Source organism: Chlamydotis macqueenii, chromosome 14 (assembly GCF_036417535.1).
Source record: "Chlamydotis macqueenii isolate bChlMac1 chromosome 14, bChlMac1.mat, whole genome shotgun sequence".
Lineage (NCBI taxonomy): Eukaryota > Metazoa > Chordata > Aves > Otidiformes > Otididae > Chlamydotis > Chlamydotis macqueenii.
In genome coordinates this window covers 931,121-1,219,478 of record NC_141569.1, presented here as the reverse complement: position 1 = coordinate 1,219,478, position 288,358 = coordinate 931,121, and the positions used below count along the sequence as shown (strand labels likewise).

The 288,358-nt window shown below is 43.3% G+C and overlaps 4 protein-coding genes across 6 annotated transcripts in view; all 4 read right to left on the bottom strand.

The window, feature by feature from the left end:
• Nucleotides 1-61,605, bottom strand: part of FGF18 (fibroblast growth factor 18) — a 65,637-nt gene extending 4,032 nt beyond the window's left edge. The window contains exons 1-5 of one of the 2 annotated variants that reach the window (XM_086758854.1): nt 61,427-61,593; nt 61,117-61,153; nt 59,962-60,073; nt 35,604-35,784; nt 11,211-11,317 (exon numbers count right to left, since the gene is read on the bottom strand). In XM_086758854.1, the coding sequence (XP_086614980.1) occupies nt 11,211-11,317; nt 35,604-35,784 (288 nt within the window). In that variant the 5' untranslated portion in view covers nt 59,962-60,073; nt 61,117-61,153; nt 61,427-61,593. Of the gene's footprint in view, nt 1-11,210; nt 11,318-35,603; nt 35,785-59,961; nt 60,074-61,116; nt 61,154-61,426 lie in introns of both variants that reach the window. The other variant, XM_086758853.1, reaches the window with a different exon arrangement.
• A 12,825-nt stretch (nt 61,606-74,430) lies between these two features.
• NPM1 (nucleophosmin 1) lies at nt 74,431-87,441 on the bottom strand. The gene is made up of 11 exons (XM_086758944.1): nt 87,308-87,441; nt 86,492-86,571; nt 83,447-83,566; nt 82,570-82,663; nt 81,728-81,831; nt 81,154-81,215; nt 80,381-80,435; nt 79,186-79,275; nt 78,190-78,291; nt 75,757-75,831; nt 74,431-74,785 (listed from the first exon to the last, which is right to left on the bottom strand). Exons 1-11 carry the CDS (start codon nt 87,369-87,371, stop codon nt 74,747-74,749), a joined length of 885 nt encoding a protein of 294 aa, XP_086615070.1. The 5' UTR covers nt 87,372-87,441; the 3' UTR covers nt 74,431-74,746.
• Nucleotides 87,442-121,237: 33,796 nt separating this feature from the next.
• On the bottom strand, nt 121,238-123,422 carry TLX3 (T cell leukemia homeobox 3). The gene is made up of 3 exons (XM_086759107.1): nt 123,017-123,422; nt 122,486-122,729; nt 121,238-121,448 (listed from the first exon to the last, which is right to left on the bottom strand). Exons 1-3 carry the CDS (start codon nt 123,420-123,422, stop codon nt 121,238-121,240), a joined length of 861 nt encoding a protein of 286 aa, XP_086615233.1.
• An 8,482-nt stretch (nt 123,423-131,904) lies between these two features.
• On the bottom strand, nt 131,905-288,064 carry RANBP17 (RAN binding protein 17). 2 transcript variants are annotated; one of them, XM_086758784.1, is made up of 28 exons: nt 288,022-288,064; nt 282,697-282,843; nt 281,653-281,743; nt 280,464-280,630; nt 277,004-277,069; nt 276,370-276,474; nt 273,871-274,036; nt 272,050-272,123; nt 271,471-271,590; nt 271,068-271,214; nt 269,768-269,940; nt 266,926-267,119; nt 262,832-262,937; nt 261,146-261,281; nt 205,327-205,400; nt 197,501-197,581; nt 191,992-192,055; nt 191,798-191,906; nt 187,184-187,287; nt 180,859-180,947; nt 174,514-174,621; nt 171,960-172,042; nt 162,792-163,006; nt 161,484-161,622; nt 154,778-154,944; nt 139,586-139,684; nt 134,997-135,124; nt 131,905-132,472 (listed from the first exon to the last, which is right to left on the bottom strand). In XM_086758784.1, exons 1-28 carry the CDS (start codon nt 288,037-288,039, stop codon nt 132,376-132,378), a joined length of 3,267 nt encoding a protein of 1,088 aa, XP_086614910.1. In that variant the 5' UTR covers nt 288,040-288,064; the 3' UTR covers nt 131,905-132,375. The 2 variants fall into 2 exon arrangements, with proteins under 2 accessions (XP_086614910.1, XP_086614911.1); XM_086758785.1 differs by lacking the exons at nt 161,484-161,622; nt 162,792-163,006.
• Nucleotides 288,065-288,358: the final 294 nt, after the last annotated feature.

Here is a 288,358-nt window from a genome sequence, read left to right as displayed (position 1 = left end):
TCAGGATGCACCTTGCAGGGCGCTGGCCCTTCAGAACACGGAGGTTTGTGTTTTGAACCGATTCTTTAAAACGAGGGGTGGACAAGGCGGTGGACCCCAGCGGTCCCAGTCCCTTTACCAAGCAGGGTGAGGGAAACCTGGAGCCTGGGGACTGGTCGTACGGCACGGGCCGATGCCTCCCGGCGCACAGCTGAAGAGAGAGGAGCTGCGCGGGAGCCAGGGGCTCTCCGGGCGCCCCGTGCTCACCGAGGAGCAGCACCGGATTGTTTGTGCACAGCATTTGGCGACGAGCTCGCCAGTATTAAACGTGAAACACGCTGAACAGACACTAAAGCCGAATTAAGTGCCAAAGCATTTGCTGCTTCTACAATTACACTCTGGAGCACTTTGGTGCTCCTGCTCTCCTTTTTATGACCCAACTTGGTCTTATTGTAGCTTGGCTCTTTCATTTTAAGTTCTCCAAATGGAAAGGATCAAAGGACTCTTTGTTGTCGTAGCAGGAGCGCTCCTCGGAGCAAGGCATTCCTGCCACTAACAGCTTGCTGCTCCGGGGGAATTTGCAGCAGCCTCTGTGCCACCAGCCCGAGCCAAAGCATTAGCAGGTGCAGCAGCCGCCTCCGCCTCCTCCCCATTAGCCTGCCACGCTAAGCCACCTGAGCAGCTTTTTTTTTTAATGGGAAAAGGAGGCCAGGGCAGGTTTTCTCATTTATGTTTCACAAATCTGGCTCAGTGGGCACCAGCAAATCCAAACTTCAGTCGGCTTTTACGGCAACAATAAGCTCGCGCAAGCGGCTCGGGTAATAGCACGGCGCGGGGAGAGATGCCTCCAAGACTGAAAGGTTCCTCTGTTTGCAAAGAGTGGGGCACAAATTAAGCCCTACGAGTGGGGCTGTGCTAAGCTGTTGTTAGCTAAGCTGATGTGAAAATGCTTCCCCCCTCCTCAAACGATGCTGCGATTAGATGCTCTCGGGTGAGGCGACCGCATGCGCTGGTGATGTGCTGCAAATAACTAACACCGAGCCATAGGAAACACCTCTGCGATGACCCAGGAACACCAGCTTGGCACAGGGCGCAGCGAGACTCAGCCTTCCCAGTGAGACAGGGGTGACTCTCCTGCCCAATTATCACTCCTCTGCGAGTTCAGCCCCCAGGCTCAAAGTCAAACTGTGGAGACACAAGCAGGATTGTATCCCTCTGCAAGAAAAGCAAGCTCTGTTTTCCTCAAAATCCTGGAGCAGGGAAAGCTACCGCTCAAGAAAAGGTTTCCAAGAGGATTTTTGCAAGGAAAAACCCTGAAAACGGACCCTTTCTGCATCTCTCCCTCCTCCTCCACAGACAGAGGGGGTTCCCGAGCCGTGGTACCCCACTGCACTGGACCTCACGCCACTCCCACGTGCGAGGTACACCCACTGAGCTCAGCAGTTATGTCAAAGCCTTGCTGAAAATGTCCCTCAAATGGTGGCACTGTCAGATTCACACACTGTGCTATACAGCAGAAATCCTGCCCTGTATTTCCCGAATTTCGTAAGAGTACCAGCGTGGAAGGCTTGGATTTTCAGGAACTGCATGGCTCAGCAGTCTCAGTAAGCCACTCCTGAAGCATCCCCAGCTGAGGACTGAAGGCTGGCACACCCAGCATCACTGAAGGCCCCTATCAGACGGAAATCTGAGTGCTCTGGCTGCTGGAAAGCTGGACCCAGCCATCCTCACGCACTTTAGAGGCATTACTGGGACAGATCCATCATAAGCATCCTGATGTCCAGCATCCTGGATTTATGGCAAAGCATCCTCACCACAGAGACACCTCTTGACCCAAATGCACATTCTTGCCCCTAGAAAATCAGAGAGGCTGCATCGATAACCGCCAGGAGTTACTCAGCTTCATGCGCGTTTCCTCCAGCGCTCTGGCCTCTGAACCTGCCCAATCCTCCGAGGAAAATACTTTGGAGTCATGATGGGCAGTTCAATAAAAGCGTCTGCCAGCACAGCCGAGAGGTTAATTGTGGATACAGGACAGCTAAGTGCATTCATGAAGCAGAGGAGGTAATACAAAACCCAAGCAGAGGAGGTTCTCCGAGGAGAGGGTACATCCCCGTTCAGAGGCTCAGTTTCAAAGCCGTTCCTTCCATCACAGCCACATTTATTGCCGGCAGGATGGCAGGACAGGACACATCCACAATTAGAGCAAGCCAGGTTGGCCTCCTCTGGGAAGATATACCTTTCATTAATAGAAATTCCTGACTGCATCTCAGAATTGTGTGTACTTACTATTAACGATGAGAAACGTCAATCACTTTTAAAATGAAATTTATGAAACCAACAGAAAATTTAGGAAAATTTAATTTAGGTCAAAACTGCATGTTTCCTGCAATAGGAAGCTACCGCTTCAGGAGATCTGAAACCGCAGGCAGGTTTTAGAGGTGACATCTGAGCATATCTAAGACATCTACCATTACCAGCACCTGCCTGATCCAGTTGCACATATGCATCTAGGTGCTGACTACAGTCAGAGCTGGGAAGGCATTTTCACCCATCCATACAAAGCACAACTCCTTGGTTGAACGCACTGCCGAGGTTTGCTGGGTTTCCTTCTGGCGAAGTGATTTTCAGCCTCCACCGAGACTCATAGTTTAAATCAGTGGAATTTAGGACCAAGAAAGGTCACTGCTGGTCTGCAGGATGACATTTTTCTTCATGCCAAATTATATTACTAAGAGAAAAGAGAAATCCATGATCAAATCAAGTGCCATCCATAGAAAATGATCATCAAGAATTGTTCCAGCCTGTGAGTGACAAGCTTCCTTCTGTATAACACAAGTGCAAGGCTTTTGAGATTTGTCCTCCTTTAAGAAAACCTAATATCCTGACATACCCAAAAGAGATCAAGAATAAAAACATATTTAAGCAAGATAATATTTTCTTTGACCTTAAATGTGTCATCATGGCCAGATCAAATGGACTATCTTTTGCTGCTGTTGGCTCATTGGTTTTACTCTCCACTTCAAAATTAGCCTCCATTCCCACTTCATCTCCAAAACTGAATTGAGAGCCAAGTAGGAACAGTCCTTGAAGAGCAGGATCCACATGGAAGTGCATCTCAACTGCACCCAGTTGAGGAAGACAGGGCTGCATTGCTTTGATGCTTGCTGTGAGTTAAATAAATCAGTGTATTTGCAAAGTGACGTTGAGAAGAGACATCACCCTTATCTTAAAGATGCTCAAGACCAACAGCAATTGCACTTGGGAGATAAGATGCTCTGAGGAAGGCAATTAAACTCCACTTGGTACAAGTGTCAACACCAGATGCATACAGCACACCCTCTCTACCCAAACAGGGTGAGGCACAACCAGGGCTCTGAGATCCCCTCCCAATAATTTTAATTAACATTTAACCTCAGGGAACTGAAATATTCCAACACGACACACAGCTGCAGCCACCAAGAAGCACAGGGGACAGGATGTTAGCAGCTTTATGGTGACACTTGCTGCTTCAACACAGAAAGGATTAATTGTCATGTAGCTTTCAAGCAGGCAGCATTTTTTTTCCATGGAAGGGGTTAGATAGCTTCCAGCCAGGGGGTAAGAAAAAGCTTTAGAGGTCAAGCTTGGTCCGCAATGTGAACCCTTGACTCTGAAAAACTCCAGCTTGAGAGAGAATTGGTGCTTTTTAAGAGCTTCCAATTGAAGTTTGCTAGAAAGGAATCACAAGAAACCCATAAATCTGGAGACCAGATACGGCCCAGAGATAAAGTCCATGAAATGATGTGTTAAGCACCAGTCCCATCTCAGATGTTCCTGCTGCCACCCAAGGAAGGCCTGCTGACAGGATCCACAGCTCATGTCACACACAGATCCTCCACCCACTGTTTGGTTAAAGCCAAACCTCCTGGCCTCACTCAGCCTGAGCGGATCAGCATCCATCAGGGCGCTTAGAAGAGCTGACGGTAGCACAGAAAGACTTAGCATACACCCTAAACATTCACATTATTCTTACAAGATGTTAGGTGATACCCAACAAAGGCTGTGAATGTTCTGCCTGGCAAAGCAGCTGGATACAAATCCAACCCCACCAGCACAGTGTGGGCTTAAATGTGCTTGATTATGTGCTCCATTTGTGAAACCCACGACCTAAATCCACCAGACCATGCACGCGAAGCTTCAAAACGACCTCTCCCTGTAACACCGAGATCAGCTGCCTGCTATCCCACACCCCCACAAAACACCTAAACACCTTCCACAAAACTCATTACCCGCATTCACGTCACAAATACGGAACCAGGACAAGGCCCATTGCTCATAGCAAACATTAATGCTGTGAAGGACCAGTGAGTTCACACAAACTCCTACCACTTTGAAGGAACCTCTCCACTTTTGTGCCAAGCCTACCCACTTTTGTGCCAAGGCAGCCTCCGTGCAATAAACACTGGAAAGTAGTCAACCATAAATGACTTCTTGGGGATCATTACGCAGTTGTGCCATCTTGATCGAGGGCTCCTGGAGAAGCCAGGTAACGCTTCTAAGTTTTCAAAACAATAATTCAAATTTTTTTACAGTGGTTGCAGGAAAAACCCTGATTAAGCGAATGCAGAAGATTCTAATGGCTCAACCGAAAGAAACCTGGTTTTGTCATCTCATGCTTTTAAGATCTTTGCAATCCTGCACGCCCTCATTCAAGATTTTCAGACAATTGAGGCTGGTCCTGTTCAAAGTGTGACAGGGTCGAAGGCTGCTTGGCTCCAGGTCCCACTGAAGGCGTTTATTTAGATGGCTTAAATTAAAGCAAACAGGGGAGGAAAAGCCTGGGAACAGTTCACTTAAAGACCAAACCCACCTCATGTGAAGAACCAGACTGCAGCCCAAAACGAGATCTGAGTGAGATCCAGCAAAAGCCATGTCAAGATCTGCTTTGACGTGAGATGCCAAGTCAGAATAGTTTATGGCTGAACACGTCACAAAGAGATCCACAAGACGCAGGCTATTAAACCCGACACCCCACTAATTGTGGTCGTGTTTTTCTTGCAAATTCAGCATTCAGCCCCAGAAATTGTTCAGTTTTACAAGCCCCTTTCAAGCAACCCAAATACTGTGCAACTCCAGGAAAAATTCTGGATAAGCATCAAAACTCTGAAACTCAGTTCTGCCCCAAATCCAAGATGGTTTTAATATATGAGCTGAGGAGTGCAAACACCTCATCTATTGCATCAAAGTTTCAACGGCAAACCTCCGAGCTGGATGCAGTGCTGCAGGGAGGGGTGGGGGGGTCTCACCAGAGTGGAGCAGAGGGGCAGAATCCCCTCCCTCGACCTGCTGGCCATGCTGCTTTGGGTGCAGCCCAGGATGCGGTCGGCCTTCTGGGCTGCAAGGGCACATTGCCGGCTCATGTTGAGCTTCTCGTCCACCAAAAAGCTCAACCTCAGCCTTGACCAAAGTCAACTGATGACAAAGCTGGTCCAGATACACCAAGAAGGCTTTGGAGAACCCATCTGGTGTTTCCTGCTCAGGTAAGTCCTCTTGTCGTACAAAGGGTGGCTTCCACTGAACCACCTGAAGCTCCTGTAACACAACACGCTCCTCCTCCCCTGCGGCCAGAGGTATTATAAAGGGCCAAGACCACATGCATGGGCTGTGGCGAGCGCCTTCGCTCTTTGATGCCGTCAGAGCATTTTAGCCAACTTTCCTGACTAAACACACACGCTTCAAGAAAACCCCTATGTTAAAGCTGTAATGTAAACAGCCCCAAATTATTACTATCCCCTAAAGGCTACTGCTGGCAGGCATCAGCGACAGAGCTCTGCCAGAGCAGTCTGGCATCGAGCAACAATTTGTTTGTTGTCCTGCAAAAATACAGAGAGCCTTGCCATATGGTATTAGCAACTTTCTGGTAACATTAAGAAATATATTGGCTTGGAAAGCAGTTATCACACCAGAAAAAAAAAAATCTTGTGTCTCCGAGGCAGGTCCATGCTGTAAGTGGTACCAGCACAGCAGTGCTGGTCAGGGGTGGCAAGGTGATGGCTGGCAGAGCCATGTCACCTCCAGCCCCTGGCAAGCCCCTGGCACAGTCATGCTTCTGCTGGCAGAGCTTTTCCTCGGGAGCTGGACTGTGCACGAGGGCACAAGCTCAGCACTGCTCATCCGTGCTTTGCGAGTGCCGGGAGGGCTTCAGCGCCCCAGACGCGGTGTCAGCAAAACCCTCCTCTGAAATCACGTTAGCTCCCACCCACCAGCCGTTCCCACCTTTCCATCCACAGCCTTTTCCCCCACTGTTCACATTAAACAGAGAAAGGAGAAATAGAACCAAACTCATTAAAAGGCTTTTTCAAAAATAATGCATATATATCATAATGATTTCCTGAGAGTGTGCGTATACCAGCTCAGTGAGGACTTTTGACAGAAAACCCAAGGAGAGATGGTGCAAGTCAGCATGTGGATTTGGTGGGAAATAACCTATTTTATAGCATTGCACGCTCTCAGGCTTGAATTCTTAGAAGGAGCTGAACAGATGTAATGAGCAGGAACTTCTCAGGACACAGCTTTACTGCTCTCCCATTCTGTAGAGCTGCCAGCGTGACACCTGTGACAGACCCCATCCTGTCTATCGCTTTTCTAACTCTGCCCCTACACTTCTGGAGTTTTCTCCATAGCCACATCCCACCTCAGAAGGACTTACCCCCATCACAGTGGTGTGGGAGTTTCCTGCAGACTTGCAGCGTGAAGATTACAGCCACGTTACGTGGAGCAGCATCCCATCATCCCATGGGAGCACAGCACACAGCTGGCAGTCACCACGCTGCCCCAACTCCACCTGCACTCCGAGTCCCATCCTGCCCTGAGGATATGGCTTCAGCACCCAGTACCTGCTTCCCCTTCCTGGAAGGACTCAAGGAGTGACTTCATGCACTGAGCTGTTCTCCAAATGAACCAGAACAGAGAGAACCAACAGGGAACAATATTGCTGCTGGATCTGGAAAAGATGTAATCCATCTAATGCCATGAAAGAACGTTAGTGGGATTGCTTGGAGCACCTTCTGAAGAAATTTCTGGAGCAAATCGAAGACGTGCTTAGCTCTTTCCCCATTCTTCTCAAATCTTCTGGATTCCTTCCAGTCATTACTTACCTTCCCTGCTCCTGTACCTGGCTCTGAGAACCTATGTCTCCCTCGGTCCGCAATAAGCTGCCTCTCCTCCCAACTTGGCAGCTTTGCAGGAAGCCAAGGTCCATTCTCCTCCACCCTTGGTCAATCCAGAAAAAACAGACCTATTCTCTACTCTCCCTTTATAGCTGGGAGTGCAAAACACTCCCGTTACGGATCCATCCCTGCTACAACCTGATGCTCGTGCCAACCAGACTGTGTGATCCCACAGGTGGCCGGTAGAGGACCATGGGAAATTCCCTGGCAACAGTGCTGGGGGCTTAGGAGATGCTCTGCTCTCCACGTAGCAGCCACTGACCCCAGCAGCGCCCAAAGGAAGGGGCAGGGCTTTGGTCACCTTGTAATGGTGCAATAGATCTAATTTAAGCTTCACAGAGGTTGCTGACCTCTCCTGACAAAAGGGGACTGGGATAGGCAGGGAAAAGAAATCTCCGCAGCGCCCTGCAAATCTAGATAGCACGGATTTGCTGTAAGGACAGGCACAGCGAGAGCAGTTAGAGGTGGCCAAGATAATTAACAGTCACTTGCTCACACCCTGGGCTGCTATTCCTTGCTCCCCACACTTAAAAGACTTATCTGTGACAGCATTTGACAAACATGAAGTCCTCACCTTATTGACGTCTTTATCTCAATGCATGAGATAAGAGAGGCTGGGACAGAGAGAAAAACCACAGGAGGACTCACCAGGAGAACCACAGAAACTCAGAGCTCCTCCAAAGAGACCATTAGCTCCTCTTCTCCCCTAACACTGAATTATTGCAAATATTCTAGGTGAGGAGTCCCACTGTGCCTTGTCACAAGCAGGCAAGTCACACTGCACCTCTCCTCAGAGGGAGAGCTGAACTTTTCAGAGTCCCCCTCTCCCAGGTGTTTGCAAGAGGCCTGAGATAAATAAACAGTAGCAATAATTTTTTTTAAAAGACAAAAAGAATTTAGCAAAATTACCTAGTATTTATGTTCCAAGTTTTCACATTTTCATCTCTCTCCTTGTAATAAAACTCCACCATAAAGTTCAGTGGTCCATAGAAAACTTCTTCAAAAATCAGAAAACTCAGGACCTACAATTTCTATATGTGCATACAGAGAGGCACCAAAAGCCCACAGGCAAAAAAAAAAAATATGGTCAGAAGGAAAGAAAAAAAAAATCAACTCCTTCTTGGGCCTTCTTCAACATAACACAAAGAATCAACGAAGAAACACAGCCCAATTTGTTTTCCCCTAGTGCTGGTCACCTTTAACAGAAAGGTGACTCCCTGCACAACGCCTGCCCTGTCTCCAGTTTTCATAAGCAGCACGTAGAGCGTTGGTGACCTCAGCCATCGCATGCTGTGACAATAAATAAAGTTAGAAGCCTGCCCAAAACACCTCCAAGACCTTTGGCCAATGTTGGCCAGGAACACGCACATGGTAACAGCCAAGCAAGGGAGAAAACACAAAGTTTGGGGCTCCTGAAAGAGCTCCATCACATGGTCTCTGCTCAGAAAAGCTGGTGCAGGTGCAATTTTTGATAAATAAATAGAAAGATGCAATGGCTGCTCTTCTCAGCCCTGTGGGTTGGCCTGTTGGCCTGCAACACCACCAGTTCCAAGGCAGGGAGCAAGCCCCGGCTCTGGAGCTCCTGCACACGTTACCAGTTCCACCGGAGAACAACAACCTGCTCCAGTCTGTAGTACCCTTGGTAGGTGACTATGGGAAACAAGGAGGACTAAATTCAAAACAGGTTTTCAGCTGGGGGGGGGGGATCCAAAACTGCTGACTGAGGAGAACAAAGCCAGATGGCACACGCTGGCATCGTCAGGGATTATGCAGCGTAAGGCAATAGGAAACGAGCAGAGAAAAAGGTTTGGTCCCACGGCTCCTCCCTTGCCAAATGAGCATAGGGGCGACTGTGAAACTATCAGTTTATGGGTTTCATTCCCCTCCACCCCCAGACTGAACTTAAATATTTGTATAAGCCCAGGCGTAACTTTTATCTAGTGTTTTCCTTGGGGTTTACTAGCTGTTTAGAGCATTCGGGCTGAAAAGCATTCCCTCAAACTCCTGCCACAAAAAGAGCTGAAACTATGATACTAATTAAAACCACACTCTTTGGTATCAAGAAGACATGCTATTATTTTCTTTTTTTTGCCCATGAGAAGCTGTTAATATGGGCAACGCGTCTGGAACATTTTCCTTCCAAACGCCGTACCCCGTACCCCCTCCCGCTCAGGTCAGCCGGTTTATGAACTTGTCAGCAGTCTGGGGTGGGAAGGCTCCTATTTACAACAATAGATTTTTTTTTTTTAATAATAAACCATTTGCCAACTTAACGTTATGAAAAGTATATTTTAAAAAATCCCCAAAGCTTTAAGCTGCATGAAAGGTACCAAGCTAAAGTAGTGTCCTGCCCTGGTACCCAATGGGCCAAATCAAGTGATGAATCTTGCCAAAATACACCATATGTTTTGAAAAACAGGCGCTGGCTTCACCAGGATGCTCCTGGACACTCAGCGCAGAGCAGGAAAGAATGTGGGCTCCATCCACCCTGGGGTAAGGTCTATTGAAGAAAAAGGTAAGATTTCACACTAATCTGACTCCACCTAATTTGGAAGCTTCTAAGGTCTCTGTTACTGTGGTATCACCACCTCAGAAACATTAACAAAATTATCCTTGTAACATTTCAGGGAAAAATGCTATTATCACATCTGAAGAATGGAAAACTAAGGTAAAAAAAAAAAAGAAAAAGAAAAAAAAAAGAAAATCAAGGGCCAGGTTTGAGGTCCGAGCAATATTTAAGGTCACCCGCATGCATCCTGAAAGGTCTAAGTCTGGTTAAAAAACAAAATTCCTTGTCCAAGATCAAACCTCACTCAGAGCAGTAATTGCGCCATGAAAGTGCAGGAAGCAGACAGAACCGGCCGCTTCGGTCCAGCCCTCGCAGAGCACCCATTTCCAACCCCCCACCGATTTTGAGCAGCGGCCCAGGCGCTCCTGCATCGCCACAGCAGCCCCGCAGCGGGTCAGGCAGGCTGCCACGGGTGGTGAAAGGCTGCCTGCAGAAGATTCGGGCTTTGCCTCGCCCAAAGCATCCGCACCGCACGTGAGGAAAACAGAAGTGGCAGGAGGGATCCTCTGGGGAAGGCACTTGTCCCGCAAGTGTCACTCTCGGGACCACAAAAGTAAATAATGTTTCATCAGAGCAATTTGGTGTCTGGTTTCTGTTTGGGAGCACGGCTTTTGCTGTGTTGACTCAAAACAAAACTCAGCTTCCCTTTTTCACAGCCACAAAGATGCCAGATTTTAATTCCTGGTGGTGCAAAGCACGGGCAGTGGAGGAGAGGCCCTTTCAGGGCTGAGATATTTTATTTTATTTTTATTTTTTGGTGATACTTTAGCCTTGAGCAAGCTCCCGCCTAGTTAGCAAGCTTCTAGGCTCGCCAACAATACAGAAGAACTGCCTAAGTTACAAAAACAAGTTAATACACAGAAAATATGACTTCAGCAAAGCAGTTGAGCTAGCTGGGTGAACACGCTGTAATTTGTTACATGCTTCCCTTGTGCGGGGATCCAAAGTAATAAAATATTCCTGTAAGGCTAGAACCGTGAGGCCCAGCCCCAGTACGATGTTCGGGTTCCAGCACTGGCTCTGCCACACCATCCAGCCCCCACCTCGCCACGGAAAGGAGCCTTTCGTGTCCCACCTCCCCAGCACAGCGCTCCGCTCACCTTTTTAGTTTGAATTTCACTCCAAAGAAAGATCAGATAACCAAGTTATTGTGGAGATAGCATGACACTGGGATGCTGAGATGACACCTCATCTCAATTCAACGCGACTCAAACACAAACCCATCCGCATCCAAAGTGTCATGAGAGAATCCCGGGGCTGGATGCACAGCTCCGTTTTACAGATGCGGAGGAGGGCTCGGCAGGGCACAGGCTGCCTCGCAAACCTCGCATCCCGTCCGTCCTGCTTTTCATTTGAGGCTGACAGGCGAAGCTCGAACACATCGTTACAGCCTCGAGGAGGCTGCTGAAGGTAACACTCATGTTACAAATGAATTAATAGGAAACACTTACCTTCCCCACTAGCTTGCCTTTCCTGTTCATGCAAAGGTAGAAGTCTGTCTCCTTCCCTTTGATCCGGACTTGACTGCCAAAAGTGTCTGTTTCCACTAGAAGCTGGGCTTATAAAGAAAGAAAAAAAAAAAAAAAAAAAAGCATTTACCAACGTGGTCCCGTTAAGTCAGAGCATCATCAGCGTGTTGTCTCGTTACCTCTACCTGAACTACACCATGCTAGGATGTTCTGCAAGGGCACAAGCCGAGGAACTGCCCCAGGGCTGAGCTCCAGCTTGGTCAGAGGTGCAGAGCTGACCCCTCTGCACTGACTCCTACAGGGAGGCTCCAGATTTAGCACAAAATACGCATATACATGTGTGTGCTCCATTGATTCACACCAACCCCACCACCCCATCGGCAATGTAACGCTAGATGCTCTCCTTCACGTTGCAGGAGGGTTCTCAGAGGGTAAGAATATGGGTTTTATTCTCATGAAAATAAAAGATTAGCATGACAAGAATACAAATCCTTTCTCCACAGCAACAGCCCTCAAACACTTGACAGAAGTGGTCCAGCCACGCACTCGTGGTGCAAAACATGGCAGTGCTCTCCTGAAGATCACCGCAACAGCTAGCAGGGGAGAAATTGAGTGCTGCTGGCCCTCTCTGACGAACACCCACCCCGCAGACATCCTCTGTGTGTCCCGCTGTGTTCCCAGGAGGTCACTAATCACTTTCCAGCAGTCCAGGTCTGTGACTCCTTCTCCAGATGGGAGAAATACGGCCGATCTCATAGTGCCTCACACCTTTACTGAGGCCAGGGCTGGTTTGCAGCACTGCCAGGAGTCGCAGCGGAGGACAGATTTCTGCTGCATCCTCACAAACCACCGGCCCCAACACAACTGTATTTGCAGAAGTGGCCGAGCTGCCCCCCAGATGCATAGCATGCCATCACCATCTCAAAACCCTATACACATTCAAATTCAGCATTTTATTCCATCTCTGATCTAAACACAAATTCCAGTCATGCTCGAGGTTCAGATTCCAGGAATTTCCCCAGAGAGGCAGGAACAGGCAGGCTGGACATTTTGGTTCAGATCCATCTCCGATACGGAGGGAGAGAAAGGAGACACAGTCGGAACACAATGCAAGAATGTGTAAGTGTCAGCAAGTGCAAACCTACGGCCCTGCTCTGGAAATACTCACGCTTGTAAGACCCGAGCCTTAGCGTAGAAACACGGCTTTTGCCAAACTCTGGAGAATGTTTGATCTGTGCTGCAAAAAAGTCACATTCTTTTTGGCATTCATATTTCAAACTTTAAAACCTCTAAGAGCAAATACATTCGCTGTAAGGATTTACCATGGGGATAGAAATACGAGTTTGTGTCGTTTAAACACATTAATATTTTTCCCACTTTTAAAGGCAGCTTTTGGCTTCTGCAGCAGTGCAAATATCATAAACCTTTAACTCACAAGGGCCCTAAACGGAGTTTTCCCTTTGCAGCTCAGTCACATACTCAAGGTCAGAGTTTTCCAGTTACCAGCTGTTTACATTTATTTAGATATTTTTGTTAAACCTGTTATCACAGGGGATATTTAAAGAGTAACTTCTTTCTGACAACAAGTGGGATAATGCATGTATTACAGCAGAATATTACTTGCAATCATGCATCAATATGGATATTTATCCAAGTCCTTCCGAAACACACCATGGTTTTGGGTACCCGCAATGGAGAGCGGCTCACCAGCAACAGCCGGGAGCTGCAGGCTTTCCCTTCCCGCCTGCCAAGGTGGTAGGGAAGCAGTGACTACCCACACAGCGCAGCGAGGAAGGGCTACACCAACCAGAAATATCCCGTCTTGGTAAGGATATAAAGATGAGCAAAGCCAGGATAAGGGAGGATGGCACAGAGTCAAAGATGGGTCTTCAAGGGGAAGATGTCTATAACTTGGTGAGCGCCCACTGCTTCAAGAAGCTCGGGAGGCTGCTCAGATGCCACCCACCACTAAGGAACAAGGGACAAACCAGAGGTAGGACTATCTTTAAGGAGGTGACCATGAAAGGTCTTCCCCTCAAACGAACAAGGGCATTAAAGAGGACTAATGGTCAACCTCAGATGAGGAGAGCAGCAGCCCGCACACGAGGGAGGGGTACAGAGCCAGCACAAGAGGTCCCAAAGATTGGCCCAAAAGCCACGGCCAACACCCAGAGTGCCAAGGAGTCACACACAGATCTACAGGGTTGAACCCACCCAGGCATGCAAACAGACCCAGGGCCACCCACACCGAAGGGGTCAAGCGAGGGCTCCGCAGCCTGCGCACCAGCTGGCAAGTCCCCGTCTGAGCTGTGAGGCATTCCCCGTCCGTTCCAGTCTCAGTGCTGCGACTAAAGCTGCTAAGAATAACGCCGAATATCAGATATGGGTTTTGGCCAGCCAAAGTAGGAGCTAACGCTGACAAAACACTCCAACGCAAGAGCCTCGATCCACGTTCCCGCCGGACAGCTGGCAACCCACACCTCTCCGACGCAGGTCCCGCCGGCAGCCCACGCTCAGAGGGACGGACACGGGGCACACTGGCGCGCCTTCCCCACCCCCTTGCTCCGCAGCCCGTATGAGTAATATCCAAGCTGATTTTAATTTGAAAAATATCACCTTAAAAAGATGCCGGTTCCCTGCTGTGAAAATTAAAACCATCTGTATGGAGTGATTTCAAATAATTAATCTAGGTCTCCTTTGACACCACTACTAATTAAAATATGATACTTTCCTCCTCCTTTTTAAATAAAGAATTTAAATAAAGTTTAAAGATCTAATAAAATAATGTCATAATTTAGAACTAAATGGAAGTCACCTTTCCTGCAGGCTGCAAAGGTTACCCCAGTGCTGAGACCCCTCCCAGGCTAGTGCTGCAGCACGGACCGAGCAAGCACCCAGTGTGACACCCACACCAGTAAACGCACCAGCATACACATTCCAGTGCCCGAAAGAGGCTCGCCAGCCCCAGAGATCATCCTGCACCCAGTGTCTGGGAGCAGGGAGCAGAGGGACAGGGGTTCAGCAGACACTACCTGCTCCCCGCTGTGATCTGAGCTGCCGAAGCACAGGCTACAGCCACCCGTAGGTACCCGCTTCAAAAAAATCGGAATCTTAAGATGCTGGAAACATGTTCCTATTTCTAGGGATCCTTGACCTCTTTTCCTGCAAGAGAGATCAGTGTGGCTCTAGGGTTGGGTTCATAACCCAGCTGGCTGCCAGCCTAAGGCACCTCTTATAGCCAATTCCCCTTTTTACAACAGGGATCTCCCCGAATTCTCTCAGGAACCAAGATGGGGACCTTGGACAACACATCCAGTCAGCTAAAATCAGCTGGGATAAGTCCTAGTCCTGAATACTCAGCCACCACCAAGGGATTTAAATAAACCTAAGCGGCACTTGGCTCTACAATAAAGATGCTATAGCCACAATGAAAGCACCAGGGAAAATCCAAGGGAATTTCCATGAGGAGCTCAGGTAAAATAAGCCCCACCAAGCCATAGCAGCATCCATGTAGCAGCCCACCACTCAGGACACCTGACTTCCAGCTCCATTAGTCCCTGGAGACACCGTATGGAGATTACAATCTTTGTTTTCAAAACCCTGCACTCCAGCCTTCAGATCAGGTATTATTGTTTAAATTCTTTGGCAGCTAGATATTCTGGTATATTTTCCAGGGGGGAAAAAAAAGAAAAAGAGCTAAGGAGAAAAGATGTCTTTAGAGGTGAGATCTTCTGCTGCATGCTTTTGCTTTGTTGGCCCATTTAACCTAAACCTTCCTGAAAACTCCCACTGGAAGAGACTGGAATTCTTCATACGTCTAGGTGAAAAGGATTACATGGAGATGTTGAAAAGCTATTTTCCAGCTAAGAAAACATGAAGTCAGGGAGATACGTGAAGGTGGCAGAAAATATGCCAAATTATCTTTCAAATATTTCCTGGGAGTGGGAGGACAGGAGCCAGAAAAGCAGAGGGAAAGAAAAGAGAGACGGCACCTGAGAGTTGTAAGGTTTACACGTACCTATCACAAAATTCTCAGCACCAACCAGCTTCAGATAAAGAAATAAAGGGGAAAACACAAGGAAGGTGTTTGGATGCTTTGAGTCTTTGTTGCACTTTTTTTCTGATGCAATTACAAATTTGGGGAATGCGTTCTCAACCCTTGAAACCATTTCCAGGTAATGAAGAGGAAGGATGTACGGATACACCGAGGCTGGACCACAGCGTCTGCGATGGAGAGCTGCTTTCGAATTTAGATATTCTGGTGCTACGAGTCGAGATAAGGCGCATTTCCAGAGTTCACAGCGTCCACCGCATCTGATGGGAGAGCAAAATCTATTCTCTGGTAAGACAGAGAAGTCCAGCACGGCCAAGGGTGCTTAAAACAGTTGAAATCTGTTCAAACACGGCCCACCCCCTACCAAAACCTCGTGAATCCCTTACACAACCACAACACAGGAGAGAATGACCCCGTCTCCACTTCACATTCATGATGTAATTGTGAGGGAATAATGCCAAAATTAGGTAAAGTCTGGAGGGTCTAATAAAGCCCACAGGCTATGAGCAAGTGAGGGAATCTGGGCTGCATCCTCAAGTCCTGTTTGCACACTTGTACGTTCCTCCAAAGTGCATCATTTCAAATAGTTACAGCCCATACAGCCCAACTCCCTTCTAATTATTCAGGTGCAAACCAGGAGTAACCACCGAAATCAATACAGCGGTGCTCAGGAGGGCAGAGCTCTGACCCACATACCACTGCAATTAGCTCATCAAGCCTGTCTCCAGCCAGCGTAGGATATGTACGGCAAATTATTAAAAGGGATGGTCGTGGGGAGGAGGAGGAGGAGCAGCTCCAAGAGCCAGGCTCCAGGTATTTTCTTCTTTTTTTTAAGCCACCACTTTGCACAAGCGAGGGAAGTTGTTAGAGCAGGAGGGCTGCACGGGGAGCTGCGCACCCAGACTTAAGCAAAGCTTTTAACAATGCCTTCTCTCTAAATGAGGTTTTCTTTTTCCTTAAATTTCATTTGAACATCCTATCTTTTACTCAGTCAGCTGAGGTAGTTAGGGAAAAAGTCATGATTTGGAATGCCTGAGCCCCTCAGAGCAGCAACACATCCATACACGCCAAGCGCCGTTCTCCGTGGGGTGGGAAGGCGAGCAGGACCGAGGGCTCCGTGTGAACAAAGGAAAGACTGCAGAGACAACCTGCCACCACGTAACAGCCAGAGTTGCTCTCAGGAACCAGACAGGTTAAATATTTGCATGGGAGACATCAGAAGAAAAATCTATAATGCAGCAAAGACCTCAAAGGCACTTACAGTGCAGCAACCTGATCCTGCAAATCCTTTGACACAAAGGACTTGACAAACGTCGGAAGTCCCTCGAGTGTGGACAAAGACCCCTTCGTGGCTTCAGGGTCCCTCCTCTGCCACCATTGGACACACCAGGAGCAGGGTTTTGGTCGGGGAGATGCCAGCTGACCACTCCTCAGGGCTCCCTGCTTACAAACAACGACCTAACGCCGCGAAGGCATCCCGTCCCATTTCCAGCATGCTGAGCCATCCCCTCAGTGCTCACTGGGCACGTCTACACTACACGATGCCAAGACATGCAGAAACATCCTGTGCTGATGCCAACCACACCAGCCCGAGTACCCAGCCCAGGACAGATGTGCAAGCATGACACACCACCACAGGCACTTAACCCCGTGGGGCGCACAGACCGGGATATTCAGGTGCTAAAATATCATTTGCGCACCAGTGAAACCTCCGCTGTTTCAGCCTGTCACATCGTTACAGTGGTCTCATCTGTAGGGATGTCCACCTAAAAAATTCCACCACCAGTTCAGCGGTGGCTAACAAAACACACCCAGGGAACGACGCTGAGCTGCTGGTGTTCCCCAAGCATCTCGGGGACCATCCCGGAGAGGGTTTGCCTCCTCACTCTGTAAGAGATGTTGCTTACAAAACAATGGCAATAACAAGGGAAAAAGGAGATTCTGAAACAAAGAATCTCCTCTTCTCAGGACTGCCCAGGCTCCTAAAGGATGAAATAGCTTCCAGACACAGTCCCTGTAAACTCTTCACCACATCTTGGGGGAAGCTTAAGTGAAGATTCATTAATTTGAGACCTTTTATCAGTCCCTGCATATGAAAACTATCTGATAGTTTAGCTGACATAAGACCAGAATAAATACCAAGGTAGTTCTCAGATTTTGCCCAACATAAGTTAAAATTTAATAAATCCCTGAATCTGTGAAAAAAAACGAAACAAAGAATATCTGAGGACAACATAAAAATTTTAAGTACCATACTACTGGCCCAAGCCTGCACTACCCAGAGGCTGGTTATCGTTTACCCACGTGAAAAATGAATGTAAAATACTGTCATCCTGACACAAAGCCATGTGCACCCATTTGGAAATCTAAGAAAACAGGGTTAAGCAGTGGGGAATAAGACTTGGCCTCTTGCAGATGGTTTATACATAATTCACCATAAGAGACACTAAAAATATTTTGGTAGTTGCTTCAGCGATGGTGAATAAGCTTATTTAGACAAGATTCAGTAAAACTGGAGGCGATAGGTTGTCTGCTTTAAAAACGCCTGGGCGGGGAGCAGCAGTGAACAAATTCCGCACTGAATTTTGCCACCTGCAGACTTGCAATGACTAAGGAGCCTGGAAAGAGAAACGTTAAAAATGTTAGCACAGAAATTCCTCTATCTCACCGGGGTGTCCTGCTGCCTCCAAACACAGCTCGAGTGGACAGTATGGCTACAGAGGCAGGAAAACTGCTTGACGAGCTGCCAGGCTCCCAGTCTGGAATTAGTGAAGGATGAGCCTCAAAAAAGCTCAGAAGCTCTGTTATGCTTGAAAAAGCACCTAAAATGAAAAATAAAGGGCCAACCCTGAGGTCTTTGATCATTCTCATTTGAATAAACTCCTACCGACACAGGCAAGCCCAGCAGACAAGGACCTCAGAACCTGGCCGCGAGCACCGAGCTGAAATGCATCCAAAGCACTGGAGTTTCTCGGGTCTGGAAATAGCGTGAACCTTTCCCGTCCCACAGAGGGTTAGAATTACCGCAAGAACAAACCCTGCTGAAGTTATTTTGACTCTCTTGTTGCCAGTCTCAGCTGAACCCAATAAAAACACTGATGTACACAAAAATAACAATAAGCAGAGAACGACAACTATGGGAACCCCATGTACTCTTGCTTCTCCAAAGCTGCTTTATCTGCGGCCAGAAGCGCAGGGCAGACCACATTTACTCTGAAGCACCCACCCACATCTCTTGGGCAACCCGGTGGTTGGTCGCTCATCCTCAGCACCAGAGTAGGTGTGATGTTAGCACCACCACATCCTCTTACCGAGGAGTCCCAAATCCAGAAACATGTCCCCTATGCCAACACCCTGACGGCTGCACGTGCTCCAAAAGTCAGTCCATCCAGGTTCCGCTGCTGTATTTGTGAGTGCTCCAAAATGGGGCTAGTCAAAAGAAATCCCTAAAGTATTTGTAGCATCACTTAAATTAAGATTATCAGCTCTGCCTGATATAAAAAGATGCTATGTTTTACCGAGCAGGTTTTATTATTCTGTGCCCTCCAGTAAAAGTTGAAATTACAACAATTAATTTTATGGATAGAAGTATAACCACGCTCATGTATTTTCTCCAAGGGGCTCATTGTAACTTCCCCTTCTTCCAGAAAGTGAAAAATACACTGAAAATAAAGTTGCAGTATGCTCCAGTATTTTCAATGGGATTCTTGTGGCTCTGGAACCTGGAGGAGCTGAGGCAGCAGCGCAATCTATCAAAAAAAAAAAAAAACAAAAAACAAACCAACAAACACGTTCTGGCACATGTGGAAAACTCCTCTGTGTTTTAAAATTTTAAACAGGGTTTGCACTTACAAATGGATGCAAACTCCGTTTCAAAGATATCTGACTTCCTAATGCTTATACTGCTGATGTTCACTTTTGCCATATAAAAGATAACGTACTATTAAGTGAAGTATACAAAATCATCGCTTGGGCTAAGGCTGAAAGAGGTGGACAAGAACGGATCTTTCATAGCACCTGGGGACACACATCCTCTGGAACCAACTGCAGCTAAAGCGAGTCCCTTGGGTGAAGCACTTTGGAGGAGGCTCCTCACATCAGTCCCTCTGAAAAGGTCCCTCCCTACAGACACAGCACAATTTTTCAACTATTCTCAGAGCAGCAGAAACAGAAATGAAAAATAAAACACAAACAGATATCACATCAACTCTGTCTTCAGCACCTTTGGTTCCATATCTTTGTTTTTGCAAACACATTCATCACAAAGATTTTCTTAAACTATTACCATCAATCCACAGCACAGGTAAGAATATTTACTTGCTTTTTACTGCAATTTGATTGCATTAGAAGTTTTTAAAGGTTTTTTTTTTTTCCTGATTTCTAGAGTCATTTGGGGCAAAAGGCATCTGGCACTGGGTATTTAAACAAGACCTGTCAGAACTGTAAAATTAGTTTTATGTTTTAATAAGGGGACTTTAAAAATCTCAAATATAATTCTGCATTGAAACCATAAGTGTTTGGATTAAGAAAAGATCTCATGTTAAATCTTTATATTAAAAGTAAATCAAGTACAGAACTAAGCCAGCCCTCATCTGTGGTGTTATAAACATGACTAGTAAAGAAAAGGTAATGTCTCTCAGTGTATTTTGGGGTATTCTGGGTTTAAAGAATGAGCACTTAGCTTGGAGGGCTCTTCGGCCAGCTCTTTAATCAGCACATAATTCACTTCAAAAATCTTCAGACACACAGGGAAGGGACAAAACCCAAAGGACAAACTCTTCTTCCAGCACTCGCTATCCCACACCCGTGAACACATCCCTCCTCCTGGCCCGGACACCTTGTTACTCTCTTATTTTATCTCCCTCTACAATCTCTGGAGCAGACCGGAGAAGGAAATTCCCCACCACTATTTATACAAAGTAGACTTGAAATATTTACAGGCAGTCCTGACGGCCACATCTCCATGCCAAGCCCAAGGAGCAGAGCTGCCCTCTCCTTTGCCACAGGAGGATGAAGCCACCTTAGAAACCAGCCAAAGTTTCTAAGGTGGCTTCATCCTCCTTAGAAACTCACCAACTCACCCCATGCTTGAGAAAGACAAGCCCTTGTCCAGCAACGCTTTATCTCCAAGGGCTTATATAGCCCAGCGCAGTGTTGCAGTCACCCTGGGACTGACACATAGCAGGAGAGAGAATCATTTCTCCATCCAGGACCCCAAAAGAGCAAAGGAACTGACTAAGCTGAACAAAGAAGCATCTGCTTTCCCTAAATCCAGGCGCCCACCAGGCCCAGTCCTTCACCGCAGTGAGCAGGGACCCTTTGCAGACAAGGGGAGCAAGGAAGGGAAGAGCCGCAGGTGCAAGCGACCACCACACTGCCCTCCTCCCAGCCTCCAGCCGCCCCGACCTGGCATTTCACGGCAGGTCCACCTCCGGTGTGAAGAGTTAAAGCTCATCCCCCAACCAGCAGGGATGAAAAGGAGACAAAAAAGCAGGATGCTGGTGAATGCCAGCAGTGGGTGGCCGACAGCCCCTGGCCGGCGCGCTGTGCATACAACAGGCACAGCCAAGTGTGTCTGGCACCAGACAATTATTTTGCTGGAGGTGCGTGAGGCAGGAGCGCCGAGAGCCATTCTCACGGCGAAGCAACCAGCCATGTCGGCTAACAAAACCGCTCGCCGGGAAGCGTCCCTCTCCTTGCTCCCATCTCCTCACTGGGGTTTGCGTTTCTTTTTTTCCTTTTTTTTTTTTTTTCTTTCCTGTGTTGTCCTTCCTGCTGGGGCATTTGCAGCTCTGAAAAAAAAAAAAAAGCAGGTCAAACACCCTCAAATGGAGTATTTAGTGCTTCCCCTCGGGTTTCTGCGGCTTCCCTGCCATTTTCCTACCGGCCTCGGGAGCGCGGCAGTATTTATGGGGTAGCGAGCTGACCCCTTCGCTGTGGTGGGCAAAAGTGCCTGACTAAGTGCTGCTAATGCGTTTCGCATTTGTGCTCGGGGGCAGGAAATCTCAACTTCCAGTGCCAAGGGGTTAATTATAATTTATATAGCAAGATCTCAGGCTGTGTTATTTTTTTTTCTCCAGCTAATTAAGAGGTACAATTACCTTTGAGAATCAAAGGGATATTTTGGTACCCAGCTCTTAGAAACAGATTACAGGCACTTAAAAGACAAGGACATCCTTGCTTTTCTAAGCATGCTTAGTTTTTGACTGAGATCATTAACAAGAAACTTATATTCTTGATCCACTGTCACAATGTTCTGGAGACCACCTATGGAAGCCATTGCAACAGGGTAACTTATATATAGCATCGCTGCTTTCCCAGCAATTACCTAGATTTTACTGATACATCACTTGCCACTCAGGGCTCTGGCAAAACTTTCTGCTTATTAATTAACAAAGCTTCCTAATAACCCTGAGGTGGGTTACACCTAACCAGGCCAGTCTGTGCTCAGATTGCAAGCCCAGGAATACTTATTCCCCAGGCAAGTAGCAGGTTGGTGAATACTATTGCTGTATTATTACTAATTATTATTAAATCATCCCAGACAGCAGGGTAACCCCTCCGCATTGCCCTCTTCTGCCCAGTGGCCCAAGGCAAATGGGGGGGACCACTCACCATGCAGGCCTTGGGGAACTGGAGCCGAGGGATAATTAGCAGCACCAGTGCCAGGGGTAGATACGAGCACCCAGCATGGCGGGACAGCCAGGGAGGCTGGTGGGTAGCACCCGTGGGACCCACCTCCAGCAGCGCCAGCCGTGAGTACGCGCAGGGCGAATGGTGCTGGGCTCCGCTGGGGCTGGGATGCGGGGAGCGAGCCCATCACCTCCGCAATCTCCCTCTGTCGGCTCCTCGCCTTCATCTTTGCCAGAGGTTTAACAGTTACAGATCTCCTCACCACTCAGAGGTGTTTGCGGAGCCATTTGCAAAGGTTTAATGTAATTGAATATTCAGATGCAGGGAGAGGGAGCTGAAGACAGCTCACAGAACCCTTAAAGTCCTGCTCCACGGAGTCACTAGAGTCACACACACAAGGCAGGCTGCAGCCTCAGCTTGACTTGGCACAGGCTGCGCAAATACATCTTCCACCATTCGTTACTTTTTCGGGATGCAGTGGGCTATTGCTCTCTGGAAATTAAGCGCTGCAGTTAGAAACTGAAGCTGTGTCATTGTCGGCAGACCAGATACACCACAGGCTCTCACGCGTCTGTACCAGCATGCTGCCTCCACCCTGACCCCAAAACAGAGCCAGAAGCAGACGTGAGGCTGGCAGTGGCAAAGACAACCAATCCTTTCTCTAAAAGGAGGGGGTCAGCGTTAGGATCAAGAGGAACGTGCCTGTCCATGTGGGTTAGAAATGAAGCTCACACTGCCAAAGCCAACAAGGGAGCTCAGCAACAGGTATCCAACACCAGCGACCCTCTGCCCGCAGCTTGATTTCATCGCGGTGGGTTCATTGGGCAGCCCTTTGATGTGCCGACAGCCGCGAACTCGCCGTGTTGACTTTGCTACGAAGCGGGCAGAAGCATGCAAACCACAAACACGCCGTGTGAAGCACTGTTGTTAAATTAGGAGGAGATAATGCAGTCGACACCTCAGCACTGCGAGATGCCGGCTGGTACTGCTCATCTCAAAGGAGCTCCCAGAAGTTCATTCAGAAACTTGACAATCAACACATCCTGCAGGTATTTCCATCCCTTGATGCCGTTCTTTGATAGACGATTGCCAGAAGCCGTTTTACAAGAACATTGACAAAACTACACAAACCTGTATCAAGCAGAGCGTTTCCAGCACCACAGGAGTCACCAAACAGAATATTCTGCTTCACTGCAGGAGGCTAAGTGCAAATGAGGAAGGTGTTCCTATGTAAAGGCTGAGAACAACCAGCGTAGAAGAGGGGATGGTATTTTTTAGAGGGTTTATTACCGTCTACAGGAAGGCATCTCTCTCCTCGCGCCAGGTATGGCAATGGGTGCTGGTGTAGGCAAGAGGCTGGGAAAAGACCTGGCTCAGCACTGGAAAAAAGCAAGACAGGGATAACAAAACTGTCGCTTGTAGTCCTGGCTTAAGTCACTAACCTGCATGACATTCAAGTGAAAAGGACTTATAAATGCTTAATCAGCAACATGACTGAGATGTATAGGAAAGAAAAAGAAAGGGCAGATCCAGAGGGAGACACACGTACACCAGCAGTACCTTTCCCTACAGCTTGCTATTTATTGAAGAAGCAGCAAAAGCTCCAGCGCACTTCAGAATACAAACGCTGACATGGAAATTCAGAGCCCTGAACTGCTTCCAACAGGGAAAATATACTGACCGCAGTCTGTTTGGAGGTCAAACAAAATCAATAGCCTTTCTCTCCAGTCTGTCTCTAAACTAAGCTTCTTTCAAAGACATCCAGAGAAAATGGATCATCTTTTGTTGTTGTGTGCAGTTTTGGATTGGGCTTTTTTTGTTTTGCCTTTTTTAAGTGGTCAAACATTCATATGAGTATAAGAAACTCCTTCCTCCCTCAACATACTGAAAGGATTGTATAGAGGTCAAAACTGCCCATCAGTTTTACTACACAATAGATGAGTTATCCAGTTCTTGGGGAGAAAACCAAGCTGGAAGCCGCTTAACACTCGGTGAGAGAGGGAAAAATAAATCAATGTATTTGCTTGATTGGGGTCCATTTAAAGCTGGTTGTCAATTAGTTCAACACAGTTTGCTGTTACAGAGCACAACAATTTAGCCCCAGGAGCTGAAGTTTGCTGCGTTTCCTCAGATTCCTCCTGCTGAGAGACAGATATGGGCTGCAGCCAGGTCAGGTACCAAGGAGGAGCGAGGCTGGAAGTCACAGCCACGGAGCAAGAGCCGGTGAGAGCGACCCTGACATGGGATACAGCAGGACTCCTTCCTTCCACACAAAGTACACAGTAAACTGGATTCATGTCCAGAAGGGAGTAGAGATGATAACTGTTTGCTGCACTGGTACAAAGTGTGCCTCTCCACTCCGCAGCACGCAGCTTTTAAGATAAACTGTGGTTTCTATACCCTTGTGCACACAACATCATCTTTACAGATGTAAGTGGGTCACCCCAAGCTGAGGGAAAGGGCAGAAGGACTAAAGCGGTAGAACAGACAGCTTTGCCTACATCCCATTTTTTAAACAATAAAAACTCTTAAAAATCTCGATACAAAAATTACAAAGAGAAAAGGGAGGGACAAACCACGAAAAAAACACTTCCTAATGGTCCCACTGAATGCATCCAAAGGAGAACCACTGCCTTCAAAGCAACGGATCATTGATGACTTCATCTGTCAGTTCTGTTCTGACAATCAGTGTTGAAAGACACTCACCAAAACAAAATAATTTAGGCTGGGAAGGCTCTCCAGAGGTCCTCCAGCTCAACCCTCTGCTCAGAGCAGGCCCATCAGGGCTAGAGACCATCGCTTCTCAGCTGTGTGCCAGCTCCCCTGCAGTAGGTTGCACTTCCCAAGAAAGCAGAGGTCCCTGTCTGGATTTAAGCATACCCTAAGGGTGCGTGATCACTGTGCCAGAGATGTGGCTGCAGAGAGACAGACTTACAGACTTGGGGCCCAGCATCAGCAAAACTGAGAACAGACCTCAGCAGGAGCGAGCTGCCCATGGCCATGAGCCTCCACAGCCCACGGAGCCACACCGATCCACGTTTACCTAACAGGCATCCCACGGCGTTGAGCTTTGCTGCTGTCAGTACCTCCACTAGCTATATTAAAGCTACTTTATGTCTCTGACTCCCTTCCAAGCACAGCACGCCAGCGCCAGCAGCGCCACGCTTCCTGACTCATCCGCCACCCTGCACTCACAGATGCCACAGGAAGAAGGGTTTGTTCCACCAGCCGCCGGAAAGGGCACCTCATTTCTGAGTGAACATATTTAGCATCCTCTAATTAGGATCTCCGCTCCTCCCCATGCCCACACAGATCCAATAGTTCCAGCACTAGAAAATCCTGGCGAGGCTCAAAACAGCAATGGTGACGGTCAAATGTTCACCCAAACTCATAGCTGCAAGAACAACCAAGGCTGGCAGCTAGAAACAAAAGTGCAGTTTCTTTGCAATGCTTTTTGTCTCCCCTCCTCCAGCCCTCCCCAGGTGGAGCAATTCACCCAGTGACTACACAGCTCTTACACTTGCTTGTTAGCACCCCCAAATTAGTAGGTGTAAAGTCAATATCCTTTTGCCTATTTACTCCTAATGAGTCACCAGGCAGAAACTTAACTTGAAAAAAAAATCAGTTCCAAATGCAGATGCAGAAGCAAATGAAATAAAGGCAAGAAACACCGCTGAGCAAACCTCACACAAAGGCAAGGGGCTGGGCACACCACGCAGCACCCTGCCATTGTCACCGGCTAAAACCTAACAGCTTTGATTTGCCTCCCACCAGCAAAAATGGTTTGAAATGCAAGGTCTGAACAAAGGTGCAAGACGCAGGAGGAATGGGAGGCACTGCTGGGCACTTAATCTCCTTTCAGTCTCACACAGGAGCTCCAGGAACAGCTCTGAAGAAGCCGGTGGAGTTTCATGAGTGAAGGAAAGAGGATAATCGGGGCCCAGTTGTAACAGGGATCCAGCCCTGTGATCCCTCCGTGCAACAAGCAGAAATGTTATTTGGGATTTATACCAAAATTACCTTTAGGCAAGCTCCTTTGCTGCTGGAATCTGGGACAAGATCCCTGATCCCAACAGGACCAGACCAGCTTTCAGCAGCTGCAGAGTCCACCCTCTGCCTCGAGACAATGTGCGACTGGAAACTAGGAACCCCAAGCACCCTCATCTGCTTCAGCACTCGCTCCTGCAAAAATCTGCCAGAGCAGTAACGGGGGGTTTGTAGTGAGGATACCCCTCGCGCCCATACCACACGGAGGGCATGGACACACTGTAACCCTTGTGACTGTCCCTGGCCAAGTGTTGAGGCCACTTGGCCATTATTTTTAGATTTATCTGGTGTTTACATGCCATCCTAATTCTTAGCCCTTCTCTGCTGCTTCTCCACACCAAGGTCTTCACCATCTCCAGTGGCTGCGAGTGATGTCCCCTGCTGCTAGAGCTCCCATCTCACATCAGACTATCCATTTCCTCTCCTGCTTGTCCTTCCAAAAGCACTTGAGAACATCAGTTACAAACCAAACCATACCGGCAGTACCAACTTGAAGCCAGGATCCCAAGTGCATGTCGCCTACCATATGCTCCAATCCCAATGGCTTGCGTCACAATTGCACCACTCCGACACAACATCCGCTCCTCCATCCCAGCTCTTGGATGAGGAACAGAAGCAGCCGAGCAGTGTCAGAGGACAAGGACTCTTCTCCATGATTCTACCTGGGCCAGATCCTTCCAGCCAGTACAGCTGCCATCCAGTTGTGATCGCTGTGGAACTGCTTGTTGGAGAAGACCCAAGACTCGTTACAGCTAGAAGAAGGTAGAATAACAGCAGATAGCAGGATTCTTTTCTTATTGCTTTGGGAAGAAAAGCGCCCTTTTTGGCAGCTGTGAATGCAGAGGAGGAGTGCCTTTTAGGCACTCATTTCAGCTCTCACAGACAAGAGCAAAATAAATCTGAGCACTACTCAGTGATTCTTCAAGCTCAACCACTCCAGGTACCATCAGTAAAGGACAGGCACATCCCCAAAGCGACTACAGCAGAAGCCAGTGACACAAAGCTCAGGAGACATTTAGAAGGTCTCAGCTCCTATGTCACCATAAAAGTAGGAATTATCTGTTACAGGCATTCATCAGAAAATACGTAAAATTCACCGGGGACCGAAGTGTGTGCTATTTATGCTGGCACAGCTCATTAAAAGGGATGTTCACAGATGGCAGCCACGCGACCATCTCCCTCCAACCCCAATACCCCTTGTCTTCCTTACGCTAAGAAAAAAAATAAGGTTTTTTTACGGGGCCCTCTCACTCCCTTTACTTCTAGCTCGCCTTCCCTTCTTGCGAGCGCTGAGACCGCAGACGCTCTACACGTGTTCTCTGCATCCGACTGGCAGGCAGTCTGGAAAATGCCAGTATTGGAACGGCCTGAATTCAGCGGTTTCTGAATGCTGATCGGACACTATTTCGCTCAAGCCACAGATAGTCATTTTTGGGGGGTATTTTCAGCTCCCTTTTTGGATTCGTCCAGATTTCCAAGCGTCATGCATCAGCAATTTCTCCTCTTCAGAGCTTCATTATTTTTCACCTTTCTGCCGAGCCTGAGGCTCAGTGCAGTTTTGTAGGGGACCCAGTCTCTTCCCTCCTCTTCCAGACGGCCACGCAATGCTACTGGCGTTGTTAATGTTTGCTGTGCTCCACCTCGCAGCTGCGGAAATTCCTGACTATCTGGTTTTTAAGAGAGCTGAGGTGAAATCTGAGCAATTGAAGTACCTTATTTTTTTGGAAAGTCTAACACCTTTCTTGAGGAAACCCCAATCTGAAAACAGGAATGGTCTCACAGCATCTAAAACCACCAAATAATCACTTCTAACCAGACTACAGATGTGATCTCCATTACCACCATCTCTTTAGAATCTCTCCATTTGCAATGTTTTTTCCTGACATCACAGCTATGAGGGGAGGGACTGGTGCAACCCTTATTTTGGAGATGAGGGGGACACATGAGGTGATTGAGAGGATTAAATTCTTGCCACTTCATTATACATGAGGAGCAAATGTCCTGCTCTCTCCACTGTCTCGTGGGTCCTGTCTCAGCATCCCACCACCCAACCCAGGCAAAGCGGCATGATGGAAATGCTGCAGCTGAGTGACTTGGCTACCACCACCACATCTCCAGGAAAGCAAGCTACTGACTTTAAGTATCTCAAACGGCAACCTAGCAAGATCCCATGTGACCTTCAAGCAGAAGTGTGCTCTTTACACACCAAGCTTTGGATTTCCTATCCTGTCTTCAGTTAGGCATGTTCTTAATAGGGTTATTGACATTTTTTATTTCCTCCAAACGTTTCTTATGAAGAACAAATCTCACTGGCCACTTGACAAGATGCATGGGAATGTACACCAGAGCCAAAATGTACAAGACAACTTGTTCATGATGTTTTCCTTTTACTCTGGAGATGGGGAAAGAAATTTAAAAATGCTTTCAGAAATGTAGAGTAGCCTATTCGCAAGGCACTTTTAATTGCCTTCCAAGAACTGACTTGAATTCACGACCGGCTGAATGCTTAGATATGGGAAAACCTCAGATACCACAACCAAGGCTTGATAATAGACACTAGCATAAAACTGCAATAAACTCAAAGGAGTGCTCTCAGCATTTGTGCACAGAATCACTCACGGCAGAGAAATATATTTGAAATCATGCAAACTTCTTCCAGAACTCCACCATGGAATCATAGAATGGTTTGGGCTGCAAGGGACCTTAAAGATCATCTCCCAGTATCCACCCGACAGCTCCCAGGTACAAATTTCAGATAAAAGTAGTCTTGTAGCATATGCAGAACACATTTTCAGAGCCACAGAAGAGAAAGGGAAGCTCTAACTTTGTTTCTGTGTTATTTCACCACAGCCAGGGAAGAACATTTAGCAAAGCAGCTGCTTGAGCTTCATGGGAAAGAACCGTAACCACGGCAAGGCAGGGACAGATAATATCGTATTGACCTGTCTTCAGGGCCTGGCATCCACATTTTCATAAAGTGTCTCAGAAGATAAATCACTATACTAATAATATTTGTATTGATTATCTAAACTGAAGCAGCAATCGACTCCATTGTCTCACTTCCTCTCAAATTGCTCACAGATGGGATCCTATTTCCTATTCCGCATTTCTAATGGGAACACTTAAATCACAGCACAGAATTATATACACACACAAACTGTTAACAAAAACCCTTTTATGACTTGCATGAAAATAGAGATTTTTTTTTTTCCACTTTGTAGCTCACTTACCACTCCACACAGAAATTAAAAATGACAAATTATCAGCAGTCCTCTAAATTACTTCTCCTCGTTATTTCTGGGGCCCTAATATTTACTGACAGGCCTATGCTTTCCGAACCCTGATCAGTGATTACAGAGGCTTGAAAAGCTTGGGCACAGAGCTAAAAGGTTGGTTTTGTTTTTTTTTTTTTTCCTGTGAAAGTCAAGGCTCTTTAAGCCATCTCAAGGTCTAGAAACAGGGAAATTAAAAACCACCATAGAGGCAATCACTGACAGAGAAAAAACAAACAGCAGCTTCTGCTGTTACCGCAGGTACAAAACAGGGATCGTGGCAGAAAAAGCTGAATTTCAGGTGTAAAGCTGGCTGCAGTTGGAATTGGGGGTAGCAGCTATCAAAACCAAAAGTAAAGGAAATTGGCAACAAATACCTTGTTCGAAATAGGTTCTGTCATGAATCAAAAAGCAAAAGGCTTGGATTTTACTTCCTAAACTTCTCATCCCGACAAAGCATCCCCTGCCCTGGCACAGGCACGGAATACAGCAGAACAAAAACCAGAAATGTCCCACATGCACAGAGGGTTTGTGCAAGCTGCTTACAGCACATTTCAAACAGCTGCCCGACATGTCGGAGTCACAGGGAAGGCGAGGGCGGCCAAGGCCCCAGCTGCCCGGGAGCTCCAGCTCCGGCCACCCCGTGCGTGGTTCCACAGACCAACACCCGCTTTCCAGGGACAACCTCGCCACTGCCCCACTGCAGGGGGTAAAAGGAAAAAAAAAAAAATTAAATTAAAAAATAAATTAAGCAATCGGGGGATGCTGGGCAAAAAGGGAAAAAAACAGAGCCACAACAAAGCAGCTGGGCGGCGAAGGCCTCTCCGGCTCAGGCCAGGCCCCGTCCGACCACACAGCTGCCGTGGTGAATGATCGTCCCTTACGCTGGGGTCAGCTCTGCCCCTGGGCTAAGTAAGTGAAAATAAATGGTTTAGAAGATAAAAGGTCTTTAAAAAAATATATATATTTGTCTTGCTGTCATGTCAAAACTGTAATGGGAAGAGACTGGAGGCAGCAATACATCGGTTAAATAGGAAACAACCACCCTGATGGTTGAGAGGAATAAATTACAAAGCAAATGTCATGCAGGATGTCGGTCTGAGCCGCACCGGGATGGACAGCCCTTCGCACGTACCTGGTTCCTGGGAAGAAAAGCAGACTCCCGAGCATCCAGCCTGTGGAAATACAGCTACATTTAACCAAACCAAATTGCTACGTGGGCTACATCTGCCTTTCTTGCAGGTTAATTCTGTGCCTTCCAGCCACAATGAGTTAAGTTTGTTTTTTTTTTTCCTTCCCAATCTTCCCAGGAGAGGGATCAAAATTGATTTTAAGTATTCCAGGAAGGGAAAGGGTTAATCAGGTTTCCCAAGGCAGCTTGCTGTTAAGGTGCCAGAAATACCGAGAGGAAGGAATGACTTGCTAAAGATGGGACAATGGCACTGGTATTTTGCATTTGTTTCCAGGCTTTGAGATAGAACAAATGGGAGTCATTAGTGAAATGAGTTTAGGGAGTTCTAAATTAGCTGTCAGGCTGCCAAACCCGAAGAAGTGCTATGTCAGCTCATTAATTCTGGAGAGCACAGGCTCACCCAAACCTAGGAAGGAATCCTGCAAAATGTAGAGTCAATTAAAGGAGGCTATTTTGCTATAATAATATTTTCCACACGTATTACACCTCCTCATGGAACGGAGCCCACTCCGACCACAAATGAAATCTCCGGCGGGATGGAGTGTGGCTGATGTCTAGACAGCTGTAATGCGCTCGCCATGGGCTCGTCCACCGGCATCTCTGGGAAACTCCAGCTAGAGCAGAAGGCAGAGACTGCAAGCCGCGGAGCACATCACCCAGGAAGGGAGCACCCATCTCCCTGAGCTCTTCGCTTTCCCTGTACCACCCAAAAAAGCACATCTGTACGGGGAGTGATGTTCTCTACCAGGAACGCCCATGACACGCAGACGTAACACCTGGCATCGTGCAGGCACGCCGGGCTTGGCCAGCCTGACCCAAGTTTGACAACACCCTGCTAGCCAACCCAGGCTTGGTTAACTTCCCCAAACCTGCTGTCTGGAGAGCATCTCTTGAGTCCTGAGCTAAAACCCACTGAGCTCAGGGGGAGCCTCAGAAAGGACCTCACTGGCTCAGGTCCAACCTCCTGGGTGGCTGACAACACCGCCAGCAGTGGGATGCTGAGGAGAGATGTCGTACCTGTGCCCTGCCCCTTGCACAGGGGGTCCTCAAACAAAGCCTCCCATGCTGTAGACTAGAAGGTTTATAAAATAAATGGTTTGTAACTTTCTAGGGGACCTAAGAGGGTTTTTTTTTTTAAGACTGTGAAAGACTATGTCAATGGACAAAATACCACTGGATAACAACCTGGAACACACTGACAAATAATTTACCTACACACACCACATCCCAGCCTTCAGGACACCCGAGCACTCACAGCAAATAAAAGTTACCTCCACAGAGAGGGCAAGCCCAAAAACCCCTTGCATCCCCCTCGCCTCTCTCCTGATGGCTATCACCGCTCATTGCCCTGCAGGACAGCAGTAGCCAGGGACAAATTAAAACAAAAATCACATGGCTGTGAAATACAAATGAGGCAAAAAAATGCCTTCACCCAACCAAGAGAGCTCTGTCTCGCCAACTGCGCCGGATACAAAGATCATGAACAAACAGGATAGAATGTCTTCTGCCTTTTGTGAAATGAAAATAAATGAAAGGATCTAAGGTTTCAGGTCACTGATCCCTCTCTTCCCTATCTGTACCATTTATCGGAGGTAGAATATAAAGGTTCCAGGTCCTTTTCTTTTTTTTTTGTCAGCACTTTAATGGTTGTTTTTTCTCCTTCCCCCTTTCATTTTCTGAATGAAAGGACCACTTAGGAACCTGTAAAGTAATAATAAGCTTATAACAGGAATATTGTTTTTCTGGGCCAGTGCAAACTCCTCCTGAATAGGTTGAAGAGATTAAAGTAAAAATGCAATCTGTAAATAGATCAGTCTTTTAATTAGTTTATAGTCTGTTAAGAGATAATATTTTGCTCACATAGATCATCTGTTATCTAAAGATCTCAGAGCACTTTAGGAACATCAATTAAGCCTTAAAAAAAAAAAGAACAACCTTGGGAGATAGGTAAGTGTATTTAGATTAATTAGTGTTGCTGTGAGCAGCAGGCATTATTATTAGATTTAATTTAGTCCAATAATTGACTTATCTGTTAATGGATTCTAATTCATCTGAGAAGGGATCAAATCCATCTGATTAAAAGGATTACATTGACTCAATTAATTCTATTAACTGACTTAATTTGCCATTTAATAATTTGACACATGGGGCCAGATCTTGGCCCTGAAGAACCATAAACCAAAAATTACATAGTGGAGTTACTATGCCAGCAAAACTATGCATAGCAGAGCAGGCATTTTTCCTTGCACATGGCATTTGCAGACCCAGATAAAACATTCAAGGGGGGCTTCCTCCAGCCAGATCCCCCCAGCCCTGCGGTACCTTCTCCCCTGAACCAGGGCTGGCTGGTCATTTTGGTCATTGCGCTGTACTCACGGTGGCTGCCTGTGATCTGCCACCTCCCCTCTTTTCTCTTCAATCAAGAGGTGAGAAGTTTTACAGAAGTGAATAAAGCCTTGCAATAAAACAAATCTCCCTTCAAAGGCAGGACAACCTCCCACACCAGCCATTTGGAAGCTGTATATGTGGGGGGGGGGGGGAGAAAAAAAAAAACCATCTCTTCACTTGGACACCGTTCTTTAACCAGCTATGAAGGTATAAGAGGAGAGGGGAAAGGTGTTAAATGTTATTAGCTCCCCCATCCTTAAAATTGGCTAGTCCTGAGCCCCTCAGATCTCAGCCACACCTTGCTGCTCCACAGAGCTTCCCACACCAAGACGGAGTCTGCGTTGCCCTTGCCTAAAGTTACCTTCTCCTAACGGGGCTGAGCCTGAGGAGAGTTCAGGGCTGGAGCCAGGTCACCGGCACCTTTTCCCATGCCCCTTGCCTTTTCTCAGACATTGGCTCTTGCTCACCCTTCCAAAGCTGGGCTGTAATCCTTAGGCATCAACCCACACCACCTCCACCACCATCTCTCCCCTGGCAGTGGGGACAGGGTTAAGGCAGTGTGGGGAAGCCGCACGAGACCGCACCGTCTGCGAGGGTGACGAAGCCAAGAAACGAGCTGGGCGCTCCCCGGTGCTAAGCCTGGCTCTGAGTCACCGTGCCAGCACAGAGATGGCAAAAGAGGGAAGAGGAGAAAAAGGGCAGGAGGAAAAGCAGCCATCTGCAGCAGGGGAGGAAAGGTGTCCTCCTTTAGAGGCAGATCCATCAGTGAGATGGAAATGTGGATCAAAAGTTTGCAACTGTTGAGACCCCAGACCTGGTTTAAGCCTCTCTCTGGTCTTGATCAAAGGTTACTCCGTAATAATGCCTCAGGAGAAGGGGTTCCCAGCACATAATGAATCCTGTGTCATTGCCTTTGTATCCAGTTTTGGCTGTAACACAGATGGTTCTCACTTCAGTAACTCTGACATCTCCCCCCCTTCATTATCACAGCTAGGAGCTCTGCACAGTCACATCCTGGACCCCCGCGTCCCACCTCACTGTCTCCCCAATTATCATGCTCTACGTGTTCCCACGCCACGCGAGACGACAAGCAGATTTCCATAACCTTTCAGCAGGGCTAGGGACAAGAAGGCTTTGCAGCTTGACTCGCCAAAGAGTTTTATTAGGAGGCGCAGAGGAGGGAGCAAGCGGGGTGTTGGCAAACGGCCTCTGCGGCCAGAGCCCTCTGGCTTGTTGGAAGGACACCGGCAACCAGGAGCGGAGAGGATTCGGTGGCAAGCAGCAACACCAGCACCAGGGAGCTCCCCAGATGGGAAACCTCAGGCTCTGCAATCGTGGAGCATCGCCACCATCACCAGCACACTGCTGCGCGAGGATTTGTTGTTCAGGCACGATTGCATATGCATGAAGGGGACAAGATGGGCTTTGACACATAAATTAGCACTTGTCAGCTGCTCATGGGCACACTTCCCTGCTGCACCCCACCGTAAGTGCCGCCTTCTTTTATGGAGAGGAAAACCACATCACGGTACCTGACAGCCAAACATGGGCAAGAGCGTTTCCCGGGAAGCCAGCACGCAGCAACGGGTTTACATACCCAGCCTTAAGAGGATGAATGCAATAAAAGGACACAATAATTAGCAGCCAAGTGGCACTTTCCACTCCTGTTCCACCTGGGAATTTGGGAATGACAAAGAACAATGCTGAGGAGACCTCAGGCAGGCCTTTTCTGAGAGACTGGGTGACTCCAGACCGCAGCTGTGGGGTTCACTTCACACCAGCCAGGTGCCTCTCACTGTCCCCTCCCACAGCACAGCTCACCCTGCTCCTCCGGTCGCCTCAGCACCAGCAGTAGCTGCCCTTTGCACCAGCCACGGCGTGTTCCTCACCCTGCCAGAAGCTCCCCGAGGGAACCACTGTTCCCTGATTTTGACCCGCCACCATCAGAGCCCACCCACACCTCACCAGTGCTTCATGTGGAGTCAACCTCACGTGAACGTGCATGCTAGCCAACACATACACACAACCTCTGCAGCAACGCATAGGGCTGTACATCCACAAGAGAAAAAGGACCAGTTCTCTGGACAGCCTTAAAAATCCTTTCAGTAACCGACTTGAGCAAAAGTATCTCTGCTGCAACCATCTCAAAATGTACCAGAATTAGTGTTCTTTTCATAATTCAGCCTGCTAGCAGCATTTCTAACATGTTGCTTGTGCACAAATCACAACGAGAATAGCTGAACACATTGCTAGCCCGGGGGAAGTTCAATTATTTGCATTCCTGCAGGATTTGCACGCCCTGAGATTCAACTTAAGCTCTGGGGTACTTGCAAAGCTCCAAAGTCTGCTTCACTTCAGTTCAAACCAAATATCTCGCCCACCTAGAAAGAGGAGAGTACTCCATTGAAGCACTGGATTCACCCAAACTTGAGCCCAGAGTTCACAGGGAAAGAACATCCCCAGTCGCCAACCTGGTTATGGCTTATGAATTACAGCAGACACACTGTGAGTTCATCCATTGGGCAGAAAAAGATGATTCTCTTCAAGCACCACCATACGCAGATATACTGGGGGACGACACTACTGTGGGAACTGCCTGTGGCTGAGAGCCAGGCTGACAGCCTGCTCCAACACAAGAACAAGATTCATTAGCCTGGAAAAGTTTTTTCCCTCCTTTCATCCTGTTTTTTTATTGCTGTCCTTATTTTTCTCCCAAGAGGTCCTCAGCCCAACATACAGAATTAAAGCCTTTGACGTAGAGTCTGGGGGATCCCAGTAAATATTCTTACCATATTTATCTCCATCTTCTCCTTTGGCACTGATCCTCCTGCCAAGCACTTGGATGTGTTTCCCGCTTGTCCTGCTGTAGAGCTGATAGAGCCGAAGCTGCTTCCTGCTCACGTCGTCCCTCGCTCGCGTCTGGTTCTCCACGTGTATCCGAAAATCTACATTCTCCTCGGCAGCAAACATCTGAGAGCGGATGGGGAGGAGAGAGAAGAGGACAGACCATGAACAAAACAAGCCGCTTGGACAGAAAGACAGCATGCCAACGGGCACGCGGCGCAAGAGGACTCAGATTTGGCTGCCCTTCACTTGACAGCTGCAGCCGCGGTATCAGGCACTCAACGTGTAATTCTAGCCAGAGCTGGCTCTCAACAGTAAACCAAACCTGGGTTTTACAATCAGACTGTGGGGTTGGTTTTTTTTTGTTTTGTTTGGTTTTTTTTTTTTTGAGTAAAAACTTCTGCTCGGTCCTGCTTTGATTTAATCCTGGTCAGGCACACTGGCCATAAATTAGGCTGTCTTTTGCATACACATAGCCTCTACCAGGTTACACGGAAACATGTGGGAAAAAGGGGAGGGACAACTCCATTTCAGAGAATTTGTGCTTCACCTTCAGCACCTGCACTGAGTCCCAGATTAACTGCAGGGAAGAAGTGAAGGGAAAAAAATTATGCTGTCATTAGCAGACTGGACTCTAGCTTCGCACAGGCATAAAATCTACTATGATAAGTGTCATTTGTACGCTCTTAGGCACTCTTCAGCCTAACTTTTTCGCCAGTTCTGCTTTTCTGTGAAGCCAGCTCATTGGTGACCATCTACGGATGTATCTGTCCACCTCCACAGGGCCACAGCTGGGGCAAGGATCACGAGGACCAGCGAGAGCCAAACCAGCACACCCAGCAGCAAGGCCGGTATCAGCAGGGGTCTGATCACTTGAGCCACTTCATCTGTTTTCTCTGGCCAACAGATTAAATTAACCTTAGTTCACTACAGCCTTAAAATATTACCAGAAACTTTCTCTGACACATCTGCCCTTCTCTGGAGGTCTTGTTTCCTATCTTAACTGTTTCCAAGAAACACTGAAACAGGATTCCAGCTTTTGCTTCCAGAGAGTCATCCCGCCTTGCCCGAGGTCAGAGGGCCAGACAACCCTGACGTTCTCAAGATGCCCTCCCAAAGGAGAGGCTGGGCAGCACGCACCCCAAAGCGCCTCACACCCAAATAATACGAAAGCCCAGAAATCACTCCACAGTCTATCCCTGAGAGCATTTGCCCCACAATATCCACACTGCCCACTCCAGACTCACAGATGGACAATATTTTGATGGCACGCTCCCCTCACAGGGCAACAAAGCATTTGGAAACCAAAAGCAAAAGATTATCAAGTGGCGCACACGCAAAACCACCACACAACAGGCAATTTTTAATTTCACCAAGACAAAGACCGTTCAAAGTCTACTCATTCTTGGTGAGCTCTGATGCTCTGTACCACTTGCGTGTAAGGAAATTCCACCACATGGGAATGTAATGATGCCTAGGTTTGGGGCTCACAGAGGAACATGAGCTCCTAGCAGGGTCACTGCTACTCCTCCTAACACATTCCCGCTACAGCACACTTGTCCTAGCCTGCAAGCAACACTGCTCTGATACATCGGTGTGGGGATGGAGCTGGCAATGCAAATGAAAAAGTGTCAATAAATCCTCGTTCAGGCCCACTCCAGATTAAAACATATAAGAGCAAGCGGCCACAACATGCAAAATAGTCCTGCTGCAGCCTCCTGCATACGTTATCTCATACCAGCACATATTTCAAAGTCAAACACTCTCTGAAAGTCAAAATCTTAAAAGAACTTTCTAGCATCTCCAGTTATCAAGTAGACACAGATACCAGCAGCAGGAGGAAAACCTCAGGCAGCCAGTGCTGCTGAGCACCAGGCCTTCACTAAGCAACTCAAACAAAAACATTATATTCAGAGTGGCAATAGCAATGAGGTTCGCAGGGATGCTGCGGGATCGCCTTTGCTGCCTCTGTTCAGTGCTGGGATTACGCTATTTGAAGCCCAAATCTTGGGGAGAAAGCAATTTAACTCTCCTATTTTACTGCCGGAAGTCAGGAAGGGATTGCAGGAACTAAACCTACAGGCTGAGCAAAAGGAGATTCAACATGACGCTAGGTCTAAGCGGACATTCAAGGTAACAGACAAGAATCACACAGTTAATCGCAGCGATATTTCCCGCTCTCAGAAAACAGCACAGCAAGAAGCCATGACCCAAAGCTGAGGACACGAGAGGAGCAGCAGCCAGGGCACCTGCCAGGAGGGCACGCGGGATGCTGACAGAGCGCATGGCCATCACCGAGCCATGCACCTGAGGCTCCGCAGCTACATCTGAGCACAGCAAGCAGGACTTGGCTTTTGACATGAATAATATTCACTTTTTTTCTTCCTACATCTTTTCTTGCTTTCTTTTCAAATGATATTGTTGCAAAGGATGCTAAATGACTAAAAACAGAGATGTTCGAGTAACATTGACAGTCTGCCTTGTACCCACAAAGGCAAAGCTATTTGCAGTTAAGATTCTGGCTCCATCATTTTAAGATTTAAAACAGATTTTAAACCAAGATGATGTTGTTACATTGCTTTCACCACATGTTAAGGAATTTCACATTTTTTAGGAAAAAAACCAAAACAGGTGGGATCTGAAGAGGGGGGAAGAGTAGGTTGCTTCGCTTTCTTGGAAACTTCAAACAGAAAAGGCAATCTGTTTTCCAAAACATGTTTTGTCTCTCTTAATTGTCTCTCAAAGACTCACACCACAGATACCCCAGCCCACAGCCGGGTGGACTCCAGAGCACCCACAGAGCCATCCTGCACTGCGGTCAGCTCCAAACGTGCCACGAACCCGCCTGCACGTTTGTTACAGTTCTCCTGCCCAAGATCAGCTAATTAAATATCTCCTCCCTCGGCAAGAAAGGCTCATCACAGCTCAGAGGGATGGCATGTCCTCCTCCTGCAGCCGAGTGCCCAGCTGGCACCACCCACAGCCCCAGCACCTCATCCCTAAGCCCAGCAGGAGACTGACACAGGGGTCAACAGGGGACACTGACCCCTGAAATAAAGCCAACCCAAGCGTCTATCCCTCCAACACTTCTCCAGTAACAGGCCCAGCTCCAACACAGGGAAAGAAATCCTGGAGGAGGAAGGTGCTACAGGTTCTCCTTGCAGCTGCCCTGTCCCCTGGTCAAGAAGCCAGCAGTGAAACCACCAGGACTCAATCTGCCTGCTTAAAGATAAACACACGCTTAACTACTCCACTGAAACAGGATGCTCGGCTGGAGGGCGGCCAAGCTGAATCAGGCATGCCAGCCTGGGCTGCATCTGGCCCGCAGCAGAGAATATCAATACTCTAAAATAAAATTTCATGCAGTGTCGACTTCATCATGAGATAAAACCTATTTGATCATTGCTGAAATCCATTCTCACAGCATCCTTGCCCTAAAGAGTGTAGTCCCTCAAGCAGCTAACTTTACTGAGATAAGAAAGTCCATTTATATATACCATAAGAGAGACTTTCTTTCATAAGTCTCAAAAAAATTAGTAACATATGCCTCCTTTGGTAACTGATCGCCAACGCTCACTCAAGAAGGTCACCTAAAACCAAGACCATCCACCTCCAAATACATTTCTGTAACAATTACAGAAAAACAAATGTAGAAATGTCTTTAAGTCCCAGTCCCACTTGAAAACTTAAGGGCTTTCACCTCTCTTCAAAGTAAAAGGAAATCTTTCTCTCTCTTTTTATATGCAGTAAGAATATATTGATAGTTAAAAAAAAAATCACACACAAAATGACCGCCTTGTTTTGGCCTTTCGATCTGATCATCCACTCATCCATACTGCAGGCAGCAAAACCTACAGACTCTGGATCCAGAGTTCAGCACAACAGGTCCCTGAGATGGCCAGCTGCCTGCCCCTTCCAGCTCCCGACCAGCCACGTGCCCTGTGGGACACTCTAGGGACAGGAACAGGATTTCCTGCATTCCTTGATCTCCTCCTCCAGCATTTTGGTGGGATTTGGGGTTGTGGTCTATGGTGCACAGCTATCCAACTGCTCTGGGCCACTGTCTGTGCAGGACACCTGCAGCGGCTCAGGATAGCAGGTTTCACACAACTCCATCCCGTTCTTGGGCAATGACTTACAGTCTGCAAAATCCCCGTCATTAGAACATCAAATTCTGTTTCATTTTTATTCTTCCTCTCTTTCTTTTCAATCAGTTCCTCATCCATTTATTATTTATCACTACATCTTTCAGTGGTAACGTACAGCTACAAAGATGGCCTGAAAATACAGTTGGCAATGTAGAGCTTATGCAAGGGAATAAACAACACTTGTTAAAAACAGCCATCACCTCAAGCAACGGATGCATCAAAAACGCCTCACTCCTGAAAAGAAGCAGCTCTCCCTCCTCTGTCGTACTTGCCCGGTCGTTCAAGGTAGGCACGTTTAGTCCGCAGCAACCAGAAACTACATCTGTCTTCAGACAGCCCACACCAGGAGATTTTCAAGTGCTTTTTTTACCAAATGATTCTCAAACAATGAGTGGATTTCAGTTTAAATGGCTTTACAATGATCAGCTTAAAGAATAACGCTCCCACTTGTTAAATCCCAGACAGAGGGCGAGGGAAAGACCATTTTGCTGATGCAGCCTAAGGTGTCACCGCAATGCCCAAGAACAGCAGAAGCCTCTGACAGCAGCACAGCGATGTTAGTCCTACCCGAGCTCGTGCCACATCTCTGGAAACGCCAATGCCGTGTTGTGAACGGAAAGCAATCACAGCCCTGCCAAGGTCAATGAAACCCTCACGGTGCCAAGCCATGCTTACAAGATTTGGCTTTCCATCCAACCAGCCTCTACGCACTTTGAATTTTCTATTTTGAGCTTTCCAGTAAAAGGGGAGGTTAATCTGTTATTGTTCATGTCATAAAGCGTTACAGCATGAGATGTCCAAGACCCACAGCACGGCCAAGTTAGCTGGAAGCTGGACTTCAGAATTTCCTGATTTTTTGCTTTTTATCCTCCAAGCCTCATCAGAGAGCAAAGCATATGTCATTCCCCAAACTGAACTAGGAATACAAAATCCTCCTCGCTAAGGGCCGTACCGATTGCAAAAGATAAACAAATCAAGCTATTCAAAGTCCTTTCAAACCCCATCTGATAAGCAGGAAATACTTACTACCTTTCAGCCATCAAATCAACCCAATATTAATGATTTTCTCCATGACCTTCTAAACAGATGAAAGTTAACTTGATAAGGTCAACAAGAGGATATCCAAGACAGATCTCTCTCAAGTCTACAAAGGCAAGTAACAAACCACTTCTCTTCCACGACTTTGGCAAAATTCCTCGATGCCAATTACAGCAGGATTTGCTAGCTCACTACAAGAGCCATCTGCGACATACCGTGAAACACAACACACTCATCATTTGCTGCTTTTTTCCTCCTTTTAACTGCAAAGTCAATCCACCGCCAGGATATCGTTACCTTCAAGTTGCGCATTCAACGGGAGACAGGCTACAGCATGAGTGCCAGCACTGCACAAATATAACCAAGCCTTTCAAAATAACAGAACTTAGACCTTTGTCTTGGTGTTTGATTCTTCCTGCTATCCCCAGAAAAAAATATTTTCCCCTTGAAAAATAAATATCCAAAAAGCTAAGTTGCACTCTTAATCCTGGGCAATGTCACCTTGGATGACGACTGCGTACCCTCTGGGGTGCACTGTGAGAAGGGGCAACACAATGCACCTTGGAAGCGGGTGTTTTCAAAACAATGCAGACATGAGACTTCACAAAAGATGTCCCCAATGGGGTTTACAAAGTATTTCACTTGAAATGCCTTTTTTTTTTCTTTTGAGGGGGGAAAAAAATATTTCGTTAGACAAGCATGAATGTCCTATTTAGAATGCAGATGCCAAAAGATCTTGCTCCCCAAGAGCTGTACCACTCTGTAGTCCATTCATAAATTGAGTCATGAACGATGCATCTCTTGTCTTTCCTTCCTTAGAAGGCTGTTTCAGAAACACTTCCCTCATATTCTCTGCCTTAATTTTCTACCTTATGTATTTACATCCAGTTTACATCTGTTTAGTCTTGTACCAACAGTGTCCTTCAGCTTGAATAACACTTTTCCCACTTGTGCTTCTCCTTGCGAGTCTTCAAGGCTATTCCCTTTCTCCACTCTTCTCCCAACCTCTATTTCACCATGCTGGGAAAGGAAGAAAGCCAAGCACCAGACCACCTCCACCTCTCCTCATCGCAGAGGAGCTCCTGCCCATACCAAAGATGGGTGTTGAGCTTTCCCCCTCAACACAAGCCCGTGCAGGAGACATCAGCCCATCACCAGGAGAAACCCAGAGCTCTTCCCACTCCTGCACAGATATGCTCTGAAATCAAGCCCCTTGTTTCTTGGACTTGAGTGCTTTCAAGTTGCTGCAGTACGTGAAATTCAATGATGTTTGTTCTTTGTTTAATGCACTCTAAGTGAAATGCATGTAGGGATGAAGCTGGAAAGGAGAAGGAAACGGGGTGATGAGGGGGTCGAGCCTGCCCATCTCTTTGGATTTCAGAAACTTTAAACAAGACCCAAAGAGAAGACGTTTCCAGGGTTTGGAAGAGGGGACATACAGCTCAGCAAGGCGACAGATACTTGGATCCAAAAGCTGCTCTGCAAGCAGAGCTTTCTTTTCTCCGGAGAGCTGCCTGCTGCATTCAGAAAGGCCATACATTACATCTCCTCGGGCAGCGTCAGACCTTCATTCTCTCCGAAACACACAGTCCCCGAGAAACACAGCTATCACTCAGCCAAACCCCCCAGCAGGTCCCCAAGATCCCGTCAACTTTCCAAGCCATGTACCGCCACTATCATGTCCATCGACCCTCAGATGGCTGACAACAGCGTTACTGAGCCTGGTATGAAATCATGAGGAAGGAGGGAGGGAGTGCCAAAACACTGGAACCTGAGAGAGTTTGAGAAAACGAATGTTTTATGGTCCATCAGTCAGTATTTGGCCATTTTCTAGAGAAAGATGATGCTGCCTTCGAGAAAATCAAATTTCTGCTTTGATGATGGAGCGAGCCTTAGCCAGAACTGTGAAAACTCACCATTTGTGAGACGGTGACATTTTAAACTTGTTCCACCCTGGGAAACGGTTCAGTCTGGGGAAGAGCAGGGTTTCAGCCTTGATTAATGGCTTCTCAAACCCCAGCTGTTCTCACGTGCAACCAGAGGAAGGGAAGACGCCTCCAGCCAGCACTGCCTGCTGCTGCAAAGCCCAGCGCGAGAGCCTTGCAAGGGCTGCAGTATGGCTGTCTTCCATGGGCTCCAACACCCCCGTCCTCCACCTCTCCACCCACATCTGCCTGTTCTCGCCAATTTGGAACCCGGTCACTGGCTGCCGCCCCCAGGTCACATCATTCATATATACCATGAGCAACAGCAGCCTGTGTGAGGGAGCCCACCCCTCCAGCGTCCACCTTCCCCCTCTGCAAAAGCCTGCCTTGTGCCGTGGTGCAGCAGCAGCGAAGGGGCCAAGACTGAGCCACCTCCCAGCACCAAGAGACACCTCTTTCCCAGTGGGACCCGTTCCTGCTACCTGCGCTGACCAAAGCAAACCAACCACATACATCTCAGCGGCAGGGGTATCTGCAGGGCACCACCTCTCACCATGAGCTCTTGACAGTTTTGATTCTCCAGAAATACAATTCTGACCTTAATTTTTTTTCTTATTTTTCTCCAGTTGTAACATTTTCTTTTTTAAATTCATGGCTGGTATTATTTTACCACAGCTATCAATCAGGCAACGAGCAAGCAGGGCTTTTTCTTTCTTCCTTTCTGTCTTTGTCTTTCTTTCTTTTTAACGCTTGTTACATCTCCACTATATACTTCCTCTCCACACAGCAATATCCCTTCAAAGCTTGATATTATTGAGCAGCTTTCAACCATGCCCAGCAGAGCCATGTATTCTCCGCATTTGTCTGGCCTTTGTTTCTGGGAATGAAATGCCAATGGCTGAACAGTGTGACTTCGTTTCACTCCTTCATTCCAATACTTGTTCTATTTCTACCCCACTGGGTCAAACTCACCTATTGTGAGACCTCACCGATTTCAATTACATCAGGGATTAATTTGTTCCATTGCGTTGAAGCTGTTAATACAATCCTTGCTGGCTCTAGATTAGAAAAGGCACGGTGGAGACCTCCCTCGCAGGCAGTGTGTTTAACAGCGGTCTTGATCTTCATTTTTGTTCAGTGGTGGGTTTTTTTCTTCCCTTTGTGCCCCTTTGCCCCTCTTTTCACAATCTTCCCCTTCCTTTCTAAATTGCCCTTATCAGAACTGGGTGGTCCTTCTGACTTCCACTGCGACTGGCAAAACATTGCCTTTCCAAAGCCGCTGCCCAGGGCTTGTGAGGGAGGTCAGCGCTGGAAGGAAGGTCCGGCCCGACACTATGCAGATGTCACCACTCCAGCTCTGGCACCTCATCTCCCCCAGGATGATTTTGAAGGGTCACTGCAGGGCCCCGCGCACCCAAAGGGATCTGCAGGCACTCAGCGCTGCAGCCAACTGTCAGTCAACCAAGGTCTTCCGGGGAGAACTGAGATCCTCCACAGAACACACGGGCACGCTGAAACGCACATTTGTCACTTAAGTCTGGTTGTCCTTTCTGGGGTTCCCAAACTGGGACACAAGATCACGACAGAGCTTTAAAACGCCCAGCCCTCTGGTCCTGAAGCACATCTGTGATCCAGTTTAAGGCAATTTCAGTCATCCTGACTCAATGCTGTCATTTACTCATGATTTTGTCTCAGGAAGAGATACTGATGGTGCAAAACAGTTCAGATTTGTTCAAGTGCTACAAATCTGTCCCACAGGACCTACTGCTTTTCCATTTAAAAAAAAAATCCAACCACACCTTAGTGAAACTGTATTTTTTAGGAAACAGATGCCCCGTCCCTGGAAACATTCAAGGGCACGTTGGATGGGGCTCTGAGCAACCTGATCTGGTTGGAGATGTCCCTGCTGCTTGCAGCGGGGTTGGAGTGGGTAGCCTTTAAATATCCCTTCCAACCCTAATGATGCTATGATTCTATGATTCCAGAATAAGAACAGGAGTTTCAAAAAGATAAGTAGGGGAAAAAAATAGACAATATTAAAATAAAACCAAAGAGATTCCTTCCTCCCTTACTTACTGAAATACACCAAATTTCCACAGCGGTTTCATGAGGTCACCTCAGGCTTCCATGGGGCACCTCTGTGCAGCCTGGGTTGCAGGAAGTTGTGAGGGTTAATGCTGCAGCTGCCAAACTCACCAGACAGAGGTTGGATAGGCTGGGTTTCAGGGCTCCAAATTTGTTCCCATGTTCAGCATTCGGTTTTCCAAAATCTACAATGTTGCCATTTACTACTGCTTTTTTAAAAAAAAAAAAAAAAAAACTGGAAGAAACATAGGAATTAGCTGGATGAGTATCACCCAACTGTTTATTTAGCTCTGCCACTCACCTTAGACCTTGGCAGAGCACTCCAGGGATAGGGTGAAGCCCCCACATCCCCTCCAGGCACTGCCCCACCTGCCATCTCCCACTCCAGCCACCCACTCAGGTCTCATCCCCGTCGGTGCCAAACACCACCTGGGCAGCACTGCCTTGGAACAACACAGCCTGGACCTGGACGCTGTACGATCACGGCAACCCAGACCTTGGTGCCAGCAGAAACCCTTACACCTCCGCAGAAGCAAGACCTCACTGCAGGTACGTTGCTCTGGACACATTCTCCCACGCAGATCTAATGTACCCCGAGACACACAACCCATGGAGAGAAGACAGGATCAGCTCTGGAGAATATATTACACTGCAACAGCCTTCACAACAGGCCTGATCGCCAAAAATCACTGCTTCTACAAGCCTAAGCTTTCAACCATAAAGGGGAATATTTTGGATATCTCCTACCATGGTTTCTCCCCAGATGGCTTTGCTGGGGAAGAGCTAAGCTCCCATCTTCGCCACCTCACCACAGTTATTTCCAACACTGTCAAGTTCAATGAGGGCAAAATAAAACCCAAAACAATTCCCCCCCTTCACACCGTGTCTCCCAAGGAGAGCACTCTCCACTCAGGAGGAATTTTCAGTATTCATTAATTCCCCACACACTCTGCTGACTGGTGGCAACTTTCCTCATGCTTCGTACGGGCCATGCATGACCCAGGGTCCCTGCATGGCTCCGTGCCACTGCCATCACTCCTCGCTGCTAGCACCAGGACGTAAATATTTTTCAGAAGTAGTTTCATGCCTGTGTCCCTCCTCACAGCAAAGAAAACTGCAACAAGGCTTTGCAAAACAGCCCCAACCAATAGACAAAGAGTAGCAGGGACCCTCTCAACGGGATGCTCTTGGGACAAAAGCTGCAGGCACCCCACTAAAAATACTTAGCAGCAATTTGTTCGTCTCTTCAAATGAGATCTGAGCCCAATTACTGAAAAACCTGCCAGGTTCAAAGCACTCCTGACCTTTTCTCTCCTTCCCTCCATCAGCAGCAACCTCCTCCCGGGGCAGATGCTCCAGCTGCAAACCCGTTTGGCAACGGCAGCAGGGCAGAGAGGAAACCCCAATCCTGCTCCCCTGAAACTGGTCTGGGGCTTTCCAAGGCCCTGGCAAAAGGCAGAGTCATTCATCCCTAGGAGTCACAACGCCGGTTTAAAGCACGAGCCCACAGGTCCAAGGTGACACCTCTGGCTCTTCTGCTCCATACCAGCCCAGCTGGGACCTTCGTGGAAACAGGAGCAAAAGCACAAGACATGGGAAACCCAAGCGATACTCAGGAAAACACCACCATCAGAAGGAGACAGATCACCAGAGACCGATCTCCCCATAAAAGAAATAAACATTTGCAGTGGCAGCACTGCAGCAGTGATCCGGTGTTTACCCTGGTAGCTCCTTTCATCCCGGTCCCCTGACATCATCCAAGGAACACACAGATCCCTGCTCCCACTGCAGAAAAGCAACTCCCTCTAGGGTAAAACATGGCAACTGCCGAGCAGCACACACGAGTTCAGGGCAGGATTTCCAAAACACCTTTTTCCATTGCATTTGCAGAGAAAATAGAGATGCGGCTAACAACTGTCTCCTGGGACAGTGGCTCCCAGGCACTGACCTCACGTGGAAGGTGGTTTCTCCAAAAGCACACAGCTGATTCAGCAGAGATGCCTGGAGACCCTATCAAATTATTCCCCTGCCACTTTACCTCTATCGAGTTTCCTCTCTGGAAACCTTCCATTAAGTTCCAACCAGTCCCACTCCTGCATATTCTGGCAGATAACACCTGGTGACCCTACACGGAGACAGTGCCAACGGGAAAGAGACCTCCTTCTGCTCACTCATCCCGTGAACTGGCAGCCTCCGCACAGTGCTGGGATATAAGAAAATGGTTGTGACCAAGGACAGGGAGGTTAATCCATCTAACAATAACTGGAGGCCAATCAGGGCATTTAGTGAAATTGCAGAAGTCATTCCGCTGGGAATGTTTGTGCTGCTACCTCACATTCTGCCTTGTGTTCATTCCCACCAGCCTGCCTCCAGTTTTTTCATGCCTGCTTTTAGGCCTGGCTGACACTAGTTGTTTGAGACCCCAAATCCCTCCCATAGCTTGCACCCTCCCCTCCAAAGTTTGTCTTCTCTGTCATTCAACTGAGCATCATCTTTACTCCCACCGTCCCCAACAGCACCGCTCTGAAGGGAGACGTTGGCAGGTTCAGGGCATGTATCGAATCCACGTTATGGAAACTACCAAACCACCACTGGAAAGTGGTAAATACACAGCAGCCTCAATGGTTACACACCTCAATGCTTACACACTGCCTGCTAGTATTAGTTACTGAGGGGGGAAGTTGTCTCTCTCTGGGCTCATCTCTTTCAGAGCCTAATTCCAGCCCCCAACGGGGATGCCCAGCTCAGGGGACAGCCTCTCCAGGCTCTTCATCCTGACCCAGTGAAATAAAGCCCATGAGAGCAGGGCTGGCATTGCTGAACATGGCTGACACATGGCAGCATTACAAGGGGTCGCTGGGGACCTGCCCTTCCCCAACTGCCAGGCTAATTTGAAGCTTTTAGTGTCAAAACAGGAAAAGGAGTTGTACGTGAAAAAAATCTGCAAGTTTCAAGCTATGATTCACAGAGATAGTGACTTACCAGGTCTAAAAACCTCAGTAAAATACCAGCCACCACTGGGTATTTCCTTTTCTCCTTCCAGTTCCCACTTGTTGGTGATGCTGACAATATGTAATGACATTCTCTGTCCTTGGACTTCACCCACCACATCCAAGCAGTCTATCAGATGAGCCCTGACTCTGGATACAGTTGGAAGAACTAGGAGCATAACCCTTGCTTCTTAAAAAGCAAAGTAGATAGCTGTATCAAAACAGAAATTCACAGAAAGTGAATCCCAAATACACAGGAAACCCTGCTGACATAGGAGGTGGACAGAACTCATTTCCATTTGAAAATGTGCTACTTTAAATAAATCTCTTCAAATCAGCTTACCTGGGAAGACTCACTCTTATTTAGCAAAACTCAATTAAAGTCATAATTAACAACAACCTTCTCTATTTCCATTATTTCTCCAGGGTGGCCCTACCTGAAACCATAGTCTGATACACCGCACAGAAACACACTGCAGAGCTTCCAGGAGCGATCAGCAGAGCGTGATTTCATACCAAAAACATCCCCAGTTTAAGACCAAGATGTTAAAAAAATGGCTTAGAAGTTCACAACCAATGAACAAAACGTATGACTAACTCCAAAAGCTTCAAGGGAAAACAGAAGAGATAGGAACCACCTCAGTTCCAGTGCCCAAGATGCTCCTTATCAAACCCAGCACTCTTGCAAGCCCGCAAAGAAGCTGCCAACTCTTTCACCCCATGCCCTGCCAGAGGTGGTCAGCAAACAGGATGCAGAGGAAGCTAAGCGCCGAAGCTGGGAACGCCTCAGACCCAGCCTGAAGACACCTTTGAAGAGATGTATCCCAATTCAGTAACGCCCTCCCCAAAACGGTGCTCCTGTACCATCGCTGCTGCTTTCAGCCTGCTGCAGGCTGCCGTGCGCTGCGGCAGAGTCCCCTTGGCGACACGTAGGGATGTGCCGCAAGACCATCCCAGAGATGAGAAAACCAGCTTTGGAGCTGTAACTTAGGGCTGGCAGTCACGCCAGCTCGGTACCTGCTAATGAAGGGTCAAGCATCTGTTTGGCACTGCTGGTTTCGCTTTGTAAAACCCCTGCTGCCAGTGTCCTGTGCCCGAGGAAGCTGGAGGTTACTTTATCACTGCCCGCTCCTGCTTGCACACACAAGCGGCTGATCCATTCCACTTGCACAAGTTACCCTCAACACGAAGCCCAGTCTGCTGTCCTGGGCTAATATGCTCCACGAGCATTTCCACTCTGATCAACTCTGCTCCAGGTTGCTCCATTGCATGCCCACAAAATCCATCAGCCATTAAGAGGGAGCAATAAAAAAATATCCCAGCTGGGTTGGTCTGTAAAGGCTCTTCCTCCTCCACAGCCAGCCACCACCCCATACCTGCTAACAGCCACAAAACTTTTCCTTCCCCAAAAGTTCTTTGAAACACATTCTCAAGCCCTATTATCTCTCCTGTTTATACCACGCTCCCTCTATTATCGAGAAATCTCCAAGTAATTTATAAGCCCACAAGCTCCTGCGCTAACAGGGCAATAAATCACATTTATACACCCCGTCGCCTACTGTGTGGAGGGCTGCAGTGCCGAGCCCGTCGGCCGGGCTGCCGCGGGGCTGGGTGAAGCGAGGAGGCAGGGAGCAGCCACCACCTTCCCCCAACCCCTCCATCCTCCGCAGCACACGGTTTGTTCAGAGGAGAAGGCAGTTTTGTTCCGCATCAGCTGGATGTTTATTTTTTAAGTATCCAGAGAGAATTCCAGCCTGTGTCCTACCTCACTGTGTTTTCCCCATTTGACACCAATACAAGCACACAAGAGGGTTTTCTTTTTGCAAAATCAAACCAGAGGAAGAGGATGTTTTTGGCTATTTTCCTTGAGGAAAGAGGTTGCCCATCTAACAATCCCTAAATGGGCAGTGGGTTGTTGGGCTTTCATGTGTGCCTCTGAGCCTCCCCTCGCTGTGCCAGGTCGCTGGTTTTCTTTTCCACGGAGTTGCAAAACCCCTGAATAACAAGGTTTGTGCATGGAAGTGCTGACACAAACCTTAACTACAGCATCCTGAACACGATACCAGAATAAGGACGCTCCCTGTGTGGCCCAGTGTATGGATAAATAAAGCATTTCAGCAGCCAGCGCCGACAGATCATAAACCTCCACCAACAACAACCCAAAAAGATTAGAGGGCTTATGGGTGAGGCAGGCTGGGATGATTTAGAGTTGGGGTGGAAGGGTCATTATTGCTGAATAGGTGGGGGCGAGCGGGCCAAAGAAATCAATAAACCATTCTGCTCCCAAGCAAGGAAGGGGCCACGCTGATTGTGCAAATGCACGTTTCCGTGTGAGGCTGGACATCTCCAGCTCACCCAACATGGATGGGTAGAGGGAACGGGCAACGTCTTGCTGGGAAGCAAGGACTTCACCCCAAGACGTGTGCCCCGGGAGCTCCATCGCTCAGAGGAGAGCTCACCTAAGCACTGGGTGCAACGCGCTGCTGGAGGCAGCTCCAGATGAATGCAGACCCAGGCAACGTTCATCTCCAGGTCCATTCATTTCATTTTTTTTTATGCAGTTACCACATCACTGGGATATGGATCTCCATTGCTTTCAGCATCACCATCAAGTCAGAGCTTTTCCAGCGCTCGGTTCTAGCGCCACACAACTGACCGACAAGTCCTGCCAGCACCGGCTATGTTCAGGCACCAAGGATAAGCCTTGGGACCAACTTCACCCCTGATAAAGTAGCCATGTTTGCAAGTTGCCACACTTGCATCAGAGGTGGAGGTGGCCCCAAAATGAGCCACAACCAATCGCTGCATCCTACAGCAAGGACAGACACAAAGCTTTGCAGCCACATTTCCAGGCACACAACTGCTGAGCCACAGCACTCAAAGGCAACAAGCATTCCTCCTTTGCCTCTCCTTCAGCCCTCCTGTCCCCAGTTCTGGTACCTTCTTTCCCTCTCTTTCTAGGGAAGAGAGCAATGACAAAAGACACCAGCTTTGGAGAGTGAAGCCCATTTATAAACAGAATAAACATATATTACACAAATAACTACTTGTACCTACTGGGTCACTGTACCTAAGAGCCCATCTTTGGGACATACCAAAGGAGGTCGCCCAGGGGACGATGGCAATGCCTGTATAATCTCCACGAAGAAACCCGAGCTCACAGCACATACAGGTGCAAACAGTGACGGTCTTCATTCCCAGCTAACCAGAACTGTGAGTGATGCTGGCGGTAAAAGTGCAGGAACCTGCTCTGATCTCTCTGCATGAGCCCATCTCCTCCTCTGCTGCCTTTCCAAATATATTTAAAGAAAACACTTTTTATATCAGTTAATAAAATAGCTTGAAATCTGCCCAGGTCATGTCAAGCTTACTGCCTGCAGTTAATGGGTTTCAACTTTACTTGGGATCTTGAGTTTTTAAAATCAGTAATTTCATCTTCCCCCTAGAAATAAATTCTTCAATGGTTTCATGGTGAAAACATTTCTAAGAACGGACAATTCTGCTGATCATGTACTAAAAACTGCACACAAAAAAAACAGATTAATATTGAGCCTTATCAAAAGCATGGCATAAACCGTGTGTTGAATTTAATCCAAACCAAACTGTCAATCTGCCTTCAGGATCAGATATAACAAACATGTGAGCCTAGGGCCAGAAAGGAAAAGCACGGTGTGTTTTCTAATAGATTTGTACCAATTTCTATTAGCTGCGCTCCTGCACAGAAATCTTTATGCTGCAAATGCCAAATAAATAGGATTTCTTATCTTTCTGCTTTGTTAAGTTATGGAAAGTTTCATTTGGTTTTAATTAATTTAGATTGCAGGTTTTCCACTTTCAGGGAACGATTCTCAGCAGTTTTGGGAAATAAATCCTTTTTGAATCATTCTAAATAGGGAAAAAAAAAGAAAAAGAGGCATTACAATCACTAAGACACCTTCCGAGGTTTGGGTGCTGTGTCCCCGGGCAGCTTGTGGGTACCGGGATAGCCCAACACACGCTACTGCATCCGTCACCAGCAGCCAGAGCCAGCGCAGATTTTCCTTTAGGAGTGAAACCCCACGACTTAACCTGGCGTCGTTCAGCTTCTCAGCACGCACAGCAATGGTGCACGCTAGGGGAATCAGTTTCCCAGAAAAAAATGAAAACTGCGCAAATGAATTCCATTTTCTTGTTTGCTAAATGCAAGTGGCAATTAAATTTGTATTACCTGCTCTTTTAACATAAACAGCAAGCCCTCTGCCTCTCTGGCCGAATATTCCCATTTATTTGCTCCCTCTCCACACCAGTGAACGCAGCCCGGCCAACTCAGGAGCTGGAGGCACCGCCGTGATGCTCATGCCAGCGGGGTTGGGAGCAAGGACGATGCTCATGGGATGCCATGCGGGCAGCCCCGCCCCCTCTTCGCCAGCACTTTGGTGGCCCAGCTGCACCCCTAAAAATTCAGCCCTGCAATCTAGCTGGCAATTTGGCTACAAAGTGGTGGTCAGGCCGCCTTGTCGCGCAGTGGAGCGCTCAAAGCGGAGTTTCACCTCCAATTTTAGGTGAAGTTTGTAGGAGAACTGCTCGTTCCCCAGGATTAAAACGCCGCACGCACGCAGCATCAAACATCGCTCCTGTAAAAGGCCCCGACGACCAGACCCGCTTGGTTTTCCGATCGATTGCTGGGGGGCTGTTTGCTATTCTGATCTCAGCTGGTCGGAAGTCTCCCCAATCACCGCGAGGTCACAACCACGGGGTCAGAAACCTGCACGACATACATCATAATTTATTTTACAGATAATCAATACTGCACTGCTCCACGCACTCTTACAGTACAGCATCATGCTGAGGGACTGATGCTACTGATACAGGACTGCAACCTTAAGGCCCAGCAGCTTAAAGGGGTCAAAACCAGCTTTCATTTTTATAGTTAGAAATCATGGCTGGACATAGAGCATGCACCCTACTCACTGTTTGTACGTTCGTATAACTGAGCCAAAATTCTGCCTACAGTTTGAATCCAACTTGGGAAAGATCATCTCTCTCTTCCAACGGATGAATAGCAGAGACACAGCAAAATGCCCTTTTATCAATATTGTCCTTCATCCCATTTTCTAATTTATGTTCCCAGGGCTTCACATCCCACCAGCCATGCCCACGGTCGCCCAGCACGCACACTACAAGCCCAGTTATTTATCAGGCTGGCCGCTGCTCCCTGTGTTTTCCTGTTAACTCTGGATTTCTGCAGAAGAGTAGCTCGGGGTATTCTAAAAGATACAACAGCTTTTTAACAAGCTGTCCTTAAAAATGATGGCAAAGATAGTATTTGAGCAGGAAAGAAAGGGATTTGAAATATGCAGCAGGAGAAAAAGGAACTGGGAGGAATAAGGAGTGCTGGAAATACCTTCTAGGAAGAGCAATCCGTTATTAATTAATTGCTGCATTCTGGTATTTGTATCCACGCAACATGCAGTTCCCTGGGACCTTCTCTAAGGTTTCGCATTCATCAACCTCAACGTGATCTGGATTATAAAACATTAACAGAGGAATCACAGGGCACACCCGGCCCCTCGGTGCTGTCCCCCCATTATCAGTCAGATCTGGCCCCCTTGCCTGGCCACCACCTGGGGCTCTGCCTGTGCCTGGTGCAGCCCCAGCACCCCCAGTCTGCCCCAGTCAGCCCAGGGAGCACTGCTTCACCTTCCATCTCAGCGTGGGGTGAGCCCGAGGGCCAGGCTCTGCCTCATCTCCTGTCACTACTGGCCATGCAGCCATAAGTGGGACTTGCCAGACTGCTCCCTGCTTTTTAACCCCTTTCAACTGCCCTTTGCAGCAGGGGCCATGATTACCCAACACCGCAACCTCAGATCTTCCCCTTCTCCTCCCAGTTTGCCTCCAAAGCAAAGTTCACCTCACCCAGCATCACCAGCAGGATTGATGGGCACACGCTCCGCCACAGCCACGAAGCACGAGCAGCACCGTGCTGAGCCAGGAGCTACATGCGCGATGCTGTTACCGCACTCTATGTTGATCAGTGTGTTAAAGGCATTTCAGATTTCCCAGCAGCGCGACCCCTTTTCCGTGGGCTGCAGTGGAATAAAGCAGATAACCTCATGAAAAAGCAAAGGCATGCAGCAAGCAGGGCGTGAGTGGAGCTTGGCAAAGGGCACAGTGCTGTGCCGGGGGAGGATGTGCTGCTGCTATGTGGAGAATACTAGTTTAGCTTAAAATCCAGCTGTTTGCGCGGGCTAAACAGGCAGGGAGGTGTCGAAGTGCTGCCTGCAGAGCCCAGCCCTGCGTCAAAGCAAGCTGGCAAGCCCGGTGCTGGGGGCAGGATTCCCACAGCCTGTCCCCGGACAAGCGGGGAAGATTGGCACATCGACTCCCACCCATCGCAGCCCCCGGCGCAGCAAGGAGCTCGCACAAAGGGAAACACGCAGACCATGACAGGCTAAGCCTCCTCCTTCCTCTCTGTTCGCCTTTCTTTCTCTTCATGCTATGGCGAGGCTGCTGAATGCCAATAGGAAAATACTTTGGCAGAGCCAGACAGTCTTTTCTATTTTGGTTTTGTTTTGTTTTTCTTCTTACTTTCCCTCCAGCTGCTTCACTGGATGCCTAATCCTCCATGGACATCTGGAGAGGTACCAGGACACAAGCAACATACCAGGTAGCCAGCGTAATGCACAGCTCTGCATAATTTCTGGTTGTACCTCCCATTATGGCAGAGCAGGTGATCAAAACACAAAAACCAAGAAAAAAAATAATAAGGTTTAGACCTGTGGAGGCCACAGATTCCCACGTGGAAGCCGCCCTGGTCTCAGCAGCAGAGCACAGGAAGGTCATGCTTTGCAGCAGAGCATCTCTCTCCAAATCACCTTGGTGAGCGCTGGCTCACAGGCAGGAGGGTCTTTCGGTGCCTCCCTGTGCCCAAGGCTTCCACCCCCCCAGCACCCGTGCCATGACCGACCCCAGTCTTACAGAGACCCTAGGCAAAGGCCCTGGCAGCAGGTATCCGTCCTCACACATCCCTGCCCAGGCACCAACAGCAGCCACACTCTTTTTTCCTTTTTAAATCACGCTGTTCCCTGAACATCTCTCCACCTGCTTTTATCACAGCTGATATCCACAGCGACCATATCTGGGGAAAATCAAAGCGAAAGCAGCTATTGCACAGCGAGGGTGGAGGGAGGAGAGGAGAGATTGCAACAGGGGTTTTCCCAGCTCCTAAGGAAAGGAAGCGACTCATAAAAATACTCCCAAGGATCTGGGAAGCAGCTTTATAGATTAAAAAAAACCAAAAAAAAACAAAAAAAAACAAAAAAAAAAAACAAAAACAAAAAACCTATTTTCAGCCCCAGGAGTCTCTCTCTTGAGCTCAGACTCCCACAGCAGAGGGAGATACCCACTCACCCAGCTGACCAGCTTGGTGCTATCAGCTTACAGCAAAATCAAATATTCTGAGTGGCCACCTGAGTCCTGCCACTGCTGTCCATCCTACCTGCGCCCCCAGAAGCCCTCAGCAGTCACGCCCGCCTCCCCCTTGCCCAAGGACCAGCCACCAGCTCGTGGGGCTTGGAAAGCATCACCTTTCACCCGTTCCGCTCTTTTCCTTCCTGCCTCGGCACACTGCAGCCAAGCTGCTCTATAAGCAAGCAGGATTTGAGCGGGCATCCCTCCTGCGAAACCCAGCACCGCTCCTCACCCAGCACTGCTCACCTCCGTCCAGTCTCAGACGTGCCAGGCGCAATAAAATAGAAACTAAACACAACAACCACGATGCATCTCGCTATCTCAAACACAGGGAAATCTGAACGCCACACCTACTACAGCCTTCTACATGCTCTCCCAAGCAAAACTTGAGTCCTTCCCCGTTTCTCTGAAGCATCTGCGCATCTCTGGAGCTCTGAAAGGACAAACTCCAGTACATGCAGGTGCGTGGACTGAAGCCTCCAAGCAGCAGCTCTGCTTCGCTGCCCATTGCCACAACACACCCAGAAAACGCCAAGCCCCCAAACACTGAAGGAGCTCACATTTGCTTCTGCCTCGCTGGGATGGGAACCTGGAAACGAGCTCTGTTCTTCCAAGTCTTCCTCTAAACACGTGTTTGAGGGGTCTTCTGGCAGAGGACCATGGGAGAACCAGAGCGTGCGTCAGCACAAGTGCTGGGCTGCTGCTGCTTAGCAGGGCCAGGCTTCCTCACACCAGTGTCTCTTCCTCCACGAGCCTGAGCTCTGCAAAGGCCGAGAGGGGCAGCTTCAGGACACAACACTTAACAGAGCAGTGCAATGAGTCAGCAGGGAAAATAAAAATCCCTTGTGGCAAGCAGCACGGTCGCTTCCTGGAGAGCAAGAGGGTTTTAAACAGGAACAAACTATTTAATATGCAACCAAGCCCTGCCTCTGTGGGTTGCAGACTAGCAGAGCCACACAAGCAGGCACTGCATCTGCTGCCATGAGTCCAGCAGCAGCACAGACCCAGAGCTGTGGACCATCTCACCTGCTCCAGCCCGTGATGGGGTCACGCACTTCATCATTGCTGAGATCCTCCTCCTCCTCTAATTAAATCAGGCTTTGCTTACACAGTTTGTCTTGTCTTCTCACTGCCTAATACCTAAGAGTCAGCTACAATCAGAAAAATGATCAGAAAACTCCCAGCCTTTCCCAGACCACCTTTGCCATATTTTGTCCTTCACAGCATCGCTTCTACAACCTGTGCATTAGCAGCCCCGCACGAGCGCAGCGCAGGCCAGCTCAGGTGGGTATGGCAGCACAACAGGAACCGCAGCGAGACAAGGCTGGAAAGCGGAACTCGCATCAGACATTTTCATGGAGGAGCACTACCTTCATCAGAGGGGGTTCATGGAGCAGGAGGCAGGTGCCGGCATGGGGACATCATGTCGAGGACTCGCTGACTTGCTGGTCCCAGTCCAGGCTGAGTGCAGACAGCAAGCACAGGAGCTCCCAGGCTGGGAACCGCAGGGCACCAGACCCTCACCAAGTCCCAGCACACAGGGAGCAGAGCAGTACGCCACATCCAAAACCATGTGCTCTGTCCCAGTGTGGGCTTCAAGAGCAACGTCCAAGTCCCAGAGCCGCTGTCCCTGGCAGCACACACAGCCATAGCCACCATCTCAAGAAATGCTTGTGCCACCCAAGGAGGGTGAGGACAGGTGGGTGCCCATCTGCAGGGAAGGTAGACATGAGAATAATCCTGCTGGGGCCACACGGTCCAGCACCTCGCCTTCCATGCTGGCCACCAGCACTGCTGCTGGGAGGACGAGGGCAGGACAAGCAGGGACCCTTGGCTCCAGCACTGCTTCACGCCCGCAGCAGGGGCAGCCAGGAGTCGCGTGGCAAAGTAAGCTGGGTGGGCTGTGACAAGGACCACACTCTGGCTTGTCCACAACAGTGTCCCTACTGCCGTTCGGTGGCACTCGCGTCCCACCGTGCCCAGGGAGGACAGCTGTGGAGGCGTAGACAGGGAGAGGGGAGGGAGCCGCTCAGCAGGCTCACGCCTCCGGCATGTGCTGCGCGCAGCTTCGCCAGACCGCAGGATCTGGCTCGCTGAACGTGTGGAAGCAACACTTCTCTGTGTCTCACTTTACAAAGCCCCAAACAATAACTGTCTGTCGCTGCACAGGAGCTTAGGAGAAACATAAGTTGCTATTGGCATGGTGTGCAGCAGCCTCCTTCTTACACAACACCAGCAGATGTGAAAATAGCCCGGTGCTGCCTTGTGCGCTCGTCTGACCTCCTGTTTGCTTCTGGATCAGATTCCAAAGCTGGATCTTAACCTACAAGAGCCATAAAAGCAAAGGATTTGGCCCTATCAGGGACCTCTTCATAATCTAAGACAGATGCACTTCATGTAGAAGAACACGCCGAGGTTTATCAGGGCAGGGAAGAAGCTGAGGCGGCATCAGCCTCAGCTCTACGGCGCCAGCCATGGCAGCCCACGCCAGCATCGCCCCGTATGCCAGCTGACCATGCATTGGAGGTGGCCCACAGGCAGAAGAGCTGGAAGCTCTTGCGAGCCAGGGCAGCACCCAAAACCTCGCATCCTACTGCTCAGTCTACACCGCAGCTGCCTCCAGCCCGCACCTGCCCAGATGAAGCGGAAGCTCTGAGCTCCTGAGGTCCCATGTCCCTGACCCCGATGTCCTCAGGGCCACCAGTGCTGCCAGAGCCAGTACAGCACGGGAGGGAGATCCCCTCCATCCACACAAGATGTTCCTGTGGTTTCTCACCCACGTGAAGAGCGGGGACCAACTCCCAAGCCAAATCCAAAACCACTCCAGGACATGCAGAGGGAAAAAGCATGTGGAGGACAAATTACTCCTGAAGTGTGAAAAGGCAGTGGGAGAATTAAACTGAAGGATGCTAAAGACAAGTGACAGAGGGAGAGTTTAATAACCAGTGGTGAAAGGGCATCCGTAAGAACAACCTGCATCAATAAATTAATTTCTCCAGTGTCCCCAGAGATATCTAGGGTCCATGCTGCCTTTGCAACTGCAGCAACCTCAAGCAGCAGAGGAACTTCTCAAGGTGTAAAAGAAGAAAACAAGACTGGGACATTGCTGCCATGGGGAAAGGGACCAGAGAACGAGCTGTCCCCTGTGCAGCTCTGTGAGGTACAGGGCTGCTCTCATGGCCACACTGGCATGCAGCTGCCAGCACCCATCACCTGCGTGCTCCAGCAGTGCTCCGCGCTCTGACTCACCATACACTATTCCCCAGTGTGGAATTTTTGCCACCTTGGAATATCTCCTTGGTGGAAATGTCACCCAACAGCAAAGCCCTAGTGGAGTCCAACTCATCCAGGAGTCTAAATCCTGCTCCTGAAAACTCCTGTCCCTCTGACCTTCCCAGGGTCCGGGCCAGGGAACACCTCTCCAGTGCTGCCACAACCCACCCAACAGGTGGTGCTGCAGCCGACTGGGTCATCTGGGGGCTCAGGGTCTATGAAAAAACTTTCAGCCAGCAGCTGAGCTGCCATACCACCTAACCACAGGCAGCTTGCACATCAACACACCACAGTCTTTGCACACCGGTAAATAATAGAAGAGACAAAATACTTGAGCCATGGCATTTTGCCCAAGAATACCTCCAGCCCCAACACATGCTGGAGGGATTTTTACCTTTGCACACAGAGCCACAGGGTAACAGTCAGGAGCAGAGGAGTGTAATTCTAAGACTAACGCATGGGACATCCCGCTGATCATGGTTTGCACAGGAGAGCGAGAAACGGCTTTAGAATATAATCCATTTCAGGCGCTCTTAAATCTCCCCAATACAACACAGAGCCCTTTAAGCAAAACTAAACAACTTCCTTTAGCCTAAATAAATATTAAACCTCAGTGATGCATTAATTTACTCCAGTTCACCAAAGGCTAACTCCTACCCAAACTGATCATTATAAAAGAAATCCTATAATCCCTCGCTCCCATTCAGGCTCAAAACATGTAATCCCATGAATAAATCCAGAAAGAAAGTGTAACAAAATGGGCAATAAAAACTTACAGCGTTCACATCTTTTCATCTACCATTAATACTGTAAACACTCTCTTGAAGGCCCTTGAGTATGACTAATCTAATATTTTGGCTCCCAATGCTCATCACCGAAAGAGCTCGCCTCTCGGCATAACACCCAGCGTGATCTGCCGCCCCAGTCGCAGCTCAGGACACCTCCGCAGCACCCATCCGCGGAGAATCCCTGCCTGGGATCCCGCAAAACATTGCAAAATCAGCACAAAACGGAGCAAGTATGGTTCTAATAGCACCAGAGTGCAGAGCTTTTTTTCTTTTTTGCCTTTTTTTTTTTATTATTTTATTGCTTTGGAAGCCTGCGAGCTCCAACTGTATAAATGCCAATAACTTCCCAAGTTTTAAGGCTGCTGAAGTTAAGAGATCAGATTTTAGCAAGTGCTTTCCAGGCAGCCAGCCAAACTTTTTCTGATTCACTAAAAGCACCAAAGGGAGGGGAAGAGGGAGGGGGCTGGAGGGCTGATTAACTTCAGTTACCGCACAAGCACAAAAAAAAAAGTCTCCCCGCTGCAAAGGATGCCGTCGCTGCGAGCCCTGCACAGTCTGTTATTCCCCGGGCTTGAAAAAAAAAAAAAAAAATCCCAAAAAAACGCACCGGAGAAATACAGCAAACGCCTTCCAACCGCAGGGTAATTTACAGCTGTGGATCCTCTCCCGACGAGGAGGCTGCTCCGCCAAGGGGAGGCTCTGCTGGTGTTAGGTTCAAGCTGCAGCTTTCAGAGGGGATGAGAAAAAAAATGTGACCGGGGATTTTTTTTTTTTTTTTTTTTTTTTTAATGAGGGGTGGGAGAGCAGGGGATGGGGCTGGTTTGGGTTTTGGCTTGGCCAGAGGGACGGAGCTCCCTCCAAGGCTGGGGCTGGCTCCTCCGGAAACATCCCTCGCTGCCATCAGGTACCTGCGAGAGAGCGAGCAGGTGCAATCCCGCCCAAAGCATTGCGCAGGGCTGAGGGGGTGACACAAGCCACCAGTGGGACAGTGGCCTGGAGCCACCGGCACCTGCTCCGCTCAGCCCCGCAGGTGGGGCTGCGCCAGGATGCCCAGCCAAAATCTCCATCCCAGGGAGGTGCGTGACCCCAGGGCTGTCGGGGGCCAGCGGTCACCCCGGCACTCCCAACCGCCGTCCCCAGTCTGCAGAGCCTCGCTGCTCGGGGTGTTCATCCAACGGCTTCATTCCTGCTGAGGCAGGATCAAAGGCAGGATCCGACTTGGCCAGCTTTCTACTGAATAATGGGGAAGGAGCACACAGCCTCCTTCTCCTGGCTAGGGAAACTCGTGTTTTTCAAAGTATCAGTTTTTGGGAGTAAGTTCTCTAGGAGGTTGGGGGGGGAAAAATAGAAGGGAAAAAAAGGAGAGCAAGCAGGAGAGCGCCTGTTCTTCCAAGGCAAGTACATCAATCAGCATTGTGCGAGGAGGAGAGTCCGGCGCTCCCTCTCACATCGTTAGCCAGGCTAATGCACCCCAGAGGACCCCGCCACCGCTCACCCGGCTGCGCCCCAGCCCGCAGCGGCCGCGCCTCAGCACCAGCGGCCAGTGAAACAGAGTTTGGCGAGAGGTGCAGCCCTTCTCCAGGGCAAGGGACGCTCCAGCATCTGGCGCGGGGATCCGTTTAATACAGCTATAAAAACTCGAGGGGGGAAAAAAAAAAAAAGTGAAAGCCCTAGCCAAAACTGCCTGGCACTCCGAGGTCAGCACGCCGCCTTTGTTTCTATTTTACAACCAAAAGCGAAAGAGGACAGAAAGGACACGTACCTGTACCTGAAAGCACAGCAGCAGGAAATGTAAACATCTGGAGAGGAGAAAAAAAAAAAAAGCAACAAAAGATCAAATGATGTGGTAAAATGGTTAAAGTTGATTTTTTTTTTTTGCTTTGTTTTTGTTTGCAATTTTTTAAAGGCTGCAGAGCGATGCTCCGCTCGTAAAAAGGCTCGGGTCCCCATTACCACCTGATTGCAAGGAAAACGCGACCGGAGCCTCCAAAATGAAAGTTTAAAAAAAAAAAAAACATTTAAAATTAAAAAAAAAAAAACAAAAAAAATATAAAATATGCCATAATCCTTACAGGCAAGTGCAGGCTGAGAGCAGTGAACACATCGCTGGGCGAGGAGAGGGGGAGCCCCGCGGCTCGGGGCTAGCGGAGCGCAGTCCCCCGCCGCCGCCCTGACATGGGAGCGATCCGGCCGCCGAGCTCCGCGCCGCTCCGCGCCGCCGGGAAGTTGTGGTACCGCCCGCCTTGCCTCCGCCGAGTGACTGCCTTCGGCATCAGCTCTCCGCTCCCCCTGTCTCTCCTCCTCCTCCTCCTCTCTCTCCGCCTTTGGGGGGGATGAAGGTGCTTATTGTCAGTAACTTCCGATCAGCGGCAAGTGCCCCCCCCTCCCTCGTGTGTCCCCCCCCGCCCCGGGCCGGCCCCGCCAGGCGGATGGAGCCTCCCCGCCGTCCCGCTCCGCCGCTCCGCGCGGGCGGCATGGCGATGCGCGGGGTGCGGAGCGCGAGGCGGGACCCCCGCGGGGCCGGCACCGCCCGCGCAGCCCGGCCGGGAGGGCAGGGACGGCCAGGAAAGCTTTTTTTTTTTTTAAAAAAAAGAAAAAAGAAAAAAGAGAAAGGGAGGGGGGGAAGCGAGGTGGGGCGCGCCGCTGCTGCTCGCCCGAAACGCGAGGGGGAAAAAAAAAAAAAAAAAAAAAAAAAAAAGGAAGAGAAAAAAACCAACACCACACACACAGCGCCGCCAGACCGGCCGCTGCCCCGCGTGTCAGCCGCGGCAGCTCCGCACCGCGCGTAGCGACCTCCCCGCGGGCAGGAGCGCGCCCCGGCCGGGCCCCGCGGACCGGGGCACCCCCTCAGCCCAGCCCGGGCCGGGTTCCCGGGGCCGGCACGGCGGGGCCGCTCCGGCACGGCTCGCCTGCCCTCCAGCGGCCGCCCCGCCGCACGGCCCGGCCCCGCTCCGGCTGGGATTTTTGTAGGTAAAGAGAGAAGAAAAAAAAAAAATAATCCCCACGCTGAGAGCGTGCGGTAACTCTTTCCCCGTCTCAAAGCTGGTTTATAGCAGACAGAATGCCAGGAACCGTTAACCTCCACGCATAGCCCAACTCTCCGAAGAGAGCCTCCCGTCAGTTAACACCTTATTAAGTGAGAACATAACCATAGCTCATAACTCCGAGCCTCCCAAAGTCTCCGCTCGAATAACAGCGCACATCAGCGCGGGGCGTTGGGCCCTGCTGCTCCCACATCTGCAGGGACCAACGCACTCGCTCCCCCCGTGTTTTCGGCCACAAATCAAGCAGTATCTTTAATCCCTGGAGTCCATCAGCGGGGACCCTTCAGGCACTGAATTACAGGGGTTTCCAGCTCACAGCTTCAGGCCTAAGAGGCACAGAAAACCTTAAGTTTGAAAACAGCGACCAAAGCAAGTTCTTACAAAACCCCCAGCACCAATACAGGTATGTGATGTATCTAGTGGACTTCACGCTTCTGGTCTTACAGACCCGCAAGTGAAAAAAATCCAAACCACTGTCAATTACAGCAGTGACATCAGTGGCACCACACACCCACAGCACCGTGCCACAGCTGAAGGCTGTTTCCAAGGATGACCAAGCAGACACAGGCAGAAATGGTACGAGCAGAATTTGGAGGCTCACAGGATGAGAGCATTTAGCTTAGATGTGAAAATATTTAATATATTCCTAATCATCACCACCTTCTCTTCTACTTGAAGCGGTTTGGGAGGGGAGGAAGCCAGCCTACACCACCTTGTGCCGTTTGGCGCTGCTCGGTCACCCTGGGAAAGGTACCCCACAGCATGGGACAAGCACCAGCACATCACCCTACTGAAGTCCAGTACCTGCCACCAAAGAAAACCCTGCACAACGCGCACAGCAGTTCTGCAAGGCCAGAAGGCAATAATTCCTCCCTAGTGCTCACAGCCCCACAGTCACAGGTGAGCACAAGCAGATGGCGAGCGCCCCACAGACCTCACCTGACCAAGGGTGTCATCCTCAGCTGAAACCAGACCTCTCCTGCTCCACCAACAACCTCGTGTCACCATTCTCTCTTCCCAACCCCAGCATGAAGCAGGATCTGTGCAGAAAATGGGTACCTGACACTTGGTCCACATCCCTGCCGTGATGGTGCCAGGCTGCTGCGCTGTTACCGTTAGGTTCATCCTGCCAAACCTCAAAGCTCAACGGTTCACAGAGGTGACATTTTCTGCCAGCTAAAAACCTGGCGCTTTCCTCCTTCCACGAGAACAACAAAAACCCAGTCAGCAACCATAATATGGAGGTCAGTATTTCTTGGTGAGGTTTTCAAATCTGAAGCATCCCACACATGACTTGCTCTCCTCTCCCACACAAGCAGAGCCTTGACACACCAAGCGCATCAGCTGCGTTACATTACCAGCACATGGGCTGGCCCTGAGGACCTCAGGGTCTTTAAGTAGGATGATGTTTTACACCCATACATCCCAGTGATGCAAACAGTACCTAAAGGGAAGCTTGTGCTTTTCTACTGCGTGCCTTCCTAGGACCAGGCTAATGCAGAAATGCCGTTGGCAATGCTCTGGGGAAGGGATGGAAGTCACTACAGCAGCCATGAGCACCCATCCCACCACATGAGGGCTTTCCATCTCAGCAGCTCCATCACCTGCCTCTGAGAAAAGGCTCCTTACACAGCAACAGATGGTATTGCCCAGCACCCAAGCAGGCCCAGGGACATTGCACCCAGATGGAAGTGGCACAGCTAGAAAAATAATTTGTGAAGCTGCCGCTAATGGTTATAACTTCAGTTGCCTCAGCAGCAGAGAAAACTACAGGAGCTACAGCAGAGCTGTGAGGTGCACGTGGAAAAATTAACAGGTGATGCTGGCCCAGGCCACACCAGCATACTGGCAGCATGGCTACATCCCACTGCTGCAGCCTGAGCAGCACTTCAGCTGCCAAAAGGGACAGGATCTGCATAGAGCAAAAGGTACCCGGACACCTCAAACAGTGAGAACTGTCACAGCTACACCTGGGGGGTTATTTTGAAGAGGGCACATTGGATTTTTATTTTTTCAATTATGAGAACATATCATTTGCAATTACACATGAGTTCTCCATTTAAACTAGAGCCATGTTTTGTGCCTGGGCAGTCTGACAAAGTCCTTTAATCTTTAAAATCCCAATAGTTACCTGGAGAATAATACCAATATTAAGTGACTCTCAGGCTATCAGCCTTGAAGAACACAGTCAAGCACAGAGACTAGATGAGGCAGCTCACATGTATCTGAGGAAAAATAGAAATGACTTAGCTGCACATTATTATGAATACATGTGTATGTATACGTATCACATTAAGAGCTCTGCACCCATGCCTGTTGCCTCACTGCTGAAGGCTGCCTCTTGATCCGAGTCCCAACACACACCCAGCCAGCACAGCCAATGCCCACCAGAAGATGAACACCTCGATTTCAAGCTGTTTATTTTCTATACAGAATACTCAGGGTGCAAAGGCCAGTGCAGCGTGCTCCTGAGCATTTGATGTGCACTGAGACAGCGGCCAGGTACAGCCTCTGCACCACAGGCCACCACTCCCAGTGATCTCCCAGGGTTGCTGCCTTTCACTCACCCATGCAAATGCCTGCACTAAGACTATGTCCTACAGTGCCATGGCAGCTTATTGGATTAGTGACTGCTCTTCAGCAGCTCAAATCAAAGTCTGAGCAGCATGACCTTTTGCTTGTAGGGCTGTGACGGTGCCCCTGGTGAAACGAATTTCCCTCGCCCTGCTCCAGTGGTCCATATCACCCAACGAGCAGACATTTCACAGAGCGTGAAACCCACTCAATGGGGCCATGGACTTAGCAGCATGCTTGAGTGGGAAACCTTCCCACCCACTGGACACCCCTTTGGAATGTGAATGAGAAGCCAGCAGCTAAGGCTGGGGCAGGATCCAGCCCTGCTGCACCTGGCACACTGTGCCACCAAGGGCTTTCTCCTTTAGATCTGAGATTTCAAGGAAAAAAAAAAAATCCCATGCTGATGTTTTACAAAGACCAAGTTCAGCTCTACATCTCAGCCCCACCACTGGCGAGCAAACTGTGCGCCATTTGCTCCTGTCATCTTCTGCGTCTTGGATTATTTTGATGAGTAAACCTGAAGAGGATTTCTACATTTTAAACCCTCAGTAAAAAGAAAGACAACTTTTAGAAGGGCTGTCATGCATATTCTGTCTTTATCCAATTCGCACACAAAAGGCAATGTCTTTTTCATGCATGTTATATATATAACATGCATTAAAATTCTGCAGGTAATTCACAAGCCAGTGGTAGGTGGCTGCACGGCCAACAGCCCTGCTGATACTCACATACAGGAGAAGATAGGGAAAGACCACACAAAAGATCAACAAGCAAAGCTGTGACTCCTAACTGAAAATACATCCCCTGAGACAGAGCCCTGCAAGCAACCACACAGGAAGGTGCTAAGAGTGGAGCAGGTCAGAGCAGCCAGAAGCAGCAGAGATGGACAGCTTCATTTGATTTCTGTAGCCCTCTTCAGCCCCTGACACTGCTAAAGCACTCTGTGATGCTTCCCCTGTATTGTACAGGTAGCAGCAGAAACCAGCAGTTCCATACTCTACAGTTTGAACAGAAGAGCACGCAACAATTTGCTGTTTAGCAATTTCGCTGCTCTGCACCCATGGTTGGTTCCCAGCACCTTGTTTCACAGCAGGCCACCAAACAGCAGCTGCAAGGCTGGAAAGCCGCTGGGTGCTGGTGCTCAGCCTCTGAAGCTCCCACATTTCACCGCATACCAAGAGGCGTAGGGAAGGCTCACTTATCAGTTAACTCCAGAAGGAATTTAGCATGCTGAAGTTTCTCCCTGGACATAAACAAACCATGTGTGGATGAACAAAAGCAACCCAAACCATACATTGTTAGCTTTTACACTGGGATTTCACCCAGCCCCAAGACAGATGAAGAGCCAGAGAGATCAGCACAGACCCAGTGTGTGTCTGAAATTGCTCTGCTGGTTGCCTGGACTTTGAAAATGCATGGAGGCACAGGAAATGAACTGAAACACTGAACAAAGGCATAAATACAGTGAAAGCAGAAATGCTGAATACCCACACTAAGCATTTGAAGGACTAAATCAGAACATAAGTCACAGAGCTCTCCTCCACTACACTAAAAAACCCAAAACTAGTGGTTTTGCTGCTGAGTGCCTTATGCTCACCAGGTTTTTAGCTTCTGACTGCAGAGCTGTGCTTTGTAAGCCCCACAAATCAGATGCCAACCTGGAACACATGAACTGCACCATTCCATGCCAGCCAGGGGATATAGCACCAGGAATAAGAGACACCAATCCTGCAAACACAGAAGCAGCAATCCCATGAGGTGACCCAGGACACTGGTGAGTTAGGGCCTTAGTCAAGAGACCTGAAGACTGGCACTATTGAGACACAGGTGTGACACGAGCCCATCTTTTTAGCAAGAAATTATTTGGTATTTAACAGCTGCTGGGAAGACGTGAAACTATCTGGAACCTGCATAAAGACAACACATCCATCATTCAGCATTAAGGAGAGAATAGCTCTGACGAATGATATGAGGTCCCTCAGGGGTGAGCAAGAGCTCACACAGAAGTACCAGCCCAGCTCTGCTGGAGTTTTCCCTACCATGCAAAGATCTTTCGGCCACCACGAACTCCTGTATTGGAGAATGAAGACTGAAAAAAACACATAATGCATGCCAAATATGAATAAACATATAACAACAGAATAATGGAATAATATAAATAATACAAATAGGATATCAAGCATGGCAGCTTTCATTCTGCAGCATTAGTAAGAGGGACAACAAACTGGCACAGCCTCCTGTGGACTGGAAGGAGAGGGAGCTGGGACAGGGCAAAGCACCCAGTCCTGGGAGGAGGGAGGTGGCCAAGAAATACCATAAGCTGCCACCAGCCAGCCCAGTGCTGCAAACAGACTGTCCCAGCTCCAGAGGGAGCAGAGATGGATGCTCCCAAGAGCTTCTGCAGCCAACAGCCGCCCTTCTTGGGATAAGAGGCAGGAGCAGCATCTCTTCCAGCTCCAGACCATACATACATGTCTCACGGCCCCACGCAAAGGGAGAACCCAGCATGCTACAACTCTTACTCTGATGTGTATCATTACTTCGTAATAAAAAAACCTAACAAAGCCTCTTATTCAGCAGCCAGGGTTTCAGGATTTGCAAAGGTTTCTCCACTGAAACACTTCCTGGATTTCAATGGGATTTGGGAACTGAAACCTCAGATTCCTCTGAAAGCTCCAGCACACTCATTAAACAAATCTCAGTGCTTTATCAGCAGAGGAATGAAGAAAACGAAATCACTGAAAATGGACATCTCAATGTAAAGGAGAGACCAAGGGAGTAGTTCAATATGCCGTTCTCCTGGGCAGCCCACCTCTGGTGCTCCCACTTCACATGCCCCAGCCTGGTCCCCCCTGCTCTGGTGTCCTACCTGTCCCATACAGGGAGGACACCCATGGGCTTTCTTTGGTCCCATCACCCAGGAACACTGCAGCTTCCCTCTGAAAGCGTGTGGCTACTGCTTGAATACTTCTGAAGGGAGGCAAGAAGAGGCAAACCTCCACAGACAGCCTACACAAACCAGTGGGAAATTCCACTTTCCAGTCTTTGCACTGCATTAAATCCTAGGGCTCGGTTTCTTGGATTTATATTCCTCCACGGCTTCATTTTTCCCTAAAAAAAATCAGAAGCTGTTAAGCTTCAAAACTTAATATTTCCTTAACTTAGAGCTTTGCAGCTCAACAGCTCTTAAACCTCCGACTGAAGACTCCTGAATTAAGCTGTCTCCAGCAAGTCACCTCCATCAGTGGAGCCTCCTTCTCTAGGATGTCCAATCCCTTCCCTTCCCAATCCCACACCACCGCTGTGGGCTCCTGCCCACTGTCCCAGCACTGCTCTGGGTGTTCTCACAGACAGGACCTCACACAGAGGCTGCATGACCATGTATGTCCTGAAAGCTCACGTGCCACCCCTGGGGCAGTTCAGGGCTGATACACACACAGCTGCAGGCACTGAACAACTGGTGACATCCTGGACCTCTCAATGTCCCGTGTCACTGTCCTGTCATGGCACAACTGAATGAGCAACGTGGAGCAACCTAACAGGCGAGGACAGCTCTTTCTGAGAAGAACACCTTAAAAAGTACGTTTCTACTAATCCTTCTGAAGAGGAGCTGTAGGGCACACCTTGCTTCAGAGCAAGAACTCAAAAAGTGTAACAGATGGGCAGGTCATCTTTGCTGTTTCCACAAAAATATACCCAAACATGGCCTTTTTCTGGAAAAATCAATGTCACAGGTCAGCAGAGACATCTCTGGAAGTCCCATTCTCCTGAGGCATGCACAAGCATCTCACAGTCCTAAAAGCAGGTAAGGCTGAATGGTCCATCCACTTGGAGGTACAACAGCAGGGCATGGCTGGGCTTTAATAATCAGCGTTCTTTGTCATGACTGAAGCAAGGGCACCAGCCTCTCACGTGCTCTCAGAGACACTTTGCCAAGCAACACAGAAGGGGGACCAGATTCATGCAGGAGCACCACGTTTGCAATGTTTTTTTTCTAGAGACAGAGAGCAAGACTGACCAGTGAAACAGTGCTGCTCACAACAGCAATGGGTAGAAAAGACACTAGGAGGAACTGATACGGAAGATGAAAGGAGAACCCCAATGAGCAGTGAGGGACCAAGTTAGCAAGGAGAAGGCTGTGGCAAGATGTACAACTGGAAATGAGTTGGGACTATCCAGAACCTTAAAGCTAGAGGGAACAAGCAGAGTCATCTCTCCTAGTTTGAGACCCTAAAAAAAGAAGCAAACATCTCCCCCAGTCTCCCTGTCCTTCTGTGGTCTCTGGAGATCACAAGGCCTGAGCCTCCTTCATTATGGTGACTCCATAACATGTTATCACCCTTAGCTACGGGGCAGTAATTTAGTTGAAACCTATTTCCACGTGGAAAAATTGAAGGAAATGCTTAAAAGTGTGGGAAAAAGAGTCAAGGGGCAGGGAAGAATGTCCTAAAGGCCAGAGGCGGCCTTATTGGAAATGTAAAGCTTTACCTATTAGCTGTAGTTTTCCACTGTTCTCAAGTGTCCACACACACATTTACATACAGGGAACAGCTAAAGCAGCAGCTACTTTGGGAAGCAACACTAAAAGCAATGCTGGGATAACATATACTGCCTCAAATAGCACAATCTGTGTCGCTAGAAGCCTCTCATCAAGGACATTCTTGTGAAAATACCACAATTACTCCTTACATTTGTCCCCAAGCTTGTAATGAGAAGAGTTACACGAACCAGACATGGATAACAGTGGCTACAGCAGTGACATGCCAAGTATCTCAACAAGCTACAATATGCCTTCAACTCTCCCTGCAGTTATTTCTCCTAAAAAAAAATTAAAATCTCAGGCTTAATTTGAAAACAGCTTTGAAAATTTATGTCCTCATTCAAGAGGAACTTTTTTTTTCCTCTTAAATACCAGGTAAGTCAACAGAATTGGAAGGGGCTTGGCAAGCTTAGGGGCCCCAGCAATTAGCTAAAGGGATCTTGATTAAGACTGCAGGACCTAAGAAAATTGCCTTCAGTTTTTTAAGAGACTGTTTCTACTACCAGCATAAACCAAACACTAAGTCGAAGATGAACCAGGCACACCAATTCTGTTTTGAGTGGCCCAATTATGTTCCCTCCTTTTGCCATCTGCTGTTCACGTATTCCAATTTCCACTCCCTTGGCTGGGCAGCAGCGCAGCACTGCCCGCCTGGACACCTCTGGAAGTGGCAGGTACCGTTAGAGGTCCCCTGCTAAGCATCCCACTGAGGGTCTCCATTTTTCCCATTCTCACTTTTGACCCCCAACCACCTTTTTCTCTTTTTTTTTTTTCTTATTCATTGCCCTTCCTCATTCTTTGTTTCCTCCTGGGATCCTTTTTCCTAGAAAGGCTCTTCTGACTTGGTTAGGGAGAGTTGATAGAAGTGGTGGAAGGGGAGAAGAGTTTCTGAAGAAAGTATGGAGCAGAGCAAAAGTCATGCCCATACAACTGACTACAGGCCACGCATGCATACAATCAGAAGAATCCAGTTGTCTCCACAGCACACTTATATAATCTTAATTAACATTTAATATATTTGATTGATTTGGTCCAAATAAGGCATGGCTTAAAATCCACTCACATTAATAGTCAACCCAGACAGCCACTGAAGAACTGATCCAAAATAACACACAGAATTGCTCCCAAAACTGTAAACACAAATAAAAAACAACTAGTGAGCAGAGAGCCAGGGATTCCCTCTGCTGTCTGCAAAAGGAAGGACAAGTCAGGCCCTTTCAGACACACCTCAAAGCCCTGTACCGCTTCTTCTGTGCCCCTTATCACACACGCTCAGATCTCCTCATTCAGATTACGAGAGCCAGAACTCAGAGCAACCCTTAATAAATTCCCGATCACAAAACCTCTAAACCTCACTCAACATAACCAGTTGCGCTCGCTGCTGCTTGCCAGGACCTACTGCTTGCCAGGACCTACTGCCCATTAGACAAGGCCAGGGAACAAAGGCGCTCCATCTAACACTCCGCTCCAAACCACCCAATTCATTTGCAGGTTTTTTTCATGACGTTTCATACATAGGATCCAGTCCTTGATTCCCCTTTGGGAAAACAGCAAGAGAGGGAAGGAAAAACTGGGCGAGTTTGGCTGCTAGTCAGTAATGGCACACTGGAAGGAGACGGGACATAGCTTGGGGTATCTGAGCAAGATTACTAGAGGAGAGGACAGAGAGCATGTTCCAGCATGAACCTAGCCCCTGAGGGACTGTCTGGGTGGCAAGAAGCCCAGAACCACCACCCATCCTGGCCCCATTTTCCATTACCTCAGCCCACACACACTCCCTTCCACCCTCCTGCCAGCCATGCTCGAGTTGCTCCTCTCCAAAGGCTGCAACAATTGCTGAGCACATGCAAAGTAACAGATCCGTACTCATCATAGCTTTTGGGGTCTGAGACATTTTGGCAAGCTAGTTGATTTAGAGGAGCAAACAAAACCCCCAAGACAGACCTAAGGGGGCCAACAAGCACTTTTCTTGAACACCACAAGGAATAAGACACAGACCAAGATCTCCTGAAGCTGAAAAAGGTTGTTTTACTGCAGGACAGTATCCTTCTATTTTCAACTCCTCTGAAATCAACACCCAGAAACACCAGAGACTTGGAGACAAAATAGATGTGTTTGGAGCAGTGATATTCGCAGCCAACACTGTGCAGCAGAGGACAGTGGTGCTGCACACCCTGCATTGTCTCACACACTCACTCAGCTGTGTGGCCCTCCCCCGTCCTGTGCACGGGAATACCCCTGGCTACCTGTTCATTGTAAGGAACGGAACGCTTATGGGAGGCATTGAAGCACAGAAAAAGCAAGGAACAAAAGGGTCCTGCAACAGGAAAAGCAGCAAGGGGAGAAATTAGCAGAGAAAGGAGGTCAAGGGACAGCAACCTGGTGAGGCATTTTACCATCCTCTAAAGAGAAGTTGTTTTCCCACAGCAGTGTGAGAGAAGCCTGCATTTGTACCAATGCACATGACTATGTACCTCCAAGCTCTCAAATAAGTTATCCTCAAGGACCAAGCTCCCAACCCCCAATCTAGCTATAAAAACATTACAGCTTTGTGGCAATCATGCCATTATTACCATGGTAAAAACATGTTTCAACTCTGCAGAAAGTCAAGAATAGTATTTCAATAACCCACATCTGGTATTTGGTATCTTCAAGGGGTATTTTCAAATCTGAGCTTAAACTTTTTTTAAATTCAAACTTTGAGACTCAGTTCAAAGAAGTGGAAGAACTGGCAGCTGCATGTGAACATCCTAGAGGATACAGCTGCACAGCCCAGCAGCCCCACAGATTCATTATCAGATTGCCAGTCCTAACAGGAGCGAAATGTTTGGAGTCGTGACTGGCAGGAACGGGTGAGGTCTGCTCCTGGGAGGGACGAGGGAAACCACCACACAGCCAGGAGCAGGGCAGTGCACAGCCACACCAACCATTTTTCACAGCTAAAACTGCAAGAATGTAAGCTGGCAGAAAAGAGTGAGCTAACCAGGGCCAACTAAAGTTATCATTTTTATGCCATGATGCACATGTCTCAAAGATGCCTCACGCTGCTTAATGGCAGCCGGACAAAGATTTGACTTACATTATACCTTGGCTACAGCACACAAACATTTTCCTTTAGAACTGCCTATATGGGCTCCATCTTCCCCCTGCAATTCTTACGCCAAGTGTGGCTGTGCCCCACAGATCTGCTTTGGTCAGTGACCTACAGACAAACACCACCCTGGCTTTTCTTAAAAGTTTAATACTCAGAATATTTTATTGGTTGGATAGCCTTCTACTGAAATTACTGTACAATTTTCACTTGTTTCAGCCAAAATTGAGGGCAATTTTGCTTAAATAAGTCTGTCTGTGCCATTAGCTCTATTTCACCAGGGAAATTTGCTCACTTGTGCAGATGACATCATGTATTGACATAACCCCACCGTAACAGGCATTTCAAACCCCTATACTCTGCCATTTCACATGTTGCAATTATACTCAAGCTTAAACGAATCTTTGACACTAGACTTGCACTGCGTTTCGCTTCTCTACCATGCACTTCGCTTGGCTTTGTTTTTACAAAGAAATATTTGCTTCTGGAGCCTTGCATTGGTTTCCATCATGCCCAGAATCTCAACTACAGAAACGAATATTTTTGTAATAGCAAACCTTAAAAATATTTCCAGTGACAATGTCATGAACCAAATTATACATACTGCTTCTAGAATAGCTTGGAAAAAAGAACATTCAAAAAAAAAAAAAAGAGACCCCATGCCCAATTAGCACAATGCAACAAAAGTTTTTACCATGTCTTGTGAAGGCAGCTGCTGTAGGACTCCAACTGCACAAGTCCTTCAAGTGGAAAAAACTCACCCTGCTAAAACCTGTTCTAATGCCCTTCTGTTCTCAAGTAAGACTTTGCTGCTGTGAAAAAGAAGCAGTTGCATTAATTCACACACATAGCAAGGATTAAATAAAACTTTAATAATTGCCATACAAGTGCTTAAATGGTTGGTTTTTTTTTGGTTAAGCATTTCTGTCTTCATACCATTACTACAGTGACTACACATAGATAAGGCATTCAAGCATTTGAAGTGATACAGCATTTAGAGAAGAGCCTTGAGGAAAAGTTCAGTGCCAGGCATGACATACATGCTTTCCTCCCCCTTCATCTGAGAAGGCCCTTATACCTTGGCATTTTTTATGGCACTTTATATTATATGACAACCAAGAATGGTCCAAAAATGTTTTAACTCTGCCTCTTAGTATCATTCGTAGGCAATCCTCAGAAAAAAAACGCAAGGAACTGATACAGCACTACCTGCCCATTCGAGCTTTTGGGATTTGCTGGAGATTAGCTCCTCATCATTCCCAGGAATTTAACCACTGGCATTAATCTCCCTCAGTGAGCTCTCTAGGCACACCCTACAGCACTCAAGCTAATTTTCTCCTCCACAAAACCCTCACAGGAGTCATCACGTGACACAACCTCAGAGACTGCAGCCCCCTCAGAGAAGCAGCACAGCCAGCAAGTCCCAAATCAAAAGTATTACAATTTACAAGTGGAGTCACAAGCCCTACAAACCGACTTGGTTAGACAGAAACCATAAACCAAAGAGCAACGAAGTGGGTCAGAAATCAAGATGCAGGAAAGGCTGTTTTAGGCAATTATGTAATTAGTGGTCACTTCCAGACAAGAATAAAGCCCCACTTACCACTTAAGTCTTCTCACCAATCATCTGCTCAGTAGCTGTAAGGCTCATGGAATTGGTGTTGTTTCTGAAGTTGACAACATAAAGGAGACTATCTGATGTTTACTTGGTAAAGAGAAGTAGCTAAAATACTTTGCAGTAGTTCCTATGAGAACTTTTAAACCCTGTTATCTTCTGGGTTCAGTATGCAGAGTACCCCCAACTCATAAAAAAAGAAACGATAGTACTTTATTAAAATACTAAATTTTATTTTTTCCACGTACATTTAATCTCCCCACCATTTCCATTTGTCTGACGACCACCACCACCATGCCTTATCAAAACATTCCATACATACTTAAAATGAAGCTGAGGGTGGAGTCCCATCTTTAAAAACTAAACAGGCATTTTGGACAACACATTCTTGGCAAGGTAATCTGGATGACATTTATCAGACACGGTAAGGAAAGCTCTTTCAGCATTTGTAAAAAGGACAGCCAAATAATGGTTACAGAAATAAGACTGCAGATTTTAATGAACTGTTTAAACTGTTTTCTTTTCTTACAGAGTCTGTCTCCATTGCCAGAGAGCTTGAATGACCTGGAAGTGTACACAAAAAGTTAGAAATTGAAATCCATTTTTCTCATTATTTTTAGTTTACTATCTCTACTTACTCCACAAAACACTGACATTCAGTTACAACAAAAAAATGCATTTCTTTCAGAGAAAAATCAAGTTGAAAGCAACACTTTAGGTCCTTCTGCTAGAAGACTGTTATTCACTGTAATAGTAAGAATTCAGTGAAGGTAAGTGAGAGGATGGGTGTGGACCAGCTAGGCAAATATTGGCTGAACTCTGCCTACCCTGGCTAATGTCAGACCAACTCCAGTAGCTGAGGCGAACTGCTTTTAAACATTCTTTCAAGAACCTATCAATTTGTCTATCAGACAAGTTTACTCTGAACCACTGAAGGAAGCAGGAAAGCATAAGGAATTCTGTCACTGGAAGAAAGTTTTAACTTAGAGGAATTTTGATAGGGAAATCTAAGACATATTTTAGCCTAGTATATGTTGAGTAATTACTAATTCAGAAACTTGCTTCCTGATACCACCTTTTGGCTTGCCCCCTTACAAGAGTTCAGTTGACTTTGGGAGAAAGTGTACAAGAAAGCCATAATCTCAATCACAAAACAGTTCCCCCTCCCAGACACCCTCCCCAACAAAAGGCTGAACAGCAGACTGGCCTAGGTGGCCAAATTCAGCAGCAAGGAAAACCACAGCTCATTTCCTTAGCCAATATGGTGCCAAAAGGAAAATTCTGTGGGTTTAGTAAGCAAGAGATAATTTACCAACCATATAAAAGCTGGAAAAATGTAATAAAATATTAGCTTTCCCATCTTAAGCCAACTAAACCCTTAAAACCGTTCCCATTTATTTAATTTGAAGTATTGTTTGTGGTTTGTAACCCTTTGAAACAGTCCAATGCTTGTAAAGATTAAGAAGTGGAAAAGAATCCCTAAGTCAGGTTATAAAAGTTCTTGGACTTTATCAAGTTCCAATAAATTCAGTTACCTTCTGGTCCTCCGTCCTGAAGCAATTCTTAACATAGTTGGCAAATTTGGGTTCCAGCTTAGGAAGGGAAGAACCCTATTTTGAAAGAAGCAAGCTTTAGTGTACGCAGGTAATTTAATGATTTCAATAAATAACTCTTATGAAGCTTAAATCCTTTGCAATGGATGATCCTTTGCAATACACATGGAACTTTACTCAACCCACTTTGCAACCTCCCAATCTGCTTTAAAATCATTTTTAGAAGTTTGCTTCCCTATAGCACTCAGCTATTTCTCACGGGAATGAGTGCCTACACACTGAAGTGGCACTACAAGCATCTTTGCTTATGCTCAAAAACACAAAGGCAAGCATTCGCCACTTAAAATGATCTTGTTTGTAGACATTTGCTTGTATCTCTGAAATTGCCTTTGTACACATAAATGCACAAAGCATACTCAGTAACTCATGGATCTAGGTTTACCTTCACATCTCCTATCTCCAGGCAAAATATACTACACTATTAACAGACAGCAATTTACTTTCGTACTCCCCATGAGTAATATTTTTCTTATTTTTTAGGTACATCAGTTGAAATACACCTAGCCAATTACGATAGCACACTGAGCTGCTACTCTGCACACGGCAGAGGACAGCAGTTTCATGTTCAAAGGAAACAAAGCTACATTAGCAATATCTGAAACTGCAATACTGCAACCAAAAAGCTTGGATCTGGACAATGTCTTACCCCTGGGTTCTGTCCAGCACTGATGCTTTTCTATTAGCCTGTTGACATCTACTTACTACATAATACAGCAGTCCCTCTCTAGTAATTTAATAAAGTTATTTTTTTTTAAAGCTGCTAACTTGCTGGCTGTCAGCTAGAAGTGCTATTGTATACAGCAATGCACAAACATTTTGCCTTACTAAGGTACAGCTCTAGCATCATCTTGGAAAATATTAAATTAGGCTGCCTGATATTGCTTCTAGGTATTTGTGCTTACACAGCACTTCCCAGTAAAAACACTTCAGCAACAGAAAGTATATTCCAAAGCTCCTTGCCAGTTATCTGGTCTGCGTGCTTCCCTCCATAGGGACATCTGTCTACTGTGAGCAGCTCAGCCACTTGTGCTTACACTGCAGAAACACCACTAATCATGGCTCCTCTGAGTCATGCAGAAAACCACCCTAGCATTCACTAGATCCAAGGTTAGTTTGACCTAGCAGAATGATACCATCCATCACTGTCAGGTTCACAATTTAAGGATATGCATTTTGATCCCAATCACAATGTTATTGCTCACCCTGCATCCACTCTGTGTTGAGACACTGTCTTATTTTGCATTCCTGGAATAAAACTGCCCCAAAACATCAGGAATCTAAGCATAAGATGATAACCCTCATTCTTTAGATTACTTGATTGCTAGCGTAAGAGGTGAAAGACTGTCATCTCAGACCAAACTAAAAAACCCAGAATTCTTCATAGCACTGACATCAGTGCAGGCTTTAGCCAAAAATAAGTCTCCAATAAAGAATCTAGTTCTGTTACAAACGAGCAAGTGATCTATAAGCACACTCCTCAGCTAGTGAAGTAAACGCAGAACTCAGTCTAGATGTCAGGTCGTCACTACCAGCTATTCTGCGGTACAGGTGTGTACTGAACTGCATCCCTAGCTAGCACACAGGTTTCCAAACTTGGCTAAGGAGGAAAGAATTGCTATATTACCTGCTATACTTTTACTGAACCAGCCTACAACTAAAATGCAATTTTCTTTTTTGTACTTAAATAGCAGCTAAGAAGAATACTCTAGATGCATAAACATGAAGTGCTAGTCAAAGATGTAACAACCAAAAGCTGTGTGACTGCCCTGCGACCTTCAAAAAGATGAAACATCCACTGAGGAGAGACTCAATTAACCCCAGATCTCCAGTTCAGAAAGCAAATGTTTTCAGGTCATCATTGATTCATTAACACATACCACAAGCACCTGTCTCCCCCTTCTGGAAGTTATACAGCCTTACAAGCATCTGGATAGCTAACACAGATACTGCCTTAAGACCAAGCAATTCCAAGCATCTAAAGAACTCTGCTTTACTCTCATTGCCTAAAATGTGTACATTAGTTAAGACAACTTTAGAATGAATTATCACCGAATACTTTGTTATTTTGTCAGGGTTTTTAATTTTAACTGAGACAGATCACTAAGAAATACCAAATTACTAATCACCACTACTGGAGGAACACAAAAACAAAGACACTGTTTTTGTTTCTCACGAGTACAGAAGCTTCTTTTTGTCCCAAGTGAGTTTTCATTTCTCTAAGTCTCAACATCAACATACTCCAATACCAGCACAGCAATCAGTAGCACCTAACCATTTCTTAAAAACATCTAATTCTTCCAATCTGTGGAAACATAAAAAATAAGGCCAACAAACCTGAAGTTTCCAAAAACTCACCTTATCTACAGACGCTTGCATTTTTGCTTTAATCTCCTCTAACGACAGAGGGACTTTTGGTGTTTTTGGAGTTAGGGATTTATCCTTCTTGGAATCTGGAGTCTGAAAATTATTAATTTTATTAGAAACTTGCACATACATAAAGCTGCTTAGGATACAAGATCAAGTTTTCTGAAAAAAACCCAAGAACATTAAAATCTACTGTAGAATTTACACAGAATAGAAGAACTAGCTGTCAAACAGATACTTCAGATAGTTTTCAAAAAGTCACAGAAGTTAAATTTGTGCTTCTAACGCACTCCTCAGACAAGGAAAACATTTAAGTTTGAAGTTACTACAGTTAATACAGTTAGGCAGATGCCTACACAGCTTTCTCCCAACAGAAATGAAACTGAAAATAACCCAGACATTCAGTGATTTAGAGCTTACTCCACAACAGCAGCCAGACTAGGTCATGCTTTAAAAGGCACACATCTGCACTGCTTTTGAGATGCTCTCCTGCCATCATCCATCCCACACTAATTTCTGTATCAGCCTTCCTTACGTGCATGTTCAAGTACACACAGCAAGGAAAAGCTGCATAAGGAAGCTTGACAACTACAAAGCAACTGAACAAGAAAACTGCTGGCTCTCAAATGGATCAGTTAAGCGAGACTCCCTTCCTAGCACCCTCCTGTTTTACTGCAGTGACAACAGTTAGAACTCATCCTCTTGTACAGGCAGCTACATAAAAAATAGACTTGTATTTTAAACTGTGGGATCACTGATACTTATAAGGGACAGCATGTCTGATTTTGATTCCTGGCTGTTGTAGTTAAATATTTATCACTAAAGAGTTTCACAGGGGAACAGGAAGCAATGAACAGCAGCCCCAGCACACTTCATATTAAGATTTAAAAAAAACTTAATGGTTAGTACATTAAAGTTACTGTTCGTCAAGAAAACTAGCTTTCACACTAGAACAAACATTTGTTTTACTCATTTGTCTTCACTCACTTTTGACTTAGATGCCGGTGTGGACGGCTTGGAGTCTTTTCCATTTTGCTTTGCTTTCTGCATATTTTTTCCTGAAGCCTCACGGACAGGCTGAAAAGAAAGCACTTAAGTTCATCTGCCCCAAAAAACTGATAGTAAATGTTAAGCTCATTTAACATAATACTCAAGACTTAGTGACACACTATTTAATCTCAAACAAAAAAAAAATTCTCATTGCAATATGATCAGCATCCATTATTTAAGCAAAATGTATGTATGCTGCAGAAACTCAAAAACAAACCTGTTGCAGCACAACCTGTTTGGTATTTCATACAGAAATACTATCTGGGATAAGCATGGGCAATCCCACGTGCATATGTAAGAATGTGATTATGTTCCTAGAAAAATCAAGTGACCATTTTGTTCAGCCACACTGAATTTGATTAGATAGCAGGAAATCTGCAGTTCAGATTGTCTTCACCAGACCTTAAACTGTTGTGCTCTACCACCCAGAGAAATTCATTAAGACAGAGCAGTACATAGCGAAGTAAAACATTAAACATTTGCTTCTAAACAGCAGATATGTAAAGCACACAAGTTAAAAAAAATTACTACCTTCTACCTCCGCAGTTGCCAAGTTGCCTTACAGTTTATTTTACCACCAGATGGCACTCAAGGGCTGATTTCATATTCAAGCACTTGGCGGCCTGAAGTGAACCTTTTCAATGGGCTCAGAAATTTGCATCCATTTTTTAATTGAAAGTTAGGTTGCTGAAAAGACCTTTTTCACAGCATGCAGGACTAACTGAAATGGCAAAGCACAACCCACTTTGAGCAAGATTTTGCTTGTTGTCCAATAGCCATAGACAAAAATCATACCAGTCTGACAACTGCACGTGTGCAGATGCACACTGTGAAGAACCCAGCCACTCCTCCGCAGCCAAGTAAATAAAACACGGATTGGATGCACACTCAGACACTTCTGCTTCAGGGGTCTTCATAGTAACCCTCAATGAAGACTCAAAACATGGACAGTTAACTAACACTTATTAGTGAGTTAAGAGGTGTTAGCACTTGCTCCCTCTGTCTGAATAAACTCAGCTGCAGATACTGAGTCCATCTGGTCTGATCACTCCAAGTTCATTAAACAGACTATTTAATCCTTCACAGGTGAAGAGCATCATAACATGTACATATATATATACATGCCACTTACTTTCTTAATTGGTGTTTTCATTTCTTCCTCATCATCCTCCAAGTCATCCTCATCACTACAATTAGAAAGTTAGTCACTCACCATAACTCAAGATTCATCCTCACAGCTTTAACCACATTGGCCCCCATAAAAATGTTGTATTCATGAAGCAAGTAATCTTCCCAAGTCTACCTTATACCTTGTTTTAACACATGGCAAGGTGTTAGGCCAAATACTCTACTTACTACTGTTAAAGCCATTAAATACACTCCCCTCTGTTTTAATACTGAAGGCATGTATCTTCGGACTTTGGCTACTACTATAGACTGCATTGTAGAGATAAACTTAAGAGAATTCCACTTTTGAAAATAATCAAACAGTTTGGGCTGGAAAGGACCTTAAAGATCATCCAGTTCCAATACCCTGCCCTGGGCAGGGACCCCTTCCACCAGACCAGGTCGCTCAGAGCCCCGTCCAGCCTGGCCTGGAGCACTGCCAGGGATGGGGCATCCACAGCCTCTCTGGGCAGCCTGCGCCAGTGCCTCACCACCCTCAGAGTGAAGAATTTCTTAATGTCTCATCTACATCTGCCCTCTTCCAGTTTAAAGCCATAGCCCCTTGTCCTGTCACTACATGCCCTTGTCAGAAGTCCCTCACCAGTTTTCTGTAGGCTTTTAGGTACCATAGTCCAGACAAAGTAGCTTGCTCACTTAGCATTAAATCGTGTTACAATTTGTATTATGAAACAATTAACCCTAGATTTCAAAATACATTATCAAAACAAGAATACATACTCATCATCATCCTCCTCATCTTCATCATCCTCCTCATCTTCTTCTGATAATTTTGCTTTTTTCTTAAAAAAATACAAAGCATGTTAACTGTCAATACCATTGTTTAATAAGCAACAACCCTGATCCAAAACAATGTGGCATAATTACAAGTCTGACTTCCATCCATTTAACTGAAAATCAACAAGCTGCAGCTGCCAAGTGCTATTGATTTTACAGCACACAAACCTTTCCTTCTACACTACAGCTTCCATCAGCATTTACAACTCTCACCATACAGTGATGTTTATACTAGAATCTGCACACACTCAATTACTACATTGGACAAAACTTCCACAAACAAGGCTTCTATCAGACCCTCCAGCAAAGCTTTGGTAACCATCTGCACTGAACTGCACTTCTACAGTTTAGTACTTGTCAGGGCCCAAGCACAAAACAATCCTTCCCCACAGATGCCAATATATCATCATATATTAAGTAAATCACAGCAAGTCATCTAACTGTTTACTCCTAGAGGCAGCATTAATATCAAATCAAAAGAAAATTCTACAGACAAGCTGACTGAAAGTATATATACCTGTGGTGTTTTAGCTCCTCCTCCACTTGCTGGTCTCTTTGTTGAAGTGTTCACAATTTTTGCATCATCTTCCTCATCGTCTGATTCTGGTTCTTCCTCTAATGCTGAGAAAAAGATGGCAATGTGTAAAAAAAAAAACTCAACTCATTTAACAGTAGTTAAAGCAAGATTGCTAGTAAGAAACAAACAGAAGAGTATCACCCACAACTAAACAGGCAAGGTCTTACTGAGGTGCTGAACTGATAGAAGGAGGCTTCCTCCTACTAACAATCTAACCACTGATATTAGAAACTTTTCCAGTTGGCTGTATGCAGATACTACTACATTGAAACCCAAAATGAGTGAATAACCATCCATACACTGCCTGTAACATTCCTTACAGAAGCCACAGAAAAGTCAGAAATAAATGTTCTCAATTTCTAAGGAGGTATGTTTAAGAGACCTTCTAGTGAGAAAGATCAGTTTCAGGGACGATTCTGCAAAGGAGAAGGCTAGACTTGGCTTAGTTTTCAGTGCAAATTCAAAACTATTTTGTGGTCAGTCTTCTCACACTCTCAACTGATAAGCAGTGTCTCACAGCAAAAAGCTGTGAGCTCTCCAACACCAAGAACCTAACATTCATTTTTAAGGAGAGAAATTAGAACTCAAATTGCAAAGCAAGCGGCAAGAAAAGGCATGCAAGTGTTTCTGTGAACTCTTGTCCTCATGCTTCTGAGGATAGCCAATTAAAGATTCATAGGGCTGGTGTTTGAGAAAGTACTGCTTGAGATACCAGACATCACTTAGGTTCTGTTGGTGCTGACAGGTAGCAAGATCACAGATTGGGAATGAGTAATACACACCTACAAGATGTTGACCACTGACGTAAACAGGCCCCGAACCACATTTCAACCTCAAGACCACTGGTGGTGTGATCTCAAAGCCACCTAATGAAACCTAAGGAAAAAAACATTGTTATTTCTTCAAATATTAAAGGCAAGGTGTGCTTAACAGACAATCCATTCAAATAAAACCAAGAGCATCAACCTCTGTAGACTCCAAGGCTAACACAGTTACTCCAAGCTTCATGTGACACAATAGTCTAGAAGTGCTTAGAGTAAAATCAGGGTCAATAAGCCACAGGAATTTACTACACTCTCACTGCTTGTCCTAATTAAAGCACACTTTCCAAAGCCAGACCAATCCACATTTGCTTGGCAGCAATGCCAATTTGCACATTATCTATCACACCTGCCCCCAGCATGGTGCAGTTCCTCCTGTACATCAGCAACACTGACTCAAACGACATTCCAGATGGCAGGAACAAGTATGGTGCCCTTCAACCAAGAAAGGGCAGCAGTCATCTTTAGAATCTCTTAAGAGCTTGGGACCTGCAGGAAAGCTACACTTTTCTTATCCAAGGCTCAAAGCAAGCAACACAGGCTACAGATGCACCTGCCTGCAAGTGCATGCAAGATGACATGCATAATTACTATCACTTCTTAAGAAAAATGCCTAATTCAAACAAGTGTATTATCTCCAGATCACTAGATTAAGTTTACTAGGCACAAAAAAATTCATTTAGCTTGTGTTTAGTATACATGCCAAAAAGGACACTTATCTGAACACACTGACCACTGTGCAGTTTCACTAAAATTCAGACAACCAAAACCTTTTCTAACTTGCCTTTCTCACCCAAGACCCAATTTATAGTAGATTTTTACAAGTTCCTGTACTTACCGTAGGCTGCACTGACATTTTCAGGGATGCCAGTACTACTTTAATAGGGTTGCCTTCGTAGTCCAGTGCTTCTGCTTCTACAACATGTAATTCATCTTTGGCCGCAGCCCCTAAAGTAACCTGTGAAGAACAGTGCACATTCTGAGAATTTCCACATTCTGAAGCCTTTAACAACGTTCACTGTATCGTATCTCAAGACTGAAGTTTGTATTTCTGACTGGTTGTACAGCAGTACACGCACGTGCCTAGAGGAAAGGAAACAACTGCTGTCACTACTACAGAACCACAGAATCGTATTACAGAATGGTTTGGGTTGGAAAAGACCTTAAAGATCACCCAGTTCCAACCCTCCTACCCTGGGCAGGGATGGGGCATCCACAGCTTCTCTGGGCAACATGTGCCAGTCCCTCACCACCCTCACAGTAAATTTTTTTCCTTATATCTCATCTAAATCTGGCCTCTTCCAGTTTAAAGCCATTACCCCTTGGTCTTGTCACTACACGCTATCAAAAAAAGTCCCTTCTCAGTTTTTGTGTAGGCCTCTATCCTTCCCCTTCCTGCCACTTTTCATCTGCCAACTGCTTCACTTTATCACACCACACACTTTTTGCTTCCTTGACACTCAATAAGGAGTTGAGTCTTAACAACTGCTAAGTTCAGTACTGTCATTTATGCATTTGCCTTCTGCATTAATTCACTGAGGACTGGGAGCTGCCGTCCCAGAGCATTTCAAAACTCAAGTGCCTGGATGCTTTACAGCGGGTACAAGTCTGTCACTTTCTGAAGACAGAAAAATCATAGCTGCAGGGAGGCAGATGAGTGACAGACATGGGACAGGTCTGAAATTCCAGTTCTCTGAACCTCTAGCATCTCAGTCAGGATTACATGCAAGAGATGTGTCAACCAAGAACTCCCTGAAGTACTACAATTACACCCAAGACTAGTGAACAAGGCTCTCTGTTTCCTTTCCCAATGCCCATGAAAAGAAAGCTTTCCATCCTCCATGGAAGATGTGGGTGTAAAAACTTCAAGCAGAGGCACAGAACTCAAATTTCCATTCTCCAACAGCTGAGGTTTTAGGCAGGCTGTCATGATCCAGACTAGACGTATCAGACTGAAGGCTGAGAAACAGGATATAGGATTCACTACTCCTAGCAAGCTGTTTTACTGTAAATTTAAAGAGGTGAAATTGCTGCTCTGATCTCACCTCTCAAATGGGTTAGAAACAAAGCTGAATTGTTCAGCTGGTGGGACTACCCACTAGGACAAGAACTTAAGAGCATGCCCTCCACTCCCACATACTCCTGCCTTCTGCACCAGTTGAAGCAATATTGTGGCACTTACTATTAACTTATTTACTGTCTGGCAAGTATCCATTCACATGCTTTAATTTCTACACTGAAGGGAAGCACACTGGCAATAAGCAGGTAATGAAGCAGTAACCATTCCTCTTTTTATTCTCAGCTAGTAAAACATCTGGAGAAACCCTCACGCCACCTTCTACCTCTTCATGCATCAATCCTCCTCCCCTTTCACTTTTATCCTTTTTTTCTCCCCACTTCTTTCTGCACCTCACACCAACTCCATCGCCACATTTGTATCTTAAATGACGTGTGCCAGCCAATCTTTATACATCCAGTCTTATCAGGTGCACAGATCTGCCACTGGGTATTTGCTACCTTCCAGCAACTCCTTGCTCTGCCTGCAGCTATGTCTAAGATCTTCCAAGCCTCTTTGATATTTCCAGTGTGTCATTTGTTATTTCAACCCCCATTTCTCCTCTTTATCATATTTTTCCAAAAACATGATATTTGGATAAAGCCATACAACTCAAGTACCGCTCTAATTAATTTCATCCACATGACAAGCATTCAGGTATGAGAAATATTCATATGAACTTGTCCTATACATACTGTACTGTTATATTCTTCCCTCAAAAGAAACTGTAATTAAGAATAAATTAGTCATTGTCAAGTCCAGGCTGTAATTTTCAAAATGCAAGGACTGAAGACACATGATTCATGAAACTGTAATGCCTGTACTGAAGTGTTACAAGTACCATTGTGCAAGTTCGGAGAGCATTATTATGCACATCTCCTGCAGGAAGCAATTCTTCTGTGGAAAGTAACTCACAATTACAAGATTCTTGTCTCCAGGTATCATCAAGACACTTGTGTATACTTAAATAAACACAGCAATAAAGCATGAAGTAGAGAGGTGCTACAACTCTGCAGTTCCTTGCCTGTGAAGTTCAGGGGGCCTATTATCTTGCTGCTAACCCCAAGTAACATGCTCAGCCCAGAACAAAAGCCTTGAAATACTTGTCTTGGTCGCTGTTGCAGCAGAAAGATCTAAGGACACATCCAAGAACTTTCAGTGCATGGATCCTGCTTTCCAGGAGTGTCCTGCTCAGTGAGGAGTGTGCTAGATCAATCAAGTGAATGAAAAACAGCATTTCCCACTTACATCCTTAGAAAGGGCAACACTAAGGACAATAAAAATATAAACCTTCCCTTGCCTCATTTAGATTTTGTTATTAGTTGCTTTTGGAAAAAAACACTGGAATTACATTTAGAGAACATAAGGAAAAGCTTTCAAAATAAAGTTACTAATAAAGTCTACTAAAGCGTGCCTATGCATGATTCCTACAAATTATCCTCTTGTACTCCTGTAGCATCTGAACTATTGCAGGTCAGTGTACATTCTAGCCCTTAACTCTGTTTATTATGTATTTATTAATCTGCTCTGAATTCATTTTTAAACTTTTCCAGCCTTGCATTGCTTGCTGTAAGAGATGAAGCATCAGCAGACATTTTAAACTTTTTTTCAATACAGTAAATACTTAAAGTGACATGGCATGCTCCATTCCGAGTAAAAACAGCTTATTGTTCAGATTCACATAAGAACACTTACCACTAAAAGAAGCAGGTTTTAGGAAATAAATTTACATGTTAAAAAAATTCATTCCTCATGACATCACACATCACCGATTAAAAAAAAAAAACAACCTAAAACGGGCAACTTAAAAAGCAAAAAAATACTTGCCGTTCTCAAAGACAGCTGGTGCTCATTCTCCTCATCATCTACTTTGAACTGATACTCCTTATCTGCCTTAAGCTCGCAGCCTGGGAAAAGACCATTCAATTATGTGCACACCGCTTCGCTCAGACGCAGGTATTCGCTAACCGCTTGTTGTTTTAAAACTCGCTGCTGCCAGGCTCTGTGCTTGCGCGGAAAACCACCGGCGCTCCGGGCACACAAGCAGAGAACACGCGGGGGCGGGGAAAACCCCCGGCGAGCCCGCGGCCTACTGCCGGCCGCGCAGCTCCCCGCGTGCTCCTCGCCAGCCCACCCGCGCTCCGCGTTCTCCGCGCCGCCCGGGGCCCTCCCACCGCCCGGGACCCCCAGCCCCCCTCCCCCCGCCCCCCCCCCCCGGGCCTTCCCCCGGGGACAAGGGGCGCCGCGGCCCCGCCGCCCTCCACGTGCTCCCCGCGCCGCCGCGTGCCCCGCGGCCGCCGCCCGGCCGCTCCCGCGTCCCTAGGAACGGGCGGGAAGGCGGGCGGCGAACAAAAGGGCGCAGAGGGGCCGGGCCGCGCCGCCGCCGCCACGTGCGAGGCCGGGCGCCACGTGGGGCGCGCGCCGCCGGGGAGAGCGCGCCCAGCGGGAAGGGCCGCGGCCGCCGCGCGCCCCCTCCCCCGACAGGGCCCCGCCCGCCGGCCCCCTGCCCCGTCCCGCTCCGCTGAGGCGAGGCGCAAGGCCCGCACCAGGCCGCGGGCCGCCTCCCGCTCGGCCCCGAGGCCTAAGGGCGCGGAGGGGAGGGCCCGAGGGGAGCGCGGGGCCAGGGAGGCGACGGGCCGTTACCGAAAAGGAAGGTCTGGGGGCGCAGGGGGCCCATGCTCTCCATGTCCATGGCGCTGTCCTCCATCTTCTCGGCCTGCTCGCGCGGGAGGAGCGGTGCGGTATGCAGCGCTGCGGGCGGACACGCACTAAAGGAAGCGCCGTCCCCGCCCACTCCCAGATATAGCCCGCGCGCTCTCGCGAGACCCGCGTCCCGGCCACGCCCCCTCGGCCCGCCGCCCCGCCTCTGCGCACGCGCGCTGGGACCGCGCGCCTCCGCGAGCCTACGCCGTGAGGAGAGGAAGTGGGTCGCGAGCGCCCTTGGCGCCCTCCCGCGCGTGCCGCGGGTGAGGGGGCTCCGGCCGTCACAAAATGGAGGCGGCCGGTGCGGACCTCATGCCCGCCAGAGCGGCTGTTCCCGCCCGCGGGTGGCTGTTCCGTCACGCGTGGGGCCGGCGTGGCCTCGCCAGCACGCCTGGCGGGGAAAGGGCGGCGAGCGCCGCCCAGGCAGGTGCCCGCCTGCCGCTGTAACCTGAGGGGCCCGGCCGGGCGGCCGCGTGAAATGGCTGTGCGCGGGCGGGAAGGGCCCGGCGCCCCGCGGGAGGCGCGAGCTGGGCGCTGTGGCTGGCTGGAAGGGGCTAGCGCGGGCCGTGGGCAGCCCCCCTGGGTGGGCTCCGCACCCAGCACGGCTCACTGCCCCCGGACGGGGCTCGCTGGGGCGGCAAAGAACCGAAAGGCGTAATGCCATGGGCAAAGGAACCAAACCTGCTGGGAGGTGGGGTGTGTAAGCACGGCTGTGCGGCTTCCAGACCTGAGCCACAGAGGAGCGACATCTACCAGTGCTCCTCCATGTACAGAAGGCCCTGTTTCAGAAAAATGTACTCCATGTTCTACTATTGTGTGTGCCACGAGGCTGAGAGCCCCTGTCAGCTTTGATTTAAAAAAAAAAAACCAAACCAGCAGCCCCTTTTCCTGTCTCCATACCTATTAAGATGAGGCACAATTCAGAGTTACTGTTCCCAATGCTGCTGGGCTCTGAGGGCCAGGGAGCAACAACCCCTTTTCAGCTGATATGCGATGGGAGTGAACTACTTTTTTGTGTGAATTGTCACGTGAGGACATCTGTGTGTCACAACAGAGTTAAAAGTCTTGAGGTTTTTTTTGTACCAAGAGTCACAAAGCCTGAAAAGACTGGCATATGTATTAGCACAGGTAGTTCATCGCTGGCCCTGGTCACAGCACGCCTTCGAGTTTCTGTTCCAGGCTGTCCTTGTGTCCAGGGGCTGATCTGTAAGTCAGATGTGTCGGGTGCTGTAAACCAGCTAATCTCAAAATTTCTTCACCTGAACACCCACTCTTCAAAATTAAAGGTAGATAGCCTCTTAGTGCTCCTGTCTCTCCATTAATTTGAAATGTGGTGTTCGTATTCATAATACCTGCATTCATATTCATAAAGTAAGAAAATTAAATTCTGTTGCTGAAAATGAGACAAATTGAAACAAAAAAAGAACTGGTATAGTGGTAAAATTAATCTTACCTGTCAAAATGTCATGTTCACCTTCCTTCTCACTCTCCCTCTCCCACAAAACTCACTCCTTTGAAAAACTGTAAATACAGTTCCACAGTGCATATGCATTCAGATTCTTTTCAAATTTAAAGTCTCCTATTTGCATGATACAATTAGTTTTCCAAATACTACATTAGCTGAGCTATAGCTTCATCAGGATACATCCCCCTGCAATCCTGTTAACATTAAAGCAGATTGTCTACGGAGGTGGTGTCAAGTGGATTGCCACAGGCTAACTAAAGTACAATAATAATAAAATGGACTCGTGTGTGAAAACAAGGTATAGGATTATAGTAGTGCAGCTTACGAGTGAGTGAGGTCAGGGCATTTGGGCTTCTGTCACAGGATAATTCTGGCTGGAAGGCACCTCTGGAGGCCACCTGGTCCAGCACTCTGCCCAACGCAGGTCACTCTGCAAGGGCTCCATCTTTGCCATTTGTCTGGGCCAGTTTGCTGCAGTGGTGCAGTAACTAACCAGTATTAATTACCATAGATTTGTAAATGCTGATATGGGTTAAAATCAGTGGGTTTTTTTCAGTTTCTCTTCTCATCTCCCTACCAGCTCTTTTGTTTACTCAAATATAAGGTGACACACTTGTAGCATGTGACAAGAGTATTTAAGCGAAACCAGAGAAACTAACAATCTTTTTTTTTCTTCCTTTGCATTCTGTAGTAGAGACCTTGTTAATTTGCAACCTTGTATGTATAGAAATAACACACTGATGGATGTCAAAGTCAAAAAGAGGAGAGCAGAGTGATCACTTAAGTATCATGAACCATCCTTCCCATTTACTCCACTTGAAATTTTCCTAGGAAACAGGAATAGTGTTTATTTAATTTTCTAGCCTTTGCTTTGTTTATTTTCTGAATATCTTTAAGAAGCAATTACTTGTTAGGGTGGCCTTAAATGTGGGAAGACTGGCAGTTTGGCAATGCAGCATAGAGAAGATACGCACAGGGATTCATGACGCGGCAGAGGCAGGAAAACCCACAGAGTGTGGTGGCTGGTGTCACTGGCAGAAGAAAGACATCATTAATTGATCGGATATTGCAGCCAAGAAGAGCTGTACAGATGCAGATAAGACACTTGTTTGATTTGGCTTGAAAATGGGAACCAGTATCAAAATTTAAAATGACGTTTTGGCACGACCCGAACAACAAACAGGCTGGAGCAGGAGGGTGAATACTGCATGGTAATAGTGAAAGGGGCTGCCGCTTTTTGCCTGTACATTCACCTGGTGCAATGCCAACAGCAGTACACAGCTACTGGTCAAAATCACCCAAAAACCCGCTCCACAGAGCACTGAGCGGCTCACAAAGCAGACTGCAGTTACCAGAGTCCACCCAGGTCTGTCGAAGGGGAGCAGTGCAGCCACAGCATGTTCTCATGCGTACGGACTCGCTTTTAATTCAATTACAGTCTTCCATTACTGGGGAAATAAATGTGGGAGGAAACAAAGGACAGACACAGAGAAGCAAAACAGGGGTAGGAAGTAGGAGATATATGCTTACTGCTTCTCATTTGGCTCCACAGGGCTTTGGAAGGGCTGTCGTACATCATGACATTTATTATTTCTGTCATGTACTAGGATGAGAAGTCCATTACAATATCGATCATTTTACTTTGCTCAACTCTTCGCTGTATAATACTCGCCTAGCTGAAAAAGCTTACAAGTGATTTAGAAATAGCTGTACTGGGAGAACTGAGGAAGAAACCAGAGTCAACATGGTTTCCCTTAATGGAATTCTCTTTTTAGTAGGCTTTTACAAAACTTAGGAAATTGCATTTTAAACACAGTTAGAGCCAGAGCACAGTTGCAGTCAAGCAATCAGAAGCTACTGACACAATAAAGATTTCCTATGCAATCTTAATTTGCACGTTGACATAACAACATAATCTTCAACTGCGTTACCCCATGGCTGTCACACAGCTCTTCACAGGGCTGCTCCTCCTTTCACCGGTCAGTAATTTCTGCCACAATGAACTCAGGGCCAAAAATCTTAAAAGGCATCAAATCACTTACCCTTCCTTGACATCAGAAAGACCGCTTGCAAACCTGAAAATCCAGATCTTTCAGTTTAGCCTGAAATAACCACAGGTTGCAGTCTTCAGATGGGGCAGTACAAGGGAGGCCTAGCTATTATCGTTAATGTACCCTTAGCAATACCTGGCAGCAGGAGCAGGATGCCATTACAGCACTGGAACTGTTCTGTGGGGTCGCTGGCCAAGCTGTGTCCTAAAAACAGAGGGGCATGGCAGGTGAGAGCTGCCCTGCCCTGCAGGGTTGCTTTGGGAAGAGCTGTCCTCAGGGTTATAATTTCCCTCCACTTCCAGGTGGGTTGCTCAGGACAGGGAGATGTGATGGAAGACCATCTTTACCTGGTTGTCTTCTTTCTTACCTGCAGTCTGCTTTTTACTGCTGATCCTGCTGTGGGTGGACACTAGAAGTTTTTTTCATCAGCCTTCTTTAATGTACTGTCTGTTCCATCCGCAGCTTTGCCTGTAGCACGTTATTTATGCAGAGCAGCATGAAGGTCTGCAGCAGAAGATCCTTCAGCTCTGGAGAAAGCTGCGTACTGGAAGGGGGGCCAAGGAAGGCTGACAGCCTGGCCTGTGTGCTTGTGACAGCACATCCTGGTGCTGCTCCACCTCTTCTGTATTTTTCATACAGCTTTCAAGGGATCCTTCTCATGTTAGGGCCCAATTTCAGACAGTCATCCCTAAAAGACAGACAAGCCAACATGTCTGCGAGGAAGGCACTCAGGTATCACAGCGATGATAAGAAACAAAGCTACACAGAGAGATTACACCAGGTGTAAAACTTGAGATACCCTGAAATTTCTCTCTTTTTTTTTCTTCTCTTTTCTCAAATCCTTTAAAAACCATCCCAACAGACACAAGATCTAAACATTTGGTGTGAATGATGAAGCCTTAAGTATGGGATAGTTAGTTCCAATTTAGAAATAATACAACACGTACCTGAATACAGGTCCCTTAACAAAAAAGACATAAAAAGTATACACGTGGGGTTTTCTTGCGTGCAGCTGAGGTTCAGCTGTGGCTCTACTCACGCCCAAGTGGATGGTACTAGCCTGGATCTCAGCCAAGTGTTTGCAATAGTAAACAGTAAAAGCTGGATTTTTGCGGTGACTTGGACCACATCAACAGGTCATGGACCAGGTCAGGGCCCAGAGTGCCACAGGAGCTAGGTGTTGGAGTACCTGGGTTGGCCACATTTTGGGGAGGGAGGGAGGAAAGAAGACAGGATGTAAGGATGCTTATCCCATTGGGTTATATTACCTGATACAGGATGAGCTGTCTCTGCTTGCCTGCCCTCATGCTGGACATGCGTTAGAGCCTTACCTTTAAAGAGAAGAGGGGAAAACTGTGTGCCAGATACAATTCAAGGAAAAATAGTGTCCTGAACATTTTCACCAGGCCTTGCCAGTGTTCAGGACAGTCCTTACCAAATGAGGGTCTCTGGTTCTTAAACAGGATATAATCAGCAGACAAACTGAATGCTACAACTTCTGTATATTGTATACATACACTGCTTTGCAGCAGCATTTTAAAATAATCCTATCGGCACTCCCAGGTGCTGTTTCCTCCCCAGGAACCATGACTCCAGGGCATGTCTTGCACAAAGATTGCTTCTCCCTGTGCTTCTCCCTCTTCTCCTTCTTTCCTGGATTCTTTTTTTTTCCTGGAAAAAAAAATTGCCCCAAAAGTCAACGTACTTTGAAATTTTCTGTGTCCTGCTGATCCAAAAGTTGAGACTATGTCCCAGTAGGAGGAGTAGTAAAAGTTTGGAGCTGTTGGAGCTGAGATGCCTCAGGAAGGAGTATGTTCAGTGAAGAGCTCCACAAGCATGTGCATATAAAGCTGGCGAGGCAGCCTACACTTAACTGTTTCAGCTGCTCTGCTCCAATGATGCCAGATGCCCTTGCCCCATGAGCTTGTCTACAGTGCCTTGCCCTGGAATGTGATTTGCTGCTGTACACTGCTATTGTACCTGCTGCCTGCCCACAGCACTTCTCTGCTTGTTAAACCCAATGAACTTGATCCCCAGATGATGCTCTGCATCTCTCCCAATGTGCATGAGCTCTGTTAACCACCTGCAGGCAACCAAGGCCATGGAGACAGGAGAGAATACATGGTACTCCACATAAAAGTAGCCTATTGTGGTGGTCACCTTTCACATCTTCTTCTTCTGCAGTACAGGCTTTAAAATATTCTCCCCTGTGCCTCATGGTTCCCACAGGCACAGGGAAGGGCAGAATTAAGGCCACAGCCCCATCTTGTTCCCTTCCTGATTTTCCTGTGTTTCTTGGACTCCTCCATCTCTATAGGTTCACTGTCAGACCCTGAAGTGAAGGTCCATTTGGTGTTTGGGAAGCATGTAAGACGCTGTCAGTCAACCATAATTTTGGGCAGATGCTCTGGGGACAAGTTCAGGAGAGATTCCCTCTTCTGAGCTGTGTGTTCTCGTTTCAAGATCAACAGCACCATCTAGTGACCCCAAATCAGCTTCGTACATACCCGTCTGCGTTATCTCCCACATTCCAGACATTCCTCCAGGTCTCCCAGATTAGGTTTGTCTGTCTGTGCCTCTCTACACCTTTCCTGCTAGAGGGTTGCTTACTAGGAGGTGGAGGCTGAGGGCACTCAGCCACAGTCACAGCCTCTGAGCTGGGATGGGATGATCCAAATTAACTCACAGGCCAAGAAATATCACTGATATTTCACTGTGTGCCAGACTCCATTTGGCTCAGTCAGAATCTCTTCTGCCTTCCTGGGCACCTCTCACAGCTTCCACATTCAAAAGAAATCTGTTAAGAGAGAAAAAAAAAAAAATAGAATCCTCCCTTATCCTTCCCTTGGTTCTCTGCTGTGTTTGACCTTACTCACATGTCATGTAAGGACCTCAAGCACACCAGTCAAAGGTCATGTTTTGTCCCCAAGATCCCAGCGGCGTACGTAGCTGGTAATACAGAAGTCAAGAGAGTCAAAACCACAGCCAACATTATTTCTGGTCTTTCAGCTTAGAGCAACAGGCAGACGGGCAGCTCCACATCTCCAGTGTGCAACGAGCCCCTCTGTTCCTCTCCCCACCATCCCTCCCTGCAAAAAGCCCATGAAAATACAAATCTGCAGGATCCACATACAAACCTGGAGAGTCAATGTTGCCTTACCATCCCAGCTCCTGCACTGCTGCATTTCACACACTCCACAACAGTCTCCAGGGCCCCCATGCTGGGTATAGAGACAGAAGGACATCACATCATTGATGGCAGTATTATTTCCTGCCTCTTTTTTTTTACTCAGCCAGGACAACATATGAATTATAACCCTCTCTACCTCAGTACTGCAGTCTCTCAGTTCCTTGACTCTCCATCGGGGCACCTTGCAGGCTGAGAATGCTGCAGAGAAAGAAATGAAAGGACACCAAGTTTTTGACAGCTCATGGTAAGGAATTCTGATGCATCAAGCATCTCCTCAGTGTCAAGGTCTTGGCCAGGAAAACCATACTATATTAGATACATGTGGTGAGCTCTTATATTTCTATTTGCTCCTTAGGCTAAAACAGGTCCACGTTCCCAGCTTGTGCTGGAGAGCACTCTTGGAGGCCAGGAATCTGGAGCCACGTGGTTACACACAAGGATCTGGATCGCAGCTCTCAAGTTTGCAGAGACAAGCCTGAAAAAGGTCTCTCAAAAGAAATCACTTCAGAATCCTGAAAAAGAACAAGAGGGATATTTAAAGCCATCGCCATAAATCCATTTCTTTCCTGGACTTTACTGAGCTTATCTAACGTAAGCAATAGTATTAAACCACTCTGCATTCCGGGTTATATTTGCCCAGCTGGGGCAGCGGGATGGGGTTTTTAGTACTGCAGCAGCATTCCAGGGTGCTCTACTGGGTCTTGCAGACAAAACATCCTCAGTTCACCTTATATGCTTACATATAGGTGCTTATAGGCTTCTGGAGGCTTTTGGACAAAGATATTTACTGAACAAATGAACGTTTATCACATTTTCAAACTACAGTTTTGAAAATGTTACGGATGAAACGATGGGCTCTGATCACAAATGTGACTTCAGAGATGTAATACACAGCTCCATGATCTGTCTGAAGCACTGCAAAGGTCAAGATATCAAACTGAACGTTAGGAATCACTGGGAGAGACACAGAAAATATCATTAGGTACAAGTGCAGGGTACAACCACATCTTGACTACTGTAGGTAGCAATAGTTCTGTCGTGAAAGAAAGAGAAAATAAAGGGCTATTCAATAACAAGAAGCACAGAGAGTGAGAAACAACTGTCTGCCGTCTCTCCTAATACAAGAAATAGAAGGCATAAAATGAAACTTGTAGGTGGCAGATTAAATGGAAAAAAAAAAGGAGGCTGATCCTCACCCAAGACAGAGCAGAGCTGTGGAAGTCACTGCTACAGGATGCTGTGGACAGCAGAACTTTACGTGCACTGGACACACACAGAAAAGGAAGATCAGTCAAGGGAGGGTAGACAAAAGACAACATTCTCTGGCTCAAGAAGTCCTTAACGGCTTGGGAAGATGTTCTGGGGAAAATACCACTGTAATCTTAACCTGCTCACATACGTTTCTTCCAGTCGCTGCTGGCAGCCAGACTGGGCTGGCCAAGCATTTAATCTGACCCCAGCAGGGTAAGATCCCCTGGGATCCTCAGCCCAGGTTCAAGCAGACCTGCAACTCAAGAGCCCTTTGAAGACCCAGATCTAAAATCAAGTTCCGTTTCAAGGCTGATCACGCACTCCAATCTTAGTGGGGTTTCAGGTCTAGCAGCAGAGGTTTATTGTATTTTGGCTGTCCGTTTCCATCCAGGCAATGCTCCCACATGTGGAAGACTTCAGTTTTCTCTTTTCTTTATGGCAACGACTCTTACGTGCTTGTATGACCACCTGCATTGCAAACCTACTTCAAATGGAGTCTCTGGTTTTTACTGCTGATGGTAATTTGCAGCAGGTCAAGATGGAAAGGTGACAAGACATTCACAAGATCGCCTAGGTGCTCATCTCACCATTTCATCCTATAGTGGGGAAAACTAATCCCCAGAGCAGTTACATACACTGGGAAAGTTACCCAGCTCCCTTGACTCCTGGATGACACAAAGGAAAACCACACAGACTTCCTGTTCAATTCTCTGCATTTCCCATACCAGTTGGGAACTCTGGTCACGAACGGTGCATGTCTGTGTCATCCAGATTTTTAAAACACAGGTGATGGGTTTACTAGTTGCTGAAGTCCTATAGGATGTTAGTTCTCAAAGGAACGTAGAACTTTACAAGAAAGAGGATTTCCATCTTCCTTAGGAAGAGAGAGATGATTTTTCAATACTTCTTCAATTTCACCTAAAATTTGGGTGTCTGATTGCTGACAGCAACCTCAAAATAAGAGTTCATATCTGTCTTGTACTGCACTTTTCAGGCTTTGCTCTCTATTTGCAAATATCTAGCAAGCTTCTGCAGAGGTCTTTCCCTCTTTGCCAAGATCTTCACTTTGTTTTGTTAAGTAAAGACACAAGTCTGACACAACCAGATGCACTGCACACATCTCAGCAGCTTCCTGCTGCTGCCAGGTTGGGCCTGTTAATTTCATTTACCTCCATTGCCGTGCCGTTTAACATTTCTTTATAAAGCAGCGCTCGTCAGCCACTTTACTTATCATCTGCCATTTCTGTCACCTCAGCAAGAGCCCAGGATCCCTCTAGCTTCTTCACCAGCAGAGTTCTGAGGTGGGAAGGTCTGTCCTGGGAACACCTTTAATAGCTAGCTGTTGGCAGATTAATTAGCGCTTGGCACTCCTAAAGTTAGCGTCGCCCACATGCTGTCACCATGTTGCACTTCCCTGCGGGATGGTTCATCACTCTTGTACATTCCTGTCTAGCAAACAGGCCTGGCACGTGGCAGGGACATCTCCCTTGTGCCTGGCATCCCTCAGAGCAAGCGGCACACAGTTGTGCTGGACTGGAGGAGAAGACCAGGTGGTTGAGCTTCACAAGGTCCATGAGGTCAACAGTGGTCTTTCTCCATGCTCTGTCATGGTCATCATGGCGTCCACCAACAGATTGCATCAGACCCAATCTAAATGGAAGCAGCAACAGTTATCTGCAAATCCACGACATGTATGTTGACCCCAGGGGAGCAAAGGTCACCTGAGAGGGTCCCAGGCAGCCACTTGTTAGACTTGACTTACCTTATTGTCACCTGCTGACGGCATCCAAGGTCCCTGCAGAGCTGTGGTGCCTCCATTGGTCCTCCCAGCACCATCCCGTAACATTCCGGCTCCTCCCTGTAGTGCTGAAGGGTGCATAGCCCCTGGTCCACAGAGGCTCCCCTGGTTTTGTTTTACAAGATGTAGCACTGTCATAGACTTATGTTTCCAAAACTAATAGATATTTAAAAAAAAAAAAGTCAGTCCGTGTAATGAAAAAAGAAATCAGATAGAAATGTTGTTAGTCAGTGTAAGCACCTAATCTTCCAGGTGTGTTAAATCCACAGGAGATGATAGAGCAAGGGTTGTTTTGTCTCACTTGGGTTTTGTTAATACATTGGAAAACATGGATCAGTTCTGCAGCCACAGTTGTGCAGCGAGGCTCACCGCCTTGGGTGGCACCAGACCACCAGAAGCAGTGTCACCACCGAGACAAGCTCAACGCAGGACCCACAGTGCAGGCGTGTTTCTCATCCCTGGCAAGACGAGACCATTTCCATCACAGTTTTGGGTTCTAGTTCTGCCATCGGACAGGCAGAACACTTCGTTAGCTAACGCGACGTCTGGGAGCCACGCAGACTAAGGTCACCTCAGTGGGCTTACAGGATGGGGACTCGCGTGTGGATGTGATGCCCCCTCGGAGGACGTGTGAAGCAAGAGGGATCGATGAAGGCAAAGCCTCCCAGGCAGGTGGGTTTGTCGAGGGAAGCAGGAGCCGGAGCGATGCACCGGAGCGGTGTGTACACCAGAGGGCACTCTGAAATTACAGATGTCGCAGGGAAAAATCCCATTATCGGGGTTGGGGCAAAGATCTGGGATAGCAGGAGGAGTGGGGATTTCACCTGTAAACAGCGTTTTTAACCTTTATGCCACCACGTAAAGGTGACTTTAAAATACTAAAGCCTGTATGAGAGAAACAGAATATTTTGCTAACAATACATTTTTAAAGTCTTGAAACCAGCATCATTCCCGGCAGTGTTTAAGTGTGATTTACCTTCCGTTTACAAAGGCATAACTTAGCAGCAACTTTGCTGGAGTCAGACCCCTTGAATCCACATTAAATCTGGCCTTTTAGGTATCTTAAGCTGTTACGGACAACTTTCCTTTTCTGCAAAAAAAAACCAAACTTCACAGTGCCATTCCTGGAAAGCTATGGAAATACGGGCACCCGAATCAGGCAGGGAGCACCAGGAGATTCCTCTGGGTAAAACCCCTGGGCTCTCCCGTCAGCCCTGAATAAATAAATGCCATGACTGCAGGGACCGTGGCAGCCGGACCTTTGCTGGCGATCTTGCTGCTGGAAGGCGAAGGCAAAGAGGCAGAGGACCAAATTAGCCCTCTAAAGCCCCAGCTTCCAGCCCTGGAAACGCTCCCCTGGGACACATGGCATTGCCGCCCTCGGCTCTGCCAGCAGATTTCTCCTCTGTCCTTATGAGTACAGAGTGGCTCTCACCAGCATGAACATTTAAGATGATTTCCTGCTTGCACTCCAACAACAAAACCATCTAACAGCAAACCCAAAGAGGATGCGTTGGGGGTTAACGAACCCAAAAAGGATGGGTTTGGGTTAACGAACCCAAAAATGATGGGTTTGGGGTAACAAACCCAAAAGGAACGAAATCTGCAGGAAAGTGCAGGATTGCCCAGTGGGTTCAGGCGAGCCCCGGAGCAAGGTGAAACCTGCAGGTTTCCTGGGAAAGGGAATCCTGGAGGTGGAGGGATCTCTGTGAGTCAGTCCGAGGATCCCAGCTCAATAAGGCAGATAATAGCATTTGAACACTATCTTCTCCAATTCAATTGTATTGATTTATTGCCTGTCCAATGAAGCCATCAAGTGTACAAAATGGTTAAGCTTATATTTTTCTTCCTGCTGTCTTCTCAGAGGAGTGAAGTTGTAAACACAGACCCACGCAAGGGCAGTGGGGAGGGGGGAATATTTGACTTTTTTCAAGGCAGACATGTGTCTGTGCAAAGTTAATCCCATTTTAGCACAGGGCAAAGGAAGGACACAAGCCCTTCCCAGTTTGGGCTTCCACTGCCAAGCTGCACCACCTGGGTGGTTCGGACTTGCTGACAAACCTCACCGGCGTCACTGTGCCGGCCAAATTTCGGCAGGAGCACCAGCATCCCCATCCTGGGCAGAGCTGCCCCAGCGCTGCCCTGCCAGACCCCAGACCCAGCTGGAGGGGCTGCTGGGCCTCCGCCAGCCCATCCGTACGTGGGACCCTGCATGGCCCGGCTGATGTGCACGGCTTACCCAGCTCACAGCCTTACCCATGCAGGTGAGGGAAACAATATTCCAACCCTACAAGCAGACCTAAAACCATCAGGAGAGTGCTGCTGTTTGAAACCCACCACTTCAAAACGGAGGGCTGCAGGTCCGGCGGGGGGAAGCAGGTCCCCGGCTCCCACGCTGGACGGCTCGGCTGCGAGAGAAGGAAATTATTTTTTTTTTTGGAAAGAGTATTTTCTTTTAAAATGTACATTTGCAATTAAAGGCTAAGTATGCTGTATATTTTATTAATGATGTGGGATAGCGAGGCATTTTAAAGCTCTCTTGTTTTGATGATTTTTTTTTTGGAGGGGAAAGAATTGAAATGGAAAGCTTAACACTTATAGTTTCAAAAATTTGGCTTATATTTTAGGTTCTGGTAACATGCAATTACAGGCACTTAGAAAGAATTCCCTTTTTTATACTATGCCCTAGAGCATAAAATTAAGAGGCCAATTCAGGCTTTGTACTGCTTTCAGAAGCAGTTTGCTTCAGCATAGATCAACATGGAGACTGACTGTCGCCTTTCTATTGAATTAGGTCTATATTTTTGACAAGTATGGCAGCAGTATCATCACTTTAATCACCAACAATCCATTGTGTCTCTTTATGCTAATAAATAAAACATTCTGTGTTAAATATTTCCCAGTAAGCACTTGAAGACCTGCAATCACCCCTCCTCCTATATGTTCCCAAGTAAAATAATATAATGGTAATAAAATCAAATGATGTTTACGAGTTTTATAGAAAACTAATAGCAGTTGTTGCAAAGTGCACATCAGATACCAATTGAAGGTTGCATTTCTCTTTAATGTAAGATAGCATGCATATTTCACTAACTGTCTCTGTATATCAAATGAATTAAGCAATATGATGATATAGGTCAAAAACAGAGTTCTTTAGGAGAGGCTGTGTGTTAAGAGTGGGAGCATCTGGAGCGCTGGATGGAAAACATTGGAAAATCATCCCAAGTTACAGAGAAATTGCCAGAGAAACCTCCTGCCCTTCCCGGCCAGCCTGTACCCTCCTGGGCGAAGGGCCAGCCCTCTCCATGCTCTGGAGCTTTGCTTGAGGGGTTGATGGTGGTAAGGGTCTCACAAACCATTGCAAAAATGGCCATCAGGGACCCCCAGCCCATCACATCGGCCTCTGTTCTGGACGAACACACCAGTTTAAGACCAACTCCTGGGAATGTAATTGCAAAGCAGAGACTTAAGTCTTAGGAGAAACACAACCAGACCAACAGCGAGCAAATGAAGGCACTCAAGCATCCTGCCACACGTCGTCCAGGGGGACTCGAACGGGGCTCAGGGATGGGCTTCCACAGCATCCCACAGCTACCAGGGACACGGGACAGGGTGCATCCCGTGGGATCCACGGTCTGCACTACACCACTGACTTCCCCTGCTCCCACCATCCAGGTTGCCCTGGACTCCCTGGATCCTCCTCGCCCTTGGTGCTTGGCTGTCCCAGGGCTGTGCAAGCCCTGCAGCCCCCGTTGCCCCTGGAGCGGCTCCTGCACCAGCACCACTTCGAAAATGTGCCTTGTCCATGATCTCCCTGATTCCCTGGCTTCATTCCCACACATCACTCTGGAGTGCAGGAGCCTTGGAGTCACCCTAAAGAAACCCTCCCTGAACTTCAGATCAGCTTGTCGAGAGATTTTTCCCATCCCCGTTACTAATATACCGAATATATTCAGGGGGCCCCACCTCAGTCAACATGAGTTGTAAACCATTTCTCTAATCCCCTCAACAATACCCTTCCCCAAACCTTTTTTCTATCTTAATTAGATATTCTATCCCTTTGGTTTAAAATAGTATTTAATTTCACTTAATGATTTCAACAAAAAATATTAGGATTCCCCAAACAGACATGTTCTCTCTGAATTCTCTCATTCTTTTTTCAAGGGCTTCAGTTTCATCTTTTTGTTGCTTTGTCAAAACACAACTAATTGGCTGTCCTAAAAGTACAATTTCAGTAATTTCTCTCAATGAAGCATCGCCGCCTCCTCTATTAACACTGCCTAATTGGGCTTTGAATCCCCAGCCAGTGACTTCACCCATGCTACGGGCCCGGATCACTGCAACAGTAAATATCAGCATCCCAGTTAAATGTCGGTTGGCTCACATTCCCCCAAAATTGGCTTTCTGCTCCTCGGAGTCCAATCTGATGTAATATTACATTAACCATCCTTTTTTTTTTTCTAGGGGAATTGGAGGAACGGAGGAGAAGCTGAAACACAGATCTGCATTTCATCTCCTCGGTAAAAGCGCGTTTGCTCCCCGGCGCCGGTGAGGAGGGAGCGCTGCGGATCCGCGGAGCCTGGCGGGAGCCTTTTACAGCCTCCCAGCCGTCGTTTTCCAAGTTTGTTTCTAGCAGCTCCAACTCCAGAGAGCACGCCAGGTAAGGAGACGGCAGCGCTGATCCCCACGGGCCCCGCAGCTCCAGAGGGGTATCCACCACCCTGTCCCCATCCCATCACCCGGAGATGGCTCCCAGGACAACTCTGCTGTGGGCAGCGGAAACTGTTTCCTGTTCTTTCCCCTCCTTCTCCAAAATACAAGCTACATGGCACGTGGCTTCCAACCATCGAAGACCGTGGCACGTACTGGGGGCCGCGAAGGTTGACTGGCCACGCTACGCTGTGTGCGGCAGCAAATCACCCCCGCTATTATCAGCAGTAGCTCTAATTATCTTAGAGCATCTGCTATTAAAACGCAAGCATCAGGCCAAGCTACAAGTAAAAAACAGAAACAGAACTCCTCGTTGATGCCTGTAATAGGCACCAAAGGCATATAACTCGCATAATTGCTAATTGTTATTACTATGGCAGTTGATGCCAGAATTGCCCAGAGATGCCTCTTGCTGCTCACTTCCCTGCGGGATTTGGGAGGCCGCTGAATCCCGCCATGGCTGGCAGTGTTTCCCTCGGCAGAGACCCCCCACGGCGGGGGAGGTCGAAGCCGCCCCGCCAGCCTGCTGACCCCTTTCAGGAAACATCAGCGCCCGCCGCACCAGCAGCGAAAATCGCAAGGGACAAAGTGAACGGCAAGTTGAAGTGCGAGATCAAAGCGCCTGAGGATTTACAGGGGCCGGGCCTTTGAAGCCCTGAGCGCCGGACAAAGCGCTCACCGCCACGCCATGCTCCGGCTTTCAGCTCCGACAGCAAAATCCTCTGGGGCCTAATGAAGCCACTTGACCTCTTGCTACCCCCATTCTCTGATCTGCAAAAGAGGGCATTAACGCTTCCGACATCCCAGCAGCCAAGGGGACTCGGATGGGTTTGACAAGGGCCCCGGCTTCACTGGGGGCCACCGCGCTGCGGTCTAAAAACACTGTAAGGCACCCCAATCATTATGCAGGGTTTGGAGAGCTCTTTAAGATACACAGCACTATCAAATTTTATTTTTTTTCCCTTTTGCTGCTGCCCTCAGCAGGGATCAGCCACAATCTAAGTTTGCATTTCTGAAATGCACTGGATTTTCCATCGCTTGCACTCAGACGACGTCATCATTCATGCTGCCGCGGGTGTGAAACCGTTACAAATCCTACCAAGAAAACCCATTTCTACTCCATGCTTACACATCCTACTCACAAATTTACAGCCAGGCGAGCCCTCGCTCCCCCAAAGCGATTCACCGGGCTGCTTCTCCTTGTTGCCAAAAGCCTGGCGTGGATGCAGGCGGCTCGGGGGGATGATTTTTCACGCTGGTCCGGATTTGGTCCCCAGGAGACAGGGCTGTGCAGCACAGCAGAGGGCACTCGAGCCCGCTGCGCCCACCCAGCCGAGCTGGGAGGACCCCGCTTAAAAGATGTTGCTATCAGCTCTTTCCTTATTGCAGGCAAGTGCTCCAGCGATAAATGTTTTCTTGTAAACATGCCATAGATGGAGGTAGGAGCCAACAAAATGGAGATGCCAGAAGCTTTTTGTCTTTGTGATTTACTTTCTTATTAGAACATGCTACTGGGAAAGAAAAGATATCATTGATAAGACTGACATTAGAGTCAGCCAGTAAAATTAAAACCCCAAGGACTGGCCTGGCCCTTTTCTTGTCAGGCAGGAATACAGATTCTCTGCCAGACTAACACTTTAAGGTACTCATAAATGTTAGGGACAAAACTTTCAAAAAAAAGAAAGAGGAGGATTTTTCCTGCCTTCGGTTTTGGCAGAACAGTTTCAGAGGCTTTCAAGGGTCTGGCTTTGCAGCTGAGCACTCGCCCTCCTGCCCCACAAGAGGATCCAGTCCCACGGAGGTGCCAGCAGCCATGGGCTCTGGGCTGGAAGCGTTTTGTGTTTCTGCATCCTTCCAAAAAGCTTTGGTCTAAATGATGCATGGACAGACACACTCCCCATGAGCTCCTCCCTGGTGTCCAGTGGACTTTCTCGTGCCCTCTCACAGCAGGTGCCTCAGCCAGCCCCGGGTATGCTTGTACATTTTAGGGCCATGTTTATTGTATAAACAAGCCCTTACAATAGCCTTACAAACAAGCACTTCTGGATGCACTCAACCATAAGCACAAGGGAGGTGATGGGACTTAAACCCAGCTCTGATTTTCCAGCGCCAGCCCCGTGGCCGCACAGCAGCAGCCAGCTGGGCTCGCGAGACGCCTTTCCTGATAAATTCTGATTCACAGGGAACAAGTTCCTCCCCTCCCTGCCCCTTCTGCAGCCTCTCTAAAACCGGCCGCCCGAGGCCCCTTCGACACGCATGTACCACCTGAGTCTCACGCCAGCGTTACATGTCATTAACAAAACATAAACCAGCGGTCACATCTTAACGGGAAAAGTTAAATCTCTTTATGCAGTTAAATAAAGATACCTTGTGCAGTCATTAAGAAGTGATTAGCTTATCTAAGAAATAACAGCGCTAGTGCTGTCAGACTGGCACACAAACACTAAAAAGAGCAGAGATCAGATATCACATTAGGCTAATTATAAAGGGAAGAAAAGACAAGCAGAAGCATAAAATAGCCATGTGGACAGTATTTTGCTGGATTTTTTTCTTTGCACGGAAAAGGCTAAACACATTCTGCAAAAGAGAAATTTGAGTATTAAAAAAATTCCTCTTCTGGTTTTATTCATTTAGTGCCGTACGTGAAAAGGCAGCCCATAAACCTGCAGTCTTCTAGGTTGTGCGAAGCAGTGGTCAAATCCTGATGAGGACCAAGTTTCTTAAACCTAACAGAAATCCTGAAATCACACAGCCCTATATCTGCAACCAGCCTGTGGCACAACCCCGGCTCTTGCACTCTTGGCACCACAGAAGGAGCAAGGCGGCACAGCCTGTCCCCCGCACCTCCCGCTCGCCCCTCGCCTCGGCCAAGTTTCTCCTCCTGCGATGCCACAGAAGCTCCTGAGCATTTCTGGAGACGGGGTACACACCATTTCTTGCCAATTCTGGTGTGTTCACCAAGGTCACCTTGTCCAACCCCAAAATCCAAAGGTGCTTTAATTAAGAGATACCCATCCTCTCATGCGGTGGGTCAGGACATCACCCACAACGAAGTTTTCCAACAAAACTGAAGTACTGGCCAAATCCTTAGAGGTCAGGACCCATGCCTGAATGACTGGTACAGCCAGAAATATCTACTCACTGTTGGGGGAGAGGGGAGGTGGTTTTCCATTTTTAACGCTTGCATCCTTTTTAAAGCTTTTATTCGCCCAAATCCAATATTAATAACGATGGCAGATCCTACTTTCCTTGAGATAATGCCAATTTAATGCATTTTTTTTTAACATAACTATAGTATTATTGAGGAACAAGTAGTAAGTGATAGATACTTTAATGTAATATGAGTCAATATGTATTTATATGTGCTTTATGACTTAATCAATATTGCTACATTAGCAAGAATAAATATGGTGTTTCCTTTTCTGGCCTTGGAAAGAGCAAATAAGGAAAGTTACATTATGAAGTTTAGGAATGAATAAAATCCCTGCACTTCCCAGACAATTCAGTAAATCTCTGACATTCATTTGTTCTCCAGAACAGAGCGAGTACCTCCCGGGGCAGGGCACTGGGCCGGCAGCACCCAGAGACTCAGATTGTCACTCCAGTTGAAATATTTCACAGAGAGCTCCCTACGAGGAATTTTTAAAAAGGGAACAGCCCCCAGCACAGAGCATACATCCGCCTCCGCATCCCGAATCTCAAGACGAAGGAAGGGCCTCACACCCTGAGCAAGGAAGGGTTTTACCACTGAAGAACAAGAGCGCACATCACCCCCGTGCTTCTGCAACCGGCACCTTCCCGAGCTGCTCACAGCCCGGCACCCTAGAAAAAGCTCAACCCATTCACCACTGCAAAAGGTAGAGGTTGTGACAGGCACGGGACACCGTTCTTATTATGCACAGAAACTTTTCCACCAGTTATTTGCTCTGGGGCACTGGCCTCACCCAATGCAGCAAAGAAGCCCAGTCCCACTAGCAAGATGTTCATCCTACACATCCTGGCACGCCTTTGGCTGGAGCAAGCCCGCCAGAAAAGCTCATCCCCAGCTCCCCTCTACCCTTACTGCCCCCGAGTCAGTTACACTCCCGACTCCTCCTTGGGTGCATAACCCAAGCAGCTCTCTTTGCACGGTGCGATGCCAGGTCACCTTGCTCCTGATGGACCAACCCGGGGAGTGAGAGCCAGCGTGTGCAAACTGAGTTTGAGCACCTTGGTAGGATGCAGGACAAGGCTGGCTTCTGATCTTTGCTTTGAGTATCCCCAAACTGTGCCAGAAGAGAGAAGCCCAATCCAGCCAGCATCTGAGAAAAAAATAAAGATCACAGTGCTTGTTTCTGCCCCAAAATCCCCCAAATCCAAGCAAGCAATATGTACTTCTGCTCGGATTTCCAGGAACGATGGCAGCTCTAGGTGGAGCAGAGTATTTAGCATTTTTTCTTACTCATGGTCTACCCTCCAGGATCTAATGGGATGGATGCAGAGCCATACTGGTCTAAAGAAGCAGTGCTGGGAAGCTGCTTACAGTTCAGCATTCTCTAATGGCACTGAAAATAGCTCCAGCTCCAACTCCTGCAGCTAATGTTTCCAACACCACTTAAGGGCTTTGTCTTGAAGACCCCAGTGAGACTCCTAGCCAGGTGCATTCCAGGGAGTTTGAGGCAGCTGACTAAAGACACTCAGAGCAGGTCTCAGCAGCAACCAGCATCCCTCGATGTCGCCCAGCGCATGTCCTGCCCACATGGCTACAGAGGGTTGCTCAGTTAAGAACCTCCTTCCAACAGTAGACGACCTCTATTGAGATGGAAAATTCAGCGCTTTCCCTCAAAAACCCTCAGCCCAACTCCACGAGGACTTGTCCGTCTTCACAACTGGGCAACCACAGGCTCAGCCTTTGGCAGAGAGTGTCCCTGTGCCACACAAGGCCGAGCTGCAAGGTGAACCTGAGATACCATTTGATGTGCTCCTCGGGGGGCATTAACCTCTGGCAATTCGGCTACTGCTTATTGCTTCTACCTTTCACTGGAGCCAAGCTGGTTCTGTCTCCATCCTCCACCGCTGGCCTCCTGAGCGATTCAAAAGATGGACTTTTTGCCTAGAGCTGGGCTCAATGGTTGTGCCCTGCAATGCTGAAGCTCCTGCTAGACTCACCTTGGGTCAGCTGTGGTTTGGCACTGGGTCACACCCCCATGGCACCAACTGAATTCAACACAACCTCTTCCACTGCAATGGGCTTCTTCGTCCCCTTCCATCCTCTCCCCAAGGCTATCCTCCTGCCATTCTGGATTTATGCTGGTTTCCGAGGGCTCGGAGCCTGACCTTACAGATTGTTGAGCCAGGATTCACATAAGGACAGGAGCAGGAAAAAAAAAAAAATCTCCTCTGTCCTCAATTTGGAGAGTTTGGCAGTGTTTGTTTATTTTTAACGGATCACCGCCACCACCACATTTCAGACCTTTTCCTGTTGTGATCGTTAGAACTTTTAACCGGATCATAAATCTTTTATTAACATTTGGTATTATACTAATTAAAACTATTCCGTATATGTATTATTAATTTCTCCAGCAGTTCTTGTGAGGGTGACATTTTTAGCTGGCTTAGCAGAATGCACCGTAGTAAATAAGGAGAAACTCATTTCCAGGCAATTAGGCTTGCAGAAAAATAAGTTTCTTAATGGAGGGCACGATCATTACAAATTTTACCTAAATAAACAGGGTTTCTTAATGGTAACTCTTCAAGCTAAGTAAACAGATTGGTGTGGTAATGTCCTAAGCAATACTTAAATGTAACTGTTTAATAAATTGGTAAATTACTCATTTCATCTTAGAACAAAATGGTAATACTGTAGTAATAACCTAGTATATATTCTGTAAATATGAAGCATTATCACTTTAGCTCTGAAGAAATCACCGCGGCGATATGTCAGCATTGATCTAAAACTGCAGCATTTTATCTCAAGTTTATTACCCATTTTTGAGAATCGCTGAGATTTTCAGAGCATAATGGCAATAAAAGAAGAATTTAAAAAGCGCTTAAATGTGCATAAGTTAATCAGAGGTATCCTCGGGGGGAAAAGGAAATTTGGTAAAACATGAATTATAAGCATCATTTAAACTTACTTTGGACACTAGAGATAATAAATGGCACCATAATTTAGAAATAGCTTTTAACATCAATGACTGTAAGTAGCACTTTACTGTTCATAAGAATTGCAAAGCAACGGTGCTGAGGCCAATTTTATTAGCCATTTTTTTCTTTATAAAAGCAATCCAACCATTTCCAAACTGAGCAGGCAGGAACAAGAGTTACGTGTTAATATGCAAAATGCATTTGAGTTGGGTTGGGTTTTTTCTAAATAGCCAGCAATAAATCTACCAAAAGATACAGTCTGGAGACAACTGAATGATCGCTGAAGAAGAATAAAGCTTTCTCAGAGTTTACATATTTGGGAAAAGCAGATAAGAGGAGGAAAAGGAGGGAGAGAAAATCCATACATTCCTATTTACTGGGGAATGTCGCGGCACTTCCGAAGCGAAGGGGAGCGGCAGTAAATCAGAGGGAGGCAGCGCCAGAGGAACAAGGCTTCTCCTTGCTAACTTTTCAGGACTGACAAAGCCTGCGAGGATCAGAGCGGTCCCTACAATACCCCGTTAACGCGCCTCCTTGCCCAGCGACACAGCAGCCCACAATGCATCTTTCAGAGCTGTCCATTATCATCCCTCGCACCAATAAATTTTGGCCGGGCAGGACAAGAGCCCCTTTGACCGAGCGGCAGGACGTGCACGTTAGTTCGGGAGGAGCTCCCCGGCTGCTGTGCCGTGGGAGATGCCGCATCCGAGCTTGGCCCCTGGGGAGCAACGACCGGCCCCCCAGGTATCTCGCTCGCCGCAGCATCTTTTTCTGGGGCAGCGAGCAGAGGAGGCGCGAGCACAGGCTTCACCCTGGCAGTGCCGTGCATGTGCGCTCACGGAGTTGCAAACTGAGCTCAAGAATTAAAATTTATTTTAATTGTTTTCAGACTAATCTGGTGACTGGAGAATAAAAAAGATGAATATTCTTGGGACTCTCCCTGTCTGAAGCATCCCAGATCCTTGACACATGAAGTAGCCGTGCTCAGCAGAATGGGTTGTTAACTCTGAAACTCAGGAGAAAGCAAATATCTATATTTTCATTATTTCACTACTGGCCACTTTAGCGTAATCAAGATCTAACTACAGTCCTTATCCCACATTGCCAAACCAACTCCTCCTCGCTTTCAGCGCTGCTGGGGGCCTTAGCTCCCCAGTTTGTCCCCCAGTAGTTTCTGGGATATGATGTGGTTATGCACCATCCCTAAGACAGAGAGAGAATAAGGTCACTTGTATTATTTCCTGAGGAAACAAATTCAAGCTGTACTGGTAACAGACCATTGCTAATTTTGTGTGGATGCTGGGAAGATTAATTCAACAACTAAATAAAGAGCCTCAGCACAGAAACTGAAGCTGTACCACAGAATATGTGAGAACGGGGGGAAGCATCACACTGATTCACAAGGGCATCCTCTGCTCCCGGACTCTGCCCTGGCCTCCAGGGAAGCACATTTCCAGTGGGAAAGATCCCTCTGGACGTAAAGACAGGACAGGAGCAGAAAAAAAAAACAACTCTAAATTGAGCAAAGGGAAATCCGGGAGGTGAAGCAAACCTGAGTTTCCTATGTAGGGCTCTGAAATGGCACCATCGAGCAAACAAGTGTGCCGTTGCTTCCAATGGCTAGAAGCTAAAATTATATAAATTCAGGTAAAAAAAAAAAAAGGAGCAAGAGATCAATTTTTACTGACTACAATTAGGAACTTAAATTTCAAATCGATTCGCCATCATGAGGAATGTTTCATTCAAGACTGGATTACTTTTTAAATGACATCTCTTAGCTGAAATAAGGCTCTGTTCAGGAGAAACGTAATACCTGTGTTATTACCTGTGAATTAAGATGAACTTGCCATGGAACGACTGTATTTTAATTTACTCTTCATAATTAAAAGCAAATCTCTGAATACCTTAGGCTGATTTTTTTTTAAGCATCCATTTAAAGCTTCCTGTTGTTCTAAGTGGACATCTTAAAATGCCAGAAGTGGGTACCAGAAAAATTCTGATGCTGAGATGCCCTGAAATCTGGCAACACGTTTTTAATTAGGGAGCACGAGTGCTGTGCTCCGTGCGCTGGGGGAGCTCAGCCGAAGGGGCGAGCCTCGGCAGCCCTTTTTGAGGTCAGTTTAAGACCAATGACTCCAGGGACAGAAGGACGGACAGACAGGCTTCCCAGGGACGCCGCGCCCCCCAGGAAAGGAGCTGCACCACCAGCGGCTGCTGGGAGACCCGCTCTGCCGTACCGTATCTGGCACCAAACCGAGCAGCACGGAGCTTGGCTGTCACATGAAGACAGCAGCGTTTCCAGCCACTCTTGTTTTTCCCTCCACACTGGTAGATATTTTGGGTCGCCACACCAGAAGCGAGCCTGCTATTTTAACGCAGCTACAGAGCCGGTGTCTCTGTGTGCAGGCCCGTGGTCTCTCCCTGCATCTGTAAGCAGTACGGACCGAAGGGATCGTCTTCGGCTCTGCGCTCCAGCGGCACACAAAGCCCACGCAGTGTTGGGGGGAGGATGAGGTGGCAAGCCTAGCCAGCCTAAATCGTACAGCTGAGCCTGACCTCTTAGCTAGACCTGCAGTCCCACCGCCTTTCCCGGCTCCCCGCACACGGCTCAGTCTAGACAATCTTTTGTACACACAATCAGGAAAAATAAACGCGCGCCGTTACGAAGAGGAAAACTCAAACCAGAAATGTGCGCTGAAGCATTTGGCAGCCAACAGGATTGTTAAATGGCACCCGCGAGCCAGATTTTCAGTAAATCAGAACAGCTCTGTGATGCTCTGTCCCAGCGTACGAGCATTTATCGGAGAGCTCGGAGAGCAGCAAACATCAGGACCCAGCGAGTTCCGGTGCCAGCCCGAATCAGACAGACCCTGTTGTTCCTAGCTGGCACTCACAGAGAGAGAGAGGAGGAAAAAAAATCCCTACCGGCTCTCCTTGAGTTACGGCAGGGCCGGCCCGAAGCGAACGCCCAGTGTGACTCTGACCTGACTTTGGCCTCCCAACCAGAGCTGGTTGCTGCACGAGCGCCTACTCAGCACAGGCTCCTCGGCTGCTTTCCGTCGCTCGGCCCATTCACTCCCCAAGCAGAGCCATGCCAGTTCAGATCAAGCCCCATTGTACGATGATGACATTCAGATAGCAGAAGCCAAGAGCCGGGAGCAGCTGAGCTCTCCCACTGCCTGGCGGGTTCAGGAAGAGTTACAGGTGTAGGATTTGGCTTGGCTGCTTTGTTTTTTCCTCATCTGTTTTCATACATGTTTGAGCCTTCCATGACACGTTGCTGACTTCCAGACACAAAAACGAGCTTAAAAGAGATTTATTTTTTTGTAATGAAGAAAAAAAATCCAAACGTATCGCTCTCTAGCCAAGTGAAATCTATAAAAGGCAAAACACAACCCTTCTGCTAGAGCCTCCCTCCTCCATAAATTCCATCGGCGGGCGCCAGCCCCTTGCCCTACCTGGGGGAGCACACCGGCCACCCCTCCCCTGGGGCCGGGGCGCAGCGGAGCCGCGGCGGCAGCCCTGGGAGACGGGCACACAGGCGGCCGAGCAGGTGGCAGCCCGCGCTGCCTCTCCCACCTGCTGCCCCGTGCCGAGCTGCAATGAACTTGTCAGGCCCTGCTATTGTCACCGAACGCAGATGTCGGCTGGGCAGCCTTCGCCCGCGCCCCGCCTCGCCCAGGCGTGCTCCAGCCACTCGCTGCGGGTCGCCGGCGGAGCTGGTTTTAGGAGCATCCTGTTGTTCAGAGGGGCTTTTGCCTGGCTTTCCTCATGCCCCATTTCTCTTTTTTCCACCCACCTTCTTCAGCTGATCATCTAACCTCTGCTTTCTCCGCTCTGCAGGATTTTTGAGGCATTCTTGCCATGATTTAGCATGTTTGCTGGCTTCCGGCTTGCTCGGCTGCTTGCTCACACGTAGCCCTACTGCACTGTGGTTTTAAACTCAAAAAGATTGCTTTTCCACTCAAAAGTCCAGCAGAGGCCCATGGCAGAGTTTCCCACTGCTCTGGGCAGCCCCGTGCCCCTTCCCCACCGCTGCGGCCTTGCACAGCCCTTCCCCTGCTCCCTCCCGGCCCTTCCGATCACTCCCACCTCCAGCTTTGCTCTTTGTTTCCATTCCCGACTTCCTCCCTCCTTCCCAGGTTTCCACGCGCGGACGGAGGTCTGGGATGTCTCCTCTTGCTGATCGTCCCCTGCATCTCTCCCGCTTGCTGGACGTCCACCGCTCCGTCCTCTCCAGCCCCACCAGCTCTCGCTCCAGCCGTCAGAGCTCTCCTGCGTCACTCACCGCGCCGTGACCAACACGGCTGGAGTGTGAATCACACCTCGCGTCTGCATTTGTGCCTCTGTCCCAGAGATGGCCAGAGTTAATTTGAGCAAAAAGGAGGAAGAATGTTGGCCAGAGAAGAAAATAAAGAGCAAAGCAACAAACACCCTTGTGAAATGGAGCCAAGGCTACAGGGAGGTGTTTCGTTTGCGCTTGGAAAGCTGCAGACTGGCATCAAAAGCAGGCAAGGAGGCAGAAGCAATCCCAGATGGACAAGCCCGAGGCAGACTCTCTTTTATTCCATTTGAAATACTGAACAGTGATTTGGGTTGGGCACTTCGACCTGGTTTCCTCTGGTTTAGCTCCCGGTCATGGAACTCCCACCTGAGCGGTAGGACCACAGCCTGGACCTAGACAAAGGGCTGGAAGACTGCTGCGTGTAGCACATGCAAGAGACGACAACTGCCTGCACAGATCTATCGGAGCACCTGGCAGGGTGCTAAAATCAGTCGTCTGTGGGAATTTTGAACAGCGCAGGAAGATAAAAGCTTGAGCCGGGGAGCGGGAGGTTCCTCTGCCTAGGAGCAGTTTGAGAGTCAAGCATGCAGAGGAGGTTGGAAGCTCCACCTGAGAAGGGTTTTGGAAGCTGTCTGCAGTTTGGAAGTCTTGAGATGAGGAAGGGACACAGGCTGCTATATTTTCCCTGCCTTGCTCAGCACGGCAGTGAAAAGAGCGTAGTGATTTTCCCCCGACCCCCTGTACGGCAGAATGATAGCCTTTCCCCTCTGAGCACTTGGCAGAGATCGAAACAGAGAAGGGCAGCTTCATAAAGATCAATGTAGGAAAGCCACGAGCATGACAAGGCAGGGAAAAAACCTAAACCCTACAATTCCGACCCTTGATGAGCTCCGAGGAGGATCACATTCCAGATCCCCAGAAAGGTCCTGGGACTGTTTGTTTTCTTTTTTTTCCCTGAACAGTTCACTTACTGCAGGTACTCCAAAATATTTCAGCCTGGGAGGGATGGAAAAGGCTTTTTTCCTGCCAGGGCTCTCAGAGGCGATCTCCCCTTGCCGCACGGAGATGTAGCAGGAGGTGCGTATGCACTGGGCTTGATGACTCTCAAATGGTGTTTGAAAGTGAAACCGCTGACCCTGATGTGCCAAACCAGGCACAGAAACCTCCTCACCCACCAGCCCCATGCTTGCTGTTGGCCTCCTGCTGAATAAAGGGGGCAAATTCAAGTTCAAAGCATTCCTGACGAACAGTCTGAGGACACGGGAACCTCCACAGCTCATGACAAGCTGGAAGCGATGCCGAGTGTGACAGCTGCTGTGCCGGAGCGCCGGAACGGCAAAGCTCCCCAGTGCAAGGCGGCAGCGAGTCCCCAACTGTGCAAACTGCTTTCAGAATCAATCACCCATCTCAGCCTCTTCTGGGCGAGATGCAACATCCCACTTGTTTGGGGGCTTTTTCCGCAACGCCACAAAAATCAGACAGAGCAGCGTTAGGATGCCATTTTAGCTGTAAGATGCTAACAGGGCTCCTGGCTCCAGGCGGAGAGCAAACATGTGCAGAGAGGCAAACTGGGAGCAGGGTGCTCAGCAGCTACCCAAAGACTGACCAAAAATAAAGGCTGAGGAGCAGCAAAGACCAGAAAGACATAGGCCGTGGCCCGAGGGAGGGCAACGCATGATGCAGCCAGGAGCGGAGAGGCAACGTGGGGATAGGACGCCTGCAGAAGACATGGGCACTGAGGAGGAGAAAGAATATTTTAAGAAACTCCAGGAAAAGCATGGGCAAAAGCTCTGCTCAGGAGCACAGATTAGGAGAATCTACAAAGCAGGGTGCAGGACTGCAGCTCCCCAGGCCTGTTTTTAGACACCAGAACCCAAAGGAGATGAGTTACCAACAGCAATGCACTGCCTACGAGGGAACCAGCTCCTCACACCCGCCCCGCAGACGGCCACGTTCCGGCACACCCGCCCGCCTGCCCGTGTGCCAGCCTCAAGGGCGTAAAAGGCGTAAGACCGGAGACTAGACAAAAAGGCTTGAAGGAGCACTCGTCTCCTGCCAGACCTGCAGCTCTGTGACGGCTAAAGCATCGCTGTTCTCTCTGCCTCCCCTCCACTCCCAGAGCCGGTGCTGGGCACACATCTGGAGAAGATAGAGCTGGCGTGGAGGAGCAGCTCGGCCTGAGACCTCTGCCCATGGCCTGCAGCCAGGAGCCTTCGTCCCAGGCTGCTTCTGGGATGCCTTTTCTCTGCGCTCAGAAACATTCTCCGCTGTGGCCAATTTCCCCGTTTTCCAGATTTCCAAGGAAAACCCAGCTCCAGCTCGTGCCGTGGCTACCTGCAGCGATGGCGTGGTGGAAGGGAAGAGATGCTGCTCCCCAGCACACCCCATGCCCTCCTGGCAGGGTGCCGGTGCAGCGAGGGCTGCGGCACACGCCAAGCCCCGACGCAGGCGCCCTCGGAGCTCTCACTCCTTCCCCTCGGTCCAAGGGAATGATTTGAAGGCTGCTTTAATTATTAACCGGTTTGCTGTGTTTTCCCTCTCCACTTGAGAGCACCAGCTCTTTGGAGGCCGGAGAGGAGCTTTACGGAGCGCCAGCCCTGATGGGACCGGCTGCGGGGGCCGGCACCAGCCGTACCCACGCGTGGCCGCGTATTCCCTTACGGGCTGCTCCCATTACCATTAATGGGAACGACGCGTGCAGATGAACGAGGGAAGAGTCTAATGTCTTTATATTATACCACCAATTAAGTACCCAGGGTCACGTCCTCGGCTGATGTAAAGTAGATGAGATCCACTGAACTTAATGGATCTCTGCTGATTTACACCGAACAAAGAGTTGGCCCGCTCTCGCTTGTATTAAAACAGCCGAACCACTCCAGCAATCTTTCTGTTTAACAGCTTCGCACTCCAGCCCGGCTTCGCTGTCCCTCCAGTTCATCAACCACGAGCTTTATTAGCTAGTAATTAGCTTTCCCAGTTATGTTTCACGGTCGTGTTTTAAGACCTGCTGAAGATGCAGAGGGTCTTGTCACAAACCCATTAGCACCTACTGTCCCGTGAAAGCAAATGGGAGTGAAGCACCTCAACACTTTTTTTAATTCAGGTTGAGGCGTTTATCGCACAAACAGGAAAACCGGTGTGGTGCTGGGCCACGTCTTTCCCTTGTGTGCTGCTCTCTCTGGACACTCGGGTGTCTCAAACACCCTAGCCCAATAAAGGGCCTAAGCCTGAGAAGCATGTTGGATTAAATTATAAATAAAATATTATTTTTCCAATCATAAATAATCTCCTCTCACATTAAAACGCAGTTTCCCAACCCACACCGTCGGCTTCAGCAGGCACGCGGCTTGTTCCTTGTCTTCCTCCCGTAACTGGGTTGAATAAAGAACACTTCGTGCATCTCTGCCGCCAGAAGGAATCAAAGCAGCGTGCCGTACGGAACTGGGGGGGCATCACGACAGCCTGCTAACACCACTATTCCCAGCGAGGAACGCAATATGGACAGCTCTTACAGAGAGACTGCTAGTGCAGTAACTTAAACAGTACAGGTTACTACTTGGGGAAATAAAAGACAACATAACTTTGAAACTTGAAAAGCTCTTTCTTCGTTGTAATCAATTGCAATAATCCCTGTCAGTGATTTAGATGAAGATCAACTTTACCTTTCTTTGCTGACGACACAAAACTAAGAGCAATAAAAGACTTAAGTGCATTTGCGCACAACTAATGGATTGGATGTGGCATGTGCCAGTGCAAGCCGGGATATATAATGCAGCATACACTGGATGCCAAATTAATGGGATCATTCGGGCATTCTGGAACACTTGTGGCATTGAGCTTAAGTCGTTTAAGGAGCCTGGCGAGGGTTGATGACCTTCCATTTTCAAAAGACTGAAGAAGCCCAGTAATACTGTGGGAAAAACACGGCAACAAATTTTATCCCCTCCATCCAACTGCTGTTTAGTCCGAAGCCGAAAGACAACACAACCAGGACCATGAGTCCGTGCCTGGTGTCCCTAATAACAAATATATAAAAATACAGATTTTCTATGCTGTCTGTTTCCTGCCCAGATCGGTTCCTGAAGGAAGCCGGTTATAGCACGGAGGGAAACGCATCTCACCGCCAACGTATAACGTACAGAAATTCCTTCAAACAGCTCAGAAGAGTGACAGAGCCGCGGCAATTTTCTCCCACATCCCCATTCCCTCCCCGTGCGCTATGGCACACTGCTCCCAGCAGGCCCAAACTGGGACGAGGGACAGGTACAAGCACAGGTCCAGCTTCTCGGGGACAGAAGGAGCTGGGTCTGACCCCCGTGGTCCTGCCGCGGGGCACAGCAGCATTGAAGGACCCAGCAAACGCCACACGCTGACAGCACAAACGTCCCGCTCCCGGTGACTCTTAGGCGTGGAAGCGTGTGATGCTCGCTGGGCTCCCGGGAGGTAAATACCTGCCGGCTGAGGCTGGAAAGTTCACCGAGGATCAACGCGGTACCCCGGATGTCTCTATAGATGCTCCAGGTGTTACTGGCTCCAATTTTCCACAATGACCGGGAAACAATATTTTCTCTCTTACCCTTGAACTAAATTCACAGGAGTAAAACATCTAAATACCATGAACAGCAGATTTTTAAGGTATCTGGAACGCCTAGAAATGCAGAGAAACCCTCCAAAAAAAGGGGGGAAAGCACAAAGGTGCCAAACTGCTACTGACTGTGCTACAGCCCTGCCCACCAACGCTCACTGGGTGCCTGCAGGAGGCAAACTCGCATCCTCAAAAACAAACAGGCACCAAGCAGAAACATTTATTCCACTGGTGTGAGTCAGGGAAAAATTAGGAGCTTAACGGACCCAAGAGAACGGGCAAGGGAAACACAGAGCGTTAAAGGGAACTGCCCCAGAGAGCCTAAAGAAAATGGGACGTATACCCCCTCTCCCAAAAATGCCCACCTGCACAGAAGGCAAATACTGGCATGTGCCCCATCCAGCTGAGGAGGAGCAGCTGTACGAGCAAGCGCTCACCTGGGAGAGTCACAGCCCTTAAATGACCCCTCATCCGCAGCGGCGAGGATGGCAATGTGGAGATACCCAATTCAAGGAAAATTCCTAGGCAGGAGGTGTAGATCTCAGTATTATTTACATTAGCTATAAATGAGCTGAACTACGACCTAGCTCAGCAACACAGTTTTGTAAACTGAGGCTTTGAATATTGTGTAGTTTGCACGTTTAACAGGACCGGGCTTTCATCACAGAGCGGAGGAGGAGAGCTAAGAACCCATTGATTTTAAGGCCCATTTAGGAAAAGAATTGCCTATACAGATCTGATCACCACGCATTACTTTGTAACATCTAATACCCCAGGCACAAAATAATGCTGAGAGACGCAAATTATGGAGCCATTTTTATCCTGAGAGGGCTTGTGCCTGTGCGTGCGAGCGTGGTGGGGGGCTGCTTCGGGTCTGGGCTGAAAGCGAAGGCGGGAGGGACTGGGAGGAAATGGTCAACGTTCCTCGGCGCGGCTCTGGGTACCCTGAGCTCTGCCTTCTGTGGCCACCCACTCAGCGGCTCCGCCTGACGCAGGGATCGCTTACACACATGATTAAGCGGAGTTCAGAAAGTGATCTGCCCAAAGGTAAGCCCCGCTGCTTCAGAAAGATCACCCAAATGCTCAGAATTCTCAATTTCAAAGCCGCACCAACATACTAAAACCCAGCTTGATGGGATGTGCAGCACCTCCAGCGCTCTCAGGGCACATCTCTGTCACAAAGCTGCCACAGCCCAGGCTCAGACGGCTCCCCCGGACCGAGCCAAGCAGTAAGATGCTGGCCGTGCCGCAATACAGACGCAGGAGCTGCCGCTGCCCTCACGCTGCCTGCGCACCACTGGTCTTCATCCTCTGCTAAGTGGGGTGGTCTAAGGTCTCCCGTGGAGGTAAAGGAGTGGTTAGTAATGAGTGGGAGGTAAACCACGCTCCCTTGCAACGCGCCGGAGCCCACACCAGAGGAAGGCTGTATCAGAAACGGGGAGCTCAAACTGCCACCTGAGCTCGACAGCCCGACGCGAGTTGTCCACCACACAGTCCAAGCATGGCACAGGGACAGGACCATCAACAGGACAGGGACAGCAGCCAGCCCACTCCTAAAAGCTGCCCTCTCCCCCACGGGGCCCCCACATCCCCCGGGATTACCGTCCTTGGGACAGACAGGCTCGAGCTGGTCAGGTGTAAATTCTGTGCAAGCCCCCATGGGTGGCTTCGTCTGTTGGCAGCCCCGCAGAGATGCACAGCAGGGACCATCAGACCACCCTGTCACGTGTGAATCAGCCTGGCAGGGAACACCTGTGTCACCCACAGAGAGGGAAATATTGCATATTTGTTCCCACCAGGGTTTCCCTGAGGCTCCTACAGACCCAGGTGTGGGTTTACTGGAGAGAGCAGTCGGAGGTAGCCCCCAGTTTGTCCCCTTCAGCAGGGCCGCTCACATCGGTCCCCGCACGTCGCCTGTGCACTCTTGCCTTACACAACGCGGATGCGCAAGGCAGCTGGTCTCCCTCATACTCAGCGCATCTCAAAACCCAGAGACCAGCTCCTTCAAAACAAAGGTGCCAGCGATAGCCCCAGCAAGCCCCAGTGCACGGCTCCCAGTACCTAAGTCCCACGATTCAGTCGCTATTCAGACAGCTGCTGGTTTCTGCAGTCCTTCGGAAAGTTGGCGCGCCCGAGGTGTGACCCACGGGCCGTCACCGCCGAGTGCAGACCCACTCGCGCGGTGTTTAATAAGGGGGCTGGAAACGCTGGGTGGCTTTGCACTGGATCCTCGCCCGCCACGAGGCTGACGACGACTGCAAACGCAGCATCGTTTCGCTCTCTGCAAATGCACGGCTTCTGGCTCACAGCAGTTTGGGAAAAACTGCAGGGAAGTCAGAAATACACAAGTTTATGGTTGTGGGACGCTCGAACCGTTAAAGAAAGTGGCTGTCTTGAAAACAGCGTGGTTTACAGATGGCGGGGGCAGAGGTAAAACCCAAAACACACCTGTGAATGTGGGTACCCGACCAGTCCAGCCCCCCGCGTTACTCCAGCTGCTCACGCAGGGAGCGAGGCAGCCGCTGCGCCCAGGGAGTGGCAGGCGACAAACGGGGGGTGACAACCAGGGGGTAACAAACCCGGGGTGACAAACGCAGACAACCCGGGCAGGGCCCACGGCCGTGCCCCCCCCCACTCCCACGCAGGGAGCCCGCAGCGGGGCCGACGGCACCGGCATCTCCGCACAGCGAAACGCGGGGAGGGAAACGGGAAAGCCAACGGGGAGAGGTCCCGGCAGCCGTGGGGCAGCAGCAGGGCCTGCGTGGGGCCAGGCACCCCGGACCCTGTAGCCGGGTGTAGATTTCCCCGTTGTTTTTGGGGGTTTTGTTTGGTTTGTTGTTTTTTTTTTTTTTATCCCTGCCAGACGCCTCCCCTCCACCCGTGTTTTCTACGCGGAACGGCACCGCTGGAGCAGCTGCGTGGTCCCTGCACCACCATCACGCGGGGCCCTGCCGCCACCCCCCTACCCCCCGCGACAAAACCCGCATCGCGGCTGCGGGCCCATCCCGCACCCCGGTGCCGCTGGGGCGAGCGCTGCCCGCGGAAATGTTCCCGTAACCATTCGTCCCCCGTGGCCGATTGCCCCAAAGTGCCCCGGGCCGGGGGCACAGCGAGCCCGCGACCGCCTCTAAAGTTCCACGGACTCGCGGCGACCGGGGCTCGGCGGCGCGGCGAATCCCGCGTGGGTCGCCGCTGCTTTCTACAAACGTCGGGTTTGCAGCTTCCGCCGCCCCGCGCGTTGCTGGACCCGCACAATTACGGGAGCTTGTTCTTAAAAATAAATACACACACACCCACACACACCCCCACCACGCACCCGCGTTATTTCACGCACCCACGGCCGCGTCCCGCTGCCCACGCGCGGCAAAGGCCGGGAAAACGAAAACCGCTGAGTGCCCGTCGGGTGGGCTCCCGGTACGGCGGGGCTGGGGTGGAAAAATCACCGGAGGCCGGCGGGGCCCTGCGCCCCGGCCGCTCCATCGCTCCCACCTCGTCCCACTCCCACTCCCAGCCCCGCTCCCCTCGCCCCCCGCACCTCCCGCCCCGGCTCCTCACCTCCCTCTGCGTCCGGTGCCGCCGCCGCCGCCCGCCCCGCAGCGTCCGGGCCCCCGCAGGCAGGGAGCGGAGAGGCGGGTTTTTTTAAAGAAAAAAACGTTTATTTACACGTCTCGGCAAGTACAAAGTATTATACATGGTCTGTGTCAACCCCAAATCTTCTTTATTATGAAACATAAGGCGCTTTCTCCAGAGTCGGCGGCGGGAGGCGAGGGTGCGGGGGCCGTTTCGGTGCGCTAAAGCTCGGCGGCTGGAGAGGTGAGGGCAAAACCGGGCGTGCGTGGCCCTAAAGGAGCCCTTAATTACCGCGGCGAATTAATTACAGCTGAGGGGGACTTCACCTGGGACAGATGGGAGGCTGCCGCTTTTTGGCTCGGCAGGGTCGCGAGTCACCGCCGGCTCCACTCAGTCCCCTCCGCTAAGTGATAGGTAGGTTTTTTTTTTTCTTTAGACTATCCTCAGAACAGGAAAAAAAGAAAAAAAAAATAGCCTTTTGTTCCAAAGCCAACACAAAATACCTATGTTCAGATTTCGATATAAATAATCGAGGTTTTATATAATTCCATATTCATAGTGCCCAAAATCTCGATGCATAAATAAATTAAATTATTAACACTTCTTACAAAAAGTGACATTTCTCCCTTCCTAGCGGGACATGGACACGAATATACAGGCGGGGCGCGGGGCTCCGCGGCGGCAGCGCCCGGCGGCTCGGCTCCGCGCCGGCCTCGGGGAAACGCGGCTGCGGCCCGGGATCCGGCTGCGGCTCCGGCCGCGGCCTCGGCGGCTCCGGCCCGCTTGGCCGCCCCCGCGCCCGCCCCGTCCGCGGCCCCGGGGGCGGCGGGTGGCCGGGCTCAGACGAGGGAGGTGACGGGCGGGATCTTGGCGCTCTCCTCCTCCCAGGGCTGCAGGTTCTGCAGCGCGAACAGCGAGGAGTTGTGCAGGCACAGCGGGTCGGGCTGGATCGACTCGTTTAGCGACTTCTGGAAGGCGTCGTGCTGCAGCTGCAGCATCAGCCGGCTCGCCTGCTGCCGCTCGGCCTCCCGCTCCTCCGCCGTCTGCCGCCTGCCAGGGGACACGCACACGCTCGGCCCGCGCCCCGCCGCCGGGAGCGGCCGCTCCGCGGGACCCCCCGCTCCCCGTGCTCCCCGCTCCCCGCTGTGCGCCCGGGGTTTGGGCAATTCCCCCGGTTTTTTTTTTTCCCCAATCATTCCCCGGGGTTTTCCCAAACAATTCCCCGTTTTTTGTTTTTTTTTTTAATAATTCACCCGTTTTTTAATAATTCCTCGTTTTTTAAATAATTCCTCCGGGTTTTCAAACAATTTCCCTGTCTTTTCGAATAATTCACCAGTTTTTTAATAACTCTGCCTCTTCCCGAATAACTCTCCCCTTTTTTAAAATAAATTCCCCTGTTTTTTGAATAAATTTCCCCGTTTTTTTGAACAATTCTCCCGTTTTTTGAATGATCCCCCCGCTTTGTCAAATAATTCTCTTGGGTTTTTCCGAGTAAGTCCCCCATTTTTTTTCCCGAATAATTCCTCGTTTTTCCGAGTAATTTATCCGATTTTTTAATAATTCTCTCGGGCTTTCCCGAACAATTTCCCCGTTTTTCTCCGAATATTCTCGTTTTTATGAATAATTCCTCCTTTTTTGAATAATTACCCATTTTATGAACAATCCCTTGTTTTTCGAATAATCCCTCGTTTTTCAAGTAATTCCCCATTTTTTGAGTGATCCCTCGTTTTTCGAGTAATTCCCTGTTTTTCGAAGAATTCCTCGTCTTTCAAGTAATTCCCCGTCTTTCAAGTAATCCCTCGTTTTTACTATTTCCCTTTTTTTTAATAATTCCCCGTTTTTCGAATAATCCCCCGTTTCCACGCTTAATTCCCCGTTTTCTCGAGTAAGCCCCCGTTTTCACGGCCAATTCCCCGTTTTCTCGAGTAATCCCCCGTTTTCCGAACCGGGGACTATCGAAAAGAAAGAGGAAAATCATCCACAAGAAGAACGCCACTATTACGGCAGCAAACCCGCCGCCGGGGCCCGGCCAGTGCCGCCCCGCGGGGCTCCGCGGGACGGGGCGGCCCCGGGGGCGCGGGACTCACCGCCACTTGGTGCGCCGGTTCTGGAACCAGGTCTTCACCTGCGCGTCCGTCATCTTGAGGGACTTGGCGAGGGCGGCGCGCTCGGCCGAGGCCAGGTACTTCTGCCGGTGGAAGCGCTTCTCCAGCTCGCAGATCTGCACCCGGGAGAAGGAGGTGCGCGGCTTCTTGCGCTTCGGCGGGGTCCGGTTCTGGTAGGGGTGCCCGATCCGCCGCGTCACCGTGAAGGGCGTCAGAGCCGCCGCCGCTGCCCGGGTGGGAAGCAGAGTTGGGGGGGGGGGGGGGGGTGTCAGCCCCGCGCCCGCCGCCCCTCGAAGGGACCGCGCCTGCACGGGGGGGGTCCCGCGGCTGCGCTCGGCCGAGGGGGCGGGCAGGGCCCGGGAGAGCGGTTTTTTTCGGACGGCTGCGAGCGCGGGGGAGGGCAGCATCCAGCGGGCCGCCTCCGGCTGTCGGCGCCGTCGGTGTTTCGTTTTCTGGGGCTCGTCCGCCGCTCCGTTCGTTGCGGCGGGGCGGGGGGACGGGGGGCGGCCTTACCTGTGAACCTGTCCTTGACGAAGCGGCGGCTGCTCTCCATCCAGGGGAAGTTGAGGCCGCCCAGGCCGGGCACGGCCGGGATGGCGCCGGAGATGGGCGGCGGCACGGCCCCGGGGATGGGCCTGTGCGCCGGCACCCGGATGACGCCGGCCGGGGCCAGGCTGAGGTTGACACTGTACGATCCCGAGTCCTCGAAGGGGGCGGCGATGGCCGGGAAGGGGCCCGGCAGCGCCGGGTAGGGCGCGGCGCCGCGCCCGCCGGGGCCGCCCAGGAAGGCCGCGCCGTCGGGGCCCCGGGGGGGCGGCGGGGCAGCGCTCTCCTGCTCGGGGCCGTTGAGGATCTGGTCGATGCCGAAGCTGATGGGCTCGTGCTGGTGCTGGCCCTGCGCGCCCGCCGGCGGCTCCATCCTCCGCCGCCGCGCGCCCCTCCGCGCCCGCTATGAAGCCGCCGCCGGCCCGGCCGGCCCCGCCGTGCGCCGCGCGCAAACTTTGCCGCGCGCGCGCCGCCCCGGCAGCCGCCCCGTCATCTCCTCGGGGCCGCCGCGCGCCCCGCGCCCGCGTGCGCCCCCGCCCGCCGCCATTGGCCGCCGCCGCCCAGCCTCTGCGCTCCCATTGGCTCCCGCCGCTCGGCACCGGCCTCGCGCCCTGGGCGCGGGGGCTGCCGCCGCCGCCACCGCCGCCGCGGTGACATCACCGGGGCGCACGAACAATGGGGCCGCGCGGCGGCGGGCGGGGGCGGGGCGGCGGGAGGGGAGCGGGGGGGAGCCTCCCGGCACGTCGGGGCCGCTGTCCCGGCTCCCCAACCCGCGCCCCGCCCGACGCCTCCCGGGCCCTGCCCCTCCGCCGCGACCCCCGACGGCCGCCCTGCCCTGCGCGGCCCGGCCCGGCCCGGCCCGGCACCTCCCGCCCTCCAAGCGGGTCTCCGAGCCGGCCGGGCGCCCGCCCCGACGGCGGCGGGATTGGATTTGGGCTCCGTCGGCGCCCGGGCAGCGGGAGCCCGTCGAGTTCGCGGGCGCTCCCTCGCGCCCAGGCGGGACTAAAGGCGTTAAAAATTCAATAACGCTCGGGCGCATTTACTTATTTTCCCTCTTAGAAAGGGAAATGAGGCCGGGGAATTGCATTTCCCGCTAATGGGATGTAATGGCATTTGAGCGGCACCCGGCGGGGCGGTCCCGGGTGCCGGCGCGGTGGCGGCAGGGACCTCGTTTGCGTTTAAGCCGCGGGGTTTGATCACTGCCCCGCGAGCAAGGGCTGTGCGGGGGCCGCGGGTGCCCTTCCCTCCCGCCCCGATGGCCGCCGCGGAGCTGCCGCTTGATGCTTCCCCCCCGACGGGGGCTCGTCCCTGCCGGCACGGGGCGGGGAGGAGGGCGGGGAGGGGGGCTTCCCCGCTCCGCGGTCACGAGCACAGCCGTTCAACACCCCCCTCCCTGCCCCCGGGGGGACCGGCCGCTGCCACCCGCGGCCCCGGGGCAGCCTAAGCGGATTGTCCGCGCTCGGAGCCGCCGCGGAGCGAATCGGATTGACACCCCCCCGGCGAGGGGGTGCGGGGCCGGGCAGCCCCACCAGGAACGGCCCCGGCGGCGGGGCCCCGCTGCGGCCGGCCCGACGCGGGGGGGGGGGGGGGCGGGCAGAGAGAGAGAAAAAGAAAAGAGGGAAAGAAAAAAAAAAAAAAAAAGAGGGGGCGACCGGGGGAGGATAAATAAATAAATAAATAGAGTGACACCCGGTCCTGAATCAGGGCAGGCTTTGTTAGAGAAAATTGCAGCTCGATCTGCATAATGGGAACTCGCGCTGCCCAAGGCGATCTTTTTATTGCGTGTGTGTCTGCTGTTATCAATTTTGTGAACGATTTCACAGGGAGCCTGGCAGACTTGAGCTGGAATAATATGCAAAGATGAGCTTTGAATAATGAATGATGTGCTTTTAAACCAATTCCAAAGTGTCTGTGATAGTACAATATGAAAAGGGGTGGTAAGTAATAGTATATTTAAAAGGCGCTAGTATGTTTTTATTACTATATTTAAAAAGATATCTATATTATTTTTGTGAAATGGATAATATATCACAGAGTCTTTGATAATCAGCTAAACAATACATTTTTCTTTGGGAAAACTCTCCTGGTTTTACACAGTTAAATGTAGAGTATCAGCGCACGGCTCTGTAACGCTCGGCTACCTTATTAAATATTAACTCTATTTTAATATTAGCTTTTAAATTTAATATGTTGACGTTCTGCAGTTTTACTTTAATTATGTTTTATAATTAATAACCCGGGACGTACGGTAGCCTTAAATGCGGCGCTCCCCCCGACTCCTTTCGCCCCTCCGCGGGCCGGGGCCGCGGAGCCCCGCGCAGCCCCGCTCCGGACCCCACCCCCCCTCCGCTTTGCCCGGGCCACGCTGCCGGGCTCCACTCCTGCCCCCCCGGGACCCCCCGGTCCGCCCGGAGCCAGCGGAGCCGCGGCCCCGACGGCGCGGTCCGGCTCCCCCCCACCCCGCCCCGCTGCTGCGACCTCCAGCCGTGCCCGGGGGTCTGCCGGGGCGACCCTGGGGCGGGGATGAACTCGCCCACCCGAAGCCGGGCTGCTCCGCGCCGTCGGGGAGCCGGACCCCGCTGAGGGCTGGCCCCGCCGGGCGCGGGGAGGTGGCGGGGCTCCCGGGCAGGCACAGGGCACCCGCAGCGTGTCCCCACCGCCCCGCGCCAGGGCAGCGCCTCATCACCGGGGTGCGGCTGGGGACAAAGAGCCCCTCACCCGGCGCGGCGCGGCACGGCACGGCACAAGGCCAGCCTGCAGGGTCACCTCTAACCCAGGCACGGGGAGGGTCGAGTGGGTACTGGTGGGATGGTGCCTGGCTGGTGGAGGGGTGCATATCCAGCACCCCATGTCCAGGCAGCCCCACAGCACCAGTAGGGCGGCCACCAGTGCCACGCGGGCAGCGGAGAGCTCCAGGGAGTGTGTGGGGCGGCTACTGCGGAGTGAGAGGTGAAACGTCGTCATTCCGTGTAAAACTCAGACAGCAGCGCGTTGTACGAGTACCGAGACGCAGAGCTGAGCGTGCGGCGCTGGCAGAGAGAAGCTATGGCATGGCTCCTTCAGCCCTGGCACGGAGCGTGGCTGGGGTGGCATGGTGACGTGGGTCCCAGCCACCTGCAAAGACATGGAGGACACAGATAAGAGGGAGAAAAAGTAAGTAACGCTGTGTAAAAGGAGCGGCCACCTTGCTGGCACCACCAGCAGGAGGGACTCCCACCCAGTTTGTCACTGGGGGCAGAGATGCAGCACCTGTCTCACCCATCCCCAAAGCCCAGAGCTGCTCCCAGGCTTGGCTGCCGCGGGAGGACGCGGAGGGGCACATGCCACAGCCCCCCCATGGTCACTGGGCTCGGTTATGGTGCGCACATGCACTCCTCAGCCCTGGGAATGTCTTTGGGCTCAGAACATGGAGCGGCCCGCAGGACCCGCGTCCTCGCAGGACCCCCCATGCCCGGCACCGGTTAATGCCACCGTTCAGCCCTTCAAGTGCTTCCTGTAGGATGAGATAATAAAACCACGCCATGAAATACGCTCTGACTCACCCCCAGTGCCTCTGCCTCTCAAGAGCGAGGCAGCTCCAGTGCCCCGTTCCACAGCAGCACCAGACACTTCCCTCTCTGCAGCTGGAACGGGTTTGCTGGCTGTGGCACACGCTCCTGCGCATTGTAGCATCCAGAAAAAATAGGAAAGGAGAGGAGTGCTGGGGATGGTCCCCCTCCTCGGCACTTCTCATCACCGGGCAAAATGAAATCCCCATCGGGAGCAGGTCGGCAGTGCCAGGGCATTATTCAGTGCCCTGGGGTAGTGAGGACGGGGAGGTGGCATGGGCTGGCAGGTCACAGCATGCAGAGGGACTTCAGCTTCTTCCCACCAAGGGGTTCAAGGGCGAGCACGCTATGTGGGAGCAAAGACAAGCGGTGCCTATCAGGACCAGACCCAGCACTGGGGCATTAGTCCCAGCGCTGGCCCTCGCGCTGCCTCGAGGAGCTCCATGGAGCATTAGCCAGCCTGCTGCAGCGGCTCGGCCGCCTTGCTGCATGCATTTCCAGCTCCGCTCGCACTGCCTCTTCCCCAACCCTCTGGCTGCGCACATCCTGGGCTGCCCACCCTGGCACAACCATCCTGCGCGTCTCAGGGTCCAGAAGCTCCAACTTCTGCAGCACCTTCCTTTGGGGCCTGGGCCTGGCGATGGTCACAGTGACTCTGACCCATGGTACTGCCCGAGAGCTGGAAGCCAGGGCTTAGAGAAAGAGGAGTTTGGCCACCAGGTCTTCGGCAGCATCTTCGTGCTGCCTCACCGGACATCACACTGCCACAACTAAATCCTCTTTCTCTGAAGGGTGCTAAAGGCCGCGCCAGCTCTCACCTATCTTCTAACTCTCCTTTAACACACAGGAATTCACAGGTTAGGAACTGGTCTCTGTCCCTGGCAGCCAGGAAGCTCTGCTCCGCTCCCACGCCTATGAGCTGCCTCCACTGCCGGAGCCCTGCACAGGGCTGCAGGAGGCAGGGGCAGCTGCGGGGACGTGCCATCCCCAAACAGCATCGCCCGTTGCTGCAGGTTTTGTCTCTTCCCACAGGGTGACAGGGAACAGCCATACCTCGCTGTGTGAAAATGTAGCGGCAGATGCTGAGATGCTTCTGCTGTGGCTCCCGGCTTTGGCAGCAGATCTCGGAGCGGGCCTGGCCAGTCCTGCTCTCCACAGCCTTTTCTAGAGGGATATTGCTGCATAAACCCAACACATTTTTGAGCATTTAGCACATCACTGATCACATACAATTTGTGTGGAAGTCAGCACAACAGAGGACACAAACGTTGTTCCTCAGCCACAGCCCTGGAAGCAGCATCCTTGCGGGGTGGGTGAGGTGATGCCAGTGTTCACGGGGACTCTGTGCCCTGGAGTGGGAAGGGGAAGGAGGAGGGGATGGTTTAAACCAGCTTACCCTCAGCAAGCTGCCACCTGAGGTCCCTGCCAGCAGCAGCACCCAGCTGGGGGGACACACTGGGCAGGCAGGTGGGCACATAGGGACCCCTCCCATGGGTGCGGGCCACCGTGGCCAATGGGCCCCAGGACAAAGCAGTGGCCTGGCCACCACGTCCCAGGGATGGAAAGGGACCCCATCACGACCCGGTGGGGGTGTCCTGCCTGCAGCTGTGCTTTCATAGGCTGGCAGCTCGCGCCCCAGGGAGCGGTGCCGGGGCCAGGCACTCAGCTCTTGGTGCTCAGCAAAGCGGATGCACAGTTTTGTCAGCCCACAAGGGTTAAATCAGCTGCTTCTTTTCTGAGGCAAGAGCTGCAGAGTCCAAAGGTCATTCCCCTCTGCCCCTTCCTTTAAGCCAGGGAGGGCTGCACCCCTCCTGGCTCAGCTGGGGAGAGCTTCACCCCACGCAGGGGAGGGCTGGGGGCAGCTGAGGTCCACCCACATCAGCCCATTACCCACCACCGGGCGTAGATTCCCCGTCCCCCTCCACACAGATGCTAAGAAACGTCCCTGTCCTCCTCATTCCAGTGAAGCAGGTGGAAACAGCGAAAATACCACTCAGAGCCAACAGTCAAAGGTGGCTCGCAGCCTCTGACAGATGAACATGCCTTCGTGGTCTCAGTTCACATTCAAAGCATGTCTTAATCAGGTTGGTAACCTTAACTGTTGTATAAAAAAAGCTGAAACTTTGGTTTAGTTCAGAATTGATGCATAGGTCCATGATGAGATGGGGAGGGCAGGGTGGGGAGAGCACTGGGGCAGGAACCATCGCTGAAAGGGAGGAGAGCCCAGAGGATGATGGGCAGACAGGATTCAATTTCTTTCTGCCATCTCTGATAACATCAGGGTGTAGCAAAGCCACTGGGTAAGGTCCTGGGAACACAGACAAATCCTGGAAGACACAAAGACATCTGGTGTCCCCCTGCAGCAGCACCAGCCCCCAGTGGAAGAAGACTGGGAGGGACCTCGGCATAAACCTGGGAAAGCAGCCGGTGTTTCAACGTGGCTTCCTGCTCTCTTTTATTCTCATTTTACATACCAACACGCAGCTGCTGCCACGTTTTTCTCCTAAATATGACTTTTGTTGGGCAAATTACATTAGGATGGATGCCGCAGGTATCCATTAAGGTATATTTATCGTGATAGTGTTTGGATCTCACGCTTATAAATAACTTATGTTATGGCTTTTGTTTGTAGAAATGTAACTTACATATTTTATTATGCTTTCCGTAAACCTCAAAAAGAATGTTGTCAAAGAAGCGCCTCTTAACAGCAGCCTAAACTATGGTACATAAAATCTACACTAACATTATTTTTTAATACAGCAAGGAAGCGTGTTTCCCTCTACAGTTTGAAAGGTTTGCTGTCATCATAAACTCGTACTACAATAAAACATTAACAAGTCCAAGGAATGATTTGGTAAGGTGCGCATACACCAGTGGCTCAGTTTCTTCAAGGCCTCCTTACGCAAGCAGGACGAGGCATTAAAACTCCGTGTGCTCCCCAGGAAGCTGCCTTTGCCTGCCTGGCAAGCGGAGCCTGACCTGTGGAAGGCCGCTCCGGGGATGCTTTGCTCCCCCTGGCAGAGGGGCAGACGCTTACCTGGGGTTCAGCGGTCGGTGCTTTTCACTGTAATGACAGAAACGCCTTTGGGGGAGAATCAGACCTCTCTTACAGTCCTGGGTTGTTTGCATCATCAGATAGGCCCGCGTTGGTTCCTGGAGATGAAATCACTCAGGGGCCAAGCTGCGCCTCCTCTCCGATGTTCCCCCTTCCATTACGTCCACTTTTTGTTAAAGAAAAAAAAAAATCCACCCCCTTTAACGCAATTATGTCTTAAAAAAAAAAAAAGTATAAGGCATTACACCTGCTTTGTAAACATGAGGAAATTCTGAGCTGTGCCCCCTTTGACAGCACCCTTTTAAAAAGCTGACAGTAAAGACTCTCAACAAAGAATGCGGAGTCATAAAACCCACTCTCTATTTGCTGTGCTATCCATTTCCTAACCTAAAAGCAAGCCTATTTATACAACCAGCTCCTCTAAATAAGTTCCTGTTGTCAACCGTTAACCGCGGTTGAAATGCTGTTCAAATACGCGCCTCCAGTTTGTCCAGTTTGTAAGATGCTCTTCAGAATCTCACCCGTGAGGTGGTGTAAGAAGGGAAATTTTGGAAACGTACCTGAGCGCTCTGGGGAGCCAGCAGCTGTATATTAAAGCAAGCCCTGAAGTCAAAGTGCTGAGTTACGAGGGCACACGTCCTCTCCTTTTCAACGTGCCAAACTCCGACTCTCAGCAGAGCAGCTAATTTAACCAGTAACCAGACTGGGTGGTGAGCACACGCTGATGGTACGCAACCACTAGCTATTTCCAGTGTAAGACAAAGAAAACGGAGTCACAGAATCCATCAGCTTTCACCTGAGCCTTAAATGCCAACGTACGAAGCTGTAAGGCTACAGTGGGGTTTATCCAGCCAGAAAGGAAACGGTGCTGCTGGGTACTGAGCCCCGCGCCCGTCGGCAAGGCGACATGCAGAAACCTTTCCCCAAGCCCAGCTCTCACCGAGACCCGCACACGCAGTCGTGAGTTCAGTTTTGCAGCTTTTAAAATCTGACTTTGCAGCACAGACTCTGGTTTCCTTTAGGACTGAAGTGGAAAGCGAGTGACCGTACTAATTCGGAGGTATTTGATGTGTTGGTAATCATCCTATGCTTTCTGCAAACTTGTCAAACCTCGGCACACAGCATCGGGCCGCCTGTAGAAGCGTCCAAAACCTGCAGCTCTTTCATAACTTCAAATGGATTCTTTTCTCAGGTACTCAGCATTATTGGAAATCAGATCCTTTGGCTGCAGATTAAATAGTTTCTCCAGCTAAGCTTAAATGTAAATAGAAAACTGCTTAATAAAATTACTTCCTTTCAGTTTTAGTTTCTGCAAATTAAAAATGTGCAGAAAAATAACAGTTGCAAAAAGCAAAATAAACCCCAAAAACCCCAACCTCTGGAAAAATCTGTAAGAAATACTGGTATGAACCTTTCCTTCCTCTTGGCCGCAAAAAAAGTCCTCCTGTTCTTATCTAAACAGTAGTGAAATATTACTACATATGCAAATTAAGCAAGCACGCAGGAAATTAATTATTTACATAGAAAAAAAAAAAAGCAAAAAAACAACCAAAACACCCAAAAATTAAAAACCCAATTCAATTCAAAACCAATACCAGTAGTTTGTAATAGCACATAATAGCTTTTCTACATTATAAACTAATTGGCTTATTGATTAAATAGTTCTAAATTTTGTCAGATCTTGCTTCAATTAATTTGTCTATTTCTGCAGCGCAGACAGTACCTTCTTCCCACCACGGAACGATATTAATTGTTCCCCACAAAAACAGAGCAGCAAATGCAAGCGTGTTTTGGACTGGAGGAGGATTTTGTTCTGGTACCCACCAAACTCTTTATGATCTCTGAAAGGTGAAGATAAATCCGCTGAATTTGCTCTTCCAGACACAGGCATTCATTTTCATTGTGCCACACGCCGTTTAAATCCAGGCCGTAACTGTCTGACTATCTGCTTGCTTTTTTTGTAGTGGTGGATGGATTTTATACTTTTTATACAGTGTTTTAACAACTTTATTCTCTTCTGTGTTTTTTGTTCCACTTTCCAAAGACCTGGAAAATATGTACTTGTGAAATCAAAGTATCATCAGTACTTCATTAAGGATCGCTCGTCACCTCTTTTTTATTATGTGCAACATTCTCAACTTCCTCGCCATATTTATAGCCTAAAATGCTCATTTTTCATCTTCTACTTTGTTGTCCACATTGTTATAAACCTCTAGTGCTGAAAAGAAATATATAACATTTTTTTAGAAAAATAGTAATTTTATTATTTCAAAAAGACTTCACATAAAATTTGTACTGGCTTTCATCGCATTTTCAAACAAATATGACCTCAGTCAGAGTGAGCCTGGAGTTTTTAATCGATGAGATATTATTTACTATTATGTGCAGAACTGAGAATCATTAACTGATACAAGTTTAGAAGGAATGTATATTTATTTCGTTCTTTGGTTAAGTACTGTTTCTACACCATTTCAGAAAGATAAAATAACAGGGTAATAAATTTTTATAAGAAAGGCTGAAAACGTTCTTCACACTAAGGCAGATTTTCCATTGTTTTCCCTATTATAAATCTTCACATTTAGGCCAGAGATATAAAAAGGCAGAAGATATCTTAAAAAAATAGTTTTCACAACAGTCAAAAAAAAAAAAAAAAATCTATCTAACAGGGTCCCAAAACCTTCAGAGTTGGTCCATAAGTCAGCGTTCCGTTTCCAAAGACATTGTCAACTCATCATATCTAAAGTGCCGGGATCCGAGGCCCCTTCGCTGCGCAGAGCTTCAGCCACGTCCCTTCGGAAGACGGACATATTCTGAGTGAACCTGGAAAGAAAACCCACACATTCAGTTAAAGGAGATCAGATATCGAGAGATGTATTTCAAGAATCGGTAAAAAGAAAAACTATAATGTAAATTAAACTGAAAGAAAAACAAGAAAACTCACAAACAGAATCACCAGGTGCCCTCAAAAACCAGTTCTGTAAAACAGTGAGCGTGTGAACATGTACAGGCAGCATCATAAATTCAGTGTGAAACATTTTAGAAGTCAGATGGAAAATGAATGTTGAGAACTCGTTCCATCTCACATGACTTGGAACACGTCCTTTCTCCCAAACCTCCAGGCAAAGGGCTCTTTGGGACACGTCCAGATGGTCATCAAGGCCAGGCTGTCTCAGACCGACCTTCCTCCCTCATGAGCGGTGCCGGAGTACAACCTGCCTTCAAGTGAAACGCAGTACTGGCACCCATCTGGCACAGAACCCATTCACAAAAATATTCCCCCGCAGTTCTCTACTGGCAGGTGTAGGACATGAAGTCCATCTGGTAGCATCACACCTGAGACTGAATGACAACTGTCACTCAGCCTGTACCACAGCCCAAATCTGATCTGCTCCCTCGGTCTCTCTTCACCCAACACAATGAGTTTAATTGCCATTTATCACATCTCAGGTAAGTATTTAAAAATAAAACCCAAACAACGCACAAGAAATTATTCAAAATGTCAGAAACATATATTGCACCCTGCATTTAGGGTTTTTTTCAAATGTTCTTTGGTTTGTTGCCTCAACGCTTTGATTGTGTCAGACTTTGCTGGCTCACTCGAGCGAAGCTAATAAAGTTTCCCGAAAAATGGCTCCTTAGGGCTCCTTCCTGCAAAGGACTGCGTGGACAGGTGCTTGCAAAACTGATGGGATCTCAGCAAAGGTCTCTTTGCAGGACCAGGGGTAATAACCCTTCCCGACCGCCTCCGCTGTACTGCGCTTTTTGGGTGTATCTAGCAGCAGCGTGGTAACTGGGACTCGCTGTGTGTGGAAACGCAGGATGCAATTATGAGTTCATTCTCTATTCTATTCCTATTTTTTTTTTTTTTACATTTGTGCTTATTTCCTTACTAATGGAAATTGATTTCTGCTCAATTTTTAAAAGAAGCCTCCCGTGTTCCACAGAATAAATCTGAGAACTATTACAAATCGAGGGCTGGAAACAGAAAAGCCATCGTACGAACTCACGCTGCTTCTTGGGGAAGTGATGGCTGAGAAGTCTTCTCAAGTTAGACAGGCAGATGCTACGGAGACAGACGAGCTGCTCATTTGACCGAATTATCTCTATCCCCTCACACCTGCACCCACCCCTCCCTGCCTGCACTTCCACAAGAGCTCTTTGAGAGCTTTTGCTTTCTGCACCACTGCCTGTCTAAGAGTACTCCACAGCGCCTCAAGATGAAAATCCCCTTTAAATCCACAGATACTCAAATCTAGCGTTTGCCAAATCTGGTATTTTCTGGCAGCCCCAGTGACAGAAGCTGCTGCCCACGCGCTGACCAGAGAGAGCACAGTGGAGCTGGATTCCCCAGGCTGCCCAACTAACATCACTCCTGCCTGCCTGGAGCTGACGGGGAGCTCGGCCTCCTGCCCGTCCACCTTCTCGGAGCCTGGGCTCCTTCTCAGATATGTACCAGAACTGAATAGGAAAGTGAAACAAAATTGTGGAGACCATAGTTAATGCAAAACTATGGAAGAATTAAATAACATAATTTTCATGCCAACAAACAGAGAAGAAATCAGAGAAATAAAATCACCAAATGGTTTTGGCCATCACTTCTCTCCAAGCCCCTTTCCAGTTTGTTTCAAGCTTTCCAGGAAGCTCCACTGTCTGGACTTAGATTGTGTCGCTACACTTTCAAGGTTTGCTCTGGTTGAATAATGCACATGGAATAGAAAATGCAGCTAGCTGGAACAAAACACCAACGTGAACATTAAATGCGGACAGACTCGTCACTTCTTTTGTGGAGTTTTTAATTCTATTTTTTTAAATGAAGGCAAGATGGGTGAACTTGTGATTCGTATTAAAAAAAAAACAAACAAATCCCAGTCTCATTTATCTGCAAGTGGACCCACTGGATCCCTTCTCATTCTGCCATTTCACAAGCAGTTGCTTGCTTACCCTCCATATCAGCAAGAAAAGGCTCTGTCAGAGCAGTAGCACTGCTGGAGGCTGAAGCAAGTGTTTTATCAGAGGGGTTTAAGGTTGGAAGAAGGAAGCTCCGAGGCTCACCTGCTAAAATGAGTCAGTTTTTCCCAACTGAAAACGCAAAAGCTGCAGCTGGTCAAACCTTGACTTTGGAATTAAATTAAGAACTACACTTCTGACCAAGAAAATAAGTAATTATCCAGTGTTCAGGCTCTAACTGCTAAGTCTAGGGATTAATTCTTTGACAGGATATTACCTCTTTCAAAAGGAACTGCAGTTAAAGCTACCTGGGATATTTCCTATGTTAGAATTTTTTCCAGTTAAAGTTTCCATTTATCTTTTATTCTTTCAGCATACTTATGTGTTATGAACGTACCTGTCTCTGTTCTTCACCAAAAGGTTTTGCTCGACTCCTTCCATAAGATTCCTGAAGCACTGGTCAAGGACTTCACGTTTGTTGTTAGGCTGGCTGCTTATCAAGGTTGCCCTTAGTTCACTGAAGTACTACAACAGCAAAGCAGAGAATATTAGAAGTGAGGTTTGGAAATCTACACCCAGAGTCACCTACAGCTGGAACGCCCCTGAGCGAGCACTCTGCATGTTGCCCTGTGGGAGAGCAGTCTGGCAAACAGGCAGAGGCCGATCTGAATCGGCTTTCAGACACTGCCTTCCTGACCTGCACTAGCTTCAGCCACGTGTCACAGCTGAAGTTCAGTGGGAATGGGGGACGTGTTGCTTCACCAGTGGGTGCTGGCCACCTTTACACATCCCAGTACAGAAAGCCACCTAGGAGAGGTGGCAGAAACATCCCTGACTACTTTTCAAGTCTTTCTAGGATGGTGCAAACTTGTGCACTTCACCGTGGGCTCTAATCCACTTCAGTGAGAGATTCACCTCTGCTTCTTCTAAGATAAGTAATCTATTTAATTGTCCGTGTTACCGTTCACATTACATTCCGGCAAACCTACAGACTAGTTAAAATAGAACTTTTCATAGCTTTAGGAAAATGTAGGTGTAGTCTGGAAATACGGAACGGGAGGGGACCCCCAGGGTTATCCACTACCCTACTCCTACAGCCAAGCCAGCCGTACAATCCTGTTTGGTCTTTATTACATTCATCATGTCAGTCAAAGTCTCATGGCCTTGGGCATAAGCACACCCACGGTATAAGCACCGATACAGACAATCATCCAGAGGAGAACGAACCATTCTGATGAACCTGTGGCCCAGCACCTGGCAGACTATCAGTCTGATAGTGCAGCCAGAAATAATATTGCTGGTATTCCCCAAATTTCAGGTATATTACTAGAGAACTGGTTAAAGGCAGGATGAAAATCAGTTTTAAGTATGCAAAATTTAGTAGGCTTTTAAAGTTAATGTAACTTGTAGAGTGTCATACAGTGTCACAAAGAATGAAAGTCTGTGATTTGCTTGCCAGATTAGAAAAAAAAATCTTTAACAGGTTTAAACATTAAACAAATCTCAAATTAAACACCCAACTTTTCCATCAAAACTACAGCTCTCCTATACACCTAAGAAAATACGGGACAGCAAAAGAAAACCTAGTGAAACCATAGCACTCTAACTCCGACAACTCCACAGGACTATAGGAAGTGTTTGCTTTAACGCCTGCTTGGCAAATTGCTTGCCCTCAATCCAGAACCATCCTGTATAACGCTTCTTTGCTGACCACTACAGCAGTACTGGCAGTGAAGGCAGCAGCTGATCAAATTGCTGGTCCCAAACTACTTAGGAACTCAAGACTGAAAATCACCCGGGAGTTGGTGCGAAAGATGAAATATCTGCCTGCAACAAACGCATTCCCAAAAGCCCTGTCTCAAGGTGACAAATGCAGAGTTCAATTTAGAGAAGGCCACAATCCTGAAATCTTGTCCAGTGTCCACAAGTCATTTTTAGAAAAGAGACATTCCAAGAACTTCTTCAGTCCACCCCATAATAGGAAGTATTAACAGCATCCTCAAGTAACAGCAAGCAATAACATCTCTGCCTACCATTAATGAGCACAGCATCCCACCTGGAGACCCCTGGCATTGCTGTTTCCACACTACGGAGCTGTTCTGAGCCCTGGGGTTTCTAGGGCTTCTCTGCAATAACATCGCTTTTGCCTGTACACTCAACTGCCTGTGTTCTTCAGTTCAAGGACAGCAAGAAGGATGAGAGACGGTTGCTATGTTATCAGGATACGGAGAGCTTTTTCTGCCAACATAGGTCGGGGCAATCCCAGGCACAAATCCAGGCTGGGCAGAGAATGGATGGAGAGCAGCCCTGAGGAGAAAGACTTGGGGGTATTGGCTGATGAGAAGCTCAACATGAGCCAGCAATGTGCACTTGCAGCCCAGAAGGCCAACCGCACCCTGGGCTGCATCCCTAGCAGCGTGGGCAGCAGGTCGAGGGAGGGGATTTTGCCCCTCTGCTCCGCTCTGGTGAGACCCCACCTGCAGCACTGCGTCCAGCTCTGGAGCCCCCAACATCAGAAGGACGTGGAGCTGTTGGAGACGGTCCAGAGGAGGCCATGAAGATGATCAGAGGGCTGAAGTACCTCTGCTGTAAGGACAGGCTGAGAGAGCTGGGGCTGTTCAGCCTGGAGAAGAGGAGGCTCCAGGGAGACCTTAGAGTGGCCTCCCAGTGCCTAAAGGGGCCTACAGAAAAGGTGGGGAGAGGCTCTTCAGTAGGGCCTGCTGCCCTGGACAAGGTATAATGGCTTTAAACTGGAAGAGGGCAGATTTAGATGAGATACAAGGAAGAAATTCTTCCCTGTGAGGGTGGTGAGGCACTGGCCCAGGTTGCCAGGCTGGACGGGGCTCTGAGCAACCTGGTCTGGTGGAAGGTGTCCCTGCCCAGGGCAGGGGGTTTGGAACAAGATGATCTTTAAGGTCCCCTCCAACCCAAACCATTTATTAATTTACATATCTATGAAGATTTAGGGTTGTTTTTGGGAGGACTCTGAGCATGATTTCCATTTTGGCATAATTACCCCTATTGCTGCAAGCATGCATAAATCCCTATTCTTCCCAGTCCCCAAGTAAACTTGACGCCTTCCCTTTGGGATGAGTTATGGGCAAAGAAGATCTCATTAAAACAAAATAAGAAGAGAACAACCAGTAGAAGTAAAATATGGTAAATGTATGATTGCTATCTCAGGAACTGTAGAGACAAGAGACCCCACCTGAAATAAAAGAACCCCTTTCCAATAAATAAGCCAGCAGTGCACTGAAATGAGCCAAGAAAATGACTTTTACAGCCGCATGTGTCCTACTTTTTCCGAACAAAAAATAACCTTGATGCTAAAGGGGCAATACAAATATTGTAAATTCTATTTCCTATTCTCCACCCTTCCAAAAGAAATGTAAAGCTTGTTTCTAAGTAAAGGTGCTTGTACATATCCATGTCTGCTAAGCAAAACACATAATCATTAGAACTAGTCTAATTTCAGTAAAAAGAATATTCTGCCAGTCACAAATTTATTCCTTATGATTTACAGCTCCATGGTTTTATCTTCAAGTGAAATATTTAATTTCTTCTTATACCAAAGCATCAAAATCCCATAATTAATATGTAGTCAGGCTAATACTTAAACACTATAAATCAGAAGCATTATATAAACAAAAGTGTCGTCTTGAACAAGATTGGGAATGCACAAAACTACTTATTTCCCACTTTTATAATGATGCAGTGACTCAGAGCAGATAGAAAATGATTAGTTTTTCTTCCAAAGTAGGAAATATTGCTTCCATCTGTAAAGTATAATATTGTGATGTCATAAAGTTTTCCTAAACACTGAATTTGCCCTTATTCCCTCTCAATCATTTTAAAAGAACTGCTCTCTCTTATAGAGCTTGGATTTAAATCACAATAACACACCAAGAAGATGAATGAGAGTGCTATTGGATATGGCTAAAATTGGATCCTTCAGCACAGGTGAATGATGAGACAGCGCTTCTCTTCTTGATATATTTTCTTCTTCTATTAGTTTCCTTCCATAGCTGGGATTTCAGTTTGAATTTTAATGTATGCGGTTGCTGCTAATCTTAGTGTCTTATTTTTTTCCAGCACCCTCTTATTGTATAGACAATTCATTCTCCAAAGCAGTAATACACTGAGCCTTGTGGCTGCCCAAGAGATAAAGCAATTCAGAATAAAGTTAGAGCTAGCTCTGAAGTGTGGTGACTACAACAGGTCAGTATCTTCAGAAACGATGCCTTGTCGTGCAGAAAATACCCACATTTAGATCCTCTCGCATTCATTTACTCAGATGGTTTCCATTTCAGACAATATTGTCTCTATTAAGTCACCAGGGAAACATGATGGGTATATCCAAATTCATAGTTTCGGATTTTATTGAAAGGGCAAATTGCAGTGTATTTCCTGGTTTACGGAATCCGCCACAGATGCACACAATCCAAATTGCAATCAATGTGACTACTTAAGTGTAAGCGCTCAGATAATACCCCGCAAAGCTGGTTGTTCCTGTGAAACCTTTCAGAAAAAGAAACTGGTTAACTAATTTTCTAGGAAACAATTTTTCTAATGTGATTTTCACAGTGTTCTTGCTTCATACTTCTGTCTAAAAGCCAGATGAGCTTAGGTAACTTCTGTTCCTGCTCAATTCTGGAAAAGTGAAGATAAAGAATTTATAAAAAAAAAAAAGGTTAATTATATACTTGCATGATCTAAGGTTGAGCGTAAAATTTGGGGTAAAGGTTTGAGAGGATTTTTCATCAAAATGAAGCCACTCAGCTTCAGAGAACTAAGCTGTAAAATAACTATATGGTACATGAGCTGAACCCTACTCTCCACTCCTAACGTGAGCATAATGGAGCAAGGGCCCAGGGAAAGAGATGTGGGATTTGAAGTGCAACAGGCAGCTTTGTTCTATGTGAAATAGTTCTCTCAACTATTTGGGCATGTGAAGACCGAATCTGGTGGAATTTCTTAAATACTCACTTTCTCATTGAGAAGTATAAGTCCAAGCAGCGGTCTTGACACAGACCATTGGTTTCTGCAGTCTTCAAAAATGATGGTGTTCATTAGGATTGACATCATCTGAAAGAAAATTCAGACAGTTTATGTGAATATGGATACTGTTGTTATACTGCGTGATGTGTCGAGAAGGAAAAAATAATGAGATCTTTATTACCATGCTGAAATCACAGATATTTCATGTACGAGCATGGCATTACAAAAGTAATTATTCCAAACAAACACTTCCATAACCAAAACTGCCAGGTGAAGAAAGTTAAAGGAAACAAATGTCAAAGCTCAGCTCTAAAGAAAAAGTTGAAGTTAAAACAAACATGAACTGAGATTTACAGCCGCGTTAATTTAAGGTACAGGCTCTGACTTTACTACAGGGATTTGCCCTGTTGTCACACTACTTCTAGGAGAGCAATACACGTGCGACCAGTAGCCTGTATTAGTTTCAGATTAATCCCTATCTGTTCTTCAAGATCGATCCTGGTTTTCTCACATCCACCTTTCCTTGTGCATGACACTGCAAGGCATTTGAGGGGAGCACTCCTCGCTTCGAGGAAGGCAACCCCGATTACAGCACAAAGTCTATACATCTATACCATTTCCATCGCAGCTACAAACACAGCCTCTCATTTCAGACATTTCGCTTTACTTCTGTGGCTTAGTTTACAGAGCTCTACAGCAGGGACAAAGCCACTTCATCAACTTTATAAAGCACTCAGATCCATCAACCCCTACAATTAAGTTCTGCTAGCACCCAAAGTGAAGGCACATAATTCACTTTGCTTGTTGGCTGGTGTGTAACCAGACCCTCCAGCTAATGCCGCACCGAGTACTCGCCCTCCGAGGCCTCCTCAGGTCTTGCTGCGCATTTATACCTCTGGTGCGCGTAGCTAGGAAGGGTAGGACTTACTTAGGGACTGGCACAACTTTTGTAAAAAGACATTACAAAATAACTGTAAGAATCCATTTAAAGATAAAACACTCCAAGATATCCTTGAGATATATCAGTCCAAAATGCCAAAGGCCACAACGTACACGAACCTAAAAACATTACTCAGAGATTAAATAGAGTGCAAATTTGTAAAATGTCACCACTAAATAGTTTGACTCACACTTATAAAATATCTACACCCTAAAACCAAACATAGAGGAAGTAGAAAATCATTAAACTCTTTCTTCTAGGCCAATGAGTAGCTATGAGCAGGCTCTCCAGAGAGCTGCCACACTGCAAACCAGCCTGTAATAACTGACCAGGGCGAAGTCAAACAGCATGTTTCACTAAATGAAAAAGATGAATCCTAGCACTACAAATCACCTGGAACACAGATATCGACAAATTATTTGAGCTTTCAAGTTAAGAACATACGGTCTGGCGTGGGAAAGGCCAATTCTTCACCAGACTTCATGCTTTATGCATCCGGCAAACCATTTTTCGTTACTCATAGGACAAAACCAGTTCTATTCTGCTTTGGAACTAATGCAAACCATTTAAAACCTCTGCACAAGCACCAACACGGTTTTGTATTGCAACCGTGAACAATAATTACAATTTCTTATACTTAATTCGTCTCCATGTTTTAATCTTCCTAGTCTGTGAGAAAGCCAGCTGTTAGGACAGAAGCATTTTTTATGTCATTAAACAAACTCACTCAAGCTGTGATTTAGTCAGAGCACCAACACTGATGTACCCATATTTCTTACAAAAAGTGTGAGGCATGTGATGCTTAATCTAAAAAGGGCACGCTCAGGGACAACTTTACAACTGACCCAGAGGGAAAGTGCCACCTCTTCAAACTCCAGCTTCAAACAGGATGTCTTTAAGGACATCCCGAGGATGTCTTTAAGGACTCCAGCTCAGAATTGCTCCTAAATTGCAAATGAATGGCAAAACAAATATTCTAGGAAAGTTTTTGATCCAAATATGGAAGATCATCAAAATGTCCAAAATTCACCTGTGAAACACTTACTTGTCTCTGTGCATGACAGCTCTAAAAAACAAGGAATACGATGAACATTACAATTCATAAAAACAAAGCCAATATAAAGCAATCTACATAACAGTAACTATGAATTGTGTGTTTTGACATTGGCCAACCAGGACAGGAAACAGTGAAAGCCTCCTTCCCACTTCCAAGCTTTTCCTCTGACAACATCTTACCGTAAAACAATTTTAATTCCACTTCTGACTCTAAGGATTAATGAAAGGGAGCCCTTTTAGAAATCATCAGCCATGATGTAGGGAGCAACACTGCGTTCATGTGTTTGCCAGGTCTCATACCTGGACACGTGCACGTCTGTTTTCTTCATGGGTCAACCCATTCCTTTCAATTCAACTGCAGAGTTACAACACCGTCAGGCGCTAATGCTCCACACAAAGCTGCCTCTGTTTAAAGGAACTACTGGGACTAGTGGTACCACTGCACAATATGAACAAGGCTGTAACGTCTGCCCGAGAGCTCTCCAGAACAGAGATTAATGCCTTGCATGAAGTTACGTAAGTTTATTACTTGCAGAGGTAGACAATTTGGATTCCTATCGTGTTCTCTTTGCAGATATCTCAGACATCCCACTTCTTACAAAGATTTAAAAAAAAAAAAATTAAGGCGTACAGCTTGCATTGAGTTGCATGCAGAAAACGGGGGCAAACGCGTATCATATCAAGACCCCCGTCAGAGGTTGTCAGGAGTGCATTACGGCACATGCAGAAGACACTCAGCAATTACTGAGCCTAATTCCACCACGAGGAAGGCACCAAAACCTATGATAACAGCCTTAAAGTTCCTTTTCCTGTTTGCCACGGTTCCACCTCTGCCAGAAGTCTCATCATCTAACAAGAGATCATAAAGCAACACAATAGCAAAACAAAGCAGAGAGCTCAGAAGCAGAATGGATCAAACACACAGAATTTTTTTGTTTGTTTTGTAGGTGGAAAATACCCTATTGGTAGAAACTGGGGCAAGCTCAAGTCCTTCTGCTGACTCAGGCAGAAAAGAAGATCTCAAGGTGGGGAAAGAGACATTAAAAAGGAAAGGGGTGGGGAGCAGATAATCTATTTTCTACTTAGTTCAAAACAGCAATCTTGCCTCTGTTCTCTTATCTTAAACATCGGGCATCACTTTATCTGGTTCAATAATGTTTCTCCTGACATGTTTGTTCTTTACCAAAGGAACTATTGACAGAACAGGCAAGAATAAAGAACTGTTCTTCCAATAAATTAATTCTTCAGAGCCTCTCCTCCTTCAGAGCCTCTTTCTTTCTTGAGTAAAGGAAGAAAATGTTGGTCAAGATAACCCTCATTATGGAAACTTCTAAAGGAAGCTAGAAAAGAAGCTGCCTTCCCATTAACAAGGCTTTTTTTGCTGCTCCATCTTTTCAAAAGAGAGCACTTGCATCATTGCAGGTCCCAGAACTAATTTCTCTCTCCCGTACGTTGGGATGAATATTTTATTTTGCTGCAACATTTTAACATAAAGAACATTATGTTAACATCAGAGACAGCAGTATGTATTCCTTTACAAAAGATTTAGAATGGTCTAAGAACACATAGATCTTTTAACCAAACACTCAGCTGGTGAGAACACTCTGTTTTTCCATACAGATCTGAAAAAAAGATTCAGATTTTCATTGTTTAGCATAGAAACTTGGTAGGTTTTTATAGCTCTAGCTTCAGACAGTTCGCTCTTAATTTAGGAGCTGTGATTACTAATTTAAATGTCCTTTGGACTTCTCAGTTCTTTCATCATCAATTCTTCCTATATCAATAAATGGATCATCATTTACTAATAATATTAGGAAGATTTAAATGCTCCAAGATTATTAAATAACTTAAATTTTAATCTGTTGTTTTAAAATATTTATTTTACTAGAAAGCCTAAGTTTCAGATTGATATTTTCCACATTCAGAGCTAAAATTTCCAAATGAAATAAGAAAATTAAAGGCTTTATTTATAATGAAAGTGAGAACCAGTCCATTACTCCTGAACTAAAAGCATTTTAACTGTCAGAAACAGCAAATCAGTTGAGATTTGCAATACATAAGCGTTTTAAGAATCACGTCTTGTCTCCCTGCATTATGAAATTATGCTAGACCAACAGAAAGCTTTAAACAAGTTGTTCCGGAGCAGCAGAAGTGTAGGATGCTGCTGCTGCAGCTGACGTGGGCAGCCTCGACCTCCAGCACCGAATAATGGGCCAAGTTACCTTACAGCAGCTTTCCTTCTGGACACCCTTCTCAACTCTCTCGTGTCCTGTTGCTAGTTTTTGTTACATGTATAGGAAGAGGGGATGAGTAGTGGAAGGAGGGAGGGTGGGAGAAAGAGAAGACGGCATCAGACAGAAAAAAAATCCAACCATGGTGTCAAGCCAAGGCATCCAGGTGTCACACAGCACACATGAACAGGTTTATGCCTCTAGCTGATGGACTGAAACACCATTTACGTGTCCGTACCCTTCACAGTTTTATGTTACATCCTGCCAGGAAAGTCTTTTCTCCTCATGCTCAAAAGGGATGGAAAAGATGGCTCTAAATGTGAAAAAGGAAGCGTTACAGGGAGCATGGAGCTTGGCATTTCCCTGGGTGTCTTCAGAACCGGCCAAAGGGCCATGAGCATGGGAGACTTCACTTGGAGTAGATCCAAATCATGAACCAGCAGAAATAATAAACTGAGAGTGTACTAACTTATGCCAAATCTGGCTTTGTAACTGAAAGAGAAACTTGAGCACATACCCAAAAGGATACATATAGGATGATAGCTTAATGATAACGACAAGCACCTGCAGCGCACCCATTAAATTTACTACACCAGATCCACTGCAGTTCTCTTTTTTCCATGGCCAAAATAAACTAGTGTACGTTAATAGCAGAACAATATAGACGAGTAGTGCAAAGTGGACTTTTCAAAGCTTAGGCTAACTTTCACCATTGCCTACCTTCAGCCAGCAGGGAACTGCCTTTCAAGCCATTGACAGGTTCACAAAGCAGACGTTTGTGACACGAGCTGTTCCCAGCGAAACATTCTGCCCTGTACTAGCATGTTTCCAAACAGTAATTTCAGTATCTTCCCTCTAATTTGAGGGCACATTCTAACATGACAGAACATGTTCTTTTCAAATCCCAGTTGCATCTGAATTTGTTGTGTGAAGGACTACGACTCGGTCCAGTCTCACCCCTCAGAAACGGGCCCATCTAGCCCAACGGAGATCGCGCTCCCGGGTGAGCTGGCATCCATCAGGGATGAAGAAGAGATGCCAGCTGGCTGCTGCAGACTCACCTATAGCGACGCAGTAAGTCTCACAGGACGGAGCAGTTTCGCCTATAGTCTAAGGGCTGGCTGTATTAAATGCTGGAAGCAGAACAGTTAACTGCAACAACACTGAAGACGCCTGATGAATGAAATACCTCCTCTTTCTGCAGGGAGGAGGGGATACATTTCATTAATTATTACCTTCCAGGGTGTGCTGACTTGCTTCTGTTTGTGCCGAATTTCATGTAAACCCTCTGTTGAATGTCACATACTCAGATGCTGCCTGAAGTGCTAAATTTTGTATTTGGATATCTGGTGTAGCTGACAGATGTTTACAAACTCGTGTATCTGCACAGCTTCTTTTTGCCTATCCATCTGTGCTCCCTGATAGACAGCAAATTATTCCACCTCAGGCTGGAATAATTTAAGATTGTGACATCAACCCCTAATCTGCATTTTTTAGCAGGGAACATTCAGAGATTTTCAGTTACAGACACTAGAGTGTCATTTTAAATTAACCTAAGTTGTTTATTTAAGACTCAGCCATTTCTAAACAAGTGGCTGTAACTATACCGTATTAGAGCTGTTTCTAAAGATGACAGAACTGGGATTAACTGGGACTTTTGGAACACACAACCTGCCATAATTTGTAACACAAACTTCAGGTTGGTTTGGTGTAGAAGGCTGAGCTCTTTAAAATCCCTATAAAAATGAATACACATTAATTATAATAATACCCTCTGCTTTTAGCAGTACATGACAAAGCAGCTAGGCTCAGGTCTTTGTAAATCCAGTTAGCCTTATCTCAGAAGCTGATCCTCAAGCATTTTTTCCAGTCTGCATGGTGAGAGCCTCTCCCTTCCTTGTACAGCCAGTATTGTCTGAGAGGTGACACAGAATAAAGTCCATGTCCCCTACCAGCATCTCTGACCAAATGACTAGTTACAGGTTATTTAATCCTCTTGGGAGGAGAGAACAGTAGTTTCACCTAGAACAACGCCTTCCAGCAAGAGTCTGTCTTCAGGAACGTAAATGGTCCTATGTCTAAATCCTTCAGTCTTCCCCTTAACTGACGCTAGGGCTTACAGCATGCATCGTCATTAAATTCCTCAAACATAAGCCGTCACCCTTTCCTTCTCCAGCTGCTGAGAAATTCACCGGTGCCTTCTCTTGCATCAAGTGCTGGGAGTTGATGCACAAAAGCATCTGGGAATATCTAACGGTGCACCAGGATTTCAGCATAGGAATTGATCTTTGCCTGCTGGATCATTAGCTTTCTGCAATCTCTACTACAGGAAGCTCTTCCAAAATGCCAGTGAAGTGGGGAGGGAAGACAAGGTCACAAAATGCTAATACTGGAAAAAACAAAATCATTTAGTATAAAACCAATTTCAGGCTAATCTCAAACTGAATCTACACAAACGTTCTAGAAATGTAAAAATCCGCACACGGAGGGAAAGGCTGAGCATGAGGTCAGCCCTAAATCCTTCATCCCAGGAACTTCAAGGTATTTCACACTGTGCGTGCATTTAATCCCTGAATCTGAACTAAACTCATCCTGACATTGAGTGGAAGTGCGCTCAGTGCAACCCTCAGGTATGCAAACCCCACATGCCAAGAAGCAGCCCTTAAACTGGGCTTAAGCTCGCACTCACTTTCAAGTCAAGTCCAGCCTAGTGTCTACCACATAATCCACCTGGCCTTGCAGCAACACTAAGATTTGTAGATCCCTTACAAGAGCCCTGATGTTGCTTGCCCCAAGGCAGCTGGGATTTGCAGGCAGCTTGAGCGCAGGCTCAAACTGTGTGGATGTCTGCCAGCAGCAGACCCAGAGGCATCCCCCTCACAGCAACAGTAATCGGTAGTACAGCGAAAATTAGAACCAGGATAATGATTTTACCCATATTTACCTTAGTTTAGCAGGGATACGGAGGTAATCAGCAAGGATAAGGAAGCAGGCTGGGCTTTTAAACCACACCTCGAAGGAAATAAAGAGTAAAAGAAACCCAAAGCTTGGCTCTAACCGCCGTTCAAGGATTGTTCTATACAGCAAAGCTTTACTGGAGCAGAGCAGCACAATAGCACAGAACTTAAAAACCCTAGTCCAAGTATTAATGACCACTTGCCTAACAGATTTCAAGCCTCTTCTGTTTTCAGACTGTTCCTAAATTGATTCTAATTTCTTCTGTGGAACAATTAACCTGAACTGTAACCAAAGCTATTGTAAATAAACACAAAAGACAGATGATGAAGATGGTAATAAGCATATTGCTACTGCGTCCTGAACAGTCACCAACACTTCTCAGTGAATACCATCTTTCACAACAACAACAAAGGATAAGAGCACAAGGCTATTTCGTGCAGTCATCAAAACAAAATGCACTGAATATTATATTTCATACTAAATACATTACCCTGGCAGTTTGACACTCAACATTTCAATAGATATTGCATCTCTCTAACACTCTCCCTGAATTTCTGCAGATGGACTTTTAAGTATCAATGGAAGATTACTTTACTTGTCACGCTAAAAAGATTTTAAAGAATGGTTGCACACACTTCATTTTTATTTTATTTTTTTTTTTTTAAAGGGAAACGAACCATGAGTTCAGAAACACAGTTATACCGCAAGGTCAAATCCCACGTCGTGTAGCAGTCCTTTGTGTGCAGGGCTCTTTCTACAGCTAAACTGTCTCGTCTGAGATGTGCCCAGCAAAGCACTGGGAGGATTTGCTGAAGTTAAACTAAGCTGACTGAAACTATGCTAAGCTAAGCTGACGTCAACTAACAGTGTTCCCAAATCTCATCAAACTGTTGTGACATTGGGACTTTAAATAATGTATTTTATTTTTAAACTGTGCAGATTCCTGTACACATGTAAATACACAAGAATCAATTTTCAGTTAAAAAAACCCAAAACAACAAGTTGGTTTTTTTTTTTCCCCAATCAGGGAAGAGAAGTCCCAACAAACTAAGTTTCTGGATCTCATTATTTCAGAAGACACCCTGAGCACACAAATAGCTCTCCGGATCACAAAAAACCAAAACCAATAGCAATTTGTTAGCCTAGGAAAAACACAAACTTTGAGGTTCAATTGCAGAGTCCTGAAAATCGGAAATGTGCCAAGGTTAGGTGGCACACGTATTTAATGCATGCCAGCCATGAGAAAGTTTTCTGTAACGAAACACGCGATACACGTGACGCATACCTTTCCATTTGCTCAAAACGAGCTCCGACTAGGTCAGGGTGCTCAAGTGCCTCAGCAAGCACCGGATCTCTACACAAGCATCATCTCATCCGCTATAAGCTTCGATGGGCCGCTGCTATCATATCCAACGGCAATTAAGCATCCTTGTAAGCTGTTGCTATTTTTTTTTTTAAATGGGGGAAGAGGAGGGTGTTTGTTCACTGAGAGAGAGTTTCATTACTCAAATGGCAAACCTGCCAGTAGCAGATCATGGAATGGATTGTTACCTTTCCCTATCCATTTTGTAAAGATATTGCTTTCTTTCCAGACTGCAAGCATCACTTGTAACTGCATTTTGAATTATAATGTGAACTTTACAAAATTATTGGTGCTATTCATATCGCTAGTTAGATTCTACGGAATGGCAGTATTTTTTGCCCTTCCCCAAACCAGCACCTCTTACTGTTTTATATAAAGCAACCACGGCCAGCAGAAATCGAACATTTCCCAGTAATGTAAAGTATTACATTGCACCAAGTAAACAAGGAATAAAACATTTTTGTACTTCTCCTTAAACTCATTTGCTTTTCGAAAATATTTATGCAGCACAGAAGACACGAGGCTATTGAGAAATACAGCCAGTTCCTCCTCTTTAATTGAAACATTTATGCTTTTTGTTCTGCTAGAAAAAGCAATGAACAGTAATAATGCAAGATAAATATACAAGAAACTTATAGATACGATTGTAAAACAACATCATCCTAATGTTTTCATTTAATTACCCTGAAATGTATTCTATTTAATATTCATTACTCAAAAGCCAATTTAAAACAGAAAGAGGTGAAGGGACTTATTCAGAAAGACGGACTGTCATTCACTGCAATAGTTATCTAATATACAGAAGTTAATAAAGCAGATTAATCTACAAGTCCCTTTAAGCCATCACTGAGTTTAGAACAACTGCCTCTTTGACCTCTAACCCTCCCGCTGTGCACCAGTAGCAGGTGCCAGCTGCACTAAAATTATGGCTGCCGTGTTTTAAGGCAAAGTCTTTTCTTACTTTGCTTCTGACCAGCAGCTGACCCTGTAGGAACGATTGTTTCATGTGCTGGCCTAAAGGCTACATAAACCAGTAAGGGATAAACAAAAGCATACATACACCAGCTGCCTAGCCCGAGGGTGCACATCCAACACTGACACCTCTAGCAGTTTGTGCTGCAAGCCACATCGCCGCTTTTTGTTTCCGTAGATGAATTCTGCACAATACCTGCTACTTTGCGGAACTAAACTTCTCTCCATCCCCAGAACTGTTTGTGTAAACTACAGCACAGCTTGGATGATTAAGAGGAGCTTCCCAATTTGATTTAGCACCATTATTAAGAGCGTGAAATCTTCAGATACATCACTAATGATGATTTATTTTAACATTAAAAGTCTTAAAATTAAATTACTCGATTCACATGACAACGAATCACAACAAGGCTTTAAACAAAGCAGAATTAGAGAAGACACTAAGCTCATTAATACTTTTGATTTCTTAATTGACAGCACTCATGCAGCGATAGCTATACATTTAGCAATATACTTGAGACCGAGGCTGCTGCTGCCTTTATACACGCGCAGTAAGAAGTACGTATAAAAGAGAAGCAAACGTATTTTTCATTAAGATAAGATGGCTTTGACATAGTTATTTTGCTGATACAAATTACACAACCGCAAAAACAATCAGAGTAATGATGAAATGCAGTTATGTACATGGGAGACTACTAGTGCAAATGTTAACATATTTAAATGGGTTCCCTTCATTAAAAAAATTATATATGATATTAAACCATCAATCAAATCGAAACACTGGAGTCTAAACGTATTGTCACTGGTTAAAATAAATGACTTGGAGACTGAATTTTGGCTCACTCAATATGGTGCCTTTTCTGTTGCTTAGCCACCCAAGTCTCTGCTGGCTTGGGCTACAGCTGGTACAGCTCCATCCCGTTCAATTAATAAAGAAAGTTATGATAGTATTGGATAACATTTTTAAATTGTGCTAAGAGGCTGAAAACAGATGTCCCAATGAAAATCTCCCTCACTGCTGCATCAAACCTTTCAAGGCTCAAGCCAGCAAAAAGCTGAGCACTCCAGTCCTGATTCAGCTGAGCCTTTAAACACATTTAATTTTAAACACAGGAACAATCGCACCTGTGGGTTTGATCTGCTCTTAAAATTGAGCATATGCTCACACACATGGCTCAAGGTGCTCAGGTACTCAACACCTTACACAACTGCTCTCTGTCAGTACAGCTGAGATTTCTTTTTGCGATGTGCTTATATGCAAGTGCTTCTCCACGAGCCACGAAGCACGCATGGTAAACACATCTCCTCTTCGGGTTTTTATTTCAGTTACTGTGCATAACTCCACACTAGCTGTACGTGACACTAAGGTTTACCTGAAAAACTAAAACATCACCAATTTTACTATATAAAAGGGAAAACAGAAAGCAGCAATTTATAATACATTTTTATTTTAGTAATGCCACTTGATTTTTCACTGCCACCAGCATCTTGACATTCTGTTTCACAATTGCTACACAGTGCTGCTGTGCTGCTTCATTTAGTGCCTCGTAGTCACTCGGTGAAGTTCTAAGTCACAAGCGCTCAGCTCCAGCGAGCAGCCTGGTGAGGTTTCACCTATTGCCATCAAGCTACACATCCTCCTGTTACCGCAGTACTGCCCATTCCACCCTTGCTCCCTTCCCATCTACCTACCACTCCTTTCCTAGAGATCCCTCTCCAGTCCATGTACTCCATCATGTTCCCATATGGCAACAAACACCAGCTCTTCCCACATCCCTGACAACTTCCCCTACTGAAGCGCTCCCCACACATCGCCCCCAGAAATGCTGAACTCTCAAGAAGGGCTCCGCACGGGCATAACCTCATACGGCAGCTCTCCACCAGAACCGTTTGCCGCTGCGGGCCCACCGGGGCTGAGAAGCAGAGTGTACCTGCCAGCAGCCAACCGGCCCAGCCACAGGCCAGGAGGCACATGCCTTCTGGTTCCCGGCTGGCCATGCTGCGGATGCGCGCGGTGCCGTTCCACCTCGGCAAGGCCAAACAGCGCTCACCACTGCCCCGACACCAGTGAGTCGGAGCTTGCTTTGGCTGCACACTGCGTCGTGGCACAGAGGCTGCGTGGATCTAATCCAAATGCTGGTACGATGCGCAAACTTACCAACACACTCTTACTCTTATCCACGCAATCCTCCTGGAAACAACGCACAGAATGTAATCACCATGTGATGCCCTCCCTCATTCGTTACCCCTACACCTAACGCACCTCTCCAAGAAACTCCCAGGCGAGGAAGTGAACACTGAAATGTCACTGAAATCCTGTTTCGATTCAACCAACCATTAATCCCCTTCCACATCCAGCACAGAATTATTTCAACGATGGCTAGGCAAACAGAGTTCTTTATGTATCATGCATGGCTCTTAAGAACATTTGTCACAATTACAGGTGAAAGACACTACAAAACTGATTGATTTTTGGAAAGAACTAACGTGAACAGTACTTTGCCACACCAAAATTGAACTACGAGCCTAACGTATACAATCCACCAAGATAAGCATTAACAGAAGACAAAGGCAGCATCTTAAAACCAAAAATTACACTTGCATTTATTAAGTGGAAGCAAACACTGGCTTCATCTGTCAATCCCAGAATAACAGGATAAAAAAAAGCAGGAGCCTTTTAAAATTATTTATTAAATGCTTATAACACGACATAATGTAACAGCAATAGTTGAATGTAATAAACTTAATACCGCTTTCTATCCGTATCTCTCAAATTACTTTACACACGTTAATTCAGTTTAGTTGTAAGACACCACCATAAGCAGTTGTTTGCAGATTAAGCTCTAAGTAGCTCGCCCGGGGGGAACAAAGCCGGTGGCGCAGCAAAAAGCAGGCCCAAAGCCCGCTGTTATGCTTTGAAAGGATGCTGTAACCTGCACCTTAACGTTAAGAAGTCGTTTCATTTCCATGTTTTCTCTATTGTACAGTCACATCTGCTTCTGTGAAAAACAGAGCTGCTACAGGATGTATCTAAGCAAACAAAGCAGAATTAATAGGGTTTAGCCATGCTAAACATGCAGCTCTGCTAGTCTAGAAGCTGGAGGCCCCAGCCGTGGGTACACCGCTACTGACCGACCTGCGCTAAGGTGCGAACAGCCAAGGAGGCTCAGCTATCTGGCTGCCGACAGGGAAATAACCCCGCGGCTCTTGCGGGTTTTGTTGGGAGGGAACACCGCGCCCCGCAAGCTGCCGCAGCCCGCCGGCAGGGGGCGCCCCGCCCCGCGCCCCCGGCACCCACCGCCCGCCGTCCTGCTCGGGCCCCGCCTCGCGCCCGGGAGGGCGGGAAGCGGCGGCACCGCGCCCGGCCCGGCCGAGGGTCCGCAGCCCCCGCCCGGCCGAGGGGCCCGGAGGGATCCCGGTGTCCAGAGGAGAGAGAGGGGCAAGCTCAGCCCCTACGACCCGAGGCGGGCTGCTCCCGGGTGCCGTGGGTAAACGGCAACTACCCAACGACTTCCAGACACCCAGCGTGGAAGAAATGTTCCAACCAGTAAATAACTGCAGTTATCACTGCCTCCGTTCAGTTTAAAGAGCTGACAAACCTCTCCAAACTCAAAGCACAATTAGTCATTAGGGTCTAGTTTTTCAGCACTGTTAAGCGATTTGTAACCCATTCCTTTTAATAGGGTTATGCATTACTTAACCGACACAGATGTCTTGAAAACTGAAACCGCTGGTTATGAAGCAGCAACCTTGTTCATTAGCCTCCATGATAGTCAAATTCATCTGTAAAACCAGTGTTTTAATGGCCAGCCGATGAATAATCAATGTCTCACTTTTCATCCGAGTGTGAAAGTGAGAATAATCTAATACACCGTCCCCCCGGTAAAACGCGAGGCCTTGGGTTCCATTTCTATTCAGGGCTGATTTATAACCCAATGGAAACCTGATGTAAACATATGATCAATGAGTCCCATCATTGCTGATAATAACCCCCAGCCGGCCCACTCCCTCCTCTCAAAAGCCATCCCTTTAGGCTATTAGTTTTGTCCAGCTAATCCTCTCTACTATTTCTGCCTGCTGCTTTTACCTTGGCCATCCGTTCAGTCCAGCAGACTCAGAAGTAATTTTATACGCAGCAGAGAGCGGGTGGAATTGATTTTTCACTCAGTGCTCAGTTCCCATCTGAATAATTATCAATTTTACTGCCTCATAAAGGGAAGAGTCAAAATTTCAAATCAATTCAAAAGAGCTTCTGAGACTACAGAAACTGTGCATGAGAATAAAGGTCAAAGTTGTCGGTGACCTCAGGAGATGATGTCAGGTATTAGTACACTGAGTAGTTGACATCAGAGGCACTCAATATGATATGACTAGTGCTAATGCAAATCATATTTATGCTGACTGCTGGAGACCAGCCATTAATATTTAAAAGAGTACGTGAAAGCCTGCATTCAAAATAAATATAACGTATTCCGCAGAATCTGGAGTTAATAAAGACAGATCACCGCCGAGTCATCTGCTGTGAAGTGAAAGATGACTGCGTATTAACAGACAACGTATTACATCAAGATTGCCACAAATGCGGGAAAGTCCAGAGCCCAGGTTGCTGTTCTGTCCTTCACATTCACATCATTGCACGCACGATACAATACTGAGCAATCTGACACACTCAAATGCTGACTTTGTTGCTAGTTTCCATGAAACCCCTATTAGGCAAGTAAAACATAAGAACCTGTAATATGACAAGGGAATCATCATATTCTGATAACGATGTCAATAATAAACATCATTAATATTCTCACAATATGCTACATACTGCCAGGAATAGATTAGCTACCATTAGTTACTTTTCACCTTCAATTAGAACAGTAAACAAATGACAACAATAACTGTGGTGACTGTATGCCAGGCTTTCCCAAATGACAGCACACCTACTAGAGAAACACACAAATGACCACGCTAGGCATTTGCATTTTGTTAATAACTTCCATTTTCATTAAGAGCCTCCAGACCTGTGAAAAACGTCTCCTGAAAGGGCATCTTTGCAACTGCATTAGGAATCCAGAGATTCTTGTAAATATGCATTTTTAAATAGTTTAATGAGATTTTAAGGGAATGTGGCACAGAGCAAATGTGGAGATACGAGCTGATCTCCTTGTAATGTACTTGGGCCGTGATAAACCTCATGGAGCTGGGAAGGGAAAATATCTCCTAAGCACTGCAGCGGCCACTTCCTTTTCAGAAGCATAAGATTTAATTTCTATTGTATTTACCTTTAACAGAAAAAAATCCCACTGAGTCACCTACTGCAAAATAAAATATTCAAACTCAATAGCATACAGCCATTCAATTTACACATTTCATTACTGAAATGTGTGGTTCAGTGCCAGAATTTGTTCCTCTTCCCCTTAAAATACTTCAGAGGGCTTTCCTTCCCATTTGTCTACAGAAATGTATTGATGATCTTACACACCTCCTCTTACAAGTAAAAATGAAACACCATGTTTTAAGATACTGTACTCAGGGTTGCATACCAGCGGAGAGAGGTTTGTTCTGTTACTAAATAGCCAGTGACACCCTGGTCTTCAGTACCTGAAGGTCTGAAAACAAGCAAAATTCAGAAATGTAATAATATCCCAAAGAAAAGAATACTAATTCACCTGCTGTAGAACTTCGGGGTTCTGCTGCATGAAATGAAGCAATCTCTGTCCATCCTGTGAAATCTCTCTACATCTTAGAGTCTTCTTGCCTTCTTTTGCGAGGTGCTTGAAGAGGTAGCTGACAATGTAGTCTAAACTAGCGCAACAGCTGGAGGAGACGATTGTATCTGCATAAAAAATGACAAAGTTTTGAAATTGCTTCCATAAAATATCAATTAATAATGACATTTTGTAGTACTCTGACAGCTCAACTTTAATAATCTCTTTGACATTAGGCTAATCGATACATCGACACCACTATTTTTGATACACGAGTTGACCAGCTTGGAAGACTTCATTAACACACAGCGGTATTAAACCTTCCCTTTTGAGTAACTGGGTAACTCCAGGTCCTAAAAATCCCGTGAACTCCAGTGAACTTAATTCATTCCTGTATGAATGCTTCTGCCCCTCTGTGTACTGGAAAGTATGGGATGAGGGTGAAAATTTTACTGGTATTCAGTTTTCCATTCAGAAAGCTCCAGATTCCTGGAAACTAAAATTCTATTTTGATCTCTGTACTGAAGAGGCAAGGTTAAATCAGTGGAGCCATTGTCCAGATTTTTCTCAAGTAGTATTTCACAATGTTTCTCTGCCCCAAATAGCTTACAATTACTGTCAGGTGGCAAACAATGAACAAGGACCATTAAAGCCAGTAAAAGGGTGATTGCAGAACAGCCAGTCAGTCATTTTGCTTAACAACTAATAATTCAAGTTGATTGAAATACATTAAATATGGCTGGCACCAGCACAACAGCAGTCACTGACAAATACTTCATAAATGTCCCCAAAACTGAAAGGCATGACAGCAAAGGACTGCTGAAAAGCAGAAGCAAAAGCCACTTCATATCTTTACTTAGTGTTTCTATAAGTAAGGGAGATTAAAAGCTTAAACTTATTTGCAGAGTAAATATGCCTGCCTGATTTATTAAGTTATTTCCTTGCTAGGTGTTGCCTGCTGTGCCGCTGCTGTGAAAGAGCATTCTTATCATCGTGCTGATGCATGGACGTGAGCAGAGCGTACCGGTCCTTGGTTCTTCTGCACGCTTCTCTCATTTTCCTCTTGAAAACAGTGGTGCACCCTTCCTCTTACCCAGCTACCATCTCCTTCTGACACCTGAGATGCTCCTTGGCCCCAAAACCAGCGGCTGCGACTTAGACACTTCAGACTGCTGCCTCCCGGCTCCTGTTCTGTAATCCTGTCCAGAACCACGCGTTTACACAACTGCCCGTTCCTGGCAATACCAACACCAGCTGAAGCTCCTTGTATCCATGCAGTGGTTTAACCTGCTGGGGCCAAGATTCAGCCCCGGCTGACACTCTCTGCAATTTCAGACTGAGTGGAGCATTTAGGACTCCATCCTGTTGCCACCGACTTCAGCTAGAACATGTCCAGGCCTTTTATAGTTCACAGTATTTATTGTAGATGGGCCACTGGAGTAAGGGATGTGTGGGGGTTGCAAAAGGAATTAAACTGTTAAAATGCTCATTCTGAGGGAAAAGGGATTACAAGGATCCAATTAAATGTACCTTGAATTCTTTAAACTATGCTAATTTGGAGGCCTGCCAACCTTTCGGTGTTCATTTAAACACATCCCTCTAGACACTGAAGTATTTTGATCTGTGTCTGTTTAACTCCTTAAGCTCTGTTAACAGAGACTATTAACCCTTTGCCATCTAAAAAACTAATTGTATTTGGCTAAGAGAGTTTTGAAGTAAACACTGAAGAAACATTTAGAGGCAAAAAAGGTACAGGTGGTCTCCTAAGACTTGACCTTCCAAAGCAACCAGCTGACTTAGCAGCAGAAGTTGAGCTTCCCAGGACTGAATTCCACAGGGCAGGATCTCAAGACACTGCCTGAACAAAGCTGAGTTCACAGTTAGGAGTTTTGCCAAAGTAAAGACCACAGAATCTGGCACTCATCGCCTTGTCAACCAAAACGGTCCTGCATATCAACTAGAAATGCAATTCATGGTGGAATTGAATCACCATCAATAACAACAAGTGAGAGATTCAAAAATACATATTTCATAGGAGGGCTCTGCTATATTTCTAAACCAGTGCTTAACTCTATTTCTTTTTAAATTGAATAATACAAAGTAAATCACTATCATCAGTTTACAAAACAGCAGTAGTTCTAAACATGCTGATACTGTACAAGTAGATATTTTACATTCGACAGTAAGTGATTTTAGCAGGACAGTAGACAGGTCTACACTATCATTTGCTCATGAGAATCTGATATGAGTGTTAAGAGCTACTTAAATTTGCCCATAACTATATATCAAATATGCTTTCCTATGCTCATTTTTCCTTTTGATTGCAAGGATATAAAAGACAGAGAGCGTCAAGCAAACTCCCTTGAATGACTCTTTTGGGCATGTGGAACCTTGTGCTGGAGCAGAACAGTGTTCTCACTAAATCTTAGCGAGACAAGCCAGCCAACCAAATAAATATAACAAAAAGAGCAATGAGGAGCTACCAATTCTGGGCTACGGACAGAAGAAATGGATGGAGAAGACAGAATAAAGATAGAATAATAAAAGAAACAGAGATAAGAGCTTGGGATAACCAGGAAAAATGCAGTGAAACCACATTTCTCATTTCTGGTCAACTCAGCCCTATCACCTGTGAACTAACCATCTGGATCCCGAAGCAAGCAGGTTGTGGTTACAGAAAATGCCAAAACCAGCTCCATGTGTGTTAGCGCGGATCCAGGGACAGTTCAATAGTTTTGTCAGACAAAACTGAGCTCTCTGGACTCACGTGCTGGCAGGATAGGTGGTGGTGGTGGGCAGGGGACAAGGATGACGACTGTGGCATCAGTCACCATCACATTCAACTGTCTCTTTTAGTTTTGCTTCTCCCTGCTTCTTGCTGGGGATTGGACTAGATGACCTTTGAAGGTCCCTTCCAACTCTAACCATTCTATGATTCTTTGCCAGTATGCATTCGTTTCACAATTTGGGGGCTAACTTTACATGCACTTTTCAATTATCTGGGTGTTTTTGCCTTATCAAGTAACTGGAAGTTGAGCATGTATGTTAGAACGAGTTATATTTAAAAAAGCCAACAAAAACCCAAACATCTTGAGGATGCCTTTTGGTCTCAACAATATGACAACAGCATGCTGAAGGGGGATTATTTTTCAACAGTTTAATTACATTGCTGAATCTCTGCAAATTAAAAGATTTTGGTTTGTTTTTCACATAAAGGCAAGGAGAGGGAGTTAAGTGCTATTTTTCCTGTCCATCAATTGCTTACAGTTCAGTACTGGCATTATTTGCCTTTGAGACTAAACCTGGAAAGTAAATGGATTTAGCAATTTAACATCTAAATTAGGCAGCAAGACAGAAAAAATGTTTTACTTTTTCCTCAATGAATAGCATACTATACTATTAATCATATGAGAATTAGAAAAGCTTTGCAGAGATTAGTGACAACATGCCAGGCAGACTACATTAAAAGGCTCTGATCCACTGAGTCAGCTGTGAAAAAGCCAGGTAAACACTTTAGGAGATAACTATTGGAGTGTTTATCCTTGCAATAAAAGCTTAGATGAGGGCTTCCATTATAGCTGATTTACAGCTAGGGGCTTCCAAAGGAAGACATTCTTTCACAGTGTTGATAAAGTGTGGAATCAAGCAAGGTATTTACTCAGCAACAGAATGAACACTCCTCAGAAATAAACATTCCCCAAATCCTTATCCTACAGCTGACAACTATGAGAGTCTCAGAGGTTTCACATATGTGAAGGGAATAGAGGAAAAAAATCAGATACTTTTTTCCTGTGAAAGAGAAGTGATCTCCTGGTCTTTAATTTTTAAAATAAAAAAAAGACAACTATTTCATTTTTATAAACATTTCTGAAAATGACTTGTATGCTCTAATCAGTTTAAAACACAATTCCCCCTCAGACGGCTTCTAGCCCTGAGCCCTAGCATTCTGAGGTGTTCTTGTGGCACTAATACAATTTGGTGAAAAAGGCAATGATCGGATCTACTTACCTGTTTTCCAAGGGCAGAAGGATGTATGTGACCAAGTAACACAGAAGAAATCAATTTGTATTTATATTTTATAATTTGTAATGCCCCATAAACAAAAATTTTAAAAGGGAGAAAAGATTTAGAATAATGAATCTTAAGAAAACACGGTAACAGATAACTAACTCTTTAGATAATTACAAATAAATGAGTTAAGAGCTACTAACTAACCAGCATAGTTCATCTGGACATGTCATCATAAGAATATGGAAAATCATTCAGTTCATTCCCAAAATAAAACTTCTTGAACACAAATGAGGAATGTAATGGCTTTCTTGATATGTGCAGTATTAAAAAAAAATTAGGAAAAATAATCAATCACTTTATCACTTCAACTTGAAAGGTAAAAAAAAAAAAAAAAGCATTTTCCAGTTGACTAATCACAGAGAGTTAAGTATTACTTTTAACATGCAAGAGACATTCACAGAGATCAGAGGCTGCACAGACATTTGGCCAGAATTAAAAAAAAAAAATAATAATGTTTTGGAAAGCTAGAGAATGCAAGTGGAAAATGTAGGAAAAATACCACTGGGATCCTAGAGCTGGTGGCAGGAACCAAATGGGACCATCCTGCAGTCCAGCGTCTGGCCGAAACCAGGGTCAACATCAGACAACCTTGTCCAGGATCTGGGAATATCTCCAAGGATAGATATTCCACAGCCTCTCTGGGCAACACAGAAACAGCCAGGTCTTACTGACAGATTTGGCAAGTGTCAAAGACTGAAAAATTACTCAAGTTTGGAGACATCAGAGTAAACTGAAAAAAATGAACACAAAAGTAAGCATAATAGCTTTTGACAGACTTCATCAAGCCTTCAGTGAAGTTGAGTGAAGTTAAAAATTCCTACACACTTTATTTTAGTCTCATATATTTTCATTTATTTTAGGTACTTTAAGATGAACTGAAGGAGCGCATTGGCTAAGCAAGTCTATAGTTTAAGAAGTGTGGGGAAAAAAAAAAGTGAGCTGTTAAAATTTTTGCTGATACTTTTCTCAGCAGATTATCAGGAATGCCATCAAATGGAAGTTTTCTAAAAAGAAAAAAAAAAACTACCCACCAAACTCTACATTCCTAAAAATTAGTAATTCTTCATGAGTAAATTCCCAGATACCTAAGCCACAAAAGTTTAAAGGTGAAATTGGAAATATATGGTTTTCTTACTCCTCCTCCCCACCCTGAACAAGAGATCAACACTTTTTGAGAGGCAAAAATAAACATAACACATGAAAGCTGAAGCTTATATAGCTTTTGCATTTTCTTCTCTCTTCTACGTGAATTCAAATCAGGTTTCCTTGAGATAATTAAAGTGAACTTGGTATGCTAGTGAATTATCAAAATGAGTATCTCCAGCATCTCAAATGGAAGGGACGTAATGTGGAGTGGCAACAGAGAACAGAACAGGGCTTGTTACGCTGGCAGCTGTCAGTCAAGCGAACCTTCAGTACAATCTATCCATCTGCAGATGGCGAACAGGCAGACTCACAGCAGAACCAGCCTACAGGCAGATACCGCTGCATCGTCATTATGGTGACAAAGTGCTCAAAATATCTGGGAAAAGGTGGATTTCAGCATTATATAATCAATTGACCTGAATACTTCTTCACCACTGTTGCTTAGCTATTCACTCCCTATTTTCTCTCTAGGAGTAAAGTTTCCTTCTCACAGCAAAAACCGCTGATTGTGTTTAACACAGCAAACGCTTGGCGAGTCTCAGTACATTCACGCATTCCTACGGGGCCTGACTGACACTTGGTGGCAATGAGAAACACCAGCTATTATAGCGTAACATCTATACACACTAATGTTATATGTTCCCTTTTTTTTTTCCTTAATAACCCCCCTAAATACGACTGTCAGGCTTTGAACAGCTTCTTAGTAAAACCTGTATGAATGCATGGCTTTCCTAGGTGATCAGAACGGAACTGCACAAGTTGGGTTTTCTTCCTCCTCTCTTCCTTTTCCATATTCCAAATGAGTTTAGGTGACTCCTGCCCCTTCAACCAAGCCACAAATATTTGGACAGTTATCAGCTAAAAAGCATAAATTAAACCATGCAAGAGAATGAAATGAAATGTAATTAGGCTGCTAGTTTTTTATTGTTACGCCAAGTATGCTTTTGTTGCACTGATTCTCCTCTAAAGTATATTCAGGAAGCACTGAATAAGTAGTTTTGTTTTTTTTTTTTGCTAAAGATACCTTTAAATTTCTCAAATCATATCACAGCTGTGCAGAACAAGCATTATTTATACAACAGCTCTGTTGATCAAATAAAAACAAACCCCAACAGATTCCTGAACACATTTTAATACATTTTACTCCTGACTAACAAATGTATGAATTTTCAGTACAATCCTAGTGGAGGCACATTAATAATTTTAACAATTCTGGCTTGTAAGAAAAGACAATTTAAAAATACTATCTGTAAAAACCTACCAGTTAGATGTTTAAAATAACGTAGCTCCATAAACCAAAATAGTCAGGTTCTTAAAATATTCAAAAGCCAGCATCTTCCACTGTCACTTGATATTCATTTTTTAAGATACAAATGAATATGCTTCTTTGAAAATCCTAGATACCTAAACACTTGAATTCTTTCTTTAGCCAGGTGTAAGTAATTCTTACCTACTGCAGTAAGTCCTTCAGATATTGAAGTAAGAATATAGATTAGGACGTGAGGTTCTAAACTGGTAATGAAACTCATGTGATCTTGGGTCAGACACTCCAAAAGTGGGTAGTAAGACTGGCTTAGTTTTCGATATTGCTGGAGAAAAAAACCAAAACAAAACCACGTTCATAGTAAATATAGATATTACCATCAACTAATATTAACAACATTAACAGATGACAGAAGAATGATCTTATAGTTTTTACGATGTGATAAATTCTCATTTAGCCATTAAGACAAAATATTTGTAGAGACTAAATATTTTCTTATCTTTGGTAGATTTCAACTTCTCCAATTTACTATAGGATATAAACTCATGAGTAGTTTAAAATAAGCTCAGGGTAACACAATGCTATCATGCTTTAACATTCTGCACAGCTATCAGTCTAGCAAAAGCCATATAGCGTTCTGTCCCGGGTGTCAGTTTGACAGGATTATGGCCCATGCCTTACCTCCTGCAGGAAATCTTATTAAAATTTATCACAGATTTCCACAAATTATCTCAGAGATGGACTTCTTAAGTGAGGTGTAACAGGCTCTGCCCAGGCAAAGGCACTTGCCATTGGCCCAACCAGCATCTTACTCTTAAGGACTCTTATTTAGGGCATTTATTGTTGGATGGCTAGGAATGTGCCTAATAAGCACACTTCATTGTACAACCAATATATCAATTTGAATTGAGAGAAACTTTTCAGTTCCGAGGACTTTATGCGGCAGGCATAACTCTGGGTATTAACTATCTCTAACGACCCCGAATTTGTCCCTTCCTGCAAGAAAATGACGGTTCTGAACTAAAGCGCCATGAAGAAAATGTAACAGTTCAAATTTAGGCTGATATTGCGCGAGATCTGTTGTCTTCCCACAGAGAAGTGGGAACATGGTGTACTCTAAAGTTTTAGATTTTATGAGGAATGCACAGAAACAATTTACAGACTGAAACTAATTGAGAGTGGCTGAGTACGTGAGGATGTGTTACAGTGCATGCAGGCAACCTCAATGCGTTTGCAAGTACGTAAGGGAAAAAAATTTGTATTTCTCTCTTTCATAACAAGCCTAGTTAAAATTCTGGAAAAGCTCCCATTTCACATGGCAAGTCTGTCATACCTGTATTTTTTGATGTCACTATATAAATAAATGCAAGTAATTGAACTGAAAACTGCATCTGAGCTGTTCTATATCCCTCCACCTCATTATGACAATACAAAGCCTGTGGTGGTGTTATTTCATATTTCACGTAAAGACTCCCATGATGAGTAATTGCTTACTAGCAAGTCACTGTGGGATACTGAAAGCAGCATTTTGACAAAGGCCTGAAGTACATTGTCAAAGTGGTTGTCCCCGTACAACTTGAAGACGCCAAAGCTGACATAATTTCCACATAAGGCAGATTTGAGTGCAGAGTAACAGATGGAAATGCCCTTGAGTTTCAACGGATAAACCTGATCTTTTGACAAAGTCCCGAGAGAGAGGATCTGATTACCTGTTTTCACAAAAAGAAAGAAAGAAAAACTTATATAAGCAGCTGCAAATCTAAAATATTTTGCTGGCACTATCTAAACCTTTTTTTTTTTTCTTTATTACTCTTTGGAAGAAAAAATTGTTTCTGCATTTGATGTAAAAGATCCATTAAGCAAGCATGACTAGAGCTTTCTTGCCACCAAGAAATTAGTATGCAAAATTTAAAATACAAGCTATGGAATTCCCGTCACTGATGAACAGCCAGACCACGACTGAGTCTATTAGCGTGAATTCCTTAATCTGAACAGCGTTGCAACACATGGTTTTATAGTTTCTCACGCTGCAGCAAAGCCTGCTTTTGATCCATTACCGTGATGGTCTCATGGGACGGTTGCTGATGTATACACACACTAAATATATCCCTCAGAAAACAAATATGTCCATTACAAAAGCCTCTATTTTACCAGTCACAGATGGGAATGACTTTTTAATTAAAATCCATGTTTATAATGTAAAAATAACAGCCAACTGTAAATATTTGCTGTTGCTATTAACAGGGAATAGTGACTTTAGGATCCACTGTGCAGCAGCGCAGTAGATCCCGCTGCAATCCTCTGCACAAATATTAATTATTCACAAGGCCTCATTACCAAGTTTCCTAAGTATCTCGTAGTAATTTAATGCTCATCTTCACAGCACCCCAGAGTTAGTTTGCCTTCATGACAAATTTTTTTTTAACCTGAAGTAATTAATGAAAGTGAGCTAAAACAGTGGAACGAACACAGCACAGATTAAATACGTCAGTTCTGCCATGAAGCAGCCTTAGTAGGTTGACCCCATCTGATGTCGACCTTGACAGGCTTGGCCTGCGCAAAAACCGAGTACCAGGTCTTCACTCTGTTACTACTCATCACTCTTGGTAATTTTAACTAGAGGAAAATAACACAAAACTGTACATTTTAAAAAAAGTATTGCTACAAATACAAGCACAATACTCTACAGATCAGATGCTTGGCTCACTTTCCTTCAGTGTCTAACCACGCTCTCACGGCTACGATGACAACTTGGATCAAGGAGTAACTGTACATTAACTATTTACAATTCCAAACATTGCCAGTTGAGAGAGATAGTTACAATGACTTAGTTTTCCTTTTAAAACAGGCAATTTAAAAATATCCCTGAAAACTTGCACTTAAATGGTGCCCCATTTAAGATATCCCAGCCAGGCCATCTTAATCAACATTAATCTTTTTTATAAGACCTGGTCTAGTTACTGAAAAGATGAGTGAACTTCAAATTCTGCAGAAAAAATAAAATTAAATACAAAATTCTGTCTGTGAGATGAAGTGGGAAGGTGCACAGAATTTTTGAAAGCCACTATGTAGACAGTGTACAACTCTCATGGCAAAAAGAAGACAAAAAGTGTACTGTAAGCTAACCTTACCTGGTCTTCTCCACGACTGAATTCTCTGCTGAAAATCTCTACTTTAATAACACAAATATGTATCAGAAATAAGCAAAGTTCTGGACCCCAGAAAGTAATAGCCTTGAGTTCATAGCTGAGCTCTCCCAGCACAACACTGGGAAATCCTCACTCCTTGCAGTACTTGGTGTAACGTGCAGCAACAGATGGAAAGAGCTTAGCAGTTGTCAACAAGGCAATTATGTACTTAATATGGAAATTAATTGGAAGACAATGGAAAAAACAGAATGATGAGGAAAGAAACTGAAAAAACCCTTGGAATGCTTTAGCCTGGGAACATGAATTCTTGGAGATATCCACTAGTGTTGATCTATTGTTTCTATTACTTTGCAAAAAAAAAAAAAAATCACCCAATAATTAAAACTTTACTGCACTGATCAGCGTAAAGCACTGAGCATGGGAAGGCACAACCCCTGCGCCCTCACGCTGCCTCACCCTGGCAGGCACGGCAGCAGAGGAATTCGGTGCCTATCCCTTCTAATGAAAACACCGAGAAGAATTTGGGTCTAGCGCAAGATTAAAAGCTGCTTTTTGCAAGTGGACGGAGTCCACAGAGAACTGTTCTGTGTTCATGGGCTCAGTTTAAAAGGGCCTAAGAGTAGGAACAGCTGATTTCAAATTAGCAGCAGAGGTGAAAGATCACATGGTGCCTGTCACCAGTGCCCCAAGCCATCCGCCTATGATTCAAGGGATGCAGTGCTAGAACAAAGACTGGTGTTTTAGCATTAGTTATTGAAAAAAATATGAAGTACGGTGCTACGCCTGACCAGATAAAAAAAAAGAATGATCTACTTGTAACATTTAGCAGGAGCTTCAGGGGAATATTTTTACACACTATGGATACTACTGAACATAAACTAATTTACTGAGGTACTTGGAATCAGATCAAGAACAAGTCCTGAGCTACTGAGGAGATGCTTACATTTATGATCTCTGCAGTGGAGGACCAAAGTATAGTTTTATAAACTCTTATTGTTAAAAGAAACAATTCAAAGAAATTAAATCAACATAAAAGTGACCTTTGACATGCTGCATTTGAAAATTGTGTTTGAAATTCATAGCTCCTGTCAAAAGGAAAACTCTGTAGAGACTAATCAGTGAAGTTTCAGTGTTACTATTGAGTTAAAAATCAAGTGAAAAAATCCACCTTGCACCAATTTCTTCTTAATGTGGGAGAAATTGTATCACACAATCTTCAAATATACTGACTTTCAAAATTCTCAATAATTTCTTTTAACACAACTTTTGGCCCTGCAATTGACAGCAAGGTCACTTAAAAAAATTTATAAACTCTCTGAGCCTCGGAGGTGATACAGAATTCTGGCATGAATAAGAAAAAGATTTTTAAAGATACTGGGTGAAACTTCTAGATAGGAAATAAGGGCTTGAATTTGGCCGACAATTTAAGCATTTCATTACCGAAAGACTCCTTCGTACGTAAAACAAAGGAAGAAAAAAGCATGCGTATGCAGAGGGGGAATACAAAGCCAGCTAAAATCCAAACTGGGATGCTCCGACAGAAGATAACATCGCCATGCCTCAGAATCCCACAGGCAATATGCACCAGAGCTCTTTGCACAGCTCATTCCCTCACTCCCTCCTAGATGCGGGAGCACGTCAGGACAGCAGCTTCCCTTTCAGCTCTCCCTCCTTAATTGCTTTTACAGTAGAAGCTATAATACAAAAATGATTTCCTTATGGCTGAGTTTCAATTTGAGCAGGGCTTGTTCTAGATTTCACTCCAATAAGCGCTATGTATAATAATACAACTAAATCATGTTTTAACACGTGTGAATTAGATGAAGATAAAAAAAGACTTTGGTGAGATTAAACAAAAGTGGTGAAAATTTAACACGTTTATAGAGAAAAAATGTTTTTTGCCTTTTCCCCTATTTTTATTATTCACCACTGCCCATAAAGACGACTTTGAATGTATGCTTTCCAGGCATTCAGAATGCCAGGGCAGTATAAAGCAGTGGCCATATATATAAAACTAAAGGAAAACATGAATCGTAAAGATGAGAGGGGGCTTCAAAACCTAATTTTTTAAAGCTTCCACAACAACAAAACAGGCATAAAAATCTCTCAAATCAGCACAACGAGCACGCATAGTGCCAAGATGAATTTGCCAAAAGAACTCGATTATGAAATCTGAGTCAGTAATGAAGAGCCATATATTCTGGAGCCTCTATCACGAGAGAGAGGAGAGCAGACCAATGGCAACCAAGACCAGTGAGCGCTCCACTTTTAGGCTAAGCTGCTGATTATAAATACCTGTTCTAAAGCAAGAATCAGTTTAACCAAAATTTTGAAGAACTGTTATTTCCATGAAGTTGCTGGCACTGAATGGATTACCACACTAAGTTTTGAAATACATGTTCTGGAAGCAATTTAAAGCTCATTAGAAATAATTGTGTCTGGCTACTGGAAAATGTGGTAAAATTTAATCCACATCCAAATGCTACCTGGGCTGTGAGAACAGGAAATTGTTTTGTGCTACTGTGGCTAACCTCATCGCTGACCTTGAGCAGTAACTGCTACAACAGCTGAAAGCTGAAGCAAAATTAAAAACTTACATCAAAGTATATCATGACAGAATATAGATAAATAAAAAGAGCATATTGAAAATATTATTTTTATGTCAGTCCCCTATAATGAAAGGGAAGAGGTTTACTAAAATGTAAAGAAACCACAAAACAAAAATAGATGGTCCCAAGATGCCTTGAAACATCATTCCTGTACAGCTGGGAGTTCAAAACACACAGTAAGACGACTCATACGTACAGAATTAAAAGTGAAATACATTGGGGATGAAGAATGGCAGACTATACTATTCCAACTCCTTTCAATTTTCTCCTCTCTGCTGTTTATTTTAAATCACACTACCATCAAAGTGGCTCTAGCCATAATGGACAAGACACAACACCCCTTGCCAAGCAGCTGCAGAGTCCTAACGAGGATAATTGACTACCTAAGTGCTTTCTGCATCCTACGCCAGTCTTTACATCTTCTGAGCATACAGCCTTTGTAAAGACATCCTAGAAATATCTTCAGCACTGTACCAGCAGCAGTGATAAATGCGCAGAAGGACAGGACACACCAGTGCTACCTGAATCACAAAGCTGCATCTGATAAGTAGAACTAAGCACTTGGTGAGGTGCTAATTTTAAAAAATACATATTTTAAATTTTATTCACTGAGAACTGAAGATGCTTAGCATACCTCAAAAACAGGCATTTTGGATTTTTTTTTTCTGCTTTGCACTCAAACACATTAAATCACTATGTACCAGTCTAGAGGAGAAAAGAGGACATGCTTTAGTCTAGAACTACAGAGATTTCAGCATCCACACTGACAAGCGATCACATACACTCACACCCCAGAAACACAGTTCTACCCTTTTCTTCCCTCTTCCCCCTTTTATTTTTAGCCCAAGCACAGATCTTACAGTACATATGGGTAGTAAATGGAGGTACTGCTCGGACATAAATCGACATCACAAGCTCTGGCAAAACTGAAGATGGAAAGGAGGTGATACGCTAGGTTATGAAATCTTGGCTTCTAAGTTATTCCTACGTAAACAACAGTAGAGGGTTTACATAAAACAAATCCACATTCAAGATTATTTTCATCACCTGAAGAAGCCTGTATTTGCAAAGTATCTGCGTATTGTCCAAAATGGCTTTGATCAGTGTTGTCCAGACTTAAGAAAAATTACCATTATGTCAGTAATCACCAGCGTGCTGTGCTCCTGCATTGGTGAGAAGAATCACCTGATGCCACCTCACTTCAGTTACTAATTCCTTGTCTGAGTGTTGACAGGACAGAAACATATTGCAGATCACATATTTATGTACTTACATGTTTACAGAGCAAGACAACTCCCAGTGGACCTAAGTCATAACTGGAAGTTTTTGTGTTTAATTTGGTGCAGGTGAAATTTCTGAAAACAGTACTTTTACTAGCATCTTCTGCATACCATTACATATGAGAGAAGGAAAAATCCTGTTCTAACACAAATTTAAATTTCACTTGCCAATGGAAGAACAATACAAGTAAGACATATTTTCATTTATTGTTTGTATGTCATATTCTTTAAAGAAAGAGGAGAAACCAGGCTAGGCTATACTGTCTGCAGGACAGTCTTTCCCTGGAGAGCTGCTGAGCTACAGGAAGGAAATTCTCACTGTCAAGTGCACAAGGAGAGGTGAGAGGGAACAAGCAGACCTGGAAACCTGCTGTTCAGACAGGGTTTGCCAAGACGAGCTAAACACAGACAGGTCTCCAGATGATGGAAAGAACTTCTCAGGGATGAGAGGAGGCTAGGCAGAGTTTAAGGCAACCCACTTGGTCAATGGATTAACTGAAACCGAGACTGCAAGGAAGGATCTTCCCACAAGGACAGTGTAACGAAAGAAAGAGATGTTTGCTTCCATTTCCCCCCTGCCTCTGTCTCGCCTAACAACTTTGTGTTTCTTTCAGTTTAAAAAGGCAATTATTATCATAGAGATTTCAATCAAATCTATCTTGAGTTTCAAATGCCTCTTTGATCAGCTTCAAGGAGCTCACTATCGGCATATACAAGAGGTTTGGCTGACCTGGAGAGACAAATGACCGTATATTGTCTGTTGTCATCTCCTGACATTTAGTGTGTGCCTTCTATTTTTTTCCTCTAATGCTTCAGCCATAAAATCATGTTGAATGTGAGAATCTCAACTATTTTCTCAATATTAAGTTACCTGCAGTAATGGTACAGTAGAAAACTTGAAAACTGAACCCAACGTTTAGAAGGCATGTATGTATTCATTCTTTTAGCTGAATGACACAATTTTTCAGAATGTGGGGCTGGAAACTCTGCTCAAGAACATCAAAGTGAATTTTATGATCATCACTTGGTTTACTTGTTTATTTTTCCTCAGATATCTACCACAATTACAAATGCTTAAAAGACAAATACATTTAAAAAGTCACTGAATACCTCAGATTGAAGTTTTCCTTAAAAGCAGAATTATTCAGTATGAAGGTTTTCAGGAAGGCATTTGAAAGTAATGCAAAGTCCCTTACTATAAATATTTTTATAGGAATGTGTTATGTTCAAAAAATCATACATAACTAAAGTAATGAATCCCTAGAACACATTTCCAGAAGAGTTATATCTTTCTCTACACTGGAATGGAAATTTCATAAACTAGTAATTGTCGATAAAAACTAAAAATGTTAACAGCAATTACTCAAAGCGGATTAATTGTAGTATCTTGAAATACTTCGAGTGGGCAGGAAAACCTTCCCAGACCGTAAACCAGTGACCACGTCAGAAACAGCCGTAGCAGTTCGAAATAGTGCTGATCTAGGATGTTTAATACAGCGCACACAGCTGAGCCACAGTGATGGCCGGGCCAGCGCTGCCCATCTGTGCCAGCACAGAGCCAGCTGGATTATTTGAAATCTCCGCTCTAAGTGGCCAATTCAGCTGACTGCACTGGGAGGTCTTTCATGTTGACTTCGCACTGAGCCCAATCCCGAAATAAATACTGGCAATAAATACTCACAGAAAAGAAAACCTGAACAATTCTTCTAAATGTCATGCCTAAGTAGTAGAAAGATCACTGATGGGACCCTTCCAGACACTGATAACATGAATGTGTTTTAAAAACAAACAAACAAACTACATACATATATTGAGCAGAGGCTTTCTCCTGCATCTACATCTTTCCTCCGCTTCTAGCTAATAGGTGATTTTAATTTTTTCTTTTGGAGGACATTAAGAAAAGTTCTTTTCTTAAATATGTGTTGAGTAAAATGTCGTCCTTCCATAGGAAAGCAGTTACAAAAGACATGAAAAAAGCACAAGAGAAAGCTCTTATGGTCATTTCACTTCTTTCTACAGCACACATCTCCAGAGAGATGCCACACATCCCGAGGTGTCTTCCACATAATTTAACAAAAGAGGGTAACAGGTGTCTGGATGCAGGCTTCAACAGGCTCTATGGCTCCACTGCTTAGCTTTAAATCTTGAATTTGTCCTGAAATTTCCTTTTACGTTGCATAATTAAATTCTAGCATGAGCCAGAAACATTGTCTAGTCCTTACATGCAAGAGCTGCCAACACTTTAGGGCTGAGAATTTTACAAACTGCACACACACACAATCAAAGGTGCAATTGAAAGTAAAAGGTTTCTTTATGAAGTGGTTTTTTAGGTATGAACTAGGAATGAAGCAGGTTGAAACCAACTTTACTCAGTAAAGTTTAGAAACTTGATGCCAATAACTGAGATGAACGGATGCCCAACAATATGGTATGTTTTTCATAAATGCAAAAAGGATGGTAAAGGCTGATTGAAACAAAAACAAACAAAAAGAAAATATAACTAATATAACTGCAACCAGGTACCCTAAGACAAGTAGGGTTGAAGCATCAGCAAGACTACACTTTTTTTTTTTTTTTCCAATCATCAAAAGATAACTTAGAGCAATTAAATACAAAGACTAACAGAGTAGCAAGATCTACAAGTTTACCTCTTATCTTTTCATGCATGGAAAACTATTTTTATGTTGCTTATTGTTCTAACAAATTTACTTAAGAACATAGCTGAAAAAATGTGCTAGCGTAGTACATGGTGTATTTGAAAAAGAAACAGAAAAATCATTTTGCAAGGAGCAAGGTTTACTTGGGTGTAATTTTTTCTGTCATAAGTAAATGCTTTATTCCTTCTGCATATACTGTTTCCATGCCCTACAGACCAACTGCAAAATGACATTTGAAGTTTTTTTTCATACAGCCATATAACAGTTTCCAGACCCACAAACCAAAGTGAACGCAGTAAAAGCAAATTTGATGCACCAATTTTCTTTCCTTAAAAGAAACAAGACATCTTCCTATTTACACAAACTACAAATTAGGTTGCTCTACAAAAAAACTTGGTAATGTTCCTTTCAAAATGTTTAGAAAGCAAAATTGTAAGCTACAAAGTTAGCTGGAGTGTAATATAAACTGCTAGTGTCAACGACCTGTTGCACTTGCATGCATGAGTGGGAGTAGTAAAATGGAGCAACTTATTATAAACACTTTTAACAGTGCTCTAGGGTAAAGCTGTTATGGTCCTATTATGTTTTGGAACTGCTGGAATATAATTTGAATACATAAAATCAACCCACATCTATCAATCAGTAGCCTAGATCAAACACCTCAGGAGTATTTGTATCTTTGCTGAAATACATTTACAGTTGCTACAAGACAGTGATTCCACTTAAAAAAGTGATACAAGCAACAATGCTACATGAACGAAGCCTGATCTACGAAAGTAAATGAGCTCCAAGGGTCTGCCGCGTAAGCTCTACTCCTTACAATGGGATGACACTGGCTGTGGCACATCACAGTCCTGCTACGTGTTCCACAAACCCATTGGTGTTCAGCAATATCAACTAACAGGATTTTTATATCACAGGACAGGCAGAGAATTACACTGCAGAGGAAACATTAATGAATACCTACCATATGTACAAATCATTTTACTAGCTTCTCTGAAGAGAAGAATTCCATTTGGAGATGATACATCAAAATTTAAACGTTGCGATCTAAAAAAAATAACAGCAAAAATATTCAGCTGAAAACTGCAATGGATTCATTCCTAAAACAAAGAAAACATTTGCTGATTACAAAGTACAATTATTTGATAAATTGACTTTCAGTGCTATGATATGCACTCTAGTTATCTCCATATGTTGCCAAAGAAACAATCCTATGACAAAAGACAAAACTATTTTAACCAGGAAAGGTGACCAGACAATACATACACAGCTTGCAGTGACTGGCGGACATCTTGTGCCTGTATACAGTTCAGAAGAATGCTAGAAAGGTTCCATAACCCAAGCAGTTAGGCTAACTTTCATCCTGCTTCTACATCTGTAGAGCTTTTAACAATAAACTAATCCTGACAGGTTATTCTGCTACATCAAATCTGCAGCAATCACAATCCAGTTCTCTGAGCATAAATTGTAACACATGCTTTTTATGAACATTCAGACCCAAAGAAGATTGCACCGTGTTGCCTGCCCTGATGCACAAATATTACCAAAGTCAACAAGAACACAACAGAGTCCTTGGCAAAGTTCCTGCTGCATCTTTCCAATCTGTATTTGTGATAAAAAGCCTAACTCCTAGTTCAGGCCTAAAAGTTAACTTTGAAAATAAGTCTTCAGCTTCGAGTAACTTTAGCAAAACTTACCCTTAGTGTTTATTTAGTCTGAAAGGGAACGGGGTCACCACTGAGGGATGTAAACCAGAGCATCCCCTGGCTGACCTACTTGGTCATCATCCACTTTGACCAAACGTGGAGTCCTTGGATCACCCCTGCCACAGGGACAGCACTAGGTGTCTTCCTTTGCTGTAAGTCAAATTTTTTGTGTTGTCTGAGTCCCTATTTCCAGAGTCCTTTGCTGCAAACTCTGGAGTAAATCTGGGTGCTTTTAAATGAATAAAATGCGCCTTGTATAAAACATTTGTGTATTCCATATGCACAAAATTATAGTGGCTGGGAGAGGCAAAAAACCCCAAACCAGCTCATCATCTCAGTATCAGTGGCATAATGCACAATCTGATACTCCGTAACATATTTTAACCATGTCGAAGTATATTGTATAATGCATTCTAACCTGTAAAACTAATGCAGTACACAGCTCGTGAAAAACACCATCCCAGATGATGTGTTCTAAGGGGAACAAGGCAGATTTTCTGAATACCAATAGGCAGAATAACATGAATATGGAAAGTAGCTTGAAGAGCTGTCTTTTGCATAAGATTTATTGTTCCAGTTCCTCTTTGCTTTTGTTTACCGTTATTAGAGTTCTGTGTTTATGGTTTAACAATCTCCTCCTTGAAATAAGCTGCAGCACTATTAGGGTATGCTGCTTGTGCCTTGCATCATGAATAAAAATAGGTTAAATGTTTCCAGCAATTTATTATACTACTACCAGGATAAAAGACATAATTAGCCTACACAAATCAAAGAGGGAGTCACAGCAAGCAAGTCAACACAAACGAGAAGCAGGGAACTCTGCCTTAAGGTGCGTGCAGCCATTCAGAGATGAAGTGCCGATCATACACGCTAGCGTCTGACTGGGAGCCAGCTCTGAACAATAAGGCTCCCATTTCCTATCGCTAGATTAAACTAAGTCTTTTTTTTTTTTTTCCTAACTTCAAATATTTCAACTTTTTTCCTTGAAAGTTTGATTTGCAGGCAAAACAAGAAATGATAAGAACACATACTTCTTTGCTGAAAACTCTAATTGCTTTGGTCATGAACATACTCGGCACAGAGACTAACTATAAATTTTTAATTTCAAAATTATTTTTTCCTGTGGGCAGCACACTAAATATTTTCAAGTGTAAAGATAATTTCCCAGAATAAATTGTTCTGTTACTTGTAGTAAAACAGGAATTTCATTCTAACTACTACAATGTCAAGTATTGAAATAACCTCCCAGAACAATTCTGAGGCCTTTTCGGTTAGCCCACAGAGAAGATTTTATAAGTGGGAGAAGTTACCCACATGCTGATTATAAATATCGCTGCATTAGAAACCATTCTTTCCTATTTTGGCTGGAGGAGTTGAGTTGCAAAAGAAACTGTAAAGGGAGTTGTGGTTTTACAGGCACATATGTATACTGCTTGGCTCAAGGCAAAAATTCAGCCTGCAGCACATCTTGACAGCAGACAATTTTCTGTTATTTAATTACAGAGTCAGTATTTATCCCTGATTAAAGCATACACTTTCACTAACATTGAATATAAAATCACAGGAGTCTCTCATATATATTCCTGTAATTAATCCTTACCAGCTGATTTTGTAACATCTACCACTTTCATAAAACAATACAATGACACTGAAAGCTGAGTTCTGCTTGTGAATTTTGTTCTAAAATACAAAAGTAGCAGTCTTAAAGCCCAAGTCAGACATCATGAGGATAAGCAAACCATAGAAAGATGGAACAGAGAATGCAGACCACTGCAGTATTCATCACTTACCTAATTTTCACATGCTTCTTACCTGTTTTGCATGAACTCTGCCATCAGCTTCAAGACAGGGGTTGTACACGCAGGCTCGCGGTACCACAGTTCAATAGCTCTTTGCAGAACAGAAATGTATGCGGGGTATCTTCACCAAACGCAGTTAAAGAGCATGCTGATAAAATAACATCTTGCAAAACAACTGCCCCTAGAACAGTACTACACCATCAGTTGACTGGGACAGATACAGACCCTGGCAGCTCACTCTGACAGAAGGACTGCCAGAACCTACAAATTTCAGCAAGTCTCTGCTTAGAAGACTAAATGCTTTGGAAACATTAATGGTTAAGTGAGAAACAGTTAATACACCAGAGCAATAATGAAGGTTTGTATACGTGATGCTAAGTAAGTAAGTACATCTATAAAATAAGCTTGGATTTTTAATGAATAGCTAATTAATAAACAGTAATTTAAGTTAAAACCATCACAAATTTACATATTAACAAATCCTGGGCCCCAAATTTCAGTGCCACTTCACATCTATTATATTTGCTATATAAATGACTTGGAACCATTTGATTGCATGGAGTTGTTTCCACAGCATTCAAGGAGAGAATTCAGCCAAACTGTGCGGGGGAGAGCAGCAGAGTTACATTTCTAAGAACTCTTTCAGGAGAGCTGTTTCCTCAGCAGCACCTAAGAGATATCTGTTCTTTTAAAGCAGAATTTAAAAGAATGCAATACAGAAAAAAAAAAAAATCAGTTTAGTAGACTCTGCAACGTGATTTAAAAAAAAAAAAAAAATCTTACCAGTTACTGACTGTATCAAAATATTTCATGCAATGATTTTATACAGAGCTGACCCCTAGTCTTCCCAGCATGCTGAAAAAAAAAAGTTTATTTGAGTAAGAATGCAGACCGGTAAATGGAAATGAGGTAGGCACAACCTGACCAGCAAAAAATTAAAGTTTTTTATACTGAACCAAGAGCTTTTCACCATACAATTGTGCTATTAAAACATGATCTAGCTAATCTAGTCAATGGCTTTGTTTAATAATAAAAACTTTTTTTTTTTCATTTTTAACTTTGTTTCATGTCATATAATTCTACTTTATTTAACCACACGAGAAATAGTGACGATTCTTGGGAAAATGCTATTGCCTATTCAGACAATAAAGGCAACTACTGTGAATTTTACAAAGTAGAATACAGGCCAAGCACTCAACATGGGATTGGGAAATCAACGTCTGAAATACATAGAAGTTTACGCGCTTTCAGGACAGGAAGACACAGCCATGTCTTATTCGCTACAGCTCTTCTGGTGGCGGCTAAAGCCGTCAGATGTAGCAGTACCAATGAATGCCAGCGCTGTGCAGACGGATGGAAGGCATTCTGGCTACTGCTGTCTGAGGCATCTAAAGACGTGTGCATTTTTGCTGCCAGCTGCTTGAGGCACTGCAGACAAACTATATATAGCGGAAGAGGCAGACATGTGAAATATACTTTTAGACCTTGTTTCTCTCTCCTTTATGGTGTCCTTTACATTTTACATCAAACTAGAGTTGAACATACCATGGAGAGTTATCCAGTAACAAACTGGGATTTGAATTCAAATCCCACTTGCCTACAGTGTCCTCAAAGGGCATAGATGATCCATGCCATCTCTTATCTTTAAAAATTCACTAGTGCCAGTTCCATTTTTCCTGAGGTGGACTTCCAAATGAGCTCACTCTCAGCAAAGGATGGTCAATATACTCCAAAAGCAGCAGATCTCATGTAAGGTACAGAACTGAGCCGTGCTATCAATTCTCCTAAACCACACCTCTTCCTTGGCTTCCCCAGTAGCCCCATGTACACGAAAGGGAGATGGTGCAATGCCGCAAAGCCCCACTGAGGAGTTTTGCGGGGTAGAAAACCATTTGCCTTTTCAGATTTCATGCTGAAGAGATTAACTTGACAGACAAACCTTAAAACCAAAATGTAAGTCAGTAGTATATCCAAGATGATTAGCTATCTTAATTCAAAAACTTAAACTTTGCTTAAGCTTCCACATTCATTGACAAGGAAAGACTGGAGACCACAGTCAAATTGCACAAAAGCTAGGGTCAACCAAAAGGCTTCAGCACTCTATTATTATTTGTCTTATCAATCTGATAAAGTGGAATAAATTGGTTTTAAACATAATATTATTTTAAAGTGTTTTTAACCACAAGCTTCAAGGAATCTGGCTAATTAATGAACTTAACCTGACCAGTCAGTTCAAGCTCAACAGGATTCAAACTGCAAAAAATGATACTGAGGTTTGAATCAATGCAGCTTGGCAATAACAGCTATTACAAACACATTATGGATCAGGTAGCCCTGTTTCACAAGAAAATGTATTCTCCTTTTTCTTTGTGATTAGGAAACTTCAATTCCTGCAGCTGTTTGTTGGGCTCTTTCAAGTTTGCACCTAATCCTGAATCCTTAAAACACTAACTTAAAAATTTAGTTCTCCAAAACCAGTTTCATTTTGAACAAGCCATCTTATTGCTGCATGTGGTTTTATTTTGTTAAGAAATATGATACGAATTTGGATAAATAAGCAACAGTGGCAGTTTGGTGAAAAGATTGTTTCACTTGTTCTAGTGATCCACATATGAAGCAGCATACGATCGAACATCCAAATATCTAGGTCAACTGGAACTTTTAAATGACCACTAGACAAACCATCTCACCGGCAGATCACTTTTCTATAAGTTCAGTATCTATGTATCTCTACACATAGGTATTTTTATATAGGCAGCCAGTTTCAGGCACTCACGCACACATATCGTGTGCTATCTAGCTGACCGCAACTCTGAGTCAACTTAATAATTTAATTCTTGCAACTCATTTTCTTATTTCAACCTTTCACTTTTACAGACAACAGTAGTCATTAAGAATCAACTGGGAGGAATACAGGAAGAATTGCCTATGGGTTAGCACCTAACTGCAAGAAACACTAAATGAAAGTACCAAAAAGCGGTTATTGCCCCGACCTTACAGCTGCATCTCCATGGGCGTATCCGACTGCGAGGCCACGGACCTTAGACAACAGTGTGGTATTAGTATGGAAGAACACTGATTAAACATTCAACATCTTACCCAGGCAGTCTTGAAGTAAATAGCAGAATGAAATATATAAGGCGAATCATCACTGTTAAGAAGAACAGGTTTTGATTCTACTCCAGTTGGTACACAGGCTTTTTCAGGCCACACCTGCATGTTCAGGAGTGACCTCCAAATTACAGAGACCATGTGTTATGAATACAAAAGGCAAATAAACTTCCCAAAGCTATGGTACTGGAATCGTCATTGACAGCTTGACATATCAATATTTCAGGAAGAATAAATGACTTTCATATCCAGGGGTTTGGGGTTTTTCTTTTGTTTTGTTTGTTTGTGTGATGTTTTTCTTCATTTTTATTACCAGACAATTTAGGAAGATGCTATACTTAGCACCTAAAGCTGCTTGAAATATTTGGAAATATTTTAACGAAGTCTTTTGAGAGATCACCTTACACAATTTTAAAACAAATTTTACTATTATTATAAGTATTTGCTCTTCATCCTTTGCCAGAGGAAAACTATAAATCTTGTCTCAGCTGAATGAACACCATTTATCATATTCATTTTCTTGTCAATACAATTATGAAAAGCCTTTGGCCTTTTTCCAAGGAGCCTGATTTGCTAGAGAAACTCAATTAGTATAAGCAAGCCTGCTACACAACAGCCCTATCTGGCAATCTAGCACGGTTTCAGCATACCTGACGATTCACCTCTAAACCAGGATCTTAAGAACTCAATCGTAACGGTAAAATACGAGGTACAGCCGTGTCCTCTGTGCCTCCCGCCCTCCCATTCCCAGACCAAAAGGACTTAAAAGAAATTATTTCTGCTCATTTTTGCCATCTACTGGACAAAACTTAAAACCTAAACATTGCAATCAGAAAAAAAAAAAAAAAGACTCTCTCAGGTGAGAGATTAGTGAGTGTAACTTGTTTTGTTATGACAGAGCTTATAATAAAAATATTTCCTGCAATCACCTGAAAAGTTTATCAATACATCCCTCTACCAAAGGTTTACAAGTGAATAATTCTGATAGCCTTCAATACAGAATAAACAGTAACTTACAGTCTATTAAAAGGTTAGCCTTTTATCCCTTGCCCCTTTGTATTGTTTATCGAATAAATGCAAATAAATCAGATTTACTTTGGCTAATATTCTGTATTTGCCATTTTCAATATTGAAATATTAGGGCTTGAAACATAACCAAAAAAATCTGTTTGAGAAACAGCTATTCTTTGCTATTAAAATAATTTTCTGATATTTGAAATTACAAAAGAAACAGGTTAATCAAAGGATAGTTAAACTTTCATGATAAAATTGGCATCTGACTCTCCCTTCTTTACCTTTCTGTCTTTATATACAGTAAATAAGAGTTGTGATAATAGCAGCTTATTCTGCTATTACAGCTTTGGATCAATACCTGGATGAAGCTGGACTCAGCCAAATGAGGTGAAATCCACTGAACAGAAGCATGCACTTGTCCTTTACAACCAAAGGTGATGAGGGAAAAAAATTTTGAACCTGTGCAAGGGAAAAGAAACTGAGAAGGTCTGAGTTTTGAATTCCATACAAAGCTACATTTCAATCTATTTTTATTGTTTATATCAAATAACAAAACCAAAGGTTGAAGGCTGGTTTTATTTATTTGAAATAAACCTAATTTATAAATTGGAATGAATAAATTAATTTTTTTAAAACACAGGAAAAGGCCCTGAGGATTACAAATCCTGGATCCTTGTATTAAAAAAAAAAAAAAAATCTCTCCATGGATGAATCAATTTCTTTGAAATGGAGAGGAGGTAAGTCTCTGCTATCACTCCTCCTACAACTGGAAATCTGCAGTTCTGCACAGGAGAAGAGCATGATACCCATGCTGTACTAAGAAAAACAAAGTAAAAAGAAATTGAAATGGAAGCAGCACTGATCTGCTTTTACACATCATCCTGATTTTGTTATTAGGTTTTAGGGTAACACAAGCACGAACAGTACTAACGAAGTTAAACGTACCCAGTGGTGCCCACTAGAAAATGAGATGCTAATTCACAGCCTGGCTTCAGTAGTTTACGGTTGTGCTGGGGTTTTTTTTGTTGGTTTTTTTTTTTTTCTCCTCCAGTCCTCTAAAACTGAAATTAAGGGATGCTTTCCACAGATTTTAAGAGAAAAAAAAGATTCCACTGCTTTATGTTTTGGACTTACTTTCTGCAAGCTGAGCCTGCACATAGACAGAAACACTGCAGGCTGGCGAAGGTCTTACAGGGCTTATCTGACTGGTCATCAGGATCCTGCACCCACCACACAGGGATGCCTACCAGATCATAGCAGGCTGTGCTGTACAGCCTTCCCGTCCTTAAAGGCTAATTTCCCAGCTGCAATTCTATATTGATGCATTCCTCTTTCTTAACCAGGAAGATTATTAGGAAACAGTAGGGTTTCATTATTTACTTAAAATAAAAATACTTTCAAAAGCTTGATTTCTAGTAAAGCATGTAATTGTACTTGAATGTTATTTTTTCTGTCCGTAAAACAAATATATAATTAACTTCCACAGCTTTGTGAGATCTAAATTATAAAATAAATATTTTCATAGTTACTTCACTATGTATTTGTCTGTTACTAATATGACTGCGTGCCTGAAGAGAGAATTACAGCTACTGTACTTATAAAAATACAAAACATTTCCCATAGTATTAAGAGAATATCCATAAGTATTATTGTGTTGTTGGCATAAAAATGTATACAATATTTAAAGCAAATAGAGTTCTATTATCGTTACCGAAGAAAACTACAGTCTAAAGATTTGGATTTTGTTTTCAGATGTCCATTTTCTTCTGGATCAAGACGACTGCAGGTGTTGCGATATTAATAGAGCTGACATAAATAGAAAGTAACTGACTAAATTAAAGACATGATTCATACCAGAGAGAGAAATCTCCCCAGACAGCACTTGTACAGTATTTTTTTTTAAGCACTTTTGATGTTAAACCAAATGTAGGTACATTATATTTGGAGCTAAAGACAGCTTTTTAAAATGAAAACACTAGGGATGTACGAAGGGAAGAAAAACACTTGGACGTGCTTTCTCGATTAGTAGTGTGACACAACAAAAAAGTGACCTCTCTGTGGTCCTTCCCCGTTAACTGCATGGTTGCCATTGTGCTGTAATTTTAGCTGATTACACATTAGTTCATTTAGCTTTGTTTCCTCTTCCCCACTGTGCCATACTATTAAACTAATGCAAGGGGCCTGGCATCCCTCTGCGCACAGAGCTGGTATTGTCACAGCGTAATAAGGATACATCCAGTCAAACAGCATGGTGTAGCTGGTCTTTGTGTTCAGCGCAAAGGCAATCCCTCGAAGATCCCTTGCCAGCCCGATCAACATACGCTGTCAGTGGGAAAGAGACACAGTAATTGATTTTCACGTTAGCACAGAGCAGATGGAGTAATAATCAGCCAATAATGACCACATATCTGATTTTGATTCATTAGTTTAAACATCTCGCTCAAATCTTTTTTTTTATGAAAAACACAAAGATCCTTTTAACAAACAGGATTTCTACAAGTATTACAGTGATAACACCAGCAAAATGCTTAGGAAAGGCTTTTGATTATTCGAGGTGCTATCCTAACAAATAATGCAAATTAAAATAAAATATGGGGATACGCTGTATTGAAGTTTAAAAGTGCTTCCTGTATGAATATATTTAAAGTAACAATAAAATGTTAATTTAAGCTTGTAACATTTTGAATGAGGTGTAAGACTGATACTCATAACAAGCTACAATTAAGGTTGCACTGAGATTCTCATTGTACTGTTATTTTAACATATCTTTTGGATCATTTTTTTTCAAGTAATTTTCCAAGTTACGTTTGTTCAAAAAGCAACTTTTTTTTCTGTCTACAGAAGACCATGCAAATCTCTATCTGTATTAACATGAGTTCTGAGATTATTTTTTTTCCCCTTTAAGGACTGAAGTGTGGCTCCAGAATCCTTCCAGCACAAACAGAGACAACATTTTATGCATAGATAATTAGCCCCTCCTAAAGGGATATTTTCAGGATAATTAATAGACCTCAATAAGATACACTAGTGAATGAAAAATATTTTAACAATATAAACAAACTTTTCAATAGATATAAATATTCTTTTTTGATAAATAAATAGTTTTAATGAATTTTATCCATCTGTTGCAGGTGGGGTTTGTACTAGTTGTTTTTTTTTTTTCATAATAAAAGATCACAGTGCTGCAGAGTCTGGTAAAAAACCAATAACCATAGAAGCACGACAAAGAAGCCAGTAAGGAGTTCTCTCTTAAAACCAGAGTTTTCCATCACGTACCACTTGGTGCTTACACTGTAATATTTATAGCGTTGAGAAATACAAAAGGTAAGATTCGCATATTAATTTTAATTGGTCACATAAAGAGCAAATTATGGCTGATGTCTTGTTAAAGTGCTAAACATAATCTTACACAAGGGCTAATTTCTACTTTTCATCCACAGAGCCATTAGTCTAACTGACGTGGATGGCACGCACACAGATTTATCCAAGGATAAACTGAGCTCCCTACAAAACACCGGTGAGGTTGCTAGGAGTATTTTAATATTTGCATTTCCTTTCTGGTGTGCATTGAAATGGCCTGAACTTGCAAGACGCGGCGAGGTCTCAACTCTCATTAACTTTAATGGGACTCTGGAATCACTAGAGAGGAAGTGTTCAATACTGAGAAGATGCAATATAAAATTGTAACTTCATAGTCATCTGTATTTTCATACTTTGTGTGCTGTTTCGCCCACACAGAAAATAACTGTTTAGGAGACACAGTGGCCCAAACGTACAGAATTAAAAGACCTCGGCAGCAACACTTTATCCTTCTTTCTGAAGGGATACAGGGATGCAACAACGCATACAAGGGACTGGAAATCTTCCAGATTCTGGTTCCTTTGCCCATTGTAGTCACAAAAAAGGAGTCAAGCAGGACTGCACAAAGGAACAGCTGGAGCAGGGAAGAGGGGAGCTGCAGCCTCTGTCAAGACGTGAACTTGCCTTTGTTGGAGGATGCACTCGGAGAGAAAGAGCTCACCATCTTACCGTGGTCTCTAAAACACGGATTAGAAAAAGACAGCCAGCCAAACCCATATGCCTCTAACATGCTTATTCTGTCTCTATAAATACAACCGGTTGTAAGAAAACACTCTTTTGCAAATATATTTAAGAAACAGTTTGGTTATAAGACTAAAAACTATTAATTAAAGTAGATGTGCAACTTCCTTCAAAGTATGGTCCCAGATTGCTGGGAACCTACACAAACATAGGCTATTTCAGACACCACTGGACCATGAATTGTGAAGTAATGAGAATAACTGCTACATAAACTACATTGCTTGGTTTTCTATTCTTTAAATTCAGGTATTGTTATTAAAAAGCCCATACCATTAACCACAGTTCTTAATAAATAACCTCAATCTACAAGGCACCATAATATTCTTGTCTTGTAAAACCCCAGCAAATTCAACGGTTTAGATACTATCCATCAGAACGCAACTTTACAAACCAACACTGCCTACAGTTGACAATGTCCGAAAAGCCTATATAATAGCCTACAGAATCCTGACAGAAATCCTGACCCATTTAAGTCCCTGGTAAACATACTTTGAAACTCTAATAGGAGCAAAACTCACCCTAGATTCCATGCTTGCTTAAGTCATTTAGTAAGACACTCCCCCCAATCCCAAGACAGTCCAGTTTTAGTCCATTATGAGTTTTCAAGTGCACTTATGTGCATAAAACCTATTAATGACAAACATTATACACTTATACATCTACTTTTTGTCTGTCATCCTGTGGGATTCAAAGTGCCTTGCAAACTTAACAGAGTAATTTGAAGAACACATGGAGCTACTGCGTCATTCCTAACTGAACACCAGCCATTTCTGGGGCAAAGTAACATTTAACACCACCACCAGCAACTGCAAAAGGAGTAAGAGGAGAAGGGAAGAGCAGTAAATACAAGAAACATCAGAAGAGGAACTTGTTCAGTAGTTTGTGGGTTTATACTTTGCTTTTCTTGATAATGAAACAATTTCGTTCAAATTTTGGTTTTGAAATATTCTTCCCTGAATAGCGATAGGTTTACTTAAGATTAATTAAAGCAAAGCAGTTTAAAAAAAATAAATTCAAGTATTTTGTTTCAAAGTCCCGAAGAAGATTTCTCAATGGATCTTTTTTCAAGGGAAAGGAGCTGAAGATTTAAATATTCACAGAAGAAATCCTATGACTTGCCAACATGTGCCAAGTGCCTGACTAATGCAATTTAAAACGGTCAAGACTACTCACACCACCCACCCCCAAAATGGGGCTCGTAATGGAAAGTCTGACAGACCCTTAACTATAGTGGCACTACTGGGTGCAGCTATAATATTACCCTCATAATTCTACTATATAATAACAACAAAGGAAAAAAAAGGTGAAGGGTCATTGCGCTTTGTCTTTAGAATTAAGATGGCTGTCTTCATCCTTACAGCATACTCTTAATTCTGGAGACACGTCTTAATAACCTCTAAATAGTTCCAACAAAAGAGCCGTGTCAGAGGAATGAGCAGGCCCCAAGGTGTTTCAACTGGAGTGTTTTCATCTGCCTTTATTGCTCTATCCCTCTCCAGAATTAAGGCAATAACCTGTGATAAATTATTCAGGAACTGCTACAGGGATCAAAGCAAAATCATTCTGTTAAAGTGCTGTTTGCAACATTTGGCACTTAGTGTGAAAACTTTTAATGTGTGCAAGCTGAAAATCAAGGATTTTAAATAATTTAACAGCGTCGAGTTTCTACAAACCAGCTAAAGATAGCATGTTGCTATTTAACTGCTTTTTCCTCAGATGCTTTTTTTCATGCGTTTCTAGCAAATCTGATGATGTCACAACTATAAACAAAGTACTACTGAGATTCCGGCTACCCAGTCGATATATTACCTAACCGGATTGTCAAGAGAAACCTTGAAATTCTTAGGAGAAAAAAGAGCCACTGTTTTAATACCAGACATTTTTTCCTATTAATATAAAAATGTGAAGAATGAAGTAGCAAAAAAAAACCCAAAAAACAAAAACAAACCAAACAAAAAAAAAAACCCCACCAAACCAAACTCCAAGAAAAAAGGAAAGTAAAGCACAATTACTTAAGCCATTTTCAATTATATTTGAACTCCCTGAAACAAAAAAAAACTAAACATATGCTTTGTATGCAGATTTAATGATTACAAATGTATTTTAAAAAGAAAGAACTCCCTTGTTGTGACCATTTTTCAGTGGTGTATTTCAGAAATATTACAAAACTAAAAAAACACCCTAGCCAGTTAGAAAGTCCTACTAAAACCCACAAATTAAATGAATGTGGCAGTCCTGGACCATTTTCATAGTGATATTTTAACAGTGTCATCTCCCTGTGGATCAGAATACTAAGCATTTTAGTGAAGAACTGAACTGGTTTTGTTTTCAGTACTTGCAAAATGAAGTACCTGAAAGCACTTTTGCATGTATTATTTATTCATCGTGATAGAAAAATAGCGTTAACCTAATAAATTATGTTTAAAAGAATTTAGAGCAAAAGTTTTGTTTATGATAAAGCAACAGATTCAGTTCTTTATCAGTAGCTTAAAGCACCAAGTTTTCTTCATACAAATTAGACAAATGGTGCTTACAGTAGAATTTACTAAAGGTCTGTCACAACAAATGCAGCCAAGCTGCATATTTAATCACTGCAGAACCTTGTCTACCTGCAGCTGCCAACTGCTAATCCAATTTCCCTGATAAATGTGGCAAGAGACACGATCAGCAATAAAGAGCATCTAACTCCATTTTCCTGCAGGGCGTCTTTTGATGAACATTTAGGACGGAAGCAGGGAGTGCACTGTGTGGCCCTGGCTGGTGGCAGCTGCATGCATTTTGAAGACACAGTTCTCAGGTTACTCACTTAATTCTGCCACTATCATTATGTTGCTATTGATCTCAGTAGCTCTTGTCTACACAGCATTACTCTAGATGAAGCTGAATCAGGCAGTTATCATGCATCAAACTTGCTCAAAAGCCTAGAGATTTCCCCTTAATTACTTGTGATTTTATTTGCAAATACCGTTAAAGTGTAATCAAGCAGTCACTTTCCAGGGTCGTTAAGAACTTGCTAGTTTAGGAATATATCACTGGCACTCCATTAAAATTTCTCTACTAAGACTGTTACGAGCAAACCAGACAGGACACTGGCAAAATTATTTTAATAAACTGAATCCTCACATGAGATAAATACAGTTTCCTACAGAAAGGGTAATGCTGTCAAAATGACCTTTTTGTTCTAATTTTTAGGATTTATGACTTGAAAATATATGAGATGAAACAAGTCTAATAAATAAAAAGTTATTAGAATTAAATGCATAAAGCAACAACTTTGCTTTTAAAGTGAGGAAACTAGAATCAAGTAATTGTTGAAATAACCTTTAGTACTATTTGAAAAAAAAAATCAGCTTAATTCAAGTGCTTATTGTGAACTGAGTATCTTCTGGTAATGTCAGAGATGTATTGCAGACAAATTATTTACTCAATATTTCTAGCATACCTGTTTATATTTATCCATTTCCTTTTATAAGAAAATAATGATGCAGTATACAAGTTTCCATCATATTTTAAAATGGCAAATTAAAAATTACCATTAGAGTTTCTTGAAATCAACCCTGTATAGCTGAAATGAGCACTCCTGTGTGCACTGTTAACTATTTACGCCGTGACAGTGGAAGGGGATCTCTTTAATGCAACTGTTCTAATATATTATCATTCCTGATGATGCAGCTTGTATCTAGCAAGTCTTTTTCTTCCCTAAAATATACTGTTGTTTTGACACAAACAGCTTGCTACACTTAAGGATTTTACTAATAAAACATAATGTTGTGTTAGATATTATGACTGTTGCCACAGCTGAACTGACTTGTCAAATCAATCCTAATATGGCTCCCACAGGCACATAAAAACCTTATTTAGCTATCAGTTATCCTAATCACTTTGTTCAGTTTAAGGGTGCAATACTTCAAGACCAGTTCCTATTTATACATATATGCCCAGCCATTTAATAACGTCTTGATTTATATAATAAATTCTTGTTTGAAAAAATTCTTTAAAGCAGCAGTGTTTTATCAACTGTTTTAAAACACGTCTCCTCACACCCCCAAATAAATATGTTAATATACACAAACCGGATACTTGCATGGTGAAGGGAAATATTACATATGAAACAGATAAGCTATCGCTGAACACAAACTTGTCCTTTTGATTACAGATGGGGATCAAATGGGGTCACTTGATCTGCAAAGCACTGAAAAATTCCGATGCCTTTATAAAATCTTCGTACAAAGTTTATTTAGGATACTCACTCGCAGCCTTTGTATCTCTACTGTCTATATTCCTAACTACATACATATATTTCTATACACACGGGTATAAATACACATAGAAGTATACAGCTGTATACATGCCAAGAGAGGAAGACAGAAGAGAGGACAAGCTTGTTGCTAAATGCTTGTCCCACTATTAGTTCTTCCCACCAATAATTTCTTTCCCTGCAATTGAAATAAACCTACCTTTGCTTCTTCTTGTTCAAAACTACTGTTGAATACCTGAGTCACACTTTCAAATGCAACTGTGAGGGGGAGCATGAAATTCTCAAACTCATCCTCATCTTCACCTATAGGAAAAGAAACCAAAACAAAACAGTGAAAGCATCACATCACATTCACACTGTTGTTCGGAAGCGTCAGTCTCAGGCTTTTACAGAAAAATTTCACTGACTTCATGGGAACTTTCCTATGACCGACAGGAACAAAAACCTACGGTGTGATGTATTTTTACTGAGCTATAAACAAAGAAGACAAACTGCTGATTGCAAACAACTTGAATCTGAGACTGGCATATCTCTGCACTTCACATCTTTCTCTTTCATATTGCCGTTCTCTCTGTTAATCTGACAGCATTTGTTCAGTACCCTGGAAGAATATTCACGTAAGAAAGTCAAGACTCACCAGTTTAAAAATGTTAAATTTAAAACTGCAACAATAAATTAGACCCTTTCACATGTGTACTTTGTAGTAAGATGCTTAAAGCACAACCTTACGATCGCATGCTATTTTTTCTACCTCTATTTAGTATACAGAATGAAGCTGCTGTGGAAATAAATCTGGACTGTGTTGGGGTTATTGATGTAACACTGTTCTCTCATTTGTTTCAGAAGGTGTGAATTTACAGTAAAAGAAACCAGATGCTGTGGGTAGGGAAAAGAGATTTGTCTTGGTTAGACAGCTGAAAAATAACCTGGAAATCTGGATTGTTTCTGTTTTGTCATGACACTGAACAAGTAACTATAAACAACTTCTTTAGAAATGGTAATTTGCATCAGGACTAGTACTCATGATACTTCTCTTTAGGCCCTTAACGAGGGTGGCTTGCCTCTCGCATGCAGATTCCCCTGGAGAGTAATTCAGAGTAGGAATTTAATTTATATTCTTTAAAGAGCTCTTTGCTCCCTCTTCATTGGCAAAGTCTGGCAAACTAAGTTGCAGTTGAAGTTAGGACGAGTCTTTTGTGTGTCAAATTGGTTGTGCAAAGTTAGTGTAAGCTTTATGGTTTAGTTTCTACACTTCATATACCTATCTGTAAAATGAGTCCAATTCCAGCCTCTTATCTGTAGGGATACTGTGAAGACCAAATCACTCACCCCAGTAATGGGATAAGAACCACAGAAAAGGCCAAGAAGAAAAAAGGCCAGGAAGAAAAAACAGTCACAACAGAAAGCAAAGTGTGGACTAACTCATAAATCGAGGTAACAACATAGGGAAAAAAAAAAAAAAAAAAAATCAAAATACTCAGTAACTTCTCCTTAAGCTAGGATGACACATCTTCTGAACTGAAAGAGGCAAATATCCTCTGAGAGAAATAATTGTGATCCTGCAATTAAAACTGCCTCAGAACAATGTAAATATTTACAATGGAGAGGAAAAAAAAGTTGCAGAGGCAATCTCAATTATGGCATTTCCTCAGTTCTGAATACTTGGCTTTGTGACCTGAACTGCTTCCCTTTAATACAGGGCGTTCATGCTCAGTTTTCTAGGTTTTTTTTTAAAAAAAAAAAAACAAACAAAAGAAATAATTCCAATAACTTACTGCTACTGCACAGGTCAGCCACAGTTATGAAGCCTTCAAATCACAATTTATGCTCAACAGCTTTCTCAAACTAGCAAAATAACCGACCAAATCTGTGACTTGCATCCTGCACCTGCAGCAAAACCAAAGAAGGCTAGATGCTTTGTGCTAGATTTCAAAGCAAATGCTGGCAGCAATAAAATCTGGTGAACTTGGGAAAATCCAATCCTGTCCATCTTTACTCATGTCCTCTGCCACATTCTCTCTGCTCCTTTCAACCCGAGTCAGTCTTTTTACGGACCCTTGTGTCCTCTTCTGATTACTGACAGAAAACCCAGACTATTCATCCAACAATATTTGTTTCTGTGCTCCCAATCTCTGCTTGACCAGCATCAGCTTCCTCTTAGGAGCTAAACTATTTTATACACATTTCACATCCTGATGGTTTTCTCCTTTTAACTGCTTCTCAGATCTTACTCAGAGCAAAAAAGAAAATAAAGACCATTCATTTAGAAAGAATCCCATGCTGGTATTGTCCCATGCCAGTGTACAGATTAACAGAAAGGATTTGGATACTGCTCTGTGCAGGATCAGGACCCAATTGCCATTTACAGAGTTCTCAGAATAAACCTGAATTACCACAACGTAGCAGAAGTAACATCTAGAGCGCTGTGTATCATTAGAAGAGGATCTCCATGAAGGTACTATGTACACATCCAAATTCAAGATAAACCCTTCCTGAAGGTAGAATCTCAAGCATACTTCATTAAAAAGTTGAGAAGACCAAAGAATTACCATAATGTTCGATGTTGACTGGGACTAGCACTTCGATGACAAACTGGCTAGCTCTGGAAACGGGGTAAGGGGAAATTTTACGTGCTACTTCTGTTTTAAGTTTCAGTGTAGGCAGTCAAGAAAGAACATACAATTAGGACCCTACATAGTATTGCCCTATTAATAAAATAATTTGTAACTTATAGAAAAGCAACACAAATTACTGCCTATACATTTCTTTTGCACTCCTGTACAAGCCACACTCACATCACATGAACAGTACAACATTAATAAGGAAAGGGAGAAACTATCCTAAACAAACCTACCTGCTAATTGCTCCTCTTCTATAATTCAGACTATATACACACATTCTTATTATGTCATTTGAAAGAAGAGAGGTGTCTCACTTGTAAGTTATAGTAGACCTGTGTGTGGCTTACAGCAAGTTTTAAACCTGCTTCACCTGGAGAGGTTTGGCACTGAGCATGGCTGCATATACCTGTAAGTACAGGACACTGACAAATCACGCTGAATAGCTCCTGAAGGTATTTTCTACAGCTTAGGATACAGAATATATATAGAACATTCCTTTTGGTAGTGCACAAGAAAAAGCTATTAAGATTTATTAACCCTAGTTAAACCTTTTATTTAAATGTAATTTCTACTGGTGTTTCTGTGTTAGTTTTGGCTACTGTCTACTTCACACAAATATTCAGCTTACTTGGACTAAGAATCTTGGACAAAATGATGCAATTCTAAATGCTAAAACAATTATTAAAAACACAACCTGGGGCACATAAGGAATTAAAAGTCTAATTATATTAATCTGAAGTTAAAGTAATTCAACAGAAACCAAAGTGCATTTTGAAGCAAATACTAATTAATATATTTCTGTTCTTTCCTACAATTAAATTTTGCCCATCACTCCAACAGCACATTGTTTAAAATGTAAATATTCTGAGTTTACTGTATTCAAGCTAATCTCCAAAAATATTTCTACAAAGAATTAGTTAAAACAACCCCTACCAATAAAAATTCATCTTGTTTCCACATAATTGTTTATCATTCATATAAAAGGATATTCTAGAAAGTTCATTTAATTTGAAAAAAAACCTTGGAGAATACAACTGGTACAATGCTTTTTTTTTTTTGTCTAAAAATGCCAATTTGCAGTTTGAAAATGTCTTTTGGTTCACAAGGTAAGACAACTGCCACTGATTGCTTACACAAACAAATACAAAGGACAGTTTGTGTACACCTTACTCTTTAAATTTGGATCCTAAAACACAACTTATACCTGTGTCTCTAGATGTGCTTTTCTATCAGTTCAAACCCAAACACATTTATTCCAGTAGGAATACAAAGGACAATAGCCAAAAGACTGATTCCAGATATTCCTAATCATTTCCGATCTCGTACAGCTGTTAATCCCGAGGAATCACAATGACCTCAGATCACCTAGAGGTACCCATCCTCCCAAAAGCGGTCTTGTAAGGCGGATCCTCAGCAGACACAAGCCCACAACTCTGAAGAGGGCCTCTGATCAGAACAGAGGCAATTTGAGATGTGCTGCATTCTTTACCATTAGCTTCTTTAACGTATGACTTGTTTCAGCGTTCATCTTGACAGCTCCAGCCTCCCCAGTTCAGACAATGGAGAGCTAATCACGCAGAGTCCTGCATTTTACTCCAGTGGCTAAGGGCAGTGCCTGGAATGAAAGCGACTGAGTCCTTCATCACATCCAGCTATTAAAGTGTGCATTGGGTTTTACATGTGTTTAACCTCCCTCATTTTCAAATAACAGCTTAAAAGGTAACACCAAGTGAGTTTTTCAAGTATTTCTAGCTGAACTGCAGAACTCTTGTCAATGTTTTCATGAAAACTTGGACAATCTTGTATATTGGCAACTTGCATGAGGAAGTGAAATAAAAAACCCACAACCTTCTATTAGAAGCTGGAAGGCTCTGGCTTAATCAGTATGTCACCTGGAAACTCAAAGTACATACTCAACACTTCATGTTGTACATCCTCATACTTAATACAAAAATAATTCCTGTGTAAAAAATAACTCATCTTGCTTACTTCTCCAACAGAAGGCAAACAAATAAACAAGCAGCGTTATTGCTTAATGCCATAAATCTCAACAGTTGACAGGCATTGATGTAAATACCAGCTATACCATACGTACTCTACAATTAAACTGCTGTTTGATTGGTTTAATAACCTCTAAAGTTTACAGTATTACACATGCAAGGTGTCTCAGGGACGTGGGAGGAGGACCTTACCTAAATCTACCATGAGAAGACGAGTGAGACAAGTGTAGAACACTGTCCGGCACCTAAGGTCGCTGAGGCTGTAATTATCGCTGACACCCAAGAAAGGGAAGTGCTTGCTCTGTTGAAACATAAGTGTATGAAAATGTAAATGTTCCACTAAATTTACTACACACAATGTTTTTTAACATAGTAAGAAAGCTTACTGTGTGATTCTGAAGCATGAATTTCACGGCTTCTATTTTCACGAGCTTTTTCAGGAGACTATAAGTAGCAGACGTTAAGGAAAAAAATCAACAGCACAGCATTATGATTACATTATCCAGTTGTACAAACTTTCAAGAGTTTTTAATAAGGAAAAAATCCTAACTGAAACAACAACAAATGTACATTAAAAAAAAAATCTGAATTTTGTCTAGAAATGTATGTCATGGCGATATTCTTCAGAACATTAAAGACAATAATCTATTATTAATTAATGCAATTACTTTTCATGGCATATATTCTAGTCACAAAAGAGATGAGTGAACTAGACGACTTTTATAATTAAACAGAGAGTTTCTGATAATAAATGGTGCTGGTTTTCCCCCAGACAGACCCATGCTATCAGCAAGTTAAAAAAAAAAAAAAAAAAAAGTAGTCTTGCAACTGCCTGTACTGCAGATGACTGGCACTTGGCAATGGGTCTGGCAGCACCCTAAGTAGCTCTGAAGTAATGGCCTCAAAATCAGAGGTGATCTTCCAGACCCATCAAAAATCACATTTAATCTGTTACAGTTATAATAGATAAAAATGCATCTCATACATACTAAGCTATGTTAAACACTTAACCGAAGTATTTTCAGATGTGCAAGAACTGAACAGAAATTTCCTAAGAAAATAAGAAATGCTGGAGCAAAGTCCGTAACAAGATGGTACAGCTGGGAATTTTGGATATATCTATGGATACCTTCCACAGGAATACCAGTTTCTTGAACTTTGTAAAATACAAAGCCAACCTGATTGACTACTGCAAAGCACAATCTGAGATATCCCACTCCACAAGCTGGCTAGATCATCAAGGCCAGATTGGACGGGGCTCTGAGCAACCTGATCTGGTTGGAGATGTCCCTGCTCCTTGCAGGGGGGTTGGACTGGATGGGCTTTAAAGGTCCCTTCCACCCCAAACCATTCTATGATTCTATTCTAAATTCAAGTCAGTGACAGTCCAGATGGCAGGTTAACTACAGTGGCAGAACGTTGGGCCCAGCCACCACGCTCTGCTCTCAACGCAGGCCCCTCAGGAAGGTCTACTGCTCTGGTCCACGCATCGCACTAGCAAAGCCACACGAGTCCTGGGCTGCAGCTCCCGACCCTGGTCCAGCTGGACAAGCCAGAGTGTGTTTGCACCTGCTTGTATACAAAGGCTCCCAGGGAGACACACACTAAATGACACAGAAGCAACGTAATTCCTGGACTGCATACGCTCTACAGATCACATGTTCTAGCATGACTTCCTAGGCAGTTACACCTGAGGAACTGTAATATTTTTCTTAAGTTTTCTTTTAAAAAGTACAAAAATGATCTTAAATAAAAAGTGGAGTTTGCAAAACCTACGTTATAGAAGCCCTTAACATTCAGACGGTTACGGCTTGTTTCACAACTTGAACCCTCTCCTAGCTGTGTGAGTTATGAACATCTTTAACAGCATGAGGACACAGTAATTCCCTGTCTCAGATGATTCAAACATTTGGGGTTCAGCAAAGGTGGTAATTAATACTGCATATTCCAATAAGAGCCACGGTGGCATCTTTGTGAGCTTTCCTACAGAGGTACCCACTGCCTTGAGGGATGTTTGCAAACAAGGACGGAGAGAATGACCAAAGCAATGGCCTGGATTTTCTGACTCCTGCCTCTCTTTCATTTGACATAAAATTGCTGTGTGACTTTCAGCAAGTCAGTTAAATTCCACTGTCTCAGTTCTGCATCTGTAAAATGGGGATATAAAAGGCTTTGTGATATGCAAGTATATTAACACACTTTTTCAGGAATGCTATAGAAAAATTCAAACCCCAGAAACACTGAAAGCATCAAATGAATGAAATCACTTATGGGCTTCTACATTCTACAATAAATATAAAACCAGACCCATTAGTTTATTGAACACTGTTGATCCCTGGCATTGATGAAGTTCCTGAAGAAATAACCAGTATGACTGCGTAATTTAGACGGTACAGTAATGCCTACAGTCATGTACAAACACAGATTTTCCAAACTAATACCCATAACCCTTATTATTGGTACTATTTTTTTTTTTCAGTGCTAGCTTTACTTGCCATTCCTGTACATAATTGATTGACGCGTTCGATTACTTTTATGGGAATAAACAATTTCCCTTTTCATTTTAAATGGATTAAATTCTTTTTAAACAGTTAAAAGTGTAAGAAGAGGTTTTATAGCTGCTATTGGAAAATTTTCTAATCTAGTTTTCAGATGATGCTCCTTTGTCAATCTATAACATTTGACATACCATTATTTGGTTTTATATTGCCAAGCTGTGTAGTTGGGTTTTATTTTTTCCCCCTGTTGCAAGGGAGAGCCTTTCATAACACTGAAGGCTAACAAAGACAAGGATAAAGGATTTTTGAGAGGTTATAAATACTTTACCCCAAGTTATTGTAGAAAATAACAGTGAGATTGTAGTTATTTTGCTACAAAAATATACAGTGGAAAAGTTAATTATTAGAAAGAACTAAACATGCATGAGGGAACACTATGGCTTCAAAGACATAAAGGAATGACTAACATATTCCATTATGTAAATGAATTCAAAGATATTTCACAACTGATCAGCTAGGAGGGACATAATGATTTATAATTCAAATAACTGAGCTTTGAAATCAAATTGGGCTAATATATTTCGAAATATGCAAACCTGGAATAATTGTGAAAGTAATGTAAACCATGACACCAGTTCCAATCATTTGTTGCCTTTGCTGTTAACACTGCCTTACATTTTTTCTTCTTTTTTTTTTTTTCCTGTTATATAGTACAGTCGCTGGAATTATGGTTTGCTTTTAATTCTAGAATATTATTTAGAAAAAGACTATTATATGCATAAAAAAAGAAAAATAACAATTTGTAAGACTGCGTAGAAGTTGATTGACATATAGGAAAGTACTGAAATTAAATAAATTATTATTTTAACCTTTCAGGCTAGCCACAATTTAATCTATATCAAATACTGAAAATTGATCCACTGGATCCAGCATCTTAACACCACACTGTTTCAAAGCAATATATACTTAATGCCTTTAAAAAAACCCTAATATAATGTGAAAAGGCCAAAGTTTGCAATGCCAAAAAGTACTTATAAACTACTTCATATGTTTGAAATAAAAAGTACTTCAGTATTATTATTAAAGAAAAACTATTGGTAGAGTTTTTTATAGGAAAAAATACCTATCTTTAAAAGCCAAAATGACCAGTGAAATTGGGTTGTACATCATTTTCTGGGAAAAAGGAAAAACAGCCGCGACAGGTGTAATTTATCATTTTTCTGATTTAATACCAAAGAAATATATTAAAATAATAAAAAGAATCCTGAAATCCTCAAAATTTGTAATGATAAATAGCCCTCCCTGTCTTTATTGCATTATGCCTACTAACAGAAATATTGCATGGTGGATTTTGCCAGACAAGGACGATTATTTTCCAATAAAAAGTTGCATATTAAATTCCAGCACAAAAGTGGGTGTCTAATACTTTTGAAATCTTTTACGGTTTGCCAGGGAACACAATTTTAAACTTAACTAATACAACATCACGGTGAAGTGAACCAGCGTTAAAGCAGTCTTTGCAGAACCCCACCCATCTAAGCAGAAAAGCTACTGTTCTCTGAATTTTTCTTTGAAGTTTTTCCATTGGAAAGGAATTGAATACATTTTTTTGTATTTATGTTTTTAGTTAATCTCTCTTTTTACTAGCCTTTAAACATTTCACGTTGATGTTTAAGGTGTATATTTATGAAGGCAGTGCTGCTTTACATCCTGACTGCGCACAAGGGTCAGAAACTGCTCCTGCAACAGTTAGCAAGTTTCTGCAAAGAAAAAAAAAATCCCACAATTTCATCACAATTCTACTCTTCAGGAGAACTTAGGTTATTAAATATCTATTTTTTCATCCTTTCTAGGTCCTGATACTATTATATGTATTTCAGAAGCAGAAACTCATTTATTGCAAATATAGTTTGAGTAATTAAAAAATGAAAACTATCCAGCCATTTCAGCCTTGGAAAAGCATTATTTGCACCAGTGGTTGATACTGACACTCATTTTTGAGAGCCACCATCTGAATACGTGCCTTTGAAAGCCTCCAGAAGACAATGTGAAACGCTAGATGCTTGCTGGCTTTAGCAGCACTACGAGGCTGATTATTTCAGCAAGCATGCTTATATAAATAAGGAAGTAAGCACTTTAAATTAGGTGCACCATGTTAAATTTCTTCGTTATACTGAAAGTGTTTTGAACCTTACTGAAGCAATAAGTCTATAGTATAAGAGGAGAGAGCTCATTAGTCTCTTCATAAATCTTATTAACGCAATAAATATCTCCCCTTCTGTTTTTGTCAAATTCCTTAGTAATGTTTCACCTTCAAGTCCTTTCCAGTCCTACTTCTGTGATACCATGAGAACATAAACACATACATATTTAAAAGATCAAGTTAGCTGCTTATTTGGTATTTCAAGTAAACATACAGAAGAACACATTGTATGATTTTCATTAAACAAAATTAACTTATGGAATGCGGAAACCCACACTCATCCTTCAACCCAAGGAAATATATTAAAATTCTTATACGATTAGAGTTCTATAGAGAAATAAAATTATACCAATTGTCATATTGTGGTGCCTTCTCCACTGGCTTGTCTAACAATCTCCTCCAGAAAATTACTGAAAAGTTGTTTTTATTTTAAAATAGCAAAGGATTTCAATATTGAATGTTTTTATAAGCTCTGGTCCTATCTGTCGTATACCTTTAAATACTGTGTCACATCAAAAACAGCCACTACTTTTTTTAAAAGCTTCTTGCTCGAGTGACTGAAGATTCAAAGAGCAGACATTCTTAGAATCTCAGAATATTCACCAACATATGATAAGTTAAGTGAACATTAGAACAAGATACAAAAGGTGTGCAACAGACAGCAAGTTAGCATCCACGATTTGGGTAAGAATTTCACAAAAAAAAGTCAAACCCTGAGAAAAATCCACATGCAAAGTCATGGCCGTTTTAGCAGCAGTAATGATGACACTGACATAGTGAGGAACTTAGGCAACAATAAAACACATGAGGAGATTTGTGTTCAAAATCTAGCTCATGCTTCATATCTTTGTTGACTCATGCTCAAAGTAGGACGAATCCTGTTCTCCCCTGCTAACTGGATCAATCCTGTTCTCATTATTGTTGAGCTCATCAATGACATTGCCTTCAAGATGATGAGGAATGGGATAGATAACCATAAGCAACTAGTTACATGATTTCTCTTCTGTTGATAAGAAATAGGTGGAAACAAGCACACCTTTTAAAAAATATGCATAAAAAGAGATAAATCAAAATGAATAAATATTAATATCCTAATTGGTTTAAAAATGTGGCATACGAATCAACAAAAGACTCATATTAATTTTTACCTTATTATTTTCAAATGTGTTATGCCATATACAATAAAAAGGATATCCAACAGAAAGGTCATTTAGAAACTGAAGAGTTCTTGAAATCACAGGTTCACATCTTCCTCGGTATTTAAGATTTGTAACACTAGAATAAACAAAACAAAAGAGTGAGATTTTATACCATTTTCCTCTTTTTGAGAAGCGCAGAGCAAAAGCTCAGAGTAGTAGCACATTGTACTACAAATGTATTTCTGTGACACGTCCCAGGATTTTCCATTTATGAGGCAGAAAACGCTATAAAAACACTCCATGTCTTTTTCCTGAAGAAGTGATAAGCATTTTTGTAATAATGCAACAAATACATTCATTTTTTAAAAATCCATCATGTGTCATAATGAAATAAATTATCTGAAGCTTACCCCTACTTACATCTATCTTATTCACTTTTCAACACAGTATCCGGCCACTTAACTTCTGTAGTATGTATCTGCCCAATTCTTCCCAAGATAAAAACAAATTACTAGAAAATCCCTAGGAAATTTTCCATAGGAGAAAAGGGGCACAGAAAAACTTGGGATGGAATCTGTTGTGTTCACCTACTGGATTTATTAGGAGGCAAAGAGGCGGCATTAACCTTCATATGAAAGGAGTAAATTGAAGCCAGTAAGTTGGAGGAATATAATTTTTTCTTTCAAATGAGTAGTGCTTACAACAACAAGTTTAGAGTGACTATGCTGTTATTTGCTGGCTTTCTTATGGGAATGTCACGTAGTGCAGTGTAAACAATCTCACTGAACTCCGAACACCTGACACTTTCTGTTTCTGTTGCAAACTTCAGCCAGGGAGTGCAAGAAGAAACTGCCTCCCTCCAAGCAGCCCAAATGCATTTATCACTTAATTATACACCGACTACTAGCAACTTTTTCTAGTACTCCTTTGAGAATCCAAGTCAGGCTGATCAGCCTATAACAAGCTATTTCCTCTTTGTTCCATTTTTTGAGGGCAAGTATCACACCCTACTCTTCTGCACAGCCACCATCACCCTCAATTGCTCAAAAACCCGAAAGAAAGTTGAATGCCCCCTTCCTCCAGACAGAGAGATAAGGCTGCATGAGAGACTCGCAGCAGAGTTTCTGGTATGGAATTCATCTGGAGAAATAAAAATCAGGCCATCACAGCCTTTTGAAACGCAGCCCATTCAAATAAAAAGGCAGCATGACTTCCTGGCTCAGAAGCTCTGCACCTATTCCCAATTGTACTGGAAAATTTCTAGGGTAAAATTTCTAGATTTCAAGTTGATGCCAGGTGATCAAGAATAAGCAATTTCAGATTTTTATGCCTCAGTTTCCTTGTCTGTAGAATATGCGTAATGATTCTGACTTTAAGCTGTCAGATCTATTGATGAAGGACCACAACATAAGAGGTATAAGCAGTATCAGCTATTTATACCATGAGGCAATAGGAATTCAATTTTGGGAATACAGAACTTGAAGAAGAGATTTAAGTGCCTTAAAATCAGCATTGATTATTGCTTTTACATATTCAGAGGCTACGGAATGTACTACATCACAAACTAATATCTTTTTCAGGAAGTTATAAACTCAAGAATGTAGTTTAAAGCATCTAACTGTTTTGTATTATTTGCTCAGGAAAAGGCAAATAACAATGCAATTACCAAAGCAGTATTCCTCAATTTAGATTTACAAATAAACACTGATTTACTCTGTAAAATCTCTATGAAGAGCTACAGAGGTTCAGATTGCCTTAAAGAAATAGCCCCTTCTAGCAAGTCCATAATTCACAGTTATCCCTACTACGGGGAGTTCTGGAGATGTTTATAGTTGCACTAAATCCTTAACAAGTATGTACCATACAAAGCAATAAAAATGAATTTGGACTACCCAGATTTGACATCGATATCAAAATCATAACAAGGCTATTTTGCAAAAGAGCAAAACCTTTGTCCTTCAGTAGCCAGATGTAAGATATTTAAAGAAAAACAAGAAGCCACAGTGACAACTCGAAGAGAAAATTAAAACTGTGGAAGGAAGGCTCTTCATCCACCAGAGTAGTTTTGTGTACATCTGTTCTTACAGTTTATGGCTGTATTTGGATGCTGAAAGATGGAGTAATAATATAAAAGCTAGAAAGTACTCGTGAGTGAACAGAGGCTGAAAAACTTCAATTATAATTGTAGCAATTCCCATTTCTGTTTCTGCCTTATCAGTATCAGGCAAGATGAAACACCAATAAAATAAAATATTTTATGAAGCATCTACAAAAGTAGATTATAAGTATCTGAGAAAATTTGTAAAGATCTAGAAAGGAATCTCATAATATAAAAAGCAGTATTCCACTATGTAAGAAAGAGAAGCCAAGGAACGAAAGAGGAGAAAAATTTACAGCTCTTGGAGAAATCATGGCAAGACAGCACTTAAATCCATGTGCTAGTGTCCTTGCCTCTTTCTGTCTCAAGTGGCTTATTGATTTAAAATATGAACTAAATGAAACAGAGTCAAAGGAACCAATCAAAGTTTCAGATGAGTCACGCAAAGTAAGAGCTTCATCAAAAGCTACACCACTGCCAAACTCACCAAAACAGCTATGGCAGATGAGCACTGAAAATATTTTAAAGGCAAGTAAAAAAAAAAAATTATTTCCAATTTTGGTAACAATACCAGTATCAAAATACTGAACTACATACACAAAACCAGAAGAGCAACAGCAACAGTGGAGTCAGCACAGAAAAGGGAGTGCTGAAGAGTGAGTATATACTGCAAAATTAGAGAAAACCCATTTGGTCACATGGATGGTGGGTACCTTCTCCATTTACCACCGCACTCAAATATTGCCTACGGACCATTTGTAAGTGCCCAAAGAATTCATCCATCCTCTTTCCAGGAGGCCTTGAACCCCTTCTCTGAAATGTTACAGGCAGGTATGTTACCAGAATAAAGCTGAGGAATTCCAGGAATGCTACGCTACCTGCACACGCTCAGGGTACTGTACCTCCCAGGCACAGAGATTTGGTAATATGACTAAAAAGCAATTGCAAAGGTAAGTTGCTTCTGGCCAGAAGAGATGATAACTGCTGCAAATCAGTAAGTTTGGGTGCAGTGGTTTGCTTGTGAGCCACGTAAATTCAGGAATAGTCTTAGTCTCTAGTTAATGATATGACAAATATATTTGTATTATAAAAATAATAACAATTAAGAAATCATACATTTTAAACAAAACTTTCAAAGTTGGTTAAGGTGTCTGCTGTCCAGTTTCCATTAAAGTGAAAGAAAAATGGGCATCCAAATCCCCTAAAAAGACTTTGAAAATCTCTTCCTTATGTGGCATTTAAGTTTCAGTAATAATGAAGACAGTGATTTGTGGGCAAGAAAGCTCTATACGGTCATGTTTTAATTATTTCTTGTAGATTATAACCATTTACAGTGAAAGTTCTCCAAGGCTCAATGACAGTGAATTGGATATATACTTTTCATTAGAACTGGACAAAGCTGTATAGTTACAAAAAAATGCACATGCTGCCATGAATAAAAGTGCTAAATTTTAGTTTGCTACGATTCATGGAGTCATATCAGTATGACTGTTCAGAAAAATATTCAGAGATCCAGACTTTTTCTACATATGTATTACTTAAACATTGTCACATGGAAAATCTCTCTGTATGTATGCAGATGTACATCCAACTACAGTGAAATCACTACGGCAGTAAGAAAAAAGCAAAATCACCCAACAGCAATGTTCGGATATGCATCTTTCATTCATATTTCAGTTACTGCATGACAATAAAAAATAGTAAATACTTGGGGAAATATTTTGTAAATCTACCTCATGATAAATCACTTCCATATGAATTTGCTAATAACCAGAATTTGCTAAAGAACCAGAAGAGGTTCACAAAGAGTAAGTAAAAGAAAAGGAAAGATGCTTGCAGCCAAAATAAATCCAAGACACTTTCGGCCAAATGCTCAGGACAGGCTCAAGGAGCAGACAGAACTAAAATTACTCTAGTCTAAATATTTCCTTGACTCTTACCTATACAGGGAAGCATCAAGGCAGGTAGGTAGCTACTGCCCAAATGGATGACCAGTGGAAGGAAAGGACTACTACTGGTTTTGGGTACAGTGCCTCATTCCTTGCCCTAAGAGTCCTGGCCTTGATCCACTTCCCAGCAGGCCTAAGAACTGGCTGTTTTGGGAGGAAGTAGGAGCCACAAGGATACAGAACTCCCTAGAAACAGCAGAATAGTCTGTACCTTTGAAAACCAGTACCTCAGGGCAACAGGCTAAGCAGAAAAAGTCTAAGGAGACAGCCTGGGACCTTAAGTCACAGTCCTCCTACAGAACCTTGTCATCCACTGTAACCCTCCTAGCTCCTTGAAAATCCCATTGCTTCCTCTTGCTTGCCTTCACACTCCCGTAACTCCTCCCAGCTTATCCCTCCTTGAACCTACCTCTGTTGCTACAATGCTGAAGGCAGCTGAGAAGCCTTAAGATGGCTTGCATATTACAAAAAATTAGTTTGAGATTAGGTATTTTTTCAGTTGGCCTTTCCCATTCCACACAGATCCTATAAGGTGATGGTCAAAGCAAGCAAAGACAGTGGATGATAAAAGAATGATCCTGTAAAATTTCTGGTAAGACTGTGATGAAAATACAGCCATTGATGGATATTCTGACTACATAAAACTCCATCCCTTCAGAAATGGTTTAACAGGAATTCAGTAAAAGGCACATTCATTAACTTCCAATGAAAAGGTGATAGAAGGTCTAGGATCTGATGTGGCAGTAATACTTTAAACTACAGTCAGAAGGTCTAAAGGACATCTATTACATTGACAAATCTCAAAATATTTTAATACTTGGAAGAATATCTATTTCATACAGCTTTTAATCCATAAACTGAACAGTGGCTACTGCAGCTACTAGTAGCTATGACACAAGTATTTCAACTCGTTTTCTGCTACTGAAAGAGCTCACTGAGTTCAATCACCAATCCCCCACTGCCAAGCTGCTACTAATGAATTCAAAAGAACAGATTAAAGCTACACACATGAAAGTGAACTACTGAAAAGAGAGCGATCTGGGAAAAGACAGCTCAATAGAAAAATGTGTTAAAAATCGCAGGAAATGAAATAAAAATGTCATTTATCCATCTAGACTTGAGAAAACTAGAAACTCCATGTGTCAACCTGCAAGTTATCACAAAAAGAGGTTAAGTCTCTTAACTACAGAACAAAAAAAATAATTAATTCATCCTAGAAGGCTACAACTTGTTTGACTACCATAAATTCAATTGCTATGTTTACTTCTCACACCAAGTACAAACTGCTTCCTGCACGCATCCTTCATTGGATTCTTTAACGTCAAAGTGGAAGGAAATAACCCGACATTGTTATTTGATCATCCCACAGTGCTAATGGCAGATTACAACAAGGCACTTTCTCCAACACTTTCTGATTTGAAAGACTGGTTGCCATTAGCCAGGCAACAATTTTCTTTCAAGCATAACTCCTCTATTTCACAGAACACTCGGTATTAACAAACCAGAAACCATACAGTCTCAAGCACTGTTGTGCAGTTACTATACGAGAATACCACCACTTTAACAAGAAAGTGCCCACTAAAAATTCCCTAGTGCTTCCTTTTAACCTAATGTTAAGGAATAATATATGATAAATTTCACTTACTTAAATAAAAAGACAGAACAGTACACTAGTGGCTTTCTAAAATAAGTGTGGTTAAAAAATACTACATCTCTTGCCGACTACATCCATAAGAGAAAAAGGTGAACAGTCTCACAGTCACGTGTCCTGCCCACTTCTGTTACGAATGCGCTAAGATTATTCTCAGTAAGAGAGCACCAGAAGTGTTGCCAGAATAGATTGCCACATCAGACCCTAGTTTTTGGATTATATAACAGTATGTTATGGTTTCACACCCAGCTTTTCCAACTGGCATGCTGTCACTGGGGAGGAAGCTCATTTGTTTTAATTGACACAAACATGAATGTGTTTACACAGTGGTTTCACAGCTAACCCTGAAAGCTACCGAACTGCCCATTTCAGGCTGTAACACTCATTCTGTAAAATTAAATCGACCTGCAATCTAATCAATGAACAATTCATGTTTTTAGAAAAATACAGTAAGCCATGAGGAAAGAGAAAATAAAAATATAGAGTATGCAATCTAAAAAAGCGGTACTGACTTGTGCTTTTTAAGTATCTAGTTTTCTTTTTAAATCTTCAATGTAACATTAAAACTCTAATTATGTTTTTTCTTAATTTACAGTACTTGTGCAAATACAGCCCTATCCAATCTAAACACACGTAGTACTTATCATACGACTTGTTAAATGATACGCTGTTATTTTCTCAGTTGGCAAAAGCAACAGAGATTTCATTTCAATGGCAGTAACAAGTAGAAAAATAGAAGTCAACTGATGCATCTGGTCTCCAAACAACAGTCCTCTTTCCCTCCTTTTTCCTCAGTTGTTCCAGTTTCACTGTAGTTTGAAATAATGAAACGAAGTCTAGCTGTCTAGTACCATGACACGAACTGCTTCCAGAAACTGTACGATAAGTATTCATCAATATTTTCCCATTCATCACCCTCCATTTACCTGTCTTCAAAGTGTACTCCAGACAAACATCAAGGTTTGATGGGTACTACTGTTATCCTAAGGCAAGATGTAACACTCAGCTACTGGTTTCGAGGAGGTAAAGAATGTATGCCTTGCTTTCTGCAGAAAAGTTAAGTCATATTAGAAAAAGACCTTGTCTTAATTGGTACTATTTCTCAAGGTTGGTAGTCATGGCAGCAAAAGACAAGCCATGTTTAATACTGTCCAAACAGGTCAAGGCTAACCTGGCAACATCAGTAGAGATGTCTCCTTAGTAGATGAAAGTCTGCTGAAAGTATTTAAAGGTCTAATAAGTCAGATTTCAAAGACATGAAGTAAATGAAAGGATGCAGCACCTTCCTCACTGTAAAATAAAGAATGTAGAATAAAGGCACTTGTTCCTCTTTCTCCAGGTACACACAGAACTCATTGCCTCCTGGGGACTCCCAGATTATTTTAGTGGATATTCACGATTTTTCAGAGGGACCATTTTGTTTTGCTTCAGGAGCAAAACTTAGTTTAGATGAGATTCTTTTTGAGGCAGGAGAAACTATCAAATCTCATGACGGACATAAGTAATAAAAGACAAAATCCTGGTAGTTTTGCTGGCACCCAAGGAAAGTGGCTGCAGTAGAGACATGAGAAAAAGGTAGCTTCTCCAGAGTAATTTTCTAGGATTATTCTTAAGAGAAAGTATTGCAATACTATCTTATTCTGCCAAATGCCAGAGACAAGAAGACAGCTGATAACGTCCCTTGTCTCCATCAGTATGAGGCCTTAAAATCCTTCTCTGTGAATCCGTACTTTTAAGAGAGCAAATTTTGCCAGATCTTGCTGAAAAGCAACCCAGAAGAGCCTCCCCAAAACAAAGATTAACTTGGTCAGTTCCCCACTGTAAATTTCCATAAAGCTTTACAGGCAATTCCACTGATATCTGACAGTGCCAGGAATGAGAAGTGGGGAAGGGTGGGCGCTGCTCATGCCAGGCTGTCACTGAACAAGAGTCTATGAAATCTCAGCTCTATTCTGTCATAAGCTGTTTCCAGAGGTGATGCAGGCTCTGAGAAGGACAAATCTAACTGCAAGTGTTTATTTAGGGGCCTGCAGTATCTTCAGAAAATAAGATACAGGTGCTTCTGAAAATAGTTATTGTCTACTTCAAGAACAAATTTAATGACAAAATAAAACTCAGATTTTATGTAAACATGAAAGACAAAACAAAACACCTACAAGACTGGAACCCAAGCACAAACTCACATTTTTGTCATAAATGTTTCCAGAACATGGTTGTCATCTGTTATTCCCAAGACTTCTGACATTCGGGCATACACCTGGAAATAAACATTTCAACAGTAACATATTATAGACATTTACAAGTACAAACAGTTTCATTTAGTTTAAAACCTTCAACTATTTTGATTTTGCATGAGAAAAGTACAGGCACAAATGCCTGTCCATCCAACCTAACTGAAGTATCTGTAAAAGATGGCTTATACACTCTCCAGTGGGGTTTTGTGAATTTGAGACTGATAGGCTTTTACTTGCCCTTACAGACATTTCTTCCCACAAAGGAGATGTAAATTTTCCACATTAAACTCACTTTGTTGTTCACTGAAAAATACAGTTTCTATTCAAAAAACGTGTTTTATTATAAAAACTGGAAAAAGATGGAGAAAACGTTCTTCTGTTGGTCTCTGTCCTCAGTGGGATGTGGTTCAACACTGTGTGCATTTGGTTTTGCATTGCCAGTCATAAAAATTGGTAATTTAGGTACTATTCAGATATTAAGTTTTGTGTTCTCAAAGGGAGAACAAAGGCTTTGGCAGCCAAGTAACTTGTAGTTGTACACATTTCCCCTGTATTTCAGATCCAAGATGTATATTACAGCCAAGTTTTCCCAGCACCCTACCTATCAGACCAAAGCGCTGTCACGATGCAGTAACAAATGCATAGGACACATCCAGTGTATTTTTTCCTTACTGTGTAATCTTCATAAAATTTTCTGGTAGTGTTAGTAGCCTAACGTGTAGTTTGGATGAAAATGTTTAGTTGGGTTAAATTAACTTCAGAAACAGAAGGGAGACACGTACTGCAACATGTCTTTACAATCCTCTGCCAACTCGCTTTACCCTGAGCTCAAGTAACTCTGCCATTTGCTTACAACCAGGCTAAACGCAGATCTACCAGTCACTGTATTTCATTTCAGTCATTTTAACCTTTCGTGACACTAAAACAAGTATTATGGGTTATATGTAATTCGTCTGTATGATGTGATCCAGTCAAGTATGGCTAAGGTCTGAAAGGAGAGCACCAGGTGCAGCACAGGCCCATACCCAGCAGTGAAAGCCTGGTGCCATCTAGCTGTCAATTTTCTCTGCTGACATTACATATACCACACAAATACCAACGAACTTTGGATAACTCAGTACTTCTCTTACTGTACCTAAACTTGCTCGTATCAACTTCCTTTCAGCTAGCGATCTCATCCCATGACTTTGCTTAAAAACCAAACCAGCAGTATTCTACCTCTGCGGAAGTCAATAATAACAATTCAAATGATAAATAATACAATAAAAATTGTATTTTTATGTCCCAAAGACTTAAGTTTTAAACCCGAGAATAATAAATGCGTGAGGAAATAAACTTGCAGTTCTAAGCAGAATCTGTGCCACGATCAAGGATAACAACTTGTAAGCTAACTCATCCTTTTATAATTGTATAAATGTAATTTATTGTGACAAAATCTGTAGCAAAAGGACAATCAAAATATGAAAAACCCGTAAAATATAATACAATCCTTAAAGCATTGCAAAATACAATGTTCACACTGTAAATGTGAAGTTATAATTTACAGTAATTAAACCTAGCCACAAGAATACATTAAAATACAAAAATAATATTTTCTAATTAAAAAAAAAAAACCCCACACCTCTCTAAACAGTGCAGTGCTGCAGTGCTACAGCGGCTGCAATTTTAGCGAAGTGTAAGAGTTTCTGCACTGATTTGCGGGAAGGAGAGCAGCGCGCGAGGGCTGCGCGGCAGCTTCCCTCCCGCCCCGTCCCGCGCGCTCCCTGCCGGGGCGGGAAACCAGCGCGGGGGGCGGGCGCGGCCGGCCCGCGGCCCAGCAGCGCCGTGCGCAGCTGTCAAACCAGGCCCTCCCCGCATCGGAGTTTAACAAATAACATACTAAAACAGCAGTCAGTGTTGACAAAGAGCAGTGCTTTAATCCACAATTATCCTTGTAACTCTTACTACTCCTTTTATCATCCATTAGCTTTGATTCCCATTATCCCATCAAGAACTGTGTCAACGCTTTTGTCCCTGGGGATTTCCCACAACTACTCGGATCTGACAGCCAAGCTGGAGTGCTAAGCAGGATCATTACCTCTTAAATCCACTTATCTGATCCACTGAATAGTAAATTGAAAAGCTCATTAACAGCAACAATCTGATTTGTTTTCACATGTGACAGGGTCATTTCAAGTCAGCATGAATACAGCGCTTGTAATAAAAACTACCACCCGTTCTGTAATGTGACAAATTGTAAGCCAAAATAAATGTGATATTTTAAACACCTTCTTCAAAACCATTTTCAAAATCAACATGCACTCTTAGCACGTAAAAATAGAACAGCAAACAACCCCCAACCACAACAATGAAACGCCCTTAGACTTTTAAGCACTATAAAAAATTAATGATAAAGCATTTTGGATGTATAATAATAAAACACACTTCAACAACAAAGGCCATGCTACATATTCAAAAGGCGGAGAAAAATACGGTTGAAAGGCATCATGAAAGTATGTGGAATCACAGGTGGAAGTGCTCTCATCTTCACCTTGGTTCGCGCGGGCACAGGCCTCGGGGGCCTGCGGGACCTCACAGCCATGCACCCGCTGGGTCTCCTGCCTTGGAGGCCGCCCCTTCCTTCTTCCAGCAGGAAAAAAACTGAGGAGGGACATCTCCAACCAGATCCGGTTACTCAGGGCCCAGTCCAACCTGGCCTTGAAGGTTTCCAGGGCCGGTGTTCTACCACCCTCAGAGTAAAAAATTTCTTCCTTACATCTAATCTGAATCCACCCTCTTTTAGTTTAAAATCATTAACCCTTGTCCGAATACAACAGGCCCTGGTAAAGATGTAAGCTTTTTACCTATTGTTACCTATCCCATCATCACCATCTCATTCTTACAACAGTTATGAGTGTAAGCAAAAATCTGCGGAAATGATAACATTACTCTACAGTGTTTGAAAAGCCTCACAGGTCTGAGTACATACTCGAGGTCCCTAAGGCAAGCTTGGGCTGATGCCACCACTGCAACCAATGCCCAAGTGGCATTGCTACATTTGAAGGTGTCAGCAATGGTCAAGGCGGTGAAAAGAAGGAAGATGCCCACAAAACACCTTCAATAACAACTTCAAATCTATTAAAGCAAGTGTAAAGGCTCTGTTTGTACCATTAAAACCACCTTGGTGGAATGAGGACTTCACAACTTCTGGTGCCAGGGGAGTTTTTTTTTGTGATTTAGCAGATTTATCGGTGGTTCAAATTACATAACCATATACTTCCCAACTACTTAAACTGTATCTCCTGCACTTCAAAAGGGTGAGAAAATAAAATTGTGGAAGCAATGTTTTATAAAGCAAAGCACTTGTATGTAAATACATTTCAAGAAAACAGAGAAATAATTCACTAATCACACTAAAACTTTGATTCTCTGTCTTCTCTACTCTTTGGCCCTAGATATGTTTAACTTTGCTTTGTCTTTTGAGGTCTTCTCTTTTTGGTACTGTCATTTTAACTCTGAAGAAGCTAATTATGTCAATTCTTAAACGTGAAGCAGATTACAGAACTGGGAAGCTCAGAATATGAGTTCGTAAAGGTTGTATGGCTATATAATGACAGTCACAGAAATTCAATAACAGCACTGTATGGAATGTACTCAAACGCACCCCATGAAACAAATTAAAACAGAGCAGTGAATCTCTCACACTGTGCAAATAAGAAAGCACAAGAAAATGTTGGTTTCTATATGTTTCATAAGGGCTATTATAATGAATTAAGATTTTGGATAATGAATCTTCAGAAAATTACAGTAAAGTTATTACCCGTAGGCACTGTGTAAATGCTGAAGATATTATAACCTCCTTGAAGCTCTCCAGGCCTTGCTGCAGAGAACTATGACTGCAACATTAAAGTATTTTGTCATGAACATTGAGGGCAAAACCAGACCTTAACCATATTTACCCCAATCTGAGAGAGGCCAGCTGGGGACAGCTGCTTCCACCCAGCCTGGAGTAGCTGGGCTCGAGCACACACGGCTCCTTCCCCACGGCCTTTCTGGGAATTCACACAACGCAGGGGTGACTACAGGAAATTTCTGAAGCTGTCACCCCCCTCTCTGACTAACAGCCCTGTGCATCACCCACTAAACCTTCACATTAGTCACGAGTTTCTGGGTATTGAGTGCCATCACACATTAGTAATTTCCACTGCTTTTTAAATAAAAACCAGGTATTTTGAATTCTCAGCACTTAAAAGCTCCATCACAACACAGCAGAAATCTAGCTTCCAAATCCCACAGACAGCTTCTGAAAATCTGAACTGAATCCCCTGTTTACTGTATCAGGGTGCCAGATCATTAATCTTTACGCCCTGACCAAACTATGGGCTTAAAAAGCCTGGGCTTTTCTGTCCTCCCTGCAACAGAGGAAAACCTTGGTCACTCATAAAGCCTCCATTCCTGACCAGTTGTCTTAAAAGGTAAAATCTCAAAACACCCTTAACTCAGAGTCTAAACCAACAGAACGAGCTGATCTGTTCCTTTATAGTTAGCTCCCTAAATGGAAAAAAAAAAAAAACCAAACCAAAACCAAACAAACCACAAGTTTCAGACAGGTTCTTTGAAGATTAAGTTGGGCTTTGTGCTACATAAAAAGTAGGCTACTCTCCAATTCACTGCTACATGTGTTTGTAAGCAATCAGAGGAATTACACTGGTTATACAAATGATATTACCTACTGTCTTACCTGTAAACCTAGCTTAATTAAAATACTGCATAAAGTTAGCCTAAATTGAAAGAAACCTACTATAAAATAACATTTTAAAATTAGAGTATTGTTATCGCAACAAAGTGTAATGTCATAGGGGAAAGGAGAAATCTGCCGTGTGGCTCAGAGCCATTGTTATGGATGTTATTTCCTTCCTCGTCAACTGAACTACTCTGTCATGACAAGTTCAGGTAGTAAGAGGCGTTAACAGTTCCCACAAGGTTGTTCTCCAGGCCCTCTTCCCCAGTCCCTTCCCCGTCAGCTCAACAGACCAAGAGAATTCAGTCTGGGGTGTGGGAGTGATGGACTCCCCGCCTCTTGCTCCACAGAGCGCCCATGCAGTGCCAGCAATAAACTTTATCTTAAATGGAAATTGATCTTTATTTCAATGACTTTCTCTCAGCTTTTATTTACTTATTTATTTCTTCCTTTTTTAATTCTCATTTTCTGAAAATCTTAAAAGATAGATTAACAATTCTGGTGAACTTACTATGGGAGACCTACTAGGAACTAACTGCTGTTATTACTGATGCAGCACGAGAAACATTCTCTGAAAGATTAAAAAAAAGAAATTGGTTTATCTGCTAGGTCTTCAGTTAGCCAATTGTTAAAAAGGCTGACTTTTAGCTTTAAAAGTCTTATTTAGACTTAAATTTTTGTAAAGCACCGTTAGAGATTTTTACTTCCGCTGTCTCTTTTGTTCCCCTCCAGGGCTTAAAGTACAAATATTATAGCTAAAACTGAGCAATACTATTAATAGCTATTACTTTTTGACAGTCATTCAGAAGATTTTTAGTTTTTGAAGCACAGTTCTGGGCTGCACTTTCCATCAGAGCTATACACTGCACCACAGAGATTCAAGCCATATATGCAGTCAGGTATTTGCTTAGCAAGAAGCCAAAACGCTGCTTTAAAATCCTCTGATGATTGAAATGAACCAATACTGTACAGATTACAAGAGCAGATTTGTGCCAGTCAGAAAATTCCAAAAGATAAAAGTACTACAGGTACCTCAGTAGCAGTAACCAACACTCTTACTTGCCCCTGTAACTGTTAAAAGTGTCCAGCTTAATTCTATTCGGTTGCTTACTTGTATCTAATTGAGTGGCTCACTCAGGATGCTTATGTGCAATAAACCTCAATGCTAAAGCATCGGCGTTAGTTTGGCACTTAAAAACAAGTAATAAAGATCTTATTATAGTTCTAAAATTTCTATATCAAAACTATTGCACTGTACTGACTAACAGAGCTGCAGGTGTTCCGCGTCTCTCAGGATCAAGCACACGGAATTTAGCAATATCACATATTTTACAAAGGTTTTGCACTGGGCTTGTACATGGGAGTGCTTTTGCACATTTGGAGAGGAGAGGTGTTACAGCCACCACAGCTAATACTGGCAATTTGAACAACCCTCTTTGGCAAGCCAGAAATAAGATAATTGTTCAACATAGGCTGGCTCTTCTGAAATACTGGAAGCATTGCCTGTAATTATAGACATCTGTCATTGCTAGCCACTCAGTAGTAACCCTGACATCAATATACAACTATAACACTAAACTGCCTGCAGGCACAGCAATGGAAGCCAGATACGAGAGGCGGGCAATCATCTGCCTCATCCAAACTATCTGTCAAAGGTTCCTAACCACAAATAGCTCTTACGTTTTGTGTCCTTAGGATAATATGTTGATTTATTTTAGATCCTCTAATATTTACAGTCTAGGCCATCTACTAAAATAAAGAAACAAACCTTATGGCTAATGGAGGCAGTTACCGTTCAAAATCATCACGGAAGGTCATAGCTCACCGCTCCAGTGTTAAACACGGATGGCTGCTTTGAACATGCACCTGTGTATAAAGTTTCCCCCCCTCCAAAATCATACGTGCTTGTTTCCAGCTACAATGTACAGCGATTGCTGTTATCTCATCAGCCAACGTTTAATGAACCAAGCCGAAGAAATATTTACATTTTCAACCTCGAGAATATCTGTGCAAAAATGTGCCCAGGAAGCTCCAGCATCCTGGAGTTCACTGCGTCCGTACAGAAACAAGAAGCGCTCTGCAAAATTATCTTCAACATACAATTCTGGAAAAGGAATTGTGTTAATGATATAAATCACATTTACAGATTAGATACTTCACCAGTTCTTAGCGGGAAGCTGATGTACACTGTTAACCAAGGAATAAAGTTTGTTTGAAATTTACAGATAAATGTGGATAATTTATTTTTAATTCTAAGGTGAAAATCATGTTCAAACCCTCAGTCTCTTACTTTTTTGTCTTCATTTGAAAATCAATCTCAGAAAGGGGCAAAAAAGATTGTAGGTTTAAACTAATTAGAAATTAACATCCCTACAATTATCATAATTTGTTATTAACAAAACCGAGATTTCTTAGTATGATTCACAACAGCCTCTGCTGAAGAGAAACTATTAATTACTAGACAGACAGTTAGCTTACAAGTGAGCTGCATTTTAAAAACCTCCTTTAAAATACAATTGCTAAATGCCTTACAGTGCTGTAATGTGAGACAGGTTCAAATCTTATTACTTCACTGAAATTAAAACCTAAGTTTTAATACTGTTCAAGTCGAACAATGATTCCACACTTTATTGCTTTTGAAATCCCTTGATGATCATAGGAAAAAATGCCCTCGAGAAAAAGAGACTCTGTTTTCGATAAACAGAAAATACAGTTTGCACTCTTAGCCTCTTTGTCATCACAAAAAAAGGATTTAATGCCAATTCTTTAAAAAAAGACTTTTTTTCACAAAATGTGCACCTTGTGTGCCATTTGTAAAATCAGCTCACTTTCTTTTATTTATTACTGCAGCGCGGCAAGGCAATAAAGCAGCTACTGATAGCTAATAAATTACATGCCTTTTAAAACAATTCTCCAGCTACAAAAACTTGTAACTACAAAGGCTTACATTTACATGGTACATCGCGTGAAATGTCTATATTTATGTTATATTTAACCACATAAATAAAATCTGACCCTTTAATAAACAGACAAGTATGAAACAGGGGCTACACATGAGCTTAAACAAAGAGTAACTTTTTAAGGCTCTTCTACACATTTACCAAACTAAACACAAAATGTAACAAAAAATTGGCCTAAGCAGTTCAGGTGCAAACTATTTTTAAAATAAAACGCATTTTTAAGTATGCCCTTCAAGAAAAAAGTGATCACCAATTTATCAATTATTGCATGATAACAACACAAACTCCTATATCTAAAAATTATGCAAGGTTTTCAGTGATAATTGCAACATATCACTGTAATATAAAACAATAACTCTCCATCACGTACCACGAAAACTAGGATTTGTCTTTTTAATTAAACTAAATATCAAAGCTTCGGGAAAGCATTTTTTGGTTAACACAGATTTAAAACAAAGAAATTCTGCAGTCTTATTTTATCATGTAACTAAAGAAATGCTTTAAATCTCCACGTATCTATTAAACTCGCTGAACTGCTCTTAATTTTTTTTTTTTTCATGGCTGGCCCAGCAATTATAGCCAACCTGCACAGAACGCTGAGGTGCACTGTCTCTTACTTTTGTACTGCATTATTTTTAGGCTGATGTGCTAAACTATTTTCATACCTTTGTTCCTTACAATTTGATTGTCTCCTAAATCATTAAACTAAGCATTGTCTGTATATCATCATGCATCTAAATTTAAGATGTGTAGTCCTAACATTAATTTCCTCCACTCTCAGTTATTTTTATAGCTTCTGTGGCTTTGGTTTTGCTTTGCTCACGGAACTTTTTCTCACTGCTGTAGTTCCAAAGCAGCACTTCTTTAATGGAGCCTGAAACCAAACCTTAGCTCCCTACTAATAAGTAAAAATATTTTAAATACCGCTATTCAATTTTAAGAGAAGCACCCCTGACATGTTAGTAAAGGCGCCGCGTGATTCTGAATTCCTCACCAAGCACACCACCACAGCTATCAATCATTCTGAATGGAGATGCTGTGGGGCAGATCTTTCAGCCTGACTGAGCATTGCTTGATGCAAAATGAGATGGGAAATAGTTTTCAGACACTTTTCTACTCCCCTAATCCTAGCGCCACCTTTCTGTATGGTAACCAAAGGTTTACTGCGATAATATGGGTTTTCTTGTATTTTGCATATGTCATCAGCACTTAAAATATCAAGACAAAGACATTAATTATCCAAAGCAGACAAAAGGGAGGTTTAATGAACCAAGTAGCCAGGACAACAAACAAAACAAAGCGCATGGTTTCCTAATTCAGGTCCGTCTGTCTGCTTGCGGGGATGAAATATAGGTGCAATTTTAAGATGGCAGAGAAAAAAAGAGTGAATGGAGCCTGGCGTGCCTATACCAGGAGAATATCCTGTGCGTAACAGGATGCCTAGAAAGCACTGCAAAGAGTGGAGAGAGAATTTAACAGGATCCTTAGAAACAATAGTTAGGATCAAGAGGAGTTACAGATGTATTTAAATACAAAAATAAATAGTAATACTCAGACACTGAAAACTCAACAACTCCTATTTTCACGCAAGAATTTAAGCTAAAACACAGGATACTGAAATCAAGCAAGAGTGTAGGAGTGACATGGTCTGACCTATGAACACAGGAAGTATTTGAGAGGTATATTTTCAAGAGAAAGTTGTTAACAAATTGTCAGTTGTCAATATGTCAACATGTTATGGAGTGGACAAGAAGCTTATGGTGAGCCAGAAATATGTGCTTGCAGCCCAGAAAGCCAACTGCATCTGGGCTGCATCACCAGCAGTGTGGCCAGCACTCTCGTGAGACACCATCTGCAACCTGTAATGGTTTTAGACTAAAAGAGAGTAGATTTAGACTAGATATGAGGAAGAAATTTTTTACAATGAGAGTGGTGGCACACTGGCCCAGGCTGCCCAGAGAGGTGGTGGATGCCCCATCCCTGGAAACATCCCAGGCCAGGTTGGCCGGGGCTCTGAGCAACCTGATCTGGTTGGAGATGTCCCTGCTGCTGGCAGGAGGTTGGACTGGATGTGCTTTAAAGTCTCTTCCAACCCAAACTATACTATGATTCTACAGTATCAAGCTTTTATTGAAATTAAGCAACTATAAATATAGCCAAAATTTGACAGAGGATACTGTAAGTTAAGGAATTGCAAACACAACTATACTGTACAGATAACCCAGAAATAGATCTAACCGTGGATCACCAGCAGGGAATAGAATTATAGTTACATGAGTATTTATTGAGAAAAGCTTACAAAACTGAAAAACTAATCAATCTAAATCGGTCAAGAATCCTGATCAATAATTATTCTCAGTAACACGTAGAAGTTTCAGACTTCAGCCTCTGATGTTGAAGTCTTCCCCCCTCCCCGGGGAAAAAAAAAAAAAAAAAAAAAAGTGACACTGAAGCTGTGCACAGACACAGCTGAGCTGCTGGCTCTGGCTGAAACACAGGCTACCAGTCAGGCTAAGAGGGAAAAATACAGAACAAAAAAAGGCCACTCATCCAGCATTTGAATTAGTTACACCAGAGTGAATACAGCAGAGAACACAGTGGTTCATGTTACAGAATCCAGAAGCAACACCAGATGACGTAACAGGCGGCACCTACGACAGCCTGATGTCACACGCGCGCACCTACGGGCCCGGCGGGACTTACGGCGCTGCACAGCTGTATCATCTACACCCTGCATGCAGTCCTTCACGAAACATCATCTTTTTACAGCATGACTGATATTAACAATCTTTAATAATATACAGAGCAATATTTTGGTTCATTTTGCTGACCTCTTAAGCAAACAAGATCATATTTGCATAGATTTGATGACAGATAACAGAACGCTGTCACACAATATGACTCTCAACAGCCAAAGAATCTGAAACACTTGAGAAGCAAAGCGACCTGGTGAGGCACACTATCAGGTGCAGACTCACACTTATCTTCTGGGATATTGCAAAACTAATTTTTTAGTTCCAACAGCACATACATTTAGATGAGTACATAAACTAAATAATGTTCTAAATGTTATTGCTATTCAACCAATTAGAATAAAATTGGTTATTAAGGAAAACGCATAAACTTGTGCTTATGCATGTAAGAATGTACTTGTGCTGTTAAGAGCTCATTCAAAGACGGTCCATTATATCAACGCTACTTAAATCATCAGTTCCTGTGCATATTCTTACAAAACCTAAAATAATAAGATTTTAAATCAGCTTACATACAGTTTCTACAGGTCTTGTGATAAGATGCGTTATTGTGTAGATGTTATCTATACAAACCATTAAATACTTAAATTGATATGAAAACTCTGCTTCAGAAATAAAACTTCTGTTCCCAGAAGAGTTCTTTCTCAATAGAGCTGCATGCCTCAAGAAACAACTTGTCAGCAGTGAGAATGCTCTGGAGAAATAATATGGAACCTTCCTCATGGCCTTCCTAACTGCAGCTCTTTTGATCCAAATTGATGCCAACTACCAACTCTTCCAACAAAGAATATACAGATGAAGCTTATGAGGAATAGATCACTGAAATACTGGGGGGGTTTTGTGTGTGTTTGTTTGGTTTGGTTTTTTTTTTCCTCTTCAGAAGAATAGTAAGTGGCAGAAGACAGACAACCATTTGCCTTCCTGCAATGTTTAACAAAAGTGCATTTAGGTCTGAGAAGAGTATGTTAAAATATATTCCTGTACATGAAACAGATCTATACCAGGCCAACATCACTAACAATGTTGGATTACTCAATAAGTATGCAAAAGCAAATGTCAGAAAGAGCTCTAAATAATCTGATAAAAATAATTTGGGGAGGATCTGTGTATCTAATGAAATACAAAATATAGCCCAGACACTGTGTGTTCTGCAAATTTGATTTCAGGACATGGAAAGTGGTTATACACAAGCTACCAGTCACCACTGACCCAGCCCTTGCACCGTCTGGGTGAGACAGCTATATCACTGCTCTTTCACCAGTACATAAGCTCAGGAAGGCTGGTGGCTCCTGTGGCAACTCGAGATACTATAAAAAGGAACATTCAACAATTAACAATGAATTAGTTCTTGACTTCGTTGTCTGAAAGAAACAGATCTCTGACACCTGTAGAACATCTGTGAGTAAAGGAGACAGTTGGTCGTAAGGTGTTCCACTAAGCCATCACAAAGTGTGTCAGTAATACTCAGAAAATGTTTCTCCCTTCTCTCATCCAACTTCATATTCAGTGCTTTTGGCAAAATATGTTCAAACAAGAAGAGTTTCCATACTGTTATTTATTACCTATCTTCACTCAACTGTTATCAACTTGAAGACAGCTAGAGACTTTATCCAGGGTGAAAACGCTGCTGTGATGGGTTATATTCCTAAGGACTGTTGAAAGAAATTTATGGAGTGTCTTAATTCTGCCATTTCAGTTACAGCACTATATATTAAAATTGAGAGGGGAATATTTTTCTTTTTTGGCCCAAAATAAACAAACACAGACTCTTCTTGCCTCACTCCCTAGATCTATTCCCAGAGTCATCCCTGTACTAAAAAGGAGCCAAGGCTCGACTTCCATATGATTAACATCACAGTAAACCAGGCATAACTATAATCATCTAAATCCCAGCCTTAGGAACTCTAAGTCAAGTCTGCATTGCACTCAACCTCACAGTAAGAAAAGATACCAAGTTATGGAACACGCAGTGGTGGAAACGAACAGCAGCATCATACCACACTCCATGCTGTTATAGTTGATGCCTAACAGAATGGGTGACTTCAGCTAAGAGAGGACTGTGCTTTTTAAGAACCATTTTTAAGTACTCTTTCTTACCTTAACATCTGAATGTCTTTTAAATGAACCACACCACACACAAGCCAGCACTGTGCCCTCACGGCACAAAGATGAACGGCGTGCTGGGCTGCATTGGCTAGCACATCCCCAGCAGATCGAGGGAGGTGACCTTCCCCTCTGCTCAGCACTGATGAGACACAGCCCAATTCAGTGATACACTTCTGTTTTCTTAAAACATTTACTTTTAAAGTAGCTCTGTTTTAACCAATAGGAATTTTAAATTTAAATCACTAATGTTAACTAAAATTTAATTATATTTTAATTTTTTTTCTGAGAATCATTTTAATCACTAATTTATGTGTTAAACCTTTACATTAAAAATTAAGACAGCCAGAAGAAAAAGTCAATACAGATATTTTAGTAATCGAAGATACATACAAATAAGTAAGAAGTGGTGGGTTTTCCCCCCTTATGTTTAACTGTAGATTGACAAGCAGCAAGATTTTACTGGGCAATTAACCTGCATTTTCAGCTTTCCAGCATCGCCAGAATGGCACAAAGGAACTGAAGCAGTATTGCTATATCATTTCAGAAGCCTGGTCTGCGTCATTAAGAAGAAAACTAAATAAAAAGTGAGGGAGGCCAGTTTTCACATAGCCATGCTGTCAGGACTTCCCTGTACGTCCCTGCTTTAATTCCTCCAGCACTGTTAGCAGGACTGAGGAATCAGTTATCAGTCTTCTGAGTGCCAGTGCCCAAGCCAGAACGCAGGTACGAATCTTCAAATGGCACAGCGAGAAGACAGATCTACTAACACAACATGACACACAACCCATCATACTACTGTTCCTTCCGCTATTCAAGTCTTTACAGCCAGCAGACCAATGGCATACAAATTCAGTGCCAGGGAAAGAACGCGGGCAGTTAACTCTGACAGTCTAATGAAACCACATTTAATAGTGCTGGCTGTAGCCGAGGTACGCCCAGAAGCTACACTAAATTGCTAATGGCTTACTTAAAATCTACTTTTTTTTTCACTTCATAAAAAGTTTTTCTTTAATCTTTTAAACTTCATGCAACATAACTTTTAATATCCGCATGGTAAGTGCTGCATCTTTCAATCTAAATACAATCAAACTGGGACAGAAGGGTCCTAGTAAGTCCATTTACTGTACAAGACCCAACTGATGGAGCTGGTTAGATGTTTTACAGTTTCTCCCCTTGCAAAATACAACTCCATCGGCATTAGAAGATTCACTGCAAATATCTCAATTGCCCCGAGAGCCACAGCAGAAGGCTGGTTTCCTGCTGTCGTAGTTCAGCCCCAATCGGGACCAGACTACGCAGTCTCTCTCTCACTCCCCCCACCCTCCGAGAGAAGAGGAAATGATATAAGGAAAACAGCTCAAGGTTTGAGATAAGGACGGGGAGAGAATCCTTAAAGTTACCGTTATGGGCAAAACAGACTTGACTTGGGGAAAAACACTCATTTATTTCTAAAATTAGCAGGAGAATCAGACAGGGAACAAGATAACCTCCCCTCACCCCTCCCTCTTTCCCGGGCTTAACATTATCTCTACTACCTTCCCCCCCGAGCGGCACAGGGTTGGGGGGAAGGGAATGGGGGTCGCGGTCAGTTCATCATGCGTTGTTTTACGCCGCTGTATCATCGTCGGGGGAAGAACTCCTCGCATTCCTCCCCTGCTCCATCGTGGGGTCCCTCCCACGGGCCACAGTCCTCCGTGAAACTGCTCCGGCGTGGGTCATCTCTTCCACGGGGTGCAGTCCCTCCAGAACAGCTGTCCCAGTGGGCCCTCCATGGGCCACAGCCTCCTTCAGGCCTCCACCTGCCCCAGCGTGGAGTCCTCCATGGGCTGCAGGTGGATCTCTGCCCCTCCGTGGACCTCCATGGGCTGCAGGGGGACAACCTGCTCCACCATGGTCTTCACCACGAGTTGCAGAGGAATCTTGGCCAGGAGCCGCGTTACTCCTCTCCCTCCTTCTTCACTGACCTTGGCATCTGCAGCCGTTCCTTACAGTAGGCTGGCAGACGCCTCTCAGGATCCTTTTTACATCTTATTCACTTCTCATCTCCTCTCCACTTCTTGCAGCTGGGCTGGGCCGAGTTGGGCCCAGTCGGCTGCCCGGCGGGAGGCCAGAGGGTGAGGCCTGCAAGGCCCATGAGGCTCGCGCTTCCCCCTCTCTGCCCCCCGCTCAGCTGCTTCAGATCTTCTCCCTTCTTTTCCTGTTTTCCCCTTCTTAAATACGTTATCGCAGAGGCATTATCACAGGACATTCTGCTACCCATTGGCTCGGCCTTGGCCAGCAGCAGGTCCGCCCTAGGCCCAGCTGAGTCCACTAAACAAAGGGGAGCGACTTCCAGCAGTTTCCTACAGAAGCTGCCCCCTTAGGCCCCCCCTCACTAACAGAACAGCTGCCATCCCTGTACCGAGGCCAGCAGGCTGGTCTTTCCTTCAGCTCCTCGTCCCAGGAGGGCAATTCTGTTCTGCTGTTAGACCGCCTGTCTGAACACACGCATAGCTGTAACGCTCTTGTACGCAATTAGCTATCTAGACTTCCAACACGGAGAATACCACTAGAGGGCTCACCCATTATTATAACAATATCACATCGTTTCTATGCATTACACACGTTCATGGAATCTGCATTATTCCATTACTAAATTTTTTTAAAACACAGAAAAAAACATCGTGGTCAAATATATTATTGGGCCAAGGCTTAACTGAAAACAGTCAACAAACAATTGTGAGGCTGGAGAGTTAAGTCAGCAGAAGATATCAGTATTTTCCATTAAAAATAAACAGTTGCAGTCCTAGCTTCCTGTACAACACAATTTACCATTAAATACAGGTCAGAGTCGGTGTCGTGCTATGTAATGTAACACGATAATGACACACTATAGATTACCTTACACACTTAATGGTGACTTAATCTTGGCATTTTTTTTAAAATGCAGGTTTTACTGGAATGATTATATTCAGTAACTACAAAAGTTATAGAGATGCTGTCTCTGAATCACTTCATTAAGCGAGAACCATACAGAACTCCATCCTGCGATGTAATGATCCTTCCTGTGCCATGCTGCTAAGCGTAGTGAGAGTAGATGGTATAGAGTCCCATTTAATTGTCCAGCATCATCACCTTTCCACTTAAGAGGCCAACACCCAAACCAGCCACAGCAGCAGCGTAACTGCTAGGAATAACATTACACTTCTCCCACAGACAGAGTAAGAGAGATCTGGCTAAACAGGAATCAACAAGAAGGAAAAGAAATATATTATGTATGCATTAGATATGTACAACACATTTTTATTCCTACCCACATTAAACTGTCCTCCAAGACAGCAAAACTGATGCGAATGAAACGTATCTATTAATTATTAAAGGAATTAGGTTGAAAGTATTTTGACACCACATGGTAGACTCTAAACAAGTATTTAATTTTAGAGCTAAACACCAATACTACACATTTTAAACAAAAATAATAGTTGACAACACATCCTGTTTGACTTAAAAATCAACTAAAAAAAATTAACACAGCAGCATGAGAACAAAATTAGCAGTCTATGGCAGATGAATCCTCTATTGCACCTGTCCTCCACTGTGCAGAAGAACATCAGCCTGCCACTGATTATTTCTTTTTGACATGATTTATCACCTACTATTCTTTAAACTTGATAAAGCAAATTAATCTTTGATTGCAGGAGACACTGGAGGTTGTCATTAGTCATGTAGTTTGGTGAGGCTGCATGTGTTTCATTTACCAGTCACAAAGAAATGAAAGCCCAGCAGCCATCACTAGCTGCTTCAACTGCTTTCCTGATCCACCCAAGAGAAAAGATAACAGAATTGCGTACATAGGATTTTAAGCAGCTGCTCTAGAACTGACCCATATAAACAGAAGAGTATTTGCTTTTCCAGAAAGAATGCTGATGCCCTAAAATTTATGTTCATAGGAAGAAAGTAATCGTTAATGAACAACAATTTGGCCCAATTAACATATATTTCAAGCTAGCAGTCTACTGAGTTGTATAAATAACACAATTTTATGTATTAAAAAAAGAAAATGGAATCTTTCAATAATTGTGTACTCATCTAGAAGACACTGGAGAAATCTAAGCAAGTGTTAAAAATGTGCAAAGACTGGAAAAAAAACACCTTAATTTATGGACTAGTGCTAGCCCATCCACATCAGATCCCTTAGCCCCCCTGCAGCTGTCTTTGCAACCCTGCTCCATCTCATCATAACCTTCTGTATCCAACTCACTACAGCCCCAAACCCCCCATCTCCTCCTCTTCAACTGGTGAGGGTGGCAGCACCTCAAAACTGGGACAAATGACAAATACGAGTGATTTTACTGACCAGTCTTCACCAGTATTGAGAAGAGTCAGTCTGGAGAGAAAACAATTCTTTCAGATTCAGCTGCACAACAGCAAAAGCAGTGAGCTCTACAAGGTGCTTGCGATGGCCAGGAATGTGCCCAGGAGAGCGAAACAGGCCGAGTGCAATCTGGGGCAGGCTGGTTCCTCAGCTTAAGTAACCACCAGGAAACACAGAACACCACTATCTGGGGAGAAAAGGTCAGCAAATCACTTCAGTGAAAAGCAACGAGGAAGAAACAGTTGTTCAAATCAGAAAACTGTTCCAAATCACTGGGAATTCTACTTGAAAACTGAATGAAGCATGCAACTAGGGGCTACTGGTTGCAAGTCCTGATTATTAAATGACACTTTTCAAAACACAACAGCATTTCAGATACCATACAGACACAGATACAATAAAGACAACATTCCTATAGCGGGCAGTAATATAGTGCAGAACATCTATGTTAAAAATTGTTCAGCTCATTTATTATATATCACTATATTTAACACAAAACTCTAACTCTCTAGGGTCTTTAAAGCAGCTTATTAACTGGTGACACACAAAACTTGCTACTTTTGAAACCAGAATTTGGATGTATAAAACCCAAACAACTCTGGGGCTATGCTACCTACCTTTCTTAAGTTATATATTTAGAAAGAATAGTATAACATGCTAGGAAGTTTACAGAAGCAGGAAAGCAAAGGAAGATGACCAAACAACTCCTGGTGAAATTTAATGTTGCCATTATTATTTGTATCAACATTTTTTTACTGCAACTTCACATGTTGAAAAAACACTCTGGAGCTTTTTTTCCTACCTCTATCTGCAGCTTGAAAGTCAAATAAAGATTTACAAATTGTTGTGGGGTGCTTAATTTGATGCATGACTATTTTTTTTTTCTTTTTTTTAAACTGGGTACTTTAATTTGGAAGTGTTTATTTGAAAGCTACATTTTGCTACTAGAGATGAGTTTGGTATTCTAGAATTAAGAGTAACATCTACAAACAACAACAGCTATAGGAAAAATCCTCAAAAATATCACCACAAAATTCTCCATGTAGATACTTGAGAAAACAGAATAAAAAGAAACAGTCACTTAACTGTGAATTATGAACAGTAGTTTCCCATATTGAAATGCATTTTAAAAACGTGAAAAACTCTATGTTCAGTAGATGTTCTGGTTTCTTCTGTAGTTGCACAGATAATTCTATGTTTACTTAACAGAAATACAATAACTTACTATTCATATATAAGTACACACTTACTGTTTGGCTCCATTGAGAAGCTATAAATTTCATCTATTGAACATTAGCTAAAAAATTACATGTGTTCATCATCTGGATTATTCTCAGATTAATAGAGATAAATGACAAAACATAATCAGCACCAACTCTGCAACTTAATCATTGCATCTGAGCTATAGGAAACACTTAATTACTCTCATTTACTAGGTGCAATCTAATGAGAAGACATTAGCCAAATGAAAAGAATGCAGTACAAACAAACAAAATAGTTATACCATCATTAAAAAGAAACTCTGACAGTGCAGGTGACAGCGTATGCAGGATAAATTACCATAATGCCCTAAATGCTGAGCTGTCAGCATGCTAATGCAGTGATCAGACACCCTGGGAATCTCGGCACTAAAGCTGTCAGAAACCGGGATCATAAATCACCGCTCGCTACCGCACCGCTCATTATCACCGCTCTCCCGCACGCGCTCCTCAGCACAATTCAGTACAGACAGGGAAGGAACGCCACCCTCGTATAACGCTAACTGCTTTCAGCATCCTTCGGACCAGGTGGAGAGCACTTTCACACAGAAGCCTACGTGCTAAAGCATCCAGGGTCTACCTGTGCCCTTTGACTCCGTTTCACAACAATGGACTAAAATACCTTATTGCAGATTCTTGCCTTGCGCTTCAAATACAGTAAAACCATCAGACCACAATGGAAGAAAGGATATTTTCTTCTACTTACACAGCCACTTACTTCTTTTACATTAAGATCATTATTTGCACATATTTGCATCTTGGAATCTTCAAATGAATACACAAATTAGGAAACCCCCGCGCTAGAATCGCGCACCCAAGCATGCAGGTGGCAGTTCTGCCTGCACGCATTCCCCATGTGTGCCAACTACGTGAACATAGGAAACAGCATGCTCATTTTCTTACAAAAATCTATTTTTTTCCTTCACTACAGCACTGGAAATACAATGAAAGGAAGAAATCAGGAAGCATAAAGGTATGTGTTTCTGTCTCCCACAGATTCCTACATTTAATGCTGGGTAAGACATATGTTGTCCACTGAAGCCATCATCCAGGCTAGGGGACACCTAAAAACCATCTTAAAATGGACTCATCACTCACTAGGAAAAAAAAAAGAAAGAAGATACACAGTACGTTGGGCTATTGATATCTGAGCATATGTAGATTAAAATATGCTTTAGGATATTCTTTTTTTTTTAAAAAAAAAAAAACCAAACCAAACCTCAAAAGTAATGGGCAGATGTAACATCTGCTCAAATTGCAGATTGTAAGAAGTGCCTTTACTGGCTGGGAGGGACTGCTCGGTGCAGGAAGCATGCTGGGCACGACCCTGAATCCCACCTTGAACCTCAGACACTAGTTATGGGATACGGGAACACCAGGCAAGAATGAGAACTTATGGCCATGTTGCACACAGTATCTCATACCCTTGAGAGCAGCACAATCAGAGTGAAAGAATTTTTAAATCTTGCGATACAGCTTCCAAAGACACGCATGTAACAAAAAACACCAGAAAGCAGACTTTGCGACCAGGGGAACTTGCACATTCAAAATCTCCTCCATGAGGGCGTTCATCTGATCTCCAGAACTAACTAACCCCTCAAATATTACTTATGTTTAAGCTAAGTTTTGTTTAGGTTATTCAGCGTGCATGTAGAGGAACACAAACTCAGAACTCAGCTGTACTGCCAGAAGGGGACAATTTACACACACAGAACTCTCTCTCATGAGAGACAGAACACTATTTTATTTAACCACACCAGTAAGTATACTTCAAATATTTTTAAAATTATGGCTTAGGATTGCAAAGTGCATTGTGAAGGAGTAAATAAAGCAAAAATACAGTGCAGGGTTCTGATGAGTGACTGCATGCACACCACACAAAACACTCCCCAGTCACGTTTGCGAAGAGTAAACAGTTGGGTGGCAGGGACCAGCACTCTGTGGGGGTTTTTACAGCTCCCAGCACAGGAACGCTCACTGGAATTGTGGATAAAGCCCCTTGGCCATACAGAACTACAGGTGGTAAGTTCTCACTCACAGTACAGATGCTTTAGTTTGAGTGTTGGGGGTTTTTTCCCCCCTTTCCCTTTAATCAGATAATGCCACTTTTTACAAAGGCTTGCTTCCGATTGTTTTAAACAACACAACCACAGTATCAGTCAAATTTTTGGACACAAGGATTTCTCTTTTATGCCCCCCACCCCTCCCTCTTTCTCTTCTTTTTTTTTTTTTACCAGTAGTGGCACAGTGATGAAAATCAGTGAAAAAGGAGTAGAATAATACTTTTGGTTTTCATTTGACCTTTCTATGCTAGTACAATAAGCATTCATTAAACTTTGGGAACTGTAAAGTTTCAGATACCTGTGGGTGGGTCCAACTGAGAGTTCTTATATACACACACATTCATCTTGCCTCGCCTTTATTTTAAGAATCAAAGTCATAAGTGATAGAAATGCTAGAGGAGATGCAGCAAGTTTGAAAGATGAAACTATTTGATCTATAACAGAGCAACCATAAATCACCCTCGGATTGAGGGAAGAAATGAACTTGAAGAGCCTGAAATGAGAAATCTGAGAATTAAAGAATTTTTAGGTTCCTAAATGCAGGAGGAGAGATCTTATTAAGCAATCTGATTTTTGGGTGTGTTAAATTCCTGATGATTTCCACGTCATTAACAATGCTCATTGCTTCCAAAAATTAGGCCAATGGGCTTTTCCATTCATGTATCTTAAACATGGTAGTAGAAGCATGATATAGAAAATATTATTCTGATATGGAAGCCTACTTTGTCTTTTATACATCTATACTTGTGGGAAAAACCCTTCCCTTTTCCTCATTAAAATGGAGTGAAGCATATTAAGGAATCTTGTTTATCCCAGATTTTGAGCTTGTGTGTGCACAAGCTAAGAAAGAAACTGGAAGGTTTTTGTTTATATAGTCCTGCTATCACCTACGTACAAAGGTGTTTAAAAGGGATAATTACTTTAACACTGCATTTTATACTATTATTTAATCAACTCTTCATAATATCTTTTAGCAAATACATTATCAAGTCAGAAAGACAGAAGGAGAAGACAGAGAAAGAAATTCAATAGGTAATAAAATATTTTTGAATTGGTTTCAAAGACCCAGGATTGAATTTGGGTGACATTTTGTGCTCTGGTAACTGGTAATGGCAATCTTCTGTGGATACTCACATACATCCCTTAGAATCCTTGCAGACATACAAAATCTAAACTAACAAATACTGATTTTCCTCAACAGACTTCAAAAACATTTGAACAAGATGAAACAAAACATCCATCCCCCCCCACCCCCCCCCGGAATTTACCACTGTCATCTCATTCCCAATGCATCCCTTCATTTGCTCAAGAAATCCTGCAGTACCTTATGTATTATAATTATAATAGACTTCTAAATGCCAAAGAGGACAGAGGTGAACTTGGAAAAATATTCAAGTACCATGGATGGACTACTCTTACACAAGGTTTGGACTACTTTTAAAATAAAACTGTGTTTGAATGGTGAGCTGGTAAAAAACGCCAACTTTATAAGGCTCCTTTCTTGTGAGGACAATGGTCTCCTAAAGGCCCCCTTACTTGTTTGCTGCCAGACAGCCTTAATTAAAAATATGACCCAAATATCTTCAAACCTGTTAAATTAATAGTTACAGAAAATGAAGTAAGGAAAAAGATGAAGGGAAGTTTAAATAAAGATTGCTCATGCATGGAATATGGGTATTATTAGTAAGTAAAGACAATAATATGTGAAAGACAAAGTACGTTACAAGTCTTCTCAAGAAAATAACATTTATTGCCTTTCAAAGATGACATATTCTAGTAATTCTGTGTTTATTTGTTTAAATGGATTTTTAAATCAAATTTTCAGTGCTAACAAGAAAGAAGAGCACATGCCAAAAGTCTTCTATACATTACGAACACATGATAGCATTTTTTTGTCTATCCTAAGATACTGTAGGGGTGGACAGATAAATTACTGTCTATATTCATAGAATAAGAATGAAAACCTACTCTTAAAGGGAAATACTTCCAGATCTGTAAAACACTGGTGGCAGCAGCAATCCACCTAAAGAAAAGCAGTCTGTCCTTGACCGACAGCCTCATTTATTTTCATGATAAATGAAGTATATTAAGAGTAAAACAAATGCAAAAAGCTTGCTTAAAAATACTCTGCATATTCATACAGTACTGTGTAGTAGCAGAAAATTAAATCTAAGTAGAAGATACTTGCTTTGGATATAACAAAGTAAATAGCTGTAAAGCATTATCATTGAGTACTAACAGAAATAAATATATAAATTCAGTTTATGTGAGGACAATTTAACAGACTCAAAGGATCATAACCTCAACTATTGTTTTTAATTCATTACTTTTTTAAAAATCTACAACAAATATATGGACCCTGAAGTCCCTGAAGTACGCAAAACTAGTTTTCCACACACTGAAGGATTAAGCATTTGCAATACGGATCAAAACATTCATATTAAGAACTCAAGACACTGATAAAACTAATTTTAAAAAATGAGTTTATTTTAACAATCCACTCATTCAAAAAAAAAAAAGGTGGATTTATTTTTGGAAAACATTTTTTAATTCAGGTTTATAACATATTTATCTGAGAGCCCTGTTAACGTCAGACACTGACCTTCTGTGTATAATGCACCAAAATAAGGTGATGTTAAAGCTATGAATTAGATATTACTTATATTTATTATTTAATGAATCATAAGTACTCTTGTTACTTTCTGAGGAAATGAGCAAATTATAATGCTTTCTCTTCCTAAGAAACCCTCTTTGGGCAACTCCCAATTGAGTGTGACTGTAATTGATAACCTAAGCTGATTTTACATTCTGTTACAAATCCCGGTTCAAAAGGTTAATTATGGCCCGGCCCCAGCTCATCCGGAAACACGGAGCTGCTCGCTGTACGCCTGGCTAATGAAGATGTACGGCATGGATTACAGCGGCGCGCTGCCAAACGGTCCGGACCTCTCCCGTCACTGCAGCGAGCATTAACATCCCCTCTGTCAGCTTAACTGTCAGCGTCATCGTTTGAAATCCCGTCACACGGCCATTCAGAAAATAAACTGCTCTGTTCAGCCTTTCAGATACCTCTGGCTTCACTTTTTTATGCTATTAAATCCAGGGATCAGTAATGATGCGCCAATCCAAAATGTGTTACCAATTAACAGCCAACAAAATTAACATGAGGAAGCATTGACACTTTGCTACTTTTCAGCAGCCTGTAACACTGAATTTAACCGCGCATCTAAGTAGTCTCAGTGGCTTTTACTGATAGGCATACACAATAGATATACATTTTGAAGACATCTGAAAATTATCTGTACAAATCACTTATAAAGCAAGCAATGACACAAGCATTACATTATAAAATGATAGCTAAATGATTTCATCCAGAAGATCAGCCAAAGCAAGACTCTCTTCCATAACCCACACACGAAACAGTTTCTAGTGCAGAAGGGGCTTACAATTTAACAAAAATCTAAGATGACAGAGCAGAAAAAGCACAGAACCAAACATCCCACTGAGCACTACAGTGACGGTACCCAATCTCCAGCCACACACACAATGCCACTGCTCAAAAAAAGCAGCAAGCAGACATGTACTGCAGCTGCACAGCGGGCCTTTTTTAGTCTATCTTTCCTCACAAACTGAAGACGGGGCAATGCAGTAATCTCACAGAGATCCTCAGCATCACAATTACCTGTTGGGGGGCACTGGAGAACAGTTACAGTATTTTCAAACTGAACCCGACTTCTATTACAGGGCACAGATTGATAAAATCGTCTTCTGACCGACTGCATTGTGCTCCTCTGCAAAAGGCAATCATTGACAGTAGCTTAGAGAGTAAGAGAGGCAGTGAAAAAATAACACCAGGCAGCTGCATTTTCCAGCTAACTCAATGAGGATGTTCCATCTGCAGAAACAGACTGTCTTCTGAAGAAGTCCTACCTTCTTTTTCTCTCCAACCTGACAAATCTTTGAGTTAGAGATTATTTTCAAGGTTCATTTTCAGAAGGAAAAAGGAGACAAGGATCTTATTAGTTATACCCTATATTCATAGATTCACAAGTATTCACACAAGATTTTAAAAGGGAAATCTAAAATTAACTTCTGTATGATTCAATCGTGTTAAAGAACGGTTAAAGCACATAAAGAGACCTAAAACACATAGAAGGGACCTTGCGGATGCCAAGTACAGTTTCCTACCAATACTGGCAACCACGTCACTTAATCCTTTTATAAATCGCTCAAACTTCATTTTAAAATATCTGTTAATAGTTTCCCCTACGTAATTTTCCCTCTGGGAGGCTGTTCTGGAACCTCGATCCTTGACTGAGTAGAAACCATTTTTTAATTTCTAGCCAAGGTTATTGATAGCCATATCCATTTGTTCCTGTGCCAGCAGCATCCTTAGTTTAAAAAGCTCTCTTACCTCCCCGGCATTTTTAGCCCTGTCCCCTCCCTTCCCCCATACGTATTTACGGCGATCAATCACGTCCTATCTCAGCACTTGTCTCCAGGGCTCACCAGAGCAGCAAGACAAGGTCTCTTTCGTATTTACAGCCTTTCTGCACGTCCTAGTCTGAATGAGCCTCGCTCCAACAGATGTAACTGCAGCTATGACACAATCTCTACCAGTCCACACAAAGCTGGTTCACGTTCACACATTTAACTTCATGTTTGCAATGCAACAAAGTCTCAAATAATGGATTGCTATACCTCAGGTGCTGAGCAATTAAGCCACTTTCACACAATCCTTTGTCATCATCTCACCATACCACTAGCACAAAGATAAGCCAAATAAAAATTCTGAGCCTCCAGGCCAAAGGAGGCGAAATTTTTTAAGAAAACACAATCTTCATAAATGGATGTAAACAGGAAAAAAAATGAATACGGAAAAATAAAGTTTGCAACTTGCTACTGAGTTATTCAATGGTTAATCAATCTACAGAAAGCTTATTCATCTTCAGTAAGACTCCACAAAATCATAAAAAAGGCTAGTAAAGAAAATCCATATTCAACATTAATGTATTGCAGATATTAAAGTGTTAAAAACTGTAAGATGCTGAAAGGCTGAAAAACACAAAGAGAAGTACTTGCTATTCAGGGAAAACCTCCATGGAAGCCCAAACTTCTGGCCCTGAAAGAATCAAGTATCCATGACTTTCTTAAAAAAGTTAAAAAAAAAAAAAAGGCAAAAAAAATTCAGCTTGTCATCACAAAGTAAGAATTCCCTGAATGTATAAAAATCTACTACAAGGTAAGCAAAACTATCTATTTAACAATGGCAAACATGGGACATGAGCAGCTAAACTACTTAACGTGAGCTAGAGAGCTGGCACATTATAAGCATATTTCCCTTTTCTATGCTTCTTTGCTGAGTATTATTAGTTATTTAATATGAGTATTTATATTTAAAGACATCAAAATAATCCAAAAATAAGGTTCCAGTCCTGAAATATCACTGCCATTTCTGGAAGTGTTAAAAGCAAGACTACCTAGTGCCATCCAAATGCACATACCGGAACGCTCACAGGGAAGTGTCTACAGAGCTGCCCTGTAAGGAAGCTTTTCCTCTCTTCCATGCACTGCTCTCAAATTTGGGCACTCTGCAATGCCATCGCTGGCTAACGAGACAACATAATGAGACACTCATTGCACTCCCACACTTCACACAGGTACATAATCCCACAGATTTCAGGAGGACTACAGCTGTGCTTAGAAATAAGCATGTGCTTAAGCAGTTTGCTGCCCGAGGTCAGGTTTCTCCGCACCCTGCGGAAACGCCACGTTAATCGGATCCGGCTGTATTGCAGCTCCACCGCTACGCAATCCAAGGAAAAGCAATGCTGAACGCAGCGCCAGCAGAGACAGGCTGCTGCACGAGAAACAAGGAGAAACTGCTTTGAATGTTTTGCGGCACTCTGTACTCAATACGGCTAATCAATTGAGATAAACTACTGAAAATATTCCATCAGCTGCTGTGTAGTAACTCCAGTTTAATAATCATCGAACGCAGTTGTAGCCAGAGTACTGCAACCTTACATCACAGATCACTTCATATCAGGAGGTCTTAAGGGACGATTTTGTCTGAGAGGAGATGTGGCATGCTTAGGTATTAGCATAAAGCTACAGTCGCTACAGTTATTTTCAATATAAAAGGTTGTCTACAAATCAAAATTAAATCCCCTTCACTTTATTCAGAGTAAATAGCTGCATAAGGATGCAAACAAATTAACTGAAAGCCTGAAAGTCAAGTTCTCAATTACTATTTAACAGCGGCTTTACTATATTTGAATATAATTTACTGTATACTTAGCTGTTTTAAAGTGGAATCCAATACTGTATAATAAAAACCCAAATAGCACAACAAATGATTGATGATGATGCAAATGTACGAATACTTGGGTCTGAACAGTGCTGTTTGTGGATATATTGCTAAATACCGTACCATCCTAGCGTCTAATAAATCATTCACAAGAAGCAAAACTATCCAATTTGTGGTGCAACTGCTCAAAACCTGCAGCATTTCTAAATGACTGCTGATGCAACGATTTTAGGATAGCTTTTATTCCGAGTTATTAAAAGAAGTTGAAAACTCTCACTTAAATAAAGCTATTTCTATTGACATTGGGAAAACAGCTAAAACCAAAAAAGTTGTAAACAGCAGCCATTATAAGGACAGAATAAAGACACAAGTTCAGTTTAACTATTATCAAATACACACAAAATTATTTAGCTGACCCACACCACCCCATTAATTAGCAGCGTTATGAAGCAGCACCACACTTCTGCGTGTGAAAATACCAAACATCCACATTATCGTCGACACACATCTATAACATCGTCGCTATAACAATGATGAAGCGCTCCATGCAGTGTTCTATTTGCAGTGATTCATTGTGCTGGGGAAAAAAAACGCTGACACTTTGAGAAGATATTTTCCCGTAAAAGGTTGAAGTCCTTAAGCAGCAAAAAACACCAACGTCCATCATCTTTAAACTCTATTGATTTCTGGTGAAGATTTAAAAGGCTGTTTACTTATTTCCCATCATTTCTGTCAGAGCTGTAACAGTTCTCTTCCCACTGAATAAACCTCTCATGATCCTCTTGGTGATTAAGGTCAGACAAAATGTCAAACTCCTAATGCTAAGTGCTTTCACATTAAAAATTAATACCAAATCACCAAGTAAAATCCAAACAAGAAGTCAGACATGTAAACAGTACACAATAGGGTAATACTGACCATTACAAAAAAAAAAGCTGTAATGCATACATGGAAAAACATTTGGCAACAGGTAAGAGCACATTCTTTCACTTTTGCATCTTTAACCCTCTTTCTTATTTTAGAGTTATTGTACTATGTTTGACACAATCCTCTTAAAAATCCTTTTTCCATTAACGCTTGCAGTCGCCTCCTCTATTTATCCCCAAATACCATTTACTGTATGACTGAAGTATTACAAGGATTGTTTTTATTTTATTCTGAACTTCATCCAGGAAGCAAGTAGTATTTTCACAGCTGCTGTTGAATACAAAGCCAGTATATAGGAAACCAAAAGAAATCCAAACCAAACCCGGAGTAATTGCTAATTATCTATACAGAATTTTAAACTAGAAACCATTGTATCCTTGAACATATGCACACATGAACAGAGGAATATAGAACACAGCCCTGAAAGGTGCTTCCCATGCCTTCTTATCCAGCCCGCTGCCACTTCAGGCAATCAGACCATATTCCTTCATTCACAAACTTACCAAGTTCAATCCTAAAACTAATTACTTCAATCTTTTAAACAGTGACTTGGATCCTGAGGAAAAGCATGAAACCAGCACGTGTACAGCCAAACTTCCAGGGTGACTGGAAGTCTGTAAGTAACTATATCATAAACTGTGAAAGTAAAAATACTAGTTTTGTGGAACTAACTGAGTTTATTTAAGCAGGTAACTTCAAAGCTCTGGCCTGGCTTGCCAATCTAACTACAGAAGATTGCTCTAGTTCAGCATACACGAACAACATAACAGATATTCACAGGAAAGAATCTCTTTACACTCAGTGGGTTCTAAATTACAAAACAAGCCATTTTTGCTTTTGCACTTATCCAGTATTCCCAGTTTGTAGTGGAAATAGCTCAATTTATTTACGCACACTTACCTACGTAACCATGAATGTATTTTGTGCATCTGCCTAGAAATTGATGAAGAAAATAAGAGTATTGCACATGGATTTACATAAGCAATATGAATTTGCTAAACTCCTATGAATTAGTTCACTTATTAGCAAGAAAAACTGATTTAAGACTAGCTCTTGTCAGAGCTGTGCTAGGTATACCGATAAGCTACCTAACGCTGCCTACAGTTTTACTGCACTGAAAGATGATACGGGGTATGACAGGACATCGTATTGGAGAAAAAGAAGGATGATTCTGTGACAGGCTTTAATATCAAGCCAGAAATATTAATAAAATGCAACCAGTTTTCACCACAGATCATTAAAAATCACAAAGCACAGTAAAATCAAAGTCATTACTCTTCTAATTAATAACCAACTGCTTAGCTTTTAAAATCAAAGTAACCACATAGGGAGTTATGATTTGTTATGTGCCAACACTTTTTGAGTTCTACCTTGCTCCCACAAGACTGATGTGAAAAGAGATGTCCGTGAAGAGTCACAATCCCTGACTGCAAAATACAACATTAACACAAGTTGTTTACTTCAAACATTTTCTTTAACAAATAGGAAAACAAATATATATTATTAGAGATGCTTACGGTCTGGCAGTGATACAGCAGAGAAAACAGAGAATGCAGAGAACCTACATGAGCTGCAGGAGCTCTTCAATATATTTAACGAGGAATTACGTGTTCCCATGAAATATGCCTTGGGAAGCACAATGAGCACCACAACTCTACCTATGTGTGTGCTGAAACTCTGTAGTTGAAACTCTCAGAATAAAAAAAAAAAAAATTAAAAACCCTAAAAAAAAATTTCCCTATTCCTTTTGCTATACATTATGGATGGTATGTTAACTGTAACACCAGCAGAACATGAAATTTTGTATGTGGTTATCTAACTATACACAGTATGGTTGGATAAACATATAGATTACTAATATTTAGCCTCTACCACACCTTAAAAATTTGTTGATCCATGAAGTGAAATATGCTTATTTAGAACACTGAATATGGTAACGCATAGCGTATAACCTAAGTATATTACACATTTTTACAACTTTAAACCTTGGTCTGCAAACCATATTTACCCTTGCCTAAAGATTAAACACTGTAAAACACAACTTTAATATAATTTTAACACAAATAATTTTCATACTTTATCTTAAGTATTTTAGATATTTCAAGATCACTTCTATATCAACGAGTATACTGTTTAATATTTCTTAAATACTCATTTCGGATATCAACACGTAAATGCTTTAGGAAAAACCTTGCATTTCTGATCCAACAAAAAAAAAAATTCAGTGACTTACACGTGTTCTCTTTCTAAATAACAAAAAAAAAAAATTAAATAATAATAAAAAAAAATCACTAACCACCCTGAATCATTAAGGCTTTCAAAAAGTGAAGGAATTTTTATTTCCTTCCTGTAAGGCAGAAATTTGTATACATAGGGGTTTTCTGTTTATTTTAGAATGAGTAAAATCGCCCAATGAAATAATAATTTGTATAGGAAAATGTTACAGTTTAACAAACTAAATAAATTACTGCTAAGAAACTTAAAAATTACAAATATTAGTTTTAACTGCTATAAAATCTTGCTACACACTTCTTCCTTGACACCCTTGCCGTCCACAACTGTCCAGTATATTGGTTGTGATCCCTGCCTCAGGATCATTTGATTTTATCTGTAAATCAATGAGTGTTAAATACAGACGTAGAAATAATCCACAGTGCACAGATGACCTCCCTCCACCCCAAATAGGATAACCTTTATGTACAGAGGTGCTTTCTTGCTCTCCTTCCAATCCATCATTTTTTTTTGCATATTGGCATTGACGGAGCAAGAGCAGTCTTCCGCTTCCTGGGGGAATTATTCTGGCTGCTTACCTCTTATATACAAAATGGGAGGTACAGAACACACTGTGAGGTTGGGAAGAAATTCCTGTTACAAGGATCTCAGTGCAAAAGAAATATCTACTAAGGATGGATCAAGGAGTCTGAACTGCAGCCTTAATTTTTACACTACAGGCTCATTAAGAAAATGAACTGCTGCGCTGTAAGACACCCTAGTTACTCTGTTTTCCTGGCTCTCAAAGTCCTTGAAGTTTGCAAGTCTGCTACTGTAGGCTGCAAAGATTTCCCATCTTTCTGGAAAGGCTCAAGCTCCTGCTCAAGTAAGCAAGAGATTTAACAGCCCAGCAAAACAGGTCAACATACCACTGCATTTTCAGCAGGAAGATGCTCGCATAGTCGAGAATCTGGCTTTTGGATTTGATTCCACGGCCACGTGGTCCCTCTGCAGCAGGGGGTACAAGGACAAAGTTCAGTGAATCATAATTAGCTCGGACTTGATGTTGATCTTATAAAGAAACCAAACCAAACTTTAAGAAATGTACTGGTGAATTTTTTTTTTCCCAAAGTCAGAGGAAGAAATTCTGTTAATCTGACCAGAAGAGCAAGGTTTAGCTCTGGACCTCCAAACCTACCACAGAATTCCTCTCATTCCCGGGGTGTGAGAAATTCTCCTGCCATCATAAACAAGGAGAGGCATCACGTAAGAGCAGCTCCCAAAATCCTGATGTGATAATGCCGGCTAATACTCGGGGCAGCGGTGAGACTCTCACTGACTTTAATGAGATTTAACTAATACAGTTGGATATGCAAGGAGAATCCCGGGACTTGGCACATTTTACTTTTAAAGTTTATTTTAGCCAAGCCACAATAGCCCGAAGAGTACCATACTATTTCCTCACTGGATTTTCGGTTACCTGTAAAACTAACTTTCCTACATTATCTAAAGAAAACTAAGGTAACAGTCTGTCAAAATGAAAACTTGATGTGCAAGAAACAATAAAAAAAAAAAAGATTAATTTCTTCTTTTATAAGCCCGAGATTAATAATGAAGGAATATAATTAAGAACACCTAAATTACTCTTCACTAATCATATTTTGCTTTTCACACTTAGCTTCAAACAACAGCCCTTTCACATACATTTTAATATAAAATCTTATAAATCTTCTACAGATGTTTTGAAAACTCTTTTTTTAAAGTAAGAAAGAAATTATTTAGACTAAATTAACTGGAGGCCTTTAAGACCAACTCTTCTTAGTTTGAACGTGCAGACTTTCATTTACTAATCCAATTAAGCATGTGCTCAACCTTTGAAAAGAGTGGAATTTAACTGGGTTTGTGTTTTACATTTTACATGGATAATCTAGTGGGAATTATGTTACTCATTTATGTTTAGTTTGACCCCACATCTGAGGAAAGTAAAGTGATTCTTCCTTCACTTGACAAACATTCAGGAGTCTTGAACCATACCCACTTTTCTGAAATTGTATTTTTCAGAAAAAAAAAGTTATTCTACCTCACATTTCAAAAATCTTTCTATGACAAGAATTTCTTCATCATTTGAATATTGTGAAAATAGAAATGTGTTTTTCAGAGAAGAGTCCATCATGAGCATTACAAAACTGTTGAAACAGTTTAAGTTATATACTCTAATTAGTTTGGCAAAGCTAATACAAATTACGTTTACAGACTAACAATAATAAAATTGAAGTACTAGTTAAATATCTAAAATAATTAAAGGAATCATTTTTAGTCTGGCATAATTAGCTAATTCACTTTACAAGCATTTATTAAAATGAATTCACAGGTTATATTCCATAGGTAGTTGCACAATAGTGTTTATACAGGAAAAATATAATGATCCAAACTCTTTGTATCCAGCCTTCCACAATTAAAACGAAGACTCCCCAAGTAATATCAATCTAGGATAGACTAATTAAGTTTGGTTTGATAACCATTCATTTCTTCTATTGCCTCTGAGCAAATTGTTTATTAGAGAAAGTTATTTTACACAAATCAAATCAAACTGGGTAAACCATTATATTTGAGAGAAACCTTAGCCATCAGTCAATTAATCCATCATTTTCTCCAGACACTTTTGTTTAACGAGCAGATCATATTATCAACAATTTAGATATCCTCTGATTCAATTATGACAGAAAATTTATTGACAGCTTCTCTAATACTTTTGTTATGAATAAATATTAAATGTTCTCCACTTTTGATGAGCAAACCAAATGCAATCATGTGTTAAATCTAATAGTCAAAACCTGAGCGACGCTTCCAAATGAAGCGTTTTAAAAAATACTTTAAACTAAAATAATTAAAATTATTAAAAATCCAAAACGTACCTCTCAATTTCTGAAAAACAAGCAAACAAGTTACTTGACTTCCGCTAGGCTGACTACATGAAAACACATATATAAGAATATTACCAAATACGTATTAAGAGATTTAACATAAATAAATGGCTTCACATAGCGTTCTATAAGAGAAAAGGCATTATTAAGTAAAAATGGTATTACCACAACATAAAGTTAGATAGTCTTTCTGCAACTACATGAAAGAACTGCCTAAACATTAACAGAAATAGTCTCCAAACCTAATATGAAGATACTTGCTCTTAGGAATGATGTCTATTAAGAAAACAATTTGAGATGTTTATAATTACAGCTGTCTTAAACTCAAGAAAAGAATATTGCCTAACAAAGATTACTCCCAGAATATTCAAAACCTCTTGACAGGCATCTCTCTTTGAAGAAATAAGATACTGCCTCATTTCCAGCTGAGCTAACCGATTCACGATGAAAGGACCAGAGGACAGTGGAAAAGCTCCATCTAAACTAACATCCATTAGAGAGATAATGGAATTACACTAACTTCTATCAATATATTAGAACATCATTATTACTTCAAAGTATTTTTCCTTGAGACAAGGAAGTTGCTTTTACAATGAGAGGGGCTGTAAGTAGGTTTACAGCTGCAAAGGAGAAGTACTGCAGCTGAATATCCCAGCGCTAAGTATCCACATAATGAAAGCAGAGCGCACGCTTATTGTCTGTCAGCATCTGGACAGCAAAACCTGCTGAACAGTGAATGAAAGAAAGAGGTGTTCACCCGAGCCTCAGACAAAAGCTCTGCTTCAGGTTTTCCAGGTCTAACACATCCTATTCATAAGGATGTGTGTAGATTCCATACCAGCAATATCTTGTGACCGTTTCTCTTAGCATGGAATGCTCTTACTGTATGTACTCTAGTTAAAAATATTTAAATATATGTTTATGGTCAAACAGCCATAAAACACGGCCAAACCATCATTTTCTACTCTATCCCTACCTCCTTCTACTTGGACTGGTATATAATGATGTATTATGCTTTACAGACATTGCCTCTACTTCTTTAAGAAATTAAATGATGTTGTGTATTTATGCCAAAGGGAAGCAAAAGTCAAATGTACTTTATTAAAAAGTACATATTTCCAAAAACCCTGGCAAAAGGGATTTCACATCAAGTCACTTGCTGCCTCTCAGTAACTGCTTACTCTACACTAATAGTTTCACTGGTATATATTTAGAAGTCCTGAAGCTATCATGCAGAAATATGGAATATTACTATTATTTTATGTTCTGAAACTTGAATTGTCAGGTACACAGCAGTATATTAACTTACAGTAAAGATACTGTTTTACAGAACTCAAAGGACTCTTTTTGGACTTAAAGGGTTTTACTTCCATATAAACACAAGAGTCCTGATGCATCAGTCCTGTAGCACACTGTATAGAAAATGAGCATATTAAGAATTTTATTTTTTTTTAGTGGCAACAGCTGCTCAGATGTGATGCATTCAACAGGAAAGGCATAAGTTATTTCAACATAACTCTCAAATTAAGATCTCTTGCTTTAATTGAAAATTTGTAACTAAAATTACTAAGAAAGTTATAAAATGAGTGAACGTATTTTAAAAATTCCTTTCTGACAGCTGCACATGTGCCTGAGAACAGTAGCACTATATATATAGTGAAGAGGAATGCTTAATCAACATGTTTTTTTACAAGACTGATTGTTAGCAAGACAGTCACATCTACGGTAGCTCCCGCTTGCTTTGTTGCACGGACACTAGCAACGATGCAGTCAGGACCAAAAGCCAACCCTAAAAAGCAGAAACAGTAACAACAACGCAGCCATATGAACAGCAATGACGATGCAAGCAAGACAGAGAAGGGCAGAATTACCTTCTCAGCAGTGGAGTGGTTTTATATCAGCTGAAACAGACCATGAAACTGTACTGTCAAACTTCATTAAGTGTGATTTCTGGAGCCGACATCTACATTGATTCCCCTTCCAACTGATCCTGTTTCTATCATACGCACATTTCAAGCACAGAATTAGCTTTTTAGTCAAAGGAGATCACTTACCAGCACCCAGAACTCCCCACAGTATAAGGTTCACTTACATGACTTACTGCAATTGTAAATATAGCCCATTACTTAGGGGTAAGGTTTGTTTCCCTTTGGCAATCATAGCGTATCTACAAGATTAAACTTCAAACCTGATGGCTGCACACGTGACAAGGCTACTTAATGCGAACTGTGTCCAGCATCATCTCACAGAGTGCTAGAGGAAGGGAAGGGAAGGGAAGACTGACAGAAGAAAATGTGTATTTGGACTATGTACCTCAGAGATTTATTTTACTGGTAAGTAATTCTTTTTTTGTTTTGAATAATAATTCAGATGGATATTCCTACAGTGAGAAAAACCAAGCAATAACAGACATATTTATGTTACAGAAAGCTCCAGGTAGCTACTCAGCAGATGAGAAGAATGAAGAAACTTTTATGTGTGGACACAAGTGTAGATTTATCTCTGGAAGAAAGCATTGGGATAAATGCCCAAGGCTTCACTTTGATAGCCTCTGAGAAATCTTAACGCTGCCCATTACCTTTTTCAGCAATCTCGGCATGGAGATAACCAAGCCCTAAGGAGTCTGCTCTCCCAACACCTCGGCATCCAAACGCTTACAATCTCTGCTCATGAAAAAATTCAGCTACTCATAACTTTCAGAAGCAATATGTTTCTGCCTTTCTAAAATGAGAAGTAGTTACCATGTTTTGCTGTAATATTCTAAAAAGTCTAGAAGGGAGAATCGAATATTGATGAAAGACAGCATAGACTATAGCACAAATTTAGAAGGGCGTAAAGATTCCGATCCTTCTGAGAAGGCTACTGAAAAGGATGTTACGATATCACTGAAGGACACTGATGCTGTCTTGTCACCTTAACAGACGATTATGTCTTTTTCTTTGAAATCTCATAGTAACAAATAGGCATACAAAGAGAAGCTTCCCTCTCTGAATGTTTCATGTCCAGAACGCCTAAATACCAGTCACTAGTAAAGAAGAAGGACTGAAATTAATTTTGCTTTTTGACCTTCTCACATCGAGCCAGACAGGATAGAGATAGATCCGTTTTCACCTAAAACATCTATTACAATGAACAGCGCCCAAACTGGCTTTGTCACGGCTCAGCTACCAACTATCCCCCACATGAGCTTTCATGAAAAGCAGTGGGATATTTCAAATTTTAGGTCTCAAATGGCAGAATTTTTCTGATTAAGGGGAGATAATTTTTTTTTTCCTGTAACCTGCCACCTGAGAGAGCAACCAAAGGAATACAAGTCCAAGACCTGGATGTCCATGCCTGAAGTGTTATAAAGGAGCACACACATGGACAGAGATTTCAAGAGTGGAGAACCACATCCATGTTACAGTTCGGACGCCGCGGAATACAATTCCTTCATTGTAGTGATGATGACGAAGGATTCTCCTAGATAATAGTGAGGTCTTTCTGTACGAGATCAACTGTCATTATTGTGTATGCATATTAACAATCATTTGAGGTTACCAGAAAGTACAGAGCTAATCTCATTTTTTTCACTTATCTACAGTAAAGTATATCAACAGTTTTCCACGAAGAAAATCCTAAAGTTTCTCTTCCTGCTCACAGGAAGAATATGGCTTAATGGACAAGCAGATCTTAAGAGTAGTAAAGAAAATGCACTTGTATTTAAAGGGATATGCCTCCCACAGAACAGGCAGACAAAAACTGCCTTCAGTTGGTCCGTCAGTTTAAGAGAGGTGACCAAGCTGGAACACCTTAATGATACGAAAGGCCAGAGGTGGAACTGAAAGAATACATGAAGAAATGCTTTGTTATTAAAAAATAACTTAGAGTTGAGAGCCTTTACAGTCATACTCACACAGTGGGGATGACAGAGAATGGGGTGTGAGAACATACACCGTACGTAGAACACACACACGCTCTACCTGTAGGACTCTAACAGCACAGGTACTGCCATAAACCATTCTGGTGAGAATAAATTATTTGTTTACAGGACAGCAACACATGGAGAAATGCAGGAAGTTAAAAGGCTATTTATACTTTCCCTCTTTAACAACAAAGATTTCGACATACCTTCTCCAAATGTACACTAATAGTTTGGTACCTGACCATAACCAAAGCTTGTAGGTCCTACTGACACACAAGTAATTGATCACTGTAGTAACCTGGAACCAATTCAGAAACTCTGAATGTTTCCATTACTCCTCAACTAAACAGTGCCTACCTGGCCTAGCCAGAACAGATCCTGCAATGGATTCTACATGAGAAAAAGCGCTTTAGGATTATGAATGAGTTATTTCAAATGTCACTTCAAATTCAACTGAAGAGACATATCAAAGATGGAAATCCTTTTGAAAGGCGCAGGAGAAAAAGTGAGCGTGAGTAAGTGTGGAGAGAAAGGCGTGAGAAGGAACGTGGGAACAGATGTGGGAGAGTGGGTACGTGAGCGAGCTTGAGGTACCTCCAAGAGAACAATGCAAAACTGCTTTTGGAGCTGTCATTCTGTCTCCACTGAGTCTTTGGGATTAACATGGGGTGACCTATGGGTCTAAATTCACTCTGAAGTTTAGAAAATTAAAGTAGAAATTACTTTTCTTGTAGCTCGAGAAATTAACACCTTGAGCGTATCCTGCAAGTCCTGGCATTGTACAGTAAAGCCCTCAGTCCTATCACAAGGGATTGTTAAATTCCCAAATTCTGTGTGTTTCTCCTAAGATCAAGATATCATGCATTTTTTTTTTTTACTACAGCTCCTAAAATTCCTAATGTATACACTGCATCTGCCTGGAGAACGTAGTCACTTCTTGACAGCTGATGTCTGTTGATGCACTTTTTCTTCCCTGTTCCTTTTCAGGACAACACAATATAAGCGTGCATGGCTATGGATGCCCTATCACCCACCCCACCACCTCCTCAACCACGCTAGTACTTCAAAAGCTGCCCATCTGTCTCTGGAGTGGAATGTTGCAGTGCATTTCCCAGGTTTTAAATGCTTGAATATAAAAGAAGGTCTATTTGAAATATGAAAAGGGTATGATTCATGAAATAAGGAAACAGTAACTCGATCATAACAAATATATTTGACCTTTAAAGCAGTAACAACAAACATTAAAAACACTCAAGTTCTCCTTTGCTGCCAAGTTTATTTTCCTCATAAGTTGTGCCCCATTATGCTACAATAATCCTTCATTATTCCAGTACAATAATGCACGGTCTATCGTCTACCTATAGTTGTCTGGTGTCTATTTAGTTTTATAGCAAGCAAGCAATTTGAGAATATGGTAATAAAGCCTCAATCACAGTAATGATGTATGATGGGCTGTAATTTCTGTGTGCTAATGGGTTACAAACAGTATCACAATGATGATGGGAATCTCATTGATTCATTATATGAGTGCAGTAATATCAAAATTACTTAATATAGATCACTATTTACTCATGCACATACTGATAACAACCTCTATATATTTCTATATAGATATATAGAAATAAAATTAGTATTAGTCTTTCCACATAAAAGTCCACACGGCACAAAACATTTTGTGTTGAGTTTCCTAAATCAATGTTTAAAGTTGAAATTACTGCATTGAACAGGTTCTTTGAAAAGCAACCCATTGATTTTAATCTGCTTGAAGCAATCAATTACTCCCTGTCCTCTTTATTCCAAACTGTAATGAAAACTAAACTGCGTTGTCTTGAAAACTAAATGTGAAGATGATCATAAACAGAATTTAAACTCCATGGATTATTCATATCTACCCATTTAGATTTGCCATTTCCATTATGAGTACATTTGCCATGAGCATTTAATGGACATCTAAAAGGGAATTCATTAAAGCAGGAGCTGTTGGCAGCACTTATGGGCTTCAGACTGCTTTATGTTTGCCTTTAATAGCTCACTATTATAAAACTGATATATTGTGATCATCCCATTAGTAGTTTGCAGAAAGGTCTGTAAGACATAACAAATCCTTTTGAGTACTGTCAGAATCAAAACTGAATCACAGGGTATTTTTTTTTTTCAAGCAATATATTACAACCCCAGCAATGTACCATTTTAGGTCATCTAAACTTTGAAGATCTTAGCGAAGTAAGAATTTAATGATCTTACAGACAGTTTGTTCTTTTTTTAATGAAACATGCATGAATTATTAATAGTGTCTCAAATGCACAGATTTTAAAAAACTTGTCATAACTATTAGGCTTAAGTATGCTTAAAAATGAAACATGTTTTCTCAAAAGTATTCTCTTACTTGTTTTGGGCCAAAGTAGTGTCAAGGCAAGAAGGAAGCTTCATGCCACCAACTGATAGATGAAGACGCTGAAGACCAAGCATCCTCCATCCACCTGCGTCCTTTCCCCTAGCCCTCGGAGATGAACAGAATGGATAAATTTGCACAAGGTGCTGGCTTATTGGTAAATGAAGAAAGCAAGAGGCAAACTAGAACAAAGCCAAACTGCCTCGTAATCAACTGCTAAGAGTAACCCAAGGTTTGCGATAGAAACACCCCTACATGTCACAGATCAGTTCTATATGCCTCTAGAAATAACGTCACGTAGTTTACCATTTAAAGTGTACTCAAGCTGGCAGTATAAAAGCATTACTGTGATTAAATCTTTATAGAACACAAACAAACAAGTATTTGATTATTCACTGCTTGCTCACCAGAACCATTACCACCACCAGCCCGTCACACAGAATACAATCCTGTTTGTTAACTTGTGCTCCCTCTGCTGACTTTCCAGTTGTAAGACATACAACATCTTTCCCAGCAGATGCTAATTGTTTATTTATAAAGAAAATGCTGGATTTCACAACACGCACAATTAAAACTCTCTACTTCTAAAAGGATTACCACAGGTACTAATAAATACAAATCATAAAGTGTCTCTCTGAGTCTATTTACTTTGCAAAATATGAACTTGATTTAAATCCCAGTTGTTTAGGAGAACACCCTTTCTCCTTGGCTTCAAAGAGTACTGGCAGCTTTACAAAGCAGTCCTGGTACTATCCTAAACTCCGCCACAGTACCAAGACACTCAAAAACCACTTACACAGAAAGGCTGCCTAAACTGAAGTCAGTTGCAAAGCCAATTCTCTCATATGATGAAGACTACCATCATACTTTCTGTAACTTGTCTAAAAGATGATGATGTTGAGGAAATTAGCGGCATTTATCACTTATCAATGAATTTCAAAAGTGATTGACACAGGGCAAATGACTTCATAATGTTCAGAAATACCTGATTAGCAGAAGAATGAAATCATTAGTATTAGGCGAGAATTCAGAGAAGCAACTGGCCATTCTCACTTCACTCTGTTTGAATTTCCAATGATCATAATCCACAATAATTTGAAGGATGGAATGTTAATAAATCTCCCTCTGATTCAAAAAGCTACATACAGCAATATACATACAGCTTTTCCTAATGGTACAATAAAATGAGATGAAAGTGCAGATGATCTAGATATGTAGTGGAAAAGGGGCAAAAAAAAAAAAAAAGATAAAATTTCATCACCCAGGCAGTCTGCCCACCTTCACCAAACTATTTCTGAACAGTTTCAGAATGTTGTTGGGCTAAAACACTCTCGTATCAACTCCATTTAACTGTCTCAGTCTTTCAATTTCTAAGTTATGTAAACTTTCGTCTGTAATTTTTGTTCCAAAGTTTCAAGGACATGCAATATCTCACTTTCATACCAAGAGCGCCAATACAGAAACTTCCGATAACACTGGTTGTCTTAGTTTCTGAACTTACAAGGTTGACTGAATAGAATACAAGGCTTAAACAGTAACTTGCAGAAAGATGAATAAATTTCTCAAAACTGCTAAAATTTTTCCTACCTGTTTGTAAGGAAATAAATTTGCTGAAGGAAAGGTCTGTTCTCAATACATACTTAATCATCTTACAAAAAAGAAATAGTTGTAATGAATAATCACTCTACACATTTTCAGCACTTAAAATTATCACTAAGAAAACAGTCTGACTTAAAGACTCAACATCTTCCTTTCACTCCCACTTTTATGACAGTTAAGGCTGTGGAGAAAAAATCCCCACCCCTATCCTACTCTTTTAGTGAATGACTCCGCTGTTGAATCTCAGTAAGTATTTCTAATGTGACTTTCCAAAGTCACAATTTCTCCACAGCGATCTCCACTTTTCTTTTCCTCATCATTTCATTGATTACTTTTAATGACAGGAGCAGAAGAAATTCAGTTTCTGCACTCCCTCTGCTTAGTACAGAAAAAGTAAAGCTTAAGACAGTAACTAACGAGAAACTCACCAAAGCATCTGACTGAAATGAAAGATCCCACTGCTGTATGAAGGAACCTGCACTTAATTGATGTTTGGACAGATATTTTGAACTGCTGGTTTCATGTGTTCTTAGCCCAAGAAGTCCATTCTCTTAGAAAAGTATGTTTTGGGGATTTCATGTGTCCACCGTGTAATCAGAAGAGGGACTAAGTGCAGTAGCCAGAAAAATTAAAATTAAGTTAAACCTTTCTGTCACAGAGATTCTCCAATTATAGCATGAACCTCAACTGAGAAAGCAAAATTCCTCTGCACAGAATTACTCATCATCTGATCACCAACTATCAAACAAGTTTAGTCATTGTCTCCTATTCCTATTAGGAATTAACAACTGTTTTTTTTTCCTTCAGTGTCCTTAGATCTCTTCAACAAACTTGAAGCATAAGACTGTCTACTGTTACGCAGGCCAATACAAAAATACTTCCAACTCAGGGGAATTTTAAAGCTCTGAAAGACTGCTCTGCGTACCATTAAAGGTCTAGCAAATATCCATCTTACAGTTCATGACTAGTAAATCATTCTAGTCATCAGGAAGCAACACTGCTGAAAGCATTTGGAAACATGGATGTAAATTCTGGACCTCGTCATGTCTGCAGTTTCATTTATTTGATGTTAGTAACAGTACACACAAGGTAGGTAAATAACACATGATAAAGAAAAAACTGGACTGTCCATAACTGCATTAATGGAATATGGCAGGAGCAAGCTGAAATCCCCTAGGATCAACAGCAGAGACACCAAGAAATACCTCATGGTTCAACTCTTTTTTTTTTCTAATTTGCAAACAACTTTCACTAAATCCAACTTTGCCTGGAACATCTTCATTCACTATAGTTTCTGCAGAGACTTCTGTGCAAACCTTTCTTAGTAAAGTTGTTTTCATACAGATGCAAAAAGGAGACAGGTATGACACCTCATCTGCCTCAGAGGAAACCTTTCACTTAATCCATCACCAGGCATTTTACAATGATGTGGATGTTTCCTCTACGATGCTAATCTCAGACAGCATACCAGGCCATTTTCACAAGGCATATGAAGCCAAGGGCAGTCCAAACAGAAAAACTTGATTCAGAAATGTGATGACTTCATCAACCTGGAAAGTTTCCAGATCAAAGGAACTGCAAAATAGAGGAAGCAGCTGAAGCCTCATTTATATCTCAAACCCCAAAAGGTTTCTTATACTATATCCTGATACAACTACTGCTGCCGTGCAGGAAACAGTCCTTAGCAATTCAGCTCCATTGACTTTCTCTCTTCTGGACTGGAAGTGATGTATTGCTGGTTAGACTGGATGGTTAGGTGACAATAGCCTCATGAAGAGAGGCAAAATTTTCTGTACGTGCTGCTCCACAAACATTTGTCATCTTCATTTTTAAAGGATCAGGTCAACACTGATCATTCCATACGAATACTTGTACCTAAGTCTAAAAAACATGGAAAAAAATACTAATAAACCACCATAATAGGCATGCAAACCATCCAGTCCTTTTTAATAAAAAAACAGCAGTACTGATATGAGAGGAAAAGGTAAAAGAAGAAACAATGTTCTTTGCAATTCTGGATTATGCTATACTAGCACTTGTGCCTATAAGCAGAAAATACTCCAAGAGACCGACAGTTTATGTGCAACGTTTAATGCTGGTCAGAAACCACACTTTTTTTGTAAGGTCAAAACCAACTGACCTTGAAGTCACGAAGAGCTGAATTCTGTACTTTATCTACTCGACTATCACATTTGTTTCACGTGTAAGAATAGGAAATGTCAGTGCATAAAGTTACCTGGAAAGATCATTACCTGGGTTAAATATTTTCTCAGGGAAAAAAAACAAAAAAACCCAACCAAACAACAAGTCAACTTTAAAATGAAGTTAAGTTAGTGCTCTAAAACAGTTCCTATTCAAGAATATTGCTTTGCAAATACATATTCCCCAGATAAATCTAAAATGACACCACTATTCTAAAGGAAAATCTGGAGGACTCTAGTAATATACGAGATGCTGGTAACTAAATTAAGTTCTTAAGTAATTTTGAAGGAGATGCTAAACAGCTAAAATCAAATAAAACACCTTTTAGCATTGCTGACCAGTGCGGATATGAACACAGTACCCAAAATGAACGACGTATAATTCAACCAGTACCAACAACAGTAATCTGACATCCTAGGATTTTACTGTTTTGTTCTTTTTTGACAGATGTATTTATGTGCTACTTCACATATTTTTTTCCTCTCTGAATTACACAAATATGCAATAATGAATTTCATAATTAAGTTTAACTTGAGTCATAAAAATTGCTGTAGTCTGCTCTGAACTCTTACGGTTAATTTACTTACTGCAAGGTCTGGAAAATTAATTCATTAAGCTACTAAAATCATTATGATATAAGGCCAACATACAGCAACAAAACCAATATATTTTAGATTAGTAAGTCACAAGTTTTCACCCCCTGCCCCCAAGATGCCTTGTCTGCTGTTTAATCCTTCTTGCACAAGTGGAAAGGTCCAGCAGCTAGCAGTCACTCAGAAAAGAAAACCTGCTTGAGGTGAAACGATAACTGAATTATTAAACAAGGAACATAATCAATATAATAAATAAAAACAATACAATAAATACAAAGAAGTGTTTAGTGACATCGACAGAAAACATAAGTAGTGTTATTTCAACCGAGTACAGCCAAAGACACAGCAGAGGCAGGTAAACCCAAAAGCAGACATATGTGAAAGCAAAATTTGAAACTACTTCTGTAAAATAGAAAAAGGAATTATACTAGGCTATGTCAGATAAAAATCAGTAAGCAATGTAATAGTTCCTCTGTGCTAGAAAGAATTTAAATACGCTTGCATTCAAAATATGATGAAAAATACTGTAAGATTGACTCTGTTTAACACATATCCAATCCCCCCCACCAGAATTCCCTAAATCTCAATTTCTGAAATAGGTAAGCAAATTAAACAAAGTAATGGCTATCTCTCACATACCGAGGGAATAGAACAGAAAATTTGTTGATGCAAATACTTAAAAATCAACTACTAACATGCCTATTTTGCATATAAAAACAAAATGCGGGGAAAAAAAAGGGCATTTCATTATAGATCCAAACATCTCCACGTGTGTGGAATTACTTACAGGTGACATGGCCTCATTTTGCAAATGAGCTATCCACCTAACTGCAGGAAATCTCAAGTTTTTCTGTCTGCATAAATACTAGAAATTTTCAGAAAGCAAATCAATGAACAGCCTCAATCTCATTCCTCGTTAAAACATACTTGTAACATTATTAGAAAAGTATTTTCCTTGTTCTCTTCCTAGCATGCAATATTTTTGTAGTTAAATTGCTATACTAAATTGCCTGAAATTCAATTCTACTACAAGAAAAATTAATATTTGCAGCATTTTGTGACGTACTGTACCACTGTTTTATCAGCATCAACAACTCACTTCTCCTGCCACCAGTTCAATTTATTCTGGGCACCCGCTATTAGAAAAATAGTAGTCTCTCTCAAATCACACAGTACACTCACATCCAAATAACCCAATAATATATTTGCCAAACACTTAAGAAGTCAATAATTTGGAGTGGAAGTAGGATTAGTTTTTAAGTCCGCAAGTGATGGCATCAATTCTGAACCATTTAAATATTAGTTTACAAATACTGCTTATAGCTTAATAGCATCATAGATGTAACTTCACAAAGATATTTGCTCTAGACAGTAATTATATCCTCAGCCTAATGTTGCAGTTAATGGACATACACATTTCAATGATAATTGCAATGCTTGAACATGATAATGTGCCTTTATTAGCAGCTACAAAATAAAGCTCACTTACAGCCAAGTGCAGAACTGAACTATGCTAATTATTTATTTTTAAGACTGCCTGATTTGTGTTATAAAATTCTAAAATAAAATAGCACAACACTTTACTTAAACCAGCGCTTTAATTGCAAACAAGTGATTAAATAATATCTATATAAAGATTCACGCACGTTTTAGTCGTCATGAGCAACGAGCCAGAAGATAAGTAGTTAGTAACATAAAGGTGTAGGTAACTGAACAACAAATAAACTGCACTTAAAAGAATAAAAAGACTAATTTAAGGATTTAAAGATTTTAAACAGCACTGCAAGAAAAGGGGAAAGACTAGGAGCATAACACACAAAATTTGGGAAAAGAGAAAGCAAAGCAAAAATTCCCCAAGCAAATAAAGTGCTGTATAGTCCAAAAAGAAAAACGTATCAATCCCTGCAAAAACAACCAAGCAAAAAATGACAAAATTGAGGATATGTAAAATGAAAGTACTTTACAACTTAACTTGATGAGAAAACCAACATTTATGACTCTGCAAAGTTCTTATAGTTTGTCATTATGTCCTGATAGGTTCTTCAATGTATTTCCCAGTAATGGAGAAATTCAATACAGAAATCTCTAAAAGCAGTTAAAGAATAGGCACTTAAAGAATCTAATAGGTATTAGATTTCTTCAAAGAAAATTAAATTATTTTTCATATGAAGCAAGATGGTTGTCAGTGCAAGCCACAATCCAAAATTCAAAGTAACTATACACTCTTATAAGCAATGGCACAACTAATTTAGCTTGCCCAATCTTTAGGCAATTAAATACATTCAGATATTAGTTCAGGAATACTTGCTGAAAGTTCTTTTTGCTCATGGCAGGATAGGAACTACGATAGCAGACATGAAAAGATATCTGTCTGAGTAACATTCACTTCAGTAAATTTTCTCTAGCTCCTAAACTTGCTATAAATCACTAGGTCAGTTGAGAAGTCAAAGCCTCAAAGAGAGGAGAACCGAAGTAACTCACATATATATGAAGCAACATTTCATTCTGAGGGTTACAACAAAAAACACACTGCAAATTCTTTTGTCCAAAAACAACTTGAATGCAGAACACCAAGCTGCTGCAAGCCAAACTAGCAACTCCAATCCCACAAAAAGATCCTACGCTTAAAAGTTTGAGCTACAGATTTGTCTAGTTTTGTGGTTGTCTCCACGCTTGAAGATAGACATTTAGCCCAAGAAACAATAAATGTTTTAAATGCTTTCATCTCATTTTTGTTCTTTAAAGCTTTGGAAACAAGATTTTTCCTTAAAGGTATGAGCAAAATTACCAGGAAATTACTTGTCAAATGATACAATTGCATTTGTCCATTTCAGTCTTACCTTTCCCAGCATTTTGAGCATGCTGAATGATAAGAGTATGTACAATGCTTGGAGTCTCTTTGAAATTTAAGTTGGTACCTTGTAACCTCTTAAGTTCTGTAGGTAAGCATAATATTTCACTTGCTCTATTTTAAACCTACAAATGTTTAGAAGAAAAAGTTTACCAAAAAGTCATTAATAAGATTTCCTAGGATGTATCATTTCTACAACTTCGGAAAAATCGTGCAATACTTTGATCACCCACCACGATAATATCTACTTATTTTGCTTTCCGTACCTGCAACTATATTCTGTTTAATTCAGCATGGACTGTTACAGGAATTTGGAAGCTTTTATGACCAGCACTATGTAGTGTTTCCCTCCCACAATTTATCTGGAAAGAACAGATAAATGTTTTATCTGTTTGATAAAAAAAAAAAAAAAAACAACCCAGTTTTGCTTGTGACATTCCTCTCCTGCACATATAACCACTGAGGGAAGGCTACATGTTGCCTCAAAAGGAAAATAATTTTGCAACAGCTCTGGAAGCTTTTCATGAGTACCAGCTGGATCCAAGCCCCACGGAGGTCATTCCCTACTTTCTTTCCTGTATAGAATCATAGAATGGTTTGGGTTGGAAGGGACCTTCAAAGGTCATCTAGTCCAACCCCCCTGCAAGGAACAGGGACATCCCTGACTAGATCAGGTTGCTCAGAGCCTCATCCAGCCTGGCCTTGAACGTTTCCAGGGATGGGGCTTCCACGACCTCTCTGGGCAACCTGTTCCAGTGTTCTACAACCCTCATTGTAAAAAATGTTTTCTTAATATCTAATCTAAATCTACCTCCCTCTATTTTAAAACCATTACTCCTTGTCCTATCACAACAGGCCCTACTGAACAGCCTCTCCCCATCTTTCTTGTAGGCCCCCTTGAGGTACTGGAAGAAAATGCAGTATGAACTGCACAGAGATTGGATGAGAACAGTGTGGTAGCTATGAAACAGAGTAAAAATGAGATTGGGTCCAGTGAGGTGAACGCCACCAGTGACAACATTTTTCTTTTCAAATAATCGTTCTTTACTTTTCCTAGAACATGCCACAGAAGTAAGTTGTACCCAATTCTCACTATGATGCTTCCTTAACAAACTCTAAATGTTAAACTTAAATGAGAGGCATTTCATGCAATCTGAAAAATATTCAGTTCAATTAAAAATAATTGATGCACGGTGAAATAATTCTTCCCAAAGCTGTTGTAAAATCTTCAAAAAATAAAGCTACTTAATAATTTTCATCTCCTACAGGCTAGAGAGAAGCATTATTGCATATTAAAAATTGGAGTGTGGTTTTCCCAGAGGTAAAAGAAAGTTATTAAAACAACCTATTTATTGTTGATATAACTATCCATTTGTGCTACACAAAAAGTAACAATTTCAGTACATTAAAAGAAAAGCTAATTAAGGCATAATTAGTATTTTCTATGTTTTGATAATTAAGGGTTAGTTGGCTATTTCTTTTCAAATTTCTATTTGATGTACCCCAACAATGCCTTTAATGAGCAGCTAACACTATCGAATCCCTGATGGCTGAGGAGTTCAGTGACCACTACTACATTACTTTCATTTATCACTGCCTCTTTATCTATAAATTAAAGTAGCCCTGTAGCTATGTTGATCTACTTTATATCAATTTCTTCATCCACATCAGCTGAATATGTATGGCATTAACCTCATTTACCAGTTTGGAAAAGCTGAATTAAAATGAGATCTAATTTCTAGTGCACAGAACAATTTCAAAACTGCCTGCTAATATCCAGCACCTGTCAGCGTTGGGATCTTCACCTCACTGTAATGAAATAAAACAGTATATATATTTTACAGCTCAGAAAAGGATAATCACTCATAAGTGTTAAGATATCATTAATCACGAAGACATTAGGACCAAGAATCTTTTTATGAGACACACACAGAGCAACACCTTTACTTGCAAAGACGCCCACTGAAGTCAGTGGGATTGCCGCAGATCCCTGGGTCTAACGCTGTGCAGAATAAAAAGTAGTCACATTCTGCACAACTATGTTTTTTTTTTTGATTGGTTGGGGTTTTTTTGCTAGACCATGCTTCTTTGTCTGTAGGCAATGCAACCAAAGAAATACACGTATACTAAAGAAATATCAAAATAATGTAAGCCAACAGAACACACATTACACATTAGAAGACAAGCCTGTTCAGTGGTTTGATGATAGCTGCTTACATGCATTTTTTGCTTTCAGCTACTGCAAACACCATATAGCAAGGAAATTATATCTTTCCTCCCCTCTAAACACACTGTAGCCTAAATTCTAAACCCTCCTGATATTTTTTAATCATAATGCAGCCATACCTCATATGTCAAGTCTATAATTTAAAAGCTTTAAAAATACATAGATGCAACCCTAAATGTTAATACAGTAACTTCTTCATATTGACCACGTAAGCAAACAAAATACATGCAGGGTACAATAAGAAATCCCATTTGCATCCCCCCAGCCCACTTTATAATCATGCTTCAACTTGCACTTGTAAAGGCTCTTCATGAAATATCAACCAGTATTCCTGCTTCCTTCTTCACTCCCACCTGCCCCAGACTGAAGAACAGACCCGATTCCCCAGGTTACTCAACCCATGCACCTGCAGAAGCTGACAGCTCTGTCTCTTCATTGGTACACGGGGCTCTTTCCCAGAAACAGAAGAGCTGGAATTCTATCTCCTACGTTCCTACCTTGAGTCCCTATCATTTTTCCTTAAGGCTGGGGCAGAAAAAAAGCACAGCTTGCTGGAACTCCCTGTTGCCAGTGATCTTCACTTTGGGAGGTATCCCTCAAACCTGGTACAGGTTAAAATTCCCTCCAGGCTTCTCTAAACACATGCAGGGCTACGGTTTGATTAGAAAGAGCAGAACAGGGAACCATTAAGTGCTTCACAATGGAGCAAAAGAGTTTACCTAAATGCATTTTAACCAATCAATTATTTTTAATACACAAAACAAACACTCTCCTTGCAAGCATAACTACACTGGTTAAGATCATATGTGAGATTTCTTAAAAATTGCTCTGCTTATAAAAGCTGAAAACAGAACTCCAGAAATAATCTGTAATCAGGCTTTGCTAAAGAGCGTAGCTCAAACACTTGTGATTACTAATGTTTTCGCCATGCTACCCTTATCTAACACAAATAGCTTCCAGTTTTGACCTCTGTGTTTCAGGAAAGGCAACAGAAAACCGAAGGGAGAACTCCAGGTAAATAGCGCCACACGCTGTGGAAAGTAAGCATGGCAAGTGCGACATTCAGATAAAATCCGTAATCCCAATGCCACAAAAATTACTTTGTAAATAAATTAAATGATAGACAGGGCTATACCCCAATTCTAAACCCTACTTAACACTTACTAAGGACATTAATATTTTAAATGTAATTTCTTTCTCACCTGTAGAACCACTGTGATTCTCCACTAAATACTTCTATTTTCAATCACAAAGTATTTAACAACTAAAAGCATTCCCCCAAAAACCTCAAGATGCAAAGGAACTAACAACAACAAACTTTATTTCTGCATGCACACATTGAACAACTTTTAATCATACCTCAAGAGACAAGCCTTCAACCAAACCCATCTTTTTTATAAAAGCACTGTGAGCTCTGTAGATGTGAAAAACTGGACACTGTTACAAGCGTCAGGACTCCAGATTATTAAAATTATTAGTGCTAAACTTGTTTTAAGTTAAAGATACACTCCTATGTTAATGCAAGCAATTTTAGTAATTCACTTAGCTAAGCTGAATTTCCTATGATGTATTAATCAGCAAAACTTATTGAACAAGTTACAGCTTGATTCACTCTTGGCAATCCCTCCTTACCAATTAGGGACAGTCAGAGCGCCAAATGCCCACCCGTGCCACCAGCTGCTGATCAGGCTCTCCCCCAGGGAGGAGCTGGGAACATCCCCAGCTTGATCCACTCTAGGGAAGGCTACAGACCCCTCTTCTTGCTTTTTTCCTTTCCAAGGACAAGTCTCTGATGTGTCTGGAAGCAGGAAAAGGTCCTGGCTAACAAATCTTGCCTTTATATCCTTGTTTAGTCTAAATTAGTGTCCCAAGTGCAAAAATGTTGAATATTATACATGTCAACAAACACACGCTGCAGCAACACAAGCAGCATCCAAGTGGAAGGAGCTGACCTCGAGCTCTGGTCTAACAGGTAAGAACTTGCATGTAACTCAGGAGGCACCTGCTGCCTAAGTGACAACGCTGCTCTAACCCACAATAAGAAGGCAGCTAAAATACATTCTTAGCACCCTCAACTGATTTCTTCCACTTGCCATGGAAAGTTACACAACTTAGCAGAGATATGACCAGATAGTATCTCTAAACTGCAGGCTATCCTGTTAAAGTCCCACCTGAGGCTGGATAACTAAGAAGAGATCTTCCTTAGTTCGGATAAATGAGGGGTGAACTCATGTTTTGAGCTGGGAAAGGAGTCAGTCTCTTCTGCCAGCTCTCCATGTTCAAAGACACTGTAATTCCTGTCACTCTTAGTGAGTGGCTCATTGGCTGCAATGAGTTACTTGAAACTTGACAGGGTAAAATAAAATCCTGAAATAGCAGAAAGCTTCCTTATCAATGGTTGAACAACACAACATACAATGCAAGTAGGAGGGCTCATTTCCCCCCACAGCACACTTTTCACTGGCTAAGCCATAGCAAACAATCACGATCATTTATAACAGACTTATTAGGAAGCACGGGATTAGACCAGCAGGACTTCTGGTTTATTCTGTACTTTATGGTAGAAAGAATTCAGTACACCTGGACATGAATCAAAAGCCCCCATAGCATCTTGGGTAGTACCCACCAGTACTCTGTAACTGGCATAGCTAAAAAGTTTTCCCTATGTCTTCATTGCTACAAATTAAGCCAATTACATCCTGGCTTTCCCTTGAAGTGCACTGTCATAGTTCAGCCCCGCTCAGGAGCAAGCTACACGGTCTCTTACTCCCCCCTACCCTCCAGTGGGATGGGGAGAAGAAGTGGGAAAGAGGAGAAGTGGGAAAGAGAAGAAGGCAAAACTCATGGGGTGAGATTAAAAAAAACACAAAAAAAAACCCAAACACTTAAGAGAACAACAGAGGAAAAGAAAACAGAGATGGAAAACAAACCAACCAACCCAATAACAAAAAATACTGCAGCAGGTAACACACAGTACCAGAGCTCATGGTGGATCCTGGTGCCCAGCTCCCTCCCCAGCAGCAGGAGCCTCCCCTCAGCACCACCCCCACTTTATACCCTGAGCAGGGGTCCCATGGGATGGAAGGCCCCTGGGGCTCATTTGGGTAACCTGTCCCAGCTGCTGGCTGATCAGTAACCTGTCCCAGCTGTGTCCCCAGCCACAGGGGCCACCAGCTCCTGCTCCTCTCCCAGATCAAGTGAAAACTAACTCTATTCCAGTCAGAACCAGGACAGGCACTCAAAACCAGCTTTTCTTAAATAACTCTTGTCATCCTTGATCTTTGTGCCACCCCCAATATTCTATTTGCTAAACTAAACCAAAGCAGTATCTTCTGCATCTTATTTGTGTTGTCCTACTCTCCCTTTGTCTACAATTTTCTCAGAAGTGTGGCGCCTAAAATGGGACACATTATTCCGGCCGAAGCCCGGACTAACCAAACATGCAGAACTGAGTAAGAAATTCCAGCACCTGACACAATACTCCTAGTACTACATCCACAAAGATGTTGTATTTTTCTTGTGTGCAAAACCAACAATGTTTTCTCTAATAAATAACATGTGTCTGATGTTAGGAATCAGATTTCAAGGCAATATTACGCTGCTTACAGTAGTGGCTAACAGTGGCACACTGCAGGAATGCCAGAGCTACCACAGAGAGAAGCTCAGACTACAATTTCAGTCAAGCACAGCGCAGGGCTTTTCCACCTAACTTATTTTCTGCTACCCTGCCAGCATCCAAATCAGCAATATGCCACAAAATATGACTCTGTGAAGGCTAAGTCATACCAGCATTAAAACAAAATACGTATTGATAGACAAATAGATATTAATAGAGCTGTACAGCACCAGAGAATCCAGTCTAGTACTCAACAGAAATAGAATATATATATTAATGCAGAGGTCTATCTGATCCAAAAGACAGTATCCTGATGTATTATTTTTGTACTGGAAATGTAATGGTACTAAAAGTATACTACAGTAGAATGGAAGAGATCTCCAAGGTTTTGCCAGATGGCAAGCCCCAGTGGACTGTTTAATAAGGCGGCATTAATTTACCTAGCCAATTTTCTTTTTATATAATGAGTCTGCTTTTATTATATGCACATACTTAAGAATAGGAGTTAATTAGTGAGCAAAATTTGTATATTTATATAGATGACCTGTTCTACAATTTCATTAGCCTGTTCAGCTGTCGTGGTTTTGTTTAGTGAGGGGGGGCCTAAGGTGGTAGCTTCTGTAGGAAACTGCTAGAAGTCGCTCCCCTTTGTTCAGGGGACTTGGCCAGGCCTAGGGCGGACCCGCTGCTGGCCAAGGCCGAGCCGATTGGTAGCAGAATGTCCCGTGATAACGCCTCTGCGATAACGTATTTAAGAATGGGAAAACAGAAAAAAAAAAGAGAGAGAAGAGAAGATGTGAAGAAGCTGAGCGGGGGCAGAGGCGCAGAGGGGGAGGCGCAGGCCTCATGGGCCTTGCAGGCCTTACCCTCCGGCCTCCCGCCAGGCAGCCGACTGGGCCCGACTCGGTCCAGCCCGGCTGCAAGAAGTGGAGAGGAGATGAGAAGTGAATGAGATGTAAAAAAGATCCTGAGAGACACCTACCAGCCTGTTGTGAGGAACGGCTGCAGACACCAAGGTCAGTTCAGAAGGAGGGGGAGGAGTAATGCGGCTCCTGGCCAAGATTCCCCTGCAGCCTGTGGTGACGACCATGGTGGAGCAGGTTGTCCCCCTGCAGCCCATGGAGGTCCACGGAGGAGCAGAGATCCACTTGGAGCCCGTGAAGGACCCCGCACCGGGGGAGGTGGATGCCTGAAGGCAGCTGTGGCCCGTGGAGGGCCCGCTGGGACAGCTGTTCTGGAGAGACTGCACCCGTGGAAGAGATCACCCACGCCGGAGCAGTTCCACAAAGGACTGTGGCCCGTGGGAGGGACCCCACGCTGGAGCAGGGGAGGAATGTGAGGAGTTCTTCCCCCGACCATGAAGCAGCGGCATAAAACAACATATGATGAACTGACTGCAACCCCCATTCCCTCTTTTCCCCTGTGCCGCTCGGGGAGGGAAGGTAGTAGAGATAATGTTAAGCTTGGGAAGAGGGAGGGGTGGATGGAGGTTATCTTGTTCTCTGTCTCATTATCCTGCTGTTTGTAGTAATAAATGAATAGTTTTCCCCAAGTTGAGTCTGTTTTGCCCGTGACGGTAACTTTAAGGATTTCTCCCTGTCCTTATCTCAAACCTCGAGCCGTTTTTCCTTATATTTTCTCTCCCTGTTCTCTCGGAAGGTGGGGGGAGTGAGAGAGAGACTGCGTAGTCTGGTCCGATCGGGGCTGAACTACGACATCAGCCTTCTCTAACCATTGTCTGGTTTTCTGTATGCAAGCATCTGATCAAATGGAGAAATATTCTCAAAAATCATTTCAACATGGCTGAAGTATGCAGAATTTTCATTATCCATTCTGTAAATAACACAATTCAAGCAATCCTGAATATTTATATAAATGTGTATTAACTTAGTCATTTGATGTATGTCTGATTTTTCTGCTTCCAAGTGTGAGCCTTTTTATTGCATATTTGTAGAGAGCTGCCAGCAAGAAACAGTATCAGAGGATTTACAACTGTGAGGGTAGAATGCCATCTGCTGCTACGCTTGCTGCTACAGCAAGATAAAACAGAAGAATGATACAAGTGCTGCCTTCTGCCTTGCTCTTAACTGTAAAATATATACAAATACCTCGTTTTGTTTTACTAAAAATTGAAAAAACCAACACCACACCAAAAATGAGAGCTCAGATGCTTTTACACACAGCTTTTGTTATAAGATCTAGTGAAACAACATGATACGGGTCACAGGATTCTACCAACGCAAAGCAGAGGCTGTTGCATCAGGCCTACTAGGACAAAACAAAAAAGTGTAATTTGACTGCAGACTAAATTGTACGGGTAGATAATGTAATCAAACCATTAAAAAAAAAAACACTTTGAAAATGCATTTGCAATGAACTATGGAGTTGCTAGACTGGGGCTAGAATTTAGAAATACCCTTTGAATTGCTATGCACCATGAAAGTCTTGCAAAACTCCCACTTCCCCAGTCTGGTTACACACAAGACACACGTCACAAGCAAAGGCAGTATACGGAACACAGTCTAGTACCAATTTGATTCACGGCCACTTATTGGGGTAGGGGGAAAAATCAAAACAATAAAACAAAACATAAAATCATTTTCTTAAATTCATCCTACAATCTTCTCCCATGTCCTTTCAGTAAAAGTTAATTATTTCTGTTCCAAATGCTCTTCAAAAGCTTGGGCATACAATCTCCTGTAAGAATCTGTTACAGCATACTACACATTGGTAGGGCTTCTCCACACAGTCACACCACAGTCAGTCAGAGTATAAGGTGAAACCAAAACCCTCAAAATTGGACAGAAAGATAAAATAATCCAGGAATTACAGCTATGGACAGACATGTTGCCTTTGAATTGCCATCAACAGAAGTTTTGCTAACGAAAATACCAGGAGCGTGAGTACAGTTTTACTGTGTACATTCTGTTACTCAGCATTAGAGCAGTGTATTATATTTTAAAATAACAAATCAGCTTTGACAATTGAAAGGAACACATTGCTTTCATGAAACAGTAATTCAGTATAGTGTAAAACTTTATTTTTAATATTAAGTGAGGAACCATTCAATAAAGTTGAAGTACAGTTCAAACCTGAAGGGATAAAAGAATTCTTGAGATTGGGATCGTTCAACAGAAAGCAAGGACAGAGTACTACGCCAGTTAAACCAAATCTTAGTCACTGTCACAATTCTTGCTAAAGATTTGCTTGGGGCTCCAACAGAATTCTTTCACTCTTTCTCAAGATCAATTGATCTCATCTTACCGACATTCTCCATATAACATCTATATCATGACTGTCCCCTACAGTTAAGGTGAATTCACTGCTGCTTCTTCAAAAATGCATCTTACTTTTCCCTCTTTCCTATTTAAAATGCTGAAAAGCCAAGTAATGTGAGAAATACAGTGGAAACTACATAAATGAGTAACTGGCAAAAGAACAGAACTATTAAAAGAATAAATCTTGTGTACCCAGCTGTGAAATATAACACAATATAGTAGAACTCTGCTAAGTATTTGAAATAAAAAATTGAAATGCAAAGTAACCTAAAATTGTTTAACGAACATAGATGTAAAAATATTAACTCCTTGCATGACAAAACTCAAAAGCATACACGAAAAGAAGCCTGCTCTGATGAACAACACGCTAATAAGTGATCTACCGATCCATCTATCTCCCCATCTAGGTGATCAACCACCAGCTAAGCTGAAAAGCTTTTATATGGAAGATAGATTGGCAGATGAATTTCTGCACAGGCTTTTTCATCTCAAATGTTGTGGTTTACAGCAAATATTTACCTTTGAGGTGTGCTGAAGCTGGTCTCCGACATAGGTTTTACGGAACTGATCCAAGAACCACAGAATTGCCAGTTCTACTTTTTCATTACTAGACTGTGGTAACTGGGCATCCATCAAAGATATCAGCTGAAAAACTCTTAATGACAGAAAAAAAAACATTTTCAGGAAGAATTCTTAAATTAAATGATATTGTCACAGCTAACTTCTTTAGGAACCCATCAGCCATTTTTTGTTTGCCTAAGTTTCTTCTAGGATTTTGTTTTGTTTATATGCTAATTATGGTAACTGACCACTAATAAACATAAACATCAACATAATGTTTTTCTAATTACTTTGTCACTTGAAATTTCTCAGAATCATATGTTATACTGTGGTGAGTTTGTAAAATGTTTTTTTTTCTTTCTACAGCATCAATTCCACGATGAAAGAAACAAAGAAATTTGAGAAGCCTGAGTCTCAAACTACAAGTGCAAGATTAGAGATGTTCAAGTTCCCTGGAAATGGAAACTATTGTACTTAGAAATAAGTTTACACATGCAGTATATAACGCACTGTCAACCTCGCTTCTTCCCATTTCTGTCTCTCCTAGAACATCTGAACAAACACTTATTTTCTGACTTAAATCCTTATTTAGTATGTATCTCCACATTAGCAGGACTGATTTCAAAGAATCAATTTCAGCTAGGAAAATTTAATACTTTTTTTTAAAAAACCTGAATACTCCTTTATTTAATTTCCCTTGTTCTTCTGCTATCTATTCCTTGAAATCCTAATTTCCTAGCAATTCAAAAAATCATTCTCACCTTTTACCATTTCTGAAATACACAGTCACTGGATTCCAAGTCAGTAGCTACTTCATCTGTAAGCCTGTATATTAAAACCTCTCACTTCTAATAAAAACCTAGTGGATGATTGCTAACACCACAGAGCCCCAGGGTAGATTAGGAAGGCAAGAAACAAAGGAGAAAATGTAAAGCTTTTTATCGAATTCTAAGTTGCATGCTCTTTTTTATGTGCTATGTCGTGGACGTAAATAACAAGATCAAATACTCACACCTTTTTAAACATACTTGGGAGTGAAAATAAGGATTAAGGAAGCATTTGCCACAAGGAATACATCATCCACAATAATCCCTAGCTCACCTCTTGCCCTAAAATGTGCAGAAAGATGACTCTAGCACACACATTTTTAAATCTAGATCCTTCTTTTGTATTCCAAGCTCTAGTCTAAAACTAAGTCTAAATTTTCAATGGTTAACCAGCAGGTCTTCACTTGCAACCACTAATGTAAAGAAAGTAGTGCAGAAAATAACAGTCGTAATTCACAACTAATTAAATTAAACACTTGTATGCAAGCATAACGCACAAATGAAAGCAGGTGGCTACACGGGCATATCTAAACACTGCTTATAGTAAGAGACATACTTGTCTTTAATCTTCATCCCTTCCTCTGAAACATAGTTTTGAAATTATAGCCTTAATGACTCCTTCACCACTCAGGATGATGAATCAGGAAAGATCAAAGCCAGTGGAACGGTCTCAATCCACAGAAAGTCAGTACAGTCCTTGACACCCACCATTCAAGAACCAGACAAAAACTGAGACATTTAAATTCAAAATATTTACTGATACTAAATGTCATTTTTAAAAAATTAAAATAAAGAAGTCAAAACAAGCAATACTTACCGACAGGATAATTCTCCATCCATGGCATCGTGTTCATCAGTACTAGTATACGTTAATCGTCCTCCCACAAAAGTACCCACAAAATAGACAAGCCATGCCAGACGTCCTAACATTAAAAAGAAAGAACAGCAAATGATTATAAACCATGACGCTAGTACAATACACTTCCATAAGGCATCAGCAGTTCTATAAGGTATCAGACTGCGGAACACTCAAGAGAATGTTTAGGCTTCTCCTTTTACCGGGTTTAAAGCCAGACAAACCAGCTAACAAAAACTGCTGAGCAGAACTGATAGATAAACTAGAATAGCCTCTTCATCTGGACATGCTTATAAATAAAACACAAAAGAATTAACCTAAAATACAAATTAAACAAACTCAGCCTGGTAAGATCAGATGTACAATTAATCTAGTATCCTCATTTGCCTGCCACAAGTTACTTCAAGGCACGGAACAATTTTATCTACAGTGAGGCAGTTAAGCCTACTTATCACAGCATTAAGAAGCAACTGAGACTCACTACAATCTACTTGTTTCTTAGTTCTATTTCAAATAAAGAATTCTTTGTTATATTAAACTACTACCTAAAGTGATTTGCACACAAGAAAATATTTCTGTCATAAGCCAGACATATTCCTTAAGGAAAGAGTTTGTGAACTACCACATAGTTTTGAAAGTCTCTTTGGACTGTTTTCTAAAAGGGTTTGAAAGACAGAGCTCATCCATTTCGAGCCATGCTGTCATGTCTTCCGACCTTCCAAATTATTTAGCTTTCAGTTTCCAGTAAAGCACTTACAGGATCCACTGACAAAGTCCTTATCGAGTAAAGTACAATGTCAGGTTTGTAATTCCTGCAAAGCTAAGGTTCCACAAATAGCTCCTTGAGTTTGTGTATGTAGTGTATTTTGTACAGACTTTGAAACAATGAAATCCCCACTTCATAAATATGGAACTCCTAAGTTTACAGTGATCTCAGGGGAATTCTTTTGGCCTCTGCTGGAGAATCACCGCCATGTTGCAAAACCTGGATTATTTTAATCTCTCTGGCACATTCAGGTGGAATATCTTTGACACCTACTCAAGCCATGTAGATTCCTACTTCAGCTTTTGAAGTTGTGAATCCAGTAACTAAAGGTATCCTCCCTGAGGAAAGATGCAGTATTTTTCCCTAAAGTAAGATTAAAACTAAGACCTGAATAGTAAAGTAACATACAGACCTGTTAAAACTTCAGGATATCACTAAAGGTTTCTTCCTCAACTATGAGACTATGGAAAAGGAAAGCTACTTTTAGACTCCATCTTCATTTTGCAAATTATACTTTGGAATAAATTAAAATGAATTGCTTGAAAAATAACAACACAGCAAAAACAACTTGGAAGAGCTTCCATGTAAGTTAAATCAAGTAACAAACAAGACTTCTCATTAAGTGAGACATTTACATAAATTGGAAGATGTCTTGCCCTCATTACTAGCATTACACAAAGTGAAGACAGCGTAAAGACAATACTCTGATGAATAACGTGTCTTCCAAACATATTCTGAAGTTTAACATAAAGGATAAACGACAGATAAACAAACAAGGTCACATTATGACTATAAAATAATATTTTATTTTGGATATTTCTACATACGTATCAGGACGCACACAGTATCTACCAAAAGTCTTGTGGTTTTATTTCATACTTGTTTCAAATCTCTAAAAAACTAATCTTCGTTTACATAACATTAAGCTTCACTTAATTTCTCTCAAGTTTTGTGTTGTTGTATTTTGAAAAACCCAGAACTGAGACAGCACTAAATGCTCTACTTCCTAAACTCCTTCAGCCAGGAACGATTAATAGTTCTGAGGTGCCCCAGTCTCCTTATGGCCTGAATCTGGTGGCTACACATCATAAGTATTTCTGTTTCAGTCAGAGGTACCTAATATAGTGTGTTCTATACATAAAAAAGATGCCAAGATCAAACATACATGAAAAGATAATGCAGGGTATGGAATAACATGCAGATGATTTCAACACAAGTACAGGAAAGCATTCAGGCTTATCTTAAATCTCCGTCTTACTTAAAAAAAAAAAAACCCCACACGAACACGTGCTATAGTCTGAGATCTGTAACAGAAAACACGTTGTGACAGGGAACAAGTGTTGACTTCCGAGAAAAGACAAGATACATGAGGAAGACTTCCAAGTATCTTCTCATTTTGTTCTTGTTCCATTCCTAATAATCTGGAATGACAGTACCAGCTGTCCTACAACCAACATATTTCCCCTTTTCAAGACCTGTGCTTCCTCACAGACAGGACACTTCCAAGGAAAACCCCATCAGACACACTACCCATTGCAGTATAGCAGCTGTTAATTCAGGACACTAAGAGATCACACCATCCTTAGCAAAACACCAGGCAGCTGAAGTGTCCAGGAGAACAGACACGGCTCAAACGAATTGAGTATCATCAGCTACTACAGAATGGCCATTTGAAGATGGTATCAAAATGCAACTGTAAGTGGTGCTAGCTGGTTCAAAGAGCAGAGCCACCACTTCAGGCAATCATCTTTTTTAAAATAAAAACCTGTTTTCCCTTTTACAAATTGCAATAGCTCATTTTCAAGTACATAGTTATTCTCCTGATGACAGCCCTCTTCCGTTAGCACAACACCAATTAACAGGTATGACTTCTTTCCCTCTTTTATACCTTCACTACTTAAAATTTTCAGTGCATTTGCTTTTGCAATTACTGAGGCAGACAACATCTTTTCTTATAGAAAATAATTATTGCTGTAATAATCTGTAATTATGTTTTATAACAGCAATAATCCCACAGAAATCAGTCATTACCATAGATCACAAGTAATCATTAACTACTGTTAATGACCCATTTCTTGGGGATTATTGTTTTAGTAAACCATGACCGCATCACTATTGATACAGAGAGCAACACAGTGTAATAAAATGAGATCTTAATATTACATTAACTTATTTTGTAACATTAAAAGCCATTAAATATCTAAATTTAACTATGTATATCTAGGGGATACAGCAGTTATCCTTCAATACGAGCACAAACGTTTAGCTTGCAGAAAAGAAACACAATACTTAAACTGCATCAAATGTTTCTAACGCATAAGGGCAACCCCCAGAGCACAGACACCGGAAGACTCCTGCTGATTGTTTCCCTTTGGCCCCCCAGTGACTGAGGAATGGAGTGTAAATTCAGGCTGCAGCTGGTCAATGAAACCAAGTCATTAATGAAATTTCTCCCACATAAAACTTGATAGGTGCATGGAAGAAAGTGGAATTAATAAAAAAGCCAAGTAGGAGAACATCTATAAATCAGTGAAAAAATGGCTCCTCCGTAGAAGAAAATAAACATATTTAAACTATAAACAAAAGAACAGCAAAATAAATCACAAGCATTTAATAGCATGCAAAAACCAAGCTGTGTTATGCAGTAACCTGTCTCACCTTCTCAAAACACCACTATTTATCCATGTAAAGATGCAACAGCCATAAGATAACTGTATTAGGAAAGAGCCAGTAGTTACAAAGACAACTGAAGTGAGACAGAGGGTCGAAATAGGTATACGAAAAAGAAAAGGAACTTAATATTTTTACAACTTACACTACAATAAATACCTTGAGTTTCTTGAAAATTAGGTAATTCACTTTAACAGAGTCGTATAAAATAAATTAAAAAGTTTAATGTTTAATTTTTACAGACAGATAAATGCAAAAAGAACGAAAGTTAACATCTTCATTTTCAAAGAATGTTCATCAAGTTGCAGCTGGTTCTCGTTAGGGCACCTGAGGCACTAAAATGTTGATTTTCAGAAATTAAAAGTTTTTACAGCTCTCATGCCTATATTCTAAAGATACAACAAAATGTTAAAACTAAACTAACACATCAACTGCCAATGTATCCTATTTAACACAAAGACAGCTAGTGAAAGTGTGGTGCAAGGTGACTTGGATAATTAATTCCTAGTTTGAGAAAAGGTCTAGGTGTATCTGCCATGAGATCACCACTCTTTTTCATATGCAAGTACACGGCTATTGGCACATAAAACACATTCTAAAAAGCAAATTAAATACTAACCTTCTTGAACTGTGATTTCTATTGGATTCCTACTAGAAGAGTGCAAAAGTTTTTGGTAGTTTTGTGCATTTTGGTCAAACAACTGTACAAGAAGTGTACATGTCTTTTCGTATTCACATCTGCTAACTGTGCACAGCTGCTCCAGCTGTTGGAAAACCGTAGCTGTATCATCCAGTGGATCTTCTAAGCCATCTCTGGAACAGAGATAAAAAGTGACCACTTAGCCACTATTCCTTAAAAGCCGCTGTTTTCCCATCCAGATTTTGAACCACTGCCACTGGGTCACTATAAAAGCCTTAGCAGTTGGTGAATACAGACAGACACATCATCTCATTTTATTTACACACATGTCCATACACATTCACACAAACAGAACAGTATTCTATTTGTGCCTTCCTCTTAACAGGTATTTTAAAAAGCAAAGAAGAGAGATGAGATGAGGTTGGCAGTATGAACACAAAAAGTTAAATCCTGAAGAACGAAGGTCCACTGTGCCTGAGTAGACTATTAACAAGCATTATCTTTCTCAGAAGATGATGACAAGGAAGACTAGAATATGTAGTAGAAATAGATTTTGCACATTCATCAGATTAAGCACAAGACCACGATACCAAAGCCAACAAGCAAGTTTCAGTTGAAATTCCATACAACGGCTTTATAAATCTTTATTTTATTCTGTTGCACATAAGCTGTGACCCTATGGAATGCCTATCGCAAAGAGACCGATAGCTCCTGCCATGAAGTGGAACTATCCTCATTACACAAATCACAATAGGAAAGGTTTATTCATCAGAAGGTTACCCTTTTGTTGCACAAGCAATAAACAATCTATAGATGAAGGCAACATGCAAAAAGCTAACAAAGCTGCCAAGTTTCGAAAGATACACAGCGGCTGAAAATCCAAATGTTCAAGATGGGCTGAAACAGACCTCTTCTCAGGTATTTACAAATATTTGAAATAAAAGTTCTTCTAGTTTGTAGAAAAGCATCCTCTTGTAGACCTTTGTAGAAGAATCATTAGTTCCTCACTCATCCTTACTCAAAAGGAACAATAGCTTTTTCAAACCCCACAAAAGGGAAAAGTGACTTTCCTTCCACTGTTCCAAGCTACTTCTTTCCCTGACTAAAGGATCAGCTCCTGAATGGAGGGTGATGTTATCCACTACGCTGGTTCGTAAGAAATATGGTCATTCCAGTAAACAGGATTTGTTTGCAAAATATCAATTAATTCTCCTTGAAGCAAACGGAAGAAGTTCTATGAAATCAGCTCCCAGAGATCCCATGTTTCTCAAGAATGGTCTGGACATTCAATATTAGAGTCTACATTTGATGCAACTGAGGATCTTCACCACATAAGAGAATAAGACAATCCCACAGTGGTATACTAATCACTCAGAGTTACGAAAGGATACATGCCAACAGCACTATCAAAACTGTCTTAAGAATGATACACATCAGCAGAAGAGAAGATCAGTACTTTTTGAATCTTTTCCCTGTTGGCTTTTTTCACAGATTAGAAAACTTATTCCTCCATAACTTAACAAGGACATCCACAAGAATCTCTCATCCATGCCAAACAAAGAAACTGAACTTTCAGTGCTTATGGTGACGCTGACGAAGACAACAGTACATTTCAACGGAGCTGGTCATGTGAGGTGGTTTGACGAGAGGCTCAGCCCTACTGAGTGCTTCCAGTCTGGAAGCTGATATGGGATGTACCACTCAGTAGAGAAGAAAGCTGAGAAATGAAAGCTCAACCCTGAGATTCTATTACAGAAAAGCTGAACAGAGAAGATAACTTAAAAATGTCCAAAATGTAGGCTGGTTGAGAGAAGACCCAGGAAAACTAACTGCACCTGCCATCAGCTGCTTGTCCTTCCCTGTCCTAGCACGGGAACACTGGAAGCTTCCCTACATACTATTCCCTAGGTTCCTGACGCAATGATAGAGAAGATCACGATTTTGAATCAATAGGAAGTCAACCTTTTACACACCTATGGCGATAACATAAGGCAAATAACACCAACTATAGCTTGGTCACCCAACAGTAAGATGATAGATCAAATAATTTGCAGTCATGAGATTTTGGCTAAGCTGAGACAAAAGAACAACAATGGTGAAGCTGAATGCACTTCCTCACACAAATTGAACAAATGATGTCATTTCAGTATTGTAAAACTGAAAAGGAAAAGCAGATGTGGCTTGTTCTGCAGCCTCATAGTCTGACAGGAGATCTTACCAGCAGGAATCATAAAAGCCTTTGGAGAAAATTAAATCCTTTCAGCAATCAAAACACTTTTTTCTTATTTGTTATATCATAGTGTGGGCTACAAGATCATTTACATAAACCACTAAAAAGAAGATTTGAACTAAGAAATTTTAAATTGGCCATTTTCAATCTTGCCACTCTCTAGCTTGTTCTACTCAGTCTCACCCATTCTTGTGCGTGGGGTTCATTCTGCTTTCCCCCATTACTCTACTCTACCCTCCATGGCCCTACAAAGTGACTCAACGAGAAAGCATGCCAGAGCTAAACAACACAGTTAATCTAGACAGTCTTAAAAAAAAAGAGGGGGGAGGGAGCAGGTGGAGAATAAGCTTTTTTCAGAACACAAAGGCCCATGAAATGCAAAACAATAAGAATTTACATTTGATTTTGACTTGGGTTCAAGAAGCACAAGGAGTAAAATGATATCATTCAATTAAGATAATCTAAAGAAATCACCAAGGTAACCAGAACCAGTGTACTTGGATTTTAAACATAACCAAAATATAATATGCCAACAAATCATAAAATTAAACATTCCGTATGACAGTTTTAAAGTTGCAATTACAAGTTTACCTTATTACTACAGGAACACATTCCAGTCTAGAAGTAATATAAGCTTTTGTTATCTCAGGTGCATATGTATCTAAGAGGTGGGGTTCTGCCATTTTCACAAAAGGTACGGATGCTACCATTCTTTGCCACAGAGTTAGCAAATAATGAACGCTATTTGGAGCGAACTCCCAGTGCTATAAGAAAACAAAATATACTTCTGTTAAAGCATCCCAGAGTGACATTTTAGTTGTGAAACATGATGCTCTTATCTTGAGCAGTCTTATTCATTCACATAACTACCGAAGGACCCAGTAGAACTGAGACATACTGTGGCACACATGATAAATCAGATCCAGAATTACTTGTAGGCACTCTGGCCTCCTTCAGGTGAAATCCACAATTCAAATCCCAGAGCTAGGCATAGATTCTTACACATTGCATGGTGAGACTTAAGTTCTATAAAAAAGCCATTAAAAAATCCTAAATGTTGAATGGGAAATGGTCTAAAGTGACCTGACAGGTAATGTAAAGAACAGAAATGCATCTCAACTTTCTTTTCTCTTCCAATCTTACGGAGCTGCCATTGGGAATGCAGGAATTCAGAGGCCAAAATCTTCTCCTAAAGGTCACTGTCTTCAGCTGTTATTCCGAAGACCAGAGAAAGACTCTGGGGGAAACGCTAAAATAACAACTGCAATATTACCCAAACAGTGTGCACGCCTTCATCAAAAACTAGATCTGTAAAATTCTTACCACTGTGAGAATCTTGATAATGTGACATGTGTCTTTCTCATAAAGATACGGGTCCTTCAAAAACTTAGACATTATTCCACGTAGCTTCTTAATCCAGCTCAGATGGCAACCTTGCACTCAGTAGCGCAGCACACGGGCAACTCTGTGAGTGTGTGGGTGTGTGTGTATGTATATGCACAAAAGCAGAACTCAAGAACCTAGTCAGTGTAGGTACTGTAAAGTTTACATGGGACCACAGCTGTAAGTATTTTAGGGTTGGAGAAAGGGTTAAGTTTGTTGGACTGTTTTGAGGGTCAGGACTAAGGTTGGAGGATTAACATTCATTTACCTCCTACTTCAGTTGTCATTTTCTTCTTTAAATCTGCTCCCATTACAAAGCTTCATAGGAAGAGTGGGAACCAGTTACAGAGAACTTAGAAATATGAGTTACACCACTGCTAAAATACACTTTTACATAAAAGACAAGCATCACCACATCCTCAAAAGACACCAACCCAGAGAACCAGAATCACTTTTCTTTGTCTTTCAAGAGCTGAAGAAAAGAGAATACGTCTGTATATATTCTTACCTGTAGGCTAGTAATAGTAAAATTTGCTATAAGCTGGATGACTTCTGGGTAATCTTTCACCATTACCAGCTCTCCTAGTTGATAGTTTGTCTTTAGCCGAGCCAAAAACCGACAGAATTCATGGTAATTACCCGGATCAGATAAACCCTAAATTTGAAGAAACACATTTTTAAAAGTTAACAGCTTAATCTAATAGGAATTTTATGAGCGCTATTGCTAATGGGGTGACAATTGAATTTGCATAGGGCTTTTGCTTTGTTTTGAATAGAAAATCAAAGCAAATAGATGTCTGGCTGAAAGCAGTTTTGATAGATTCAGTAAATTAATGAAGACTGTAACTGGAAAAACAAATTCACAGCTGCTTTAGCATTTTCAACAAATAAAATGAGAAATAAAAAGATACCTGTGGATTTTCAAGTATTTGCTTCACTCCTTTGATTAGATTACCGAGATACTTGGCACGTTCTGGATTGCTGAATAAAGATCTCCTTGTAGAAGCAAACTGAACTAAACAAGAAAGTGCCTGAAGAATAAAAAAAAATACTCTAAGATTTAAAAGATTTATCCTTTTAGTTTCAGTTAATATCTTAATGTTTGGAACAATCCAACCTACTGCAGCCTGTAGTACACTCTGTGGCTGAAGATTATTTTTGCAGAAATGTCTATACGATTATTGAACACAAATATGGCTCTGTTTTAAAATTCTCTTTCACAACTGCTTCCGACTTCATCAAAATAATTAGGTGGATGTTTTCTATGTGGTCGAGTAGTGCTGAATTGGAGGAGGAAGGATTTGAATGCTTTCAGATTCAGAAATTAAAACTGGGGCTGGAGTTCAAAGACAAGACGTGTCCAGGCACTGAGCCAGGGGACTCATAACATGCTAATACACAGAATAAAATAGGGTCTTTCGGACAAAGTAGAGATGTAAAAAGACTACTTCCCGTAATTACTTGAGCGCAAATCATTATGTGTCACTTACTAACTGAGACAGCATTGGTGGAAGGGAATGATACAAATCAAAAAACAGGTCCAAGGTCTCTGGCTCCAGGAAGACTATGGAAAAAGATAAGTCTGTTTTATCACTTTCTACAAGCAATAATTAAGTATCTTTATTTTAACAGAATCATCTTATTTTTAACAAAAACCGTAAGAGTGAGACATCACTGCAGTTGAGAATAAACTATGAATAGATGCATTGTTCATGGTACAATATTAAACAAAGCACTATTCTATCTATCCTATTTAATCTATCCTACGCTCACAAAGAATACTTCCCTTAAACTGCAGATGACGCAACACTTTGTTGGTCTATGTACAGAAGACTGCTCTGTATATAGATGTAGGTAAATTGTACACAGTATACTCTGTTCTGTATATAGACGGAGGATTTCTTCAGGTTACTACAGCAGTACACTAAGACAAGACAGGTTCTGGATAATAAGGATTAGTTTAGTCTGTATTTAAACAAAGGCAAGTTTTTAACAAAAGTTCCACAGACCACCCTGAAGTCTACAGACTGATAAATAGAAAGAAAAAAATACTTCAAACACCGAGTTACCAATTCCCTCTGGAACTGCATCAAATGAACTATCACACTACCATATTTTATGAAGGGGTAACAACAGGGTGGAAAAAAAGCTCACCAATAATTCATAATTAAGTAATACCACAAATTAAGTAACATTTCAAAGTTGTTCTATTTATAAGCACTATTTTATACGATGACTTGTGTAAAAAAAAGAGTCACATAATGAAGGTTAATTTCCTTATGCACTTTTGTGCTTAATGACCAAAGGGAGATCCCTCCATGGACAATTTAAAGCATCTAAACTAAAATTTGGGTAAAGTATCTAAACTAAAATCTTGGGAAAACCCATCCCCTTCTCTTTCCTGGGAGGTCTTGGGAAATTACTGTCACTTGCCCAAATTCAGTTTTTTGTCTGTATTCCCGCTTGCCATGTGTTCTTGGTCTTCATTCCCCACACTGTGATTAGAGGCTACTGTACACTAATGGAGAAGGAATGGAGTTACGCATGAAAACTGATGAAGAGCAGTACCGTTGAAAGAAGGAGGAATATCAAACACTGTAGACTGTCATGGTACACAGGTAAGCCAGATTTAAACCTCCCATCTTGGGTACGGGAAACTGTGCAGCTGCTTTAGCTAGACGTACCAGACTTCCAATCAGGCTCATTTATTTTGCCAAGAAGCAGGACAAATTAGCCTACAAGGAGCTCCATGCCGCTACTGCTAAACTGCGTCCGTTACCCAAGGTAATTTCATTAAAGCTAGCTTGGACGTATTTATACTAGAGCGCCATCTGCCCTGTATAAGCCCAGGAAGTCAAACCCCTCTAGAGTCTAAGAACCAAGATGCAACCCTTCTGGTGCCTTCATTAACAAGCTCACAGAATACAGCAAACAAGCACGCTTAAAAAAAAAAAAAAAATCACATGGTTTTCCCATCAGGAAGAAGACGAGAAAACAGACATGCTACAAATGCTGTACCTCTTCAAGGTGTTCATATGCCAGAGATGAGAATAGTATTCAGTGTCTAACTAGAATAATTAGATTTACTGTGCATATCTGTGTTACAGCCTACTTTTATTACTTCTGTCTGTAAAAATAACAATAGGAAAAGTGTGAGAGAAGTAGCAGAAGAGGTTTACCAATAACTCACCAGCAAAAAACTCTACTCCACATTAAAAATTATGTTATATTTGCAAGTACTGTGACAAAATAAATTACACAATCCATAGGGTATAGATCTCAGACTACTAACAGTTATAATCCTTTCTTACTTGTTCTCCAGTTTGTGGGAATCTGCACAGTACACAGGTCATCTGCAGATTCATCAGCTGAATTTCCAATGAAATCAAAATTAAGACAATTTAGTACCAGCTTCAAAAGTTGCATTGCTAAACTTTGTTGCTGTTGGTCCTGAAGGGTCAAAGGTTTTGCCAAGAGCTACGGAGAAAAGAAATCTTGTTAGGTCACCTGCACAGAACATGCTTTAAAAACAATTTTGAAAAGGAAAATGTTTGGATATAAAACTGCAAAGTTCAGAGCAAGAGAACACATACTCAGAGAAATAAATCCTTCAACAATAAAAGGTATAGTCTTTCCTTAAAGGCAAGGGGAAAATCATTATTACCACCTCAGAGACATCTTCCATGTCAAGCTAAAGCTCTCAGATTTATAAATTTTAAAAGCCTGGCAAAAAATACTTCTGCATTAAATACTTATAGGTAAAACTCAGCATATCACTGATGCTGTCTGTTAAAACAGTGCTAACGTTCACAGCAAAAATTAAACTGTAACGTTTCATGTCTTCCTCTTTCAGTTATGCTAGACCAGTGTGGAGTATGTGTTATATACATCATACAGGTAAAAAATATCACAACAATTGGTTATTTTTCAGTTTGATGTCCAGGCTGCTAAACAGTACGAGTTTCACAGTATGCATGCGCAAAGACGGCTCCTTTGGGAAGTCTAGAAAAATCTGGCATTAAAACCCAACGAAATTAACAGTCTGTAATCTGAGTGTAGCTATTTACAACACCTGTATAAATACAGCTGTCAGTGTCTCTACTGTTTTGTAATTCCTGTAGTGTTAGAAAAAAAAGGTACTTTGTAAGCCAAAAAAGCTGTTGGGATTTGGGACTCTACACTCGACACAGTGTACGTAAGAATACAGTTTTCTCGATCCCCTTCTGTAATTATAATAGTTTAAATAACATTTTATCTTGAAGAAATTACTACCTCAAGATTACAGACACAATATAAAGGCACTGAAAACAAACCTCAAATTCATTAGTCACTGATGCAGCTCATGAACTGCATAACTTTGTCTAGAAAAACAATGAAATAAATGCAAATGTAACAACTTCATCTAGTTCACCTGCTCTGTATTTCGATTCAATGCCACATTTCTCGAGTTTACTAACAAAAAGTGTTCTTATATTTCTGCCTGGAAATCTCTGTGATGTCACTCAGACAAACCTTCCAATATATGAGAGACTAAAAAAGTACCTGTAGACTAGCTGAACTTGAACAAAGCTAGGAAGTGGCTGCCACAGAATACAGGTTCTCACAAATACATTTATTGTTTTGATGTGTAATAGGTTCTACTGTATCTGGGAAGATTCTTCCAAAAATATCCAATTCTTCTTAAATTATATATGATTTCTCCATTAATATGCAATTCCAAAACTGATTCAAAACATCCTGTGTACATTAGCAGAGCATTCCCTCTTTAGAGGTGAGGGTTTATAGATTATTTAAATGCTCTATGTATTAAAAAATATACTGCCTGTCACCTGAGCACCGGTAGCTGACCACATGCGCCCTTTAAACTTACTGCAAACGTGAGGTAAAACATGCTAGTTAGACTAAAAACATACCCTGAAATAAATTTAAGCTAACACAGTTCAGTTTATCCTGTTTTTTACAGCAGTACCTCAATCACATACCTCAACCTTGAGAATTAAACCTTCAGTCAATCGCTACCATTATCTACTGACCCATTGTGACAGCATCTGTGTTTAAATTCTTAGCTTAAACGCTTGTGCCCGAATTTCAACACCTACTTCATTTGGTTTTCAGAGAAACTGAATGAACCAGCACTCTCAACTAAGTCACAAGAACAGAAGTCTGGCAACATTTTAAAAATAAGCTGCTCTCAAAAGCACAGTGTTGCTTGAGCTTAAGGGAAGCTGAATGGTACCTCATAGCACCACTTCTACCACCATGGAAAGCCTCGGTCAGCACAAAATGGAAAGTGCAAATTCCAGCTTTGATCTCAGTTCAGCCTACCAAGTCCTGAGAGATCTAGCTTACAGCGTGCTGACCTTCACCACCTCCTGTCAAAGCTCTTGAGAGGCTGCAGCCTGAACTACCCCAAAATGTTACAGAGATGATAAAAGAGAACTAGTAAAGGAGAAAAACATCTTGGCCAGATTTGACTGCGCTGCCATACCACAAGATAAATAATTTGTCTTTATTCTTCATCCCTCCTAGTTTAAGAAATAATTCTTTTAGCAAATACTGAGATAGCAGGCCCAGCAAAATGGAGATACAATTAAATTAAGAACATCAAATAAGAAGACAAGCTCAGAGAAAGCAAGACAGACACTGAGGGAAGAAGATTGGAATTTCTGTCTTTGAACGGTTTTTGGTTACTTCAGCTTAACTGGGTGTCATGTAATCCATTTAAGTACAGAACTGAGCATATCAGAAAATATTAAGGACTGGGATAATTATGAAGTTAATAATTTAAATTCAATTGTAAAGAGCCTCACCTCCTTCAAAAGAGAGCACGCAAGCATCAGTATGTCCTTTAGAGAGGTATCACGGAATGAGGTAGCTATTTTACGATGTTTTGCTGAAGGTCTTGAATAATCAACCTAAGAAAAGTTAGGACATAATAAACAATGCTCCCTTCTTTGCTAAAACTAGATGATAAGTGCATCTGACAAATTAATTATTTGACACTAGAAATGAAAATGACAGTCCAGTACCAAATACAGATCATGAAAGCTTCCTGAAGCACCTCCTTTTTTCCCCTTCAAAGTTGTCTCTCTCTTTCTGCATGGAAAGGTCTGAGGTACTTCCTCAGGTTAAGATGCAGGCAAAACAAAATAGTTAGCAGAAATACAAATGGAAAAGTTGATAATTCACTTTGCTTTACTAGTTCTAGTGACTGTGATGAGAGAAACTTTATCCCATACCACATAGAGTATGTATCTGTACAGGCAGAGTCCCTGCACCAAGGATTTCTTGTCTCTATATTTTGTGAGAGAAAGGTGTGCTAATCCCTTAGTGTCTAAGAAATGTTTCTCCAAACATTTTTATGAAGGGTAGAAATATTCAACACACTGTTTTATCAGCAATACATACATCCCTTGCAGAAGGAAAAAACCCAAACATGCTTACTAGATTCATTTCCTGAGTCAGTTCTGAGAGAATCATTACTCCTATTATACAATGGTCCACAGTGCCCTACAGAAAAAAAAACAGACAGGATTGCTCAAACATCACAGCTTGTATTTAGTATTTTCCAACATTCCTAGATTCAGATTGTGTTTAATATTTTCCAACATTTCTAGAATAAAGAGGAATTTTTAGGCTGAGAATCCTAAGCTGTTTAGAAGGCTTTCATGCCAAACTCTATCAGCTTTAATAGAACTAGACCTTCAAACTCCCTAATTAGCTCTGAAAAAAAAACATCATCATAGAGGTTAAGAATTGTACAATAACACAAATCCATCAGAAAATACGCTCTAAGTAACTGCAATCTCAAAATTCACTACTAAACATTTATCAAAGGTCTTCTTAGTAGTCTAGAACTGCTAAGACAACCTGCATGAAATACAAACCATTAAAGAAAAAAAAAAAAAGGCTGTGCATGGATGAAAAAGATCACAGGGCACCCTCAGAAAAGAAAGAAAGTTTTGAAAAGCTACCTATCAAAAAAGCTGAATTCTCTTCCCTGCACAGTAGTATACATGTATGGATTTGAATTGAATGATACATTCAATCTCCAAGAACCTGTGTCTAAAAAATGAGACAGCAGGTGCCAAATACTTGCATCTGAGGGTGTGATCTGATCATCAGTATTCAAGTTCCTTGGAATGTTTCGAAATTCAAGTATAATGCAGAATTTTGCATTTAAATAATAAAATTTAGCTGTCTTCACTGAGCTACTACAAAGCATTTATAGAAAAATCAAATCTGCTCTGTTAAAAACAATTGAAACCAACTGCAATTAGGCCTTGAGTTTTGGGGAAGATCTCTGTGCCTACTTTCACAGCTGCAGCTTGCAGCCTCAGCTCCCCTAGTGTCCAAAAAGCAATGTCATCCTGTCAAAACTTTCCCGATACTTGTCACAACCACACATATTTTCACAACTCTGAAGGACATCCGAAGTTCAGCTAATGAAGAACCTGGCTACTTACCAAGGGGCCTAACTTTTCACTGTCATCTCGTTTGTATTACCATTACTTGCACCAAAGCAAATTAAAAGTGAAAATTTCAGAAAACCCTCAGGCAAAATATATATTGTTGCCCTACTGTCATTCAGTAAGATTAAACATCTTATACTGTAATTTGAACACATCTTTATTTTACATTTCAAATTCTTAAAATAGTCTAGATGAATGTTCCTTAGGTCACACAAACTTGCAAGAAGGGAAAACTCAACCTCTCCTTTTTCCCAGGTGTGAAAAGCTGTCTGGTGAATTATGAAGGAGCTGGGAACAGACCTGCAGACCTAGCTGCTAATCCCTTTTTCTACATTAAATCACACTCACATTCACGCCGGATGAACTTCAATCTGGAAAGCTAATGCACATGTACTTGCAACTACCATATGCTAATTATTAGCATACATGAGTATTCTCTAGGGATTATTTTTTCAATTTTTATCTAAAATTTTAATTCACTAGTAGATCTATGGCTTAATTTTCTTTTCTACAGGAATTCTTAATTTAACTAAAGAAATCTCTTAAGGAGCTAAATTTTGTATTTAAATCTCTATTTTTAATGAGCTACAGACTGAAGACTCACACTGCAATCATTTTAATAATAAATGCAAAATCCAATTACAGTACATTCATAAAAATAACTGCAAAATGGAGGAGAAGTATACTCGAGTTTGTTTTTAATAAACAGAATATTGCGACTTATCTTTTATTAGACATTCCCAATGTAACTCCAAAAGTACATTAACTTGAACAGTATTATAAACAAAGACTGAAAAACAAATGAGAAACTCATTGGCAAGAAACAAACTGTTAACTTCACATTTTCTTGGTGAGTTGCCGGGATCACCAACACATACACACATAAGGGATCATTTTGGAAGTAAATCGCCAAATAGCTTAAATTTTCTGATTATTTTTTCTCAAAATAAGTACTAGGCTTTATGTTCACACAGACACTCAAAGATTAATCCGTATTAACTTTTTAATCAGATTAGCTATCTCTCAAAAAAACTTTTAAAAATCCTCTTTATACATGCTAAATGTATGAAACAACGACATCCAACCACTTCCTCCAAAATTACTTCACAGAAGATGCTCTATATCCTGTATCTCTAGCCAGTGTGTCTGACAGTACTTACTCCAGACTTGACATGTAAATGTGCATAGTGAACAGTCCATAGTGAATGATTGCACTCTGATATTAGCAGGAATTATTTCCAATTTTCAAATACTGTGTACCAAGATTACCTTCTCTATCCTGTAACACATCATCTTTTCAACAGTGACCAAGGCAGTGGGGTAACAGGAAATGCAAAACAAGAACATTCCTGTCTCATCCAGTTACTGGAGAGGGAAGATGACTGATCTTTCCTTCCAGACTTCCTCATATCCCTACCTAGAATGCATCATTTTCGTGATAGGTTAGATTTAAATACGTTAAAATAGGTAAAGTTTTAAAAACACTCTAAATTTATTATCATTCTCCCTATATTGTACACCATAATCCCGGCACAGACAGAATGTGTTTTTTATTTTCTCTCACTCCTCTTCCCATGTATGGAGAGAGAGAGAACGTACAAATATGCAGGCGTCTAAGTATCTATGCACACAAACATGAATCATCAATTTCTCATAAAGTTAAAAAGGAATGGGGCAAACAAGGACCACAACCAAATAACAAATACATACAGTGTCTTGCAATTTTGTTCTATCTTCACACAGGCTTCCCTCAGTAACTTCAGAAGCAGGGCTACCTATTGATTTCTGCTAAAAACTAAAGTGAGGTGAAGTCCCATTGCTTATACAGAAAAGCAACAGCAACAGACCGTAACAGTGAACACTCCAACAAATAGTTTACAAAGGTATCTTTTTGATCAACTCTCCGTTACAGGCACTTGAAAAAAATACCTTTTAACTAGTTCTAGAACTGTTCGGCACAATTTTAGCAGTCATTATTACGAGAATCACAATCACACTCATGCTTTTTAAAGAGTCTTACTCCTATTTGACAGTCTTACTCTTCAGATGGTGCAGGTATCAGTGTTTACAATCAAGTAACCGGAGATGACACCATCAGAAATGTATCTCGACATCAGTTGAAAAAAATTCAGGCATTAAATAGAATGGCTTGACAACAGAGGCTGATATTTTAAAGTCACATAACAAAAAAGTGCTTTGGAAAAAGAAAATGAAAAAAAAATGATGACAGCACTATGAATATTGTGAGGCACCAAAACCGACAAACTTGCACAAGTATCAAACCCGCCCTGTTTCTTCATTGTTTTAGGCAATGCCCTTAACACTTTTTCCATCCAAGTGTACAACAACTACAGTGACATAAAATGTCAATTACTAAAAATGAAGAGGTCCAAACAGAAAAAAAATGGCAGAAGTGAAAAATTGTTTCCTACCTGCAAAAATTTTTTTACATCAGCAATAACGTCTCTGAAGATGAGCTGATCTTTTAGTACCTCAAACCATCCTAATTTTGTAATTTTAGCAATGACTTGAACAAGAGCTTGGATGACAAAATGAGCCAGTTTGGGTTGAGATGCTACATAGTTCAGAATGTAATTTCCTGTAAAGAAGGATTTTAAAATCAGCAACACGAGTCTTCTGCAAATAGCTCTAATAGAAACTTAAGGCATGCATTAAAAAAAAAAAAAAAAACCACAACTGTATCTGTATGGTTAATACAGTAACTGAGTTACATTAAACCATTAAATACAACTAAATATTTAAGACCACAAAGCACATTACATACATGATCATTATTCTAGGACATATATGACAACAGTTTGCAAATTCAGAGAACATTGGCAGGTAAAACAGAGCAATTTTTCATTGCAGTCCCATATACTGGGTACTGATTATTTCACTATGTAAGAGCAGCTCCCACAGCCAACTCCAGATAAACAAAAGTTTTTTTCAGGTAAGAGTCCCTCCTGAATGTTCTCAATTCAATCTAAAACACCTCTTTCGGTAATGCACACTGCAGCTGCAGAAATTCCTCTCTAACTAGAAGGAAGTTAGCCTGTTCCAAAAGCTGTATAAAATTAAAGTTGATTAAAGTTAATTTTTACATAAAAGAACACTGAAATCTTTTATCAGAAGAAGTGGACTCTCAGCCATGCATTTCAGAGTACTACTGTCCACAGAAACCAATACAACAGAGAAGATTTTCTAAAAATCAAAATCAATCATATGCTCCTCGTGCAAAGCCTCTCACTATTAAAGACCTAACACATACTTACTTACTCTTTTAGGATATAGCAATGACTTCAACACAGATCCTAAAAACTAAGGAAAATTTTGTAGGATCTTAATCTTGCAACTAAGAACCTGCCCCGGCATGACTTTTACAAATATTAAGCTCTGATCACGAGCAATGTTACGTGTAAGTGACTGATGGGTGTACTAGCAATATCTGCAACTTTCATGCTTTACAAACACAAATTACATCTCTTTAGCGTCTTGTGGGATAAATACAAAGTCTATCTTGAAAAACGAGCATTTTATTAAAATATGAAGTCATCTAAGATAACATGAAGGTTTAGATCCAACTAATACAATGACATTTTAACCACAAATGTTACTTACGAATATCAATCCTCTGTTCGATAGGTAATGGAGATGCCCGGCTTACAAGCTTAGACAAGCATGTTGCTGCTAGGAGCTGAGCATAGGACGTCTGCAAAAACAAATAATATCAACAGATATTAAAAAGATGTTATTAAAAAGACAGGCTAGTCAAAGGCAGGGACAATAAGTTGAAATCTGATAAATAATCAATAACACAGTTTGGTTATCAGATTTTGGTTACGTTTGTTAAGTACACCAGAATTTTTTAAAATACATATTTTAGTAATATCTTTGTTTTATTATAAATACTAATAAAAAAAATGAGACCTAAAAATATATCTTTTGATGGAAACCATTCATCTCAAAGTAATTTCACTGTTCAGTGGAGTCCTTTAGTTTTGAAACCTGTTTTAAAATCACTTGATAATTTAGAACCATGAGATTATTACCACGAGTCCAGCCCTGGATTAAAAAATATTTTCAAATGTGTTTCCTCTTTTTCTTTCTATTTGCATGACATGAAAAACACAGCAAGAACTATACTGTATTTAGCTTGGACTATCAAATCAGAATCAACTCCCCTATCACTTTATCTAGAGTTAACAATGAAATTAAACATAAAAAATAAAACTGAGCAATGATAAGAGAACGGTTTAAACTAACAGACAGCAGATAAGCAGTTTAAGGATTTTTTTTTAATACAATTTTTTAGTCATTGTAGTTAATAGCTGGACACAAGAACAAGGTGATGTTCAAATACCAGGTTATACCACACTGTATTCTGACACTGCTCTACAGATGACAAAACCCGTGATTATAACCCTTCTGAAATTACTGAAAGCTAAGATGCTTTCCCTTTGTATCCCATACATCTCTAACGTAAGGTATTGTCACTTCTACAAATGAAAAAAATTCTAGAATCACTTATGAAACAGAACATGCACACAAAAGGGCATTTCGCCTTTATGTACTGCCACGGTAATGGCCTATGACTGAGAAACCTGTCAGCTTCCACCAGCACGATGACATAATTTATGGATAACACATCCTTCACCTACTTACCGTGCCTTGTTCTAACAGAAGCTGGCATCGGCTGAGGCATTCTGGGCTGTCAATAAGCTCCAAGAGTACCTTCTCAGCTTGCACGCGCTGTGCTAGATCAGTTCCTTCATACAGGTGGTTACATAGGACTTCTAGTTCTGCCAGGCTCTGTTAGGAAAGAATGTCATTGAAACTCCCAGGAAGACTTTTCAATCATAGCTTTATTTAAGTGTTTATAAACCCAGACACTATACCAGTAACATTAACTGTCACCTGTGCTAAGCTTTTCACTTGATTCACATTTAAGTTACCAAAAACCAGACGGCCTTCTGTGACAAGAAGCCAGAAATAACTCTGAAAATTAAGTTGCCATTTCTTATTCCCTCAGCTACCAAAGTATTTTTAACATGGTTCAACCCATTTGTTTTTTTGAGACTTCAGATGGGAAGTCCATAGCTTTTCCAAGGAGAGATGAAAAGATGGAGAAGAGTGAACAGTTTGAGCTGTGCTACTTGGAAGACTTCTGGCAAATTTCATTTTAAAAGCTGTAATTACTCATCAAACTACTACACCTGAAAAAAAATAGCATTGTCCATATCTGTTGATGCAAATATCAGTGAAGGATGGGACAATTCAGAAGCTACATTAGCAACAGAAGAGCTGAAATTCTTCTCCATTTAAAAGCTGAAAAAGTTCTCTTTGGTAAAGAAGGTGGGGCAGGGGGGGGCAATATCTCTCCCCTGTGTGAGGGATATGACTTCTATCTACTAGTCAGTGTCTCACAGGAGAGATGAACCCTTTGAGCACATTTCCAAATCAAAAGTTTTGGCATCTGGTTCCCAAAGCCCACGTAATTCTCATCAAGAACCAGCCACATCACTAGAAGGTACCCACTAAATATTTCATGACTTCAGTGTGGCCTAGAAAGAAGAGGAAAAGAGAACATGCAGTATTTGACCAGTCTCATTTAAAAGTTTGAGTCAAAATCCTGTTCACCAGTCCTTCCAAAAAAGATGGTTTGTACTTGAAATAAAAGATTTGGTTCAGTACAACCTGGTATTTTTTTATACCATAGCTCAAATGCCTTTTAAAAATCCAAGACAGTAATAGTGTCTTTGGCAACCAAAGTACATTTGAGTTTGTCAATCAAAGCATGTCATTTCTTAGAGATACACTTCTTATCACTTAAAGAAAAAAAAAAATCATGGTCTTTTTCCCATTTTTTTTCATTGTTGTTGTAACTGTCGTAGTTCAGCCCCGATCGGGACCAGACTACGCAGTCTCTCTCTCGCTCCCCCCACCCTCCGAGAGAACAGGGGGAGATGATATAAGAAAAACGGCTCAAGGTTTGAGATAAGGACGGGGAGAAATCCTTAAACTTACCGTCACGGGCAAAACAGACTCGACTTGGGGAAAACTATTCATTTATTTCTAAAATTAGCAGGAGAATGAGACAGGGAACAAGATAACCTCCCCTCACCCCTCCCTCTTCCCGGGCTTAACATTATCTCTACTACCTTCCCCTCCCGAGCGGCACGGGGGGTGGGAAAAGGGAATGGGGGTCGCAGTCAGTTCATCACGCGTTGTTTTACGCCGCTGTATGATCGTCGGGGGAAGAACTCCTCGCATTCCTCCTCTGCTCCAGCGTGGGGTCCCTCCCACGGGCCACAGTCCTTCGTGAAACTGCTCCGGCGTGGGTCATCTCTTCCACGGGGTGCAGTCCCTCTAGAACAGCTGTCCCAGCGGGCCCTCCACGGGGCACAGCCTCCTTCAGGCCTCCACCTGCTCTGGCGTGGGGTCCTCCACGGGCTGCAGGTGGATCTCTGCCCCTCCGTGGACCTCCATGGGCTGCAGGGGGACAACCTGCTCCACCATGGTCCTCACCACGAGTTGCAGAGGAATCTTGACCAGGAGCCATATTACTCCTCCCCCTCCTTCTTCACTGACCTTGGCATCTGCAGCCATTCCTCACAACAGGCTGGCAGATGCCTCTCAGGATCCTTTTTACATCTTATTCACTTCTCATCTCCTCTCCACTTCTTGCAGCCGGGCCGGGCCGAGTTGGGCCCAGTCGGCTGCCCGGCGGGAGGCCAGAGGGTGAGGCCTGCAAGGCCCATGAGGCTCGCGCCTCCCCCTCTCTGCCCCCCGCTCAGCTGCTTCACATCTTCTCCTCCTCTTTTTTCCTGTTTTCCCCTACTTAAATACGTTATCGCAGAGGCGTTATCATGGGACATTCTGCTACCAATTGGCTCGGCCTTGGCCAGCAGCAGGTCCGCCCTAGGCCCAGCTGAGTCCACTGAACAAAGGGGAGCGACTTCCAGCAGTTTCCTACAGAAGCTGCCACCTTAGGCCCCCCCTCACTAACAAAACCAGAACATGTGCATATGGAGTTCCTGGCTTTGATCAGCTTTTTTTTTTTTTTCTGAATTTCAGTAATAACGACATTGTAGGAGTCCTTGATTTTCAGCCAAAAACTGGCCAGGTACTTGTTCCTTTGGAGAAACTTTAAGAAATGGCACATTTGCTTCTGGAATGAACAGATCAAATACTTGAAGACTGAGCTCAACAGAGATATCCTTTGTTTTTGTTCCCTGCAGCCCCATGTTTAGAGAGAGTGGAGGAAAAATAAAGAATGGGTAACAACACCTGCGATGCAATTTTAAATGAAGATCCATGCCAATTAAAGTGAAAATTAAGCCTCAAAAATACACCTTAGGGAAAAATGTAATACAACACAAACCCACATAATTGGCATAAAACACGGGAATAAGGACACAAATCTTTGGATACAGATTACAGTGCATCTTTCCATAATGAAACAATTCCAATACAATCTGAGAAGCATGAACCAAACTATTATGTCATTACTGGTGAAAGTTAAAGACTCTCCTATATTCAACCTGAAATTCGACTTTCAAGTCTGGACAAACAAACAAAATTGGCAACAAGCTTGAGAAAGTCCAGAATAAAACTGGGCTATCAGGCCAATCACCAAGGTCTAAATAATCAGTATACTAACTGGCATTAAAATAGCAAACCATTTATAAGCTGGTTAAGCAATAATTTAAACACAAAGAACTGAGAGCGGATTTCAAGAACGTATGCACTTTAATGCTCCGTGTTAATATGTTTGGGTTAGCCTAAATTCCTAAATTTTGGTGTAAGGATCAGAATTTATTTCTTGTAGACAATGAGGGAAAGTCACCATGAATTTTTAAAGCACGTCTGAACAAAAAAATCATGATCTTCGACAAAAAGTTGGTTTATCAGATATTGAGACTGATGACCCGCAGCACTTTCAAATGCTTTACCTGGACATGTCTGGTCTCTGGAGAATGCTACGACAAAGTTTCTTATTGCTAGGCTTGAGGTATGGCCAGAAATTGCTCCAAATTCTCAGACTGCCCAGGAACTTGTCAGATGTTCTCTGGATTATATTTTACTTGTAGTACTAAGGAAACATGCTGGTTGTCCTTGATTCAGACAACGAAACAAAAAAATACAACCTCAAATCAGCAAATACAACCATCTTGTGTATGATGGCAACTCAGCTGAGCAACAGAGGTATTATTCAACTTTATTAAGAAAAAAAAATACCCAGAGAAACCAATAAAAAGCCAAAGACTAGTTCTCTATATTATATATATATTTTTTCTTCAAGAAAACAGAAGACTGTCACAATCCCTTTTTTACTGCGAGACAAAACACGTTAAACTGATGCATTCAGGTACCTCCTTTACTCAAACCGCTATCAACAGTTGAAAGGTGATTTCTAAGAAAACAATCACATCAATGAAGAGGATCTAGCAGTTAGATGCTCACTGCTTTAAGTGAGAGAGGAGTAGAAACAGGCCTGTATAAGAAGTGGTATTTTTGATCACAGTGTACCTGTTTCCAAGAAACAGATTCACATTGTAATTAAAAAGATTAGATACTGTAAGTTTTTTTTTTTTCTACCTGTTACACTTTCATAATATTCAGGAATAACCTAAATAAAGTTCTCCAGATACTTCTGCTGCCACCCCTCCAGCTCTCAGAAGTCCCTGGCAGCTCTCCTACCAGCCTGCGAAAGAGCCAAGGGCCAGAAATGCTGGGGGCCCGGCTCCGCAGCAACCCACCAGGCAGGCAGCCAAGGAGCCAAGCAAACTGGCAGGAAACCAGGTAGGTTCCTGATTAAAGTTTTGCTGACACTGACAAATTCCCACAGACATTTTGATTTCAATCAGCATTTTCTGAGTGAAAACATTCTATTAAGAAAGTTCCACCACCTCCATGCAAGAGCAACAGGATGGGCATAACTGCTGAAATGCCACAGTTTTTAAAAAGAAAAAAGCCAACTGGGTGTGAGGTGATAACACAAGATATTTTAGTGGTCCTCTTATGCAGCATGCCAGGTGCCCAGCTATTTAAATAAATGCCTAAAATGGCCTCTCTAACACCGCCAAAACCCGCTGTTATCAACCCAATGACACCGCAAGGGACTCCGGATGAAGGCTGAACACCTCTCAAGTGTCTCCTGGGGCCCTTTTCCCGCCCCCGCCCTCCTCCCTTCTTTGAGACACCGTTTCGGCGGCTGATGTTCATCGCAGACAAGTCCTGGAGCGGGGAGAGGGGCTGCCTCTGGCTTCCAGGGAAGAAGCGGAGCGGGGAGCCCGCCAGCGCCTTCGGGAAGAAGCGGCGGCAACAGGAGAGCAGGTGCGGCTGGCTGACAGCGGCGCGGAGCAGCCGTACGCCGGGCGTCCCAAGCGAACGCACGCTGATGCGGTGGGAAGGCTGCACACCCACCCCCCGCAGGCCAGCCGCCCGCCACCGCCACGCAGCCCCGCAGGTGCCCCGCACGGCACGGCCACGGCGACACCAGCGCTCCAGCCGCCACGGCGAGGACCAGCCCTGCAGCCCGCCGCCGAGCTCACGTGCGCGGCCCCCCAGCCCAGCCCGCCGCTCCCGCCCGGCAGCAGAGCCCACTCGAGACCGCGACCTCGGTGCGGCGCTCCCGCGGAGCCCGCCAGCTCTTGCTCGCCTCAGCACCGCCCGCAGCTCCCGGGCACCTTTCGCGCCTCTGCCAGGGCGAACCTCCGCACGTCGCGGTCCCCTGCCCGGCTCGGCCACTGCGGCCGCTCCGCTCCCCCCACACCACCCAAACGGCTCGCTGCCCCGCGCCCCCCGCCCCTCACCCGCGCCCCCCAGGACCTCCCTCTCTGTGCTCTCCCGAGCTCTCGGCCCGCCGCCCCCCACGACAGCCCCATCGCGGCCCCGGCCCTGCTCGGCCCGTCGCGCCCCAACAGCCATGCCAGGTCTCTACAGCCCCCGTCGCCCCGCCCGCCGTGCCGCGCCCGGTACACTGACCTGGACACGCAGCGCCATCTTCCCGAGCGGCGCCGGGAGCGGGCCGCAGGGAGAAGCGGCGGGCCCTGCCGAGGCTAGGGGGCAGTGCCGAGCCGGGGCCGGCCGGGTGCGAGGGGAGGGCCGGCACTGCACCGTGGGCGGCCGCCGGGGCGGTGCGGCCGTTGGGGCGGAGCGGGGCGGACCGTGCTGGGGCGCGGGGGCCGTTTTGCGCGGATGCTGCGCGGTACCGGACCCGCCTGGGCCGGAGCCGAGGGGCGCCTCGCGCGGGGGGCGCCATTTTGTCCGTGCAGCCCCCACGCAGGCGGCGGCCCTGCGGCGAGCGGCTTTTCGCGGGCTT

Coding starts and splice junctions, on each gene's coding strand:
- NPM1 (XM_086758944.1), bottom strand. CDS start 87,371: ATGGAGGACAGCGCCATGGACATGGAGAGCATGGGCCCCCTGCGCCCC. Junction 81,832..82,569: donor CAGTGGTCAACATCTTGTAG/GTGTGTATTACT, acceptor TCTTTTTCTCAG/CATTAGAGGAAGAACCAGAA. Junction 74,786..75,756: donor TCAGGACGGAGGACCAGAAG/GTAACTGAATTT, acceptor GTACACTTCCAG/GTCATTCAAGCTCTCTGGCA.
- TLX3 (XM_086759107.1), bottom strand. CDS start 123,422: ATGGAGCCGCCGGCGGGCGCGCAGGGCCAGCACCAGCACGAGCCCATC. Junction 122,730..123,016: donor CGTCAAGGACAGGTTCACAG/GTAAGGCCGCCC, acceptor CCACCCGGGCAG/CGGCGGCGGCTCTGACGCCC. Junction 121,449..122,485: donor AACCGGCGCACCAAGTGGCG/GTGAGTCCCGCG, acceptor GTCCCCTGGCAG/GCGGCAGACGGCGGAGGAGC.
- RANBP17 (XM_086758784.1), bottom strand. Junction 161,623..162,791: donor TATCCCACAGTGACTTGCTA/GTAAGCAATTAC, acceptor TTTTTTCTCCAG/CAATATCGAAAACTAAGCCA. Junction 132,473..134,996: donor TTGGTGAAGAACAGAGACAG/GTACGTTCATAA, acceptor TTTTCTTTCCAG/GTTCACTCAGAATATGTCCG.